At 32.4% G+C, this 275,849-nt stretch overlaps 6 protein-coding genes, 2 long non-coding RNA genes and 1 other non-coding gene across 24 annotated transcripts; 2 read left to right on the forward strand and 7 right to left on the reverse strand.

The window, feature by feature from the left end:
• The first annotated feature begins 13,477 nt into the window (after positions 1-13,477).
• On the forward strand, positions 13,478-17,124 carry LOC105331979 (uncharacterized). The gene is made up of 3 exons (XM_034449450.2): positions 13,478-13,576; positions 16,214-16,520; positions 16,626-17,124. The coding sequence occupies exons 2-3, from the start codon at positions 16,232-16,234 to the stop codon at positions 17,057-17,059; spliced, it is 723 nt and encodes a 240-aa protein (XP_034305341.2). The 5' UTR covers positions 13,478-13,576; positions 16,214-16,231; the 3' UTR covers positions 17,060-17,124.
• Positions 17,125-20,663: 3,539 nt separating this feature from the next.
• Positions 20,664-30,206, reverse strand: LOC105331954 (uncharacterized). 7 transcript variants are annotated; one of them, XM_066082738.1, is made up of 10 exons: positions 29,815-29,922; positions 29,272-29,323; positions 28,736-28,787; positions 28,237-28,328; positions 26,934-27,116; positions 26,547-26,675; positions 25,925-26,056; positions 21,673-21,802; positions 21,495-21,576; positions 20,664-21,152 (listed from the first exon to the last, which is right to left on the reverse strand). In XM_066082738.1, exons 5-10 carry the CDS (start codon positions 27,079-27,081, stop codon positions 20,856-20,858), a joined length of 918 nt encoding a protein of 305 aa, XP_065938810.1. In that variant the 5' UTR covers positions 27,082-27,116; positions 28,237-28,328; positions 28,736-28,787; positions 29,272-29,323; positions 29,815-29,922; the 3' UTR covers positions 20,664-20,855. The 7 variants fall into 7 exon arrangements, with proteins under 7 accessions (XP_065938810.1, XP_065938806.1, XP_065938807.1 ...); XM_066082734.1 differs by lacking the exons at positions 28,736-28,787; positions 29,815-29,922 and adding an exon at positions 30,102-30,187; XM_066082735.1 differs by lacking the exon at positions 28,736-28,787 and having other exon boundaries at positions 25,925-26,008.
• Positions 30,207-61,055: 30,849 nt separating this feature from the next.
• On the reverse strand, positions 61,056-192,480 carry LOC105340959 (uncharacterized). 7 transcript variants are annotated; one of them, XM_066082743.1, is made up of 11 exons: positions 192,363-192,470; positions 190,648-190,699; positions 189,522-189,619; positions 185,949-186,137; positions 181,259-181,393; positions 176,742-176,873; positions 176,505-176,636; positions 176,269-176,400; positions 174,910-174,989; positions 174,680-174,769; positions 169,336-173,628 (listed from the first exon to the last, which is right to left on the reverse strand). In XM_066082743.1, the coding sequence occupies exons 1-11, from the start codon at positions 192,385-192,387 to the stop codon at positions 173,488-173,490; spliced, it is 1,206 nt and encodes a 401-aa protein (XP_065938815.1). In that variant the 5' UTR covers positions 192,388-192,470; the 3' UTR covers positions 169,336-173,487. The 7 variants fall into 7 exon arrangements, 6 of the variants coding, with proteins under 6 accessions (XP_065938813.1, XP_065938814.1, XP_065938816.1 ...); XM_066082746.1 differs by having other exon boundaries at positions 173,577-173,628; positions 174,893-174,989; positions 192,363-192,480; XM_066082741.1 differs by lacking the exons at positions 169,336-173,628; positions 174,680-174,769; positions 174,910-174,989; ... (5 more) ...; positions 189,522-189,619; positions 190,648-190,699 and adding exons at positions 61,056-62,040; positions 62,359-62,446; positions 62,541-62,685; ... (4 more) ...; positions 71,271-71,368; positions 72,736-72,787 and having other exon boundaries at positions 192,363-192,390.
• On the reverse strand, positions 89,395-91,887 carry LOC109619216 (uncharacterized). Its single transcript, XM_020068803.3, has 2 exons — positions 91,624-91,887; positions 89,395-90,797 (listed from the first exon to the last, which is right to left on the reverse strand). The coding sequence occupies exon 2, from the start codon at positions 90,757-90,759 to the stop codon at positions 89,395-89,397; it is 1,365 nt and encodes a 454-aa protein (XP_019924362.3). The 5' UTR covers positions 90,760-90,797; positions 91,624-91,887.
• On the reverse strand, positions 115,665-116,976 carry LOC117683147 (delta-type opioid receptor-like). The gene is made up of 2 exons (XM_034452016.2): positions 116,800-116,976; positions 115,665-116,700 (listed from the first exon to the last, which is right to left on the reverse strand). Exons 1-2 carry the CDS (start codon positions 116,893-116,895, stop codon positions 115,819-115,821), a joined length of 978 nt encoding a protein of 325 aa, XP_034307907.2. The 5' UTR covers positions 116,896-116,976; the 3' UTR covers positions 115,665-115,818.
• On the forward strand, positions 148,017-153,108 carry LOC117680570 (uncharacterized). The gene is made up of 9 exons (XM_066082740.1): positions 148,017-148,662; positions 149,131-149,302; positions 149,407-149,486; positions 149,612-149,820; positions 149,952-150,222; positions 150,318-150,540; positions 151,019-151,193; positions 151,300-151,431; positions 151,568-153,108. Exons 2-7 carry the CDS (start codon positions 149,133-149,135, stop codon positions 151,077-151,079), a joined length of 1,014 nt encoding a protein of 337 aa, XP_065938812.1. The 5' UTR covers positions 148,017-148,662; positions 149,131-149,132; the 3' UTR covers positions 151,080-151,193; positions 151,300-151,431; positions 151,568-153,108.
• Positions 155,749-163,236, reverse strand: LOC105331977 (uncharacterized). 3 transcript variants are annotated; one of them, XR_010713349.1, is made up of 8 exons: positions 162,127-163,236; positions 161,435-161,526; positions 160,782-160,961; positions 159,626-159,751; positions 159,182-159,341; positions 157,448-157,570; positions 157,259-157,358; positions 155,749-156,730 (listed from the first exon to the last, which is right to left on the reverse strand). It is a non-coding gene; the product is annotated as an uncharacterized protein (transcript). The 3 variants fall into 3 exon arrangements; XR_010713347.1 differs by lacking the exon at positions 162,127-163,236 and having other exon boundaries at positions 161,435-162,112; XR_010713348.1 differs by lacking the exon at positions 162,127-163,236 and having other exon boundaries at positions 155,749-156,739; positions 161,435-162,112.
• A 52,681-nt stretch (positions 192,481-245,161) lies between the features above and the next one.
• LOC136274896 (uncharacterized) lies at positions 245,162-247,602 on the reverse strand. The gene is made up of 4 exons (XR_010713350.1): positions 247,559-247,602; positions 245,788-245,911; positions 245,599-245,698; positions 245,162-245,419 (listed from the first exon to the last, which is right to left on the reverse strand). It is a non-coding gene; the product is annotated as an uncharacterized lncRNA (long non-coding RNA).
• LOC136274894 (uncharacterized) lies at positions 247,599-252,837 on the reverse strand. 2 transcript variants are annotated; one of them, XR_010713346.1, is made up of 5 exons: positions 252,783-252,837; positions 252,079-252,170; positions 251,402-251,581; positions 247,970-248,095; positions 247,599-247,708 (listed from the first exon to the last, which is right to left on the reverse strand). It is a non-coding gene; the product is annotated as an uncharacterized lncRNA (long non-coding RNA). The 2 variants fall into 2 exon arrangements; XR_010713345.1 differs by lacking the exon at positions 252,783-252,837 and having other exon boundaries at positions 252,079-252,770.
• Positions 252,838-275,849: the final 23,012 nt, after the last annotated feature.

Genomic DNA, 275,849 nt, shown 5'->3' on the forward strand with positions numbered 1-275,849 from the left:
GATTTACCCCGTACTTAAGCTTGCAATATTTGTAGAAAGGAAGTGTCATAGAGAAGAGAAGCCAACAACGACAGCAAAAACAACGAATTCCTTAATATTTGATGAATGATTACTTTTTCATTCTTTTAATGTTATATTACCGATTTATTTTACTCGTATAAAATTACGATCTCAAATCGCACCAAATCATACTCTATGCACTGAGTATAACCAACGACAATTCAAAATATACACTTTCAGTCAGCTGCTACTTCATTATATTGTTCTATATGTCTTAGTTTGTTAATAAAAACTACCACATTTGAGGTTAGACATCACCCGTTTCGATATGAATGTCGACATTCTCAATAAATATGATATCTCCCGTGTTATATATTGCCCCACCGATAGCCTGCCCTGACTGTCTATACTCAGTCCGCACGGTCTATCTCATCCATAATGAACACACCTTAAGATACTCCCAATCCCGATTCAGCGAACTCATGGAACGGGTTCTCTCTAAATTGATGCGTGGCAGATCAGGTTATTGCGCTGGATATTTGTATTTGTTATCATTTACTGTTTTGTGATTTATTTTTGTTCAATCTATAATTTAAAAAAAAACCTTTCTATTATATACATGTATACGTGTATGTTAAAACTTGCAGTTTTAAAAGAATTTAAGTGCCATGACCTTTCCATAAACAATTACAAAGTTTGCCATAGCATAAAAGAGTTACACAAAACATTTCCTCCCATCTTAGCAAAGGCAGTATATATTTTTATGCCAATCTGAACTTTTCCTGAAATGAGGGCATTCATGTATTGTTTGTTATTTGTTCTAGGTCATCTTGCAGTAAGTTTGTTATTTTTTTTTTATATCGATTTTAGTTAGTCACATTTAAGGATTATAATTTAAATATTTTGAAGCAACTGCAAAAAAGTTATTTAAGACAGATTTAACAACGAAGAAGGTATGTTTTTGTTAAACAATACGCATTTATTTGGCCAAATAGTTCTGTGACAAAAAGCCGTTCCTATTTTAAAACAAACATAACACAATGAAGGCACAAAAAATAGCCTAATGGTAATGAGATATGATAAAACTTTAAAAAAATTATTAAAATTACAAATGAATTCAAATTGAAACGTTCGTTGTTAAACATAAACAAATAAACATTTCATTTTGCAAAATATGTTTACTTGAAATGATGAATATTAAATCAGATAGCAGATATGATTTGATTATTCTTTCGAGTCTGAATTAACACTCTGCAAAATTTCAAATAATCGAAATGTTGCCGTCTTTATGTACGGCCTTTAGTAAAATATTACACTTTTTATCTCACTCAACTGATCAGCAAAGATATTAAACAACATGATTTTAAGGAAGGAGTCTTTTTATTATCAAACTTACTTCTTATAATAAGAAATGCATGAAATTTTGACACCGTCAAACGGATCATATTACTTAATGATTCTATCAGTTTAATTAAATTTGACCTTTTTGTTTTTGAATATAGGTCAGGTCAAGGTCACTACCTTTTTTCTCAACGTAAAGAGTGATAAAAATAAGTGTAGCTCGTTATAGTTCTGTAGACATTTGTTTAAGATTTGAAGATTCAAATCTTCAATGAAATCATAGACCATGAGAGTGTCTTTCAGCTTATACTACTAAATTGGAATAAATATTTATACTAAAATTGATATTGCTTAGCCCGCATTTCCTCTAATTTTCTTAAATTTTGAAGAAATTTTGATTATTTTTTTATGCTTCCAATAATAAAATATTTCTAATTTTTATGTATTATGAAGACTTTATATAAAGATATAAATTGACAGAAAAGCTAATATATTGACCGTTTGATAAGAGAGAAAAACTGATTTTAGTGATTTTTTCACAAAAATCAATGTATAGAATGGGCGCTTTAAAAAGCTTATAAAAATGTTATTTGATAAGCAAATCATATTTTAAAAACATACACTGTATTCTGAAACCCAAGTATCATATTATTAGTTCACATTAGTAAAAAAAATCAAACATTATTGTTATTGTTTTTAAAATGCTAAAACAGACTCATTATATATATAATCTGCAGCAATTCTGAATTGCGCAACATGTGATATTTTCCTACGCCAATATTACGCCAAAAATATAGTCCTTGTTCCATTCTAAACATTGATTACATTTTTCTATGCCAAGTTGTATGATAGTAAAAAAGAAAGAAAAATATACTATTTTAATTTCCTTTCATCTTGATTTAATGAACAATTAATCAAATTTACGTTTGACAAGTCGAAAACCAGAAAAGACTCCTTCCTTAATTTACATCTTTGGAATTTGTATTAAAATAGACTCATTTGCGAAAAGTATGTCAATTGTTTTTTCTTTCACTTTATATTTCATTAAATTGTTAAAAAGAACCCCCTGACAGAATGACTGATTTTGAAAAGACCTAAATTTATAATTCAAACTTTCTATAGCTTTTTCGCATCACATTTAGATATTTTTTAAACCTCCAATTCCTGAGAGTTGATATTAAAGGGGCATGGTCACGATTTTGGTCTTTTTTTTCTTCTGTTTTTTTTTTTATTATTTAAAAAGCTTTAGGAATGCATTTCTAATGATCAAATGAAATTTGAGAGTCAGACGTAGAGTTAGAAGCATGATACAGGGCTTCAATTTTTTGTCATGTAAACAAGGCTCATATGCATTGTTTTTGTTTACATAGTTTCAATATACATGTACCAGTAAAAATCATTTTTCAAACTGATTTGTCTATCTCTTTATTCATCAAGTTAAGCATAAATAAACAGTTCCTAACATTTAACACATTCATTTTTTACATTCAAGTCTAAAACCAGAATTTTCACTTCAACATTCAAAATGTAAAGAAATTTTTAAAGCTTTGTTTACATAGCAAAGAATTGAAAGCTCTGTAACTTTCTTCTAACTCAACGAATGACACTCAATGTTGTGGTTGCATATTAAAAAACCTTACTTAAGCATTGTAAACATTAAAATCAGAAAAATTATTTTTCACCCAAATCGTGACCATGCCCCTTAAACAATCTAAGTAAGGATTCTTCGAGTAATGTTTGAAATATCAAATTTTACATATGAGATATCAAAAAACTATTTCAACGTACTAGAGTTTGACCCGTGCGTGTACGGGTTGACATTGCATATGACATCGGACGTTTAGGAAATAGATACATCGACACATTGAATTGTTGACATTTACGTAACCATGCAAGCTTTAAGCCTACAATAATGCTTTTAATTTCACTACACTCTGCTTAGTTAGAATAATCTAACTGTTTTTCGGGATAGGCTTTTAGCAAATTTAAAATGCCTCCCATATACCCGTAATGTAGCAGAAAATTGCAGAATCGCTCCGGATCGATTTTGGAAAAAATTAATGAAGTTGCATTGAAAAAAAAACCAGTCAAATTATTTATAACAAACCATTTTGAGAATGTAGATTCCTATCATCTAAAAATTTGATTCATATCATTGAAGAATTCAACACTTTTCACCAACGTTTTTTTTAATCGGTTCAAATGTGCGCACCATGTTGACATTCGGAACTCGGGATTTGAAATGTGTTAGATTTATCTCCCGTATTTCTTGATGAACAGAATATTTAGCAAATGTCCAATGAAAATTACACGTAAAATTTGTATTATCGTTTCTGAGTTTATATATTATCTCAAATGTGATATTGTGGAAACATAAACTAAAAAGCCTCCCGTGATTTAGCGTAAATGCAATGCGCTTGTGCAAGATTATAAAATCCTAAAAATCCAGATGATTTCAGGAATTTTTAAAGCAATTTTCGTTGATAATTAGTTAGCGAAGCTTGATAAAGAAAAATTAAAATCAAATTGGTAATCTCAAGTACCAATGATATTTAAAATGTATAAAACAAAAGACAGTACTCTTCTGATTTATCGGTATTTAAGACCAAAAATTCGAGTCTATAATTTTAATATAGTAGTAAAGATGTCAAATAATGTAAATTGAATCTTAATTAATCAATATAGATTTCTTCAAAATGTTTTCAATTGGATAAATATGATAAAAATAATAATGGACATGATTTTGGCATGCGAGTGTTAATAAGTAAAATAAAATAACAAAAAAAAAAACCCTAGATTAAAATAAGTATATCATGCTTTAAGATGGCATGGAACTTCTGTCGATGATAATGTGGATTGAAGTGCAATAATTGAAATGCTTTCACCGGTTTTGAATTATTAAATTTTACAATGTTTAAACCAAAAAAAAAATATCTTTTGAAAATATTTGGAGAGGTAAAATTTGTTAACCCCCCAGCGAGATTCGAACTTATGACTTTCAGATTCGTAGTGAACCATCTAAACCACTGCACCATGCTGATAAGCTAAGGTGACACAAGTGGGAAAGAAACTACTTATAAAATTACATTTGGTTTTATTGTTTATTTTGATAAACAATACGTCACAACATGGAAGTGTCCCATACCAGCTAAAATAGTCAAATAGAACAAGAGGCCCATGGGGCCACATCGCTCACCTGAGCAACAATGACATTATATGGGTATTTAAAGAATATTGTGCCTTATGGCCCTTCGGTAGAATAACAAAAAAAACTCCATAAAGTATCCAAATTTTACACTTCTTTCTGCATTCGCTTAATCATTTAACATTGTACCTTTATGAAATAACATTTCACCGAAAATAAGATAATATGCAAGATTTTTAACTAAATTTTTAGTTGGGGTTCACGGTTAACCCCCCAGTTCCCTTTATTTTAGCCCCAACCTCTTTCCTATATATGAAAGAAGAAAATTGTACCTCAATGCGCTCAATTCTCGAATCAAAAAGATTAAACAATTTAATTGGTCTTTTCCATTATAATTAATTATTGTCGTTTGACTGGCGTGAATTCATTTCGTATGACGTTTCATAAGCTTATTCACTTGACTGATGAATAAACATAATAACAATGTGTCAGAACTATTGCAACTGTTTAAAAGACTTCGTTTTTAATTACTTGTGTTTAAAAAACTATCAAAATTGGTGTAGATTGTATAAAATTCATCATATTTAATTTAATTTAATACACATCTTTTATCATGGGGCGATGAGTCATTATCCCTTGATATTAACAAGCAATTATTCTCATTAGTTCAACTGTATATCAACGAAACTGGTAGATTTGTTTAATATAGTTTATGTGCATGTTTTTTATTCTCGTTTAATTGCTTATTAAGAGAACAGTGACACTGCATCAAAAGATGAAACAAAAATAAGATTAATAGACTCATTAGCAAACAATTCATAAAAAAATATTGCAAGTTCCCGATCTTTGTAAATTTTGCATCAAAATTATTATCGCAAAACGCATTGTGGTTCATTTAAATGTTTCTCCTGTCAGTCAAATTTCCAACGTGTCATTTTCAACAAAAAAGTGCCAAAGTTAAGCTATATAAATAAAAAAACCAACTAGATAAAATGCTTGCAATAATCGCAGTCCTTAATTTCAAGAAAAACGCTTGCTTACATTCACAATACTGAATATAATATAATATATTATATGATAAACAACAATAACGAACTGTCAAACATCTCAAAAATCTATAAAGTTATATACAAATACAAAGCAGAGGAACACGTACCTCTTAAAAGAGCTGGGATCAGATGCATGGGAGGAAGAAATTGATAAGCTCTTTACATGTAATTGTATTCATAACAACCGTGGGATGGAGATAGTCTACTAATACATCGAAATGTACACTAGCCCGTAAATTGGTAAACTATTGTATATGTATGTTTCTGTGTCATTCGAATGGAGAAGAACAAGCTGCTGGCTCTTTTTACACAGCCAATTGTGACTCAAATGAAATTCACGTGAAAAGAGTTTTACGTGAATTTCAGGTTAAGTTTCATCCAAAAGTAACGTGAAATTCGTGTAAAGTGAATTCACGTGAAATTTTTAATGTAAATTTCACGTGAAATAACTCACATGAATTTCATGTGAAAGTTCACACGATTTTCACACAATTTTAACGTGAAATTCGTGTGATTGCTCTTCTCACATGAATTTCACGCCAATTTCACATCAAATTAACGTGATTTTCACGTGAGGCACAATTGCCGGTGTAGACCAAATCGCAGTCAGACGAATGAAATATGTGACATCAACGTTTAGAATGAAGAATTGACAATTTGTTGGATTTATACCTCCATTCTAATACTGAATCACAAAAGGTGATGGTGAGTTCACCTTGTAAAGTATGCGAAAGTAAGAGGAAACCTATACATTGTTTGAAATGCAACCTCTTTTTTCCACAGATTTTTCACAGAAGTCCTCGGCTTTATTTGTATGAAAGACTGTGCTGTGCTCTATCTAAGACCAGATTCATTACGTAATTATGATTTGATTAGGGGATTTTTATCAAATAAATCGTAGAGGCCATGCTGTGATCAAATTTCTTCAATTATTGAGTATTGACCTAATATTTATGCACTCATTTTTTAAAAACTTTTCTTTGGAGTTGAGGTTTAAATTAAAGATATTGGTAACGATGAAACGAGTTCTCTAAAGGGGGGGGGGGGGGGGGTGGCTGGACACGTATCATGTGACTATCGTTGTAATGATGCTTTGATGTGCTAACTCTATTATGACGTCATAATTGATTTAATCGTATATTGCTATGATGTCATTTATTCATTATGACGTCATATAGGATTTGATATTAGATCTTTTTCCCGTACTAAACGGCTCTAAAGTAGTCTTTGTCAAAACATGACCTGGTGGAAATTTAACATTTTAAATTTCCACCAGGTCATGTTTTGACAAAGACTACTTAAGAGCCGTTTAGTACGGGAAAATGTAAGTATACAAAATCGTAAGCGGTTAATATAATCAGATAAATGTTCTGATATTGATCTGTTCATGATTATTGATAAATCTGAATAATGTATTACTGTTTTGATGGTTTAAGACAGAGTTTGGCACAAAAGGTCATAATTCCAGAAAAAGGGGTAGGCGTAATTTCTATTGTAGTTTCTTTCTTAAAAGCCAAGTAAGTTGCTATGAAAATTTTATAAGTTAAACAACACATGCTATATGTTGATATATGATTTTTTCCAAAAAATTCATTGACATTTTTACGTGCCATCATATTTTGTTCAAATATAGAATCAGAAAATTCAAAGTTTGAAGTGCTGATTTCAGCAATTATTGATAAAATTATGACATTTATTTATAAAAAAGCCAATGTTGTAAACAATTGTGAAATTTGTTTTCGTCCTCAAAATTAATGAATGTGATTTCGGAGAAATCCATCAAATAAAATAATTGTTGCAAAAAATTAAAATTGTTAAAAAAAAATCATAATGCCGGAAAAGGCATTAAAATTTCCTCTTTGCAAGGTAAGAAAGTAGTCATGAAAATTATATATGTTGTAGTGGATATCTTTATATAAATGTTTTAAAAAAAGCAAAATAATTCATTGACAAATAATTTTACCCCCCTGTTCCCCCTTAAAATTTGACTAGTGTTAATACAGGTATAGATAAATCTACCCGTTGCATAAGTTACGTTCCTTGGCCGCCATTTTGGGGAAAGCCCATAGGATTCTCAGAGTAGCTTTTGTAGTTTAGAACTTTGCAAATGTGCTATTTGACAAGAAAATTGGTGTGCATTATGAATTTTGATTGACTTAGGATTGGGCAACACACGTGTTGAGGGGATAAAACTTCACAGTTTATTTGTAGTGGCAAAAATATGTAGAAAGTTGGTTTTTCTGGATATACTCTGCAAATGAAAACTACTTCTTCATATTGTGGATTGGTCTAAATTGTTCGGATTTATACATGTATTGGAGTGGATGCATCACGAATTATGTTTACTAATCATAACATGTGAATTAAGGTAGTCCATCCATAACTGAGGTGAATTTAACAATTTTGATTGAAATGAACTATATTGAATATCAATTTTAGAATTATTATGAGGCCTACATAAACCAACCTCGGGAATATGTATGCAGTCAATAAAGTGAACTTTTTGCACTTGGAACTTTTTAAAGAGTTGTCTGCCCCTTGCAGAAATTAACAAAATCAATTATCAAAAATATGTACGGTAAATATTGAATTTTTTTAGCATTGTGAAAGAAAAGGAAAGCTTTTGCAACTTTTTACCAAGAGATTTGTGAGAAAATTGTTTGTACTATAAAGATATATTTAAAAAAAATGCATTTTCCCATAGACCTCAATGTTAACTTCAAGATGGGATAAATTGGTTAATAATCAAAATTTAAAAAAAATTTAACCATGAATCTTTATTATTAAAAAGACCCCTTAAAACCACACTAAGATTTTAGTAATCAAACTTGCAATCAATTAGATATGAAATATGATAGTTATGGATGGACTACCTTAAATTGTTAATTTAGGTCGCTTGAGTCACTCTGATAACCTATAACTATCGGTCTTCGTCCATCGTTGTGCGTCTGCAAGTCGTTCGTTAAAAGTTAAAACCTGCAATGCCAGTTGTTACATATACCATTTTTGGATTGAAGCATCTCTATAATACATGCACGATAAATCTAAATTGTGGAATTCATAACTTTGCGAACCCCGTTGCCTCAATGGTGCACCCAAATATGCCACCCCCTCCCCCCAAAATTTTTGGGAGTTGAATTTAATCAACTCTCCTATGCAGTTACTCTGGCAAACCGAAAGTGAAACAGTGTTTGGACCTAAGCACAAATCATTACCGCTGACAAGACTTAGTTCTCGGAAATAATCGATAAATTCGCTGTAATGAATTCTGAAGCATTGTTTTTCAAGGAAACTTATTTATTAATACCTTGAAAATAGTCAGATTTTATATGGTAGGAAACAATTTAGACATTTCTTGAAGTGGTATGTATTCCTACGCTAGAGTAGATCGGTGGTTTCCGTAAATCTTTGACAAGCAGAGAATTTCTCTTGCTTGTCGGAGATTAACGGAGACAGCCAAGCGTCTGGTTGAACGAAGCTAGAGTACAATATTGCTTGGATCCATACAATTTTTCAGAAATATTTCGATTACTGATACGTATTGATGGAATTAGTAGTATCTTAAAATATTACACGACATGATTCATATGGGGTTTTCTCGAAATTCTTTTCGGAAGTATTCATATTATAAAAAATGTGCGTAAATCAAATACATATAAGAAACCACTTGCCATGCAAAATAACATTATCGTTGATTCTAAAATAAATAATAATCGATAAAATCAACTCCCTTCAGTACTTCAGTACATCGATTAATAATCTCCCTACTCCAAAATAAGTGAGAAAACAATCAAATGCATGGTTGTGGTGTATAAAATGCCCTCTATCGAAAGTGTAAAATTCATTGCTCTTACATTTAAGTCAGATTTATGGCCCTAGGGTGGTGCATTATGGCCATATAGTGAAAAAGTATTAAATCTAAGAAACTCTTCTTCTCTATTCCGTTATATATTCGAGAAAAAATAGACGCAGTCTTATGATTTACTTGAAAACCCTCAAACAAAATTGTAAATTTCATGTCCCCTGTTGTCAGAGGCTCAGGGCCTAAGGTGGGGGCAAATATGACCTTGTAGTGTACATCGTAGAAAGGTCTTCTCTACTCCAATATAAATGTGAGAAAACTGAATGCATGGTTTATTAAAGAATTCTATAAAGCCCTCTACCAAATTTCATAGCCCTGGGTTTAGGGTTTAGAGCCTAGGGCGGAGCTAATATGGAAATATATTGAACCTGTATTAAATCCTATTATTTATCCTCGTATATATTTTAGAAAAAAAAAAGTTAACTATTAAGTTCTCTATCAAATTGTAAAAAATTAAATGGCCCCTAGGTCAAGGATTCGGGTAAAGCCAATATGGAAACATAATGAAAATTATTAAAATTTTAAATACACTGTATTTCTGATTTTACTTTCACTGTGGTTTGAGAGCTACTAAATGCTCTGTTATTATGTTTAAAATGTCTTCTTTTAAATAATGAAATTCATTGCCAATGGGAAAGGGTTAAATGCTTTTAATAGGGAGTGACAAATAAAACTTAAGGTGGAATAACACAACTTCACAATATGGCTGCCCGAGAATAGAAACGACATTTCGTTTTATTAAAAGGATTTTATGGACTAAAACATGTAACTTACTCCATAGCCGAGTGGATAAAGTGTCGGACTTGTGATCTGTACATCCCGAATTCGAATCCCGCAAGGGCTCTTGTTGTTACTTACTGAAACAATTGTTTTATGTATTCATTTTTTATCCCCAAACTGCAAATTTTTCGCTTATCTGACACATGTACAGTTTATTTATCATTATATCTTTTATTATTAAAGAATGCCTTGTAAATGTGAGTGACTTTTTCCAGGTGTTATTCCACATTAAACAGTGATTATGTATTTTTTTTAATCAATCGAAACAATCAGGAAATATAATGCCGTTGCGTGCATTTTTTACTGGAAATCTTCAAGGCTAATTATCACGTGACCATTTTAAATCAAATATTTGTTCTATTTTAAGATGTGCATTGTATGTTTGTGTGCATTTTAAATGAAACTGCATCCGCAAATGTGATGAAATACTGAGTTCATTTTATTAACTATGACTTATTTTAAGATTAACAATATATGATATCGCTTGGCAATTTTTTGAATAATCACAGACTAATCACATACTTTTTTCCCCCTAATATATATATCTATATATATATATATATATATATATATATATAGAGAGAGAGAGAGAGAGAGAGAGAGAGAGAGAGAGAGAGAGAGAGAGAGAGAGAGAGAGAGAGAGGTTAAAAACAAAAATAAAAATATATAGACTTGCTTCTGGAACCACTTTGTAAGTGTGTTATTTCCCATTTTATAATTTAATGATTTGCTAAAATGCAATATATACATATATTTTTGGAATTGTTTATTTTTTCTTCATTCTTCTTTATTCTTTTGTTGTTTAGTTCACATTGACGAGGCTGTATATTTGATAGCAATTTTGCCAAATTATATATTTTTTTAAATCTTCCTTACTTACACTTATTGTATGAAAAATAGCTTTAAAAATTGGACCGATATTCCAGAAAAGTATATATCTTGCTTGTATATATTAGATCTCTCTATCAAAGCCAAATAAACCCCCAATAACTTTTAACCTGAGGCAGGCATCGCAGTTTACTCTGAAATAGCGAGGACACGCATGTTTGATCCAACTCTAATCTATCGCACGAGATCACTGTGATGTGTAACACTATAATTTTTATTCGTTTGTTAACTTTGTTAACGTTTCTCAACTCAATACGAAGGAATTGAAGCATTGTTACAACACACTTTGTCCAAAATATAACAGACTTTGATTTTTTTTTCAAAGTGCGTAATTTTTTTAAAGAGCGTTGTCACAAAGCAAATTTCTGGGTCTCAAAATGCTTGTGCGATATTCAAAACGTGTCTGCAAATCTCAAGGAATCGTAAATAGCACTAGTGGAGAAAGCATTAAAGAGCATATTATGGGATGCTGCAAAAGATTTTTCCTGATGAAAGTGTAGGTTAGCTCGTTCATTTTCGCGCGCATTGGTTCTTAGAACTCACTTTGCTCGCCGGCGAGCTGGGCTCACTTTAAATAATATATTTTAAAACATCATATAACAAGTATAACTGTATTTTACTAAAATGCTCAATGAAAACCTACGTCGGTCTCTTTGACGCGCTATTTTGGGTCCTTTTTTCAGTCACTATTGTTTTGTATTTTCTCGCTCAAATTTGCTTTTAATGTTTTACTCAAAGGACAAATTAGAAAATTATTGTCACTCTAAGTATTTTGAACTGTGTTGCAATAAGTAATTTGTTGTTTTCTTACCTTTTCTGTCCCGCAAATACAAATAAATAGCATTGGCTCTATAAACTCGAGAGCTAGTAAGTATTATACAGTTGTTGACTGGGGTCGAGGGCAACAGTTGATCTGTCGGACCTTTGGCCTTGGGCAACAGTTTGCGAGCCGGTCCGACAGATCAACTGTTGCCCGAGACACAGTCAACAACTGTTTTGTTATACCACTTCTAATCGATAACACGTTTTCGCGGAATGTGACGTCACCGGTCAACAGTCTTTTTTAACAGTCGATTTTAACAGTTCCAATTTAAAAGTTCCAGTCCAACGGTCAAAATGCGGGACCTTTTTTTTTCGTATAGAATAATATAGTAACTGTTTTACAGGGGTATAACAAATCATAATAATTATGTAAATGGGTTGATCTGTACAGATTCTTATATGTATGAAATTTTAGACCCTATCTGATGTATCTGATGAGCCATTTGGCTTAAAGAATAAATAAACTGAAACTGAAACTGAAGACACCAAATAAATTTGTAGGTAGAAATAATACGATAAAAAAGGCTTCTACATACACACAAATTATTCATTATTGAGTTATTATAATATTAATTTCAATACAACCACTACAACAAGAATGGTGGATAAAGTAGCATAATATATAATAAATAAAATTTTGTACTATTTGATATTCATCAAATAATTTTGATTATATTTGATTGTAACGGCTTCCTTTTTGAATGCAAATTTATATCCCCTGCTATGTAATATGAGTAGCAATGTTAAATGTGTTTGATATTATTTTGATATTCTATATCGTTTTGGAGGATTTTTTTTATGTTACATTTGTTAACCACAAACTTGTTATCTTTGTTTTTAGAGGTTATAAGAAATAAATGCACCGTATGAATGAAACGAGTTCATGATTTTGATAACGTAATTAAATATTTCTTAATACGAGGTTACATACTACAATTTCAATTAATCTCTATTTATATGCCGGGTTTTATAATTGGCAGTTACCGGACAGTCCACGAAAATACACCTAAACGAATTTTAACCATTCCAAAAAAAGACAATACTACCTAAAACCATGCTATCTTTTTTTAGAATTCATCGCCAGAATATGTCATGCAATGGGAAGCGTCGGTGTGTGCTTTTTCTTCATCTTTTTTTGGAGGATGGGGAGGGTGCAAATTTTTTTTGTTAATAAATTAACTTTTTAGTTAATAAAAAATTTAAAGAATAATAAAATCAACATGGATATATAGTTCACAAGATGTCTTTAAAAAACTATGCTAAAACTAAGATTTCGTTTATTAATTAAAACAACATCAAATTTACAAACACAAAAAGAAACTGTTCGTAAAAAGACAATGCGTTCATTTGAGATAACAAGCAGTCTTGAAAAAATTGTTTATATGTCGATTAAATAGGGACTTTTCTTGTTATTTGAACCTTTCAGAAAAAAAAGAAAATTAGAAATCATGTCATCTCTTTTATTTACAAAACTGTCTTATAATTAATGCAAATTTTACAAAAACGTAAAAAAAAAACCGTTCATGTACATGTTTGAGTTTTAATGAGATAAAAATTAAATCTTGCAATTGATTCGACGAAGGGGCTGAACTTTTGACACGTGACGTGCAAAGTATTTCTAGCAAACAGTATAAAATGGCATCACCATTGTTCCAAAATATTCTTGCGGCCGCACGGAATCAAACAACGGTAAATTAACTTTAGCTTTTGAAAACGTGTATCTATTAGAGTAATCTGGTTACTTAAAAACTTTTCTAAAATGACGCCATATCTTAACTAAAAATATTAATGTTGGTGTTCTTCTGAGAGTACTAAAAGTAACTCACCATAAGCAGTACAGTTGTATCATGAAATTGATTCAAATAATTGACTAGTTATGAATACGGATTGATGGAAAGTTAACAAGCAACGAATGGGCTACTTTAGACATTATTGTTGGAAAGGATGATATGAATTAGAGCCCTCATAGATAGATTGACAAATAGTTAATTTTGGAATGCTTGTTTCATTTAGCATTGACTTAAGGTTCTCCGATCCTCAGCCTCAATTATATTTTCATCCTGAAAATATTATTTATCCTTTAAACTTGTCCGATCTGCTTAAATTCTTCAGATACGTATTCTCTTTTGTATTAGGACCCGCCAATTTGATTCATTTCTTTTCATAGTTAGAATAGGAACGCAAACAGGGCAACTTTCACTGTTAATGAGCCTACGAAATCATCGATCATACGCCAATTATTTACACTTCTGAAAATGTGTCAATATATTCCATTCTTATCTGACAAATATCAAAATTCAAAGTAGATTATTCTACAAACCGCCGTATAATAGGGGCTAAGAACATGTGTATAGGAAAATTATCATTCTGAAAAAAGGGACGAGTCTCCTTCTCTACTCACACATATGTGAGGAAAAAACTGAATGCATGGTTATGATGTCCATGAAGTCCTTTGCCATAATTGTGAAATTCATGGCCCCTGGATCAGGGGTTCAGGATCTAGGTTGGGGCCAATGTGGCCATATAGTAAAAATGTATTAGATTTTAGAAAATCTTCTCTGCTCTCATATATATTTGTTGAAAACTAAATGCATTATTATGATTTCCATGAAGTCTGCAACCTAAATTGTGAAGTTTATTACCACTGGGACAGGGGTTTAGGTCCTAAGGCGGGGTAAGTGAAGCAATATGGGGAACATGTTTTAGATCTTAGAAGATCTTCTTCTTTACTCCCACACACGTGGGAAAAAACTGAATACATGGTTATGATGTCCACAAACTCCTCTACATAAATTGTGAAATTTATGGTCCCTGGGTCAGGGGTTTAAGCTGTAGGGGGGGGGGGGGGCAATATGGCCATATAGTCTTAATGCATATTATCATTAAAAATCTTCTTCTCTACTCTCATACATCTGTAAGAAAAACTGACTTCATAATTATGTTAAACGGGATGTCCTCTATTAAAATTGTAATTTGTCCCTTAGATAATGGGTGTTGACTCTAGGGCGGGGCCAAAATGGATGTATAGTGTTAATTCATATAATGTTACAAACTTATCTTATCTATTCCCACACACCTGTAGAGAAAACTGAGTTCATAATTTTGTAAACCAGGAAGTCCTCTACTAATTTTGTTTAATTTCATGTCCCCCGAGGTACAGGTTCTGAATCTAGGGCGGGGCACAAACACTCATATAGTGCATAGGGTTGGGATTCTTAATGCAGGATATGGCTAAAAGCACATCATTTCAAGTTAATGTATAGAGAATGTTTAAAAAAGGTTTACTGACACGGAATAAAAACCTACTGCATATTTAGAAAAAAACATTAAGCTATCATCTTATATAATATCTTAAGCCATCTTCAAGTTAGACAAGAGTTATAGCTGGGAGAAAGGGGGTATATTTGTCTTGTTATTTTATTCTGCTTAGGAATTCCAATGAAAGAAATGAGATACCTCAGTAATGCACATATATGTGTATTTAGAAAAAGAGAACGAATGAAGCTGTTTATCAAAGTTAAGATTTTGTGAAAGTTAATTGAGTTATTTCCCCTTGCCCCTTCATAATGTTGTTATCTTCCCTTGCTTCATCAAAATGGAGTTATTAATCATTAAATATAATGTAATTAAGAAGTTGTATGATCCAAAAAACTATGCAAGTATTTTTATTTATTAAAGTCTTCATACAAACAAATAAATTCATTAATAGTAAAATATTAATTGGTTAACCAAAATCACTGATAAGCAGTGCATGTAAAATGAGTTTGGTATGAATACCAGATGGTTAAAACATTGTGTATAGTGATAGTGGTTGAAAATTCAGAAACAGAAATGAAAGAATGTTTAAGCTTCATTGTTATATCGCTGTTCTCTTTTATTTTTATTTTTTTGGCTTTTTCTGTTTGAATGCCCACAGGGAGAGGTTCTGTCTACCCCTGGGGATTGGGAATGGGGGGGGGGGGGGGTTAATAAAACATGTCTACTCGCCAACTTGTTTTAGTTTATCTATGAAAAGTTATACACATAAAACATATCTTGAATTTTCATCTTTTTTCTTGTACCCGTTCATAAGTTTTTTGGTAAAATTATAGGTTTCATAGTCCTTTTTGAACGATTTCAGGTAGGAAGGTGGTCGTCATTACAGTTTTTTTTACCTCACAATGAAACTTAATGAAATGAATATATGAGACTCCTCGACAAGTTTGTGCATGGCTATGGTACTCAGGTGACCGTTATGGTCTATTGGCCTCTTGTTTAACTCTCAGAAGTTAAGAATTTGTTACGAATTTTGATTTAAAAAATATTTATTTAATTTTCATGCTTCAGATTTCCAAATAAGCAAAGATGAATACTTTGGTGATTTTCTGTGCCTTAGTCGGGTCCTGCATTGCTGACGATTATTCCACACATAAGGATGATTACGGCGGATACGGTAGTGTTGGACACAATTATGGACGAGTAGGTCACGTATTAGGAGGGGGCATCCTAGGAGGTGGTGGCGGAGGATTGATAGGAGGTGGACTAGGTGGTGTCGCCGGAGGATTGTTAGGAGGTGGACTAGGTGGTGTCGGAGGACAAGGAGGTGTTGGAGGAATTATTGGGGGAGGCGCTGGAGGAAATGTTCCAATAACAGGTATTTAGATTTGAATTCTTATACATGTATATTTTTGTATGATTTTGGATGACAATAATCTTTGCTTGAATATATGCAATAAAAAATTAGATATTATTGTTTCAGTTTCTCCAAAGTATGGAACATGTCCATTGGAATCTATATTTAATCCCCTCGAACTTGGTCCATTTTGTTCAAACGACGAACACTGTCACGGAGTACAGAAATGTTGCCGGGTCGTATTTAACGGTTATAGGTGTCAAGTTCCACGAGAATACCAGAGGCCAGGTTCTTGCAACACACACTATGTTATCATCGGTGGGAGGCGCTTAGCTTGCAACCATGACACAACATGTCCATTTGGAGGCAAATGTTGTAGACGAGCTTCAAGTGGTCAAGTCGACACATGCACATTCCCGTTCCCAGGTCCAATCCCTGGTGGTCCCGGAATCCCAGGTAGCCCCGGTCCTATTTATCCTATCCCGCATCTACCTAGTCACGGAAGTCACGGAGGGTACGTATATGGACAGCCATATTCCAAGCAGTCGAAAGTCTACTAAACACTATTAATCCGAAATGTTTGTCTTTGTGTTGACAAATAAAATCGTTATTCTGCATCTTAAAACTGCAGTGTTGAGATTTTTTAATGTAAGGAATTTTGATAGAGATCTTAAAAAAAACCCCAGGGAACATGGACACGGTTTTTCTACAAAAGCTTATGTTGAATGTAATAAGTTCATGTAAACAAAAAAACCCAAAATGACTTACACCAAGTCTGTATCTTCCCTATAACTCTACGATTGACGCTGAAATTTTTGTTAATTATTAGTAATGTCTTGCGAAAAGGATGATTTGCAGTAACTACTTTCTGGTGCCCCTTCTTATATATATATATATATATATATATATATATATATATATATATATATATATATATATATATATATATATATATAAACTAATTGTGATAGTTTTTTAAACACAAGTAAAGAAAACCAAAGTCTTTTAAGCAGTTGCCATAGTTCTGACACATTATTATTTTGTGGATAAAAGCATTATCGTTGTTCTTAAAAAAATATTGCAGCGGAGAAGCATCTTTGTTTGTAGCCATTTACTCTTTTTTAATGAAGATGAAATTAATTGATGGGCCTTAGTACAGTAGAACGATTTGCCTGTCAATACATTGATTAGAATTATCATGTGACAAAATTGTTCATTTTTATAGTTTATTCATTAGTTATACGAAATGAATTCACGCCAGGTAAACGACAATCATTTATAATGGAGAAGACCAATTAAATGTTTGAATGTTTTAGATTCGAGAATTGAGCGCACACACGGAGGTACAATTTTCTTTTTTCACATATAGGAATTAAAAAAAAATAAAATACAATAACTAGTAAGTAACTGAGGGAGAAGATGTACCTATATGCTTTCGTATTTTTAATCGCTTTATATAGTGGTTCGGAGGGGGGGGGGGGTTAAAATAAATAGAACCGGAGGTTAACCGTGAACTCCCAGCAAAAAAATAAGTTAAATATCTTACATAGGATCGTATTGTCCATAAAAATCATAAAGGTACAATGTCAAAGATTACGTGTATGCAAAGATAAATGTAAACTTTGGATATTTTGCGGTATTGTTTTGTTATTTTACCGAGAGGCCATATGGCATAATATTCTTTGAATGCCCATATAAAGTTTTTGTTGCTCAGGTAAGCAATGTGGCCCCGTGGGCCTCTTGGTTTTTTTTTCACACACATAAATGAAAACTAGCGTTCTAATCAAATTCACATAATAGAAACAACAATACATAATTTGCATCATAGCTAACATCAACTACCGACCAATATCAACCCTCTGACCTTTGAACCCCGGACTGATGTTGGAATATAAGGTTGATAAGGGATGTAATACAGATATTGACACGAATTTTTCTCTATTTCTCATAAGGTAGGCGAATTTTAAAGTTTACATTGCATAGGGCGGATAAGGGTATATTTCAATACGCATACAATATATAAAATTAACCATATCGCCAACTTTTTAAAGTAAGATAGACGTTGTTTGGTGATAAAAATAGTTCAATGTAAATAGCGAACTTTTTTCCAAGTCTAATTTTCTTGTATCTTTAAAATACCATAGAAGTAATCATTTAAACAATCTCATTAAACCCTTACTGTTTTCAAACGTACATGTTAGATAAAAATTGACCACGTTGCTTCGGTAACAAGGTAGAAATCAGAAAATCCGAAGAAAATTTTAAGGTAAAACATACTGATTTTAAAGAGTGAAATTAAATTCAACACAGTCTACAAAAGCCAATCTTTGTTGCTCTTGGGAAAAAAAATTGCTTAACTTTTTTAAAAGAGGAATTCAAGCATTATTCAGCAACTTAAAACATATGTGGACCAAAATCATTAAGAAATTCATTAATGTACAAAATGTCACATCAACCGTCATTTATTTTGTTTAAGAGTGGCTTGACTTGAATCTAATTATGACATAAGAATTTGAAGATATATCCTTTTTGGTCAATCAGTTGTTTTGGCACGGATGAAAGCGCCAGAGGGTTTTTGATTTCATTTCTTCGGGGGGGGGGGGGGGGAGGGGGGGGGCACAAATTCTGGTAACTTTTACACTTCGATTGTAGTGCTATTGAAGTGTTTTTTCACTTTCAAATACCTGGGTCAAAAACCTACATTTTATGATATTGACCTTTTGATATTGACCTATTGACCTTTGCATATTTATGGAAAGTTTTCACAGACATGAAAACATTGGTGATCTTGTTTCTATTAATGCGTCCGGCTTTACTGACGATAACCCTCCTACCAAGCAGGAAATTAAACCAAAACTAATAGAAATGTGCATCGTATACACACATATATATACTCTGATTCAATATATCCCCGATTTTCAATTTGATCCTTTATATTACTCTTGATTGGATATAACTATAAAGGGTATGGTAAATTGGTGTAAGAATATTTTTAACAAATCACGAAGTTGATATATTTGACTGCTGAAAAAAAAGTATTTTATTCTGATTATATTTATATAAAATGAAAACAGATTATATCAATGGAGAACTCAAAAAAGTGTAACAGTTTGCCCCGGTCATTATTTAGCGTAGAAAAAAAAACCCTTTCGCCTAAAAGAATAATAATAGAGGGTTCTCGTGAAATTTATCATTTAAAAAAATCTTTGAAATTGAATTGAAAAATGAAACAAAAATATTTGTATATCTAGACACGATCGCGTTAAACGTTTGATTATGAATTAATGATAGGGTTATATTAAAGGGGCATGGTCACAATTTTAGTCAAAAATTATTTTTCTGATTTTATTAATTACAATGCTTCAGTAAGGCATTTTTAATAGGCAACCGGAAATTGAGTGTCATTTGTAGAGTTATAGGCGAAGTTACAGAGCTTGAAATTCTTTGCTATTTAAACAAAGCGTTTGTTTACATTTTGCACGATGAAGTGAAAATTTCAGGCTGAGACCTAAAATGAATCGATCAAATGTTAGGAACTGTTTATCTGTGCTTAAGATGAACAAAAATATAAACAAATAAGCTGGAAAAAGATTTTTCACTGTATATTGAAGCTATGTAAACAAAAACAGGGCACGAGCCTTGTTTACATGACAAAGAATTGTGAGCCCTGTATTTTGCTTATAACTCCACGGATGACTTTCAAATTTTGTTTGATCATCAGAAATGCAATTTTAAACCATTGTAAATAATAAAAACAGAATAACATAATTTGACCAAAATCGTGACCATGCCCCTTTAAAATGTTGACATTTGGTACGAGTTACTATCTTAACTTCCTTTAAAACTAATTTTTGGACCAACACTGTAAAATTAAGATTTCCGGAAAAGGTCAGTTTTAAACTTTAATAACTTTGCAATGTGTTGTGCGATTTTAAAATTTTTGAATCACTTCCGGTGACGTTGGAAACGGAAGACCCTAATTATTTCCTCTGACCCATTCTAGAAAACCCAGACCAAAGCAATCCGACTTGTTTTTGACGTATGAATTACAGGAGTCCACACAATGAATTTAGGTATAATTATAATCTCAAGACCAATATATCTTTGGTGCTCTATTGTTTTTAATACACATTTTTGGGGTGAATAAAACAATAAATATACATACACAAGTATATAATTTACTCAAAATATATTACATCACACGTCAGGGATGAGTACTTTTGATTGGAATAAGGAGTCACGGTATGACACAAGTATAAATAATTTAAATAGCAAAACTTAAAGTTCACTTAAGGTGTATCTATATAAAACCAAAGGATACACAACTATCCATTGGTAAAACTAACTTTTAAGTTGTTAGCCATCTTTGCTGAAGCTTTGTTCTAAGACGAAATATTCGTCGTTTTCTTCTGTCGGCGACATAGTTTCATCAGTTTTAATGTCACTGATAACGCTGTATTCATTCAAATCTGTCACGTGACCAACTGCAGCGCTTGCGTGGTCGCAGTTACTATCGTCCTGTTTCTGTTCTTCTTCGTTTAAATGATGGTAAACATCATCTTGTGTAAGTGCATCCCTTGTTTCATCGTAGATATGACAGTAATCTACCGATTCTTCTGAATGATCATAAGGACTTTTGTTGGCGACATTTTCCTAAAATAATGAACATTTTTTGTCTTGTACATGTAGTTTGAGTACTATTTTGTTTATATATTTTTTTTACAAACATGGAAAAGAGTATGTATACGTTGTAAAAACACTTAGGCAATTTGAATAGATTAAAATTTGTTTCTAACCCGGTAATTATGTATAGGTTTGAAAATTTAATAAAGATATAAACGATTATCACAGAAAAAAAGCCAATAATCAATAATGGTTTTAATGAATTCAAATTTATAAAAAAAATTAAAACAAGACATTATCTTATAATTATGTAAAATCGAATACTCAAGACTTTTTAAATACATTTTAATATGTGCATTACTGTGGCGTTACCTGTTTATTTTCTCTCAGAGGCGTGGCGTGGTCATCAACTCTGTTTGTATCATTGATTTTTGAATGTATTACAGGTTCCTTTCTTTATAGAAAATCAAACAATATATCTGATCAGTTTTATTATTGAAAATTTTAAGAACGAACATAATGTGTAGTAAAATCCAAAGAGTACGCTGACCTTGAAGTGTTTTCACGACATAACCTTTTATAAATGAGAAACGCAGATAATGTCACTATAATTGCACCCGCAAGTGGTCCACCAACAATAACTCCAAGCAAGGATTTGTTGTTGCTGTCTGCTTTATATTCTGTGAGTTTATCCATTTAAAATAAAACATCTAATTTTTAGAAAGTCTGTTTTAAAAATAATAATAATGAATTTAAATATGTTTATATAAGTTTGAAAATACGTAAAGCTGACTTAATATAATAACAAGAGGCCCAGGGACCACATCGCTCACCTGAGCAACAATTGCCTTAATTCTGATCAAATTAGCATTACAGTATCAAAATATCTTGACAACTAAGTACAGTCGATCCTGCTAAAAAAAAAATGAAAATCTGCCAATTTTAATCCACCTCTTTCTTTGGTAAATACCAAGCCCCTTTTGTTGTTGTACCTGTAAGAAGATTTTTCTCTATTCCTACATACCCCCCCTTTTGTGGCCACACTTTTCTCTAGGGTATCATGGTTTCATCAAACTTATATCTGCATAACCTGTGCTTTCACACTAAGTACTGAGTTTTGGACCGAAAAACTTTCCCAGAATATTTTTAAAGATTTTCTCTATATATTTCTATGTAAAAATTCAAACCGCCATCACGGCCCCGCCCTACCACTAGGGACTGTGATTTTGAATTTACACTACCTGAGGATGCCTCTACACAAGTTATAGCTTTTCTGGTCAGATAGTTTTTGAGAAGAAGATTTTTGAAGATTTTCTCTATATATTCCTATGTAAAAATTCATCCCCCACTGTGGCCTCACCATACCACTGGACTATTATTTTAACCAACTTGAATCTATACGATTTAGAAATGCTTCCACTCAAATTTGGGCTTTCCTGGCTGAATAGTTTTGAGAAGAAGATTTTTTAGAGATTTTCTCTATGAATAAAAATGTATCCCCCATTGTGGCCCCACCCTACCGACAGGGACCATGATTTGAACGAACTTGAATCTACATTATCTGAGGATGGTTACCCGCCAATTTGAGCTTTCTTGGTGAAATAGTTTTTGAGAAGAAGATTTTTAAAGATTTTCTCTATATATTCCTATGTAAAACTTGATCCCCCAATTGTGGCCCCACCCTACCCCCGGGGACCATAATTTGAACAAACTGGAATCTACACTATCTGAGGATGCTTCCACTCAAATTTGAGCATTCCTGACCTAATAGTTTTTGAGAAGAAGATTATCTCTATATATTCCTATGTAAAACTTGATCACCCATGGTGGCCCCACCCTACCCCCGTGGACAATGATTTGAACAAACTTGAATCTAAACTACCTGAGGATGCTTTCAATTTAAGTTGAGCTTTTCTGGTCTAATAATTTTTGAGAAGAAGATTTTTGAAGATTTTCTCTCTATATAAAAATGTATCCACCATTGTGGCCCCGCCCTACCCCAATGGACCATGATTTGAACAAACTTGAATCTACATTATCACAGGATGATTACCCGCCAATTTGAGCTTTCTTGGTCAAATAGTTTTTGAGAAGAAGATTTTTAAAGATTTTCTCTATATATTCCTTTGTAAAACTTGATCCCCCAATTGTGGCCCCACCCTACCCCCGGGGACCATGATTTGAACAAACTTGAATCTACACTACCTGAGGATGCTACCATTTTAAATTGAGCTTTTCTGGCCTAATAGTTTTTGAGAAGAAGATTTTTAAAGATTTTCTCTATATATTCCTATGTAAAACTTGATCCCCTTCTTGTGGCCCCTCCCTACCCCCGGGGACCATGATTTGAACAGACTTGAATCTCCACTACCTGAGGATGCAGCCACACAAGTTTTAGCTTTTCAGGCCGAATAGTTTTTGAGAGGAAGATTTTTGAAAAATACCAACAATATTTCAATAATTCTCAATTATCTCCCCTTTAAAAAGGGCGTGGCCCTTCATTTGAACAAACTTCAATCCCCTTTACCTAGTAGTGCTTTGTGCCAAATTTGGTTGAAATTTGCCCAGTGGTTCTTGAGAAGAGGATGAAAATGTGAAAAGTTGACATCGACAACGACGACAACGACAACGACAGACAACGGACAAATGTGATCAGAAAAGCTCACTTGAGCCTTTGGCTCAGGTGAGCTAAAAAGAGGACTGATGATGATGATTATGATGATGATGATGATAATGATTTTATAATTATCAAAATCCACACCTTTTTAAATAAAAATAATTTAAAAATAATAAAAACGTTCATCAAATACGGTATACACTATATTTAAAATGTTATTCATAATGAGTGAATAGCATGGTCAATGTGAAAGTAAAAATCAGAATATCTCAACAATAATTGAACTGTGAAAAATAGAAAAACATACTCTGTACACAGCTGGAAGAATTCTTAACGGAGAATCCCTCTCTGCAAGAACATTTTCCCCCGAGACAACTGGCATACGGCTTCAAAAACTAATACAAATTTGCAAACGTAATACAGAATTGATTATCTGGCCATGATGTATGGACCTTTACTGTAAGAGACAACTGCTTTCTGTATACGTACGAGTTTGTTTCATGATTACGTGTTTGTGAAATACAATAAAGGCTAGAAAATATCCAAGATGTAATTTTTACACCAAAGTTACTTGATATACTATTGAAGTTTTGTGTTACATGTAAAATATACCTAATATAGTGTAGCAAGCCTAATACTTTTAAACCAAGATTAGGTGAAAAATTGTCTTGTGTGTAGGGCTCCTTGCTTTTATCAATTGTTCAGAGACTGTCTGACACATATATATTGAATTTAAATTTATGTTTTTTGAATGAGCAACTATCTTATTTCTCTATAGCGATGCATGAATGTAACACATAGATTTCACCGTACTGAATGAGTAAACATATCGATAGCATTTCTTTCATATTGAAAGCAGCATCACTTGATTGGATCTAAATCAATGTTGCTTTCTATGAATGTCTTTTTCTTGTAATATAGACATATCTTCTGGACCCCCTCAATTTTAGATCTTTAAACGTTGTCTAGTTTGAAATTGATTCTCATCATGTAGTTTCTGCACGTTCAGTTTATTTGGAGGGAATGATTTAATCCATCAAACTCTGAATAATCAACTCATATTAATGATCTTTTATGAGAGATATTATTTTATTTAATAACGTTTACTTTTTTTGGCTTGAAAAATACCATTATCTATCAAATTACATAATATCAGAACTTTTTTTCCTGTTTCGTTCCGTTTTCCGTTTAACGTTTTACCAACACTCGTGCGGCATCCGTTAGATTTTCAGGTCCTATTGACAGAGATAAACAACCTCGAACTTAATACATAGGCGTCCACATTAAACCACCTTTTTATATAACCTACTATGTACCACAGAGAAGATATTTAAGGCTGTCTGGCTCAAATCGATGGAAAGCGAATTCACTGTGTTTATACATTCGAGGTGTTTTCCCGAGCTCTGATGAAACGACCAGAAAAGATAAAATTGATATATGACAATATCCGCACAGCCATTACTTTGATTTGATGCGAGAAATAGCATGCTTGATCATTTGAAAGAACAAAATGTGTTGCAGAAGGCTGAATTATTCCTTGCGGACGAACATTTAAATGCCCGTAATATCTAAATATATACACAAACATTTAAACAGCGGGTATGCCCTGTATAAAGGAAGAAAACACATTTTATGCGCTTTTCACGGCAACCGCCTGCCCAAGAAGAATAAACTTATTGCGACTCCTCCCCACCCCCTTCTATATTCGCGCTTGCAGAAAGATGTTTTTGTTTTTATATGTTAACATAAGTCAAACTGATTTCTACCTGCCAGTGTGATTTAAGTCTAATGTATTCGTTTGGGGCTACATTTATAAAGTTGATTCTGGCTCTTCAAAAATGTTTGAGTTTGCTCTTAGTTTCTTTCGAAAGATCTAAATTATTGTACATTTATTCATAACACTATTGAAAGTGATAATAAAATTTGATTTATACATTGCAATATGATTCCCACAATGAACTAACTTGTTGTTGCCCGAGAAGTCTTGAAGCAATTCCCGATGCGTCGTCGAAACACCAGACAAGACCGATATTTGATATTGATAATATAAGCATGGAAGAAATTGATTCTTTTGTGTGTGTGTGTGTGTGTATATATATATATATATATATATATATATATATATATATATATATATATATATATATATATATATATATATATACACCTGTATATATATACTAACCTTGGTGGCAGGTATTGTTTAGTAAGATAAATCCATCCTGACATGAACATAGACCACCACTACAGTTTCTGGCAAAGGTGGTACCTGTGCATTGTTTGTCAGATACACACGATTCATTTACCTTTATGTTTGCTACAAATAATACAAGTAACACATATATTGGGTACCAATATTTCTATAAGAATTAGGATTGGGTTTTTTTCTATAGATAATATATGATTTTAGTAATTTTGCACTGTCATTTATTGTAGTTAACATCATTGACATCAGCTTACTTAAACGTTATGCCTTCATATATTTTTTAGAACGCATTTTATTATGTTTTCTAGGAAAAATATACAAATTCAGATTTTGGAGGATGCTAACTGTATAATTTCACAATCCAAACGGGTGTTGGCTATACATGTTTTCTTCAAAGCTTACAGGGCCATAGATGTATCATTTTCCTATCATTTGCCTTCAGCAAAAAAATCTGAATCAAATGATTCACGCAAATATACAAGTTGACCGAAATAAAACTTGTTTTCATAATAGAAAAAACCGTTGGAATCTTTGTGATTTGTAAAAAACTAATATCATAAAAGAAAATTATTTAATCTGCAAATAATTATTGAAATCTTACCTTTTAAACAGTTTCCAGTTTGTATGAAATATCCAGACATGCAATGACATACACAAAAAGTGTTTATTCTGACACACTCTGCATTAGGCAGCGAACAGCGAACTCCTGACTCCCAATGCCTATAGTAATCTACAGTTATAATACGAACGTTTTTAAACTGATCATTATTCACAGTATCTATAAGTAATAAACATACCCGTTACGTACATGTTTTATGTTATGAAATCCTGTAATTTACGATTTCATACAGCATATAAAAGACCAAAAAAAATCAATTTTCATACATAGAATGTTATATAGATTAACTTTTTAAATTTGATATTTAATGATATATTATATTACTATACTAGTTTGGTAAAGTATTTATAAATTAAATGTTATCTTTACCTTTCATCCATGATACACATTTGATATTTAGAACGTTTTCAACGGAATCGGCTTTTTGTTTTGTACAAACGCTCAATAGTTTGTACTCAGCATCAAAAGTAAAATTGAATTTCAAATTTTTCATTTTTCGATTATGTACATTGATCATCTCGAATTCACACGTGTTCAGACAGGTACTGTTATCTGTAAACGGAATAGGAGATGTAATATTAACAACAGTTAACATTTTCTACTTGCCACAGTACAAACCAAATACTTATCTCAGAATATTATATGATATCAAAGTACTATGCATGTAATACAATACCAGGTAAAAATGGTTACATCGCTAAACTGGGTAAACTTTGATAAGTGAAAATGTATTTAAAATAAAACATTATGGCTAAAGATTGTCTTTTTGAAAAAAATACCTTGACATTACAAACCCGACTCAACACTATTTCAAATTTTGGATGCTTTAGTTAATGTTCATTTTGGCGAAGTCACTTAATTTGTTCGTGCCGTCAGGGCGGAATGACTTCAGTCCATGCATCCAAGAAGTGAAATCTGTTGAGGATGCTTTGTAACAATTGCAATGGCCTGGTTTAGTGGCTGTACAGGGGCTTAACTTTGAGTTAAACACTTTAGAGAGTCGCTTTTAAACAGATTTAGGATTGTATTTTTTCCAAGTAACAGTATTTTTAGCTTGTAAGTAAAGACGATGTTTAAAAAAATGATATTCCAACGTTTGATTTTGAATTTTTCATCATTCCCTTTTGTTTGTCATATGTTTAGGGTTTTGCCAGAAATTAATCTTTATTACAACAACATGCTTGCACAAGATCTAGAGCATCACATGACGTCATATTTTTGTTCTTTTATACTTTCTTAAGACGTTCATATTCAAAACGTATGGGTAGAAATAGATTTATCAACAAATTTTTTTCAATCAAATTATATATTTATAACGTGAATGAATGATTAAGATATGAAATTTATATAGTATATATGATATTATTAGGGCTGCAATCAGTACAAAAATACTTTTTGAAGCCCACTTAAATAACATCTCGTGTATTGTATTTTTTTCCTCGATAAGAGCATGTATCAGCCAATTTGAGAATGCAATTTCTATGTAAGGTTTATAGCTACAATTCTCTACATCGACGTTTATCTACAATGGGTTTGCGCGTATAAAACCCACAAAAGTATTAAAATTGCCCATTTTATTACTAACTTCTTTTATAATGAATTTTCAAAGTTATTTTGGCTCCATTAATGTTCAATGTCTGTACCAAATCTTGAGAAAACCCAAAGAACTCACCGGCTTTAAAAAAAGCAGCAGCCTTTTTTTCTTTGAATTTACATTTGTTGTCCTTGTTCACGAATTTTCTTGCCGTCTCTAAACATAGATTTCTAGACAAAATATGAAATATTTTATGATTAAAGTTGCTATATGCTTCTTTTTAAAGCGCTAAGCATAGCTGCAGCGCTTTTTTGTCGCCAGATTTCTTATCCTACTTCAACTTTCGTTTTCGCATTTCCGAAATACCGCCACCTACTGGCAGATGCTAAAGAAATTGTACCCTGGAGAAGTCGTACCCGGGAGAACTCAAAATTATGCAGTAGGGAAAACTTAATATCTTCAAGTTATCCTGCATGCAGATACATTTGTTCTAAAATTTTAAAATCAATCATGATCTTTGTAAACATGCTTTAAGGCAGATTATTATAATTTGTAAATTGGAAACTTTGATTTACAGTCAAATTGATAAAACATTTTATGCTTCAAAAATAGAGAAACACTTACATTAATTGCTTACATTAAATTCTGTGGTTATGATTTTTTTTAAAGTCATCAGCATTCTGTTTTCACTGTAACACGACAGCACACATTAATCATTAAAAAGATTTGTGTATTCTATAACTATGGCATATCCAAACATGCGCGGATCCAGAAAATTTTTCCAGGGGGGGTCCGAAGGATAATTGTGTTTGCCAGTGGGGGTCCGAGGCATATTTTCGCGATAATTTTACTATGTAAATTTAATAAATTACCCCCCCCCCCCGACCCCCCCCCCCCCCCCCCCCCCTCTAGATCCGCGCATGTCCAAAGTCTATATCACTTTAATCTTGAGTACGTGAAAATTTTGCAATAACGAACAAACCCCGATTCAAATATGATACTTAACATGTATTTTCATAACATTCGGTATGATTTAACACCTTCCCGGCTTAGCGCTTTCCAGTACTTTCAGTACTTTGATTTATATTTGTTTCTGTGCTTTATTACGAAAAGTAACAAATGCCATCTTTCAGCAAACATGTATATCATATGTATAAACATGAATCGACTTACCCATACTGATTTTTTTCAGCAGTTGATTTGTAAAGAAAAATCACAATAATACCTAAAATTTAAGGCAAAAGTAAACAAACTAACATTGTAGAAATAAATTTGCTTTATTATAGATAAGCAATATTAAAATGATAAAAAATAAAATAAAATAAAAAACCCAATAAAAACAAGAAAACAACAGGCGCTGAAAATCACCTTCCTACCATTGCCCGTAGATTGACCTGTCAATGAGTCTCATGTTTGCAGTTTAAGCTTCACTTAAAAGTTTAAAGCCTAATCCGGGATATTTTTTTACTCACCTCCTACTTTTTTGGTTTGATTTTAACAAACAGCATAAAAGGTGGGGAAAGGAGAATGGGACAAGAGTCGAAGGAATCTCAGACATTATCTATACCCTAGCTTCAGGGGCCAAAATGATAAACTCTACATTGTAACTTCAATAAAGTCATCTTAGCGTTTAATAATCGTGTGTTGTCATTATGAGAGAGAGAGAGAGAGAGAGAGAGAGAGAGAGAGAGAGAGAGAGAGAGCAAAATGACTTACAGATGTACATGCATGCATACGTGATCCCCATTTTAATTCTGAAGGGAGAAGCAAACTTTTCTCATGTCCAACAAACTTCCAGGTTTCTGTGTGTCAAACTATTTGAACAAGGAAGCCTTACATAAGGTCATAAATTCTACAGAAGTAACCACTTTATAAAATTAAACAATAGAGAGAGAGAGAGAGAGAGAGAGAGAGAGAGAGAGAGAGAGAGAGAGAGAGAGAGAGAGAGAGAGAGAGAGAGAAAGAGAGAGAGAGAGAATAGATTGTTATTACTATATACTTACATGTATAGATATACACCGTCTCCATGTTTAAATATTTCCAAGATTTAGATGAATTAGTCTTTTTCCTTCCTCATGCTGTGGCAAAATAGAAACACTTTGAATAACATTTAAAGGGGAAGGAAAGTCAGAAACATATTTTATACATATTAATACAGTAGGTTATATTATCAAATGTGATCATTTTGTTTTGAAAATAAACCACGTATTAAGCTTTAATACACGTTTGAAATCAGAGAAATCGTATTTACTGCATATTGATGCTGACATTTGTATTGCAAAGCCAAAATATCAATTATTTTGACGTCACACCATCTATTCCGGTATGGTTTTCATTAACAATGTACAGAGTGCTCGGAGTAAATCGCTGGTTTATGCCTTTCTGTTACCGAAAGACTCGACTGAACAAAATTGATAACATTGATAACATGTTTGTGAAATACAATAAATACTAGAACATAGAAAAGATATACCAAAGTTACTGTATATTCCTAATTAAACGCGAGGAATTAATATCCGCAGTTATATTTCGCCTTCATTTTTCGGAAAGATGTAAACTATAAGGGAATATGATAATATTTCGTGTTCGCGATTTTAAATTCTCGCGATTTGATGCATAACGATAGAATCGCGTAATTAAGAACTCGCGTAAAATAAGGAATCTACCGTACTTGATATACTATTGTGGAATCAATAAATTTCGTTGGGGCCAATTTTCGTGGATGGATAAAATTTTACAGGTTCGTGGGGACGTAATTTCGTGTAGTCTGATATATCTACAAAAGGAAATATGACTTTATTACCCATATTTATCAATTCGTTGAGGATGTTATTTCGTGGATGAGAGTTACCCACGAATTCCACAAAAATTGAGCCACCACGAAATCTAATGATTCCACAGTATTACAGGGGCCAAGCCCGTTTTAACATTAATTTCAATGTAACAATAGATAAAGAAAGGGGTCGAACTCTGACCCAGATAAAAAAAACTACCAGCTTGCTTCAAAAGGCTTATAAATCAATTATTTTTTTAAAACACTTGCAATATGCATGTATTTTTCAAAAAAGCAATGTCTAAGATACACTCATGCCGAATTTCAAATTAATGGGTTCACAGTATTGAAGTTTTGTGTTACATATATAATATAACTAATATAGTGTATCAAGCTTTATTCTTTTTAACTTCGATTAAGGGAAAAAATTGTTTTGTGTGTACGGCTCCTAACTATTAGGGTTTTCTATAGCCATTTTTATCAATTGTTCAGAGACTGTCTGGCACAAATATATTGAAGTTTTAATTGATGTTTTTTAAATGTGTAACTATCTTATTACTCTATAGCGATGCATGCATGTATTTCATATAGTTCATCGTACTGAATGTGTAAACATATCTACGAAAGCCGAGAAGGATCATTCGAGATTCGAGATTCGAAATACGAGATTCGAAATACGAGATTCGAGATTCGAAATTCGAGATTCAATATCTAAATTAACCAATCAAATCAAGGATCTGAAAATATGTATCCTAGCGACATCAAACATATACAAATAAATGCTATGTTCACTTCTCCCTACCTAACTAAATAATTATTAGGGTTTTCCGTTTTTCAACGGAAAACCCTTCTGTTATTCTACTGTTTCTTATTATTATTTTTTTTTTTTTCCCGCAAATTTTGTGCACGAGATTTCGCGAACATTTTTTGTCTGATTGCTATGAAACTTTCAGGGTATGTAGATAATATTAATATCTCTAGACGTTTTTTTCAAATTTTTAAAATTCACTTCCGGTTATGAGTTATTGCCCTTTAATTGAAATTTGGGGGGTCTTTTGTCCAGAGTTGATCTCGGGAACTACAGATGATAGATGCATGAAATTTGGCGAAATTGTCGGTAACATTTTATAATTTTGCTGGCATGAAAATTTTGGTAATTTCTTTGTTAGTTTTTGAGCCATTTGTCGCCAAAGTTTAAGATTTTTTCGGGGCTGAAATTTTGTTGCTTTTTGTATTATAACCTTTAAACTAAAAATATTTTGTTAATACATATAGAACAAAAGTTGTTTAGAATAACGAGAGCTTTCATTTAAAATTAAGAAAAAAGGGCTGGCCCCTATAATTAGGGGTCAGCAGCTCATACACGTATTTTTCTGATAGCAAAAATCGTTATCATTTTATGAAAAAAAAATAATTTAGTTATTGTTAATATATTAAATAATGTCATTTGGTATCAAATTAAACAAGTTCTGTCCTATATTTTTTTTTCAAATTTCATAAAACAAATATGTGAGAATCGTACATGAACGAGTTAATATGTCTACATAGACACACAAGCGAACAAATGCCACATTAAGGCCCAGGCATTTACTGCATTACGTTGTGTTGCGTCTTAGATAAATTGTTGTGATTCAATTTCATTTTTTTCATCTATATCATTTATGAATTCAATGAACACACATTATTTAAACGTTCTATGTGCAACTATTTGTCGGGGCGCCCCTGTTTGTGACCCCCGCGCGCGCGCGCCGAATGTAAACAGTAACGAACGGCATTGTAGAAAAGAGAGAGCCGTAATGCAGAAGAGAAGTTGTGTATTCTTTCGGTGTACACATGCATTTTCAATTTGCTGTGAAACATATGAACATGCACAGGGAACAATACTACATATTTGTTTAAGGAGGATATTTTTCTCGTGTGAATCGTTTACGAGGAAATTCTGACAGCCACACTTCTGTCGACGATCAGCCGTTGATAAGCTACGAGTAATAAAGGAGAAAAGATGGACATTAAAGTGTGTGATTTATGTGGATGTTACTGAAGAAGGTGAGGCTTTTACTCCTTTTAAAGTTAATTGTTAACTGGTTAAAATTTAGTATATAGTATAGATGTACATGTAAGTACGTGCACACTGTTAGATGTTTTTGTTATGGTGTGGGTGTTTGTTTACTAACGTGTAATTTTTACATGTTTCATAGACTCGCTCGAGGTTCATGGGGGACTGGAAAGGGTAACTGAATTTATCTATTTAAAAAAATAACAGATTGTGAATTTTCAACTCAAAATTCAAAGCAGGGTCTAATTAGAAACATATCATATATTCTTGTGCAGAGGACTCCAAATGTAGTCATGAATACCCTGTAGACATAACTTCAAGTAAATAAAATTGTATACTTCAGACTTCAGAGTTAAAACATGACTTTAATATCTTTATGATGCCGATCATTGTATCATTAAAGAGGTATAGCAGACCAACGGGTACCCGGTACATGTACTTGTACATGTAGGTTACAAGTTAGAACTATGCCTACCATTCTACCAGTTCACATAATTTTTCTTGTTTAGCAGTTATGATGTGTACTTAAATTGTCCTTGTTAATGTTTTAAATGTAATTTTTTATTCTCTTTTTTTAATCTGACTACTGGCAGTACTGGCGTGCGAGCAGTTCTCGCCGAGGACCATTTCTCGCTGGTGCACTGTTACATCATATTTTCGTATATAATTTTATGTGTTGATAAAATGACGTAACAATGCACTGGTGAGAAATGGTACTCGGCGAGAACTGATCGCACGCCAATATTGATTAATTACAGACAAAAACTGAAGGTTGCGAGTGTTATTTTTAATTGAACAACATTGTTTAAAATAATTCTTTATATATGTGACGATCAGACCGGTTTGAATACCAGTGCCAGATAGCTCAGTTGGTAGAGCACCTGACTAGAGATTCAGGGGGCCCAGGTTCAAATCCCTTCATTATTTCTCCCATCCTGTTACAATATTGGTGTTGTGACCAACCCCTGGAACTAACAGGTTAACTCGATCCTGCCAGGGATGATCTTCGAGGGTGAAGATCATTTAAGGGGGAGGAATGTGACGGTCAGACTGGTTTGAATACCGGTGCCAGATACATGTAGCTCAGTTGGTAGAGCACTTGACTAGAGATTCAGAGGGCCAGGTTCGAATCCCACTTTGTTCCGTCGTTATTTCTCCCATCTTTTACATATACATGTATATCAGATATATGACAGATGATTAAGGTCATCACATGTTTTGCAAGATGCAATAAGTGTTAAAAACCTTTACTTTACAACAGAATACATTTAAGTGAATATTTATGTTTCTTGTTATTATTTGGTGTAGTTTTCTTGACAGTGTCGCATAAACAATTTACCCGCTCCTAAAACACAAACTTTCTTTTTGTGGATTCAGCTTACCGCTGATTGGCTGCTGTTGCAGCAGACAAATAAGATATGCACGCACAAAACACAATGAACTTATCAGAGAATGAGTTGAGTTTATTTAAACTGTTGGAATTTGGGTATTTTTTTTAAAAATGTATACTTGTGACAAAACATATATGTGGTACATACAGCTGTAGCTTTATGAAGAAAATTTTGGTTAGACCATATATACCTATCATGCAAGTAAATGATATTTACAAAAAACTTGCAATTTATGGTGCACGAAATATACGCTAGTTTTATAAAGATTGACATACATGTAATGTACCACATTCTTTGAAAAATAATCTATTAAAAATTCTTCATTAAGTTTACTCATACATGTTTTATGCTTATTACACGTAGTATTGTTTTTAAAACATGTAATTTATAAGAAAATAAACAAAAACCCTCGCTAAATTTATTTGCAAACAAAAAATACACAGTAGAATTGATAAAAAATGGTATACCAGAAGCTAATACCAGTTCATGTACTTTGACGCTGTTCGGTGGGTAATATTCGTTTGTAATTTACGAATTGAAATATTGACTGTTGCACTACAAGTATGGTAATAAACTCTCTCTCTCTCAAACTCTCTCTCTTTCTCAATTTGATAAGTGTTTATACCTATGAAAATTTTTTAATATTATATTATGACTTGATATGCAAATTTTTGATCTTGTACTGCCTAAATGTTATGTCATGTATTGGGACATGTCATACTTATTACACTGCATGGTCAGTGTATTTTTTACAGAAATACTATGCATATGTTAATGTAAACACAGCTATTACTAGTACATGTATGTAAACACAGCTAATTATTTTTTTTATTTATTTCAGCTCAAAACAGACTCTTGTTACCACATGGCTTTTACCGGTACCTGTTGATTCTTGTGGGTCAGCTCCTGAGATTAACCTGTCAGCTCTATCCACATGCATATTCCTTGTGTTCTACAGACTATTTACTGGTAATTCAAATTAAATCCGATAATGCATGAACAATAATGGAACTTGAAGAAAGCATCAAGCCATGTTGTGGTTTGTTTTTGATAAGAAATTATGAAAACAAAATTAAGGCTGTTTAAAGAAATTCATAATTGCTGTGAAAATTTGTTTTTCAATAAAAGTATACAATTATGTTTCCTTTGTTTTTTATTTCATAAAGATATTAAGAGGTGTTTACATAATTGAACCCCCCCCCCCCCCCCTCTATTTAATTGTCTGCATTAAGATTACATGTAGGATATGTAAATGTACATTTGACTTTGAAATAACATCTGCTATGATAATTACTTTTGAAATGAACAAGAAACAACCTATTTCTACCTTTCTAAGGTATATATGCATAAAAAAGTAGAAAAACATGTCAAATTTGAACATTTTTCATTGAAATCAACTCTGTCTCCAGCTACCTGGGTGTGTTTGAATTTAATTCTAATTTAAGGCAGATGTCTAACTTGTAGGTTGTAACTTACTGTTTTAGCATGGTTAGAAGAAGACTAGAAATCAGAATAGATTAGATATTCACTAAATATGATTGTTAGCTTACTTTTTTCATGAAAACAAGAAATCACAAGCAGGATCGACAGCTGTCTATTTGTTAATTAAAATGGTACAAATCATACAATAAACAAATAAAGATCACATTTTAGAATCATTGATGATTGTTTTCAAATATGTGTGAGAAATGACTCAAGGAAATTGCCACATGTTTCATAAAATTAGGTAATTAAAACATTTCAAACCATGACTTTTTATGAAAATCAAAAGATTGGGGGGTGGGGGGTATACATGTAAGGGTATTTCTAAGTGATGTGAAGCTTTTATCATGATTATATCATGTAGGCATATGTTGTATTAAATAAGGTTTCTTTTTAAAGGTGGTTGAACAAAAGTTGAACTCTAAAAGGTCAGATAAAGATGTTTTACTATGGAGAACCCTGTAAATCTGTGTTTACTAAAGGAAATTGGAAATGGTGGGTTCACTTAAATGGCCATATTTTTATTAAACCTCAATGGAATTGGCAATATGTGGTATTCTTTTTCTCAGAATTGCATTAGCTTTCTTATTCTAAGACAAACCGTCTTTTCATAAAAATGTTAGTGTACTAAGTTAAAGATACAAGGAACAGTTTCGGATAAAGTACCGTCAATATTTTTGTAAAATTGAGAGTGACTGTACTTGAAGGTTTATCATTGTTGCGTACGTAGATTCATGAAATGAATTTTAATGATTACCAATAGTTAGAGGGATGTCTCTTGTTGGAATTGGTAAGCAATATTAAGGCCCCTAATTTTAAGTACATGAGAATCAGAAATAAATTGTGAAACTTGCGGCTATGACAGATATGTTGACTTTACAGTGAAATTGAAGGTTACAAACGGGAGGTAATATAACATGAAATGTAGGTGGATGGGATATTATATGCCTATTTAGTATTTACTGGGTATGAGGACAATAGCAAGTTTATTGTCCCCCAAGACAGCAAATATTTAATGAGGCAAAGCCAAGGGAAATAGTAGCTGTTGAATGGGACAATAAACTTGCTATTGTCCGAATAGTCAGTTAATTGGTATTTCATTATACAGAAGAAAACTTTATTTGTCAGCGATGCAGAATTTCTTGATGATAAACAAATTAGAGTTAAATCAAACTTTGTATTTAATGCGGCGATGGATACTATTTATACCCCCTGCAAACGAAGTTTGAGGGGGTATATAGGAATCACCTTGTCCGTCCGTCCGTCTGTCCGTCCGTCTGTCGGTCTGTGCAATCGTGTCCGGTCCATATCTTTCTTAAGGATAAACATTGGAAGTTCTTACTTCACACAAAGATTGCTTATGACCTAAGGGTGTGTCATGACCTTGACCCAAGGTCATTCGGGCAAGGTCAAGGTCACTGGCAGAAAAAATACAAAATTCGTGTCCGGTCCATATCTTTCTTATGGAGAAACATTGGAAGTTCTTACTTCATACAAATATTGCTTATGACCTAAGGATGTGTCATGACCTTGACCCAAGGTCATTCGGGCAAGGTCAAGGTCACTGGCAGAAAACATACAAAAATTCGTGTCCGGTCTATATCTTTCTTATGGAGAAACATTGGAAGTTCTTACTTCACACAAAGATTGCTTATGACCTAAGGATGTGTCATGACCTTGATCCAAGGTCATTTGGGTAAGGTCAAGGTCGTTGGGAAAAATAGTGCAAAATTCGTGTCCGGTCATTATCTGTCTTACGGAGAAGCATTGAATGTTCTAACTTCACACAATTATGCTTATGACCTAAGGGTGTGTCATGACCTTTATCCGAGTCATTTAGGCAAGGTCAAGGTCATTGGGAAAAATAGTGCAAAATTCGTGTCAGGTCATTATCTTTCTTATTGAGAAGCATTGAATGTTCTAACTTCACACAAGTATTGCTTAGGACCAAAGGGTGTGTCATGACCTTGACCCAATATCATTTGGGCAAGGTCAAGGTCACTGGCATAAGAAGTGCAAAATTTTTGTCCAGGACTTTTCTCGTAAACGGTTGTTTATAAAGACTTGAAATTCTCTGTGATTGTAAATCTGCGGATTTACTTATGGCAAATTTACAAAAAAAATTATTTTGTCACTTCCGGTCGAAACCGGAAGTGATTCTAATTTTTCGGAATTTTCATTTTTTTGAGCGAATAATAAAATTATATGCATGTTGTAGAGTTTGCAAAGCTAAATGCAAAACTGAAATTCGTTTTCAAATCGGATGATGCATTTAAGAGATATCGGGGTTTAAAAATTGATCTTTCCGGAAATTTTGATTCCGTGTTTTTGGTTTTAAAAATAGTGCAAATTTCACACTGAAAGTAATTTCTACTGAAAACAATTCGTACTGATAATTAAACTATATATAAAACACAAAATTATATGCATATTGTAGAGTTTGCAAAGCTCAATACAAAACTGAAATTCGTTTTCAAGTCGGATGATGCATTGCAGAGATATCGGGGTTTAAATATTGATTTTTCCGGAAATTTTGATTCCGTGTTCTTGGTTTAAAAAATAGTGTAAAATTCACACTGAAAGTAACTCCTGCTGAAAACAATTCGTGCAGGTCATAAAACTGGACTCTGTTTTTTAATAGTTAATTAAAGTGTTTATCGATACAATTTCATTATTTCGATCGATAATTACGTTGTTAGTTTTTATTAGTCTTATTAGTTTTAATCGAAATAATTATCGTACGATTCCCCATTTCAACTCGCCATGTTTTGACTGCGAACAAACAGCTGATAGCGGTGTGTCTACATTTTTAAAAGAAGCATGGCCTGCAAGACGTCGATAGTGGAAATTTCAGCTCTACTAACGTATGACAGATTATAAAGGTATGTTTCAATACAGGATATGTCGTATTGACTTTTTCTTTTCAAAGTATTTGCACTTTTCAATCTAATCCGAGATTCCTCTGACTCTTACCTCCGCTTTTGAAGTACATCACAATATAAAAGCGGGCGTTAGAGTCAGCGGAATCTCGGAATATTATCTGTCCAGTGTATTTTCACGGTAGCTGCAGAACTGTAGCTCTCCGGGAAAAAAATATTGACAGACCGGAGAGCTACAGGGCCACCCATTGAAAAAATTGTACATGTATATTTATTGCGCAGAAAAACGTGCGCTAGTTTTGGACTGATTTACCTTATTTATACGCAAATTCTGTGAAAACATTAGTACCATTAAATTCTTCCTGCAATTTACTACTAATATCGACTCTTTATTTGCTTCAGACTTTCTCCAAAACACGCTACCGACCTCGGAAAATCAAGTATGTTGAATTTACATCGAGATCGAGAGTCGCCATTTTTACATGTAAACAAAATGGACCACATGAATTTACGGGACTGGTGATGGTGTTTAAAAGACTATCCGAGGCAAGTGAAGAGAGGATATCAGTGGTAAATTGCATGAAGAATTTAAAATTAAAAGCGGTGGGAGTCCTAAGGTACACAAGAATAGAATGTTGTAATTAGAGTGCATGTTTGCATGATGATAACTTTACCCTAAATATTTAAATATAGCAGATCTTTACCATATCGCCTTCACTTAATTTTTAAATTAAAAAACTCATGCTTGTGTTTAATTAAATAAATATGTTTGACAAAGTAAATATTCAATCTAATTAAAATTAGACCTTTTGTCTCGCTCTCTGTTATATATGGTTATTGCTTGTGTAACAGGCATGTAAAACAGAGTGCGAGATGAAAAGTCTCAAATTTCAAATTATATCAAGCTCAGAATTTAGGTCAATGTTCCATGATATCTATTAAACAGTCTTCTCAAGATACAAGTATTTCACAGAATCATTGTAATTTGAGAGATTAGATTATCTTTTATACATATTGATTCATTTTAGGTAAGCTTTACATGCATATCACATCTACATAGCATGTAAAAATTTTTACTGCATGTGCCTCAGATCTCTCTCTCTCTCTCTCTCTCTCTCTCTCTCTCTCTCTCTCTCTCTCTCTCTCTCTCTCTCTCTTTTAATCTTGGCAAAGACTGAAACTGTCAGAGGGCAACTTAATTTTGTGACAAAAATATCTCGATCTTGTAAAAGAAATCCAAAGTGCATTGAATTTTAAAATGAGCATGTATTATTAATCCCTCATTTTTATGCGCATTATACATAGTATTGTTTTTAAAACATGTAATTCGTAAGAAAAAAAAACCCTCGCTAAATTTATTCGCAATAAACCCCAGTAAAATTGACAAAACATGGTATACACGTACCAGAAGCTTATACTTTGACACTGCATGTTTGGATTGGTAATATTCCTTTGTAGTTTATGAATTGAAATATTGCTGTCGCACTTCAAGTAAAACAAACTCTCTCTCTCACTCCTGCTCTCGCTCTCTCCCAATCTGATATGTCTATACCCAAGAAATTATTTTAATGGTATGATATTATGACTTGATATGCACATTTTTGTTTTTGTACTGGCTAAATGTTAATGTCATATACCGGTATTTGGATATGTCATACTTATAACACTGCATGGTCAGTGTATTTTTTCCAAAAATATTATGTATATGTTAATGTAAACACAGCTATTACAAGTACATGTATGTTAACACAGCTAATTTTTTTTTTCATTTCAGCTTAAAGCAGACTCTTGTTACCACATGGCTTTTACCTGTTGATTCTTGTGGTTTCAGCTCTTGAGGTTAACCTGTCACCTCTACCCACATGCATATTCCCTGTGTTCTACAGACTATTTACCGGTAATTCAAATTAAATCGGATAATGCATGAACAATAATGGAACTTTAAGAAAGCATCATGTCCTATTGTGGTTTGTTCATGTTTGATAAGAAATTATGAAAAACAAAATTAAGGCTGTTTAAAGAAATATAATTGTTGTGAAAATTTGTTTTTCAATAAAAGTAAGCAATTATATTTCCTTCATTTTTTATTTTATAAAGATATTTAGATGTGTTTACATAGTTGAAAAATCACCCAACTCTTTCCAGTTTTCTCCATTAAGATTACATGTAGGATATGTAAATGTACATTTGACTTTTGAATAACACCAGCAATGATTATTACTTTTGAAATGAGCAAGAAACAATCTATTTTCATCCTTTTAAGGTATATATGCATAAAAAAAGGAGAAAAAAACATGTCAAATTTGAACATTTTTCATGGAATTCTCCTCCGCCTCCAGCTACCCGGGTGTGTTTGAATTTAATTTTATTTAAGGCTGATGTTGAACTTGTTGATCTTACTGTTTTATCATGGTTAAAAAGAGACAAGAAACCAGAATAGATTAGATTTTTAATAAATATGATTGTTAGCTTACTTTTTTTCATGGAAAAAAGAAATCACATGCAGGAATACTTGTCTATTTATTTATTAAAATGCTACAAATCATTCAAGAAACATAAAAAGATCAAATTTTAGTATCATTGATGATTGTTTTCAAACATGTGTGAGAAATGACTCATAGAAATTGCCACAAGTTTCAGAAAATTAGGCAAAATATTTCAAACCATGACTTTTTATGAAAATCAAAAGATAGGGGGTGGGTATACATGTAAGGGCATTTCTAAGTTATGTGAAGCTTTTATCAAGATAATATCATGTAGATGTATGTTGTATTGAATAAGGTTTCTTATTAAAGGTGGTTGAACAACAATTGACCTCTAAAAGGTCAGGTAAAGATGTTTTACTATGGAGAACCCTGTAAACCTGTGTTGAGTAAAAGAAATTGGAAATGGTGGGTTCACTTAAATGGCCATATGTTTATTAAACCTCAATGGAATTGTCAATATGTGGTATACTTTTTTCTCAGAATTGCATTAGCTTTCTTATTCTAAGACAAAGACATCTGTTCATAAAATGTACTAAGTTAAAGGTAGCAAGGGACGATTCGGATAAAGTACCCGTTAATATTTTTGTAAAATTAAGGTACATCACTACACCTAGACTTATACTTTTTAAGACACTACTTCACAAGATGGCGATTTAAATGTTTTGTTGAACACTTAATATCGTTCGATTGGGTTGTATACCGTCATAGCTTAATGGTTAAAGTATTGGGTTTCTAAACCGTTTGAGTTTTAGTCCGCCTGGAGCTTTTGTTACTGTTTATTGAATTAAATTTTTGAAAATGTAATTGTTCATCCAAATTTGCACATTTTTTGCCTTTTTGACTTAAACACTTCTTATCAATTATGATATCTATCATAATCAAGTAATTTTCTGCTGATTTGAGAAAATATTTCAAGGTGTTTTGAGCCACCTTAAGAGATGCTGTACTTGAAGGCTTATGAGTGTTGCTAAGATTCATAAAATGAATTTTAATGATCATCATTAGAGGGATCTCCCTTGTTGGAATTGGTATGCAATATGAAAACCCCTAATGTTTAATACGTATATGAGAATTGAATGGTGAAACTTGCGGCTAAGACTGTTGTGTTGACTTTACACTGTGAAATTGCAAGTTACAAATGGGAAGTTATATAACTCGAAATTTATGTGGATGGGACATTATATACCTATTCACTGGGTATGAGGATGATAGCAAGTTTATTGTCCTCCAAGACAGCCACTATTTCATGGGCGAAGCCAAGTGAAATAGTTGCTGTTGAGGGGGACAATAAACTGTCTGTCATCCTCACACAACACAACAGTCTTAGTCTGTCTTTCTGTCAGTAAATAGATATAGATATATTAATTATTATCCTGAAGAAAAATTAATTTGTTGGCCATGCAGAATTTCTTGATTATAAACAAATTAGAATTATCGGACTTTGAATTTAATGCTGTGATCGGATTATACCAGAGGTGTTCCGAGTTTAAAAAAGGGAAATCGAATGCTGCCGGTGAATACTTTCGTTGACTATTCACCATGGACAGATAGCATAGAAACTATTTCACAGTTAGATGGAATAGCATGCTTATTCATTGTAATTTTACATAGGAAATATTCACAGAAATATAATAAACTTTACATTGCTAAGTTTCTGACATTTGATGGTGCAACAAGCACACAGTTTGGAAGGTCAAAGGTGACATCTTTTGTATCTGACTCCTTTTCGGCTTTACAACTCAAAAAGTTTATAACCGATTGAAATGAAACTTTGAGAGATTATGTGGAACTATTATGCCTCTAATATAAGGTCCTAAAGTTTCTTTGAAAACGACCTTTTTGTTTTTACGTTACGTCATTTAAAAAAAAAATTTAAAAAGTCATTTTGTCATTTCATTCCGATTTTACATTTGTCATTTTACTTATGTAATAGGCCGAGAAATGAAAATCTGTCACTTCCGGTCGAAACCGGAAGTGATTCAAATTTTTCGAAAAATTAAATTTTTTGATCAATTAAAAAAAATATATGTATTTGGTAGAGCTTAATAATCTGAATCTAACACTGAAATCCGTTTGAAAATCGGACGATGCATTACAGAGTAATTGGGGTTTAAAAATTGATTTTTCCGGAAATTTTGATTCCGCGTCCTTGGTTTAAAAAATAGCGTAATGTTTAAAGTAAAATTAACTCGTACCAAAAATAATTGCTAAGTCGTACTTGAACAGATTCGGATTTTTTTTTGTTAAGTCGTTCTTGAAATCGGAAAGGTTTTTGTTAAGTCGTACTTAAAATAATTCGTATTTTGTTAAGTCGTACCAGGAATAATTCGATTTTTTCATCTTTTTATTTTAGTTACATTTGTTATTGGTTTAAGAGCTCTGCTTCTTACAAGGAACTTCCAGCTTTACTTCCGACATTAACGGAAGACCCACTCGTTGCTTTGCAACGAGCTTTGCTCTAGTTTGTATTTACTTTTACACAGAATATCTAAGTAGACTAGTAATAATGCAGTGTGCTTCGCGGATCTAAGTGATTTTGTTTGCCCTGGTGCATTTCCACCTGATGCGTTTGAACCCTAAGGTATTTCACCACCAGTAATAGTTTAAAACCCGGGTTTATTCACCCCTTTTGTGTAAAAATGCGGTTATGGTAGAGAACTTCATAAGCGTTGCTAATTTTTTCTGTAGGGGGTCCTAGGCCAATTTTAAAAAATTTTACTATGTAAATTTAATAAGCTCCAATTTTCCCGAGGAGGGGGTCCAGATCCCCTGACCCCCTCCTTTCTAGATCCCCGCATGAAGATTAGTACATGTATCTAAATAATCTAAATATAAATAATCTGTCCTGTTTCACTAATAAATATAAGCAATTTACTTATCGTTTTTATGTATGCATACAGTGATACACTAGTAGTAAATAAATCATTGAGATATTATCACATCATACGGAATTATTAATAAATACAATTTTTTTCCTTTTCCTCAGTAAACAACTTATTATGAGTCTTACTTTTGGAATTGTTTTCAATATAGAAGGATACCTACATACCTAATTGTTGTACATATATTTTGTTATAATTCATTCATTGATATATCAACAAGAAAGAATAAAAGCATTTGTTTCACAGCCAAGTTAAGTTTCTCTGTAGTTTCCTACCCCCCTACCCCCCACCGCACCAAAATTGACAATAATTACATATAAGTCATACAAATGTTTACTTTTTTTGTAAGTAAATCTCTAAAGATGTAAATAAGCACTGCAAACATAGATGTGAGTATTTAATATACTACTACATTACACTTAGCCAGATAAAATGTAATCAGGATGAAGCTACAAGGGGTGAGTGGTGCAAATTTACCAATTTGTCGCCATACACACAGAACACCAAATAAAGAAACTGTGAGTGGTGTGTGGAATGCATAAAAGATGGCGGCAAATTATCTCAAATAATCAGTGCAAAAACCAACAAATAGGCTGTTATTTGTTACATATCCTGCAAAAACATTGATAAAAAATGTTATCGTCCCATAACATAGCCGATTAAGTTAGTGTGTACATATGGTCAACGTACATGTAATTCTAATATACAAGAAGGCGGACGTATCAGGCGGGGATCCAGAAAATTAAATTTCAAAAATGATCGGTTGAATTACATTAAATGCTTTGAAAATTGTTTTAAACTATCGCACGGGTCAAAATGCGTGATAGAAGCTATGTGCAGTGTAATTGGAAACTTTCATTTTATATCAATATGTAGTATTACCTATTATAACAAATGAGAGTATAGCACAACTGCCACAAGCAATACATGTCCTTTACCGGCACCACCTCCCTCCCCATAAAAAAATGAAACAATTGTCGTTTTATTTGCTAAAATGTGTGTGGTTCAAGATTTTTCTAAAGGACATACCCGATTAGAATTGAAAAAAAAGAGTCGTACTTTTAAAACTAATTTTGTCAAAACTTTTAGATTCATTTGGTTATATTTTGGTTCATTTGGGTAAATATATGCACCAGCGCAGCTCTAATTTATATATAATTAGGCCATAAATTCAAAATATTTTCAAAAATTAATAGCTTTAAATCCAGTGGATGAAAGAAAAGGAAAGCAAGTCGAACTCGATGAGTGCTAATACCTGCGTTGAATGAATGGTACAGTAGGATATGCGCAAAAAAGTCCCGTCTACTCTTTCCTACCCTATAATTATTGGAATATTAAATCCTATTATAAGAGTCAAATTAAAAATCAAGTACGGATATGTACCTGTTTATCAAAAGTAAAACTACTCATAATTTATCTACAGTGCATCGTTATGGAGCTACACAGAAAGTTTTATATTAATTTGCCGAGCCAAATAAAAAAAACCTGGAAAACGAAGAGAAAACAAAGTGGGGACAGAATAACTGACAAATTAATTAGGACTATTTAGCCGCCCCCCTCCCCCCTCTTGAAATGTATATACTGAAAACAGATTATTGGCGTACAACATCCGCACACAATTTAAAGAAAATTTCATGTTTTTTTTTTTATCATTTTCGCTAGCTAATGTAAGACATCACAAATACCCCAAGCCCCCTCACGGAAAAGGAAATGCTAGGTGATGAATGAGAGAGAGAGAGAGAGAGAGAGAGAGAGAGAGAGAGAGAGAGAGAGAGAGAGAGAGAGAGAGAATGAGAGAGAGAGAAAGAAGCGCACCTGTGTCAATCACAGGTGCGCTAACACCGTTAAATTAAAGCTTGCTAGTTGGTCTGCCCTACCCTAGCTACCTCCTCTCTTTTCTCGTTTTAGAGGCTTAATTATTGTCTATATATGCTTGTAACAAATCAAATCAATTTCAAATTCTAAATCAAACTGAATTTGACACTACAAAACTCTCTCTCTCTGTCTGTCTCTGTCTGTCTGTCTGTCTGACTGTCTGTCTGTCTGTCTCTCTCTCTCTCTCTCTCTCTCTCTCTCTCTCTCTCTCTCTCTCTCTCTCTCATATCGACAATGGCATTGTCATACCCTACAATACACTATTCTTATCTGGATTTTTGTCTTTGAGGTTGTAAATCATTATATCTTCTATGGTTTAAAACTTTATCATAACCTATATTTTGACATGTCGATTATTTTTTTGAGTTTCGTTTCATAGCTAAAACATTTAGATTAAACAGATCTTTCTTCGCGAGCCGATTTTTACACAGTTGGGGCGAATACACTTCGGGTTAAAATTGTTCGGGAGGAAATACATACAGGGCAAACAAAACCACTTAGATTCGCAAAGCCAACAGTGTTATTTCTAATTTAATTGTTTATACTGTGTGGGGTTAATTCATCAATGTTAATTTAACCATTTTATAACCACTATATAAGAGCTATTAAGACATTTATTTGTAGGAAAGAGCATGTACGAATGATCTTTATTTAGAACAGTTTGATGTTGCTAGGATACAGGTTTCAGATCCATGATTTGATTGGTTAATTTAGATATTGAATCTCGAATTTCGAATCTCGAATCTCGTATTTCGAATCTCGTATTTCGAATCTCGAATCTCGAATGATCCTTCTCGGCTTTCGTACATATCGATAGCATTTCGTTCATTTCGAGAGCAGCGTCACTTGATTGGATCTAAATCGTTGCTGTTTTTTTAGGAATTTCTTGTAATATAGACATAACTTCTAGACACCCCCTTCAGATTTAGATCTTTATTCATTGTCTACTTTGCAATTGATTCTCAGCATGTAGTTTTTGCACGTGCAATTTATTTGGAAGAAATGATTTAATCCACCAATCTCTGAATAATCAACTCTTACTGGTGATCTTTTATGAGAGACCTGATTTTTTTTATTACGTGTATTGTTTTTGGTGTGAACAATACCATTATCTATTTACTAACATTATATCAGAACTTTTCTTCCTGTTGTAACGTTTTCCGTTTAACGTTTTACCAACACTCGTGTGGTATCCGGTAGATTTCCCAGATCGTACCAATCTATGATTACAGCAATCGCATCTTTTCAGGTCTTATTGACAAAGATGAAAAACCTCGAATTTAATATGTAGGCGTCCACGATAAAAAAACATTTTTATATAACCTAAAATATACCACAGAAAATGCTGTCCACAAAATGCTGAAATACTCAAACTGACAGGAAGCAAATTCAATTTGTATAATTTTATACATTGGAAGTGCTTTCCCGAGCTCTGACGAAAAGACCAGAAAAGATGTAATTGATATATATATAAATAATTACATGACAATTTTTATATCGCATCCTGTATTAGCCCAAAGTCGCGGTATATCAGCCCGAGAGCCGTCAGGCTCTCGGGCTGATAAACAGCGACCGAGGGCTAATACAGTATGGAATATAAAAATTGCCATGTTATGATTTTTATATCATATACTTATAGATAATATTAATAAAACAATAAAAAAAAGTCATGTTATTAATGATTAGGGTAAAATAATTTAATTCTGGGTGTAACGCGCTTTCTGATTGGCTAAAAAATTATTTATATCGTATAAAGAACGTTGCCTACGTCATAGTAAGACTAACTTCAAAAACGTATCAATACGCCTGACGTTACGTTTTGTATAATTTTACGTCATTTTAAAGGTCAAATGACCGTATTTATCTACAATGAAGAGAAAAAAAAATTAAATCATAAGCAATGAATTCAATATTTATTAGTTTTATACGATATAAAATGGTTTGAAACAGTTTACGCTTTTTAATAAACCGCTTCGCGGTTTATAAAGCGTAAACTGCCTCAAACCATTTTATATCGTATAAAACAAATAAATATTGAATTCATTCCTTAAATAATCGATCCCGTGTCTATATATTCCATCTACAAAATTTTGCGCCAGCGGTTTGTATACCAAGTATACGTCGACGTAACTATTTGACGTCATACTCGGAGATTGGAGTTAAACGGTGCGTACCGAATTCTACCTCACAATAGCCGACGATTAACGGACAGGGGTGTGATATAACATCCGAAGATTCCGGATAGGGTGTGATATAAATCTTTTATCTCATACACGTGGTGTATATTACTCATGTGATAAACTTTTGCTATATCAAACAGCTGATGCTCTATCAAATACTCCCGGTCCGAACTATTTTTGACACAGCCCTTCGCTTCAACGCTTCAGTGACCTATTTTTGAAGATTTGCTAGTACTAGTACTTTCTACATAACTATACCTACTACAAAAATTGATATAAAATGGATTTTTTCAAAGACTTAAATTACAAATATGAAGGAAACACATAACTGCGTAGCATAGGCGTCGGAACCCAGGCTGGGGGGGGGGGTAGTCCTCTCCTCCTTTTTTTGCAAAGTTATACATAACCCGAACCAAAGATCTTGTTTGTCAAGATTTGTGAAAAGTCTAGCCCTCTTTAAACTTTCAATTTGCTTTTTGTAGTTAATGAAACTGCAAAATACGTTAACTATCAACCTAGGAGTTCATCCTGACCACGCGATGAAAACAGAGCATACTGGTTGTGTTTATATAAAAGAACTTGCCGAAGTAGTGTTTCATAAGACTTTGATTCCACCACCAGTAAGCACCCTCATTCACTATTTTCAATCTCAAATCATTAGGCTGGTGTTTGTGTTATAAAACATCAACAACTGTTCCCCGTTCGAGTCAATTCAAACTAACGAGCATTCGCAACTTTGTGTATGTCAACAAACTTGATTATTCATGTCTTCTGATCAGTATTTCCATTTAATCAAATGAGAGCTTTTATTTAGAGCTAAAAAATATTTCAAAGTTATTTCAGTCACAGTTTATATTACAACAGTTAACTTTATCTCAGAAATGACTTTCTAAATTATATGGCGCAAGGTTACAACAACCGCATAACACAGCGTTGCATCATCGTTTTTAATCTTTGAAAAAAAAATCAATTGGGGTCATATAAGGGACTGTCTAAAAAGCTTCATAATATAAATCAAATTGTATGAGATATATTAAAACTTCTATAATTGTGTGATTTTATATTTGCTTTATCCAACTTGTTGAAATGGTTATATTCGCTCGGCATTTACACAGCGGGTATGTATAAAGGAAAAACGCGCTTTTCACGGCTACCGCTGTCGCCTATCTAATTTGAATAAATTTAAAAACGAAAGGGGGAGGGGGTCCGAGGCCTATATTTTTGGTAATTTTGCATAACATTTTTTACAAACTTGAATTTTTCTGACTGCGACCCCTTCCCTCTCCCCTTTTAGATCCGTACATTAAAAACAGTATTAATTAGACATTTATTCATAGCACCAGATATTTTTTTAAAATATGTTTTATACAATTAGACAAAGTGTAACCTAAAACTTTGAAAAAGTAATTCTGTAAAAATAACGAATCTTTCAATAAATAAAGTCATATAAATTGATAACAAAACTTTAAGAGTATTGCATAAGCAATACATGTCCACTATCTTCAACCTCCATATCTATATCAAATGAAATAAAATAAAAGCGCTTATGTTTCTGAACCCCAAAGTTCAGGAAAAACATTTTAAGTTTGTGAAAAAAATTTGGCTAATTGTACATTTGCCTTCTGTCAACGTTATACTTGATCTGATTATCTGTATGTAATAAGTTAGAAATTATCTTTTTAATTAGCAATGTTTGTGTTACTGTGAAATCATTTAATTTCGAGGCGGCCAAATGGAGCATATACATTTGGATTTCCTTTTACAGGATATTTGGTGGAATGGCAAAGTGTTTTATTTTTTAACATTATTCCCTTATAGTCCAAAAGTAAGGGAAAATAAAATATGTATCAAATGAATTGTGACTTCAAAATAGATTTAGCCCCAAAACAACACTCTGAAACCATTTTCGAGATCTTGACCTTAAAGCTTAACACTACTCGTAAAGGGTATTGACCGTCATATTTCTTTTTCATCGTTGCTATTCCTACAACCCCTTACATGTGTGGGCGTACATCTTTCATCGCTGTATCACTCGGTTGCGATAAAATTAAAAAAAATTCTCTAACTTTTTCTCAAAGCCAGGAAAAAATTAACATCAAATATACAAGTCAATGATTATTTACAAACAAGATGTACAAGTAAAACTAGGAATAAATGATATTAACAAAGGCTTGCGCCTTTATCACATTCCCAGTATCACCATCTTTTAGTTCACCCCTTATTAGACCTTTCCAGAACTCCATTGCAAAATCTGTATCCCATAAATCATATGTACAGTATGAACGTGTATCGACTTACCCATACGGATTTTTTCAGCTGTTGATTTGTAAAGCAAAATCACAATAATATCTAAAATTTAAAACAAAAGTAAACAAACTGGTTGTGTAGAAATGATTGTGTTTTATTATAGATAAGCAATATTGAAATTATAAAAAGGATAATATATAAACAAAATCAAACAAGAGAACAACAGGTCTTGACGATCACTTACCTATCATTGCCCGTAGATGGACCTGTCAATTCATCTGATGTTTGCAGTTTAAACTTAACTTTGGAGTTTAAAGCCTAATCGTATAGATAATTAACTTTTTTATTGTACAACATATTTTAATTTCCTTTCCCTTTAATCAGGGATTTCTTTGACTCTCATCCCACGTTTTTTGTTTGATTTTGACATACAATATAAAAAAGGGGGGGGGGAGGGGCAGGAATCGAAGCAATCATAGTCATTAGTTATACCGGTATCCTAGCTTCAGGGACCATCAATTGTAAACTTTTAATATTTTAATATAATGAGTCCTTCAGGCCTTTAATGGTCACTTGGCAACGGATAACATGTACGTTTTAGTACTGAATTTCACAATTTAGGTGCATTGGCTATCATAGACACAGGGCTTGTCCAAAGACAGGTCTCCTATGAACAAGAATTATTGGAAATAGTTACAAATTGGTCACTTTTTGATTTTTGATACACTAGAACATATCTGTTATGTTTAAATTATATCAAAACTAAAAAAAAACGTGTATTTAAAAGAGATCTACATATGTAATAAACTATTTCGTAAGTTTTCATGTAGCATATTAACCTATGTTGCTGAAAATTTACAGAAAAATTATGTAAAATTTACCTACTACATGAAGTATAAAAAGAGAAAATCAAGCAATGGTTCAAAGATATTTTCTATCTGGATAACAGGTTGTTTACTGGTATTTTTCCTTCTTGACATGTGCACCGATCAGCACTACAATTTGTTCCCAATGGAGTGCCCGTGCATTGTACATCTGATACACAGGGATAACCTAATGCCATGTTACCTAAAATGTGTATGTGCATTTTGTAGTTGTGTAAACTTAAATTATAGATAATACATTGATAAGGCAAATGGTTTTTGGAAACACATGCTTTACGAAAAAGTCAAACATTTTTTTATTAGTTTTCAATTGCATATACATTATAAAAATTATATTGTATTTAAAAAAATCAAATACATATTATTGTTAACATAAATTTAATGTTTTTTTTAAAAGTTGTATGTCAAATGGATCACGCGTTTTCAATACATTCCTGATTTTTATGCTTTTGAAAATGGAAAAACCATCCTTATGCAATAATTGTAAACAAACAGTGTTTCAAGAAAATGTCTAATGTAATGGAACTATAAATACGTAGTCAAAACTCTCCGGGACGCTAGACAGTCGCAAAGAGTTTCATTGTCACGTCATATTATCAAAATTTACTGTTTAAAGACATTGATGACATTTTGCATTCTTCTTTTCCTTACCTGGATAACATGTGTTGTTGATTAATACATATCCAACTTGACAAACACAAATACTACCACTACAGTTTCTGGAAGTGTCGGTGCCGGTACATTGTGTATCGCATGCACACGGTTCATTCACTTTAACGTTTGCTAAACAATAACGTTTAAGGTACAAAATAATGATAATATTATTAGTCTCCTACCGGTTTTCACCGGAGGGGACTATAGCTTTCCTCTGCGTCCGTCAGCCCGTCCGTCCGTCCGTCCGTCTGTCTGTCCCACTTCAGTTTTCCACCCTTTTTTTCTTTATGCTTTGAGGAATAATGTGAAATTTGCTGAACAGCTTCAAAATGTCAAACTACAAATCAAGTTTCCACTTTTGTAGCATCTGGTTGACGTATTTTTGAGAAAATTAATTTTTAATATTCCAATTTTTTGATGTTCGGGTTCGTTATCGGGTTCGGTGTGTATTGAATAAACGAGGAAAGTAGGTAGTCAGGAATAATATCGTGAATTACTTGGACCATTCCTTTTATTGTTTCTAACAAACAAGCAAGTTCTGTAAAATAGTGTCAAGCATTGTGTTGTAAATTTAATCGACAGGGTTTTTTTGTATTATTACAATCGGGTTCGCTATCGGATTGGTCTGTTGATTCGGCATGCATTGTTTTCACAAATTTCTACAAACCGGTAGGGGACGTGTATTGCTTATGCAATACTCTCAGAATGATTGTTATATTGTGCAAAAGGTACATGTACTTGTATCTTATAGCTGAGATAATACAATTTCGCAGAGATTGTCGTTACTTTGTATATCGAATAATACTGTTTGTTCAGTTTATTGTTTGCTAGTGATAACAATAATAAATAATCATGTTTGCACCACTATTAAAAGTAACACTATCCAGCTATAGACTTACATTCTTTCATTACATAGAGCATTCTACATCAAGCTTAGGCGCAATGGATATCAAACATTTTCTATCAAATGAAAGGTACACATGTGTAAATAATTTATTATATCATTAACGGGGGAAGAATGTACAAGTTGATTTATACAAATTTAAACTTGTGATATGTAAATTCAGACAAAAAATCAGTTTATTTTATTTCATCGTTTATTTTTAAATATATTACCCTTTTTACAATTATCTTCCACCATTGTATATCCTGGTTGACAATGACAGGCACACACAGTGTAAATAAGGGCACACTGTCTATTAATTTCCCAACAGCTCCCTTCCCTTCCTCTACATTATATCGTAAACTGCTAATATGTTTTGAATTCAATCGAAAAATTAGGATTTCAATGAGAAACTTTAATTACTGCTAATTTAATTTTGTATTTATTATAGACCAATTTTATGGTTGTGAGGACGATAGCAAATTTTAATGGGGACAATAAGCGTGCTATCGTCTGAATAGTCAGTAAACAGGTATTTTATCATAACAAAGGAAACTTCATTTGTCGGTGATGCAGATTTTGTTTGATAGTAAACAAATTAGAGTTTTCGAAATTTGACGTTTTTAGCGACTCAAATTATTACAGAGGTGTTCTGAGATTCAAAAAAGTCAAAAGACTTAAAACAATATATAAAAGATGCCAAGTTTTTGGACATCATGATCTACATTTATGTAAGATGCATCATTAAACTTTTAACCCCTTTTGGGGCACAGTATTGGTCCAAAGGTCATGATTTTTAATTCATTATTTTTAATCTTCATTATCGCAGGACGATTGCGTAGTATTTTCACAAACTGCAGCATTGTAGTTCCCGAAAATAAGATTTTTTAACTTAAACATATATTATACGTTTCTGTGTTAATCTTTCAACTTCTTTTGGAGTCTCAGTATTGGTCTTGGTGTCTTGGGGTATTGGATTTAACAATTTAGAATCTACAGTATTTGAGGATGCTTAAATAGTAATTTCTGAAATTGTAGAATTAGTGAAGTTATAAAAAAAAAGATTTTTAATCATATGCCCTGTGTATTTTTGTCACATGGCCACAAATAAGAAACAATTTTTACAATACACACAATCTTAAAATGCTGGCATAGTTATATCACAAATTCTAGGATTGTTATTCTTTAGACGAATATTTTTAAACACATTCTTAATACATTTCTATGTTTAACTTTGAACCTTTTCAGGGGTCCCAATATTGGTCAATGGTCCAGGAGTCATAGTTTTAACAATTTACAATCTACATTACATGAGGATACTTGAATAGAAATCTCACAAAATGTAGCATTGTCGTTCTTGAAAAAAAAAATGATTTTAAACATTTTCGTTTTATATTTGAATTAATCTAAATCCTACTAGAGGTACCGGGGGCATTGTTTTAACCCACGCATTATATACATGCTCTGGTATCAATATTAGTATTTCTGGTGCAGTTGTTCTAGAGAGGAAGATGTTTTACAAAACATCCTATTTTCACTGTTTTGTGATTATCCCTTCTCTGAAAAAGGTTTTGCCCTGAATTTTAATAATTTATAATTCCCTTTCTATAAGTATGCTTTGTACCAAGTTTATAAGAATTAAAATTAGTCGTTCGGGAGAAGAAGTAAAAAAATGTAATCAGACGGACGGACGACAACCGGTGATTAGAAAAATAAAACCTCACTTACACCTTCGGATCAGGTGAGCTAAAAAGTAGAAATACTAATACAATCGACGACAAGATAATTTTTTCAAAAATATTTGATAATCCGTCTCTTCTTTAGGATATTGGGGATGAGAAAGCTTTGAAAGAAATTATAAATGTACATACTGTCATAAAAAGTAGCACTACAAAACCAGCAAAGGTGCTTATTTTCAGGCCTGTTGCTGCCTGTCTGAAAAAAAAATCTGATTGACGACCTGGGAGCTACAGTTCCTCACGTGTTAAGAAGTTGCAATTTACGGCGTACAAAATCTTGCGCTTGTTTCGGATTAATTAAGGTTATGTCCTGCATATTTTTCTGCACAGATAGTCCATTTTAAACAATCCGCAGACATTTTACGGCAGATGTCGACTTGAATACAACCATCAGCAACCCCATAAAATGAATCTTAACATTACATATCGTTCGTTCATCTTTTATCTCTCTCTTACTTACACGTGTACGCACATTTCGCTTAAACAGTTTAACATAGTAAACATAGTACATTTTCTGCATCAGAAAAAAATAAATATATAGATATATATATATATATATATATATATATATATATATATATATATATATATATATATATATATATATATATATATATATATATAATATGTGATTTGTTCTGTAATTTAGTTTTGTGGAAACTAGCTTAAAAGCTAGCTTTTATTTTCAATGATTTTGACAAAAATATTATTCCGGACTGTATTATATATGTATTTTTATGACAGAAATAAGATATTAACGTTCATGTTCTATTACTATTACATTTTGCCCGATAAGTACACATTTAGAACAAGATAAAGGTTGGTAAAGAAAACTGCTTTATCAAACTTTTGATAGGAAGTTCTTCATGACGTTGCACACACTGAAAGAATCTTAATATAGTAAAATGTAGAATTTTTTATTTAATTTGATTATGTAAAAGTGAGTATACATCAAATATTTTTACGCAAACTATAATTAGAATATTAATTTTACACTCGACCTTCCGTATATTATTTAAGTATACGAGAACTATGAACTAAAACAATTAGCGATTCTTGCTAAAGGTCAAATGGCTTGAAATAGGATATGACAAATTTTTCACAACTTAATCAAATACGCGGTATATAGTTTATAATATTTACTACTTCTATGCATACGTTTATAGTCTGTTGTTAAATGTTATAGAGAATGATAATGATTATAATTTCTATCATCAATTCATGAAGCATGCTTAAATTCTGTAGCCATCGATTTTAAATTGTGTATCGCAAAGGTCTTCTATCTTTTTAATTAATCTGTAAATGGAATTTTACGACATTTTTGCTATTTAATCTAAATATGATGACTATGATATATAAAATGGATATTAAAATGTATACATCGAACAATTTGAAGATCAGTTGATTCAATCAAAGCCTTTTTAGCATTTTATTGAAAGGGAAAGGTACTCATTTTGGATATAAAAATAAAATTCTACCAAGATAGATTTTTCTTCATGTTGACAGATCATTCATTTTACCATATATTTTTTTTTATTTCAAACTCTTTATTTTCTGTAACAAGCTTTACCCATTCTCTTTATGAATTGTTAGCTTTGGTGGTGATACTAAAACGCCCTTTTAGTTTTCTGAAGGGTGTATACTGGTTTCAGATATGGCGGAAATATTGCATAAACTCCCTCGCTAAGAATTAATTTTATTCTGAATGTTTACGAGAGCTGTCAATACCATTTTATTTTTTTTAGGCTATATTTACCTTCTTTAGATGAAGAGCTCTGTATAAAAATATAAGAAACTTTTCAAATATCAGAAGTTTGGATTATTTATTTATCAAATGATAGTTTATGACCAAAAATTTCATATGTTAAAGTGTAAGGCAGATCTAATGGTTTATTATTTTGTCGACAACCGATCGCTAGCATCTTTTAAAGTTCTTCTTTATTTTTTTCAACACTCTTGTTATCTAAATGTTCCGACCTCAAATCAAAGCAGTGGAAAAAAAGATGTGGTATCAGAAACTATCAGTTTTAACTTTTCACAAAAGGATAAAAAAAAATTACTGGTAAATAAAAGCCCTACTCAAGTCCGTATAGTTAAAAAAAATCGACCTTTAAATTATTGCTTTGTCTTTAATGATTGGTTATTTAACTGTTATTAGTGAACAATTTCTTAGACATGTTTTGAAACTCTTTACCTTTTGGAAAATTAAGGATTTTTAATGAAAACTATTTATTGGCGATTAAATTAAGAATATTCCGGATTAAGAGATCATGTAAAGAGTTTCATGTTATTAAGGTCTTCCGTTTTCAACGGAAGACCTTGTACTGATTCTGTTGGTAATTCTTTTTATTCTTTTTTTTCTTCTAGACGTTTTTTAAAACTCAAATATCTTGCTTGTTTGTTGTCCTATAAAGTTCAAATTTTCATAGCTTATTGGTATTTACTATTTCTCAATATCTAAGGAAAATCGTTGGAATCTACACTTCCGGTACCGAGTTATTCCCCTTTTCCCCAAAAATATAGGCATTCTTGTGCACCCAAAGGCTCTGAAACCGCTCACAGCATGTGTTACAAAGTCACAAATCTTAGAAATAGAGAGTTTGAACGTTGTCTTTCGAGTTTTGTTTTTACAATTTTCCTCCTTTAAAATTTCAATAAATTAATTTGAATTTGTGTTTCAAAAAATGCTGATTTTTGGTTGTGTTTTTGTTATGTAGCTCTTTAGTTTAAAATTTTCTCTAAACACATATTGAACAAAATATGTGCAAAATATCAAGGGCTTTCACTTGACACCACTGACAAAGTTTGTTCACCTTCAATTTATTTAATTAAACATTAGAATGTGAATTGAGAAGCCCCTCTAAAAATTGATAAAAGCGATATTATTCCAAATTAGAAAAATCATCAGACATAAATCAATAGTGAATTTGTAATTCTAAAATGTTCTAAAAACAACTATACATGTACTAATAATGTTATAGATAAACAACGAAAAACCACAAAGATTAAACCTTAAAATGATGATCACCCCTAGAACATAGCCAAGGAGATCCCGCGCGAGTGGACAAGTGATCCGAGGTAGCTTCGTGTTCTTCTACATGTACTTTATCACACGTGCATGTTTATTGATATTTTGTACGATTCCAACTATTTGTTTATTCTAGAATTTGACCGGTACATGTAAGATTGACTTGTGTTTCAATTTAAGATTTTTTTTATTTACCCACGAATATTTCCGCTAAATACTGCTGAGAGGTTTTATAGATATCGTAGAAAGTAGTTGACGTCTTCATAAGGTTGCACATAAAATGAGAGAGAGAGAGAGAGAGAGAGAGAGAGGAGCTCAAAATTGGAAGCATTATTTAGCCGAATTAAGAAAATGAAACAGTCTCCAAGCGTTCAAGGCAGGATAAAAAAAAATCAAATATCAAATTAACACATGCGGTACAGGCAATTGCAACATCTCTGGCCTTTCCGGCAAGTTTGGAAAAACACCTCGAATGTATTAACATCACCGGATGTTAGAATTTTATACAAAATGGAGTCGCTTCCCATTAAAATAAGTATCGGCAAGAAGTCTTGTATGTCGTTTCTGTGTTATATTCTAGTGTATATTGATACCTTTAATGAAGTATAGCTCACTTCTCAACAGATCATAAAAGGTGTTGTAATTACAGTATATCAAGTTTTATAAAAAGGGGGGGTTGTCATGGACGCCTAGGTAATACATTCGAAGTGTTTTTCCGAGCTTGCCGGAAAGGCCCGAGAAGTTGCGTTGGCGTATGTATGCATTTAATTGCGATAGATATTTGTTCTTGGGGATTTTACTTATTGTTATATGCACATTGATAAAAAAAATCATTGAAGTTGTGTAGTATGAGGTTGTAATGCAGAATAAGTGACCTAAAACTCAGCTGAATATTTTATTTTTAATCTAGCTTGTCAAAATAGGAGATTGTTAACTTGTAGCTTGTTAACTCTGAAAAAGTCTAGAACAGAAGAAATAAAGTCTTTATAGCTTTCGCTACATCTTCTTATTTATGTGTACGCGTACATAAAGCTATTTTAGATTTTTTTTTTACTGTATAAAAAGTGTTGTTGTTCCTAACCTTAAATTTAAATCTATAGAAATTCAATATCTACATGTAACATCTCAAAAGCTTTGATAGCTTACCGCTTGGAAATCATTTAATGATGCAAATTGACAAATGCCCATGAAAATACATTAATGGACCCAAAGGGTTTCTTATCCTTTCCGACGATGATGAGAAGAACTCAAATGTGCATACAAATCATACATTTACATGTATATTTATATGTGATATGATAGAAATAATTGAAAAATATAGGTCTTTTTTTGTGCCGCACAAAACGGGCGAAGAGGATTTTTATACCCCACGAAAATAAAATGAAGAGGGGGGGATAGATAAAAATCGCCTTGTCCGTCCGTACGTCGTGTCCGATCTATATCGTTCTGATGGAGAAACATTGGAAGTGTTCTTACTTCATACAAATATCACTCATTACCTGACGAAGCGTCATGACCTAAACCCAGGGTCATTTGGACAAAGTAAAGGTCACTGGCAGGAAAAGTGCAAAATTTGTTTCCGGTCCACTTTGGAATTTTTACTTCACACAAAGATTGCTTATGACCTGAGGGTGTGTAATGATTTGTCTCTAAGTAATTTAAGGAGAAACATTGGGAGTTTCTATTTCATGTAAAGATTCCTGATGACCGATGATGTGTCATGAACTTGACCCAGGGTCAGTTGCGCAAGTTCAAAGTCATATTAAACATGTGTCATATCTTGTCTTAATGGAAATGAGTAAAAGCTAGAGTTTGACATAAAGATTACTTGTGACCTGTAAATATACCCTGTCTTGTCTGACTCACTAAAGAAAAAGAACCATCCATTATTCTCTAATAGAGAAATACACGAGTAATGACTTCTTTCTTAGCGGGATATCATTTGTGAGTTTGCTAACAGTACCTTTTAGATGGTCCAGTGGGAGCAATGCCCCCCTTTCTCTCAACCAAAATTTCCTTAAGTTAACGGTTAGAAAATTGATTTTTGGGTCATTTCCCCCACTGCAACATCCACACTTTTATTATAAATAAATTAATTATATACATGTACATAAATGATGTACTTTTTAAAGTTATCCTAAACATGAAGTAAGTTAAACGAAGAACTTGCCTGGTATGAAAATAATACTTTGAAATTGAGTCTCGTTTTCGATTTCTTGAACTTACTATTATCATATTGATAATCCAGTATCATTAAAAACCATTTCCCTTCTCCTTACACTCGCCGGGTTCTGATAGACCTGTATCAATAACAGACTATCTCCACTTGACCTCCCCATTTGCATACAATCTAAATAAACACTTACTTAGCAAAGATATGCCTTTATCTGTTTAATGAATGGTGCAATACTCAATCTAGAGGTTACATAGAAAACAGGCATGAATTAATTTTTTTTGTCTCCATTTGAAGAGTTCCAATCAATTTTCTAAAGCTCTAATTGGTAAGAAGAAATGGTCGTGTAAAGATGACCTTTTATCAATACAGGGTCTGTCAGGCTCTGACAAGTGTCAGGAGAAGGAGGTGTTTTAATCAGACTGATGGACAATCCTTTCGCGACACGAAGTTGCGACGGAAGACCTACTCGTTGCTTTGCAACGAGCTCAGCTCTAGTTATAACTGTATAATTGCTAAGCCATGTTGTAAAAATGTATTATATCAAACAATCTGCCGGAGCAATTGTGTTTATGTGGCATTTATTGTTACATATGTACCATCCGCAATCATATTACGCAGAAATCCCTTGTCACGTGTGTGCTATGTATATATATATAAGTTACGTGGGCAGCAGCTGCTGTTGTGACTGTCTGATCAACAAAATAAGTGACTCGTTGTTCATAATGTGGTTTTTCCGATATTAGTAATTAACGGAAACATTTGGATCGTTATTTAGAAGGAGGACGAAACTATGATAAATCTCCTGTAGTATTTCCAGCAGAGAACATTAAAAAGGACTATTAGATTGTAATGAAGTGCGTTTTTTTCCGGAGTTTTTTTTGGGGGGGGGGGGTGTTTCTGGTAGACTAAATTAGCTTTGCTTATAGACGCCGGGGTTGAAATTGATCTCCGCCAATTTGCTTCATTTAGCTTGCCTCCGATATGATTTCTCTGATCAATATTCTGTAAGATGTTGATCCCCGAAATCAGGTTTGTTCTTGAACTTAATGAAAAGTAAGCGAAGAGTACTAATATAAATATTTAGGTATTTATTTAAAAAAAATACACATTTATTAACCCTGTCTCTTGTTAAAAATAACCAAGCAGGATTATACAGGGGAGTACAATACGGGGGATGTTTATAGATGATAGGTAAGATTGCAATTAACTTGTGGTGCTATTGACCAAAAAAAAACCTCAATTAAATTATTAAATTTTTTTAACTGGTGAACTCAGCTTAAGAGATTAAGTTGCTTCAGATTGACATATCTCTTGTCTCTCGTTTGTACAAGAAAATGATACATACGACAAATAATGATTTTATTCAATTTAAAAAGGAGTTAAATACCCCAAAAAAACAAACAAACAGAAATTACAATTTAAAGCAAACATATGTACAATGCTAGTAAATAAAACAAAGCATTCGAAACGTCTTAATTAGCAAAAGAAAATACGAAAACAATCTTCAGGCATTAAGCAAACTTAAATTGCAAAAGGAATTTAGAATCTATCGAATTGTCTAAAATACATATGAAAACTAATTAACCCCTTCACTGTAACTGCGGTACTGCTCTTTTGCAGGGCAAAATGACATAGTTTGGTGAAATATGACGTAATGTCAATTGTTTCATTTACGTCATTTAATTATCTACCTACTGAAATTTCGGCAAAGTATATCATTTTGTCCTGCAAGATAGCAGTACCGCAGTTATCGTGAAGGGGTCTATAGAAGTATTAAGATTGAATAAATTAAATAAAAAAATAATCAAATATAAAATTAAAATCAAGATAAGGGTTCGTAATCGGTTGAATAACTTTGAAATTTAAACAAAATAATACTTTTCATTTGAATGAAGAGTCAAGGCATGACACCAGTATTATAAATCGCAAAACTGAAAGTTTATTTATGATACATCTATGTCAAACCTAAGAATAGATAACTTTTGTGACGTTAATACTATCTATAGGTAAAATAATCTTTTAAGTTGTTAGCCATTTGTGCTGAAGCTTTGTTCTATGATGAAATATTCATCTTGTTCTTCTGTCAGCGATACAGTTTTATCATTTTTAAAGTCGCTGATAAGGCTATATTCACTCAAATTTGTCACGTGACCAACTGCAGCGCTTGCGTGATCGTAGTTGTTATCGTCCTGTTTCTGATCTTTTTCTTCGTTTAAATGATGGTAAACATCATCTTGTGCAAGTGCATCCCTTGTTTCATCATAAATATGACTGTACTCTACCGCTTCTTTTGAATGGTCATGAGGACTTTTGTTGGCGGCATTTTCCTAAATGATGAACATTGCTTTGTAGCTAAATTGCTAGTTTGTTTATGGCTTTTCAAACATGGAAAAGAAAATGTATATGTTGTAAAAACACTAAAGCTAAAGCAATTTGAATTAATTTGAAAAGTGTTTCTATCCAGGTGATTATGTATAAAATTGAAAGTTCAAAAAACCCCAAAGGATTATCACACACCGATGGTGTCAATCATTATTTATGGTTCTAATGAATTAGAATCTAAAAAAAAATAGAACAGAGGTTATAATCGAATACTCAGGGCATTTTTAAATACCTTTTTAATTAGTGTATTACTGTAGCGTTACCTGTTTAGTTTCTTTCAGGGGCGTTGCGTTGTCATCAATTCCCTTTGCATCATAATGATGGTTTTCGAAATGTATTACCGGCTCCTTTCTTTACAAAATAAAATAATCTTTAATCAGTTTTTTTATTCAAAAATATAACGTAATCAACCAATTGTTTCATTAAAAACAGAAAATACACCGACCTTGTAGTGTAATTACGACAAAATCTTTTATAAATGAGGAATGCAGACACAGTCACTATAACTACACCCGCAAAAAGTCCGCCAATAATTGCCGCAAACGGGGACTTTTTGTTGCCGTCTGCTCTATGTCCTTGGCGTTCAGTCACTGAAAGATATATATATGCCGTTGAAATGAAAATTTCAAAAGAAAACAACGTTTGCGCTTTTGTATTCAGCTACCAAAGTTAAAAATTTTGGCACATAATACAGTTTAAATCAAATGCATTTAAAAGTTTTGAATATAAATTCAAGTTAACTTGATGAGCCTGTAAACTCCAAGGTTGAAATATTCATAAGCACGTGATGTAATAAATTGATACAAACTAGCAAAAAAAAACCAGTTTGACAGAGAACGTTGTAAAGTGAGAACCTATTTTTGAGACCAATTTGAGCAGTGGATACGTGTTTGAATTGAGTTATATTTCATGCTTAACTATGAGCTTGCAGGCTTCTTGCTAGACTCATAGAGGAAAAGAAGCTCATATGCATGGTACGATATTTATTGTTTGAATATGATAAAATTTGTAAGGTTATCACCTGAATACTAAAAATCTAAAATGGTACATGTATATGTTTTGAGTCAAGGAACCACAGAAGGGGTTATTTTGACGTTCTAGTTTATAATCATACATTGTCAAAGGTTCGAAGATAATGGTTAATATCAAAATACCTCTTATCGATTGTCAATAACACCGATACGCAGCAATCCTCGTGAAAAGTAGATGACAATACCTTATAAACATATCTGCCGTATTATGTCGTTCTCCACGCTGCATTCTGAATTATACTATTCCCGCGCATATGCATAAATTCACCTCAAAAAACGTCATATTGATGATGCATAGGTAAATCGCCGTTATTTATTTAAAAATTATTGCTATTATCCCGTTAACACTCATAACAAATCGATTATTTTGTTTTTCTGTAGACTCCTTGTCCTTATATCTAGGCATGCCAACTAAATTTGGGTCTGGTTTGCAACATTACATAGTTGACATTAAAACGGCATGGCTATGTTCCTTAAAAAGAATATATATATATATATATATATATATATATATATATATATATATATATATATATATATATATATATATATATAAAACTTAAACGATGTATTTATGAAAGAACTCCTGAAGATCTGAATAGTGATTGAAATATGAACCATACTCGATACAAAGACTGAAGAATCTTTACCAGAGTATCCTTTAATGCAAGAACATTTTCCTCCGACACAACTGTCATACGTAATAAACGTAAGTAAACAAGCATTCTGAGAGTATTGCATAAGCAATACACGTCCCCTACCGGTAACCCCTTTGATTGAGAATGGCAAAAGTTTGAGACCCTGTATATTAAATATTCCCTATCATAAATGTAGTAATTGTATAGTATGAAATTATGAAAAATGATTATAATAAACAGCAAACAATCTCAGAAATCCATTAAAAAGGTACATATTTGAAGCAAAGCAAACACAGAAGTCTAGTCTATTATTCAACAGCCCAAACCCGATAACGAACCCGATTGTAATAATAATAATGATAAAACCCTGCCGTTAAAATTCACACAATACTTGACACCATTTTACAGAACTTATTTGTTTGTTATTAGAAATGATAAATGTAATGATACAAATAATGCACAATATTATTTATTATTTTACTGACCACATAATGTCCTCGTTCATTTAGTACACACCGAGCCCGATAACTAACCCGATCATTAAAAAATTTGGAGTGAAAAAAATTAAATTTCTGGAAATTGTGTTGACCAGACGCTACAAAAGTATAAACTTGGTCTGCTGTTTGATATTTTGAAGCTGCTCAGCAAGTTTCACATCATTCGTCAAACGCATGCAGAAAAAAACAACGGAAAACTGAAGTGGGACAGACAGACGGACGGACGGACGGACAGACGGACGGACGGACGGACAGACAGACAGACAGACGGACTGACGGACGCAGAGGAAAGCTATAGTCCCCTCCGGTGAAACCGGTAGGGGACTAATAACGGAACACATGTACCTATTTAATGATCTACACAGTTATGAATGATATTATTGTTCATTCGAAGCAATGTACCTATGACATAGGCATGTATGTTTTATCCATATCTAATTTCTGACTAAAGCTGGTGGATCAGATCAGTAGTATATACTTGTAATGTAATTCCATTTACTATGCTGTAAAACTTTAGGGGGAAATAAATTGTGAAATAGTTTTACTTACCTGGATAACAGGTGTTGTTTTCTGGTACATGACCTACTTGACATGTGCACCGACCAGCACTACAATTTGTTGCCAATGGAGTGCCCGTGCATTGTACATCTGATATACAGGTTTGACTAAATGTTATGTTACCTAAAAAGATAGACGATACATTTTCAAATGTATGAATCTGAAATTGTAGATAACACCTGAATCAAATGTTTTGTGCATTAATATGTTAAGACATTTGAATTACTTTACCCCTGATAACGGTAAATAAATATTAATGAAACCTTATATATGTTCTATTGAATTAAAAAATGGAGTACTAGTGGTCTACTAAAATCAAGCATCTAGTAACATTAACTTTAATGTTATGGTGTTTTTAATTTGTGTGCATAGCGTCCTGGCATTATTTTTGTGTAAAAATTATCCGCGATTGTTCATAAAATAAACACAAAATTTAGGTACCTCAATGCGTATAAATAATTGTTAAGATAACATCATGTTAAAGTAATGTTAAAGTAATCGGTGATTCGTTGCAATAGTGACGTAGATGCTACTTTTCATTTTCTGTTTCTGATATTTAGCTTCTCTCCATTTACAAAAATTAAGGGACTGCTCAGAAATACTACAAAGCCTCAAAGCTCAAAGCGAGAAAGAATTTTACCAAAATTACTTGTGTATGTAGCTATTTATTTTTAGTTTCAAAGTTAAATTGTCCTAAAGTATTGATTATATTTTACATTATTTTTATTTACCTTGATGGCAGGTGTTGTTGATTGATACATATCCAGCTTGACAAACACAAACACCACCACTACAGTTTCTCAAATTGTCGGTGCCGGTACATTGTGTAATGGATTCACACACTTCATTTACTTTTGCTTCGTTTGCTAAACAATTAAGTTTCAGGTATAAAATAATGATTAAATTATTATCATTGTACAAACTTTACTTCAATCAAATAGCTCGCAACACTAGGGGCGATACATTGCATATCGAATTTACACCGTGGTGATTCTTCCAATTCATTGTCTGCTTGTTAAAGCAATAGAATAAGTATGTTTGGACCACTATTAAAAGTAAGACTATCCAGCTTTAGAAATAGAAGATGATATTACATAGAGCATTCTACATCAAGCTTAGGCGCAAAATATATCAAACTTTTTTCCATCATATGAAAGGTTCACATTTGTAAGTAATTTATTATATCATTAACGGAAGAAAAATATACAAGTTGATTGTAAAAAATTTAAACTGAGACAAAAAATCAGTTTATTTGATTTCATCGTTTTTTAATATCTTACCATTTTTACAATTATCTTTCACCATTGTATATCCTGGTTGACAATGACAGGCACACACAGTGTAAATAAGGTCACAATGTCCATTACTATCCTGACAGTTCCAGCTATTTTCATAAACTCCATAATCCCCTGTATATAATATTGTAAACTGCTAATATGTTGTTAATTCATTCAAAAAAAGTTTTCAATGAGACACTTTCAATACTGCTGAGTTAATTTTGTATGTATTATAAACCTTTTTGATGACTGTGAGGACGATAGCAAGTTATCATGTTTGCTGTCGAGGGGGACAATAAAATTAAAATTTATCATTGGCAGATAAGACTGAAACTTTTGCACGCTTAAATTCTCACGCTTACTTTATTCCTTGTAATTTTATAAATAAAATATACACAGAGGTAAAACAAACTTATACATAAAGCGTTTATAAAATACAAGTAGACTCAATATCCGGTAAGAGGCCTTTCAGCTACATCTCTCATCTGAACAACATTTCTCGTATCTTAAAATGAAAATCCTCTAAAATATTAAAAAACGCAGAAAAATTCTCATATTTTGCAAAATTCACATGAATAAAAGATGCCAAGTTTTCGACATCATGATCTACATTCATGTAAGATGCATCAACTAACCAATCTTATATCTTGGATATCAATACTTTAAACCCATTTTGGGGCACTGTATTGGTCCAGAGGTCATGGTTTTCAATTGATTATTTTTAATCTACTAATATATAAAAACACCTTTTTCTGCTAAGCTTCCAACTTCTCTTGGGGCCTCAATATTGGTTTTGGGATCTTCGGGTCATGGATTTAACAATTTAGAATCTACAGTATCTGAGGTATTAAAAAGTAGTTTCACAAATTGTAGAATTAATAAAATCATTGATAAAAGATTTTTTAACATAATCCCTATGTTTTTCTTTGATAAACTTTGAACCCCTCTGTTGGCTGAAGTATTGGTCACGTAGTCACAAATTCGAAATAATTTTACTTTTGTCACACAGCCACAAATTAGAAACAATTTTTATTTTTTATACAATATACACAATCGAAAATGCTTGCATAGTTATATCTAGGATATAAATTCTAGGATTGAAAAGACGAATATTTTCAAACACTTTCAATAAGCGGGTATGTTAAGGCTTCACGACTGATTTTACAGCAATGTGTAGAAAGTCACTTATCTGTACTTCATACAATGTGACGTCATAATTAATTTTGACTTCACAATCTGCATTCCTGTCGATAGTTCTCAGGGAATGCATCCTAAAGTGAATTATTTCAAACCAGTAATAAAACGGCGTGTTTCCTTTTTACAGATGTAACCGTTATTGCTAGACGTACAGAATTCATTCATAATAAAATTCAGTATCAAATAATCGACAGTTTTAGAGCTTCGTTTTAAGTAAAAGACTATTTATAAACTAGTGGTTTTGAGACGCTCCCTGCTACGTGTAAACAAATGAAGAAGAAAGTTTAATGCATGTAAAAACAAGCTTGGCGCGTGTAAAAGATCGACACAATTTTAAAGTACTTCACATAAAATTGGTTGAGAATATAAGTACCAATGTGAATAGTGCTTGGGAAACATACGGATTTACCCTAAATTTTGTATCGGTTTTGATTAGCAAAAAGGTGGATTATTTTGATGATTTTGTGGAATGTTTCAACAATATCTTTTATAAACGAAATATCTATTTCAAGCCAAAGCAAGAACTTCAAAGAATATAATATAACAAAGGTTTTTCTTAAAAATATTAAAAACTTATAAAAATGTAGCATTGTCGTTCTTGAAAATTAATTTTAAAACATTTTCTTTTTATATTTAAATTGATTTAAATCCCTCTAGGGGTTCAAGGGGAGTCAGTCATGGTTGTATGGATTATGAATCCACACTTTATATACATGCTATGGTATTAATATTTCTGGTGCAGTGGTTCTAGAAATGATTTTATTTTTTACAAAACATCCTGTTTTCACTGTTCTGTGATTATATCTTTTCTGAATCGCCCTGAATTTTAATCATTTAAAAATCCCTTCCTATAAGAATGCGTTGTACCAAGTTTGATAGAATTTACATTAGTGGTTAAAATACAATCAATGGCAAGAGAGCATTTTCAAATATTTCGGAAAATCCGTCTTTTCTTTAGGATATGGGGGATGAGAAAGCTATGACAGAAACAATAAAAGTATATAAAATCTTTCAGGATATATTTTATGTGTGTATGATTTTTTATATAAACCAAATCAAGGCGACTGGAAAACATGTTTTATATTAAACAACCTCCCATTTCAACAACAAAAAACAGCATTAAAAGTCATCATGAGTTACTCACTTTTCCTGTTACAGCTTTTGAATATTCAATCATCATTAGCAAAAATCACTATCTGGCATTTATACCAAAACAGTTTTACATGTATTATTGATGTTAGTTGGCCAATTATTACTTTACTATTTAAAAGACTTTTTGTTTATTTAGAGAGCTCAAAAACATTTTTCTTTGGTTTCGAATGATAAAAATACTTGCATAACTCTTTTGATCAAAGAATTTCTTTATAATTACATTATATTCAATGAATAATTGCTAAATATCAACAAGCAACGGAAGATAACTCCATTATTGATAAGCAAAGGGAAGATAACTCATTTATCCCCCCCTTTAAACTCTTTCAAAATGCTTTCACAATCTCTTAACTTGAATAGACAGCTCATTTCTTACTCTTATTTATATTTGACAATTCATTGATTTCTTTCATTGATATTCCTGAGCAGAATAAAATAATAAGACAAAAATATACCCCCTCCCAGGTATAATCCTTGCCTTACATGTAGGTGACATGAAATATTACTCAATGTGTTTTTTTTTCTATATATGGAGTCAATTTTTATTCTGTGTCAGTTGACGTTAATAAACAATATATATTATTAGTAAATTACCATTTTGGCCACACCCTGCATTAAGAACCCCTACCCTATACACTGTATGAGTGTTTTGGCACCACCTTAGATTCAAATCCCTACATTGGGAGATATGGACTTTAAAACTTATATATATGGCTTCATTTTCTTTCTTATTATGCAGACAATTTTTATTCAGTATCAGCTGAAGTGAAGAAGACAATTATTTAAACATTAAATGCATTGACACTTTATGACCACTGTGTTTTCGTCCTGGAGTCAGAACACCTACAACGGGGTACATGACATTTAAAGTTTTGGTAGATAGCTTCCTTGTCTACAAAATCATAAATTCAGTTTTTCTTACAGGTCTGTAGGAGTAGAGAAGATAATTTTTAAACATTATATGTATTAACACTAAACATCCATTTTAAGCCTTCCAAGAGTCAAAATCAACACTCCTGGGGACATGAAATGTAAAATTCTAGTAAAGGACTACCTGTTATACATAATTATGAAGTCAATTTTTTTTACAGATGAGTGGTAGTAGAGAAGAAGATTTTCAAACATTATATGCATTAACACCATAATGGCTTCCCCCTAGTTCCTGAACCCTTGACCCAGGGTTTCAAGCCCGAGAGAGAAAAATCCCGTCCGAAGCTGCGTCGGACGGGATTTTTCTTTCTCGGGCTTCATGGACATAACCATGCAATCAGTTTTTTCCTTTGAAGCATGGAAGTAAAGAAAATTTTTGAAATTTTGATTTTTTTTGCATATTTTGTCCCGCATGTCGCGCACCGGTAGGTGGTAGAGCAATGAATTTCACAATTTAGTTTCTTCTTTCCATAGACATGATCCACGCCAAAAATGGTTACAATTGGCCTTGACGTTTTTAAGAAGTTATAAATGTAAAATTTTTTCACGCGTGACGCACGACGACGGACGAACACAGACAGCAATAGGTAACCTGAGTTTACTAAAACTCTTGTTGACGACCTGGGAGCTACAGTGTGAAACACTTGCTATCTTTTTACGGCGTACAAAATCTTGCGCTAGTTTTGCATCAAATAATGTTATATCCTGCATGTTTTTCTTTCAAAAAACCATTGTCAACCCGATAAAATGAATAAAAGTAGTTGTGTGCATGCAGTAATAGTGTCTATCAATCTGGACGTGTACATGTAATAATGGTGGCTATCGATCTGCACGTGTTCGAATTATTTCAGAATGGTAACTACTAACTTGCAGCCTCACTATTACAAATACTACAGCACATACGTTAGTGGTTTTTAAATAGTCTGTGCTATGTTGTGTGTGGCCAACCACTTAATTGGGTGTGAAACGTGAAAATTGCAAACTGTATCAATATCAACCCTTTATCACACAGTAGATTTTACTTGTTCCTTTTGTAACGTATGTGACATAGCTATTTTTAGACTGAGAAAGGTATTTTTAATTGCATAATTATAAAAATCTGATTATAAACACATGTAAACATGCATGTGACGATAAGGTTTTGTATATTGAATTACTTACCTTTATTCCAGGATGAGCAGTTGATATATAATTCTCCAAATCTCTTATTTTGAGGATTATTTGAACAAGCCTCTAACTCTGTTTTGTTTCTGTCATTAAATAAAAGCTGAATTTTTAATCCACGTATTGCTCCATTAGAAGTCTTATTAGACATCGTGAATTTGCATTTTTTCGGACAGGTAGTATTTGCTGTAAAAGGATAAGAAAAGTTCATTTTTAAGGTATTGTATATCCCATACAAATCATACACATCTATTTAATTTATTTTTGGATAACAGAGGGCATATAGGTTATTTGGAATGATCGTGCAGGTGTGACTCAAAATATATATTAAATACAATGCAATACAGGTAAAATTAAACCAAAAATATCACTGCATAATAAAAAAAAATATAAATTATTTATTTTATACTTTTGTTCTTCTTTACTTTCTGTTCAGTATTCGGTATAGTTTGATTTCTGTGAAATTGGTACTAGAAATGTAAACACAGAACCCATTTAGTACAAATACGGATATAGGAAAATCATGGGTACTTTCTGTAAAGAGTCCCCCCCCCCCAAAAAAAAAAAAAAAACTAACATGCATATCACAAAAGTGTCATGCAATTTGACGTTAGTTTGAATAAAAAATCAACAATTCAAGTTAATTTTTTGACAATAAAACACACATAAGATTACATTAATGAAAAGCTTGCCTCTTAGACCTTCATCAAATTAATCATATTAAAATTTACCGTTTTGTAGAAATTTCCTTATTTCACTCTCTTTTAAACCACACCTGGAAGTTGCACCCGAATTCCAAAATTTTGAAGCAGACTCGAGACACATATTTCTGGCAAAAAAAATGTTATCGTAACAAAATATTTTCCGTTCTTTTCGATTCATTTCATTTCATCTCTCTGTGCCATTTATATTGACAGGATCAGAAAGATACTTTGAAAAGTACAAAATGGAAAGTAATTAATACGTTTTCGTTAGAAACGATCTTAAATCAAACTAATGACAAAGTGTTGATTTCATTTAGTGTGGGGGAACAGGACACTGATCATTACAATCATGCTTAAGCATTGAATACGTATATTTATATTCATACTGATTTATTTTTGGTATGAAATATATGTGTATCGTCGCTGTAAAACCATTATATACGCTCTCAGTCAGGGATGTAAGACGTACATGGAACAGCCAAATAAACATGTTATTTATTGCGCTTCCGCAGCTAAAAAATAAAGTGCCATATACTTTGTAGAGAAATAACTTTTTAATTAAAGATAATTTTATGATTATTTTTTAAAAGTACATACTGTATCAGATTTGTTATGTAGGGCTGCATGTTTCATTTCATCTTACAAAAATAAATATACTAAAAACAAGTGGTGACGTTAATATTTGTGCTTATATCGCATGAATTAGTAAAATGTATTACAGGAAATTGTATCTTCGCTAACCAAGATCTTCTGATCCGCACTGCTTCACACAAACCCTTGGCATATCAAAAGTTGGGATTTCTCGTCCCGTGATCTCCTATCCTATTTTTAAATCAGCCAAATGATGAAAAGATGTCGTACTTTAACGTACTTGGTGCAGAAATGGCAGCCTCTTTAGACAGTGATATTGACAAGTTACAAGAACAATGGGAATATGTGAAATGTTACATAGAGATCGAATGTATTCGAAAGGTGAGAGAATGGGAACACTAGATAGTTGGTATATCCTCAATCTAAGAGTGCATGCCTCTGTTGATAAACAATCTGGTGTACTTGTTATTGCACCATTGAATGGTACATGCATCATGAAGACTCAAACAGAAAGACTAGAAAAAAGGGGTTTGAGCTATGTGTGTTCGAGACACTCATGAATAAACAGTGAAAAACATTGTTTAATAAATCTGATATGCTTTGCATTTTTAGATTGGTCAAACGGTTTCAGAAAACCCCAATCAAAATCCATGGAAAAAATCCTGATTTTTGATAACAAGATATGCCAAGGGCTTGTGAGAAGCGGTACGAATCAGAAAACCTTGGCTAGCGAAGACGACAGACGACGACGGACGACGACGGACGACGACGGACGAAAACCAATTGAAAAAGGTCACCTAAGTGAATCTGGTGTCCTAAAACATCTCACATTAATGTCTCATGTTGAACAAACTCATTCAAACAGATGATAATATGAGAAATGTTAACTCTACATACTCACCCATAATCGATATTTTGAGCGTTTGATTTACAAACCAAAATTGCAAATGTGTCTACAATGTGAAACAAATTCCTTGATGAATTAGAATATAAATAATTTATGAACTGTAAACCATTGATATAATACCATAAGAATGATAGATGAGAGTATAAAAGAAGACATCAGAGAGTAGAAACAATCAAACTGTTTTAAGCAATCGGCATATTTCATTAGATTTATAATGAATTTAACTTTAGAAAATTTGTGTTTCGAAAGATGTTGTCAAATAAGTAATTATGAGCTTCCGGAAATTTAAGTGTCTTACAAACCGGAAAAATCTGATATCGATAATTGTGATTGACAGTAATTGACACGTACTGAAAACTACAAGACATTAGCCTAAGTACAGTCGTCATGGTACACAAGGTAAGTGGGACTCTAAACGGAACACATCATCACTTTTTCGATAAATTATGAATGGTTACCAATTTTGGTTCATTTTAAAATGAACAAACATAAATATTTCAAATAACCCTTAAAGATCCCTTACTTACAAAAATGAATTCAGGTTTTAGCAACTCTAATGATAAACACACAAAATACATGCTTACAAAATAATGATTGTGGTTATTTAAATTTAATAATGTGTTTCCTATACCGTTAAATACGATTTACGTTAAACAAGTCATATTTTATATGTCTATTCCTTAGTATGGGATAGCTGCCACGTCTACCAAATGGAATAGAAAATGAACCACACATTTAATCACATTAAGTTGTTAATTATAATGTGATGACTAAGTACCTTTTAGATAAAATAAAGAACAATTGACTTCTATTTTGATATTTTAGAAAATTTAATATAATTGCTTTACTATTGAAAATTATACAAAAAAACCAGTAATCAATTCACCACGTGCAAAATAAATCCTTAAAAGCAAGGTTTATTCGGTCAACTCCACCCTGCTACAAGAGAAAAATATTTAAACGAAATCGTTAAAGAGTTAGGTTCATAAAAGTGTTGTGTGTCTGCGCCAAGCGTGTGTGTGTGTTTGTGTATGCGCCCACGAGAGAGAGAGAGAGAGAGAGAGAGAGAGAGAGAGAGAGAGAGAGAGAGAGACAGACAGACAGACAGACAGACAGACAGACAGACAAAGGGACAGAGACAGTGATGGAGAGACACAGAGAGAGAAAAGGACGTTTACTTACATATGTAAACATTAAATATCGCCATGATGTAATGACTCTTATATTCGAATGACTGTGCATTTTATTACTTCCTTCTTTATTCCTAAATGTGCACATCAACAAAAATACACTTTGTTAAGAAATCTATACACTTTTTCTTTTTGTATTTGACCCCTGTTAACAGAACAATTGGCAAGTGAAAGTTCATTTTATAAGGCAAAAATTGTTTTATTTCTTGTATTTTTACTTTTAAGGAAGCAATTCCCCCCCCCCCCCAATAAAAAAAAAATCAAGCCTGTTTTCTATATCTTTAAAACAAATTAATTTAGGAAAAAATGATATTAAACATCATCTGAATCGTCGAAATGCCAAACAACGTTTAAAATATTTTAACCGAAAAATGCTTTTATTCAAATCAAAGTGTTATTGCCTCTAATTGATTAAAATGTTTAATATATGTATGTTTAAGGATGTGAATTTATAAACATACAAAACCCCCAAATCTACATGCACTTGAATTCAACAACATATTGTATCGAGAAAGCTGACCATTCAATGGAGAATTAATATTATGATCAGATATCTTCGGTATACTAGACTATCAATGATTTTAAATGTTGACACGACTAAACAAAATTAAAAATGTTCTACATTTTAAATTTCTTAAGTTAAGCTGGTTTATTATTTAACAAATAAATCTATTTCTTCTACATAATAAAATAAACGAACACGTCGCACACTTACAACAGACCACCAAATAATGTGTAAAATGTGTTTTGTATACACACTATAGTACTGTAGTTCTAGTCTAAAGTGAAGATTTGAGTGTTCAGAAGACCGATGTATACACAATGTATCTACACAGACTACACATACTTAATAACTTCCTCAATGGAGTCGACATCCTTCCAGAACAAGGACAGTTTATTACGAGTCGTGTTATCTGTTGTATCAAGGCACACTGATTTCCTCCGTTTTTAAAATTATGTTTCATTCATGTGGCTCTATATACCCACAGTTTATTCCAATTGTTTTTAGTGTTTTTTGTAAAATAGTTTTTAAAACGTTAACTATTTACGAATTGAAAACAAAATTGTCAAATGATGGATATTTCCTTCAGACACTTAGAAAAATATATTACTTCATAACGTTCAAAAATTTTATTATTGCAGATTTTTTTTACTGTTTCCCCACAGCATATAATTTCAAATCAACTTACTCTGTTGACAAATCATCTGAAAATGTTGCTTGATGTTATAAGTAAATGTATATATTTTGATAAATGTGACACAAAAAAATAAATGAAAATGAATACAAATAAACACCCCCTCCAAACAAAAAATATTAAAATTTTATTTGGTGTGAAAGTTCCTCAGGTAAGAGTTATTGCTCCCAAGTCCCAAGGCCGAGTATGACTTTTCAATTTCTGAGTTGATGAAAATTTCTTAGATATTGTTTTGGAATGAACTAATAGAATTTATGTATCCCAACCTGAGAGAATACGAAATTTAAAGCCACCCTTCCATCCCTTTACGTTGGTATGGGACCTCTGTCGAAATTAATGTGGATTAAAGTACACTGTATTTAGACTACTTTCACCGGTTTACATTTTCCCCAATATTTAACTTAAATATACGGGAATACTTTGTCTTGTGATTCTGTTAAAAGGCATATTTCGGTCTTTAGTTTAAATCAAAGTACTAAACGACGGGGTCAGTTACTGTGTAATTGTATATATTGTTTTAATTGCTTTGTTGTTATATGACTGAAAAAAAAACCCCAACAATTTAGACAAACCCAAGATACAATGTGTTATACTAAAGAGAGGGTTTTTGTATACGGACTTACACTTGTATTAAACTATTAGAGCTATATATGTCGTAATTTACTTTATTAAGGTCTTCCGTTTCCTACGGAATACCTTGTACTGATTCTGATGGTTATTCATTACTGTTATTCTTCTAGACTTTTTAAAAAATTAAATAACTTTTTGTTAGTCATCTGATTTCATTCAAATTTTCAGGGTGTATTGTAAATTAGATTACGTTTGTTAGTCACAAACAAAAATGAGAAATCGTAACTTCCGTGTTCTAGTTATTCCCCTTTTTGAAAATGTTTAGGGGCATTCGTCTCCGGACAAAGGCACCGAAATGGTCCGTAGCAAATAATCCAAAGTTAAAAATCTTTAAAACTGACACTTTGCATGTTGTCCTCTGATTTTTGTATTTTAGTTTTTTCAAATTGTACCACTTGAACTATATAAGTGAAATTTCCTTTAAATATTGCTAATTTTTACTCATGTTTTTGCTTCGTAACTTTTTAGTTTGAAATATTTTCTAAATGCATATAAAACAAAAGTTAAAGGGCTTTCATTTGAGACCAGAAAAAAGGGGCTGGCCCCTTCAATAAGGAATCTAGGTGCCCGGAAATCTTTGCTGTATAACTAAAAAACGATACATGCTACGATAATGATGTCGCTTGAAAAGTTTTTCTTCATTATCTTATCAATCTCATTGTAAAATAGAATTGTTTGGATATTGCGTAATATGAGTTAAAAGCTACATATTAAGACATGCATACCCGCTTTTATTTTGCTCAAAGGGAAATGCTCCCTGTCCGTAATAGTGTTTTAAAGTAGCAGTCAATACTCTTCTTGGGGCTGGTTTTACTAAGACTGTTTGACAATCTATTCTTGACTTGAAGTTGCAACGGAAGACCTCCTTGTTGCTTGCAACGAGCTCGGCTCTAGTTTTGTTTATGTTTAAAATTAGACCAAATGATTTTTAGTATGATAATCTGAACAAAATAAAAAATATTTACATCAACTTAGTAGTTTCCCTCTATTTCTTACGGAAATTGATTGTAATTCATAATTGCAAGAAAAGGCAGAAATCTATTCAACCTAAAGCACGACCTAGGAGTCGGCGAAAGATAATATTCTTATTGTTAGATGGACAGAGAAAAATGAATGGAGGAGAAACAAGAGAAAAAGAAGGGACATACAAAAAGAGTGAAACGATCAATATTTAAACATGTACTTAATTATGTACAAGTATCGCTGTGATTCAATACTTGAAAGATATCAATTTTATTGTGTGTGTCCCGGAAAAGGAATGAGTTGTCCAGAGAATGACAACACATGCATTTTATCATTTGTGTCGTTAGAAGTTGTTGTGCTTTCTAACTAAAATATAGTTTGTATATTTTCACAACTATGTATTAATAGTGTTTTCTTACACGGACGGAAATTGATGTTTGTATGATGAAGATAAACAATGTTCCTACACAGATAATTTGTCAATGAAGCTAAACATTCTACTTCAGGATTAGGAAGAGCCACGCTATCTGTTGTACCCAGGCATAGTTGTTTTTTCCGTTTTAAAAAAAAATACCGACTATATGTAAAAAAGTTTTGTATGTTAAAGCTGTTATTTTGATATTATTAAAACATTTAGAACATAAATTCACTACTCAAAATTATATTAAAATTTAACCACCAACGGGGAGATAATCTTTTGTCAAAATCTTTTCTTCTTAGCTATTCGTAACATACCGAATACTAAAGATTGCTGTTCATTTGTATAGCATATTAAGACTAAAATGTAGCTAGACAGCACTCCAGTTATTACTTTTAATGTACGCACGGGCTTATTAAATTCGAAAGAGGGGAGGGATGGTTTTAGCTTGGGTCATAGAACGATTTTTGTTAAAAATTTAATTTTAAACAAATAGTGAAACATATTCAAAACGTGAAATGAATCTCTGCACACCTTAATCTTTTTTTTAAAATAGTATTTGCTTGTCACACCCATGAGAACTTTGCTGATCTTATTTTAGATTGAAAAAATGTGCCTTGAGCTTGAAGTTAGTCGGTTAGAAAGGGCAAAAATATTCCCACATACGTACAAAAATGTCCAATTTATACAAAAATAATATTTTAACCATATGAAAAGAATATCTGGGGGGTTTTGAAGACCATCTTACCCGAGGGAGAAGCACAATTTTTCATGTTATTTGCCTATAAAGTCTAATGGAAAGGGTTGTAAAGACAATGGGTGGCAAAAAGAAAGGGTGGTTAAAGAAAGGGCTTTAAGGACAAAGGTTGAAAGGGTGGTAAACACAAAGGGTGGTAAAGAGAAAGGGTGGTAAAGACAAAAGGTTGTAAAGATAAAAGGTGGTAAGAGATAGGGTGGTAAAGAGAAAAGGTGAAAGCGTGATAAAGACAAATGGTTGTTAAGACAAATGGTGGTAAAGAGAAAGAGTGGTAAAGAGAAAGGGTAGTAAAGACAAAGGGTTGTAAAGATAAAAGGTGAAAGGATGGTGAGAAGAAAGGGTGGTTAACAAAAGATGGGAAATAGGAAGGATGTTAAAGACAGTGGGTGGTAAACAGGAAGAGTGAAAAGGGTGTTTATAAAAGAAAGGGTGGTAGAGAGAGATGGTGGTAATGAGAATGGGTGGTAATGGGAAAAGATGTTAAAGAGAAAGGGTGTTCGACAGAAAGGGCGGTAAAAGGAAAGGGTGGGAAAGAGAAAGGATGAAAGGTTAGTAAAGAAAAAGGCTGGTAAAGAGAAGACGATAAAAGGGTGGTAAAGAGAAAGGATGAGAAAAAGATAGGGTGAAAGGTTGGAAAAGACAAAGGTTGGTAAAGAGAAAGGCTGTAAAAGGAAAAGGTGGTAAAGAGAAAGGGTGAAAGGGTGGTGAAGAGAAAGAGTGGTAAATACAAAGGGTGGGAAAGACAGAAGGTGGTAAAGAGAAAGGGTGAAAGGGTGTAAACAAGTAAGGGTGGTAGAAAGAAAAAAGGCGGTAAAGAGAAAGGGTGGTAAAAAGAAAGTGTGAAAGGGTGGTAAAGAGAAAGGATGGTAAAGAGAAAAGGTAGTAAAGAGAAAGGGTGAAAGGGTGTAAACAAGTAAGGGTGGTAGAGATAAAGGGTGGTTAAAAAAATGGTAAAGAGAAAGGATGGTAAAGAGAAAGGGTGGTTAAGATATTGGGTGATAAAAGAAAAGAGTGGTTATAAACACATTTTTGTGGCAATACTGCTATCATATTTTTTTTTCAAATTCTGTTCATCTAAATCGATCAACCTGTGCATGCACAGACTAAATGTGTTAAGGTAGAAACTAATATAACTAAATACATATTACAATTTGAGGAAAATGTTGATTGTACTACTTTCAATATCTGCGAAATGCAAAACTTTGCAAGTTTCTATATATTCCTTTAACAAATCTAGTATATTTTGAGGTGGTTACTAATAAGAACCAGACTATAAATTTTCTAAAATCGCAGAAGGTAAAACTAGCATTGTCGTACATTACAGATGATTAAAAATAAATACAGAGGTTTTCTCTTGTAGTTTAGGTGCAAAAAAGTCGACATGTCTAAATAATTTTCAGAAATACGTTTTTCTTTACCTCTATATCACTTAGATATTTTATTTATTTATTATCTTTTTTTCTAAGAATGGTTACTTTTATGGAGAGTACTGTATAAGCTGTAAAACGACTGGCTATAAATTTTAGTATTTTGACTAAAAATATTCCTAGCAAATTGACTTTATTGACTAAAAAAACCTTAAGGTTTCACTTTATGTAGTTAATTTAAAAACGATAAAAATTGCTCGATTCAAATAGTATCGGTTATTGCACATTGCCCACGACGGCGGTTACACCTAGTCGTCGTTACATGTATAAGCTTAATTCATGCAATATTCAATCACCCGGGCATGTTTTTTTCCTAGAATCCAAATACACTGAAGTTTTGTGTGTGTGTGTGTGTGTGTGAGAGAGAGAGAGAGAGAGAGAGAGAGAGAGAGAGGTTTTTTGCCGGTAGATAGTTTAATAATTTGTTTGAATTTGTTACATGGTCCAACATTCCGCAGAGAACCTACACTTTAATGAAAAAAAACATGTATTGTGCAATCTGTTTTATTTGAAAGATATATGTTTCATTATTTTTCATTAATTATTATCAATATGATGTGTCCAACATTATTGATTCAACAGAAGTGGGCTTTTTCATCAATGTAACATTTAATTATTTTGTTTATTTAATTAAATAAATGTATGCTACTATGAAATAAAATTCACTTAATGCCAGTCTGTATAAAAATACGTCTTCCTAATACGAATACACTCTTAAATATACACCATTATGTTCCGAATATGTATATGTATTTGTTATTTTGATTTGACGATCAATCATTTCAAACTTTAATTAATCTTTATGTAAATTATATGAAACCAACTTTGTTCATTGTCTACAAGCAAAGTGTCGATGTCTATTCCGGATATTGCATTTTCTCCAAGAATGGTCTGTTTCTTGTCCTCTATAGTTGTCACAAAACAATCAGCATGCAAATTATCGCCGCCAGTGTTTGTTTGTTCTTGTTTTATTTTAGAAAATTTCTTCTTGGTGTCGCTGCAAAAGACACTCTATTTTTTCTTAGCTAATCGGCTGTACGATTAAATGAGCTATTTACCGAATTATTTTTTAAACTAATTAAGTTCCATTCCCGTTTTTTCGCCTGGTTTTTGACAGTTGAGCTGTGATTGGAGAATAAAACATTTAAGTTTTTTTCAACATTTCTTCTAAAATGATAACCTCTGCGCTAATAAAATTAATACTTCCCTTCGTTCTAGACCTTTTTGTTTGATTTTGTAAATAGAAAAGCATGTATATAAGTGTAAGCACTTTTTACATGGACTAGACAAGTAAGTGAACCCATTCATGATGAGGTCAGTCACTGTTTACTGTCCAGAGTTTTTGATTGTGGGTGCAAAAAAACGACTAAGTTAATTCAACTTCTTTATTCAACTTGTTTATTAAGGTTTTCCGCTCTCAGCGGATAACCTTACTATTATTCTGAAAATTTTTCAAATTTCTTATTTTTTTTTCTTCTAGACGCCAACTTTGATCCTAAATATCTCGCTCGTTTGTTCACCGATTGTTTTGAAATTTTCAGGACTGATAACATGCCGCGTGATGTTGTCGTTGCATATTTTAGTTGAGGAAAATCCCTATCCGGTTTTGAGTTATTCCCCTTTTAATAAAATTTAACGACTTCTTTTGTCCAGGGGTTAAGCTTTAACGATGACTGGCAGAGTCTCAAAGATGGGCTGGTTTGGAAGCTAATGAATGAATTTGTGCGAGATATATTTTATTTATTATTTAAATGCAAATAAAAGGGGTGGTATAGATGTTGAAACAAAGGTAAGAAAAAAGATCAAAAAAATTCGCGTATTTTCCGTGTTAGGTTTCTACCTGATAAAAATTTGTTATAACATGTATTTTAAAAGTTCTTGGTCTTATCCAGACCTTTCATTCGGTATACCGAAAAAGGGGCTGGCCCTTATAATTAGGGAGTTAGAGGCGTCCAAAGTTTCTTGTCAATAACTTAAAAAGGAATAAATATTTCTAATGCATTATCGAAGCAAAGTTGTAAAGAAATTAGTTTTGAATCCTTCTATAGTATTCAATTTAATGTTTTCGTAATTTATAGTCAGTATTTGCAGAAACAATTGTTGTCAGTTCGGTCCATTTTTTGTGGGGGTGCGCACGTTTATGAGGTTATGAAAAGGCTTCTTGTAATGCACTAACTGATACATGTAGCGTGCAAAAATAATTCCACATAAAATTCCCAAATGTTTTTATACATATGTATATTTTCATTTCATATAGATAAACCTCTTTGACCTTATTTTTGTTGTTTGTTTCATAACTGTGCCCCTGTCTTTATTTAGATGCATTACGAGACTCAGGTAACCGATCGATAGGAGAGTCGCTAGCTGTATTCAGGCCGTCGCGTAGACGACAGTGCATGTGTTTGTAGAGCTGGACGTACACGATTAACGCCCCACTGTGTTATTGTAACAGAGACATTTTGAATTGTTTCAGTACTGTGAGATGTGTTAATAAATGGTTCCAATGCATGGTAATTAAACTCAACTTTTCTACAATACGTATACACGGCCGTCATATAAAGCACAATGTGTATTACTGACATGACAAATGTACGCTGGCAATTTATACGAACGCGGGATTGCTCCCGATAGAACAATTCTTTTAAAGCAAAAAAAAAAATACTGATTTGCGATGGATATAATATAATTATCATCGTGGAGATGATTTTAAAAAGTGAACTTAATATTCGTATACGATAATATTTGAATCCAAAGCCGCTAGTTTTAAGTTAAGGTTATTAGGGATATTAATTATGACTTGCCCCTCGTTTCAGGTTTTTTACTTGCAAAACATCTACAAACGAAAATACCAAACAACATTCAGCAGCAACTTATAAATTATTTATTCCATACACAATTCTAAAGAGGTAATTAAATAAATTTTATAAATGCTTTATACATGTATTCGCTATCTTCCATGGAAAAAAGTGGCATGGAAAAAATGTTGTCCAATGTTCATCAAATACGCTGTAGCCTTAGCAATCGAAAATAATTAACAAACTGTATATTGATAGATTGACATATCAACAAACATTCAGACCCGCAATGTGTTTTCTTACAAGTCTATAAAACGTAGACTCAATGACTGAATTCTTTACCGTTTTCCGTCTGGGTTATTTTGAATCACGTGTGTACGTTATGTGTAGCCATATACATGTAGATGAACACTTAAAGTGTTTAATTTTAAAAAGAAATTGTGTACATGCAGAGCAATGCAATGCTAGGACAATAAAATTCCAACAATGTATATGGTGAGGCCGGTCAGACTGATACTGGTTCTGCTTGTTCTACAAATAGCGAATGTAAGACGAAGTATTTGGGTGTTATATTTTAAACAAATATAAGTATTGCTTTTTCAAAGCTTGCATTACTCAACAAAGTATTTTATTGGAATCATTCTAAGTTACCTTAGCTGCATATATGTACCGCTCGGTCTGTTTCCCGGAAAAATTGACTACCATCCGAAATTTTTCATACAAGGTCTACAGACTTGCAGCTAACATTACCTTTAAAAATACATTTTAGAATTTGCCGCTGTTTATAAATTCATTAAAAAGACCCGCAGAATCAAGTGGTAATATGTCGTTTAATATGGGATTTATGACGTCTATTAATATTGTTTTCATTAAAATTATTTCATTATTTCAAGCTTGTGGGTGGAATGAAATCAGTTTCACACGTTATATGACATACAGATGTCCTCTCCCCACTTTTTCTCGAAGCAACTATTTTAAAAAAATTTACATAAAAAAATTGAATTATCATGGAGTCCCCCCCCCCCCCCCCCCATTTTGGAAGCATGTAAAAAAAAATGGTATGAAAATCACGAAATTATGAGTGAAATTTTGAAAATTTTGGAAAATTCAAAAAAAAAAAATTTTTTTGGCTTGTCAAGATTTGTTGGATGAGTTTGCCCCCCACCCCCCACCCCCCACTTTTAAAAACGATGCTGCGTGCTTGGAAATTAATCATTTCTTTAATAAACAAAACAAACTAACAAACATAACCGATCCAGATAAATATAATTACATGTATCAAAAATAAACTTAAAAAACAAACTACACATTCATCCTTCACCCACATTATTCCCTTTTCGATATTTGTCATCGATGTAGACCCGTGTAACAATCTGTTAAGTATGTGCTTGCACGAAAAAGAACCCCTTGCTGATCTACATTTTCATTAACGCATACAAAGAAAAATTATATTTTGATTTATTTTTGAATTTCTTTTGATGTAAAAAAAAAAGAGAAGAAATTGGTTCTTAGTCTCTCTTTTTGCCTGTTTGTTAGCGGTTAATCCAAGTTCATTTTGAATATCCTTTTGTAATTTAAAAATGCGATGTTAAGTTTTTTCATGCAATATTTCGGATAAAGCAATGAAGAGTTGATTCTTGAAATTTTATTAGACCATAAAATTGTAAAATGCTTGCATTAAAAATTGTGCCCGATTTCTTTCTCTTTTTTTTAAGGTAAAACTTTATTGATTTAAAAAATGATTCTTTGAGACAAACAAATTGACATAATCAATAAGAGTTTGACAATCTCTAACTGCAGGTCTGTAGCTTTTAGTCAGAAAAAGAATCGGATGGACGACCTAGGACACAGATCGTCCATCCGAATTTTTTGAAAATTGCCATTATATTTTCGTACGCGGACGCAAAACTCACCGAGACTAAATGGTTCGTATCTCAAGTTTTAAGTTTTAACTGCTTTGAAAGGTAGTATTGGTTTTCTGATAATTATGATCATGAATAATTAAATAAAAATGGTTAAAATTACAGTAAAATTACCGGCATCGGTCTTCTCCGTGTGCGGATCTAGAAGGGGAAGGGTTCCAGACCCCCCCCCCCCAGCGAAATTTCTTTCAATTACGTGTACATTATAAACTTACCAAATATGCCTCGGATATCCCTTGGCAAACTCAAATAACCGTCTGACTTTTCAACCCCCACCCCGGAAAAAATTTCTGATCCGCGCATGTTCCCCCTCCTCGAAATACAAAATTATTCTTCAAAACCCCTTGTAAAATTTCCAGGATCTCCTCATATATACTTAGAGATTCATTGGCGCTTGCGTTCGATAAAAATGCGTGTAAAACGTTTGCCAATGGTCTTTTTACCTTCGTACCGGGCATAACCACAGTCTCACTCTGTGAATAAAATGTGGCGAATCAAACTAGAGACAACGTGTTAAGATCTGTATTTGCTTATAAATATGTAGTATCATCGTGCAAAATGCACTGTTCAATTATAATTATTTTTTACTTTACTTGTAAAATTCAACATCTGTTTCGTAATTTTTTCTCACAGTTTATTTCTTACATAGTTACTTTTTTATTTTTAGTGATTTACACTTTTCAGACTTAATATGTGATTTCAAAGAGACCGAGTGTCATGTCTCAAGGACTGTTAATCTCTTAAAACAACATTGTGCAATTATCAGATTTTCATTTCTTGGACATCAAAGACTCATTGAGTTTATTTAATTATTTTATATCTGTGAACCTTTCACTCAGCTTACTTATATCATTACCTGTCAATTGCAATTTATACTCATTGTTAAGATTCTTATAAATAGTTATGTACAATTGTCAATGCGCAGTCTGGAATACGGCGGCCAGCCCCGGCCACGTCCGACTCTCCCAGAGTCTTGAGTCCGGAGGCAACTTCTGGCCATATCCGACTTGTTTGTAACATGTCTGTCTGTTAAATTGTTATAATGTTGCCATCTTTGAGTCTCGTCCAATAATGTGGAATCCTGCATCAATTGCCTGTTTATTTCTCTGAAACTGTATACTGGTGGACCTTCGGGAATACGGCAAACCTACCCTTCGTTTAGCTTACGGCCCACAGCGCGCCCCAACCTTTTACATTATACACTTTACGCCAACATTCCCTCACCCGGTTCGTACTGCACACGACCGATGCAGATCCAGACGAATTACCTATCACCGTAAAATGTACCCGCTCACAGAAATATAATACTTTGTTTCTCAGTGTTTACACATCTAATATTGTACTATGGTCAGCTATCAATTTTTTGTAATACGTCACAAGTATGACGCAGCTACGACGGAAAACCTAATCGTTGCTTGCAACGAGCTCATCTCTAGTTCAGTTTATATTTTTACTCTAACCACTTAGAAACAATGGTACATGAGAAACAAAATGTAAACTTGCGTTAGATAGTAATGCCAAGCGTCTTAGTCCCTGCTGATCCTGAGTGTTCGATTGAGACTGCTTAAACGACGACGAAGTATTCGCACTTCAGGAATTAAAAACTGCTCCTTTAGGTTTTATGAAATGAAAGAGCAAAAATCAATAACTCATAGCTACCCTTTATTTTAAACTTGGTCCCTCCCTCCCGGCCACATAATTTTTTTAGCAATAAAGGATTATAATTTCTTACTAGAATGTTCATAATACAATTAACATATTATTATGACGTAATTCGGGGTTTCTGTTACACATTTAGATTCACCACACATAAGATTAAGAAATATCTAACAGTATATCGCGATGAAAAAGTAGGGAGTTGAACTTTGTTAACTTGTAAGGACTGCAATATTATGGCTCTAAAGATATGTCTTAAGATAGATTGACAATCAAAAAGTTTTGTGAACCAGCCATGCCTAATCATACGTAATGTCTAAATTATAATTTAGGCATATCTTTATGCAAACATTTTGAATACATTTAAGAGAATAATAATTGAAATGACAAAGTGTCATAGTCCACAAAATCATCATTCAATAGGGACGTCAATGAAATGGTCTTAATTAAATTCAAATAACAAATAGTTATAGCGGGAACATACACTTTTTTACCGACTGAATACCTGGCACCCGAATGCTTCACTGTTATTTGTTTTATGTCGTATAGCTTACCCTTCGTGAAGAGTTTAACGATGTTATATAAATTTTATGATAAGCATTGACACCGTTCCTTGTTGTGGTTTTTAATTTTTTTTTATCATTATCATTTAAGTAGGAGGAAGCCCCAAACCTTGGTCTTGGCAATATTTTTAGTAAATAATTGTGTAAAAACCTAAAGTAACATTTATTTTTTTCATTCTTATTTTTTTTTATAATTATCACGACTTATTTAGAAATTTGATTACTGGTATAAAGTCAATTTCTCCCGTCCACTGAATTATCCAAAGTATGATCTTATCACTAAGCAATCTGCTGGTCAAACATTGTATCCTTAGCAAGTAGTCACATTTATACGCATAAACGGATAAAAGAGGGGAATCACAAAATTAACTTAATTTTTAGATGGTGAAAAACTCTAAGTATAGTTCCGGTATATGTATTACGTTGTCTGATATCCAGGACATATAACTCTCTCTCATTATACCACTCTTCATGAAAATCCCACCAATTTTAACGCAGTTGGGGGGGGGGGGGTACGTATTTACAAGTATTTGTAGTCAAAGAGAGATAAATTCTGCAATTGCATTATAAAGAATAAGTTATCTAAAGTGCAACGTTCATATTTTAAATTGTCAACATTTGTCATAAAAGAATCAAGCAATCATGACTGATATTGCAGCAGACGTCTTACATGTAAGACTTCAATGAAGATAAAACGTCAAATTTCTTATTGTATCAATATACATTTCTGTTTCTAAGTTAGATCAATCACGAAATGATCAACGCTTCTATGACCGCTGCTAAATAAAACGTTCGTGTAAAGTTTCAGATCTTGATCGTTAGTCAGGTGTATCAATAGGTGCATTGTCACAATTTTAAACCAAGGGGAGAAAATAGTCATGAAATATATTGCATTTCTATATTATTAAATATAAAATCCTATTTACATGTGTTTTTACACCGTGTAACTTCTCCATTGTCATTTGTTTTTAAACATCCAACTGTGTTGAAAGGTAGCAAGGGACAGTTTCGAATAAAGTACCCGTCAACATTTTTGTAAAATTGAGAGTTGCTGTACTTGAAGGCTTATGAGTGTTGCTAAAATCATGAAATGATTTTAAATGATTATCATTAGTTAGAGGGGTGTCTGTTGTTGAAATTGATATGCAGTATGTAGGCCCCTTATGTTAGGTACATGAGAATCAGAAGTAAATGCGAAACCTGCGGCTATGACTGATGTGCTGACTTTACACAGTGAAATTGCAAGTTACAGACGGGAGGTAAAATAACACGAAAAGTAGGTGGATGGGACATAGTAAACTATACACCGGTAATTTTCTGACATGTGATAGTGCAACATACACGCGGTATGGAAGGTCAACCCCCTGCAGGGAATTAGCTGGGGGAGGTCTAAAAAGCTGAAAAATCATAAAAATTTAGCAAAATATGAAGGGGTCAAAATCTCATAAAAACAAGTATGTAGAGAATTTTACAGGTTTTGACTAATAATTTTCTTCAGAAATTGGTGATTGGCCTTATAAAGAGTGAATTAAAGGTATTTGTGCTGAATGGGAACTGAAGAAATTCTAGTTATAGAGTTCCGAAGACATGCATCTCTTGGCTACAATGAATTGTATCAAAAAAAACTGTCCCCTGCCACCTTAATATAACCATGAACATATTTTCCAAATATAACAAGTTAAAAACAATTTGTCGGTGTATTTTATAATTTTTCGACAGTCATTCAAATTTAATACATATGGCAATGTTTTTATCACTCATTGGTGTCTTGTTTATAATTTTAACAATGAAAAATTAATTCATAATATATCAAAACTTTACATACATTGAGACCATAAACTTCTCAGACTTGCATATGTTGACCTCTGACTTCAAAGTAGTTGTAGTAAACATGGCAACCTTAATTAATATATGGAAGGTTTGTTCCTTCTCAGTAACGTTTTAATCGACAAAAACGATATCGGTGACTTTTAATGGATAATGAAGGAAAGATTCAAGATATAACCCTAAAAAATTCTACCGGCCATGAACGTTGAAATCAACGAAGAAGAATTTACATATTCAGCTATGAACGGGCTAGGTATTGTTTTTGCATTGCTCACTGTCTTTATACAAACATGAAACAGAAAAGAAAGCACGTCTTGTTTAATTGATGCTGGTGAGGCACTTAATAATGCAAACATTTCTTCTCAGTGGTAGATTGTTTTTCGTATGGACTATTTGTTAGGAGAAGTTCTAGTCTAATGGGTTAGAACTGTCTGTAATATCAAGAGCCTATTGTGTTGATAAAGTCAATCACAGTTTATAATATATAAAGTTCAATTACATTTTTTTTTCAATATAAACAAGTACATTTAATCAGTAAAAAAGTATATTGTATATAATATTTAATATGTATTTAATATTGTAAAGAAGGAACAAATTAAACACTATTTCATTAATAAGATATAGCAAAATATAAACACTAAGTTTGATGACAACGTTTTTATTAACAAACAATATATACATGTTAGTTTACATACATTGCATAACTCAGATCAAATTCATATGAAGATACAGGCAGTTACGTCGTACATGTACATACGTTTCAAGTTTGTTCTCAGATACCTTAAGATGTAAAATAAGTTGTTTACACGCTAACATATTATAAAAGAAATATAATCCATTCACATACATTCTCACTTTTGTCACTTGAGAACTTTACTGAAATGATATGCATTGTAGCGAACAGTTTGGAGACTTATGAAATGTCGTTGTCTAATATGTACAAAAAAATATTTCTATTAACATTATTTGTAGATAAATAAACAAATATTTGAAATATTATGAACACAATTTGTTTACATGTAATATTGCAATTTCTTCACTTTACCCGTGTAGCACTCAGCCATAAAGAGATTGTCTTTTGTATCCACACATAATCCCCATGGAGTATGCAACTGACAGTTGTGGATATATCGGAGGAAATGTCCGTTTTCATCCAGAATGTGGATACATTCGTTATCATAGCTACTGTCTGCTGCCAGAATCCGACTATAGCTGTCTGTAGTGATTCCGCGTGGACTAAATAATCCCTTGGTAGTTGAGGGAAGACCAATGTAAGTAAACCGGAATATGCCGGCCTGATTGACTACCACTATTGCCCGGGCGTAAAAGTCAGACACACAGATATCAAGGTTCCTATCCTGTTCAATAGTCCACCACACGAATAAAGATGTTGTCCTTTATCATTGTACTGAATACTTTGTTTTTCTGTGGAGCCAGAGTAACGCACAACTTTTGATTGTTTATTATCATTACTGACCATGACAACTAAGAGGTCATCAGAGGCGGTACTACAGACACCGAGAGGTCTCCATCCCTTGAGTCTGATTAATGGCATTATCTTTTTCTTCTTCACAATGTTCACTGTTTTGTCATGGTAATCGGCATAAACTAGATCCCCACTCCTTGTCACTGCCATGGCCCATGGATTGTTCCCTGACTTGGTTTTGATTCTCTGCACTAATTCACCTTGAAGGTTGTAGAGTCTCATAATTTTGTCATCACCACACGTCCATATCTGTTCGTCATCCAGGCAGGACACATTGCGAAGTTTAAATTCTCCATACTCAGTGTTTATATCTGTGATGATCGGTGGTACATTAATGAGCGGTCTCTCTACTGAGGTAAACTCAACATCTGGAGAATCTATGATGCAGCCATTTTCTTCTGTTTTGGTAGATAACGCTGACAAAGAACCAAGCTGTTGATGAAGCTGTTCTTTGTTGATTTTCTGAGGGGTAAAATGAGGGAAAAAAATTGACAATTTCGGAGGCAATCTTCTGAATTTAGCATTCCTGGCTTTGTAGACAGAGACACGGTTGACATCACTGGAATCCAGTAACGTCTTCAGATCAGCAATGCACTGTGTAATTTCAGAAATAGTGAGTGCAATTTCATCTTCCTGTTTAATTATGAGGGCCAGCTGTTTGGAATCCATTTCACTAAGATCAGATTTCAGTTTCTGTATCAAGATGTCTATTTCTCTGTGCAGCTCCTCTCCTTGTTTGTCCATTGCTGCCGTCAATTTCTGTGAGTTTTCAGTTAGATCTGATTTCTGAGATATGTAAATGGATGCAATTTCTTGATATTGAGGAAATATAATTTTTTCTAATTCTTGTAAATCCTTGTGGATGGCGTCCTTTTTGCTGTCAATGTTTTTCATTATTTCAATCAAGTTATGGCCTTGGTGTTTTCCAGAAGATGCACATGTTACACAAAGATGAATGTCACAGTGTTTACAGTAAAGAACACTTATGTTTGAGGAATGTTTTGGACATTTAGGAGTAGATCCTCTCTTTTCAAATGGCAGTACTTTGTGTTCTTTGGATTGATCAGAGAGATGCTCCCCAACACAGGCTTTACACAGATGTTTGTGACAAATGTCACAGTACATAAGAGGACCCGGGGTATCGCAGATATGACACCGTAACACATCCTGAGCCCAACGCTGATCCATGGTCAGACACCGTATCTACATTTCATTAAATCTTGAATCTGGAAAAGAGAACAATATCTGTTGAATTTGTTTTTATCTAGATCAGTGGTATCAGGCGAGGATCCTGATAAAATATATTACGGGATCTAGCATTGCCAAAAATGCTTAATGGGCAAAAGGCCAAACGATCAGAGATGGAGATGGAATATTGAGAGTATTCGGAGAAAAGAAAATGTTAATCTTTCACTTTTTTTCTTAAAAATTCATGAAACTTAATCGCATGAAAAAATGATTATAACAAACCGTGAACCATATCAAAAATCCATAAAACGAAATACGAATTCAAAGCAGAGTAACATAGACCTCCAAAAAGATAGAGGAAGGATCAGGTGCCTAGGTACATGTAAAGTGAGCATCCTCTGATGACCGCCGTGTGCTCTTTGTCGTAATCGGGGAAAACGGAAAAGTCCATAGACAAATAAGTGATTAGGTCTAACAATTAGCGTCAAAAACCGTCAGTCAGCATGAAAAACGTAAGTCAGCATGCAATCCAGTGGTAGATTGTATATTTGCTGACAAGGTCGTTGTATTGACCATAGAACTTTCGAAAAGAATACTTCAAAACCGACTGTTGATAGTCCTGTTTTATAGACTTGTCTGTCAGTAGCTTATCTCGCCTTGGAAACTGTTCATACGAATAGCATGCCTTTGCGTATTGAATTAAATGAGAGACAAAAAATCAATGTTTTTGATACATGCAAATGAACGTTATCCAGCTAGCGTTCGTTTCTAATGACCTTTTTTATGTACTGTTCTGTATAAATTCCAATTAATATGACATACTGAATAATATAATGCAATCATAAGTAAAAAATTTCATCAAACCTGCATAATCCAAGATGGTGATTACTTTGTTTTTTTTATTCTGACCTTCCTGGCATGTGTGATTATCATGTGAATAACTTCCGCACTTCGCCTCATCCCCTCTCAATTTCCGAGATTCAAAAGACTTAATTAGTTCCTGTTTTAGTTTCTCTTATTATAGTATTAATTATTAAAATTCCAACATTTAAAAAAAAAAATTAACAATTTTTTTTTCTCCAAAATTTGCCTAACGCCATGGCTTAGATGCTTGTAAAATGTAATGCCCCTCTCAAAAATTGTGTCAATTATGTCAGGGTTTTTTTTAAATTACCCTTATATTTAAGCTTGTGAAATGACACACGTGTGTTTAAGATTATACTAAAGGAAAATCTTCATGATGATTATGAATATCTTGCCTAATGAACCAACACCTAAACGTACTCTTGTACCGAAATGTTGACTTTGTTTTGGTAATGAGTATTATATCAAAACTATTTTAGAATTCATGGTTTTTTGTTTTTTTAAATTTTATACCATATAATTCGCAGGTCACAATTTTCAGTTCTCCATCCGCAACATTAAGATAACCAAATATATTGTGTTGAGTGATTGGGATTGGTTTGTTTTTTAAACTGTTTGCTTAAAGAGGTTCGATCCTCTGATTTTTGTTAGCCATTTTGGGTCACCTCTAGTCTGGAAATTCGGTGTCATATATGAATTCTACTTGTAAATTCCTTTTTTACAATGCCAAATAAACTATATTGAATAAAATAGTGAAGGAAAAATTCCATATTTAGAGAGCGTAGTAAGGGACTATATTTTGTGGCGGAGGATTTTTAAGAAGAAAATGAACATTTTTCATAACTCGGTTGTTTTAGAGTACTGTAATTTTAGCTTTCTTATTTTCCGTGCAGACCAAATTTTCAGATAGTTTTTGCATTTGGATATCTTCGTGTTGTTTCAAAAAACATATTTCAACAATATTTCAATATTTTTATCGACATATATTGGCATGTTTAAGTGATATTTCATAAAAGTAAAGAAAAAACCAACTCCAATTTCCCCTAAAATTAACTTATTTCATGCCATATCTCAAAATTTACATCATAGACACATACTTTTGGTTTTATTTTCTGAATATTTAAGTTTCTTTTGACAAATCTGTCATAATTTTAGAAAAAGTTTGAGACTTTTAAATTATTTAATTGCATGTTGAATCGTTCATGAATAAAAATAGTATTTTTTCAGTGCAAAATATCAATAAGGGGAAGAAATTGCAAACTTTTTCGTTATGATAATTTTAATTTTATTAATTCTAAAAAATGTTAATTTGTATTTGATACCATGGTTCATTTCGATAAAAAATTATAGAGGGAAAAGCGATTTATGTGCAATTTGCACGTTCAGTGCAGAAAGGTCATAATAAATACACCGTAGCACAGAAAGGAGCATATAGACCCCAACATTTTATTTTGAATTTTGGTTTAGACATGTGTGTAGATGTTAAAAATATACTTTAGAAAAAAACTTAGAGACTTTTGATCGCAGGATCCAACGTCCTTAAAGCAAATGGTAGGACAGTTTCGGTCTTATAATACACTTATCGTTAAAACGGAGTGAACTACTTTGCAATAGGTTTCTCATTGTGGTCAGTATAATTCTCACAATGAGATATTATCTTCCATGACTTGCTACTTTTTTATTAAGACCTATCTTTAACTCTTTTATAACGATTAATTTCCTTTTTTCACTTAGGATCAGTATTTTTAATCTTTAAAATAATTTTGTCGAGGCTGGAATAATGGTTAAATTCAACGTAACTCGCGTTACCGCTATTACTTGCACATTTAAAGAATCATTTTTCTTTAATCAGGAAAGGAATAAATATGCATTAAATGACCTGTCTAAACCTAGATCTTCTAGACATTCTGTCACAAGATTGCGACTTGATTTGTTTAAGAACTGCGAACGATCGCATTGTCTAGCCGCCTTACTAAAAGACATTTCTGATAATCTTCTAATTAATTTTTTTTCCTAGAAATTTGATTACAAATTTTATATTGATATAAATTGATTACGATTTGATTATACTTTTTAGTAGAAAACTAAGTTTTTTGAAAATCTGACAGAAATACCGAACTATTTGGATGTAAAATGTAGGCGGAAAACTGGCGTCAGCGTTGGCAGTTCTTGTTTATATCACTCGATTTGGCTGTAAATCGTCAAAGATTAGTGAATAAAGTATCGGGCTTGTCAATAGCAGAACCGCAACTTCAACTTCACCTGGGCCTTTTGAAAGGTGACAGCATCTTTATCAATTTTATCAATTATTTTTTTTAAATCGTTTAGCAGATATAAAGGCTATTGTTTTATAATCAGTTTATGTTAAACTTGACGGCCAATGATTTTTTAAAATTTGTTTTTATCTCCTTTTTTAAGAAGAGGGTAATAAGGAAATGCATTATAAAAAAAACCCAAAGATTTTTTTGATTTTAAAAAACGGATAATAATACTTCATAAAATAAAGAGCAAATATAAATCCAAATACACTAGACTTTGTTTATGTTAAAATTGACGGCCAATGATTTTTTAAAATTTGTTTTATCTCCTTTTTTAAGAAGAGGGTAATAAGGAAATGCATTATAAAAAAAACCCCAAGATTATTTCAATTTTTAAAAAACGGATAATAATACTTCTTAAAATAAAGAGCAAATATAATTCCAAATACACTAGACTTTGACCCGTGCGTGCACGGGTTGACATTGCATATGATATTGGACGTTTCAGAAATAGATACATCGATACACCGTATTGCTGACATTTACATATTCAAGCTTTAAGCCTACAAAAACGCTATTAATTTCACTACACTCTGCTTAGAAAGAAAAATCTAACAGAAGCTGTGTCTCTACCACATTTAAATACCTTCCATATACCCGTACCTGTAATGTAGCTGAAAATTTAAGAATAGCTCCGAAACAATTTTGGAAAAAATTAATGAAGCTACATTGAAAATAACAGTCAAATTATTCATAACAAACCATTTTGAGGCTGTAAATACCTTTCTTTTTAAAAATTTAATTCACATTAATGAAGAATTCAACACTTTTTCACCAACGTTTTTTTACTCGCTTCGAATTTACACACCATTTTGACATTCGGAACTCTCGGAATTTTTCATATTAAATGCACTGAATTATACATGTAGTTATCTCCCGTATTTCCTTTGATGAACAGAATATATGACAAATTTTTAGTAAAAATTTACACGTATTTGTAATATCGTTCCTGAGTTTGTCCAGACAAATGTCATATTATGGTAACATAAACTAAAAATCCTCCAGTGATTTAGCGTGAATGTAATGCGCATGCGCAAGATTGTAAAATCCAAAAAATCCACATGAATTCCGGATTTTTTAAAGGATTTTTTCTTGATTATTAATTATCGAAGCTTGGTTGAGAAAAAATAAAAACAAATTGGTAATCTTCAAGTACCAATAATGTTTTAAATATATAAAACAAAACACAGTACTCTTCCGATTTCTTGGCATTAAAGCCCAAAAATTCGAGTCTATTATTTTAATACAGTAGTATAGATTTAATGAACTCCTCTGGTATTTCACATATATTTTATACAAATAACAGGTCAAGTTATTTGGTAATCGGCGTGTAGTGTTTCCATAAAAATGAATTCCATCTTGTTCTAATCTAGGGACACTATTTGCTCATTTACCTAAATGTTAGACAAAGATAACTGTTCACTCCAAAGTTTGTATAAGGAGGTGGTTTATTAATGATCAAACCTTGTATTTTTTTCATTCCATTGGTTTTGGTGTTAAGTAGTCTTCTGATACTACACCGTAATCATTTCGTTGACCTATTCTATAAGCGAAGTAAAACCACATAAGAAGTGCATAAATCAGCTTGTCCATTATTGATAGAGCAGGAACCATGCAAGTACACGGCAAGGACACGTGACTCGGGATTCCATGGCATTCGCACATTTCTAAGTTCTATGAAGCTGAGATTGTGAAGATGTGAAAGTACAGTAACATATGGGTTTCACTGACATTTGAACTATGTAATATGTGATCTTTGCCAATTTAATTCACATAATATTTCTATTCAAGGAGTATGACCCTTTCATTTTATTATGTGGAATGGTAAAAGCTAAAAATAAAACAATGTACAAATTTGAAGGTAATGAAGGTCAGAATCAAGCCTGTTTCTGTTATTTCTCAATACACTTATGCAATTAGACCGCTTCAAATGTTCTCCCCGAGACTTATCCAAATTTTCAAACTTTTGTTATCCTACAAATGGCCGTTTTTCAGGCTTAATTTTTATATTGTGAATATCATACAAAAATATAGGTCTTTAAGCGTTTTAGATTTTCAGTCGTTACAGTATTTAGCTCAACTGAACCGAAGGCTTTTGACGTCTTCTTTAAAACCACAGAGTCAAATTTAACCAAACTAAATACAAAGCATTATTTTGAATAGGGGAATAAGTTAAAATAGAAAACACAACCCTTTCAAAAGGTAAAATAATTGCGAAAAAGTTAAAATAGGGTGCGTATCTTTACAATCTTCTTCTCAAGAACCACTGCACCATCAAAGACAATATTTACACCAAAACTTGTGCGTATAATGAAAATTTTAATTGTTAAAACCGTAACCCCCGGATTAAAACTATGGTCCAAAGAGGGGTTCAAAGATTACCAGAAAAGTATAGAGAAAATATTTTGAATTATTTTTCACAAGAATTACAATGCTACAATTTCTGAGATAAATATGCAAGCATCCCTCTATATTGTAGATTCTAAATTCTTAAAATTGTGAGGAATGCTGGGTCCCCAAAAGAGGTTCAAGGTTTAATTAACATAGAAATATATGTGAAAAAAAAGTTTATAAATATATTTACAAGAACTACATTGCCTCAATTACTATGAAGCATTCTTCTATAACGCAGATTCAAAATATTGACCCCCCCCCCTTCCGACCGACTCTACTGGGGTCCTAAAAAAGGTCCAAAGAACATAAAATTATATAGAGAAAATCTTCTGTTCAAACCTTTAGCGCTACAATTATTGAGATTACTATACAAACAACCTCAAATAATTTAGAATCTAATTTGTTAAAATCATAAACCAAAGACTAATACTGGGGCCCAAAGGACAACAACTTATTCGTTTTTTTATATCAGTTTCAATTAAATCATATGATAAATTGTCAACACTTTTCTTGACTTTTCGAAAAAAGTTTATGACTGTTAAAGATACAAAATTAACCAAAAAAAAAAAAATAAAAACAAAATAGCTCACAAATAGCATATCTAGGGGTACCAATATGTTTACTTCAGACAACAATTTTGAAATTTAGATATCATACAAAACAATGCGATCATTGAGGGTGACCTGTAAATGAAATAGTTACTTTTTTGAAGGATCTATCTCCCAATCAAATGTGTCATGTTTTCGACAGTCTGTTTATTCAAATGGAGTATGTTCATATTAAATATGTGAATCTAAAATACATACCGGAAAACAAATTAATTGTAAAATTTTGATCGAAGAAACGCAACATGTAAATGCAAATTCATAAATAGGAATTCATACATAACTAGAGCAGAGCTCGTGGCAAAGCCACGTGTAGGTCTTCCGTTGTTGCTGCGAGTTGAAAATATATGTGATGTGGTGTCAAACGATTATAATTACTAAACTTTCAGTTCTGCTTTTGTTATAAAAACGTGTTGTGATTGAAAGCCTGCATATAAAACGTGTATTGAAAAAGAAAATAAGAAAATATTTTAGAAAATTATTTGTCGCACACAGTTTATGTAATCGTATCAAACATTTTTAAAAAAATGAGATATTTAATGACGAGTTAAATTTGCAGAGGGTAGCAAGCATTGTTGTAAACAGTATGTACTCATGGGTCATGTCAGGAATTGTGGTTTATTTTTTTTTTAAACCGAACCCGTTTACAAAACACGTAACCTTTTCTCTAAGATAATTTCTTTATTAGAATATTTCTAAATTTTTGAAAACAATGTACAATTTAGAATTGTTGCGTGCTGACAAAATTTACAGACCCTGAATCGTACTACTTCACCAAAAAAGCGTGCGACTTACGTGCAAGAAACGTTTCGTGTTAACCGTTTAGCGTTTCGTGTGAATCGTGATATGTTTCGTGTAGACCGTTTTGCGTTTCGGACAAAGCGTGCAGAGTTTCGGACAAAGCGTGTAAATCGTTTCGAGCAAAGCGTGCGAGAACCATGTGAAACGTTCATCAGATTTCATTCGGAACTCTCTGACAATTTGTTTCAAAATGGCGCCCATGTTTTACATTACATGTACTTTAAACTGTTTGTAATTGGCAAAACTCTTTTATAGGTATTTTCATGAAAAAAAATCTAGAGGAAATAATATACTTATCTTTTTACAAAATTGAATTTATTTTTAACAAACAAAAGAAAGGTATATGTATTAAAAGACGACTACTTACAGAGTACATGTATATATAACGTTTTTATACGATGTTTCAGTACTGGTCCAGTCGTTTTACCGGTAACGAATATTTGCCAGTATCGAAAATTTTTAGAAAAATTTCTAGTGGAAGACGAAGTTGAGGTTTTAAAAAATCCTAGCTAGGTACTTATAAAACAGAAATAAATATTCTATCAGTGCGTGAAGTTGTTTGCCATTTGCACGATTATTTACCGAATTGTTTACAAATTAAAAATGTGACCCAGATATGAGCTGCCGGAAGTTCAAAGCAGAAAAAACGAAAGTGTGAAAACAATTAAGCCTAACTATGAAAATAAGTTTGTCATTGATCCCTATTTAGTGGCTGATTAGTAAATATAATTTATTTAAAAAGATACTGCATCATATCAAATAATAATGGAGCTTTGAATGAAATTACGACTTCAAATAGAACCACGTGTAGTTTTCCTAGTTTCGGTTCATTGCGACAGAAGTATTATTTGGCTGCATATATTGATAGATATACGGGAAAAACAAAGGAAAATGGCAACTACTTATCATAAATTACTATTATAAAGTGTTTTTATGAAAATTTAATATTATAAAGTAACGCAAATGAAAATTGTTCAAGTCCAGTTTTAATTTGACGGGAAAACGGTATGATAAAAATAACGATCATATTATTTGTTTAAATGACATATTCCCACAATTGTTTTTCTTCTTCACTAACATGAACCTTTAGTATATTTTTGAAATTAATTCGCCTCAAAATATTCGGTTAGAAGTGATAAAGGGCGCTTAATTCGATACTGGGAAACGAATTCGAAACTAGGAAAATGGAGGGGGTGTTAAAATTACTTCCTCTATATTTTCGGAAGTTTGATACTACAGTTTAGAAGGACAAAGAAACGCGATTTAAACATTAAATAAAAACATTTGGAATTCCGATAATAATAGTTGCATGCACGACGAAACCGCATATACTGATTCGTTACCGGTAAAATGACTGTACAATATTAACATTCGCTATACATAAAAAATATTAAATACAATTAGCAAAACATGATTTCTGTTGGAACAAGCCTTAATCAAGTTTAACTTACACGAGCATGTTTTGATAAGCATGTATTTTTTTTTTATTTACATCAATAACTCTTACTAAGACCATTCGGCTTTGTACAAGCGGCACACATAACCTCGGACATCGGGTGAGACCTGCACCTGGCTGAACCTGTGAATCAAACTATGTGTATTTGTTTTCATTGGATGGTCAAGCGTCTCTTTTTTGTCAATACCAAAGGAAAAGTTATTGACTTCAAGGTAATCGGAATCAGTATTTGATGAAGCACACAATTTAAATGATAGAAAATTTATTAATTATTTGAACAAAATTAAATGTAAACATAGAAAGAAAACATACTGATCATTTCTATGAATTGCGGGAAGTAAGTTCTTTGGAATCCCGATTATAGATATTTTTACAAGTAATTATTTTAATCATTTAAACCACTGTTAACGGAAAACAAGAGGTCTTAGAAGTAATTAACGCACAGGGATTTGTCTACAATGTACACAGTCATGCAATTAATTATTATGGGAATCTTTACGTATGGTACTTAATTCAAATAGATCATGATAATCTATACACTGTACGCCGTTATACATGTACATATAAGGAGCGCCGGTAATATATACGAAGATTGAATCAAAAAATTAAATCATTTTTATTTCTTGTTCTTTTCAATACAATGTTAAATTACTTTGAAAATCCGAAATAGTAATTACAACTTTCTTTTTTGTTTAATCATTTGAATTTTTGCTGAGGTACATGAATATGTACAGAACATATTTATTTACGCGAATGATACGACATAGGAAAAAATTATCGGAAGTTTATATTGATTGATTATAATTTGATTTGATTTTTAAACTACCTTGTACGCTATCGATGCTTAATCAACTGTACAAGTAAAATAAATTTATCTTTTCACCTTAAAACAATATAATAGTTGAAAACATAATAAAATATAGTTGTGTCCGTGCAAAATATGAATTATGAACGCGTGATAAGGTACATGTAGAAGATCACGAACCGACCGCGGATCACTTGTCCACTCGCGCCGGATCTCCTCAGCCATGTGCGATGGATGATCATCATTTAAATGTTTAATATTTAGGGGTTGTTGTTGTTGATTTAAAGCATTATTTGTACCGTTTATAAAATGTTTTACATAAACAAACCAACCATTAATTTATGTCTGACGATGTTTACGATTTGGAGTAATATCGTTCATTAATATTCATTTACACTCAAATTTAATTAAATAAATACAAAATGGACAAACTTTGATAACACAAAATTAAAACAGTTCTTGTATTTACGGCTATATTAACTCAAACACGTTCATATGCATGGAAGTGTACATGTGCGTCTCGGTGTGCGAATCTTGTGTATTTAAAAATAACCGCTATGTAGTGCAGCCGTGGCTGAGATCCTCGGCCGTGGGCGAACGATAGATTACGTAAAGGTACAACGCACAGACCCGCACAGCTCAGAACCCAGGAAGCTTTGCAAAGATTGCAGTATAATGACCTTACTCTATCAAATAGAAGTTATTTATTTTAAACTTAAAAACCACAATTGATCTAAGTCTATTATTGCTTTAGATTGAAAATGACATTCCTTTATTAATTAACTGAACGATTTCTTAATTGACACCCAATCGTTTAATCTAGAAAAAAATTATGTGTAATCAAAACGAAAACAATTCTTGAGTTTGCGGATAAATAAACTCATATATGAGAGACGCAACTCTCGTGTATTAGATAACCGCTGACCGCTAGGTAGTCCAGCCGCGACCATGGTGACCGATTTTCTCGGCCGCAGGCGAGGGAGAGCTTACATAATGATACACACACAGCTCTGATTCAAGGTAGATTTTAAATGCATGGAGTTAATAACTAAAATGTAATGCATAAAATTTTCTAAATTCCATATTATTCCACTAAAAAAACATTCTTATGAATTAATGCCGTTTGTATAAACCAGCATACTTTCTGCGGTAACTTTATGCCAGTTGTACGCGCAAAGACTTTCGTTAACTTGTCAAATGAAAACAGGTACATGTTAACATATAAAGCTTTTTACACTCATACTACACAAATCTCATACAAAATAACATTGTAACGTCCTTTATAAGATCCCAACAAACAACGTTTCCAGCGACAGCCATATCAAAATCCTAACCGTTTATTAGTTCTTAAGCAAAATATTTTAGGGGCCATTGGCCCTTTTTTTAAGGGGCCAGCCCTTTTTTATTGGTGTCAAATGAAAGCCCTTGATATTTTGCACAACTTTTATTCTACATGTCTTAACAAAATATTTTTCGTTTAAAAGATGTAAAGGAAAACATGTCTAAATTTTTGCACTTTTTTTAATCCAGTTTTTTTACCCCTACCTTTTCCTAAATAAAAAAACGTAATCTAAAAACAAAAGCAGATGTGCAAAACTACAATGTCTCTGTTATTGTAATTCGTTGGATTCTCTTTCCCTGCTATCATAGTCTCGGAGCCTTTGTCTGGAAACAAAAGGCCCTAAGAAAATTTAAAAGGGGAATAACTCTTTAACGGAAAGGGAATTCTAAATGTTATGAATTGCTTAAGATAGTGTTTTGTAAAGTATATTAGCCCTGAAATTTTGAGCAAAAACCGTTCAGAAATGAGCAAGATATGAAGCCTCAAAGTTCGCGTCTAGGAAACAAAAAAAGAAAAAAAAAAAAAAAGAAAAAAAAAAAAGAACTAGAGCGAATCTCGTTGCAAAGCAACGAGTGGGTCTTCCATTAATGTCGAAAGTAAAGCTTGAAGTTCCTGTAAGATGGACAGTTCTTAAACCATAAGAAATAAGTAACTAAGGCAAAAAGAATAACAAATCGAATCATTCTTGGTACGAGTTAACACAATCCGAATGATTCTAAGTACTAATTAACAAACCTTATCGATTTCAAGAACGACTTAGCAAATACAAATCCCAATGTGTAAAAGTACTATTTAACAATCATCGATTTATTTTAGGTACGAGTTAATTTAACTCTGAACATAAAACTATTTTCTTAACCAAGAATGTGGAATCAAAATTTCCGAAAAAAAACAATTTTTAAACCCCTATATCTCCGATTTTAAAACGGATTTCGGTTTTAAATTATGAAAAATAAGCTCTAATTTTTGCTTTATGATTAATATCAAATTATTGCTAAAAAATAAGTCAAAATGAAAAGACTTTAGAGCCCTTTTGGCCCTAAATTTGAGTGGCCAGCCCCTTTTTCTTGATATTAAATGAAAGGTCTCGAAAAAACAAACATATTTTTTTCAACAAGTATTCACGAATTGCTAACCGTTCTAGAGATATCCGAACAACTCTGTTTTAGGGGCCGACCCTTTAACTCTTTACTGGGGCCACCAACAACAATTTTTTTTTTAGATTTCATATCATTAATAATATTATTTTGAGCAACTTTTGTTCTACAATGCTTTTCAAAATATTTCTCTTTTTCTAGATATTAATGATCAAACTTTTTTTACTTCTGGCCCTTGAAACCCCTAATTACGTAACATATGACTTAAATATGGTACTGTATAGATAAACAGCTGTACAATAAACATTTTTGCTTCTATAATTGATAACAAATTATTTTTCAGTAAAGAGTTATTTTAAAAAGACTTTAGAGCCCTCTTGGTCCCTAATTTGAGGGGCCAACCCTTATTTCTTGATATCAAATAAAAGGTCTTGTAAATATAAACACATTTTGTTCAACAAGTGTTCGGAAATTGTTGACCGTTCTAAAGATATCTGAACAAATGTGTTTTAGGGACCGACCCTTAAAATCCTTACTGGGGCCATCAACAAAAATTATTTAGGTAGCATATTGTTAAAAACATTATTTTAAGCATTTTTTGTTCTACAATGCTTATCAAAATATTTCTCCTTTTCTAGATATTAAAGATCAAAGTTTTGGACTTCTGGCCCCTTGAAACCCCTAATTACGAAATATATGACTTAGGTATGGTATTGTGTAGATAAACAGATGTACAATGAACACTTTTGGTTCTATGATTGATAACAAATTATTTTTCAGTAAAGAGTTATTGCAAAAATACTTTCGCGCCCTTTTGGCCCCTAATTTGAGGGCCCAGCCCCTTTTTCTTGAATCAAACAAAAGTCCTAGTTAATCTAAACAACTTTTGCATTACATGTCTTAACAAAATATTTACACATTAAAACATAGGGCCGAAAATGTGCGAAAATTTCGTAAAAAAATTGGTGGGAATTTTTGACCTCGGGCGAGCTTCGCCGCCTTGCGCATTTTTCAAAATATCAAATAAATAGGATCATCTACAGACATTCATCTACTATCCCTGAAATTTTCACGTTTCTATCGCAATTAGTTTTTGAGAAGTTACGTGGACAAAATGGTCCTTAAAAATTCACTTAATTCTCAAAATCTCAAACCGGAAGTGACGTCATCAGCCAGACATTTTATAATATTAAGTACTTTTGATGCTCCACACGTCCTGTAATTTTCATGCAAATCGGTCAAGTAGTTCACGAGAAATAGCGTTCGAAAAAAGTCAGAAAAAAAAAATATAAAAAACTAGAGCAAAGCTCGTTGCAAAGCAACGAGTCGGTCTTCCGTTAATGTCAAGAGAAAAGCTAGTAGTATCTGTAAGAAGCAGAGTTCTTAAGCCAAGAACAAGAGTAACTAAAACAATTTAGTATAAAATCGAATAATTCTTGGTACGACTTAACAAAAACTTTTTCGATTTCAAGAATATCTTAACAAAATAAACCCGAATGAGTTTATTTTGTACGACTTGACACGATTATTTTTGGCACGAATTAATTTTTCATTTAACTTCACGCTTTCTTTCAAATCAAGAACGCGGAATCAAAATTTCCGGAAAAATCAAATTTTAAACCCGAACTTCTCTGTAGTGCATGGCCCGATTTGAAAACGAATTTCAGTGTTAGATTAAACTTACAAAGTCCTTTGCTTTTGCTAAATGAAAAATACAAATTATCGCTTAGAAAAAAGTTATCATAAAAAGACTTACTAGCCCTTTTAGCCCCTAATTTTAGGGGCCAGCCCTTTTTTCTTTATATCAAATAAAGGTCTCGCAAATGTAAACATATTTTGTTCACATGTATTCACGAATTGTTAAACGTTTTCGAAATATCTGAACAGCTGTGTTTTAGGGGCCGACCCTTTAACTCCTTATCGGGGCGACCAACAAAATTTTTTTAGTTGCCATATTGTTAAGAACATTATTCTTAACATTTTGTGCTCTACATTGCATTTCAAAATATTTCTCCTTTTTCAGATATTAATAGTCAAAGTTTTGAACTTCTGGCCCCTTGAAACCCCTAATTACGTAATATATTACTTTGCTATGGTACTGTAAAGATAAACAGCTGTACGGTGAACATTTTTGCTTCTATAATTAGTAACAAATTTTTGTTCAGTAAAGAGTTATTGTAAGACGATTTTAGAGCCCTCTTGGCCCCTAATTTGAGGGACCAGCCCCTTTTTCTTGATATCAAATTAAAGGTCTTGCAAATATAAACATATTTTGTTCACCAAGTGTTCACAAAGAGTTAACCGTTCTCGAGATATCTGTACAAATGTGTTTAAGGGGCCAACCCTTAAACTCCTTAATGGGGCCATCAACAAAAAAATTTTAGGTGGCATATTGTACAGAACATTATTTTGAGCAACTTTTGTTCAACATTGCTTTTCAAAATGTTTCTCCGTTTTCCGATATAATGATCAAAGTTTTGAACTTCTGGCCCCTTGAAACCACTAATTACGTAATATATGACTTAGCTATGGTACTGTATAGATAAACGGTTGTACAATAAACATTTTTGCTTCTAAGATTAATAACAAATTATTGTTCAGTAAAAAGTTATTGTAAGAAGACTTTAGAGCCCCCTTGGCCCCTAATTTGAGGGGCCAGCCCCTTTTCCTTAAATCAAATTAAAGGTCTTGCAAAAATAAACATCTTTTGCTTTACATTATTTAACAAAATGTGTATACATCAAAAGATATTTCAGAAAATGTTCAAAAATTTTGTGGAAAAATTTGGTTCTTATTTTCAGGTTCAGGCGAGCTTCGAAGCCTTGCACAATTTTCATAAGTAAAGGCAATGGGGTACATCTACATACATTTATCTACAATCCCTGAAAATTTCAGGCTTCTTTCTTGATTAGTTTCGGAGAAGATGCGTGGACAAAATGACCCTTAAAAATTTACAAAATCGTCAGTTTCTGAAACCGGAAGTGACGTCATACGTTCAAATTTAAACAACCTCGAGTATTTACGATACCATATAAGTTCTGAAAATTTCGTGGTAATCGGTTGAATAGTTTTTTAGATATAGGCCTCAAGAAAAGTCAGAGGAAGAATAGTAATAATGAACTAGAGCAAAGCTCGTTGCAAAGCAACGAGTGGGTCTTCCAGTGGTGTCGAGAGTAAAGCTAGAAGTTCCTGTAAGAAGCAGAGTTCTAAAACCAACTACAAGGGAAAATTAAAAAAAATAATTTTAAGATATCGAATAATTCTTTGTACAACTTAACTATATCTGAATGATTTCAAGAACGAATTAACAAAATCTTTTACAATTTCTAGAACGACTTGATAAAAAAAATCCCGAATGTGTTCAAGAACGAATTTACAATTTCCGAATTATTTTAGGTACGAGTTGATTTGACTTTGAACATAACACTATTTTCTTAACCAAGTACGTGGAATCAAAATTTCCGGAAAACTCAATTTTTTAATCCCAATATTTCTGTTATGCATCGTCCTATTTTAAAGCGGATTTCAGTTTAAAATTAAGCTTAATAAAGGCTTCTTCGTTGATTTATGATTAATATCAAATTATTGGTTAGAAAAGAGTTTTATAAAAAGACTTAATAGCCCTTTTGGTCCCCTAATTTGAGGGGTCAGCCCCTTTTTTATATCAAATTAAAGGTCTCGCTAATATAAATATATTTTGTTCTACAAGTAATCATGAATTATAAACCGTTATCGAGATATCTAAACAACAATGTTTTAGGGGCCGACCCTATAACCCCTTACCGGGACCACTAAGAACAAAATGTTCGGTATCATATTGTTAAGAACATTATTTTGAACAACTGTTGTTCTACATTGTTTTTCAAAATAGTTCTCCTTTTTCAAATATTAATGATCCAAGTTTTGAATTCTGGCCCCTTGAAACCCCTTATTGCGTAATATATGACTTAGGTATGGTAATGTATAGATGAACAGCCGTACAATTAACATTTTTGCTTCTATAATTAATAACAAATCATGATTCAGTAAAGAGTTATTATAAGAAGATTTTAGACCCCTCTTGACCCATGATTTGAGGGGCCAGCCCCTTTTTCTTGATATCAAATTAAAGGTCTCGCAAATATAAACATATTTTGTTCAACAATTGTATACAAAATGTTAACCGTTCTTAAGATATCTGTACAAATGTTTTTCAGGGGCCGGCCCTTTATTTCCTAAATGGGGTCACAAACAAAAATATTTAAGGTAGCATATTGTACAGAACATTTTTTGAGCAACTTTTGTTCTACAATGCTTTTCAAAATATTTTTCCTTTTTCAGATATTAATCAAAGTTTTGAATTTCTGGCCCCTTGAAACCCCTAATTACGTAACATATGACTTAAGTATGATACTGTATAGATAAACAGCTGTACAATAAACATTTTTGCTTCTATAATTGATAACAAATTATTATTCAGTAAAGCGTTGTGGTAAGAAGACTTTACAACCCCCTTGGCCCCTAATTTGAGGGGCCATCCCCTTTTTCTTGATATAAAATGAAAGCTCGTGGAAATTAAAACAACTCTTGTATTACATGTTTTTACAAAATATTTATACATCAAAAGGTATAACGGAAAATGTGCAAACATTTCGTGAACAAATTTGATGCTAATTTTCAGGTTCAGGCGAGCTTTAAGGGCTTGAGCAATTTTCATAATTGAAAGCATGGGGGTACATCTACAGACATTCATCTACAATCCCTGAAAATTTCAAGCTTCTATCTTGATTAGTTTCGGAGGAGATGCGTGGACAAAATGACCCTTAAAAATTTATAAAATCGTCAATATCTGAAACCGGAAGTGACGTTTACAAAATTTTTTACTAAAAACATTTATCCCCTCCGATGTCCTATAAGTCCGGAAAATTTCGTGCAAATCGGGCGAATAGTTTTCGAGAAATAAAGCTTTAAAGAAGGCAGAAAAAAAATGTTAAGAATAATAATAATAGAAAGAAACAGTAGAAAAACAAGAGGGTCTTACGTTGGAAACGGAAGACCCTAATAAAATAATCTTAACCCGCACAATAATAGAAAGGTGTAGTGGAACCAAGAGTTATCTTTCTTGATCTTGTATTATATAGTCTGAGAGTTATTCCTCTTTATGTGGAACTCTTCTATGTTCAGTTTTTCACGCTGTGTACGTGCGGTCCCGCCGCAGTGCTACACATTTTCTATACCAACATTTTCCATGTTTCATCCTTGTCCCCTCAAATTGTAAGTATCATATGCATTTAGATATATGAAATATTCATTTTATTTGTTGTTTTTGCCATGACATGTTTATAATAGCAAACATAAGCACCCTCGTAATGACTGTTACTGTAGTAGGTTGTAGGCGCCATATTTTCTCGTGTTTACATATGTTGATGTTAAACATATACGGATAACTTCATTATTTATATGATTTACTGGTCATTAATAAGTACACAGCACACCTATATAGTGTGAATTCTATGTTTATATTTTTCAATTAAATTATTTTCCCATTTTTTTTACCTACATTCCATAATTTCCCTCGGGCTACTGTTTCAATACTGGGTGCACATTTTGGAATTCGTCTATTTTGATGATTGTCAATTTATTTCTTATGACAACTATGATATATATACATATATGATGTAAATGTATTATTGTGTGAATTGTTAAAATGTCAGTTGCATATTATCCCATGTATTCATAAATTGTTTATAATTTGTTTCAGCAATTTACCACTTCAGATCTACATCAGATCTACATTCAATAAAGATTACCAATAATTATTGAATATGGTTATACTTGCTGTTTTTCAAACAGTACAAAAGGTCTTCCGTTGGAAATTATAAATTGGGAATTTACAAAACTACTATAACGTTTATTCTGGGACATTGGCATTCTTTATAAAAGTCCTTAATCGAACAACCTTTTTACAATTAAATAAACAAGAATTTGTGCAAAATTGTGATTTATTCCAACTTTATATGATTTTGTTTGGGATCAGTTTAATTACCATCGGAATCGGTTCAAATTTTAGATTATTCTTGTTTTTCAGTATTTTGTTCCAAATTTTTGTAGAAATATGATTTGATAGCAATTGTTTAATGCGAGTGCCAGTTGATTTGTTGTTTTTATCTATAGCTATAAAAAAAGTACACTAATCTCAATTTTTATTTTTTAACATTTTTTGCCAAAAATATAACGTTTATTTAGCCGTCTTTGACATTTAAGTATATTAGATAATTGTGCTTGCATCCATTAATACAAAGTTTTCAGCTTTAAAATATCCTGTTCGCAGCCAAAATTATATTTCTGGTGTCTATTAAAAATGCTACATCAAATATCATATAAAGTGATCGAAAGCTGATATTTGTAATATTTTTAAAAATTCCTTTTTCAATAACGAGTCTTTATCGATCCAACAAAATAATGCATTATTGTGTCGAACAACCTTAAGATATTCTTTGTTATTTTACTATCTGCACATGGTTAACATTCATCGAAACTATTCATCGGCGGCATTTCCCTCCTTTTTAAACTCGAAACACCTCTGACGTAACCCGATCGCTACATTAAATTCAAAGTCCGATGACTCTAATTTTTTTAACTATCAAAAACATTTTGCATCGCTGAAAAATAATTATTTCTTCGGTTTCGAATTGTGAGATAGTTGCTGTATTGGGGGCCAATAAACTTGCTATCGTCATCATGGCCAGTAAATAGGTATATAATGTATGCACTGTTATTAATCACATATGTATTGTAAACTATATGTATAACGTTATAGTAAGCAGCTTTCTCTAATAAAAACCAATTGAACATCTTTTAACGAATCACAAACTGTTAAGATTAGTTTTTTTGAAATGTATTGATGTACTTTAAAAATAAAATGTACATAATTTATGTAAATTTAAGTACTAATGTCATGCAAAATACAACTTTACTCAATTTTTAAAGAAAACTTGTACATTTAATTGAATATTAAGAAAAGTGTAATTCTGATGTGAATACAGGAAAATCAGATTGAAAAGTTGGTTGTATTTTAATACATGAAATACAATCCAAATAAGGAAAAAATGATGTTTTTAACATAATGTAAAATCGAATAGCAATAAAAACTAGAACAGGAAAATAATTATCTTTGTAGGTTTTTTTTAACTACGATAATAATTTATTTCCTGTTTTTATTTTCCATCAGATATTGGCTTTGAGAAACTTATGTTTATACTATATGTAATATTTTGACTATTACAGAGTTGTTTGTCAGATGTTCGTGTTACATGTAAGATTTAGATTGTGATTCCATGCTTTAAAATGTACATGAACTGATTTAATCTGTATGTAAACACATGGTCTACGGTTAAATTTCTCTGCATTCAGCATGATGTCAGACAATCAATGAATTCTTCTGAAGATATACAAAATATAGTAAAGTTAGTGAAATCTAACTATCGATCTCTGAATTTTATTTTGAAAAAAAAAACATATTTCAAACAAGATATATGTATTTTATACATGTAGTACCATCAAAATTGTGTTTTCGATCATTAAAAGGAAGATTTCAAATATAATCACCAATTTAAAGGACTGTTCACTATACCCGTTTCCCAAATAGTAACAACTCAGTTTATTTATAATACGTGATTTCTATTTTACTTTTGTTTTGCAAATTTCATTTTAACAGGGGTAAAAAATTATTTTCAGTTTTTCTAATGATTTGATCGATTTCTAAATCGATGTTCCAAATATTTAAAAATGATTACACATATTCTTTTTTATGCATGTAATGAGATTGAACGATGAAGTGTCATGTCTTATTAATGTCATGATGTATAAAATTTAATTCACCAAATCAAAACCTTAAAATGTACATTTGCTATGGCATCATTATCAGAAATCCTGTTCAAATAGCTAGCAAATTAAAATGTCTATTGCATAAATAAAGGTAATGGAGAAAAACAAGATATGAATATCCGGTTATTAAATTGATATCAATAGTTTACCTAAATCGATGACAAATTGGCTCGACGCAGGCAATTGTTGGCATTTAAATTGAAACCTAAGAATGTCCTGCAGTATGCAATTTTTATTCATTTTTTTGCATAACTAAATTTGTACTTACATAACTAAATTTTCTTAAATAATTTTATATCAATTTCATATGCAACTGTTTACCAAGTTATTTTTCTTAAATAAGCGTGATTCAAAGTCAAAATTTCGATGCATGAGGCATGATTATTTCAGAGTAATGATGAACATTGTTAGGTATGGTTAAAATAGAATACAGACACATTCCTGCCGAAAAATTGTCGCTATTTAACAACACTGAATTATAATCATATATGATATAAGATAAACGAAATTTAAATCGAATCACATTCATATATTTTTGAACAAATGTTGTTAACAATTGCCTGCATCGAGCCAGCATTCAACGGATTTACATGTATATTATGCAATATGGGTATCAATTGCAGTATCGAAATTTGATCTGTTTTCCATACATACATGTCTGCCTCTATCACCCCTGTACCGTATGGTTTCAAATGTTTGCTCTAGTGAAAAAAGTGTTTAATAATGTTTTCGACTCTTTTAAATATATATTTAGCAATTTGTGACATATAAAGAAATGGAGACAGTACGTTTTAGACGGCACTTGATTTTTTTTTCCTTGATTGAGGTTTTTTTTAATAATTGTACATTTATTTTACTAATTACTCTCATATAATATTTGATATCAAAACATCATTTTACTTCAAATTACTTGAACCCTTTGTGGGACAGATTTTATCTTCTTTTATTTTCCTGTGTCTTCGATAAACTGGATAACGTCATTTGTCTACGCAATTTAGGTTCTACCATCGCTTAATCTAAATAGCATTAAATTACACACTCAGTTTAAAGATATGCAGTTTTATAAATACAAAACGATGCCCGTTGACAGTCACACAAATATAATATGTACATATAACATAACTTTCCCGACGTGCAGGGAACAAGTAAGTGTTTTCTATTATCCGAGGCCAACGACCGAGGGCAACTGAGTAAACCTAGCTGTTCTTTGCAATAAGGGAAACCTTTGATTTTCAGGCAATAAATAATTGTTTTATTATCTTATTCCATTTTTATTATTTACGTTTTCCAAATATATATTACGAAATGTTTTACACATTATTTATTTTGTTCAGGTCATTGTTAAGCAATACCAAAATAGGCGACGCTACATAAAAAGATAAAATCTATATCGATTTTTCCAAAATACGTTGCCGGTCTAGTATATTGCAATTAATGACTGGCGATGTGAGACAAATTGATATTTCTTTTTATAGAAAATAAATTACTAAACAACTTGTCACAAAGAAAAGACTATTTCTTAATTACCTATTTTTCAAAACTTAGAAATAGTTACATATACAAATAGTTTTAGTCACACTGAACTTACTGTACATATAAGCTTGTACGGATTCATAATCATGAGGCGGAAAACTTGCTGAAAAAGTTGACAAAACTACTTTAAAAATTTAGGCAATGGTTTCGGCGATGTGTAAACCATATAGAGTCTTAACCAAAAGTTTCTGCGTACTGAAACCTTGCGGAATCGAGCCAAAACTAATTGATATCCTAATAATAGTTTGCACCTACCTGATACTTTCAGAATTGATATAATGGTTTTTTTGCATTGCAAAAACTATAAATGGAACTTCAACTTTAAGTTTCTTTAAGTTTATATATAGTTTTAGGTTTGCTAAAAATAGGATGTTTCAAACGAGAAATCTTGGACAATATTCATACTTTTGAATAAACATCGTTTTAACTCTGATGTAGGCTATATATAAATATTGAGTAATTAAGCAAAACATCAATCGAGGGTATCTTTGGACATAGTGTTATAGGAGAGCGTGTCCCTTTACTTTAACAAACTTAAACCCTTATCTAAGAGTGTTTTCTGTCAAGTTTGGCTGGAATCGGATAAGTTTATGTATCATACATATCTAATGCCTTTGTGAGCATCTACACCAGTTTTTATGCTATTTATTGCTTACATGAATGCAAAGTATTCCTAGTTAAAATTTTGGGAAAGCTTACATGTGATCAGAAAAAAAATTGTGCGAATGAACTTGTACAACAGTTTTTGCTTTTTTTTTAATTTTTACTTTGATCACTCAAATAATACTTGTCAAAATTGACGCCAAACGAATATTATTTACTCATGCAGACATACAACAGTATTATTTCATAAAAATATAATTTACATATGCTTTTCATTTGAAGAGCAATGTCGCTGTAATATTCAATAACAGTGTGTATACACGGAGTGCTAAAATATATATTTAAGCCAATCTGACAAACCTCGAAATTTCACTCCATTCGTCGAAAATCATTCGATTAGAATTTTTTCCAGCTTCTTTTTATTTTTGGGTTAAAGTTTGTATTTGTTAAAAAAATTGACAAACATTTGTATTCCGGTGTATTACATCTGGAACTATACATAACTTTGACCGGATGTTGAATGAGGAAGGCCATATCACATCTTCTGTTATTGTATTTACTATAGTAATCAATGCACGCGATAAAAAATATATTTTTTGCTTTAAAATAAGATTGCATGGATTGAGAAAAATGTTGATTCCAACATCTTTGTAAAAAATTATTTATCATCGACAAGCCAGGAGAGGGAATACAATCTTCCTGGATTTTAGATTATTACAAAGAAATATAAGTATAGGTATCGAATCAAAATTGGCGAATTTAAAGTTTCAATATGGCTTTACTATTATCTATACTATACTTTTTTAGTTGAAGTATGCAATAGCTGAACGTTGTTTAAATGTATAGGGACACATGAAGACTGCAATGAAGACAATTTTGTATTATATTTACTTTGTAATTTTGTGATGTAATGTTTTTGTGGAAAAAAGTATATATTACACAAGATCACACATTAATAAAAAGGAGAATGAGAACTTAAACCGGTGTGTTATCCCTAAATGTTGAGCGGTAACAACATTAAAGGGGGTTAACATAAACAAAATCAGCCAAGGAATAATAATGGCTTAAATTTCAATATAACCCTCTTGATTGGAATCCCTCCACGTAAAAAGCTTGTATGTAGATGAGTTTGTGGGGTAGGGTGTCCTCGCGTCCCCTACAAACTGTCTTTTATGGTTTGTGCTTTTGCATGGTTGTACGACTTAACTTCTGATTCAAATTGCACTATTCGAAAAGTCTGTAAAATAGTGACAGGGTGCAAAGACATCCTCACTCCTGTTGTTATTGCTTTGTTTCTTTTTCCCTATTCTTCTATATTATTATTTTTTTTCTTACAAATTTTGTGCATGCGAGATCTCGGAAACTACTCACTTGATTTTCATGAAACTTTGCGATCTCATAGATGATGATATGAACCGTATTGCAAATTTTTTTTATTGATGACGTCACTTCCGGTTTTGAGATATAGTCGTTTTATCGATTTTCAGAGGGGTATATTGTCGGCAGTACTCCTCTTAAACTATAGCAGATATAACTTTGAAATTTTCAGTGATGGTAGACTAAAGACTGAAATTGTGCATGAAGGTTTGAAATCATTTCGATCGCCAAAAACGTTGAAGCTCGCCCGGACCCGAAAATTGGGTTTAAAAAACGTCATTACTTTTTCTGGTTTTCTTTGTTTATCTCTTTTCTGAAAAATATTTTGTTAAAACATGTAATGTAAAAAATGTTTATATTTACAAGACCTTTCAACTGATATCAAGAAAAAGGGGCTGGCCCCTCAAATTAGGGGACCAAAGGGCTCTAAAGTCTTCCATCTATAGCCCTTTACTGAGTGATATTTTGTGAACAGTTATAGAAGCAAATATGTTAATTTTACAGTTATGTATCCAAGCAATGTAGTGATTTTATCATGTGTTACGTAATAAGGGGTTTTAAGGGCCAACATTCCTAAATTTTGATCACATATATCTCAGAAAGGAAAAATATTTTGAAATGCAGTATAGAAGAAAAGATACTCATAATAATGTACTTAATAATATGCAATTTTCAAAATTTCGTTAAAAGGCCCCTATAAGGAACTAAGGGACCAGCCCCTAAAACGTTCTTTCCCATATATCTCAAGAACGGTTACGAATTTCTAAACAGTTGTTGAACAAAATGTGTTGAAATTTAAGTGACCTTTTATTTGAGATCAAGAAAAAGGGGCTGGCCCCTAAAATTAGGGGACCAAACGGCTCTAAAATCTTTTATTTGTAGCTCCTCACTGAGGGAAATTTAATGAAAGGCTAAAGTAGCAAATATGTTTAGCTTACAGTTATGTATCAAAGTAATGTAATGATTTATTCACGTGTTATGTAATAAGGATTTTTTAGTGTTCAAGAGTCCAAAACTATGACCATATATATCTCAAAAAGGAAAATATTTTGAAATGCAGTATAGAAGAAAAGATGCTTAAAATGATGTACTTTACAAAATGCAACCTTCAAATTTTGGTTCAGCGGCTCCAATAAGGAGATAAGGGACTGGTCCTTAAAACGTTTTTTTTTTCAGATATCTCAAGAACGGTGACGAATTTCTAAACACTTGTGGAACAAAGCTCTTATCCCTGAAACAAAATAGTATCTGGCCTTTAGAATGTAGACCCTGTTTTTCTATTCTGAATCATGTTTAGCTGTTAAATAGCAAAATCAAGATCGAACATATATCTCAAATTCTAAAATCAGACGGAAGACCTCCTCGTTGCTCGCAACGAGATCGTGTCTAGTTTTTATTATTATTCTCTGTTTCTTTAACGACACTCGATAAGTCGGCGCTTATCCATGTGTTGTTAAGAATATTAGGAATTGTTTTCACTTGGATTCAATCTTATATTAGAGGTGTCATGAACATTTATTACTGATTGCATTGCAACAATCAAATGAATTTTCGTGTTATTATTTTATCAAACCATGAACTATTTTGATCCGTAACAATGGGATTAAAACAAAAGAAAACATTATTGGCTGATAATTATTGATTAATTTTTATTTGGTTACTAAAATATTGGGCGAGATATTATTTTATGTACTGTGCTTACCACATCTGACTCACTGTTGTACACTTTTAGGCTGTTAAAAGATTTCTTTGATTTACCAGTTTATTCATACCAAATACATAAATGAGGATTGATATCATATGCACTGACAAAGTAATCGTGATTTGAAAAAAAAAATTAAGGATTTTTAAAACTCTCCTATTTAGAGATTTATTTTCAAATACACGGGATACTTGTGATACAAATCAAAAAGTATCTTAAAATATATATGACACATAACCATTGATGTTGAATATAGCATGTAGTGCTGTACTCAACAGATTATTTAACGCAAAGCCCTATATAAACTGTAAAAAAAATAGTATATAAGGATTGCAAGAAAAGTTTAAACATCCCAAAAAAATGTTACAATAATAGAAGTATCCATAATAATTCCAAATTTCATCTAAACGTAGATGAAATGATAAGGTAAATAATATTTCCGCTGAAATTAATGAGATCTGAAGTATTGCAAATATACTAATGATCACAGTGAGAACAATATTCATTCTTCTCTGTGAATGATCTGTTACAGACAAAGAATCCTGTAATGTTCTTATTTTTTTAACATGTAAGCAGATCATTATAATACAAACTGTCAGCAATAAAACGACATCGATAAAAATGATACAAATCCTGCTTACATATGTTACATTTAATATCTTAAGTATATAAACAACAACTCCAGCTACACCGCTTGTTATCCATATTGTGAGTGAACACAAACATACCGCTGTTACAGTCAGATGCTGTCTGCTTTGTAGGGGGTATACAGTGACTAGATATCTTACACCGGAAAATAAACACACGTGAACGTAAGAACTGAAAACTGCTATATTCAAGATGAATATAAAAAACGACCATATTTTCACAATGTTTGTCATTAACCCAAAACTCACAAACGTTACTGAAAGGAAATCTGCCAAAGCCAACTGTCCGATAACAGCAAATGTTGGTGTATGGTATTTCGGATCGTATATGATTTTACCTATAGCTGCAAGATTTCCAATTGCTCCAAAGAACGCAATAGTAAAAATCACACAGGTAAATGTTATTTCGAAATTCGTTTCAATAAACGTTAGATGGAGAGTAAGTCTTTTAGAAGATGAATTACTTTCGAATCCATTATCGCCCATGCTCTTAGTGGCAGCTAGAGAGTTGTAATGTCGAAACACTTTTTCCTTCAATAGAGAAATTAATCACATTTGCTGATTTAGTTTACACATATATTAACCATTAAAGTGTCTTGCATAGAAGTATCCTCTAACTTTTATATTTACCACAAAAACGACCAGTAATGCAACACTGATCCTACGAAAAAAGTATGTGTGTCGTTTATAGGGTGATATGACTTTTAAAGTTTGCTTCAACGTCATGTGGTTGCGTATTTCATTTTACTTCCCTCTATTGAATTCGGGGGGTTTATGTCATTAGGCTTGTTTTTATTTACCGTTAATAATCATGGTTGTAATTCTGATGCGGTTTTTCTCAACCTTTGCACGTTTGAACTTTTATCATTAATGATCATAATTAAAAAAACAATTCAAATTTTATTTACGAAATAATTGAAGTAAATATCCACACTAAGTTGATTATAAAGTGGGATAGATTGTACAAATCGATAATTTCAAAATATGAATAATACTCCTTATTTTAATTTAAAAAACCAATAACATATTTCTAGTTTATTTAACATGTAAAATCGACACACATTAAAAATGTTTTAAAAACACTTTGTTTATCTCTGCTGGTGTTATAAAATATCTGTCCTTTTATCTTTAATTGTTGTTTTAAACATAGAATAGTATATCAATAATTTTTGTCGCATTTCTCTATTATGCTACATGTTTTAGAAATAAAGATATAATTCTTAATACTGAATTCGGGGTTCGTGTGCAATAGATTTAGCCGTTTGAAAAAGGTTCGATTTAATCTTTACTGCCTTTAATATATCATGCAAAAAGGTCTATTATTACGTGTACATGTAGTACATATAATTCTAGGGATAATTACAACATATATATACATGTATTTATCTATATATATCACTTCTGTATTCAAAATCCGCTGATGTTTCAAAGAATTGACGGACATTGTCTGACATCCACTGTATATTCACTCTACCCTGCTGTAAATCCACTGTACACCCACTGTACAGAGCTACTGTATCAAACTGTATCCCACTGTACCCCACTGTACAGAGCCACTGTACTCCACTGTACAGAGCCACTGTACTCCACTGTACCTTCTTTTACACCACTGTACGTGTTACTGTCAGCACTGTACCCCACTGTACACCACCGTACAGGGCATTGACAAACATTGTACACCACTGTAACCCACTGTACTTATCGTTTTATAAGTCATTATGTTTAAACAATGACTTGAATATTTATTTCCTTTAAAATGCATATTTGAGACCAAACTCTGGATTTTTTTTTTTTATTCTTTCCTAATGCTTACAGGAGAGAAAATGGGCTTCTATTTCTTTAAGTTCATGCGTGTATATAATTACATGTGCGGTCAGATATTTTTCCAGGGACAAGGCAGGGATAGCAATTTTTTCTGGGGGAGCTAAGACCTATCATGGATAGTTTTATGTCATACATCTATCTCCTTTTGCTAAAAATGTTGCCATGATATAGTTACATAGTTTAAAGAAGATAAAATATATCTACCCCTCTCTTTCTTTTTCTTTCTCTTTCTCTTCCTCTCTCTCTCTCTTTCTCTCTCTCTCTCTCTCTCTCTCTCTCTCTCTTTCTCTCTCTCTCTCTCTCTCTGACCATGCTAACGTACGAATATTTAAGTATTTGAATAAAGTACTACCGGTGATAGTAATGTTGACAGCGACTAAAATTACATCTTGGCAAACAGAACATATGAATTCATTTCGAGTTACAGGATAATGTTCATGGCTTCAAATGATTTGTTATTTAATGATTGTCTTAAAAATTCTTTTTGATTGAAAGTCAACGCTAAAAATCATTTGTATGTCTGGGAACAACGAAAAACTCGGAGCTAACAGAAAAGGCTCAGACTATACACACGACCGTTGACTGCGACAAGGTGTGAAAACTGACCATCTGTGTATTTGTATTGCAGATTAGTAATAAACAGATGTAAACAATGGGGAAATTCACTTTTAAAACAAAAAATCTGAAATGTTACTTTTGATGCAGGGTGCATTGGGATCATAATCATTTAAAATTTGTCTTAAAAGTTTATTTTATTTGTTACAAGTAAGACTACTTGCATATAATGTTTGCACAAAACCGGGATTGATTATATCTATTTAAAAGTGATTACATATTGAGGTCAAAATTAAAAAAAAGCATTTTACTAACCGATTGCTTAACACGAATCGTTTCGACCTAACACAGTTATGCAGGGGGTATAGAGTGAATTCGGGGGGGGGGGGGGAGGGGGAGTGGGAGGTATTAACCATACTACATTTTATTTTCCGACGTAAAGTCTGTAGATTTTTTTTAAACCCGGGAGTTAGTTGGCGAAGAGAAACTTGAGACAAAAAGAAGATAATCGATATGTAAAAGAAGCAGATTAATAGACAATTAATTACTTAACCCAATCGATTTCTGATTAATGTCTCTTCTCTCTCTCTCTCTCTCTCTCTCTCTCTCTCTCTCTCTCTCTCTCTCTCTCTCTCTCTTGAATTTCTAGTGCTAAAACGTGAGGTTCAGAGACAGAAAGGTATACATTGTAAGCACGTTGAAATCCCCTTTTGACATCTTTTCCACGACTACAAATGACCCCAATACGATATACTCAGAATGTTATATCTGTTACCTCTCTCTCTCTCTCTCTCTCTCTCTCTCTCTCTCTCTCTCTCTCTCTCTCTCTCTCTCTCTCTCTCTCTCTCTCTGTGTGTGTGTGTGTAGCTCAGGGCATTTTATATATCTTATTTCTAAAACATTTAAATATAAATAAAAAAATCAATGAGATTTTAAGAAAACTGTACAGCTGCGCATCTTACAAGATGTTACAACTTTCTTTGATCTTAATCCTTCCCTTTTTTTCTTGCTGAAATAATGATACTGTTTACCGCTTAATATGTCACTGATTATGTTTAACATTCATAATGTAATCTGCAGTAGGTGTTATTTTGTAAAATCAAAATCCGACATTTGCAATGTATTTTTAAATATTTCAATCAAAGGAAAACAACAGGTGAGCTAAAAACTCGCACGCTTTCTTCAAAATGTACCTGTTCAGTCAAGCGGACAGTCATACTTGGACATGTGAACACAACGAACAAGCATGAATATATTTTGCGAATTCTGTTTTAATTGACTGCTATTTAGTGGCTAAAACACAGCTCATGAGATACAGATACTTAAAAACCTGACCATTTAAACGATGGCTTGTCATATCACCAATAAGAAATAATTATTGGGTATTTCCCAATGACTGACAGAATAAACACAATGACATCCACTGTTTTAATAATCAGATTCAACATGTAAAATTCAGAACTTTCATCTTATAGCTAGGGAAATTATCATTAGTTTGTGATCGTAGCATTCAATAACAATAGACGTTAATCAATAAAACATATTGAAGAAATTTAACGACATGTTGCATTCTTCTTTCAAGTTATCAGTATACATAATGTTACTGCTATATACAGTATAATAACAATAAATATCGAAAAAAATATAATAAACTGAAGATTTAAAAATCCGAATTTTCCCCAAACTAATGGTACAATGGCACACAGTGAGTTACAGTGCTGTTCTGTAGAAATGTACAGTGGGTAACATTTGGGTACAGTGGAAGACAGTGAAATGTACCGTGAGGTACAGTCAACTGACATTGTATTGTCTGACATCCATTATACATATGTATAATGGATGTCAGACAATGTCAGTCAATATTTGGGAATATCAGTGGATTTTGAATTCACTAGGTATATTTTGAAAATATTTGAACTATTTTTTGACAATAATGGTTTGTTGTAAACTATAGTATCTTATTCTCATAAGCCATATAATTAATGTATTACAAAATAGAATAAATAAATTGTTGTTTTCACAGACGAGAAATATTTACACACAGTGAACATATCATAATACTATATGGAATCCTTTGATATCTGGCACCAATTTAAGGCACCAACATTTAAGTTCAATCTTCTATGCTTTTAACTTGAATTCAACTATCAAGAACGTTTACCGTTCAAAGCAGAAATATTATGATCAGATATCTTCGGTATACTAGACTAACAGTGATTTTAAATGTTTACACGACTAAACAAAATTAAAAATGTTCTACATTTCAAATTTCTTAAGCTGATGTATTACTTAACACATGTATTGATTTCTTCTACATCGTAAAATAAACGAACACGTCGCACAATTACAAAAGACCACCAGATAATGTATAAACCGTGTTTTGTATACACACTATAGTACTGTAGTTCTAATAAAGAGTTGGGTGTTCAGAAGAGCAATGTATAAACAATGTATTTACACAGACGACACATACTTAATAACTTCCTCTAAGAGTCGACATCCATCAAGAACAAGGACAGTTTACTACGAGTCGTGTTATCTGTTGTACCCAGGCACACTGATATCCTCCGTTTTTAAAATTATGTTTCATTAATGTGGCTCTTTACACCCACAGTTTATTCTAATATTCAATAGAAGACCACAAAACAAATAATAATCAAATATTAAAATAATATTAGTAATACTATAGTTATTTGAACATTTTGTACAGTGTTTCTATAAAATAATTTTAATAAGTTAACTATTTACGAATTGAAAAAAAAATTGTCAAATGATTAATATTTTTTTCAGAGACTTAAAAAAAATTAACACTTCATAACATTCAAAAATGTTCTTATTGCAGATTCATTTTGGCATTTTCCAACAGCATATACTATCGTATGAACTTACTCTGTTGACAAAGGGGTAAATTAATTTATAAGATTTATGTATCCCAACCTGAAAGACTTCGAAATTCAAAGCCACCCTTCCATCCCCTTAGTGTGTAATTGCATATTTGTTGTTACATGTATATAACTGAAGATTAACCATTTAGACAAACCCAAGGTACAATGCGTTATACAAAAGAGAGGGTTTTTTTGTACGGACTTACACTGGCATTGCGATATTAGAGCTATATATGTCGTAATTTACTTTATTTTGTTTATGTTGAAAATTAGACCAAATGATATTCAGTATGATAAGCTGTACAAGATAAAAGATCGTGACAATACGACAGGATATTTGATCAACTTAGTAGTTTCCCTCAATTTTTCACGGAAATTGATTGTAATTCATAATTGCATGAAAAGACAGAAATTTATTCAACCTAAAGCACAACCTTAGAGTCGGCGAACGATTATAAATGTATGTAATATTCTTATAATTAGGTGGACAGAGAAAAAAAGAGAGAGAAAGAGACAAGACAAAAAGAAGAGACAGACAGAAAGACTGAAACGATCGATATTTAAACATGTACTCAATTATGTACAAGTGGCCATCAAATATCGCTGTGATTCAATATTTGAAAAATATCAATTTTATTGTGTGTGTCCCGGAAAAGGAATGATTTGTCCAGAAAATGACAACACATGCATTTTATCATGTGTGTCGTTAGAAGTTTTTGTGCTTTCTAACTAAAATATAGTTTGTATACTTTCACAACTATGTATAGTGTTTTCTTACACGGACGGAAATTGATGTTGGTATCATGAAGATAAACAATGTTCCTACACAGATAATTTGTCAATGAAGCTAAACATTCTACTTCAGGATTAGGAAGAGCCACGCTGTCTGTTGTACCCAGGCACACTTGTTTTTTTCCGTTTTGAAAAAAAAATACCGACTATATGTAAAAAGTATAGTATGTTAAAGCTGTTATTATGATATTATTAAAACATTTAGAACATAAATTCACTACTCAAAATTATATTAAAATTTAACCACCAACGGGGAGATAATCTATTGTCAAAATCTGTTCTTCTTAGCTATTCGTCACATACCGAATACTAAAGATTGCTGTTCATTGGTATAGCATACTAAGGCTAAAATGTAGCTAGACAGCACTCCAGTTATTACTTTTTATGTACGCACGGGCTTATATAATTCGAAAGAGGAGAGGGATGGTTTTAGCTTGGGTCATAGAACGATTTTTGTTAAAAATTTAATTTTAAACAAATAGTGAAACATATTCAAAACGTGAAATGAATCTCTGCACACCTTAATCTTTTTTCTAAAATAGTATTTGCTTGTCACACCCATGAGAACTGTGCTGATCTTATTTTAGGTTGAAAAAATGTGCCTTGAGCTTGAAGATAGTCGGTTAGAAAGGGCAAAAATATTCCCACATACGTACAAAAATGTCCAATTTATACAAAAATAATATTTTAACCATATGAAAAGAATATCTGGGGGGTTTTGAAGACCATCTAACCCGAGGGAGAAGCACAATTTTTCATGTTATTTGCCTATAAAGTCCAATGGAAAGGGTTGTAAAAACAATAGGTAGCAAAAAGAAAGGGTGGTTAAAGAACAGGCTGTAAGGACAAAGGTTGAAAGGGTGGTAAACACAAAGGGTGGTAAAGAGAAAGGGTGGTAAAGACAAAAGGTTGTAAAGATAAAAGGTGGTAAGAGATTGGGTGGTAAAGAGAAAAGGTGAAAGCGTGATAAAGACAAATGGTTGTAAAGACAAATGGTGGTAAAGAGAAAGAGTGGTAAAGAGAAAGGGTAGTAAAGACAAAGGGTTGTAAAGATAAAAGGTGAAAGGGTGGTGAGGAGAAATGGTGGTAAAGACAAAAGATGGGAAATAGGAAGGATGTTAAAGACAGTGGGTGGTAAACAGGAAGAGTGAAAAGGGTGTTTAAAAGAAAGGGTGGTAGAGAGAGATGGTGGTAATGAGAATGGGTGGTAATGGGAAAAGGTGTTAAACAGAAAGGGTGTTCAACAGAAAGGGCGATAAAGAGAAAGGGTGGGAAAGAGAAAGGATGCAAGGTTGGTAAAGAAAAAGGCTGGTAAAGAGAAAAGGATGAATGGGTGGTAAAGAGAAAGGATGAGAAAAAGATAGGGTGAAAGGGTGGTAAAGATAAAGGTTGGTAAAGAGAAAGGCTGTAAAGGGAAAAGAGTGCTAAGAGAAAGGGTGAAAGGGTGGTGAAAAGAAAAAGTGGTAAATACAAAGGGTGGGAAAGACCGACGGTGGTAAAGAGAAAGGGTGTAAGGGTGTAAACAAGTAAGGGTGGTAGAGAGAAAGGGTGGTAAAGAAAAAAGGTGGTAAACAGAAAGGGTGGTAAAAAGAAATTGTGAAAGGGCGGTAAAGAGAAAGGATGGTAAAGAGAAAGGGTGGTTAAGATATAGGGTGATAAAAGAAAAGAGTGGTTATAAACACAGTTTTGTGGCAATACTGCTATCATATTTTTTCTTCTTCAAATTCTGTTCATCTAAATCGATCAACCTGTGCATGCACAGACTAAATGAGCTAAGGTAGAAACTAATATAACTAAATACATTTTACAATTTGAGGAAAATGTCGATTGTACTACTTTCAATATCTGCGAAATGCAAAACTTTGCTAGTTTCTATATATTCCTATAACAAATCTAGTGTATTTTGAGGTGGTTACTAATAAGAACCAGACTATAAATTTTCTAAAATCGCAGAAGGTAAAACTAGCATTGTCGTACATTACAGATGATTAAAAATAAATACAGAGTTTTTCTCTTGTAGTTTAGGTGCAAAAGAGTCGACATGTCTAAATAATTTTCAGAAATACGCATTTCTTTACCTCTATATCACTTAGATATTTTATTTGTTTATTATCTTATCTAAGAATGGTTACTTTTATGGAGAGTACTGTATAAGATGTAAAACGACTGGCTATAAATTTTAGTATTTTGAATAAAAATATTCCTAGCAAATTGACTTAATTGACTAATAAAACCTTAAGGTTTCACTTTATGTAGTTAGCACTACTGGCTCTAAAAACCCCTGTCCGTATGAAAATCCCCTGTCTTCCCCTGTCACCCCCTGTGTTTTCACTGTCATCCCCTGTACATCCCCTGTGTGCCACTGTACAGAGCCCCTGTATACCCTGTCATCCCCTGTGCGCCCCTGTACACATCCCCTGTGTGCCACTGTACAGAGCCCCTGTATACCCTGTCATCCCCTGTGCGCCACTGTACACAACCCCTGTGTGCCACTGTAAGCCCCTGTCACCCCCTGTACGCCCCTGTCATCCCCTGTTAGCCACTGTATACCCCTGTGCATGCCCCTGACATCCCCTGTACTGTCTTTTACTGCTCGCTAAGTAAATAAATAGCTTTTAATTAATTCGGATTTTTAAAAATTTATATTAAGCATTCATGTTTTAGACGGTGCTTGTTTTTCTTTGCATTTCAAAGAGGGCAATATTATTACAAACGTAAATAATTTTGTCTCAACATTGACACAAATCAAGATATACTTGTATACCGATAAACCGCTTATTTTATTACATGCATTTAAACATTTTTATGACCATGTTCTGTAATTTGTATAAAAAAAAAAGAAAGAAAGAAAAATAAGTGGAGGAGTGCGTGAAATCTGCAATGTTCTGTGCCATGTATAATATCACAACATGATCAGCACGTGCAGATAACCACACACCGATCGAAATGATGAAATGATATATTTTGAATGATTTGACCAGTGTTATGATGCATAGAATTAAACAGCCTTTATGAAGTTTATGTAAATCGCTGATAATTGCTGTCAGTATTGTTTTTTTTTATAAATCATGAGAGAGAGAGAGAGAGAGAGAGAGTTGATTTTTTTCGGAAAGGGGGATTAGACCGGTCCATTGACACTTTTAACTTCTATCAGCTAGTGTGCATTTTCCAGTTGAGTTATCTATATGCATTATTCTATAGAATTGTCCTCATGCATATACACTGTAGAGCAATGATACCGTTAATGAGTGATTTAATGCGTGACTGTATGCAAATGCCGGTAACGGGGTACCATTTAATTATACGCACATGTATTATCTTAAACAATGGTCCGGGTTTCTGATCAGAAAAATATCAGGCATTTATTTAAATTTTATTTCATTTGAAAAATGAAAAATATAAAAGAGCAATATTCAGTTTTAATTCATATCACTATGCCAAATAATGTTCTGAATTTAAAGCTCTTCAATCTTTTCATGTTTGAAATTCTCAGAACTGAAAAATTGAAATTTTCAATTTCTTGTTTCTGTACTTGATAGACTGGGAAAAAAGGTCATAAGGTGTGATTGAACAACATATCGCATTATTGTGTAGCATTATCGAGCATCCAGACCTGAGAACGTGTGTGTATATACAAGTACACGTGTGTCTGTCACCTCATTGTTATTAATCTCGCTACCGTGCACTGCAAATTGTCAAGAAGGGCTGTATACAGTATATAGCTATTATATAATCACTGACCGACCATTCAGATCTGAGGAACTGTGTGTATATATACGTGTACACGTGTGTCTATCATCTCTTGCTACCGTGAACTGCAAATTGTCAAGAAGGGCTGTGTACAGTAGCTATTATATAATCACTGACCGAGTGAAATAATGACATCTTCTCCTTTGAAAACTGTAGCTTCAATCAGCTAGTTGTTAATCATGTGTCTTCAAGTATTTTGATCAATTGATCTGGTCTAGTATAAAACATTGATGTATTAAAAATCAATATGACAGCTCTAAGTTAATCTAAATAATTATAGAAATTGGTTATGAAAATTAATTAGGATTGCATGTTTACATATTAGGAAATTAATTCCCGATTAAACTATTAGTAACTTTTCATTAAAAATCAATGCAATCTCTCTCTCTTTCTCTCTCTCTCTCTCTCTCTCTCTCTCTCTCTCTCTCTCTCTCTCTCTCTCTCTCTGTATAAACTCCTTAGGCTACATGTAAAGATCACACTAGTTCTACATTTACATGTATGTTGTGTATGTTCTGACCAGGGCTGTGGAATGATAAAGAATATATAATAAAAATTAGGATTGCATTTTTACTAGGAAATTAATTCCAGGGTATACTATATAATTAATAAATTTAATTCAAAATCAATACAAACTCTCTCTTTCTTTCTCTTTCTCTCTCTTTCTCTCTCTTTCTCTCTCTCCAATTAGCCAGTCAGAAACGTATTGAACAAACATAATAAAATAATCTCTTAGGCAAATATAAGCTATTGCAGCTTTATTTTGCTATGCACGGGAAATTAATAAAGGTATAACCAAGAACTTGGTTAGAAAAAAGAAGAAAGGTGTACTCTATCGTTACATAGCTGATTATAAATTCTATATTCTGACTGATTTATTGGTTTTAGTTCGCTCCTATATGTTTAGATATATACAAAATTAAAAAACCATGTGCCGCGCTTGATCTTAGTCTCTAGTGTGTTGTTTATTACCAAGAATCATATGATTCATAGGCTTAAGATATTCATAAGTAAAGTGTACATATATCTGTAGACAATTTAAAAAAATGAATAATTCACTCTAGGTTGTATTCTTATGTCTTTTTTTCAAACATTAGGGAGTAGCGATGTTCCCGAGCTCCAAAGGACAACATGCACTGAGGCTTGAACACCTAATATAAAAAATTATTCCCGCCTTCACCTGAGGTTTACCACCCGGTGAATCTCAAATCTTTAGCTGTTAGCATGATAATTAAAGTATCAATAAATTATCAACTAAAACATGTGATTTCTAAAATTACGATAACAGTGTGTCTTGTGATTCGGCACGGTTGAGTGCAAATATAGCTCAAAATATAACACATGTGATTTCAATAGCTGAATTAAGTAAATGATATTTTAAAAAAACAAGTCAAAAGCCGTACAGGGGATGTCAGGGGCATGCACAGGGGTATACAGTGGCTTACAGGGGATGACAGGGGCGTACAGGGGGTGACAGGGGCTTACAGTGGCACACAGGGGGATGTGTACAGGGGCGAACAGGGGATGACAGGGTACACAGGGGTTCTGTACAGTGGCACACAGGGGATGTACAGGGGATGACAGTGAAAACACAGGGGGTGACAGGGGAAGACAGGGGATTTTCATACGGACAGGGGTTTTTGGAGCCAGTAGTGTAATTTAAAAACGATAAAAATTGCTCGATTCAAATAGTATCGGTTATTGCACATTGCCCACGACGGCGGTTACACCTAGTTGCCGTTACATGTATAAGCTTAACACATGCAATATTCAATCACCCGGGCATGTTTTTTTTACTAGAATCCAAATACACTGAAGTTTTGTGAGAGAGAGAGAGAGAGAAAGAGAGAGAGAGAGAGAGAGAGAGAGAGAGAGAGAGGTTTATTGCCGGTAGATAGTTTAATAATTTGTTTGAATTTGTTACATGGTCCAACATTCCGCAGAGAACCTCCAATTTAATGGAAAAAAAACATGTATTGTGCAATCTGTTTTATTTGAAAGATATATGTTTTATTATTTTTCATTAATTATTATCAATATGATGTGTCCAACATTATTGATTCAACAGAAGTTGGCTTTTTCATCAATGTAACATTTAATTATTTTGTTTATTTAATTAAATAAATGTTTGATACTATGAAATAAAATTCACTTAATGCCAGTCTGTATGAAAATACGTCTTCCTAATACGAATACACTCTTAAATATACACCATTATGTTCCGAATATGTATATGTATTTGTTATTTTGATTTGACGATCAATTATTTCAAACTTTAATTAATCTTTATGTAAATTATATGAAACCAACTTTGTTCATTGTCTACAAGCAAAGTGTTGATGTCTATTCCGGATATTGCAGTTTCTCCAAGAATGGTCTGTTTCTTGTCCTCTATAGTTGTCACAAAACAATCAGCATGCAAATTATCGCCACCAGTTTTTGTTTGTTCTTGTTTTATTTGAGAAAATTTCTTGGTGTCGCTGCAAAAGGCACTCTATTTTTTCTTAAGCTAATCGGCTGTACGATAAAATGAATTATTAACCGAATTAACTTGTATACTAAGCTCCATTCCCGGTTTTTTTGCCTGGTTTTTGACAGTTGAGTTGTGATTGGAGAATAAAACATCTTAGTTTTCTTTTCTACGGTTCTTCTAAATTGATAATCTCTGCGTTAATAAAATGAGGACATCCCTTTGTTCGAGACCTTGTTGTCTGATTTTGTAAATAGAAAAGCATGTTTAAGTGTAAGCACTTTTTACATGGACTATACAAGTAAGTGAAGCCATTCATGATAAGGTCAGTGCTTACTGTCCAAAGTCTTTGACTGAGGTTGCCAAAAAACGACTAAGTTAATTTAACTTATCAGTTTATTTTTTCATTCAACTCATTTCGAAACAATGATACACGAGAAAAAAAATAATAAACTTGCGTTAAATAGTAATGCCAAGCGTCTTAGTACGTGATGACCGTCCAGAGTGCTCGATTGAGGCTGCTAAAAACAACGACGAAGTAATTACAGCAGTTAAAAATTGCTTGTTTAGGTTTTATGAAATGAATGACCAAAAATCAATAACTCATTGGTACCCTTTATCTAAAACTTGGTTCCTCTCTCCCGACCTAATGATTTTTTAGCAATAAAGGATTATAATTACTCAATAGAATGTTCATAATACAATTAACATATTATTACGGAGTATTTTGGGGTTACTTTTATACATTTAGATTCAGCACACACATGATGAAAAAAAACCTAACAGTATATCGAGATGAAAAAGGAGGGAGTTGAACCTTGTTAACTTGTAAGGACTGCAATAGCATGGCACTTAAGATAGATTGACAACTCAAATGTTTTGTGAACCAGCCATGCCTAATCATACGTAATGTCTAAATTATAATTTAGGCATATCTTGTATGCAAACATTTTGAATACATTTAAGAGAATAATAATTGAAATGACAAAATGTCATAGTCTACAAAATCTTGGGACATCATCGTTCAATAGAGACGTCAATGAAGGGATCTTAATTAAATTCAAATAAAATAAAGTTATAGCGGAAACATACACTTTCTTACCGACTGAAGACCTGACACCCGTATGCTTCATTGTTACTTGTCTAATGCCGTATTGCCTATTGCTATTGAAGTGTTTGATGATGTTATATAAATTTTATGATAAGCATTGACACCGTTCCTTGTTGTGGTTTTTATTTTTTTTTATCATTATCATTTAAGTAGGGGGGAAGCCCCAAACCTTGGTCTTGGCAATATTTTTAATAAATAATTATGTAAAAACCTAAAGTAACATTTATTTTTTTCATTCTTATTTTTTTTATAATTATCACGACTTATTTAGAAATTTGATTACTGGTATAAAGTCAATTTCTCCCGTCCACTGAATTATCCAAAGTATGATCTTATCACTAAGCAATCTGCTGGTCAAACATTGTATCCTTAGCAAGTAGTCACATTCATACGCATAAACGGATAAAAGAGGGGAATCACAAAATTAACTTAATTTTTAAATGGTGAAAAACTCTAAGTATAGTTCCGGTATATGTATTACGTTGTCTGATATCCAGGACATATAACTCTCTCTTATTATACTACTCTTCATGAAAATCCCACCAATTTTAACGCAGTTGGGGGGGGGGGGTACGTTTTTACAAGTATCTGTAGTCAAAGAGAGATAAATTCTGCAATTGCATTATAAGGAATAAGTTATCTAAAGTGCAACGTTTATATTTTAAATTGTCAACCTTTGTCATAAAAGAATCAAGCAATCATGACTGATATTGAAGCAGACGTCTTACATGTAAGACTTCAATGAAGATAAAACGTCAAATTTCTTATTGTATCAATATAAATTTCTGTTTCTAAGTTAGAACAATCACGAAATAATCAACGCTTCTATGACCACTGCTAAATAAAACGTTCGTGTAAAGTTTCAGATCATGATCGTTATTCAGGTGTATCAATAGGTGCATTGTCACAATTTTAAACCAAGTGGAGAAAATAGTCATGAAATATATTGCATTTCTATATTATCAAATATAAAATCCTATTTACATTTGTTTTTACACCGTGTAACTTCTCCATTGTCATTTGTTTTTAAACATCCAACTGTGTTGAAAGGTAGCAAGGGACAGTTTCGAATAAAGTACCCGTCAATATTTTTGTAAAATTGAGAGTTGCTGTACTTAAAGGCTTATGAGTGTTGCTAAAATTCATGAAATGATTTTAAATGGTTATCATTAGTTAGAGGGGTGTCTGTTGTTGAAATTGATATGCAGTATGTAGGCCCCTTATGTTAGGCACATGAGAATCAGAAGTAAAATGTGAAACCTGCGGCTATAACTGTTGTGCTGACTTTACACAGTGAAATTGCAAGTTAAAGACGGGAGGTAAAATAACACGAAAAGTAGGTGGATGGGACATTGTAAACTATACACCGGTAAGTTTCTGACATGTTATATTGCAACATACACGCGGTATGGAAAGTCAACCCTCTGCAGGGAATTAGCTGGGGGAGGTCTAAAAAGCTGAAAAATCATAAAAATTTAGCAAAATATGAAGGGGTCAAAATCTCATAAAAATCAGTATGTAGAGAATTTTACAGGTTTTGACTAATAATTTTCTTCAGAAATTGGTGATTGGCCTTATAAAGAGTGAATTAAAGGTATTTGTGCTGAATGGGAACTGAAGAAATTCTAGTTACAGAGTTCCGAAGACATGTATCCCTTGGCTACAATGAATTGTATAAAAAAAACTGTCCCCTGCCACCTTAATATAACCATGAACATATTTTCCAAATCTAACAAGTTAAATTCAATTTGTCTGTGCATTTTATAATTTTCTACTTGAATTCAAATTTAATACATAAAGCAACGTTTATAGCACTCATTGGTGCCTTGTTTATAATTCTTACAATGACAACCTAATTCATAATATATCAAAACTTTAGATGCATTGAGACCGTAAACTTCTCAGACATGCATATGTTGACCTCTGACTTCCAAGTAGTTGTAGTAAACATGGCAACCTTAATCAATATATGGAAGGTTTGTTCCTTCTCAGTAACGTTTTGATCGACAAAACGATATCATTGACTTTTAATAGATAATGAAGGAAAGATTCAAGATATAACCCTAAAACATTCTACCGGCTATGAACGTAGAAATCAACGAAGAAGAATTTACATAATCAGCTATAAACGGGCTTTGTATTGTTTTTCATTGCTCGCTATCTTTATACAAACATGAAACAGAAAAGAAATCACGTCCTGTTTAATTGATGCTGGTAAGGCACTTAAAAATGCTAACACTTCTTCTCAGTGGTAGATTGTTTTTTCGTATGGACTATTTGTTAGGAGAACATCTAGTCTAATGTGTTAGACATGTCTGTAATATCAATAGCCTACAGCGTTGATGTAGTCAATCACAGTTTATAATATATTTAGCTCAATTACATTTTTATTCAATATATTCATGTACATATAATCAGTATGTAAAGAAGTAACAAATTATACAGCGTTTCATTAATAAAATATATCAAAATATAAACACTTAGTTTGATGACATGTAGTGCTTAACGTTTTTATTAACAAACAATATATACATGTTAGTTTACATACAGTGCATAAAACAGATAAAATCTATATGAAGATAGAGGCAGTTACGTCGTACATGTACATACGTTTCAAGTTTGTTCTAAGATACATTAAGATGCAAAATAATTTGTCTACACGCAAACATATTACATGTATAAAAGAAATCTAATCCATTCACATACATTATCTCACTATTGTCACTTGAGAACTTTACTGAAATGATATGTATTGTAGTGAACAGTTTGGAGACTAATGAAATATCGTTGGTTTAGTTTGTACAAAAAGGAATATTTTTAATAACATTATTTGTAGATAAATTAACAACTATTTGAAATATTATGAACAAAGTTTGTTTACATGTAATATTGCAATTTCTTCACTTTACCAGTGTAGCACTCAGCCATAAAGAGGTTGTCTTTTGTATCAACACATAATCCCCATGGAGTATGCAACTGACAGTTGTGGATATTTCGGAGGAAATGTCCGTTTTCATCCAGGATGTGGATTTATTCGTTATCATAGCTACTGTCTGCTGCCAGAATCCGACTATAGCTGTCTGTAGTGACTAAATAATCCCTTGGTAGTTGAGGGAAGTCCGATGTAAGTAAACCGGAATATGCCGGCCTGATTGACTACATGTACCACTTTTGCCCGGGCGTAAAAGTCAGACACAGAGATAGCAAAGTTCCTGTTCTCGCTGATGTATTTAGTGTTCAATAAAGATGTTGTCCTTTATCATCGTACTTTATACTGTGTTTTTCTGTGGAGCCAGAGTAACGCACAAATTTTGATTGTTTATTATCATTACTGACCATGACAACCAAGAGGTCATCAGAGGCGGTATTATAGACACCGAGAGGTCTCCATCCTTTTAGTCTGATTAATGGCATTATCTTTTTCTTCTCCACAATGTTCACTGTTTTGTCATGGTAATTGGCATAAGCTAGATCCCTACTCCTTGTCATTGCCATGGCCCATTGTTCCCTGACTTGGTTTTGATTGTCTGCACTAACTCACCTTGCAGGTTGTAGTTCTCCATACTCAGTGTTTATATCTGTGATGATCGGTGGTACATTAATGAGCGGTCCCTCTACTGAGGTAAACTCAACATCTGGAGAATCTATGGTGCAGCCATGTTCTTCTGTTTTGATAGATAACGCTGACAGAGAACCAAGCTGTTGATGAAGCTGTTTTTTGTTGATTTTCTGAGGGGTAAAACGAGGTGAAAAAATTGACAAGTTTGGAGGCAATCCTCTGAATTCAGCTTTCCTTGATTTGTACGCAGAGACACGGTTGACATCACTGGAGTCCAGTAACAGCTTCAGATCAGCATTGCACTGTGTAATTTCAGAAATAGTGCGTGCAATTTCACCTTCCTGTTTAATTATGAGGGCCAGCTGTTTGGAATCCATTTCACTAAGATTAGATTTCAGTTTCAGTATCAAGATGTCTATTTCTCTGTGCAACTCCTCTCCTTGTTTGTCCATAGCTGCTGTCAATTTCTGTGAGTTTTCAGTTAGATCAGATTTCTGAGATATGTTAATTGGATGCAATATGGATGAAATATGTTTTTTTCTAATTCTTGTAAATCCTTGAGGATGGCGTCTTTTTTGCTGTCAATGTTTTTCATTATTTCAATCAAGTCATGACCTAGGTGTTTTCCAGAAGATGCACATGTTGCACAAAGATGAATGTCACAGTGTTTACAGTAAAGAACACTTATGTTTGAGGAATGTTTTGGACATTTAGGAGTAAATCCTCCCTTTTCAAGTGGCATCACTTTGTGTTCTTTGGATTGATCAGAGATATGGTCCTTCTCACAGGCTTTACACAGATATTTGTTACAAATGTCACAGTACATAGGGGGCCCGGGGTCTCACAGAGACGACACCGTAACACATCCTGGGCCCAGCGCTTGTCCATGATCAGATACTTTTATTCATGTTCTGAAAAAATAAAACAAAAATGGACGACGGAGCCCTCTGAGGGTTTTTTTTCAGCTCAGGTGAATCAAAGATTAGACTTCATCAAATGCACAATTCTCCAATTATGTGCTTCATTTTTTATTCCTTATTTTCAAAGACAACTTTTATCCTTATTTTGTAATTACATTTCTCTCTCTCTCTCTCTCTCTCTCTCTCTCTCTCTCTCTCTCTCTCTCTCTCTCTCTCTCTCTTTGGCAGTGGCTTTGGGGGAGGGGAACAAGGTATAATTTTGTGTGCCAGGGGCGGTGCAAGACTTATTTTCGATAGTTAACAATTTTAAACAACCACTTGTATATAATAAAAAACTTGACCTATAGGGCCAGTACTGGTTTCTGTCTTTACAAATAGCTTATTGATTTCTGTTCCACTTCCTGATTTAGGCCATACACAGTAAACTCTAAGGTTCTTTTTTTCATAATATAGAGTGATTGAAATAAAAAAAATGACAGTCGTTTGAAAAAAAATTGACAGTCGTTGTCCGAGCAGTATGAGTTCTGAACGCTTTTTCTTTTACATTATTGTCTTTAAATTTCATTTTCTGTTTACTTTATATTATAGGATACATGTACTTTATATCCCTTTATTTACAACCAGGGACATATTTGCAACTATTGAATGTCTGGAGTGACGCGATTTCAAAGGTCGTTTAATGCATCAATTTCTAACCGGGTTTTCCAAAGGAAAAATCTGGTAATTGAGATTGTGAAAATGGCGGGCGGCTACCAAAAGGGTATCCTCATTGTACAGATAACTCTTTCTACAGTTTTCAAGAGAGGAATTTGTTCTTTTGCAAATCAATTGAACATATATCAGAGGTACACATATTGCTAGGACTTTGATATCTGATAATTTATGAGAATAATACCAGCTGTTGAACTTAGTTTTTTGGTTTTTTTTGGGTTTTTTTTTAAAATTTGCTGTTTATGGACGCTATGTTAGCGATAAAATCCGAGGCATTCCGAGTGCGATTTCCGACAAAATGGCAGGCAAATTCAAAAGTGTAGTTTGTTCAAAAAGGTTTGTAATATATAAAAATGTGTTTTCCGCCGCATATTATATTTAACAGACTGAAAATCGCTGCGAAGCTGATCCGCTTCGCTGCTGCTACATTGCAAGTATATGGGACGAATTCTTACTGTGACCTGAGCGTAGCCTGGTCACAGTAAGATCATTCTTTCTAAAATAAGATATACATCTTAAAAGATTGTCATGTTTTAACATAAATCAAAGTTGGATATGATATGAAAAACGACAAGCACTTACGTATTTTGAGAATATTATCCGAACACTTATAATTCCGCTCAAAATTTTACAGGAACTAAAAAAATTCGCTGAAGTCTCGTGAACTTTTATTCGATCACCTCTGAATTTATTTACATACTTAGCAACGATAAAGAAAACATTCCGAACACATTCTCAGTGGTGATGTGTCGGTTTTTAGCTTACCTGAGCTGAAAGACTCTTGTTCAATGTTGGTCTTGCATTTAGGGAATAAATAATCCAGCGTTTCAATGATTTCTTCAACACCTTCTTTTGAAAGATTTAACTTATGTTTTATTTTATTTTGCGTTCTGATGTACATTAACAGTAATTTAATTTATTTAACTTACTTTTGACAATCAATTTCTTAATTTGTCAAAGGAAAAATGTAAATAAAAACATTTATGAAATAAATTTACGTGATCAGTCAAAGAATGGTCATGCATCGCGATATGTAAAGGAAAAAATTGTTATAGACTTCCTCCAAGGGGAATCAAATATTTTTTTGAAAAAAGTTCACTCTTCATACAAAAACCCCCATCAAATTCTATATATTATTGATATTGCAAAAATTCCCAGTTATAAAAATATTTTCTACAAATTGTAGAATGAAAACAAAATATTATAATATCCAAACGTAATGCTATTCCTTAAACAATAAAATGCTTTCGTTGGTGATTCATACGGGATGTGAATGTAGCGACATTGCGGAATAAAAACCTATGATCGTTTTAAAAATCAAGTGGTCCAGGGGCCACATCGCTCACCTGAGCAATAATTGCCTTAATTCTGATCAAATTAGCATTACGGTATCAAAATATCTTGACAACTAAAGACAGTAGATCTTGCTAAAAATAATTGAAAATCTGCCAATTTTTATCCTTTTTTTTTTTGGTAAACATCAAGCCCCTTTTGTTGTTCTCTATTTCTATATAAACCCCCCCCCCCCATTTCGTGGCCCCACTTTTTTCTAGGGAATCATGGTTTCATTAAACTTAAATCTGCATAACCTGTGCTTACACACTTAGTACTGAGTTTTAGACCGAAAACTTTCCCAGAATATTTTTAAAGATTTTTTCTATATATTCCTATGTAAAAATTCAAACCGCCATCACGGCCACGCCCTATCACTAGGGACTGTGATTTTGCAAACTTTGAATTAACACAAATCTTTTCTGGCCAAATAGTCTTTAAAAAGAAGATTTTTATAGATTTTCTCTATAATATCATATATATTAAAATTCATCCCCAATTGTGGCCTCACCATACCCCTGGACAACTCTTAAAACAAACTTGAATCTATACGATCTGGAGATGCTTAGACTCAAATTTGGGCTTTCCTGACCTAATAGTTTTGAGAAGAAGATTTTCAAAGGTTTTCTCTATAAATAAAATTAATCCCCCATTGTGACCCCGCCCTACCCCCAGGGACCATGCTTTGAACAAACTATTTGAATTTACACTATCTGAGGATGGTTACACGCCAATTTGAGCTTTCTTTGCCAAAAAGTTTTAAAAAAATTTTTAAAAAAGATTTTATCTATATATTCCTGTATAAAAATGTATCCCCTAATTGTGGCCCCACCCTACCCCTGGGGACCATGATTTGAACAAACATGTATCTACACTATCTGAGGATGCTTCCACTCAAATTTGAGCTTTCCTGGCCCAATAGTTTTTGAGAAGAAGATTTTTAAAGATTTTCTGTATATATAACTATGTAAAACTTGATCCCCAAATTGTAGCCCCCTACCCCCGGAAGCCATGATTTGAACAAACTTGAATCTACACTATCTGATGATGCTTCTACCTGAGTTAGCTACCATCTTAATTTAAGCTTTCCTGGCTTTATACTTTTTGAGAAGAAGATTTTTAAAGATTTTCTCTATATATTCCTATGTAAAACTTGATCCCCAAATTGTGGCCCCACCCTACCCACAGGGCCCATGATTTGAACAAACTTGAATCTACACTATCTGAGGATACTACCATTTTAATTTGAGCTTTTCTGGCTTAATAGTTTTTGAGAAGAAGATTTTTAAAGATTTTCTCTAGTTATTCCTTTGTTAATCTTGATCCCCCTATTGTGGCCATACCCTACCCACAGGGACCATGATTTGAATACATTTAAATCTACACTACCTGACAATGCTACCATTTTAATTTGAGCTTTCCTGGCCTTATTGATTTTGAAAAGAAGATTTTTAAAGATTTTCTCTATATATTCCTTTGTAAAAATCCATTCCCCATTGTGGCCCCACCCTCCCACAGGGACCATGATTTGAACAAACTTAAATCTACACTATATGAGGATGCTACCAATTTAATTTGAGCTTTTCTGGCCTAAAAGGTTTTGAGAAGAAGATTTTTAAAGATTTTCTCTAGTTATTCCTGTGTAAAGCTTGATCCCCCTATTGTGGCCATACCCTACCCACAGGGGCCACAATTTGAACACACCTAAATCTACACTATCTGAGGATGCTTCCATTTTAATTTGAGCTTTTCTGGCTAAATAGTTTTTTAGAAGAAGATTTTTAAAGATTTGCTCTATATATTCCTTTGTAAAACTTGATCCCCCTAATGTGGCCATACCCTACCCACAGGGACCATGATTTGTACAAACTTAAATCTACACTATCTGAGGATGCTTCCATTTTAATTTGAGCTTTCCTGGCAGAATAGTTTTTAAGAAGAAGATTTTTAATATTTCTATGTAAAATATTCCTATGTAAAAACCCATTCCCCATTGCTACCATTTTAATTCGAGCTTTTCTGGCTTGAAAGTTTTGGAGAAGAGAATTTTTAAAGATTTGTTCTATATATTCTTTTGTAAAACTTGATCCATCTCTTGAGGCCCCTCCCTATCCCCGAGGACCATGATTTGAACAAACTTGAATCTACACTACCTGAGGATGCCTCCACACAAGTTTAAGCTTTGCAGGCCGATTAGTTTTTGAGAAGAAGATTTTTGAAAAATACTAACAAATGTTCAATAATTCTCAATTACCTCCCCTTTAAAGAGGGCGTGGCCCTTCATTTGAACAAACTTGACTCTCTTCACCTAGTGGTGCTTTGTGCCAAATTTGGTTGAAATCTGCCCAGTGGTTCTTGAGAAGAAGATGAAAATGTGAAAAGTTTACAACAACGACGACAACGACAACGCGGACAACGGAAAAATTGTGATCAGAAAAGCTCACTTGAGCCTTTGGAGAATCAAATTGACCACTCTGGTGGTATCTTGTACCAGATTATGTCGGGATATATTGTTTTGTTGAACAGAAATCATTAATAAAAGACCAGAAGGGATGACAGTTTGCATGGGTTGAACCTGAGCATACAATGATGAAATGGCTTTCATGGAATATACATGACAGACAGCGACATTGTCTACTTAGATTCTTTGATTGACCGGTTTGTGGATGTAACTAATGAAGTATTTCCTGGCATGCAGGCTGCACTTGTCGTCTTAAAATTCATGCAAAGTCGTTAAAAACGTTTGTCAATACTGGTTTTGTCAAACTATCGAATTCAGATGCCAAAATGACAACTTTCGGAATAAACCAAGTTACTTTTAAAAAGAAGTGTTTCCTTTGCTTGGAGGAGGGATGGCAAGTCAGAAAAAAAGGAATACAATGGTCTAACACGTGTAGTTATTCCTTTTTACCCAGTGAATGTCTTATATTTGTCTAAAATAGTTGACATGGTTTGCATTTTTCTGTTTTAATATACGTTTTTGTACAACTCTTTATTTCATTGAAGAGTCTTGTCGAGACCGATCAAAGAGAGAAATCTCCTACTTCATACAGATCAGTAAAAGTTTAATCAAAACTGATTTGATTTTGTGTTGTTGAAATAATCAAAGTACTGAATTACTGAAAGCCGGGTTCTTTTGGTGTGTCTTTATGCATATTACGTAATAAAGACTGAAAATAAATCTCTCTCTCTCTCACTCTCTCTCTCTCCCTCCCATGATTTTAATGTCAGAAAAGCGTCAGAGAGAAACCAAATTTTGTAAGCGGCTATAAACAAAAATATGTCTGTCTAGTTGAAAAAAGTTCAACAGTTGATGCCTTGAATTTTGCAACAGGCGTTATATATTCAATCCCCATTTCTTCAACGCGAAGCAAAGTAGTTCATGGAAATTCATGCGCATTGTATGTGTCCAAAACGCATAGTATTGTTTTTAAAACACGTTATTAATAAGAAAACTAAAAAATGATAGAAAATGCTCTCGAAATTTAAAAAAAAAAACAACAAAATGCCAACACTTTTGACAAAACGAGGCTCTTTGTGTAACTATTTGGTATAGCGGAAACTTTTACTTTGACGCTGTCTGGTTTTTTGTTTACTTTTGAAGTTGTGCTATTTATAGTAACATTGGCGATCTGCCTGCCTACAGACAGGACTCTGCTTTCAGCAGAGCCCGGCTAAAAAATAATATACAAAAAATAATTTAAATTTCAGCAGGTTGTAGATAGTAGTAACCCCCCTCCCCTCATCTCCTGCATTACGATAATCAGGTTTAACTGCGATTTTTTCAGGTTGTGGTCCTTCCACTTTGAAAAAGAATGCAACAACGTGCCCGAGAATACAAAAATATTTAACATTTCTAATTTTCTATCAGAATTCTGTTTACTAGCAAACATTAACTTTTGTAGCATTTTAAACATTTCAGTACTTCTGACATATAAATACTGACTATTGTTTGCACCAAGTTCGTATTTAAAACCTCAATGCCGATCATTAAAAATCATCGTAATTCAAATGCTCGTTGCAATTACCCTCCAAACATTACAAATTTATATCACAATATTCGAATCTTTGCAGAAATAAGGATGTCCGTTAAGTTTAAGTTGCCTCTGCATTTTTTCATACGCCAATCTAGTGGGGGCGGGGTCGGGAAGGAATCCCCTGGGTAAATAAAATTTCTTTAATTTACATAGTAAATTTACCTCCACCTCGGCAACTAAATATACACCCCCCCACCCACCCCCCCCCCCCCCACCGAAAAAAATTCTATATCCGCGCACGCTTTTAACATTGAAATCAAGAGTAATTGCGCTTTCTTATTTTTACTCCTGACCTCATCCATTTAATCTTCACAATGTTTACCAACCTCGATGACCAAAGCCTTAAAAGACATTGAGCACTTATTGACATAACCTATTTACCTATATTAACCGTTTGAACTTGAAATCTACCGGGGTCATGCTAAAAGTATACAGGGTTTGATGACTTCACATCATCTACACACCTACCCACAATATAAGAAGATTGCACACTTGGTCGCTGGGACATAGTCTTTGATAAAGAAAACAAGTCATTACATCTCGATGCAACTATCACCATTGTTTCAATTTGTGAAGAGATTTAATTGCTACAAACTTTAAAATTTCACCAGATCATGAAAGCATTCAGAGATTTTCATACTTGCCAACCTCCAACATGTAAAAATCTGGTCATCATCAGATTTTCAAAGTAAAAAATCAGGTCATTGAAACACCATTCACGATATATTTACCATGTATTTTATAGGTATACACAATAGAAATATGTGTTAAAACTTATGTGTAATACTTTACTGCAAAAAAGCATTTTAACTAACAGTTGCTGATTTTGAATTTTGTAAAGTGATCTGACACAGAAAATGGTAGGTGTGTTTAGCTAAAAAAAAAGCAAAAAGAGTTTCTGCAACATTAACCTTGCTTTTGAACTCTGTAAATGATGGCATGAAAGTTATAAGTGACCTGGAAGACCTTTGTGTATTAAAAAGTATTTTTTACATGACTTAGCATTTGTAATGTTCAGTCAGATCATTTTGGGCACAAAATCAGATATTCGAATTTGCGTTACATAGAACACAAGAAGCCTCGTTTTGTACTCATTTTCAGAGATATGTTGATAGGTACAAAAATATCGTTTTCGTTTTGTTCGTTTTGATTCCGCTGGCCCAAATAAAGACATTTTCTTATTGGAAGCCATCATGCTTATTGATTTAAACCTTCGGTTTGTCAAAACAACTCACGATGATAATAAACATTTACTGTGTCAGTTATAGCCATTGGTATTGTTAACGTAAAACCATGTTCAGCTTGGGTTCATAATTGGAAGTCAAACTCGCAACGTAATTTACGAACCTAATCCGGAAAATCGGGAGATTTTCTGGTTGTTCGACAAAAATCGGGTGGAAAGCATGACCCGCCGGGTCATTAGAAATAATCGGGTGAAGGGTCGCGGATCAAAAAATCGAGTGTGACCCGACGAAATCGGGACAGTTTGCAAGTATGGATTTTGCCCCATCCAATTTATTATTAAAAGTTGCAGCTTTAAGGCCGGCAAAAATAAAATTAAAACAAGATCACATAATTGTATACAAAATCATTTATTATACACAATGATATACTCATCCCACTGAATAACATCATTCATATACAATGTTCATTAAACAGAATGTTTTCTGATTGTATTCCTCTAATGCACAAACATATATAATAGTTTGTTTGGAAAGTAAGATATATATAAGCTGTTAATTTTTTTACCTTTAAAATCAATGCAAAAAAAACAATGAGTTTATTGTACAAACAAAACAATAATATTGTTCATATGTAATTCTAGATAAATATAATTAATTATTAACATAAACTTATTATATTATACAGGTAATTCACTGTTACACACAAACAAGTATATAATATGGAGCGAGTTTGTCAACATGTAATACATATAAACAATGTTACACTGCTGTGTAATGTTCTACACATATTGTAGTTTCTTCACTTTACCTGTGAGGTGTTCAGTCACAAAGAGGTTGTCTCTTGTGTCCACACATAAACCCCATGGATCTTCTAAATGACGTTTGTCAATGTAGCGGAGGAACTGTCCGTCCTGATCCAGGATGTGGATACGCTGGTTGATGACGTCTGCTGTCAGGATCCGACCCTGGCTGTCTGTTGTGATGCCGACTGGACTAAATGATCCCTTGGTAGTAGAGGGAGGACCAGTGTAAGTAAATCGGAGTTTCCCGGCCTGATTGACCAGCACTACTGCACGGGCGACATTGTCTGACACACAGATATCTAGGTTCCTGTTCTCACTGATGTATTTAATGTCACCAGATGAATAGAGAGATTTTCCATTGTCATCGTACTGAATACGCTGTTTCTCTGTGGAGCCAGAGTAACACACAACTTTTGCTTGTTTATTATCATCACTGTCTATGACAACCAGGAGGTCACCAGAGGAGGTACTACAGACACCGAGAGGTTTCCACCCCCGTAGTCTAATCACTTTCTTTATCTTTTTATTCTTCACTATGTTCACAGTTCTATCATCGTAATCAATATAAACTAGATCCCCACTCCTTGTCACTGCTATGTCCTGTGGTTCGTTTTCTGACTTGGTTTGGACTGACACTAATTCCCACTGATGAGGTTGTACAGTCTAAGGATTTTGTCATTACCACGCATCCATATCTCATCATCACTCAGACAGGACACACTGAATAATGGATCACACCCGGTCTTTATCTGTGTGATGATCCGTGGTGTATCAATGAGCGGTCTGTCCGGGAGAGAGGACTCAGCACCGGGAGATTCCATGGTGTAGCCATGTTCTTCTGTTTTGGTAGATGATGCTGACAGAGAACCAAACTGTTGATAAAGCTGTTCTTTGATGATCTTCTGAGGGGAAAATCTTGGTAAGGACACTGTGAGTTTAAGAGGCAATCTTCTGAATTCATCATTCCTGGATTTGTAGGCATAGACACGGCTGACATCATTGGTGTCCAGTAACGTCTTCAGTTTGGCAATGGTCTGTGTGATTTCAGAAATGGTGTGTTTAATTTCATCTTCCTGTTTGTCTAAGACAGCCAGGTGTTTGGTGTCCATTTCCTCCACGTTAGATTTCATGTTTCTGATAATGGTGTTTATTTCTTTGTGCAAGTCTTCTCCATGTTTGTCGATTTCTGTTGTTAATTTCTGGGAGGTTTTATTCAGAGCAGATTTCTGGATTGGGACAATGGATGCAATCTCCTGATATTTGGGATTAATGGATTTCTCTAGTTCTTGTAAATCTTTTTGAATGATTTGTTTCTTGTTGTCAATGTTTTTAGTTATTTCAATAAATATATGGCCGCGGTGTTCTTTAGAGGAAGCACATGTTGTACAAATAGGAATGTCACATTGTTTACAGTAAAGTACACTTATGTTTGAGGAATGTTTTGGACATTTAGGAGTAGATCCTATCTTTTCAAGTGGCATCACTTTGTGTTCTTTGGATAGATCAGAGAGATCTTCCCCCACACAGGCCTTACACAGATGTATGTGACAAATTTCACAGTACATAGGGGGGCCCGCGGTCCCACAGAGATGACACCGTAACACATCCTGAGCCCAACGCTGATCCATGGTCAGACACCGTATCTACATTTCATTAAGTCTTGAATCTGGAAAAGAGAACAATATCTGTTGAATTTGTTTTTATCTAGATCAGTGGTATCAGGCAAGGATCCTTACTAAAACATATTACGTGAAATGTTAACTATGACATCACACAAAACAACAAGTTGTCAAAAATGCTAATAAATAAAGTAATAACTAATTTCTACGGGTTCAAAAACATTAAAATACATTCAAATTTATCGATGCGTGCAACTTTGTAGTCACATATGTCCAACAACGATAAATATAAACAACTGATTGATCGGGGTGCACTTGCCGAAATGATGTTATACTGTAAATTTTGACGCATATTTTGTGTAGAGAGAGGCGGATCAATCAAATTTTGAACATGGAAAATGCATTTTATAAATGGACAGAAGATAATCTTAAAACAATTATCATACCATTTAATCCCATCTATTATGCTTGTTTTGATTCGGCATGTGATTATTTTTTCGAGCTTGTATTATTTCTTTTCTGGAGTGTTTACTGTACAAGTTCGATGTGTTTGACATCGAGAAGCCTTAGGCTATCTTAATCCACTTTTTACAAAGACATACATGTACACTAAATAGATCATAACGATCTTTTAGATATAAATTTAAGGAACGTTGATTTCATTAAAAAGTGCTGCTGCTTCGATGAAATAAATAGAATGAATAAATGATAACGTAAAAGTTAAAAATTTAGCGAAGGTCATATAATTTCTAACCGGAGCTTATTTCTTTGATATTTATTATAATAAAAAAGAACCCTATATAAAGCAGCAGCACTTTTCAGAATCTACCAGAAAAGTAACATTTTGATCATCATTAAAAGGTTTGATTCAAATAAGGGCATGCCCTTGTAATAATGAAATTTTTTAATGACCTCCTATGGGAGAATTATCAACACATGTCACGTGACTCTCAATTCAGGGAACCACACTTAGTGTCATACAAAGTAGCATTTACTGTTTCATTTATAGTACATTAACATCATGAAAAAATAATTTTACATAAATATTTTGTTATAACAAATGCATCGTTTTATCAATGTTTAAATCCGCTGATATTTTCATTGTAATTCTTAACAGTGCTGCGTATTTGCTGACAAGGTCGTTGTATCGACCATAGAACTTACGAAAAGAATACTTCAAAGTCGACTGTTGATTGTCTTATTTTAAAGATTTGTTTGTCCGTAGCTTGTCTTGCCTTAGAAAGTGTTCATACGAAGAGCATGCCCTTGCGTATTTAATTAACTGAGAGACAAAAATCAATGTTTTTAATACATGCAAATGAACGTTATCCGGCTAGCTTTTGTTTCAAATAACATAATTTATGCACTCTTCTATTTAAATTTCAATTAATATAACATATTGAATAATATATCGCAATCATAAGTAAAAATGTTCAACAAACCTCCACAATCCAATACGGTGATTACTTTGCTTTTTGATTCTGGAGTTCCTGACGTGCGATATCACGGGAATAACTTCTACACTTCGCCTCATTCCCTCTCAATTTCCGAAATGCAAAAGGCTTAATTGGTTCCTGTTGTAGTTTCTCTTATTATAGCATTATTAATATTCTAAAATTTCAAAAAAAATGTAAGAAATTTAGTTTTTTTTTAAATTACCCTTTATAATTAAGTTTGTGAAATGAGACACGTGTGTTTAAAATCATACTAAAGAAAAATATTCATAAAGTTTATGAATATCTTGCCTTATGAAACAACACCCAAACTTACTCTTGTACCGAAATGTTGACTTTGTTTTTGTAATGAGTATCATGTGAAAAATATTTTACAATTCATGTTTTATAAAATTATATACCATATAATTCGCAGGTCACAATTTTCAATTCTCCATCTGCAGCATTAAGGTGACCAAATATATTGTGTTAAGCAAGTGTGACTGGTTTGTTTTTTTAAGCTGTTTGCCTGAAGCAAATGGTAGGACAGCTTCGGTCTTATAATACACTTATCGTTAAAACGGAGTGAACTACTTTGCGGTAAGTTCCTCATTATAGTCAGTGTAATTCTTACAATGAGATATTGTGTTCCTGACTTGCTACTTTTTATTAAGACCTATCTTTAACTCTTTGATAACGAATAATTTCATTTTGTTTCTTATGATCAGTATTTTTAATCTTTAAACTAGTTTTGTCGAGACTGGAAAATGGTAAAATTCACTGTTCACTCGCGTTACCGCTATTACTCGCCCAATTAAAGAATCGTTTTTTCTTTATTTCGGAAAGGAATAAATATGCTTTAAGCTACCTGTCTGAACCTAGATCTATTAGACACTCCGTCACAAGATTGCGACTTGATTGATTTGTTAAAGTACTGCAAACGATAGCATTCTCTAGCCAACTAACTTAAAGATATTTTTTGATAATTTTCTAATTAGTTTTTTTTCTTAATGTAAACATTAATGTATATTTTCATTAAATATAAATTATTTGTTCAAACAAAGAGAGATAACTATGTAGTTTAGGTTAAAGGAGCTCATTTCATAATAGAAACTACATAATAGAAACTAACGGGAAAAGTATTTTTTTTAAAATAAAACATCTTTCCCCCCCATGAAACAAACATTCCTTTTGAGGGGTTTAATATTGTTTGTAGCAGGGGGGGGGGGGGGCATATGTCTACAGAACAAAATACATTTAAAAAAAACAAAACATTTTGCTTTGTATCGTTTCAAAATATAATTAACAAATATGAATTGAAATAAAAAATTAAACGTAAACATGTGATCTTAGGTTTTAATGCATATATCGGCCGCTAAATTATGTCCTCACTCGTAAAGATCGATTTTTATGAAAAAATCCCCGCATTAGCAGAACTTTTGGTTTAAACTTAATAATTTGAATCCAAAATTCATATTGATATAGATTGATAAGGATTTGATTATACTTTTTAGCAGAAAACTAAGTGTTTTAAAAATTTGGCAGAAATACCGAAATATTTGGATGTAAAATGTAGGCGGGAAACGGGCGTCAGCGTGGGCAGTTCTTGTTTATATCACTCGATTTGGCTGTAAATCGTCAAAGCTCAGTGAATAAAGTATCGGGCTTGTGAATAGCAGAACCACAACTTCAACTTCACCTGGGCTTTTTGAAAGGTGGCAGCATCTTTATCAATTTTTTTAAAAATCGTTTTGCCGATATTAAGGCATAATTTTGGTATTAGTAAATGTTAAACTTGACGACCTATGATTTTTTAAATTTGTTTTCTTTCCTTTTTTTTAAAAGAGGGTAATGAGGAAATGCATTATCAAAAAACCCAATAGTTTTTGATTTTCAAAAACGGATAATAATACTTCATAAAATAAAGAGTAAATAAGATTTCAAATACATTTATTGAACTCCTGTGGTATTTCACACATATTTTATATAAATACATGTAACAAGTCAAGTTATTTGATAATCGGCATGTAGTGTTTCCATGAAAATGAATTCAATCTTGTTCTAATCTTGTGACACTATTTGCTCATTTACCTAAAATATTAGACTAAGATAACTGTTCACTCCAAAGTTTGTATAAGGAGGTGGTTTATTAATGATCAAACCTTGTATTTTTTTCATTCCATTGGTTATGGTGTTAAGTAGTCTTTTGATACTACACCTAGATCATTTCGTTGACCTATTCTATAAGCGAAGTAAAACCACATAAGAAGTGCATAAATCAGCTTGTCCATTATTAATAGAGCAGGAACCATGCAACTACACGGCAATGACACGTGACTCGGGATTCCAGGGCATGCACACAGTTCTAAGTTCTATGGAGCTGAGATTGTGAAGATGTGAAAGTACAGTAACATCTGGGTATCACCGACATTTGAACTTTGTATTATGTAATCTTTGCCAATTTAATTCACATTATTATTTTATTCAAAAATTGGGATCCCTTTCATTTTATCGTGCAGAATGGGAAAAGCTAAAAATGATACAATGTACAAATTTGAAGGTAATGAAGGTCAGAATCAACCCTTTTTCTATTATTCCTCAATACACTTATGCAATTAGACCTCTTTAAATGTTCTCCCCGAGAATTATCCAAATTTTCAAACTGATGTTTTCCTACTAATGGCTGTTTTTCAGGCTTAATTTTAATATTCTGAATATCATACAAAAGTAAAGGTATTTGAGCGTTTTAGATTTTCAGTCGTTACAGTATTTATCTTATCTGAACCGTTAAAATCTTCTTCTCAAACATATAGTGCTACAATTATCGAGAATACTATGCAAGCAACCTCAGTAATTTTAAGGTAGGTCCCTACTCAGACGCGTCATCAATTTAGTGGATATAATAAGCTTTAAAATCGAAGACGATAATTGTTCGGATTTACCGTTTTTGGTTCTAATTTTTCATTGCGCTCGCCATTTCCGATTATGTACAATCGCAACGATGTTTGGCGCCCAGACATACAAGGGCAAATTTGTTAAAAGTTCATTGTTAAAGCAAATTGAAGGTTTAAAAAAGGAAGATGGAATCGCGCAACGAAAGAAAAAGAACAGTCTTCACCACCCCAGGACAAACGTATTATTCCGGTAACCGCTTGTGAACTAGACCACAGTTACGTGAGTGATGCCGATGGAGATAAAGTTCAGAGAGTTGTGAGAGAAGAGCAGACGGTGTCGGTCGAAGAAGAAAGTGCAAGAAATCAGTGGCGTGTGGGAAGACGTGTTGTCGAGCTTGGGACACTCGCCGATGGACTAAAGGGCTGCAAATTATGCGGACAGCCACTTCAATTGTCGAGTTGTGAGGGGGAGCAGAAATATGGCCTAGCACATGTGTTGCTCATCAGGTGCAATTTCAGTGACTGTGGGGTACTAAACGAAGTGCCAACAGGCAGTAAACACAAAGCAGGAAATGGTAGAACTGTGTGGGATGTCAATACAAAATTAGCAGTAGGTAATGTATATTTTGTAATTTTGTTTACATTTTTATTCACAGAACAGATAGGCCTATATAAATATCATGTTTTATACAGTATTAGTGTTTATTCTCTTAAAGATGTGGACAGGCATTAGTCTTCATGGATCCATTAATAAAAACATGTAAAAAAAATTTATCAAAATTAACAACATATATGTAAATTGGGGTGTTTGGTTTTTTTTATAAGAAGTCATAAATAAACAAATTAAAGTTATCAAATTTTATGAAAGGCCCTTCCCTTCACAACACCACAACCCTTACACCTAACCCACTACACACACGACTGATTCAATTTTTAATCTGCAAACTTTATTTCTAATTTGCATTATCACTGTTCATTGTAGATGCATCAAAGAAATTATACAAAGTCAAGGACTTAAAATTTGTCTTAGATACTTTTAAATTTTTGTTGTAATTTTAATATAAATAAATTCTAATTAATAGGTATGGTTAATGGAGGATATGGTGAAACCCATGTAAATACCCTCCTGGCTGCCTTGAATATACCATGTGTGTCACAGAAAACTCTAAAGAATAGAGAGAGGGAGGTTGGACAACAACTTGGAGAAATGGCGGAAGAAACATGCCAAAAAAGTCTGCAAGAGGAAATAAGATTGTAATATATTATTTATTTTTTTTAACCAAAAAAATGTATACTTTCATTTAGTTTATTCAGAACTTGAAATTTTAAAATTCAAATTCAAAATACTATTAATTTAGGAGTGAAGGGAGTCTATCAGCCTGCTTTGATGGTGCTTGGCAAAAACGGGGTACTGGACGAGCCTATAATAGTCTTACTGGTGAGTTCTGCATCATGCATGAAGATATATGAATATAATTTATGGTATATAAATACAATAATGTTTATCTTGTTCAAAGTGTTCTTCTGAGTGATGTACATTGCTTATGTTTGATTCATATGTAGGACATGCATCTCTGTTTGGAGAAAAATCAAAGAAAATCATAAGTTTCTCTGTAAAAGGGAAAAAATGCAGGATATGTGCTGCTGCCAAATCCAAAGGTAATCCTCCCCGTGTACATCAGTGCTGTAAAAATTGGACCAGATCAGCGAAGGCAATGGAGCCAGCCATGGCATGTGAGATGCTCGAGAAGGTAGAGATGTCAGGGGGAAAGGTAATTGCAAAATATTTCTATCAATTTTTTAAAAGCAGACATAAAATAAACATAATGAAAACAGAGAATTTTATTTTTCAGTTTTATAAACATTTTGCTTCATGTGTAGGGCTTATTGCATCTCTTTTTAGGTAGATACTTTGATAATGGACAATGACTCTACAACAATTGCCAGAGTAAAGGCTCAAGTCAATCCAAACATATCCAAACGTTCTGATAGTAATCACACTAAGAAGGGATTCACTGGTGCTTTGGTGGAGCTAAGTAGTGCTCACAAAGTTTTGAGAAATGTCAAAGTCAGGGGGCACATGGAACGATGCTTCATGTATTGCATTCAGCAGAATAAGGACAACCCTTCTCAGCTTGAGACTGATCTTAGAAATATTGTTCCACACTTATATGGTTAGAGAATTTTACTACAAATGTAACTTTTATACACTGATTAATTTCTCTCATTAGAATTCTTAACAATTCTACAATATATGTATTTTTTATAGGAGAGCATCAGTCTTGTGGTCAATGGTGCAAGAGTCAAAAGACAGGTTACAAACCCAAACACCTGCCATATGGTAAACCTTTGTCCTGTACTGTTCTCCGTACTGCTTTAGAGGACCTGTTTGAGAAGTATTCAAAGAAAGCCAGTGAACTCTCACACATAGGATCCACACAGAAAAATGAGAATTTCAACTTAATGGTCTCCAGTAAAGCACCAAAGCGGTTGTAAGTAAACTTTGTCAGTTTTTATTTACTTAGTGAACAAGTCTAACTATTAATATTCTTTAGATTTCTGAATATCCAATTTAAAAAGCTGACTTGAAAAGTTGCTTGGGTATGATGTACATGCAGTATCATAATTCATAATACAGATATTTCGGAGGCTCAGAGAGCTTGCACTCACGTGTTTCGGCAACTGTGTGCCAAAAGAATGATGGTTATAGTTATGTAACAGAGGTAGAAACATGTTTGTAGTTGAAGTTGAATTCTTTTTACTATTGCTACCTTTTTTGAACATTTACGTTGTTTTGTTATACATTTTTATTTGCATATTTATGTTGATATGTTTTTCCATATTTTCTTTACATTCCTGATAATTTCTTTTTTCAGTTTGACTAACATTGCTAATTTGATTAATACATGTATTTGCATTTATCAAAATAATGTGTGATGATTTGTAAATAAAAATACTTTCTTCAAACAGCTCAATAAGAAGTTGGCTCTCTCACCGGGACTCTTCACAACAAAGCACACAGTCAGATTAGCCAACAAGCTGAAACGGAAGCGCTTACAACAAAGCCAGCAATCCATGAAAAGAAGACGCTTGGAGCTTAAGGCAGAAAGACTTTCAAAAGATGCTTCTCAGTCAGTTTTAGAGGGTATGTTAAACATATAGTATTAATGCTTATTATTGGATAAGCTGTGAATATAATGAAAATGTTCACAATGCCATTTCTGAGTGATTATCCTCATATTATTTTACAGGTGATACATACAGGTCCAAAATAGGCATGGATGATGATGCTGCTGATTTGGAGGATATCACCATTGTACCATTAAAGCCATCACCTGAGAGCAGTTCTTTGATGTACTTTGACTTGGAAACAACAGGATTCCGTAGGTGTTATTAAACCCATTAAAATGACGTGAAGTGTTAGTTTGAAATTTCTACACTTAGTCTAACTTTTTATGTCTTTTACAATATTGGAACACTGAATTCACACAAAGTTCATTTCTTTCACTTTTATTTTAGAGCGAACCTCAGATATTGTGCAGATTGCTGCTGTTTGTGGGGAAAAGTCACTCAACATCTATTTGAAGCCAAACGGTAGAGTCAGTGAGTGTGCATCCAAGGTAACTGGACTGACATATGAGAATGGCATTCTGAAGCGGCTTGGGCAGCCTTTGGTGTCGGTTAGTGCTGATGAAGGACTAAAGCAGTTTATCATGTTCCTTGCATCATCCTCCAAACCATTTTTGATTGGACATAACATTCAAAACTTTGATGTTCCAATTTTGATACACAATTTACAAAAATATAATCTTGTAAATAGTTTTCAGAATGAGGTTTCCGGTTTTATTGACACAAACAAACTTTCAAAGAAAGTGTTTGAAAAGTCAAGTGTAGCCAATTTTAAGCAAGAAACACTAGTGAAAACCTTTATTGGCATAGATTATGATGCACACAATGCAATGTCTGACGTTACTAGTTTGAGGCTTCTTTATGAAAAAAAGTTAGCCATACATTGTGAAGATACTGATGTTTTTAGCTTAGCTTACTACAGTGATAAATCATCACTTGAACCACTTGTTCACAAGAAAGTTATTTCATCTGTTATATGCCAGAGACTTGTTTCATGTGCCCTCAGTTTGAATAAGTTGAAACTTATTCATACACGAGACCCCCATAATGGCATTCGCAATGTTTTTAGTGAGTCAGTATCAGACTCAAAGAGGGCACGTATTTCCAAGTCAAAAAATGTTATTGACAAAGTTGTAGATTTTTTGAATTCTTTGTAAATGTATATACATATACATATAATGTACATGTAAACAGGATATATGATCCTCAGTACTGGTATATCTACAGCTTGTAATTTTGAAGAACAGTACATTGTACTGTATAGACTGTACTGCATTATACATGTACAATGATCATGTTAGATAATATAATTATTTTTATGTCTTGTTTAATTGATAATTCTGAATTTGATATAAGCAGTCAAGTGTAAATAATGTCTACCAGTATATAAAGGTTTTGATCTTCAATGAGTCTTATAGTTGGAAATCGTGAATTTTTGTACTGAGATTTTAGTACTTTTGTGTTTATATATGCAGAGGAAAGGTGCTGTTTATCCAAAAAATTAATTTGTACTCAATACATGTAGTTTTGAAAGAAGACTTTTAGTGTTTATCAAAGCAAACAAATGAAATAAATGTGCTGTTTTCTGATATAATGTTAAATTGTGTTTGTGACAATTTTTTTAGCTGCATTCGATAAGGGGGTATATGTGTTCTAAAGGTCGTAAAAAAAAAGAAGCACGTCAAGTACTATATTTTTTTTGCTTTTTAGTTGCAGTAGACATAAATCTAATATTTTAAAGTTTAAAAAATGGTGTTTAAACATAAAATTTTTAAGATAAGTCAAAAAATGTGAAAATATGTAAAAATTTTGAAATAGCATTTTTGTAACATTTCATTATAAAATTTCATATTATTCAATCAACTGATGATAATAACACTTGTTATTACTTTCTTACATATTTAATGATAAATTAAAACATTTGAAACTTTGTTTTACTTTGATATTTCTTTAATATGGGCCAAATAATGATTTGGGTTGAAATCGTGTAATCGAAGAAGGGGGTATGCATCTTCTGGAGACTCTAGTGTTAAAAGTAAATAGTTAAGACATGTATTTTGGGGGCTTTTTTATTACATAAGGTATTATTCTACTTGATTAATGAAAAAAATCCTTAATTTAACCAAAAAAATCCTGAGTAGGGACCTACCTTATTTCTTAATTGTTAAGATCATCAACCCAAGACTAAAACTGGGGCCCAAAGAACAGCAACTTATTCGTTTTATATATCAGTTTCAATTAAATCATATGATAAATTGTCAACCACTTGTCTTGACTTGTCGAGAAAAAATTCACAATTGTTACAGATACAAAAATTAACCAATTAAACCTCTGTGAATATTTTCTGTGAAAATTACAACAAAAAAACATGCTATTCTATCTAACCGTGAAACAGTTTCCTCGCTATCTGCCCAATAGTCATCGAAACTATTCACCGGTGGCATTCTATTTCCCTCCTTTTTAAACTCGAAACACCTATGACATAATCCGATCGCTACATGCAATTCAAAGTCCGATAGCTCTAATTTGTTTACCATCAAGAAATTTTGCAACGAATACAAACAATTTTCTCATCGATCTAATAAAATACCTATTTTCCGACTATTCGGACGATTGCAAGTTTATTGTTCCCCTCGACAGCAACTGTTTCCTTTGGCTTCGCAACGTGAAATTGTTGCTGTCTTGGGGCCAATAAACTTGCTATCGTCCTCATGGCCAGTAAATAGGTTTATATTCTATACACTGCTATTGATCACATATACATCGTGAACTATATGTTTAACGTTGAAACAAACCGTTTTCAATAATAAGAACCATTTGACAAATCACAAAATGTTAAGATTAGTTCTGTAAAATGTATTGATGTATATACTTTAAAAATAAAATATACATAATTTACGTAAATTCAAGTACGGATGTCATGCGAAATACAGCTGAACTCAATGTTTAAAGAAAACTTGTATATTTCATTGCATATTAAGTAAAGTGTAATTTAGATGATGATATATCTGATCGAAAAATTGATTGTATCTATATACATGAAATACAATCTAAATAAGGAAAAGAATAGGATATTTTGTTCATAATATAAAATCGAATAACAATAAAAAAAAACTAGAACAGGAAATTAATTAGCTGTGTAGTTTTTCGAACTACGCTAATAATTTATTTCCTGTTTTTGTTTTTGTCTGATGTCGGCTTTGAGAACCTTATGCTCATACTATGTGTTATATTTTGACTTTTAAAGAGATTCCATGCTTTAAAATGTACATGAATTGATTCAATCTGTATGTAAACACATGGTATTCAGTTACTTTTCACTATATTCAGCATTAGTTTACACAATCAATGAATTTTTCTGAAGGTAAACAAAATATAGTAAAGTTATTAAGAGCTAATAGTCGGTCCCTGAACTTAAAAGAAATATTTCAAACAAGAAATATGTACTTTATACATGTAGTACCATCAAAATAGTGTTTTCGATCATCAAAAGGAAGATTATCAAATATATGTACCAATTTAAAGGACTGTTCACAATACCTTTTTCCCAAATAGTAACAATAACTCAGTTTATCTATGATACGTGATTTGTGTTTTACTTTTCATTTGAACAGAGGATGAGCACTGATAAAATTCAGATGCGAAAAAAATTATTTTCAGTTTTTTTAATTTAACCTCAGCATGTACATTTGCTATGGAATCATTAACAGAAATCCTGTTCAAATAGCACGCAATCTAAAATATCTATGGCATAAAAAAGATAATGGGGAAAACGAGATATCGATATCCGGTTATTAAATTAATATCAATAGTTTACCTAAATCGATGACAAATTGGCTCGACGCAGGCAATTGTTGACATTTAAATTGAAACATAAGAATGTCCTGCAGTATGCAATTTTTATTACTTTTTTTGCATAACTAAATTCTTACTTGCATAACTAATTTTCTTAAATAATTTTCTATTAATTTCATATTTAAGTGTTTTTACCACGTTATTTTCCTTAAATGAACGTGAATCAAAGTCCAAATTTCGTTGCATGAGGCAAATTATGATGAACATTGTTAGGTATGATTTAAATAAATTACAGACACATTCTTGCCAAAAAATTGTCGCTATTCAACAACGCTGAAATATAATCATATATGATATAAAATAAACAAAATTAAAATCGCATCACATTCATATATTTTTGTACAAATGTTATCAATTGCCTGCATCAAGCCAACATTCAACAGATGTACATGTATATTATGCAATATGGGTATCAATTGGAGTATCTAAATTCAAACTGTTTTCCAAACATAATCTGTGGTCTTGGACAAAATTTATAAATTATTTTTGTGTTGGCGGTCGTTATGCTGGCCGATGCTAAATGAATTTTTAAAACTGATGTATCCTCCCAGTCATCAAAGAAAATGATGAAAGGGCAGATCAATTCGTTGCATGATGTCCACAAATATAAATTTCAGTTTTGGCAAAAGACAATAAACATTCGGTCACACCAGTTTCCCCTTAAAATAATATGGTTTGAATTCGGTTTGTTATCAAAGCATTTGACATCATTGCACAATTTTAAGTATATTAAAGCAAATAGAAGACAAAATCAATGTAAATTTGTACTTTGTGTGGGTTTTCAAATTAGTCTTTCGTATGAATGAACTGTTAATTTTTAACAGTTTACGTTTAAGACTGATCTATCTGCAACAAATAGTCTTAAAACATCATATACTTGTTTTTGTCATTCTATACAATTTGTTACAATGACCGGTATACATATCTGCTTATCAGCCTGTCATCTCCTGTCTTCCACTGTTCACATCCCTGCCCGCCTCTATCACTCCTGTACTGTATATTTTCTAAATGTTTGCTCTAGTGAAAAAAGTGTTTAATCATGTTTTTGATTTTTTGAAATATATATTTAGCAATGTGTGACATATAAAGAAATGGAGACCATACAAAGTTTTCGACGGCACTTGATTTTTTTTTACTTGATCGAGGTTTCTTTAATAAGTGTGCATTTATTTTACTAATTACTCTCATATAATATCAAAGCATCATTTTACTTCAAATTACTTGAACCCTTTGTGGTACAGATTTTATCTTCTTTTATCTCCCTGTGTCTTCGATTAACTGAATAACCCATTTGTCTACACAATTTTGGTTCTACCATCGCACAATCTAAATAGCATTAAATTACACACTCAGTTTAAAGATATGCAGTTTTATGAATACAAAACGCCACCTGTTAACAGTCACACAAAATATAATATGTACATATCAAAATTGTTCTGATGTTATATTATTTCAGCTGCAGTAGCGTAAACGCTATTCACACAAAGAACATTTCTTTTACAATCCGAATATATTTCATCACACAACAGCAGACCGACATGGTCGTATTCATCGTCGTGGTCGTCAGTATTTCGATGTTCCTTTTAGGTGATTATATTCATCATCCTGTTTGCAATCTGCCATTGATATATCTAATACACTGGTGTATTTGGAGGGGTCGATAGGACCGTCGTTGGATGGCAGATGGTCGTTGTTCCGCTGAAATGACTAAAACATAGACATGCTTTGTTTTGACCAGTTCTATCACGAGGCAAAATGCCGCATATGCATATGTACACAAAATCTACCAAATATGATTATACCTTTATTGAACATTTGACTTATTTTACAGTGAAAAACAGTCAGTTCAACTCTTATCTTTAATAAGTATATTATTACTTATTAGGTTTGTTACTGACTGTTTAAAGAAATTTGTGGGGTCGGTATAATCCATAGAAGGCGAGGCGGAGCCGAGCCTTCTATGGACTTTACCGATCCCACAAATTTCTTTAAACAGTCAGTAACAAACCTAATACGTGTTTTGTTTTGTCGAGGACCTAAAGTTTGATATGTAAACAAACGTTTGTGTAGAAAATCAGCTCAAATAACGTTACGTCCGCCATGTTGCGCTATAAATTTTGACGCTTGCCTTTTAAAGAAATTTGTAAGGCAGCCACGTGACGCGTTTCATCCAATGACGTCACGACATTCTAGTCCGAGGCAAAACAAATATAAATTATCCTGTACCTGTTCATTGCAGTCTATAGAATATATATTAACGTCGCATTCCATTATTCTGGAAACACTGCACTCGATCTCATTGTCTTTTAGATCAATGGGTTCTATGCTTTGAAATAAAACATCAAATAATATTTATCTTATTATTCAGATTATTTTGTTTAGCAATATGAATTGTGGAGAGAAATTTTCGCTTACTGTTTCCGGACACAAAGTCTGCACTTTCTATGTAGTACCAATGTTATAATTATTCCAAGAAGCACTCCAGAGAAAAAGGCTGCACACCGTATCCAATAATATCTTCTGCTGTTTTTGAATTACCTTAAAAATTATTTAGTAATTAAATAAATATCTTAGTCTGTCCAATTCAGTTCCAACAGCCAACTTGTAATATTGATATTAAAGAGACAGTATGGCGCATCTTATCAATAAAACGGATTTGAAAAAAAATTCCGATCGGATTCGGTATTTTTGAACTACTCATGTATGTATAAACTTTCAGAAAATTACAGAGTTCTCTATGAAATAAATCTAATTATTTCATTAGAATTAATAATAACGTATAATCAATACATACAATGTAATTACATAGCAACGTGTTACAGGGTTAAGCCTTCCATACTTATACGCATGCGTATTTCCTGTTAAATAACACATGCAGGGCTCGCGAAGATTCTCCTGGACATGTTTGTTGATAAATATATGTCATTTCTACTTCTCCCAGGTAAGAATTGTTCAAAGTTTTTAAATAACCACAACTATTATTTTGAAAGCATGTATTTTTCGTGTTTATCATAGGAGTTGCTACAACCTAAATTCATTTTTGGAAATGAGACCCCTTGAGAGGTTATTATACATATTTATGTCTGTTCATTTTAAAATGAACCGAAATTGGTAAAACATCCATAAATTATCGAAAAAGTGATGATGTGTTCCGTTTAGAGATTCCCTTTTCCCTCGTATTCCATGATGACCGTAGTCAGACGAAGATCTTGTAGTTTTCAGCACGTGTCAATTACTGTCAATCGAAATCCACGTGGTACAAATAAACGATATAAGATTACTCCGGTCTGTACGACCCTTAAATTTCCGGAAGCTCATAATTTCATAAATAAGGTATGTGAAAGGGATTTTTATGTATTTCAACTGTTACAGTCAACGTTATTTATTATTTCCGAACGACACAATGGGTAAATCTGAAGTTATTAACACATGTGATTTCAGCTGTACTTTATCTTTATACATTAGTGACAATTTAAAACAAATATCATTTCAAATTAAAAATGATATTAAATATATAAAAGAAATGATTTTTCTTTTCAGTTTTACTTTTTTTTCAGTTATTCAGTTATACAGAAAATACAATGCTTGTTATTATGGGAGCTAGTTATTGATTTACAACCTGCATTGTCATACATATTTTCTATATTTAAAAAAAAAATGAAGAGCAGATTACATTATTATATAATTGATTGAAAAGATGTAAAAAAAAAAAAAAGAAGTCTTGAAATGTTAACCATCTAAACAAATATAATGAATTGCGTGTATGAACAGTTATGGATAGGTTTACACATCATGATCTTATTGAAGACTTTGCAAGGATAATTGTTTTAATAATCACCAACAAATTCCTGGAGATTTTTAATGCTGTATCCCAAAAAACACCTGCTACAATTGACAAACGCCCAAAATAATAGTAAACGGAAATTATTCAGACCCTCAAAAGCATTAGTAATGACTTTTTTATTGCTTTAATTCTTCATATAGTTTTCTTTAGACTACTTTGGCGCTAAAAAAAAAGTTGCCAGTTTTTTTTACAGGTCTTTATTTGTTTAAAATGATCAGCATATGCTTGGCATAGAAAGCTATTAAAATTGAAATGTTAGTTTTAAAACACAGGGCACAACATAATACATTTCTTAAACAATTTACCTTGTTGATGTTCATCAAAACCTGTCTTTATGGCATTAGAGACAGTTGTGACATACTCTGCAGTCTCTCTGCCAGAATGTGTCGCATTTTCCCCAATGACAGTTAAATTTTCTCTCCTGTTTTTCTACATTATCCCTAGTTTGGTTGCTTATTGGCACATCTTTAAAAAAAATAGTTAATCTTGATGAATATAGTTATCAAAACATAAAGCTAGAGTAACAATTTAAAATATATCCCCTATACATGTAATTGCCCATGTACTTTTAATTAACTTTTTTCTAACCTTATTTGTAAGAACTGTTTATTGCACATTAATATCAATCATAATCGAATGAGCATTTACCATGATCTATTGAAATTATAGCCAAAAAAGTACAGTTGTAGTGTTAGCCATATTTTTATCATCTTAAGATATTACAATAAAATACTTTTAGTTAAACTTACTTATTGAACAGATGCCTTTCACCTTTAAGTATCCAGACAAACATTGGCAAATGCAAAAACTATTCAATTGGATACATTGCGCATCCTTTTTTCTGCAGTCTTGTGTATGCCAAACCTCGAATCCATCTACATGTATATAAAATTTGATGTAATAAGCGTTATTTATTTTTCATATTCCCTAAGAACTTTAAGAAGTTGTTAACCTTTGTTTTGTTGATTGTTATCCTTTATATCTTTTTTGGGTAGCATTAGTGTCAAAATTGCTGTTTCGACATTTTTACAGGTTTACAAAAGATGAAATTCATTGAACTAAGCATAAACATATACTACGCATCTGTCGCAAAAATCTTAATCAGTTGAAAATATATACAAACAATGAAATTGTCATTAAAAGAAGGAATTGTGATCATTTTACGAATGATCTTTATTTAGAACAGTTTGATATCGCTAAGATACAGTTTTCAGATCCATGATTTAATTGTTTAACTTAGATGTTAAATTTCGAATTCCAAATCTTGAATCTCGTATTTCGAATCTCGTATTTTGAATCTCGATTGAGCCTTCTGGGCTTTCGTACAATTGAGCCTTCTGGGCTTTCGTAGGAAACTGAGTACGTACTGTCAAAAATATACCCACAGAGAGTCTTCACATGGAACACTATCTCAAGGTCTATGATAGTGCGTGGTCACGTATTTTTGGACTTTACAGAGAAATGATGTTGAATATATCTAAATTTCTTTCAAAAATCAAGATATTTATTAGAAAAATAAATGCTCAGAATAATTGGAATACGTACATTCTCGTTGTAAAACTACCTTTTCTAATCCCAAAATAGATACTGAAATAGGATTTACTGACTTATTAACTAGACTCATATGCTAATCTGGTTTTTACAGATTAATTATACCTTACGAAACAAAAATTTGAAAAAAAATTGAATGTTTATTTTTAATTTTGTACATTTCCGTTCTTTCTTCCCTACTTTCAAACTGCTATTGTCAAAAAGCATTGTTAAATCTATAAATATATGTAGTATGAAACCTATATAAATACACGAAAGCTTTAGTGAAAGGTCATTACTCCGATGAATTAAAATTTGAAATTTACGGCTTCAGTGGTATGAATGATTGTTTTACATACTATTTAGTGTTATTACCATCTTTCGGTGATGAGCAGTTGATAATAAGATATCTTCCGTTGTTTCTCAACCCCATACAAACGTCAGATTTGTATAAATTGCCGCCAATCGTAAGAGCAACGCCTTCCAGGGAATTAATCATGCGACTCTCGATATTACTCATCCGAACATCGCATTTACTGCGACAGGTGGTACCTCCTATTATCATTATATTAAAAAAGAGAAAAATATGAGCAACAAACATTTTAATGTACAGTTGTTTCAAAACTCAAGTCTAAAAAATCTTGATCGAAAAATCAAATAACATAATTATTTGTTACAGTGTATCATTACATGTATAGTCATGCTGTATAAATTCTCCCACAAAAGTCACACACATTTATGAAACGTCAAGCTTTTAGGGCAACGCGAGAAATTGCATTATTTTTCAATGTATGTATTTTGTTTTGCTTTAAACGATGATCAGATAATATCATATGTATATTATTGCGTATACGTTTGGATTACATATGCAATTATATATTTATCTAACTTTTATTTATTCTTTGGGTCAAAATATCAATTTCTGGGTGATATTGGAAACGATTTTTGTACGGATTAGCTCCATGTTACATTTTAATACACATAGTTTTGATTCCGAATGATAAAAGAAAGCAAACTTAAAAACTTACTATCTTGCAATAAATCCACAACAGATTTTAGGGAAAATCCACACTTATTCATATTTTTCACAAGCTCAGATGCTGTCTTAAAGCAAACATTCCTACAATTATATTAGATATTGTCTTGTAAAAAGTATATAAAGGTAAATCTGAACAAAAAAATGTTGCATTTTGTAATACTTTTGGGATATCAAGGTAAAGAATGTTAATTTTTTTTTTACAATAATCGTTTCCTTCATAGCCCGCATGAATCATCAAAGATGGGATTCAATTGTTAATATGTATTTGGTTCTTGTATTAAATTATCAAATTAATCATACATTCAAATAGTAGGTAAAAGTAAATATTGTTAATGAACATCAGTACATTAGGTAAACAAAATAGCAAAATCTTCATATATGGAAATTAGAATCTAACATATCATCCTGATTATTTTTGCAGCTTGTGATTTTTCTTAGGTTCCTGGCTGTTACAGTAAACTGGTTAGAACACAGTAATGTGGAGTTCAGCCCTGACAGTTTCTAGTGGGGTTTGCGGAAGAAATTTAGAATGAAATACACAGGAAATGTAAATATATGTGCATACATAGATATAAATTTTAAAGTTGTATATGATTACATTATGAATAAATTAACATTGAATTAACTTAAAACGTTGTTCTAATCTTTAAGATAAATCCAAATACAAATATTTCATGTTACTCCGTAATTTCGTCAGCAGAGTATCTCTTTATTAGGAAAATGTTGATGTCTACAAAACATAAAAGAGTTTAATCTAATACTCTAATACTGAGTTTTGGATTACAGTAATAAGTATGAAAGAGAGAGAAAAGAAGGAGAAATAGAGAAGGAGAGAGAGAGACGTCTAGAAGTGTTTTATAAGCTTAGTGTACCGCCTGACATACTAAAGTGAGACAAAAAGAGATACTTAATTCAATCCAAACGGAATAAACAAACAAACCCATGTCATCAAAACGAACGTTCTTTAATCTTATTACTTTGCACTTTTGAGTAATTGCAGTTGAATGTAAAGTTTTACTTTTTTATGCATCGTCTAAAAAATAAAAGCGGGGAGGGATATTTGTGTATAGTTCATTTCCCTATATGGTGATGTAAGAAAAAATATTTGTTTCTAAAACAAAAGAGTGAAGTCCTTTTTTGTCCCTGTTCCCTTTCTGTTGTAAGTTAGAATTAAAGTAAATGTATGTAGTTTGGACTCGCGTGTATTCATGGAAATAAAAAAAATGTTACGCAAAACGAAAAGGAATATTAAACTTGAGAGTTTATAAGTCACCCCTTTGGTTGTTTCTAGTGCTTGAAACATATAAAAACATCACCTAATTAGTGGATCCGGAATTTAATCCTAGTATGTTTTTTTCCGTGTTTAATGATCTTTTAGTGTTTCAGACTATACTTGTTTATTTGAACGACGTATTGATAAGACAAAGTTTATGAAATAACATATTCTTTTTTACGTTATGTATGAATTAAACTTAATATTGTAAGTAATTTTTAAATAAACATATAACGAAAAAGGCACGCAAGAAATTGTCTCCGGTTAATTATGTTGTAGTAATAATGGTTCCATAAGAAGGATAAAGAAAACGTACTATTTTAAACAATAAAAGGGTTCAATCGGTTTTAAGATATCGAATAATAACTTTTTAACATTTTAAGCTTAAGAAAACAAAGACATATTTTTTTAAACTGATGTATTTTGTGTTTCAATGTATTTAAATACTACTGACAAAAAGAAGTTTTTTTTTTTAATATTTTCTTAGTTTGAAAACATACCATAAAGGAAGTTATACTTTCTTAGTTTGTTAATTGGTAAATCAACATGCAATAACAAAATAGATCCAAAATTAAATAAAGTTTACTTACAAATGTACACAAATGTCGACATAATTTCAGCAATGTCAGAATATCAGGATAAATATTTATCTATAAATAATTTGCCTTTAATTTCCTCCTCGTACTTATTTTTTTAAAACTATATTTAAATTCTATAACTAAAGAATGCTGGATCGTTGTAACATTTTTAGATGATATTATTTTTTTGAGAAAAAAAGTTTTTATAGAGATTAAAGAAAAAAATACACATTCACAATTTAAAGATGAGATTTTGAAATTTTCTTTACTAAAAATAGTTAATATAGCTAAACAAACCATTTTTGAAATTTGACGAGTTAATGTGTTTGCGTAAAAACAATCAATACTGTAAAATGAGATAACATGGCGCACAACAGATTTTAGCCCCTTTAGCGCAACAACCATTGATCGCTAAATTTAATTGTTCGCCAAAAATTTTCAATATGTATTCATTTTCACATATTTGAAAAACTTAAGCCCGTTTAGACGGTCGATTCTCAGTGTACAAACGCACCTACAAGGTCAAATAGCGTAATCGGGTAATGGAGAACGTTTTGTTTAAAATCATGTATCATTACTCTAAATTACTTTAATTGTATTGTTTATTAGAACCCATCATTATCACCTTTAAACTTGGGCTTTCCTAGATGTCACTTCTTTTTAGCGCCTCGAGATGATCTAACGTGGTTACTATCCCAGTGATATTACATGATCATTAATTTCCAGCTCTCTGATTGGCATATAAAACATTTAACGAAGCCAGGTCTAATTTGTTTTGCCCTAGACTTTTGAATGAAATTTTTTACATGAATTTCTACTGATATAATTATTAAAAAAATAAGACATTTACCACACCGTTTGTTTAAGGAGTCATCCCAAAGTTTGTTACTTTTTAACATAGGACCCAATGGGATTTTGCTTGAAATGTATCAATTATGCACATTTTTTACAATCATTTTAAAACTTCTGCCCTAGGAATTTCTTTTTCTTTCCTACATGTTATTGCTAAAAGGCATCAAATGGCAAATAAAAAAATCGTTTTACCTCCTGGTTTGTTCCAGGGGTCTTATCAAAGTTGTTTTTTGTATGCCTAATTTCACAGTTAGTCAGAAAATGGTTATTTTTTATTTGACAAAGACAAAAATGGTGATCTTTATAGTACTCTTAAAACATTCAGACATATTTTAGTAACAAATAATTATACAACATCACATAGTAAGGATCATTAATATAAAATACATGGTTATTGTTTTGAAATATATGATCATGAATTAAGCTATATCTAGGCGAGTTAAGAAAACATGACAGAGGGGTAGGCTTGCTGAACCTCTTCACGTTTTCAACCCGATCCCAAATATAGCTTATACTTCAAGACATTTATGTTTATTCCACAATATAATATCACTTTTACGCACCAAACGAGCTATTTTCAACAAATTTCGCTGAATATCTGCAGTTGAAACTATCACGCCATGGCGTCGACAAAGCAAAAAGATGACGTCACAATACAAATGAAACGTTGCGCGAAAGCGTGCGTACTCTTTCTGTACTTGGCCTCGTTAAGGTGGTATGGGACATCTGTTGGTATTGATTTGGATTAAAGTAAAATATAATTGAAATGCTTCCACAAGTTTAGAATCTTTAAATTTTACAATATTAAACCAAAGAATATTTTTAAAAATATTTGGAGAGGTAAAATTTGTAAAACCCTAGATGGATTTTAACATTTGGCTTACAGATTCGTAGTTAACCCTCTAAACAACTGCGCTACGCTGATAAGATGGACAATAGTGGGAAAGAAACTACTTACATAATTACACTTGGTTTTATTGTTTATTTTGATAAACAATTCGTCACAACATGGACGTATCCCATACCACCTTAAAGAGACAGTACGGCGCATCTTATAAAAAACCGACTTGAAAAAATTTTCTGATCAGGTTCTGTTTTTTTGTAATACTTATAAATATATAAACTTTCAGAAAATTACAAAGTTCTCCATGAATTAAATCTAATTATTTCATTAAGATTAATAATTACGTATAACACATACATATTTATAGCAGAACGTATTACGGGGCTCAGCCTTCAAATCTATTACGCATGCGTATTTACTTGCAGGGTTCGCGGAGTCTCTCCTGGATATGTTTGTTGATAGTTATATGTCTTTATACTTCTCTCAGATAGTATTTTTCCAATCTTTTAAAATAACTACAGTTATTATTTTGTAAGCATGTGTTTTGTTTGTTTATTATAGGAGTTGCTACAATCTAAATTCAATTTTGTAAGTGAGGCCCCTTGAGGGGTAATCTGTTTATGTCTGTTCATTTTAAAATGAACCAAAATTGGTAAACCATAAATAATTTATCGAGAAAGTGATGATGTGTTCCGTTTAGAGTTTCTTTTACCTCTTATAAAATGTCATGATGATGACCGTTGTCGGGCAAAGATATTATAGTTTTCAGTAGTTATTGTAGTTTTCAAAATCCACGAGGTACAAATAAACGATTCAAGATTATTCCGGTTTGTACGACCCTTAGAGTTCCGCTACTCATAGTTACATTAAATAGGTATTTGAATGGGATTTGCATGTATTTCAACTGTTACAATCAATGTTATTTCTTCTTTACTAACGATGGGTAATTCTGAAGTTATTCATGTGTTTTCAGCTGTACTGTCTCTTAAATATATACTACATGTATTGTGGTTTTTTTTTTATTATTATCATTATTTTTAAAATATACAATTACAACAAATAACGTTTACTGCTACATAATTATACAGGTATATTTGAAACGTTTACGTTAATTTGCTAGTCACATTTGATTTCCCTATCTTTTAATTTTGCAACTTTTATTCAAGCCGCTTAGTTAAACTAGAAGTCCGATAACTCAATCCTAATTACCTATTCCCGACAAATTCAGTTTTCGACAAAAGTTAATATGTCCCCATCGACGTTTAACCTGTGTACGTGAGTTGAATAAAACCTTAGAATAAAATTATTTTTTATCATTTGCTTGGTGTGAACACAAACTGAAACTAGAGCGTTAATCAAACCAGCATATTTTTTTGTTTTTAAAATCAAGGTGCGTGCGCTGAATTTATTTTCGCCAATGCATTCGCACTAGCGATTGCGCTTGAAGACGTATGCTCCAATTTTTCTCATTAGGCAAAGTTTATCAGTTATACATAATACGTATTCATGTACTTTTTTCATAAATTACGAAAAAGTTAAATTATTTGTAAAAATCAAATTTGATCAGATCCCCCCTTATGTTTTATCTCAATGAGACTTGTTATAAAGTGGTTCATTTATTTTTATTGAGAAATTCTACCAAGTAAACATTTTGTTCTAGGATATTTTTTTTATTGTTATCACCATTATCACCATTATAATGATATTGTACTTTTTCCAAGCATATGATTGGTAGATTGATGTCACATGATCGTGCTATAAATTCTGTTATAGACATTACTAAACCACCCCTGCGAATGTGTTCGGAATGTTTTCTTTATCGTTGCTAAGTACGTAATAAATCCAGAGGTGCTCGAATGAAAGTTCACGAGACTTCACCGAGATTTGTTCAGTTCCTGTGAAATTTCGAGCAGAAGTATAAGTGTTCGGATAATATTCTCAAAATACGTAAGTACTGGTCGTTTTTCATATCATATCCTACTTTGATTTATGTTAAAACGGGAAAAGCATTCAAGATATATATCTTATTTCACCATCTAGCAGTTATTTATATTAAACGATAATATTCAGAACAGAGTTATCTTTCGTGTACAACCACGTGTAGAGTGGCTGAAAATATAAACATCGGGTTGCTTAATAAAGTCATAGCTATGTTTGATGCTTGTGGTGTGCAATACCATGTTTTTTTAAAAAAAGAATGGGTGTCCGTTTTGCATTAAAACTTAGTATATCGAGACATTTTCAAGGAACATTCTGCATAAAATGGTATAGTCCGTTTCACTATTGATGTTATTACTAGGTCAGGCGCGGATCGAAAATTAATCCTCAGGAGGGATCTCTTTTAAGCATGTTAGTTGTTGCAACAGCAGACAAAAACTAATTTTTGTATAGTCACATTTATTTCTAGAACACATTTTATTCACCAATGAATGAAGATAAAGTTTAAAATCAATAAACCTCTAGATTTTATATTTGACTACAAGAACATAGATTTAATGTGAAATAGTCTTTATACACGAGGTACGATTTTTACTGCGAAACTGAAAGGGTCAAATAAAACCACGTGGTCTAAAATTTGAATGACAATAACATTCGCAGGGGTGTAAACTAAAAAGAGAAAATTGACAAACCTCACTATACTAAAACTAGATTTACAAGACAAAACACTAGTTTTGACATGTTCGATATTGTGACGTCACAAGAGCGAAATAAACGCAGTACCTCCAACAATATAATTAACTTTTCTATGTTATGCCACAAACAAAATACTTACTTTTAACAAAATAAATGTTTTTTTCGTTAATGTTTTAAAAATCTAACTAAGATATGCATCTTGTATTTAAAAAAAAAGACTCCAGATGTAAGCTTTATCTAGTGGTGTCTTGTAGCGTTTTACTTGTTTTGTATCATGATAATTACAAGATTGACAGAAAACACATAACGAGAAATACTACGGTTACATCGCGGGGATGTAAAGGAAGCATAAGGGCAATTTAGCGTCTTATTTTGACTGTTATATTCAAAATCGTGGAATTAAATGATTATTTTGAATAAGATCAAAAACTTTGTATTATCCTTTAAGACAGATATCAGTGCAATAAAATCGGGTAGTAATTACTGCCACATTGGTGCATTATCACGTGACTACGAAAGCCGAGAAGGATCATTCGAGATTCGAGATTCAAAATACGAGATTCGAAATACGAGATTCAAGATTCGAAATTCGAGATTGAATATCTAAATTAATCAATCAAATCATGGATCTGAAACATGTATCCTAGCAACATCAACTGTTCTAAATAAAGATCATTCGTACATGCTCTTTCCTACAAATAAATGTCTTAATAGCTCTTATACAGTGGTTATAAAATGGTTAAATTAACATTGATGAATTAACCCCACACAGTATAAACAATTACATTAGAAATAACACTGTTGGCTTTGCGAATCTAAGTGGTTTTGTTTGCCCTGTATGTATTTCCCCCCGAACAATTTTAACCCGAAGTGTATTCGCCCCAACTGTGTAAAAATTGGCTCGCGAAGAAAGATCTGCTTAATCTAAATGTTTTAGCTATGAAACGAAACTCAATGAAATAATCGACATGTCAAAATAAAGGTTATGATAAAGTTTTAAACCATAGAAGATATAATGATTTACAACCTCAAAGACAAAAAATCCAGATAAGAATTGTGTATTGTAGGGTATGGCAATGCTATTGTCGATATGAGAGAGAGAGAGAGAGAGAGAGAGAGAGAGAGAGAGAGAGAGAGAGAGAGAGAGAGAGAGAGAGAGAGAGAGAGAGAGACAGACAGACAGACAGACAGACAGACAGACAGACAGACGGACAGACAGACAGACAGACAGACAGACACAGAGAGAGTTTTGTAGTGTCAAATTCATTTTTGATTAAGAATTTGAAATTGATTTGATTTGTTACAAGCATATATAGACAATAATTAAGCTTCTAAAAGGAGAAAAGAGAGGAGGTAGCTAGGGTAGGGCGGACCAACTAGCAAGCTTTAATTTTAACGGTGTTAGCGCACCTGTGATTTACATCGACTCTCTCTCTCTCTCTTTCTCTCTCTCTCATCACCTAGCATTTCCTTTTCTGTGAGGGGGTTTGGGGTATTTGTGATGTCTTACATTAGCTAGCGAAAATGATAAAAAAAACATGAAATTTTCTTTAAATTGTGTGCGGATGTTGTACGCCAATGATCTGTTTTCAGTATATACTCAGTACATTTCAAGGGGGGGGGGGGCTATATAGTCCTAATTAGTTTGCCAGCTATTTTGTCCCCACTTTGTTTTCTCTTTGTTTTCCAGGTTTTTTTTATTAGGCTCGGCAAATTAATATAAAACTTTCTGTGTAGCTCCATAACGATGCACTGTAGATAAATTATGAGTAGTTTTACTTTTGATAAACAGGTACATATCCGTACTTGATTTTTAATTTGACTCTTATAATCGGATTTAATATTCCAATAAATATAGGGTAGGAAAGAGTAGACGGGACTTTTTTGCGCATATCCTACTGTACCATTCATTCAACACAGGTATTAGCACTCATCGAGTTCGACTTGCTTTCCTTTTTTTCATCCACTGGATTTAAAGCTATTAATTTTTTAAAATATTTTGAATTTATGGCCTGATTATATATAAATTAGAGCTGCGCTGGTGCATATATTTACCCAAATGGACCAAAATATAACCAAATGAATCTAAAAATTTTGACAAAATTTGTTTTAAACGTACGACTCTTTTTCAATTCTAATCGGGTATGTCCTTTAGAAAAATCTTGAACCACACACATTTTAGCAAATAAAACGACAATTGTTTCATTTTTTATTGGGAGGGAGGTGGTGCCGGTAAAGGACATGTATTGCTTGTGGCAGTTGTGCTATACTCTCATTTGTTATAATAGGTAATACTACATATTGATATAAAATGAAAGTTTCCAATTACACTGTACATAGCTTCTATCATGCATTTTGACCCGTGCGGTAGTTTAAAACAATTTTCAAAGCATTTAATGTAATTCAACCGATCATTTTTGAAATTTAATTTTCTGGATCCCCGCCTGATACGTCCGCCTTCTTGTATATTAGAATTACATGTACGTTGACCATATGTACACATTAACTTAATCGGCTATGTTATGGGACGATAACATTTTTTATCAATGTTTTTGCAGGATATGTAACAAGTAACAGCCTATTTGTGGGTTTTTGCACTGATTATTTGAGATAATTTGCCGCCAACTTTTATGCATTCCACACACCACTCACAGTTTCTTTATTTGGTGTTCTGTGTGTATGGCGACAAATTGGTAAATTTGCACCACTCACCCCTTGTAGCTCCATCCTGATTACATTTTATCTGGCTAAGTGTAATGTAGTAGTATATTAAATACACACATCTTTGTTTGCAGTGCTTATTTACATCTTTAGAGATTTACTTACAAAAAAATAAACATTTGTATGACTTATATGTAATTATTGTCAATTTTGGTGGGGGTGGGGGGTAGGAAACTACAGAGAAACTTAACTTGGCTGTGAAACATATTCTTTCTTGTTGATATATCAATGAATGAATTATAACAAAATACATGTACAACAAATAATTTTGAAATATTCATGCACAATCAAATAAAAGGTGTTCTCTCTGCACAAGAAATCGGCAATGTGAACAAATTGGCACCCTATCATCCCTACCTTTAATTGTAGAGAGTAGGTATCCTTCTATATTGAAAACAATTCCAAAAGTAAGACTCATAATAAGTTGTTTACTGAGGAAAAGGGAAAAAAATGTATTTATTAATAATTCCGTATGATGTGATAATATCTCAATGATTTGTTTATAATCATAGTACTAGTGTATCACTGTATGCATACATAAAAACGATAAGTAATGCTTATATTTATTAGTGAAACAGGACAAATTATTTATATTTAGATTATTTAGATACATGTACTAATCTTCATGCGGGGATCTAGAAAGGAGGGGGTCAGGGGATCTGGACCCCCTCCTCGGGAAAATTGGAGCTTATTAAATTTACATAGGACAATTTTTTTTAAATTGGCTTAGGACCCCCTACAGAAAAAATTAGCTACGCTTATGAAGTTCTCTACCATAACCGCATTTTTACACAAAAGGGGTGAATAAACCCGGGTTTTAAACTTTTACTGGTGGTGAAATACCTTAGGGTTCAAACGCATCAGGTGGAAATGCACCAGGGCAAACAAAATCACTTAGATCCGCGAAGCACACTGCATTATTACTAGTCTACTTAGATATTCTGTGTAAAATTAAGTACAAATAATTATTTAGTTAGGTAGGGAGAAGTGAACATAGCATTTATTTGTATATAAGAGCATATACGTATGATTTTTATTTAGAACAGTTTGATGTCGCTAGGATACATATTTTCAGATCCTTGATTTGATTGGTTAATTTAGATATTGAATCTCGAATTTCGAATCTCGAATCTCGTATTTCGAATCTCGTATTTTGAATCTCGAATCTCGAATGATCCTTCTCGGCTTTCGTACGTGACAACTATAAATAGCTTGCATATATTCCTTAACATAAAATGTGATAGAATAAAACTACCCCACAATTTCCAAAATAAAATAGACATATCAAGTGAAGGCAAAACATCTCAGGTTAATCAAAACCGCTGCTAGAACTATATGCTCTTCTTAACTTAATTTAAAAAAATGCTCATCCGACTCTTGTACATGTAAAACCTTCTCAACATTTATAAAGTTTGCACGGAAAACGGTATGTTGCATCAAAACAACACGAAACATGGGATTCTAGCAGCTCTTTCCAATTTAAGCATTGATCAAACTAATAATAAGCATAACATTTCAAGTTCAATATATACGGGGTAGTGTTGTTCTTGTTGGATTTTTATATCGTAAACGACGCCAGAAGAAAGCCTGGCCCAGAAATAAAAGCAAATTTAAATACCTTTTAGCGAATAATTGATAAAACTAACATCTCTCCCAGTATTGTTATGTTCAATTCTCAATAAACCACACCACAATACTTTAATAGAGTTCTTAGGTTAGTTATATTTTGAATATGAACTACAATACAGAATTTGTAGATGATAGGTAGGATTGCAATTAACTCATGTTGGTATTGACAAAAAGAAACCCATTAAAGGACGATGTGCGGTATGGTCAAATATCTGCCCCCGATTTCAACCAATTTTTAAATAGTAACGTATAAAAATGAAATCTTCACAAATCATTGTAAAGAGGATGCCTATAACTTTAATCTTGATTTTAGTCATCATTGCTCGCTCGCTGTTTATCTATGACGTCACCTAAAGGACTAATTCCCGCAAATTTGCAAACAAATGAAGATATTCTCAATTTTGCTCTATATTTTGCATTCGGAAATATAGAGCGCAGGTCTGCTCAAGTGCGATTTTAACATATGTTATTCTTCAGATAGTTATACATATCATACTAAAAATGGTAATTGAGCAAGCCTGCGCTCGATGTTTCCCAGTCGAAAAATCATCGGAAAACACCCATATTTTGCCACAAAACATCAATTTATCAAAATAATGCAATATTCATGACGTCATTTCTACATTATGACGTTACTGTGGTAATAACCTTTTACATCTTTATTTCTAATATGATTTTAACTATCTTTCACCTTATTTTAAAGCTCTTTCTAGAACTTTGATTTTGGGGGGCAAAAATTGCATAAAACCGCACTTAGTCCTTTCGTTTATCTGGTGAACTCAACTTAATAGATATAGTAACATCGGATTGACATCTCCGTCGTTTGCAGGAGGAAAAGATAAATACAACAAGTAATGATTCAATTCAAAATAAAGAGGATTTAGATACAAAAAACTTCAGATATTACAATTTTAAGCAAACATATGTACAAAGAGAAAAACTGAAACAAAGCATTTGGAACGTTCAATTAGCAAAAGGAAATTTGAAAAAAATCTTCAGACATTTCGCACATTTAAAAGCAAAAGGAACTTAGATTCTATTGCATTGTCTAAAACACATATGACAACGAAAAAAGTATTAAGATTGATTAAATTAGATAAAAAAATAAAAAAAATATATAAAATCAGAAATCAAGATGGGGTTTCATATGAGGATGAATAACTCTAAAATTTAAACAGACGAATACTTTCGATTTGAATAAGGAGTAAAGGCATGAAACCAGTACTATAAGTTTAAATTGCAAAACTGAAAGTTCATTTATGATACATCTATATCAAACCAGAGTAAACACAACATTTGTGACGTTAATACTATCTAAAGGTAAAACAAACTTTTAAGTTGTTAGCCATCTTTGTTGAAATTTTATTTTATGACGAAATATTCATCTTGTTCTTCTGTCGGCGACACAGTTTTATCATTTAAAAGTCACTGATAAGGCTATATTCATTCAAATTTGTCACGTGACCAACTGCAGCGTTTGCGTGGTCGTAGTTGTTATCGATCTGTTTCTGTTATTTTTCTTCTTCTTCTTCTTCGTTTAAATGATGGTAAACATCATCTTGTGTAAGTGCAATCCTTGTTTCATCGTGAATATGACTGTAATCTACCGTTTCTTCTGAGTGGTCATCAGGACTTTTGGTGGCGACATTTTCCTAAAAAAATGAACATTGCCTTGTAGCTAAATTGCTTATTTGCTTATAGCTTTTACAAACATGAAAAGGATATGTATACGTTGTAAAAGCACTAAAGCAATTTGAACAAATTTTGAAAAAAAATTGAAAAGTGTTTCCATCCAGGTGATTATGTATAAAAATGAAAATTTTAAAAAATTAACGATTATCACAGACCAAAAGTGACAATTATCATTAATCGTTCTAATGATTTAGAATATATACAAAATAAAATCAAGAAATTATTTTTAAAGAAGGTGGGGGAATAATATGGCGCAAATGCCCATTCGGTTTAGGAATGAAATACAATTTTGAATTTATTTTTTCCCAATTAAATCTATTCAACATATTATAATACAAGTTTGCAGAAGCACACTTTCTAACTATATTCAGTTTTTGATATACTTAACAAAAGATAAGAACAAAAATATTGTCTATTATTTTGGTGGTATCGAACCCTAAAAACCCTTGATATATAAGGTTAACTTATGTCAGGTACTCCAACCACTGAGCCATTTCAGACACAACAAAGTGGGTTATTTAAATAGTATGTGTGACTTTGGTCACGAATTAACGGACTTGTATTATTTTTTCAAAACGTTCAATTGTTGGGATATAAAAGGTTATTTTTAATGTACAGTGGGTCATCTTTTCAAGTTTTTGTTGATTGAAATCGGTTTGTTTTCCAATAGACCTTATTAAGACTATTAGAAAAATATGGAGCACAGACCCACTCTACAACAGGAAATGCATTGAAGTACTAAAAATGACAGTATTTGCAGGTTTTGATACGTATACGCCTGTTTGAGTCAACATATTCCAAGTATTGAACATATCTACAGGTTAAAAATAAATGATTTGTTAAATACATATTGTTTAAAATGATTTTAAAAAACTATCAGATTTATTGATACTTTATTTTTTCAGTAGCTTGTCCGACCATGTGTTGGGATTTTACACCCATATCTTCTTTGATAAAATCAAATACTCGGGACATTTTATCTTTTTAATTAGTGTATTACTGTAGCGTTACCTGTTTAGTTTCTCTCAGTGGCGTTGCGTTGTCGTCAACTCCTTTTGTATCATACTGATGGTTTTCGAAACGTATTTCCGGCTCCTTTCTCTACAAAATAAAAAAAAATCTTAAATCCGTTTTATTATTCAAAAATAAAACAGTATCAACAAAATGTTTCATAAAAAATAGAAAATACAAATATAAAATCTTTTATAAATGAGGAATGCAGACACAGTCACAATAACTACACCCGCAAGAAGTCCGCCAATAATTGCCACAAACAGGGACTTTTTGTTGCCGTCTGCTCTATGTGCTTGGCGTTTAGTCACTGAAAGATATATATATGCCGTTAAAATGAAAATTTCAAAAGAAAACAACGTTTGCGGTTTTGTATCAGCTATAAAAGTTCCACCGTTTGGCAAATTATACAGTTTAAATCAAATGCATTCAACAGTATTCAATATAAATTCAAAACAACTTGGTCGGCCTGTAAACTCCAAATTTGAAATATTCATAAGCACGTGATGTGATATGTGATGCAAACTAGCAAAAAAAAAAAAGGAAAAAAAAAAAAAGAGTTTGACAGAGAACGTTGTAAAGTGAGAACCTATTTTTGAGACCAATTTGAGCAGTGGATACGTGTTTGAATTGAGTTAAATTTCATGTTTAACTATGAGCTTGCCGGCTTCTTGCTAGTCTCATAAAGGAAAAGAAGCTCATATGCAAGGTACGACATTTGTTGTCTGAATACGATAAAACTTGTATAGCAAACACCGGAATACTAAAAATCTATAATTTGTATATGTTTTGAGTCAAGGAACCACAGAAGGGGCTAGTCTGATATTCGTTCTATTTTATAATCATATATTGTAAAAGGTATGAAAATAATGGTCAATTACAAAATAGCTCTTACCGATTGTTACTTACACCGATTCCCAGCAATCCTCATAAAAAAGCAAATGACAATACCTTATAAACATACTTACCGTATTATGTCGTGCTGCATGCTGCATTCTGAATTACTATTCCCGCGCATGTGCACAAATTCATCTCAAACATCAATTGAGGATGAATATCCATAGGTAAATCGCCGTTATTTAATTATTAAATAATTGATAGTATCCCGTTAATACTCTTAAAAAACCGATTTAATATTTTTCTTTAGACTTCTTGTCGTTATATCTAGACATGCCAACAAAATTTTGGTCTTTAAATGAAAACATCCATTGATTTAGAAAGATGAAATCGATTACACTGTTTTTTCAGAATAAGTTAATTATGTGTTAAGGGTTAAACATTATGTTTTTTGTTAATTTTTATGGAACGACTATGCTGCTGCTGCTGCTGCTGCTGATGATGATGATGATGATGATGATGATGATGATGAAAAAATGTTGATTCAAGGCAACAAATTTAATTTTAAAAATTCAAACAATTTTAAATGTAAATACTAGAAAAGTTATTTAAATACCTACTGCAATATATATATATATATATATATATATATATATATATATATATATATATATATATATATATATATATATTTATATATAAGAACTCCTGAAAATCTGAATAACGATTTAAATATGAAAGTTAAACCATACTCGGTACACAGACTGAAGAATCTTTAGCAGAGTATCCTTTAATGCAAGAACATTTTCCTCCGACACAACTTGCATACGGATATCCCAAACATTGGCTTTCATAGGTGCATGACTTATTCAAAGGCAGGTCTCCTTTTATAAAAATAAAAAAAGAGAACAAAATTGTAATTCTTAGACTTCATGAAAGAACTCCTGAAGATTTGAATAATGATTAAAATATGTAAGTTAAACCATACTCGGTACACAGACTGAAGAATCTTTAGCAGAGTATCCTTTAATGCAAGAACATTTTCCTCCGACACAACTTGCATACGGATATCCCAAACATTGGCTATCATAGGTGCATGACTCGTTCAAAGGCAGGTCGCCTTTTATAAAAAAAAAAAAGAGAGAACAAAATTGTAATTCTTAGACTTCATGAAAGAACTCCTGAAGATTTGAATAATGATTAAAATATGTAAATTAAACCATACTCGGTACACAGACTGAAGAATCTTTAGCAGAGTATCCTTTAATGCAAGAACATTTTCCTCCGACACAACTTGCATACGGATATCCCAAACATTGGCTATCATAGGTGCATGACTCGTTCAAAGGCAGGTCGCCTTTTATGAAAAAAAAAGAGAGAACAAAATTGTAATTCTTAGACTTCAAACTTGGTATGAACAGAGTAAATAACTGAACACATGTACCTATTTGAAGATCTTCACAGTTATTCAAATTAGAGCTGAACACTGCTCGTAAATAGGCAGTGTCCGCCATATTTCTCTTTCACCACCATTGTCCCTACAACCCCTATATAAGCTTGAGACCTCTTAGCAGTTTAAAGTACATTGTATTTTGTTGTAGAGGCATCACCTGTGCGGACGTACATCTTGCCTCAACGTGTTACTCGGTCGCAATGAAATCATCAAGTTTTACGCACTTTTTTCAAGCCAGGTGAATACTAGCATCAATTAAACTGGTCAAAATATAATTTACAAACAGAATATACACATAAAATAAGAATAAAATGCATGAATTCCAAAGACCACGAAAGCAATTCTACACGTCAGCCACGAGTTTCGGGTGTGCAATTGGGTGTAACGAAATCGAATGGTTTATATACCAGGTATCTGTGTGACAGTGCCTATTTACGAGCGGTTTTCATCTTAAAGGGACTGCCCGAAAATACTACAAAGTTTCAGAGCTCAAAGCGAGACAGAATTTTACCAAGATCAATTGTGTGTGTAGCTATTTATATTTATTTTTAGTTTCAAAGTTTAACTGTCTGAAAATACTGATCATATTTTGCATTATTTTTTATGTTACCTTGATGACAGGTGTTTTTGATTGATACATATCCAACTTGACAAACACAAATACCACCACTACAGTTTTTGGAATTGTCGGTGCCGGTACATTGTGTATCGGATTCACACGGTTCATTCACTTTAAGGTTGAATAACACACCTGGAAAAAGTCAATCAAATTAACAGATAATTATTTGACTATGAAATATATTGTGATAAGGAAACTTTACATATGTCAATTAAGCGAAACATTTGCAGTTTGAGGATAAAAATTGAATATCTAAAATTCAATTCAGTAAGTAACAACAAAAACCTATGCGGGATTCGAACTCGTGATGTACTGATAACAATCCCGACATTTCAACCACTCGGCTATAGGGTAAGTTATATGTTACTGTTGATAAAATCCTTTCAATTAATAAAACAAAATGGTGTTTCGATCAGATGTCAGCCATTTTGTTATGATGTGTAACTCCACCTTAAAGCTTGCTAAACAATACAGTTTCAGTTACAAAATAAAAATAAAATCATTATAATTGTACAAAATGTACTTGAATCAAATAGCTTGGATAAAACAAATTCGCAACAGTCGGAGCGTTACATTGTATATCGAATTTATACCGTGACGGTTCTTCCAATTCATGGTTTGCTTGTTAAGGTCAAGATCTAGTAAATGAAAGGTGCCTACAGGTTTATAAGAATTAACATATATATTCTTTCAATGATGCCCCATAACAATAGCTTGTTTGATAGGGTGTACCTTAGTAGCTGAAAATTTTGGTAAACACAATGGAAAATCAATTTAAACTGTCATTTTTAATGAAATATGCAAAAAAAAAAAAGAAACAAATTTCGGAGTTTTGTCAATTTTTGACTAATGAAATATATATAGAATGACTACAGTCTCTCAAAAACTGAATTAAAACAGCTCTAGACCTCCTCTTTAAGATGATGTCAAATTAAATATAGGTATCGGGATTACTTTTTCCATGATTTAATATTGAATGTCAAGAAATTGTTTACTTTTCTACAGAATAAGATCAATTCTATGTAAAAATCAAAATTCAGTGGCCACGCATAGCCACGGATTTTTTTTCATACTTGACAATTTGATAGACTTTGGTGAGTAAAAATGCCTAACACCATTTCTTTGTTGCTATGTTGTCCCGTTGCCATGGTAACCGAGGGTAAAGATGTAAAAATGGCATTTTAAAGCTTATTTAAGATCATAATTGACAAATGTGCAAAAGTTGGAGGTTCCAGGGTAGAATACATTATTAAAAATAGTTGTCATTATTCAAAAGATAAAAAAAAAATCATGGAAAAACGCATATTTTTAGAGCTTTTCCATGGTTACTAAACAGAAATTTTAAAATAGTTTTTTCATTTAATTTGAATATTAAATAGTGCAAATCTTGGATTTTTTTTTGGAAAAAACACTATTATAATTGTGCAATTAAGAATTTAAATGTGAAAATTGAGAACTGTTGCTATGGTAAAAAGCTTAAAAAATAAGGAAAATTATAATATTTTTATGCATGTTTGAATGGATATTATTCACTAATAATGAATAAATATAAAAAATCAAATGGTGAGAAAAAAAGTGAAAAAAGTGAAAAATAAAGTATGTCCTTAACTTTAACGACGTTTGAAAAAATGGGAAATTTATTTAAAATAACTTTTTGACTTTTCAAAAAATAAGAATTTCTCTGTGGTTTTTACGCAACTTAATTTTCCATAACAACAACAGTTTTCTGTTGCATAACAAAGCTTTCGCGGTATAAAATGAAAATATATATATATTTTACAAGTTCCAACTAAATCAGTTGCAAAAAAAATTATAAAATTGCGAATTAATGCATATCAAAAACATCTTCAATTTCTCAATTTTTTCTTTTTTTTTTTGGCCTTGTTGCCATAGCAAGGGAAGTTAATTTTCATAATAAAATATATATAGCGTGGACATTGATTTGGATGTAAAGAATTAACATTTTCCCATTTCGGCTTAATAATAAACCGCAAAAAACTTATTTCAAAAATTTGTAACGGTTTCCATGGTGACATTTCAAAAATATTGGTTTCTCCATCAATTTTCTGATATACGTAAATAATTGAAAAAAGAACAAAGGCTGATTTACGTCTTTGATAGGTAAAATTAGTGGACAAAACCTTCTAATATGGCTTCAAAGTAGGTAAATTTTGCTATTTTTCCATCTTTAGCCTCGATTACTATGGCAACGGTTACCCCTAGCAACCAACCTTTAGTGGTTTTTTGCGTTTTACACCTACATATGTAGGTGTGTCAATGTATGAAATATAAGGAAAATTGGTGACTATGTGTGGCCAGGCCCTTTCATAAATCTTTGATTCTTACATAGAATTGATCTTAAAGCCGTAAAGAACGGGAAAAAAATTCTTCAAACCAATTATGACGTCATAATGGTTCTAGCACCAAAAATACACTCTGGATTCATATACTAGACCTTGACCTTAAGGTCTAATAGGTCTAGTATAGTAGTACATTAATATTTTACAGTGCCAAATAAGACTAATTGAATACAATTGTTTTTTAAAAAATTACATTTTTACAGAATTTAGTAGGGGACTATTTTTGTGGAGGAAGGTTTTCAAGAAGGAAATGAACAATTATCATAACTCAATAGTTTTAGAGTTCTGTAATATAAGCTTCCGAATTTTTTAGCGTAGACCAACCTTAAGCTTCTAGATAGTTTGTGTATTACGATATATTCATGATGTTCAAAAAAACATATTTAAACAATATTTTGATATTTCTATCGATAAATTTTGGCATATTCAGCTTATTTTTCATAGAAGTTAGGGAAAAATTAACTCCAGTTTTGGCCTCAAATTAGTTTATTTCATGCTATATCAGTCACCAATTTTTGAGATGTGACCCCTTCTTGCTTAGCCTTTAAATGAGACATTAAATGTAGATCTATTTTTATGCAAAGTTTTGGAAAGATGACATAACTATATTTTTTTTATTTCCGTTATATTTTGATTGCTCCAAAATTTTGTAACACATGTTGTTGTGTTCATTATGTACTGGCCTTTGAAGACACCAGTAAAGCAAGCATTTTTAAACTTTGAATTAGATTTTACTTTTATAGTGACTACATGTGTTCAACTTCATACTGTATAAAAATCATAGCTAAATGATGTTCAAACTATCAATATTTGTTTTACTTGTTTAAATTATCAATTTCCATGTCAAATTTTAGAAACTTTTTAAGGAAAATAATTATTTCTGTTTGTGGCCCTATATTTCCAAAAAATGGCATGTGAAACAAATAAAATTACTGGACATTTTAGGTCCCCATCTTTATATCAGCAGTAAAATAATTCTGTTTGTACCAATATTTAGGTAAGACTATCCAACTATAAAAATGCATGATTTTACTTTACGGAGCATTTTACATAGACCTACACAACTTTTACGTTACCAATATACTAGATATATACAATAGATAAAGAAGATTAAAGCTAGCATCAAGATTATGGGCAATATCAATCAAGCTTAATCTATGAAATGAGAGGTTCACATGTGTAAGTTATTAATTTTTATTATATCATTAACGGAAGAAGAATATACAAGTTGATTAATAAAAATTTGAACTTGTGAAATGTAAATTAAGACAAAAAATCAATTTATTACTTTCTGTTACTTATAATCTTACCTCTTTTACAATTATTTTCCACCATTGTATATCCTTGTTGACAATGACAGACACACACATTTTTAATACGGTCACACAGCCCATTACTATCCTCACAGGCCGAGCCAAAACCCCCTTCGTAAACTCCATACTCCCCTGTATATAATATCGTAAACTGCTAATATGTTTTAAATTCATTCCAAAAATAGGATTTCAATGAGATACTTTCAATACTGCTGAGTTAATTTTATATGTATTATAAACCTATTTGATGACTGTGAGGACGATAGCAACTTTTCATGTTTGCTGATGAGGGGGACGATAACACTGAAACTTTTTAACGCTTAGATTTTCACCCTTACTTTATTCCTTGTAATTTTATATATAAAATATACACAGAGGCAAAAAAAAGTTATATATAACGCGTTTATAAAATACAGGTAGACTCAATATCCGGAGGTAAGAGGCCCTTGGGCCACATTGCTCATCTGAACAACATTTCTCTTATCTTAAAGTGAAACTCCTCTAAAATATTTTTAAGAAACGCAGAACAATGCTCATATTTAACAAGATTTCGCAATCCTTAAAACAATATACACATGTATAAAAGATTCCAAGTTTTTCGCATCATGATCTACATTCATGTAAGATGCATCAACTAACCAATCTTATACCTTGGATATCAATACTTTGAACCCATCTCGGGGCACTGTATTGGTCAAGAGGTCATGGTTTTCAATTGATTATTTTTAATCTACATATATATAAAAACACTTTTTTCCGTTAATCTTCGAATTTCTCTTGGAGCCTCAATATTGGTTTTGGGATCTTCGGGTCATGGATTAAACAATTTAGAATCTACAGTATCTGAGGTATTAAAACGTAGTTTCACAAATTGTAGAATTAATAAAATCATTGATAAAAAGATTTTTTAACATAATCTCTATGTTTTTCTTTGATAAACTTTGAACCCCTCTGATGGCTGAAGTATTAGTCACGTAGTCACAAATTCGAAATAATTTTACTTTTGTCACACAGCCACAAATTAGAAACAATCTTTATTTTTTATACAATATACACAATCGAAAATGCTTGCATAGTAATATCACAAATTCTAGGATTGAAAAGACGAATATTTTCAAACACTTTCAATAAGCGGGTATGTTAAGGCTTCACGACTGATTTTACAGCAATGTGCAGAAAGTGACTTATCTGTACTTTATACAATGTGACGTCATAATTAATTTTGACTTCCCAATCTGCATTCCTGTCGATAGTTCTCAGGGAATGCATCCTAAATTGAATTATATCAAACCAGTAATAAAACGGCGTGTTTCTTTTTCACAGATGTAACCGTTATTGCTAGACGTACAGAATTCATTCATAATAAAATTCAGTATCAAATAATCGACAGTTTTAGAGCTTCGTTTTACTAAAGACTATTTATAAACTAGTGGTTTTGAGACGCTCCCTGCTACGTGTAAACAAATGAAGAAGAAATTTTAATAATGTAAAAACCAGCTTGGCGCGTGTAAAAGATCAACACAATTTTAAAGTACTTCACATAAAATTGGTTGAGAATATAAGTACCAATGTGAATAGTGCTTGGGAAACATACGGATTTACCCTAAATTTTGTATCGATTTTGATTAGCAAAAAGGTGGATTATTTTGATGATTTTGTGGAATGTTTCAACAATATCTTTAATAAACGAAATATCTATTTCAAGCCAAAGCAAGAACTTCAAAGAATATAATATAACAAAGGATTTTTCTTAAAAATATTAAAAACTTATAAAAATGTAGCATTGTCGTTCTTGAAAATTAATTTTAAAACATTTTCTTTTTATATTTAAATTGATTTAAATCCCTCTAGGGGTTCAAGGGGAGTCAGTCATGGTTGTATGGATTATGAATCCACACTTTATATACATGCTATGGTATTAATATTAGTATTTCTGGTGCAGTGGTTCTAGAAATGATTTTTTAACTGAATCGCCTTGAATTTTAATCATTTAATAATCCCTTCCTATAAGAATGCGTTGTACCAAGTTTGATAGAATTTACATTAGTGGTTAAAAACTGTAAAAGTAGAGCTAAAAAGTAGAAATCCTAATACATTCAATGGCAAGAGAGCATTTTCAAATATTTCGGAAAATCCGTCTTTTCTTTAGGATATGGGGGATGAGAAAGCTATGACAGAAACAATAAAAGTATATAAAATCTTTCAGGATATATTTTATGTGTGTATGATTTTTTAAATAAACCAAATCAAGGCGGCTGAAAAACATGTTTTATTTTAAACAACCTCCCATCCCTCTCCCCTGTGGCAGACAGAAACTCTCCATATGAATATTCAATCATCATTAGCAAAAATCACTATCTGGCATTTATACCAAAAAAGTTTTACATGTATTATTGATGTTAGTTGGCCAATTATTACTTTACTATTTAAAAGACTTTTTGTTTATTTAGAGAGCTCAAAAACATTTTTCTTTGCTTTCGAATGATAAAAATACTTGCATAACTCTTTTGATCAAAGAATTTCTTTATAATTACATTATATTCAATGAATAATTGCTAAATATCAACAAGCAACGGGAGATAACTCCATTATTGATAAGCAAAGGGAAGATGACTCATTTATTCCCCACCTTTAAACTCTTTCAAAATGCTTTCACAACCTCTTAACTTGAATAGACAGCTCATTTCTTACTCTTATTTATATTTGACAATTTATTGATTTCTTTCATTGATATTCCTGAGCAGAATAAAATAATAAGACAAAAATATACCCCCTCCCAGGTATAATCCTTGCCTTACATGTAGGTGACATGAAATATTACTCAATGTTTTTTTTTTTATATATGGAGTCAATTTTTATTCTGTGTCAGTTGACGTTAATAAACAATATATATTATTAGTAAATTACCATTTTGGCCACACCCTGCATTAAGAACCCCTACCCTATACACTGTATGAGTGTTTTGGCACCACCTTAGATTCAAATCCCTACATTGGGAGATATGGACTATAAAACTTAGATATATGGCTTTATTTTCTTTCTTAATATGCAGACAATTTTTATTCAATAGCAGCTGAAGTGAAGAAGACAAACATTAAATGCATTGACACTTTATGATCATTTTGTCCTCATCCTAGAGTCAGAACCCTTACCTCAAGGTACATGACATTTAAAGTTTTGGTAGATAGCTTCCTTGTCTACAAAATCATAAATTCAGTTTTTCTTACAGGTCTGTAGGAGTAGAGAAGATAATTTTTAAACATTGGATTATTAACACTAAACATCCATTTTGGTCCTTCCAAGAGTCAAAACCCATACTCCTTGGGACATTAAATGTAAAATTCTAGTAAAGGACTCCCTGGTATACATAATTATGAAGTCAATTTTTCTTACAGATGTGTGGTAGTAGAAAAGAAGATTTTTAAACGTTATATGCATTAAAACCATAATGGCTCCCCCCTAGTTCCTGAACCCTTAACCCAGGGGCCATGAATTTCACAATTTAGATAAAGGAGTTAATGAACATTATAACAATGCATTCATTTTTTGCCCACATGTGTGGAAGTGAGAAGATTTTCTTAAGATTTAATACATTTTCACTATATGACTATATTTGCCCCACACTAGGGCATAAACCCATGTCCAGGGGTCATGCATTTCATAAGAAAGGCATAAGACTTCATGGGCATCATACACTGTAACTATGCATTTAGTTTTAAAAAATAGATATACGAGTAAAGAACAAGACTTTCAAAGATTTAAAACATTTTAACCATATGGCCATAATGGCCTGAACTCCTGACACAGGGGTCATGAATTGCACAATTTTAGTAGAGGGCTTCATGGGTATCCTAACCATGTATTTTTAACAGATAGATAGATAGATAGATAGATAGATAGATAGATAGATAGATAGATAGATAGATAGATTTACAATTTTTGTAGAGGGCTTCATGGACATAACAATGCAATCAGTTTTTTCCTTTCATGCATGGAAGTAGAGAAGATTTTTGAAATTTTGACTTTTTTGCATATTTTGTCCCGCCTGTAGCGCACCGGTAGGTGGTAGAGCAAGTAATTTCACAATTTAGATTCTTCTTTCCATAGACATGATCCACGCCAAAAATGGAGAAGTTATAAATGTAAAATTGTTCACGCGTGACGCACGACGACGGACGAACACAGACAGCAAAGGGTAACCTGAGTTTACTAAAACTCTTGCTGACGACCGGGGAGCTACAGTGTGAAACAGTTGCTATCTATTTACGGCCTACAAAATTTTGCGCTGGTTTTGGATTAATTAATGTTATATCCTGCATATTTTCTGCACGAATAGTCGATTGAAAAAACTGATATTTTGCAACAGAAATCGACTTTCAAACAACCATTAACAATAATTATTACAAATACTACAGCACATACGCTAGTGGTTTCGAAATAGTCTGTACTATGTTGTGTGTGACTGACCACTCAATTGGGTGTGAAACGTAAAAGTTGCAAACTGTATCAATATTATCCCTTTATCATGCAGTAGATTTTACTTGTTCCTTTTGTAAAGTATGTTTCAATGCTATTTATAGACTGAGAATGGTATTTTTAAATGCATAATTATAAAAAGCTGATTATAAACACATGTATACATGTACATGTATGTGACAATAAGGTTTTGTGTAATGTAAAACCTTACCTTCATTCCAAGATGAGCAGTTGATATATAATTCCCGAAATGCCTGATTTGGACTTCGATTTGCACAAGCATCTACCACTCTATTGTTGCTGACATTATTAAATAAAAGTTTAATTTTCAAATCACGTGCTCCATTAGATTTCAAATTTGACATCGTGAATTTGCACATTTTGGGACAGGTTGTATTTGCTGTAAAAGGAATAGAAAAGTTCATTTTTAGGTTAAAGTTTATTCCATACAAATCATACACATTTATTTAATTATCTTTGGATAACAGAGGGCATATAGGTTATTTGGAATAATCGTGCAACTAAATCCAGGTGTAACTCAACTGGACGCTCGGTTAAAATATATGTTAAATACGATGCAATACAGGTATAATTAATACCGATAATATCACTGCATATAAAAAAAAAACATAGGTAATCACAGATTACAAAGCTCACCGAGACGAGACATCACCCTTATGAGACTTCACCTTTATGAGACCACCTTTATCATATTAAATGAAAATCATACTTTATGATCTTGGATATTCATGGATTCTGTTTTGACACAATATCGTATATCATCTGTTAAAAAATTGTATGATAATCATATGTTCATATGTTAATCAATACAATAATATAAGATTAAATATTGCATCCTATCATATTTACAACATATATCATATAAAACAATAAAATACCATAATAAACAATGATAAGATATGATATTGTAACGTATGATATGACATTGTATTGTGTTATACATAATTGTATTTGATCACATAATACAATATCATAAAATATAAAACAATATAGTATTATATTACAATATCATATTACATAATACATCATAACATTGAAACATATATTATATTGTATAATAAAGTATGCTATTGTATGATACTGTATCATTTTTGAAACATGATATGATATTGTATCATATGATACAATATAATTTGATACAACATTGTATCAAATGATACAATATTATGTGATAAAGTAAAATATATAATACAACATTATATTATACAAATTGTATCATATGATACCATAATATATTTTACAATATCATACAATACAATTTGATGTGATAATATATCATATCATAAACCAATATCATATTATACAATATTGTATGATACGATATTATATAAAATTACAGTATAATATTATACAATTTCATGTGATATAATTCTATATTACAGAAACTAATATCATATTATACAATATCGTATGATACAATATTATAGAATATACAATATTGTATCATAGGATACAATATTATATTTTGCAATATCTTATGTAATAGTATCATGTAATAAAATAATGAATGAATAATACAATATATTGTTATAATTTCATGTTAAATACTGAAATCTGATTGGTTAAGACGCAGTTCATAATCCTTTCTATTACCCTCAGCGTTAGCAACGAATTAAGCAACGGGTAACATCAAAAATTGTTACATTCGCGAAAATTATGCGCGTACGGTTCGCTGTAGAATTCACTTTATTCCTATATAAAAGAAGTGAAATTTTCTTAAAAATTAAGGCATTCAGTATAACAAAATAAATAGTGCCTGTTTGGGAGGATAACAGTTGAAATTGACACCCCTCAAAAACCATTGTCAAACTCCGCTTCGCGTCGGTTGACAATGGTTTTCTAAGGGGTGTCAATTTCAACTGTTACCCTCCTAAACAGGCACTATTTATATAATATTATACAATATTGTATCATAATATACAATACTATACAAAACGATATCATGTTACAATATGATAACATAAAATAACCAAAAAATTTATACAATAGCATATCGTATCATATAACTTTTTATAATATTACATATGATATTATATTGTATCATATTAAACAATATTGTTTCAAACCATACAATACTACATCATAGGAATCATGTTATAACATTCATCAACAAACACATCTATCTATCGAGCAGGTTTGAGTGAGGTAGGAGATTTCTTTAGCATCCTTGATAATGGAGATCAGGCTCTGAATCTTGACCTCTGCGTTTCATTAATAACATAGTTAAATCAACTCTGCAAGCTATCATCTATAAAACATGTGACCTGTTCCAAAAAAACTAAACCTCATCCAAAACCTATGGCTCAGATTCAGCATTCAAGCCTGTCAGGTGCTTCAGTATACATAAGACGCATCTCCATGCAAGTTTGGTGAAGTTCAGACCAGTAATAACTAAGATATCATCATCAGAGGGCACTAGCAATTAAAACCTTAACCTGCTCCAGCATCCGCAACCTATGGCTCCGATTCAACATCCATGCCTGTCAGTTGCATCTGTATCATAAGACACACCATCCATTCAGGTTTGGTGAAGTTAGGACCTGTAATAACTAAGATATATTTTTTAGCATCTTTGATAATGAAGATCAAGCTCTGCATCTGAAGCTTCCTCTGGGATTCATTCATATTACAGTTAAATCAACTATGCAAGTTTGAAATAGTACTATTATCTATTAAACATGTAACCTGTTCCAAAAAACTTAACCATATCCATCATCTGAAACCTATGGCTCAGACTCAGCATTCAAGCCCGTCAGGTGCATCAGTATCATAAGACGTACCATCCATGGAAGTCTGGGTAGTTAGGACAAGCAATAACTAAGATATAATCATCAGAGGGCACCTGTTTCAAAAACGTTAACCATCTCTAAAAACCTTAACCTCCTCCAGCATCCGAAACCTATGGCTCAGATTCAGCATTCAATCCTGTCTGGTGCATCAGTATCATAAGACGCAACATCCATGGAAGTCTGGTGAAGTAAGGACAAGTAGTAACTAAGATATAATCATCAGAGGGCACCTGCAACAACAACTTTAACCAGCTCTAAAAACCTTAACCTCCTTCAGCATCTGTAACCTATAGCTCAGATTCAGCATCCAAGCCTGCCTGTTGCATCAGTATCATAAGACACACCATCCATGCAAGTTTGGTGAAGTACGGACCAGCAGTTGCTAAGATATTGCTATCAAAGGGCACCTGCAACAAAAACTTTAACCTGGTCCAACAACCTTAACCTCCTCCAGCATCTGACATTTAGGACTCAGATTCAGCATCCAAGTCTTTCAAGTCCATAAGTAGGTCCAGATGCATCATCCATGCAAGTTTGGTGAAGATAGGACAAGTAATAGCTTAGCTACAGGACCTGCAACAAACACTTTAACCAGGTCCGGACGCCGACGCCGTCGCCGAGGGTATAGCATAAGCTCCCCCTGACTTCGTCTCGGTAAGCTAAAAATAAATCATTTATTTTATACGTATAGTTTGATTTCTGTGAAATTCGTTACAAGATATGTATTTACAAAACCCATTTAGTACAGATATGGGTATAGGAAAATCATGGGTATTTTTTGTAAAGTGCTGTCGAGTCCCAAAAAGAAAGAAAACTAACAACATGCATATGACAAAAGTGCTGTGGAATTTGACGTTACTTTGAATTAAAAATCAGCAATTCAAGTAAAGTTTTTTGACAATGAAACACACATAAGATTACACGAATAAAAAGCTTGCCTCTTACCTCTTCGTAAAAATAATATTAAAATTTACCGTTTTGCAAGAAATTCCTAATCTCTCTCTCTTTGAATTTACACCTGTAATCTGCATCCAAGTTCCACAATTTTGAAACCGACTCGAGACACATATTTCTGGCAAAAAAAAATGTACACGTAACAAAATATTTTCCTTTCTTATCGATTCATTTCATTGAATCATCTCTCTATGCCATTTAAATTGATAGGATCAGAGAGATACTTTAAGAAGTACAAAATGAAAAGTAATTAACATGTTTGCGTTAGAAACGATCTCAAATCACGCTAATGACAAAGTATTGATGTTATCTAGTTAGGGGTGACAAAACACTGATCAAATGACTATCATTTCAATGATGCTTAAGCATTGGATGCATATTTTTGGATGTCGTCGGTCCTATGACACACCGGTGCGGTGCAGACAAATTGAATACCGCGCGTTAGGGCGGTATGATAATTTTTCTGCACCCAATTTGTGTGTCATAGGACCGACGATATCCAAAAATAAGCCTTCATTGCTTACATTCGTATTCATACTGATGTATTTTTGAATGAAATATATGTGTATCGTCGCTGTAAAATCATTATATACGCTCTCAGTCAGGGATATAAAACATACATGGAACAGCCATATTAACAGGTTTTTAGTGCGCTTCCGAAGCTTAAAAAATATACTGCCATGAAATATGACTATGTTGACCCCGCCCTAGAGTCAAACCCCAACCACGAGTACATGAAATTAACAATTTGGTAGAGAGCTTCCTGGTCTTCATAATTCTGAATTCGGGTTTTCTTTCAGACCTGTTGGTGTAGAGGAGACGATCTTTGAAAAATGCATGGTCAAGCTTTGTCCATTTTTGCCCTGCATTCAGGGACAAAGGTTATGACATTTACAATATATGTCCCACGTACGCCAAAATGGATCATACTTAATTTGGAAAGAATTGGCCCTGTTTTTAAAAAGAAGATAAACATTAATTGTTAACACAGGACGCACGACGACGGACGACGACGGACGAAAACAAATTGCAAAAGGCCACATAAGTGAATCTGGTGTCCTAAAACATCTCACTTTTATGTCTCATTTTGAACCAACCACATCCAAACAGATGATAATATGAGAAATGTTTACTCTACATACTCACCGATATTCGATATTTTGAGCGTTTGAATTACAAACCAAAATCGCAAATGTGTCTACAATGTTAAACAAATTCCTTGATGAATTAGAATATTAATAATTGTGAATTGTAAACCATTGATATAATACCATAAGAATGATAAATGAGAGTATAGAAGAAGACATCAGAGAGTAAAAACAATCAAATTGTTTTAAGCAATCGGCATATTTTTTAGATTTACAATGAATTTAACTATAGAAAATTTGTGTTTCGAAAGATGTTTTGTCAATTGAGTCCGAAAGTATCTGCCAAGAAATTGAGTAATGTGCATGATATTACATTCTTAAAAAAAATAATAATTCATATATTATAATTATTACAATCACTTATATTGCCTATAAAAAGAAATTAAACATTTTATTTCAATTAAACGTTTTTAGGTTAGTTATAATGTTTTAAGTGTCAAAGAAACAAATGACAAATAATTTACTACTCTGAAAGAAATATCTATCTATCGATCGCTCGTTCGTTTGTAAAGTATGTTTCAAGTAACCCGCATTTATATATGATGGATTTATATGCAAAAAACTGTTAAATCAGCTGCCTTCATTATCATCAGTTTTTATCATTTACATGTACCTTTATAATTGTTTTTTTTTTGCTAAATTTTCAAAGAATTAATATAACCGCTCAGAATTTTCTTAATATTGTGCACTGTTATACAGATTGCTTATATGAAAGAGACGGTACAGCTGAAAACACATGTGTGAATAACTTCAGATTTAACTATTGTATTGTTAAGAAATAAGAAATAACGTTGATTGTAACAGTTGAAATACATAAAATTCCCTTTCACATACCTAATTAGTGTAATTATGAGCTTCCGGAAATTTAAGGGTCGTACAAACCGGAAAAAATCTTATATCGTAAATTGTACCATGTGGATTTTGATTAACAGTAATTGACACGTGCTGAAAACTACAAGATATTCACCTGAGTACGGTCGTCAGGGTAAACGAGGTAAGTGGGACTCTAAACGGAACACTTCATCATCACATCACATAAATGTCAAATAACCACTAAAGATCCCTTACTTACAAAAATGAATTTAGGTTGTAGCAACTCTTATGATAAACACACAAAATACATGCTTACAAAATAATAATTGTGGTTATTTAAATTTGATAATGTTTTTCCTATACCGTTTAATACAATTTACGTTAAACAAGTCATATTTTTCTATGTGTATTCCTTAGTATGGAATCGCTATCACGTCTGCCAAATGGATTAGAAAAAAAATCAGGCAAATTAAGATTTAATCAGATTTAGTTGTTAACTATAATATGATGACTAAGTACCTTTTAGATGAAATAAAGAACAATTGATTCTATTTTGATATTTTAAAAAAAATTTAATATATTTGCTTTACTATAAAAAAAATTACAAAAAAAACTAGTAATCAATTCATCACGTGCACAAAAAATCCTTCAAAGAAAGATTTATTCGGTCAACTCCACCCTTGTAAAGGAGAAACATTTATAAACGAAATCGTTAAAGAGTTAGGTTCAAAAAGTGCTGTGTGTGCGCGCCAAGCGTGTGTGTGTTTGTGTATGTGCCCACGAGAGAGAGAGAGAGAGAGAGAGAGAGAGAGAGAGAGAGAGAGAGAGAGAGAGAGAGAGAGAGAGAGATGGAGAGACAGAGATGGAGAGAGACTGAGAGAGAAAAGGACGTTTACTTACATATGTAAACATGAGATATCGCCATGATGTAATGAATCTTAAATTCAAATGACTGTGCTTTTTTTACTTCCTTCTTTATTCCTAAATGAGCACATCAACAAAAATACACTTTGTTAAGACATCTACAGTAAAACACGGTTATAGCGAACACGCTTATAATGAATTGACGCTTACAGCGAAGTGATTTTCATTCCCCGTGACTATATTACATGATGTAAACTTGACAGATATAACGAATTACGCTTATAACGAAGCAAAATCGCCCGTCCCTGGCGCTTCGTTATAACCGTGTTTTACTGTATACACTTTTTGTATTTGAACCCTGTTAACAGAACAATCGGCCAGTGAAAATTCATTTATAAGGCAAACATTGTTTTATTTCTTGTATTTTTACTTTTAAGGAAGCACCCCCCCCCAAAAAAAAATCATGCCTGTTTTCTATATCCTTAAAACAAATTAATTTCGGAAAAATGATATTAAACGTCATCCGAATCGTCGAAATGCCAAACAACGGTTAATATATTTTAATTGAAAAATGCTTTTGAGTTATTGCCTCTAATTGATTAAACTGTTTATTATAGGTATGTTTAAGGGTGTGGATTTATAAACATACAAAACTACCAAATCAACATGCACTTGAATTCAACTATCAAGACAGTTTACCATTCAATGGATAATTAATATTATGATCAGATATCTTCGGTATACTAGACTAACAATGATTTTAAATGTTTACATGACTAAACAAAATTAAAAATGTTCTACATTTCATATTTCTTAAATTAAGCTGGTTTATTACTTAACAAATTTATTTATTTATTCTTCTACATAATGAAATAACCGAACACGTCGCACACTTACAACAGACCACCAAATAATGTATAAACTGTGTTTTGTATACACACTATAGTACTGTAGTTATAATGAAGATTTGAGTGTTTAGAAGGGCGATGTATACACAATGTATCTACACAGACGACACATACTTAATAACTTCCTCAATGGAGTCGACATCCTTCCAGAACAAGAACAAGGACAGTTTATCACGAGTCTTGTTATCTGTTGTACCCAGGCACACTGGTTTCCTCCGTTTCTAAAATTATGTTTCATTAATGTGGCTCTATACAACCAATTTATTCTAATTTTTAATAGAAGACCACCAAACATATACTTATCAAATATCAAAATAATATTAGTGATACTATAGGTATTTTAAAATAACTTTTTGATGTTTTTAGTTTTTTTGTAAAATAGTTTTTAAAAAGTTAACTATTTACGAATTGAAAACAAAATTGTCAAATGATTGATATTTCCTTCTGACACTTAGAAAAATATAACACTTCGTAACATTCAAAAATTTTATTATTGCAGATTTTTTTTTTACTGTTTCCCCACAGCATATAATTTTATATAGATCAACTTACTCTGTTGACAAATCATCTGAAAATGTTGCTTGATGTTATAAGTAAATGTATATATTTTAATAAATGTGACACAAAAAATAAATGAAAATGAATACAAATAAACACCCCAAATAAATATTAAAATTCTATTTGGTATGAAAATGCCTCAGGTAAGAGTTTTTGATCGTAAGTCCCAGTGTGGCTTTTCAATTTCTGAGTTGAAGAACATTTCTTAAATATTGTTTTGGAATGATAGATATATAAATATTTCATTATAGGCCTATAAAATTGAATATATGCAAAGCTAAGTCAAATAAATAAAGGTGAACATTAACTTATAGGATTATGTATCCCAACCTGAGAGAATTCGAAATTTAAAGCCACCCTTCCATCCCTTTACGGTGGTATTGGACAGATGTCGATATTAATGTAGATTAAAGTACAGTGTATTTAAACTACTTTCACCGGTTTACATCCCCCCCCCCCCAATATTTAACTTAAATATACGGGAATTCTTTGTCTTGTGATTCTCTTAAAAGGCATATTTCGGTCTTCAGTTAAAATCAAAGTACTCAAAGACGGGGTCAGTTACTGTGTAATTGTATATTGTTTTGATTGTTTGATTGTTATATGACTGAAAAAAACAAACAATTTAAACAAACGCAAGGTACAATGTGTTATGCAAAAGAGAGGGTTTTTGTATGCGGACTTACACTGGTATTAAACTATTAGAGCTATTTATGTCGTAATTATCTTTATTAAGGTTTTCCGTTTCCTACGGAAGACCTTGTACTAATTCTGATGGTAATTCATTTTTGTAATTCTTCCAGAGCTTTTTTTTTTAATTAATAATTTTTTGTTAGTCATCTGATTTCATTCAAATTTTCAGGGTGTATTGTAAATTAGATTATGTTTGTTAGTCACAAAAAAGGTAAATCGTAACTTCCGTGTTCGAGTTATTCCCCATTTTGAAAATTTTTAGGGTCATTCGTTTCCGGACAAAGGCTCCGAAATAGTCCGTAGCAAATAATCCAAAGTTAGAAATCTTTAAAATTGACACTTTGAATGTTATCCTCTGACTTTTGTATTTTAGTTTTTTCAAATTGTACCACTTGAACTATATAATTGAAATATGTTTTAACTATTGCTAATTTTTACTCATGTTTTTGCTATGTAACTTTTTAGTTTGAAATATTTTCTAAATGCATATAAAACATAAGTGAAAGGGCTTTCATTTGATACCAGAAAAAAGGGGCTGGCCCCTTCAATAAGGAATCTAGGTGCCCGGTAAGTCTTTGCTGTATAACTAAAAAACTAAAAAACGATACATGCTACGATAATGACGTCGCTTGAAAAGTTGTTCTTAATTATCTTATCAATCTAATTGTAAAATAGAAATGTTTGGACATTGCGTAATATGAGAGTTAAAAGCTACATATTAAAACATGCATACCCGCTTTCATTTTGCTCAAAGGGAATAGCCTCCTTGTTCCTTCCAACGAGCTCGGCTCTAGTTTTGTTTATGTTTAAAATTAGACCAAATGATTTTCAGTATGATAATCTGTACAAAATAAAAAAATATTTACATCAACTTTATAGTTTCCCTCTATTTCTCACGGATATTGATTTTCATTCATAATTGCAAGAAAAGGCAGAAATCTATTCAACCTAAAGCACGACCTAGGAGTCGGCGAAAGATAATATTCTTATTGTTAGATGGACAGAGAAAAATGAATGGAGGAAAAACAAGAGAAAAAAAGAAGGGACAAACAAAAAGAGTGAAACGATCAATATCTAAACATGTACTTAATTATGTACAAGTATCGCTGTGATTCAATACTTGAAAGATATCAATTTTATTGTGTGTGTCCCGAAAAAGGAATGAGTTGTTCAGAAAATGACAACGCATGCATTTTATCATTTGTGTCGTTAGAAGTTTTTGTGCTTTCTAACTAAAATATAGTTTGTATCCTTTCACAACTATGTATAGTGGGTTTTTTTTTACGCGGACGGAAACTGGTGTTTGTATCATAAAGATAAACAATGTGCCTACACAGATAATTTGTCAATGAAGCTAAACATTCTACTTCAGGATAAGAAAGAGTGTATGAACGATAGCCACGCTATCTGTTGTACCCGGGCACACTTGTTTTTTCCGTTTTAAAAAAAAATACCGACTATATGTAAAAAGTTTTGTATGTTAAAGCTGTTATTTTGATATTATTAAAACATTTAGAAAAGAAATTCACTATTCAAAATTATATTAAAATTCAACCACCAACGGGGAGATAATCTATTGTCAAAATCTTTTCTTCTTAGCTATTCGTCACATACCGAATACTAAAGAATGCTGTTCATTTTTATAGCAAATTAAGACTAAAATGTAGCTAGACAGCACTCCTGTTATTTCTTTCAATGTACGCACAGGCTTATTAATTTCGAACGAGGGGGAAGGATGGTTTTAGCTTGGGTCATAGAACGATTTTTGTTAAAAATTTAATTTGAAACAAAGTGATACATATCAAAAACTTGAAATGAATCTCTGCACACCTTAATCTTTTTTCTAAAATAGTATTTGCTAGTCACACCCATGAGAACTGTTCTGATCTTATTTTTGGCTGAAAAAATATTCCTTGAGCTTGAAGATAGTCGGTCAGAAAGGGCCAAAATATTCCCATATACGTTCAAAAATGACCAATTTACACAAAAATACTATTTTAACCATATAAAAAGAATATATGGGGGGTTTTGAAGACCATCTGACCCGAGGGAGAAGCACCATTTTTCATGTTATTTGCCTTAAAAGTCTAATAGAAAGGGTTGTAAAGACAATGGGCGGTAATGAGAAAGGGTGGTTAAAGAACAGGCTGGAAGGACAAAAGTTGAAAGGGTGGTAAACATAAAGGGTGATAAAGAGAAAGGGTGGTGAAGACAAAAGGTTGTAAAGATAAAAGGTGGTAAGAGATAGCGTGGTAAAGAGGAAAGGTGAAAGGATGATAAAGACAAATGGTTGTAAAGACAATGGGTGGTAAAGAGAAAGAGTGGTAAAGAGAAAGGGTAGTAAAGAAAAAGGGTTGTAAAGATAAAAGGTGAAATGGTGGTGAAGAGAAAGGGTTGAAAAGACAAAGGGTGTGAAAGAGAAAGGATGTTAAAAACAGTGGGTGGTAAACAGGAAGAATGAAAAGGGTGTTTAAAAGAAAGGGTGGTAGAGAGAGATGGTGGTAATGAGAATGGGTGGTAATGGGAAAAGGTGTTAAACAGAAAGGGTGTTCAACAGAAAGGGCTGTAAAGAGAAAGGGTGGGAAAGAGAAAGGATGAAAGGTTGGTAAAGAAAAAGGCTGGCAAAGAGAAAAGGATGAAAGGGTGGTAAAGAGAAAGGATGAGAAAAAGATAGGGTGAAAGGTTGGTAAAGACAAAGGTTGGTAAAGAGAAAGGCTGTAAAGGGAAAAGGTGGCAAAGAGAAAGGTGAAAGGGTGGTGAAGAGAAAGAGTGGTAAATACAAAGGGTGGGAAAAACAGAAGGTAGTAAAGAGAAAGGGTGAAAGGGTGTAAACAAGTAAGGATGGTAGAGAGAAAGGGTGGTAAAGACAGAAGGTGGCAAAGAAAAAGGGTGGTAAATAAAAAAGTAAAAGGATGGTAAAGAGAAAGGGTGGTAAAACTATAGGGTGATAAAAAAAAGAGTGGTTATAAACGCATGTTTGTGGCAATACTGCTATCATATTTTTTTCTTCAAATTATGGTCATCTAAATCGATCAACCTGTGCATGCACAGACTAAATGTGTTAAGGTAGAAACTAATATCACTAAATACATTTTACAATTTGAGGAAAATGTCGATTGTTCTACTTTGAATATTTGCGAAGTGCAACACTTTGCTAGTTTCTACATGTATATATTCCTATAATAAATCTAGTGTATTTTGAGGTGGTTACTAAAAGAACCAGACTATAGATTTTCTAAATCTCGGAAGGTAAAACTAGCATTGTCGTATTTTAAAGATAATTAGAAACTAAATACAGAATTTTTCTATTGTAGTTTAGGTGCAACAAAGTCGACATGATTTAATAATTTTCAGAAATACGCTATTCTTAACCTTTTTATCCCTTCGATATTTAACCTGTCTATTATCTTTTTTCTAAGAATGAATACTTCTATGGAGAGTACTGTATAAGCTCTAAAACGACTTGCTATGAATTTTATTTTTTTGAAAAAAAATATTCCTTGCAAATTCACTAATATACAAACCTGAAGGTATCACTTTATGCAGTTAATTTAAAATCGATAAAAATTGCTCGATATTTAATCAAGGGGGGATGTATTCTTCCTATAATCCAAATACACTGAATTCAGTTGAGAGAGAGAGAGAGAGAGAGAGAGAGAGAGAGAGAGAGAGAGAGAGAGAAATTGGTGTATTGAGAGTGGATATTTTAATGTTTTGTTTGAATTTGTGACACGGTCATACATTCCGCAGAGTACCTACGATACAAATGAAAAAAAAGTGAAGGAAAATGTTACGCGATACAGAATGGCGTGATTGTAACAATGGCCGAAATGTGTCACAGTGTACTTAGTATATATCGTTTTAAGATCAACAATATCAATAATAGAATTTGCTAATATGTTTTATTTGAAAGATATATGTTTCATTATTTTTCATATAATGAGTCCAAAATTATTGATTCAATTGAAGTGGGTTATTTTCATCAATGTTACAGTTACTGTCAAAAACGCATTTATAATAATATAAGTTATACAATGTTTCTACTTTAGGTATTTTCTTCATGTTAATAGAGTTACTATTACTAATATCATTTATATTAAATTTAGGAAACACTGTTCATTGAATTATTATCTAAACAGAAGACATACTATTGATTCTCCAAATTGTATATGTGGAAGAAAGATTATGAACATTGTATATTTTTTTCACTTCTTTGCAAAAGATTTCCAATTGCAAGAAATACGTAAACCACCTATTTGAAATACACGATTTAGGAATTATTGACTCGCATATTCTACCATTGGGTAATGATAATTTAGATTTAGAGATCACTCTTATAATTTCCACTGTACTGCAGATATTTAAAAACAATTTCGCAAGTATACATTAGTATAAAATTCACAATTTTTTCCGTAGGATTTTGTTTGTTCTATAGATATATCATGTGTTATAACAATTGTAAACTTTTAGCAAGTTGTCAGAACTTGTAAGTATAATAATTGTGTTTTCATAATTTTCTTTGCAATCTATAGATACACCATGCTTAATGACAATTGTAAGTTACCAGAGCTTGTTTTTAAACCCTCTGAATATTTTACAATGCCATGTATAAATACATTTTTATTGAATAAGGCTTCTCATAAACTTTGGGATGATATGGAGTAGGTGTAACATACGAAAACATTACTAGTACTTCCGATTGAAACAGGAGTAAATGTTTTTGCATTGGTTGTATGCTTATACATACATGTAAACTATTTTTTTTTTAAATTACAATACATTTACCTTTGACAAATATGAAACACAGTTGGGACGTTCATAATATTTTATAGCTAATTTTTTACAAACAGATAAATATTAATGAAAGCCGTTGAATTCATTAAATGGGTTTATAAATATCAAAATACTATCCTCTTGACTCATATTTTTGTCAGAGAAAAATGGAGACAATTTTTACAAAAATACACCTTTGCACCACATATACATCGTATATATTCTCTGAATGATTTATCATTTAATCTACTAAAATTATGAAACACAAATTAAATAATTAAATGCAAATAATCAATCAAAATAATATCGGTTATTTATTAAATATGTCGTTATAACGTGTATGAGGCGGTTGCAAGTATATACATTATGTATATTAAGCATGGTAATAAAGATTTTGTGCAAGAATTGACATCAAAACTTTTTTTTTAATTCAACAGGAATTTCATAAAGTTCAATTTCACGTTAAGGTAAGGAACAAAATTTTCAACAATAGCTTAAGCAATTATTTAATATTTACAAATATTTACGACTACGTTTGGTCAGGCGTAGATTTTTGGCTTAATTTAGGTTGGGCGCAAATTCGCGAGTTCTAGTATAACGGACCTTCCTCCATCAAGACGGAAGTCCAGGTTGAATTCAAGATTTACGCCGGGCGTTAAATGTGCTCCAGGGTCTAATGTCGTCTTATCTTAGGAAATCCTTAAGCTGTGACTAAACTTTGAGTGATGTAAAGAAACGTCTTAGGGACAAACAAACTATGGCGGCCGCGTATGTCATACCAAAACGTAAGAATCGTTGACGAAGAGAAGGAGGATGCAGGGACAGGGATAAAGCATTGGATTAAATGGATGATCTTGAAATAATATCGAAGTTTAGACTTCTTCGCCATTTGAATCTGGGCATACAGCGGGAGATAGAAAACGACATCACAAATCCCACAAGAAGTGCAGGAGCCCCATTTCACAAAGAATACTTAGAAAAAATTATATCTTAAGAAAGAACCTTCTCCTAAGTTCATTTCTTATCCGTTTCACTATTATTTTCTTATCTTCTGAAATTCCTAAGTTATGTATTAACTTTTTGGGTGCTCATTTGAATTTTTGTTAAAGGAGGGAGAAGTATGACCTGGAAGTGGTTTAAAATAACAACGCTCAGTCCTTCATGAGAATGCTGTTTCATTCATAAAATTTGTCTTTTATCCTCGCTTCTTTTACAACCGAGATGCATTTACAAAGTGTATTTGCAAATTGCAATGTTTTCTTTTTGATTTAAAAAACAAAACATTACAAGAAAACAAGCATTATATTAAACATGGGTTTAAAGTTCCACATCCCTCTGTCCTAAATCCTATATACTTGTCACTAAATGTGATTATTGTATTCCATTTGGAATATACATGAACTGTATGATAAAGTAAAATCATAAAAGGATTCATGTATCTAAACAAGCATTTATCATTCATAATTTAGAATATATATGTCAATACAGTCTATGCATAATGGATCAGCTAGACAAAGAAATGCACTCTATCATTTATAAAAATATCAAAAATTGTACCAGTGACTAATGTTTTCAATCGGTTTATGTGGTCATATACAAATGATATCTAATGATATCTATATATGAACATATAACAAAGCAAGATCCTACGATCGATGCATTCTCTCAAATTTAAAAACGGTTTTCAAAGCTAGAATAAAGGTTTTATTACGTAATTCTTATGTACCCGTGTATGCATGTGGATTTATAATTTCATACAGAATTTCAGTACACGTAGTACACTTTGTACACTCTATTCACATTTTTAAATATATTTTATAAGATGTTTCTATGTGAATTAGGAAATAAATGTTTACATTCACTTACAAAGTTTACATATAATTAACAATATTTGGCTTAGAATGTATCTTAAGTAAAGTGTGTTACGTTAAGTTTTTAGAAACAGCTATGACAAATCCTAGGAACTTCCTTATTCATAACTTATGCATATCATAGATTCTATCTTAGGAAACGTCTTTGGAATATTTGTGAACCGAGCTCCAGACTTCATACCACCGCCCCTATATGTTATTGCTGCTTTACTTTTTTTTGCTATCGGGAATTTTAGGACAGTTACTGCAGATCGCAATGGTTTTAGCAAATATAGCATATCAAGGATTGAAAGAGATATGTTTATACCCTTAGTAAATAAAAACGTTCAAGATATACTTAAGTGCCCAGCAATGATATTGCAAATACAAATACCTTGTTTGATTTCTAAAATATATGTGGGTTTTTAAATATTATAGGAACAAGACACGGGACACATAATAGAATGATGTCTCTCGTATTTTGAGGAAAAATGCATTGGTTAACAGGAAAAATTATCGATCAATTAACATAATGGCTGCCTGTGATGCTAAATTAATGTTCATTAATTTAGTAACTAATTGGCAAGGAGCATTTCCTAAAACATTCAATTATTTGGCAACCTTTTGAAAACAAGGTAATATCAAGAGGGTCTTTAATGCAACAGCCCCCAATAAACTTCTGGAAATGGCAAAAAAGTTTTAAGAATGTGGAAAATGCGGTTTTTTGATGTATGGAAACATCAAGAGGTACAGTTCGGTTTTCGCCTGAAAGAGTCTGCAATATCAGTATCAGTTTGTTTGATATTAATATTGAGCATTCAGTTGATCTTCAACATGCAGCCTTTTGCTTTCAACTTCCAGTCTATTCATTTCTATTTCTAATCTTTTTTAAAACTTCCTTAAATTATATTGATGGCGTTCTGTCAATCTTACATTTCTTAAAAAGACTAGGAATTAGAAATTTATTATATGGAAGCTATTAGAAATTGCTAATGAACGTATGTGATTGATTTTTTTTTATTAACAAAACTTTGATCTTGCGTTATAGAAATTAATGCAGCAAAAATGTTGATAATTATATCAAATTGTATCAATATAAGAATGCCACATTTAACATTGAAAACATTAAAACTTAAGCATGCATATATAAAAGAAATTACCACTCATAAAAGTTGATGAAGGTTTGCTTGAACTTGATTTTGATGAAGCGTACAGAGAAGATCGTGCTGATAATTCGGTGACTCCTCGGTTGCCGGAGCTTTTGTTATGACGAGCCCACCTCTTCCTTGAATAACATTAAATTCTTTTTAAAATAAACCACTTACCAATTTAAATCAGAAAATTACGTGTATATAATTTCATTATAACCTTCGTAAATATATATAAGGAAACGTGAGTTTTGTGGATGATGTGAAGATGGTCAACCTAGGACTTGCACTTGGTTTTATTTATTTTGTTTATTTATAAATAATTGATGTGAAGATGGTCAACCTAGGACTTGCACTTGGTTTTTAATTATTTTGTTTATCTAATTCAATAATTGTATGCTACTATGACATTAAATTCACTTGATGAGAGTCTGTATGAAAATATGTCTTCCTAATACAAATACACTTTTAAATACACACCATTATGTTCTGAATATGAATATGTTTTGTATTTTGGATTTGACGATCAATTATTTCAAACTTTGAATATAATCTTCATGTAAATTATAAGAAACCAACTTTGTTAATTGTCTACAAGCAGAGTGTCGATGTATATTCCGGATACTGCAGTTTTTCCAAGAATGGACTGTTTCTTGTCCTCTAAAGTTGTCACGAAACAATCAGCATGCAAATTATCGCCACCAGTTTTTGTTTGTTCTTGTTTTATTTGAAAAAAATTCTTGGTGTCGCTGCAAAAGGCACTCTATTTTTTCTTAAGCTAATCGGCTGTACGATAAAATGAATTATTTACCGAATTAACTTGTATACTAATTAAGTTCCATTCCCGTTTTTTCGGCTGGTTTTTGACAGTTGAGCTGTGATTGGAGAATAAAACATCTTAGTTTTCTTTTCTATGGTTCTTCTAAATTGATCATCTCTGCGTTAATAAAATTAGGATTTCCCTTTGTTCGAGACTTTGTTGTGTGATTTTGTAAATAGAAAAGCATGTTTAAGTGTAAGCACGTTTTACATGGACTATTCAAGTAAGTGAACCCATTCATGATGAGGTCAGTGCTTACTGTCCAAAGTCTTTGACTGAGGTTGCCAAAAAACGACTAAGTTAATTTAACTTATCAGTTTATTTTTTCACTCAACTCATTTCGAAACAATGATACACGAGAAAAAAAATAATAAACTTGCGTTAAATAGTAATGCTAAGCGTCTTAGTCTTAGTACATGATGACCGTCCAGAGTGTTCGATTGAGGCTGCTAAAAACAACGACGAAGTATTCGTACTACAGCAGTTAAAAATTGCTTGTTTAGGTTTTATTAAATGAAAGACCAAAAATCAATAACTCATTGCTACCCTTTATCTAAAACTTGGTTCCTCTCTCCCGACCTAATGATTTTTTAGCAATAAAGGATTATAATTACTCACTAGAATGTTCATAATACAATTAACATATTAATACGGAGTATTTCGGGGTTTCTTTTATACATTTAGATTCAGCACACACATGATGAAAAAAAATCGAACAGTATATCGAGATGAAAAAGGAGGGAGTTGAACCTTGTTAACTTGTAAGGACTGCAATATTATGGCTCTTAAGATAGATTGACAACTTAAATGTTTTGTGAAACACCCATGCCTAATCATACGTAATGTCTAAATTATAATTTAGGCATATCTTATATGCAAACATTTTGAACACATTTAAGTGAATAATAATTGAAATGACAAAGTGTCATTGTCTACAAAATCTTGGGACATCATCGTTCAATAGAGACGTCAATGAAGGGATCTTAATTAAATTCAAATAAAGTAAAGTTATAGCGAGAACATACACTTTCTTACCGACTGAAGACCTGACACCCGTATGCTTCATTGTTACTTGTCTAATGCCGTATTGCCTATTGCTTACCCTTTGTGAAGAGTTTGATGATGTTATATAAATTTTATGATAAGCATTGACAACGTTCCTTGTTGTGGTTTTTAATTTTTTTATCAATATTATTTAAGTAGGGGGGGGGGGAGCCTTAAACCTTGGTCTTGGCAATAATTTTAGTAAATAATTATGTAAAAACCTAAAGTAGCATTTATTAGGGTCTTCCGTTTCCAACGGAAGACCCTCTTGTTATTCTTCGGTTTCTTTTTAGGGTCTTCCGTTTCCAACGGAAGACCCTTTTGTTTTTCTACGGTTTCTTTTTTTTCTTATTCTTATTATTATTATTCTTTTTATTTTTTTTCCAACTCAAATATTTCAAAAACGCTTGCATCGATTGTTTTGAAATTTACAGGTGTAATGTGTATCTAAAAGATCTCTATGATATGAAAAAATTAATTAATGACGTCATCAATTTCGTCAGATATTGACGTTTTTCACGTTTTAAAAAGTGATTTTGTCCGGAGCTTTTCTCATTTTTGATTTAAGATAAAGCTATGAGATTTACAGAGAAGGTAGAACTATCGTTTTACTTATGACATAAGGCTGGAGACTCAATTCTGACACTTCCGGTCGAAACCGGAAGCAAAACCAATTTTTTTGAATTTTCATGTTTTTCAATTTTAAAAATTTTACGTATCTTACAGTAATTTTAATGCTGAGTTCAAAACTGAAATCCGTTTTTAAATCGGACGATGCATTACAGAGATATCGGGGTTTAAAAATTGATTTTTCCGGAAATTTTGATTCCGCGTCCTTGGTTTAAAAAATAGCGTTTTGTTTAAAGTGAAATTAACTCGTACCAAAAATAATTGCTCAGTCGTACTTAAACACATTCGGATTTTTTTTGTAAAGTCGTTCTTGAAATCAGAAAGGTTTTTGTTAAGTCGTACTTAAAATGATTCGGATATTGTTAAGTCGTACCAGGAATAATTCGATTGTTTTCATCTTTTTATTTTAGTTACTCTTGTTATTGGTTTAGAAGCTCTGCTTCTTACAGGAACTTCCAGCTTTACATCCGACATTAACGGAAGACCCACTCGTTGCTTTGCAACGAGCTTTGCTCTAGTTATTATTATTTTTTTTCTTTTTCTTTTTTTTCTGACTCCTTTTCGGCTTCATAACTCAAAAAGTTTTCAACTTACTTAAAGGAAACTTTCAGTGATTATGTGCAATTACAATGCCTCAAAGATGTTAAAGTTTCCAAAACAACGTCACTTCAGTTTTGACGTTACGTCATTTTTAAACTTTAAAAAAAGTCATTTTGTCCGCAACATTTCTCAAAAACACTTTAAGATAGAGTCTTGAAATTTTCTGTGGATATGAATTTTGCAATTTACATGTGCAATAAGGCTGGAAATAAAAATCCGTCACTTCCGGTCGAAACTGGAAGTGAAACAAATTTTTCGAAAAAATGAATTTTCTGATCAAATCAAAAATGAATATGCGTTTTATAAAGCTTATCAAGCTGAATCTAACACTGAAATCCGTTTTAAAATCAGACAATGCATTAAAAAGATATCGGGGTTTAAAAATTGATTTTTCCGGAAATTTTGATTCCGCGTCCTTGGTTTAAAAAATAGCGTTATGTTCAAAGTAAAGTTAACTCGTACCAAAAATAATTGTTAAGTCGTACTTGAACACATTCGGATTTTTTTGTTAAGTCGTTCTTGAAATCAGGAAGCTTTTGTTAAGTCGTACTTAAAATCATTCGTATTTTGTTAAGTCGTACTAGGAATAATTCGATTTTTTCATCTTTTTATTTTAGTTACTCTTGTTATTGGTTCAAGAGCTCTGCTTCTTAAAGGAACTTCCATCTTTACTTCCGACCTTAACGGAAGACCCACTCGTTGCTTTGCAACGAGCTTTGCTCTAGTTTTGTTATTCTTATTTTATAATTATCACGAATTATTTAGAAATTTAATCATTGCTATGAAGTCAATTTCTCTCGGTAATTGATTTATCCAAAGTATGATCTTATCACTAAGCAATCAGCTGGTCAAACATTGCATCCTTAGCAAGTAGTCACATTTATATGTATAAACGGATAAAAGCGGGGAATCACAAAATTAACTTAATTTTTAGATGGTGAAAAACTCTAAGTATAGTTCCGGTATATGTATTACGTTGTCTGATATCCAGGACATATAACTCTCTCTCATTATACTACTCTTCATGAAAATCCGACCAATTTTAACGCAGTTGCGGGGGGGGGGGGGTACGTATTTACAAGTATCTGTAGTCAAAGAGAGATAAATTCTGCAATTGCATTATAAAGAATAAGTTATTTCGAAATGCATAAATATTGAACCACTCTTGCACAATTATACATATATATATATATTGTGCATTTATTGGTCTTCAATTGAATTTGTATTTAATCCAACATCACCTCTGACATAGGTAAAAATTACTCAAACACATATATGGCGGAACTGTCATGGCTTTTTATTCATATCAACATTCACAGTTAACATGCCACTTGCATGTTCATACTCTATGCGCCGATCTTACCACTTGTAAGCTTTTGGCAGCATAGCATTCACAAATTATTCATTCAACAAACCATATCAGAGCTGGGGGACCTGGAGACAACAGTATCCCTCAGCAAATGGTTATATGTCAAAATTGTGCCAATTGGATTTCATGCAGAATGAAATCCAACCGCCATCACAGCGGTTTAATTTTGACCATTTAAAGCTTCCATAGCAACTTTCAGATATATCGACCTAACAATGTGTATATACATGTACATATTAAAATCATTTTTCAACACATTCATAATAAAAGCCACAACAGTTCCAGACTAACTCTTGATCATATCTTTGGATAACATAAACTTTTACCCTCAATAAATTGCCTTAGAGCTGACTGCATGGTTGACACAAATTCATGATTGCCCGAAGGCGACAAATGAACCCCGTCATTCAGAAAGAGATTACTTTGATTGGGTTTAATGTCAACATATTTAATTGAAGCACCACCTATCTTCAAAACAAGAGTGGCCACAGAACTATTTATCCTAAGCCTAGACGTCTCTGCTGCCATGTTTGAAATGGCATGTCGCCAATATAATCTAGGTAATATATGTGACCAAACAATGCATGTTGAAGGCATATCCGTACTCAAATTGACCATAACTTTTTTTTATAAACTTTTGTTGTCTAGATAATGGGTTATCATCTTTACCAATGTCATTTCCACCTGCATGGATGACCAGAAACCTTGGATGTGGATATTTTGATCGCAAGTCACAAATAATATCGGCAACACTGTCAAAACTTAACCCTGATACTCCTTTCCATAACATGTACATGTGTGTAGCAGCTCCTATTCTAAAAGAGTGTGTTTTAAATGTTTTTGTTTCAATACCTAAAAATGTCAGTGTTTTGTGCAATATGCTTGAAAACTGGTATGAAGACAGGGGACTGCCACTTAAATGGCAAAATAAAGGGCCATCATCCTTAGATCTGCATTGCAGAAAAGTCTCCAAGATTTCAAAACATACTAATGACTCTGATGATTTGTTTATATTAATAATAAAACCATTGCCACGTTGATCTGTTTTAGAAAATCGGAGGTTTAGTATGATAGTATCTTTGGTTAATTGTAGATCTGAGAGATGTATAACATTTTTGTTATTGTTGTTTGATGCAGATGTTAACTCACTAATGCGGAGAAGACCGAAAAATGCAACTGAAAAAGCAGATCCAAATAATAAATGCTCATACCTAGATTTTGTCACTGTTGGTAAAACCTGCAATATTTTGAGCAAAAGTTGATAAGTAATGGGGCTTCTAATGTCTTTCAAGTTTTGAGTGGATTGTCTAGGCCAAGCATTTGCAAATTGTGGCTCAAAGCTGACAAATAAACTTTAGCTGTCGAATATGCAAGGTCTTTTGAAGCTAATAATGCTAAAAAATTGACTATGTGATCTACTGGGGGTGGCCAAAGTGGTGGTAAACAATACTGTAACCTGAAGTCATGAAAAACATTAATGGCTTTGTCATAAGCAATCTTTGTGTTGCTTGAGAGACTCGCGTCAATTAAATGATTGACATGCCCTTCAAAAGGCTCCAAAATTGAGTAGGTACTGGATAAGGATGGCAGTCTGCCCATGGTGCCAACTGCCTGAATCTGCGCCACTGCAATCGAGAAATTGAATCTGCAATCTCATTTCTATAACCACTTATGTGAACTGCCTTAATCTGAATGTTGAACTTCAATGACAATAAGACTAATTCTCTCATGAATGTCATTACCCTCTTATTTTTGGAAGTTTTTTGATTCAAAATTTCTACCAAGGCTAGATTGTCAACATGGAGTATTAATTTCTTATTTTGCAACTTGTCAGACCACAAATAAAATCCTAAAACTATAGGGACAAACTCTAAGAAAGTTGTATCATTTCTCATAACCGTGTTCCACTCCTCTGGCCAACATAAATAAGACCAAGAACTTCCAAAAATCACCCCACATCCTACTGACCCTGAACTATCTGAATAAAAATGCAAGTTTTTATCAGATTCCCAATGTAAATCTGGAAATTTTGTAGTTCCATTGAATTCATTAAGAAATTTCAACCACATCTGAAGATCACTATGTATTTCTCTTGTCAGGCGTACAAAATGATATGGTTTAGAAACACCAGACATAAGCCCATAAATGCGACATGTAAATGTCCTACCGGCCGGTAAGGCCCTTGTTACAAAAGCTAATGAACCTGCTAATGATTGAAGCTGTTTCAAAGTAACTTTGGATTTTCCTTGAATTTGAAGTATATCTTTCTTTAATGCTTCAACTTTCTCTTTTGGAATGAAAATTGATGTACTAACTGAATCTAAACCTAAACCTAAAAATACAATATAAGTTGTTGGACCCTCAGTCTTTTCATCTTATAAAGGAACACCTAACCTGTAACAAATTTGCTGAAAACTATCCATTAATATTGAACAATTGCCTGTCCCTTGAGCTCCAGCAAACAAAAAGTCATCTAAATAATGAACAATGGAATTTAAGTTACTATGCTGTTCTACTGACCAATGTAAGAAAGTAGAAAATTTCTCAAACAATGCACATGATATGGCACAACCCATTGGTAAGCACTTATCTACATAGTATTTGTCAAGAAACTTAAAACCGAGAAGACTAAAATCCTCTGGTCTTATTGGTAACAATCTAAAAGCATTAGAAATATCCATTTTTCCTAACTGTGCATTTGCACCAAGGTTTTGTACCATGTTAACAGCTTGATCAAATGACGAATAGTTGACACTGCAGATTTCAGGATCAATGAATTCATTAATACTATTTCCGCGAGGAGCAGATAAATTGGTAATTAACCTAAAGCCACCTTGTTTCTTTGGTAAAACTCCTATTGGGCTGCAATGAAAGTTTTTAAATGGCGGGACATCAAATGGGCCAACAATGCGACCTAATTGTATTTCTTTGTTCAATTTACCTAACAATTGGTCTTTATTTTCTGAAGCAGACACCATATTTTTACAAGATACAGGACCCCTTGGACCCGTATAATTCAATGAAAAACCAAATGTAAACCCATGTAATAGCTGATCTGCTACAGTTTTGTATGGATAGTTTTGTAACAAAGTGGTTAATGCAGAAACATTGACTGGGGTGTAACCTAATTCCGAAAGACTTGAATGCTTATTGACGAAATGGCCTCGGAAATCTAGTCGCATGAAAATTGGCATTGCCTTGTTGACCTACACTGTGGGAAACCTTTTTGGACATACTAGTATTATGGGTGGTTTGAATATTGGAACAGGTAATGGAGGGGTGGTTTTGACCACATTTAAGACAATTATGTGAAAATCTACAATCTCTTTTGAGACAGGAACCCTTCAAATTGAAATCATAACAGCGCTTGTGCTGGTGCAAGCTATAAGCAGGCTTCCGTTCAGGCACAGATCCCTGACCCATATATAATAACCACAATTCTGCATCAATGTTTTCCCAATTAATCATATGGTTCTTTGCCCTTCTCAACCGAAACTGTATGTCATAGTCCCTCCACCCCATTGTTGTGGAGCGTGATGCCCCTAGTCTTATTGAACTTATATACTTGATTATACCCTGGACATGCTGGGGAAACCTTTTCAGATATATAGCAGCATAAATTAAAATTGCATCTGTCCATTCGGAAATGGAAGCTATTTTCTTATCTTTTGATTTGTTTGTAATCTTAATTTGCCCATCTTCTAATATAAGAAGCTGTTGATTTTCAGCTGCAGGGTCTGAATGCAATAACTTTGCTAGATCAATGTATTCATTATTCCAGATTTTTTCTTGTGTTGACAGTAAAACATTAGCACCAAGATCAGATGTAATGCTAACTAGCGGATTAATATGCGTACCGTGTTGAGCCACCAGAGGTGATGTTACAGTAGACATACTGGTTCCTTGTGGTTGACTGTGTTGAGGCTCTAACGCAGGCATAGTTGACATCTGCGCAGGCGGTGAGCTATACATTCCACAGGCATTAGGGACACTGCTTGGAACTTGGGGGATGTTTTGGACACTTGACGTCGTAGCTTGATCTGTGGGCAGGGTGGGGTCTGTAGCACGTGCTTGGTCTGTGGCCAGTGCGGGGCCACGTGCTTGGTCCGTGGCCGGTGTAACGAAGAATATTGACCCGGGTTGAAAATTGACCCGGGGGTCATTTTTCAACGTTAAATATTGACCCGAGGGGTCATTTTTCAACGTTGAAAATTGAGACCAAAATCGTGAAATTCATACCCGGGGTCATTTTTCAACGGTATGAGAAAGATTTTTCTAAACTCTGAAGACCTCAACACGTTGAAAATTGATCCTGTTGAGAATTGACCCCAACTTCAGAGTTTTGATCTGAACTGGAACTTACTCTACACGGTTTAATTGTACAATCATGCACATATTTGACAGTTTCAGTTTTAAAAAGTTTATACTTTCCGATATATATGCGGACGTGGCTAATTTCTTTTTGGTTGATATGTCCGATTTATCATTTAATTTTGAGACTGAAAATATGATATCCATTTATTATTACAATATTATGTAAAAAAAAAAAAGCTAAGAAGATGACCGTTTGCTTCTGAATGGAACAGGCTAATAGGGCTAGAATACTTTTTGACATACACATGTATAATTGGTTTTCATTCCCTCGTGTGACAAAATTTAAAGTTTAAACTTGTCATAAACTCTGATAAATATATCTAATTAATGTATTGCCCGTTATCGTCACTTTTCAAGTAAATCAACAGAGCTCTATTCGACAGGCACCTGGCGTTGTATATTTTTCAAATAATTTAAATTTATAACCTCTATACTGTTTTATTGGATAAAGGGTATATATATTCATATTAAGACAAAAGGATATGATGGCATATACCTATGCTAAATTTTAAAAAAGTCAGAATATTTCCCTGACAAAATAATAAATGAATGGTTGTCATATGTTCATCCTTTTATATATATACTGTATTATACATATATACACTGCATATACATATCTATACATGTTTTAATTTTTTTTACGACTTAACAATAATTGTTCATAAACTTGTCAGATTAACTTTATTGAAGCACCATCTAATTGTCTGCATATGCAGAGTCATAGTTCTTTTTAAAAATTCAATTTATTTCTATCACTTTGAGTTTTCAATTCCATTCTTTACCTGTAAATTAGAAACATAGGCAACTGGCGTAATATATTTTCTCAAAATTAAAAACACATACCCTCTACAGCAAAAATGTTATCAATTCAAAAAAGTAGGTTTGCATCTAAATATACAGTCGGAGGATGGTTGATCTAATTATATTAATGGTATATATGGAAAGGCATGCAACAAGTTGAATATTAAGATTACTCACGCACACAATTGATAGATAAACGCTTGTTAAAATTCGTCTTTTATCAGACCTAGATTGGAATGTGGTGATGTTGTGTGGAGCAGCTGTATCAGAGTTAATTGTTCTAAAATCAAATCATTTTATATAGTGACCTCGAAGGGATAAACATTAACTAATTATATTGTTCAAGATTATAAATGGTTTAGCATCACAAGATACGTTAGATTCAATTCAATCATATTTTCTTAGGTCGAATGAGCTTTTTACTATCTACCACTAAATACTTATAACAATAGCTTTGCTCCGTCTACATGTAAATTATGGAATAATCCTCATGCAGAAAAGAAAATTTCATCAACTCCATCTTTCTTTAAGTCAAAATATAAAAAACAAAATATACCTAGAGCTTACAAACATTTTAGTTAAGCCATAGGAAATATTTGTTAAGGACTTTTTAACTGATGAAAGTCGATGTTTATACTGTGGGTCTAAATCTGAAGGAAAAGTGATTTTTCCCCTGGATGTCCAAGATACACTCAACAAAGAGACGAACTTTTTAAACAACTTATTGATATTAGTGTACCTGTTTATAGGAACTACCGGGTATATACTTTATGGTAGTTCTGATGTCATATAGATAAAGTTGTTTCCCATGTTATATTCATATTAGAGCTCCCAGGCGTTTTTCTTCTTTTAAGTTACACTGTTTAAACCTATTTTAGTATTATACATGTGTATTTACTTAATATATAGTTCCCTTTTATTTACTGTTCTTATCAAATGGGCTTAATCTCATTCTTATGTTTGTATCTCTGTAAGTATAAATGAAGGTGATAGGTTTGTTAATGTATAGGTGTGAGTGAACATGTCTATCAACAATATGTCTTACAATCATATATGGTATATATTCAGATAATTATTCAATATATAAGTATCCCCTGTCTTATATACACATAATATTAATGATATTCTGTATACTTTTAATACTATATTCTTATGACCATAGATAATTTCTTCTCGACTTTGTATGCTTGAAGGGGTTTACATAGGATATGACTGTTATCCAATCCATTCAATAATTTGAACATTCCGTTCAATAAAACACGTGTAAGTCAAATTAATGATGTAGGTGGCTGTGGTATATATACCATATACCCCAATGCTGCTGTATGATCTTCTACTACATATTTCTATTCAAAAAATGCAATTTACCAATTTAATGACGAAAACAATTACTGTTAGTAAATTAATGTTAAATTTTTTGTAATTAAAGCAATTCAAAAACTATTAAAGCAAAATTATTTTATTGTCATCCTGTACAAAAATTAGGTTGCTAACTTGCTACAGATTCCATAAAGTAGAATTGTTTATGCCTAGAAAATTTCGCAATTTGATGATATTTAGTTACATCAGAAGTTATCCTAACGGAACAAATAAAACACTAAAAAAATATCGGCTTACAAGATATAGTTACTACTACATTGTTCATGAAAAAGTACATGCTAGCATATTATCACTTTGTAAACTGTTATTGGCTGGATGGGTGTGAATAAAAAATTCAGATAGTCTCAGTTTTACCAGACTGAGTGTGTGCAAACACAAAAATCTCAATACGACATACTGTAAATTTTGTATTTACACCCACCCAGAAAATTTACAATGAACAATATAAAAGTTTCAATTTACTGGGTGAACGTAAAACCAAAATTGAACAATATGACGTATTGTAATTTTTTGAATTATTTATATTTGTACACTTCTCCAGCGAATTAAAAAAAGAGTTTTACTAAATTGAGTATTTTAACGTGTAACCATGTATACCAATATTCTGAAAAACATATATATATAGATATCACACAAAACAGCAAAAATACGCTTAAAGTTTATTATGAATAAAATAATTATTACATATTAAAGGGATAATATGTAAATTTAAAAAAAAATGATCCAAGTCTCATTTTAACAACCCCCCCCCCCCATGTTAATCTATAGAATAAATATGTAAAGACTGATCATTTTTATTTAAATAAACTCAAGATATAATATTGATTCGTTAATTTGTGCTTCTTTGCTGTTGAATTTTGAACCGGTTTCATGATCAAAATTCCACGATGCGGGTCAGTTTTCAACGGATTAGGGTCTTTATTCAACACCATTGGTCTCAATATTCAACGTTGAAAAATGACCCCCGGGTCAATTTTCAACCCGGGTCAAAATTCTTCGTTACACCGGCTAGGATCGTGTTGATCGAGCAGGTCTCGCGTAAGGGGACTTTGTTTTCGATCGGCGAGACGATCCCGCTCTCAACATTCCAGTGCTCATTCTCTTGCAAATAAACAAGAAAACTGTCAAGACTTAACATACAAATCTCGATTTGTTAATCTATAACTGAAAATTAATCTGCGTGCACGTCCACGATTTTTTAACCAATTAAATGAAAATACATTGAAGAAATGTAATTGATGTGTCCTTTTTTCAATTTCGACGCTTAAATTAAATCGGATGGGTACTTTACCTCAATGATGGTATTTGATTTTTTCCGCTACTCAATTTCTGTGTTCACTCGGCCGAGGATTAAAATGAAAAGGCCAAGAGCGCATGCTCAGGAATAAATAAAGTATCAGTCATGATGTATAGAACAAAAATTCCGGAAAAATTTGATATTTTGTTAGATTTAAATTACCTAATTTATTCTCAATAACTGTATTTATCTGTAAGGGATAAATTTGATTATCTAAAGTGCAACGTTCATATCTTAAATTTTCAACATTTGTCATAAAGAATCGAGCAATCATGACTGATGCATGTAAGACTTCAATGAAGATAAAACGTCTAATTTTTTATTATATCAATATAAATTTCTGTTTCTAAGTTAGATCAATCACGAAATAATCAACGCTTTTATGACCACTGCTAAGTAAAACGTTCGTGTAAAGTTTCAGATCATGATCGTTATTCAGGTGTATCAATAGGTGCATTGTCACAATTTTAAACCAAGGGGAAAAAATAGTCATGAAATATATTGCATTTCTATATTATATATAATATAAAATCCTATTTACATTTGTTTTTACACCGTGTAACTTCTCCATTGTCATTTGTTTTAAAACATCCAACTGTGTTTAATATAGCCGTGAAAACATATTTTCCAAATCTAACAAGTTTAAAGCAATTTGTCAGTGTATTCTATAATTTTTCGACATTCATTCCAATTTAATACATATGGCAATGTTTCTATCACTCATTGGTGTCTTATTTATAATTTTAACAATGACAAATTAATTCATAAGTTATCAAAACTTTAGATGCATTGAGACCGTAAACTTCTCAGACTTGCATATGTTGACCTCTGACTTCCAAGTAGTTGTAGTAAACATGGCAACCTTAATTAATATATGGAAGGTTTGTTCCTTCTCAGTAACGTTTTAATCGACAAAAACGATATCGGTGACTTTTAATAGATAATGAAGGAAAGATTCAAGATATAACCCCAAATCATTCTACCGGCTATAAACGTAGAAATCAACGAAGAAGAATTTACATAATCAGCTATAAACGGGCTTTGTATTGTTTTTCATTGCTCTCTATCTTTATACAAACATGAAACAGAAAAGAAATTACGTCTTGTTCTATTGATGCTGGTGAGGCACTTAAAAATGCTAACACTTCTTCTCAGTGGTAGATTGTATTTTCGTATGAACTATTTGTTAGGAGAACTTCTAGTCTAATGTGTTAGACATGTCTGTAATATCAATAGCCTATAGCGTTGATGTAGTCAATCACAGTTTATAATATATTTAGCTCAATTACATTTTTATTCAATATATTCATGTACACATAATCAGTATGTAAAGAAGTAACAAATTATACAGCGTTTCATTAATAAAATATATCAAGATATAAACACTTAGTTTGATGACATGTAGTGCTTAACGTTTTTATTAACAAACAATATATACATGTTAGTTTACATACAGTGCATAAAACAGATAAAATCTATATGAAGATAGAGGCAGTTACGTCGTACATGTACATACGTTTCAAGTTTGTTCTAAGATACATTAAGATGCAAAATAATTTGTTTACACGCAAACATATTATAAAAGAAATCTAATCCATTCACATACATTATCTCACTATTGTCACTTGAGAACTTTACTGAAATGATATGTATTGTAGTAAACAGTTTGGAGACTAATGAAATATCGTTGGTTTAGTTTGTACAAAAAGGAATATTTTTAATAACATTATTTGTAGATAAATTAACAACTATTTTAATTATTATGAACAAAGTTTGTTTACATGTAATATTGCAATTTCTTCACTTTACCAGTGTAGCACTCAGCCATAAAGAGGTTGTCTTTTGTATCAACACATAATCCCCATGGAGTATGCAACTGACAGTTGTGGATATATCGGAGGAAATGTCCGTTTTCATCCAGAATGTGGATTTATTCGTTATCATAGCTACTGTTTGCTGCCAGAATCCGACTATAGCTGTCTGTAGTGATTCCGCGTGGACTAAATAATCCCTTGGTAGTTGAGGGAGGAACGATGTAAGTAAACCGGAATATGCCGGTCTGATTGACTACATGTACCACTTTTGCCCGGGCGTAAAAGTCAGACACAGAGATAGCAAAGTTCCTGTTCTCGCTGATGTATTTAGTGTTCAATAAAGATGTTGACCTTTATCATCGTACTCTATACTGTGTTTTTCTGTGGAGCCCGAGTAACGCACAAATTTTGATTGTTTATTATCATTACTGACCATGACAACCAAGAGGTCATCAGAGGCGGTACTATAGACACCGAGAGGTCTCCATCCTTTTAGTCTGATTAATGGCATTATCTTTTTCTTCTTCACAATGTTCACTGTTTTGTCATGGTTATTGGCATAAGCTAGATCCCTACTCCTTGTCATTGCCATGGCCCATTGTTCCCTGACTTGGTTTTGATTGTCTGCACTAACTCACCTTGCAGGTTGTAGTTCTCCATACTCAGTGTTTATATCTGTGATGATCGGTGGTACATTAATGAGCGGTCCCTCTACTGAGGTAAACTCAACATCTGGAGAATCTATGGTGCAGCCATGTTCTTCTGTTTTGATAGATAACGCTGACAGAGAACCAAGCTGTTGATGAAGCTGTTTTTGTTGATTTTCTGAGGGGTAAAACAGGGTGAAAAAATTGACAATTTTGGAGGCAATCCTCTGAATTTAGCTTTCCTGGATTTGTACGCAGAGACACGGTTGACATCACTGGAGTCCAGTAACAGCTTCAGATCAGCATTGCACTGTGTAATTTCAGAAATGGTGCGTGCAATTTCATCTTCCCGTTTAATTATGAGGGCCAGCTGTTTGGAATCCATTTCACTAAGATCAGATTTCAGTTTCAGTATCAAGATGTCTATTTCTCTGTGCAACTCCTTTCCTTGTTTGTCCATAGCTGGTGTCAATTTCTGTGAGTTTTCAGTTAGATCAGATTTCTGAGATATGTTAATTGGATGCAATATGGATGAAATATGTTTTTTTCTAATTCTTGTAAATCCTTGAGGATGGCGTCTTTTTTGCTGTCAATGTTTTTCATTATTTCAATCAAGTTATGACCTAGGTGTTTTCCAGAAGATGCACATGTTGCACAAAGATGAATGTCACAGTTTTTACAGTAAACAACACTTATGCTTGAGGAATGTTTTGGACATTTAGGAGTAGATCCTCTCTTTTCAAATGGCATCACTTTGTGTTCTTTGGATTGATCAGAGATATGGTCCTTCTCACAGGCTTTACACAGATATTTGTTACAAATGTCACAGTATATAGGGGAACCGGGGTCTCACAGAGACGACAACGTAACACATCCTGGGCCCAGCGCTTGTCCATGATCAGATACTTTTATTCATGTTCAGAAAAAATAAAACAAAAATGGACCACGGAGCCCTCTGAGGGTTTTTTTCAGCTCAGGTGAATCAAAGATTAGACTTCATCAAATACACAATTCCCCAATTATGTGCTTCATTTTTTATTCCTTATTTTCAAAGAAAACTGTTATCCTTATTTTGTAATTACATTTATCTCTCTCTCTCTCTCTCTCTCTCTCTCTCTCTCTCTCTCTCTCTCTCTCTCTCTCTCTCTCTCTCTCTCTCTCTCTCTCTCTCTCTCTCTTTGGCAGTGGCTTTGGGGGAGGGGAACAAGGTATAATTTTGTTTGCCAGGGGCGGTGCAAGACTTATTTTCGATAGTTAACAATTTTAAACAACCACTTGTATATAATAAAAAACTTGACCTATAGGGCCAGTATTGGTTTTTGTCTTTACAAATAGCTTATTGATTTCTGTTCCACTTCCTGATTTTAGGCCATACACAGTAAACTCTAAGGTTCTTTTTTTCATAATATAGAGTGATTGAAATAAAAAAATGACAGTCGTTTGAAAAAAAAATTGACAGTCGTTGTCCGAGCAGTATGAGTTCTGAACGCTTTTTCTTTTACATTATTGTCTTTAAATTTCATTTTCCGTTTACTTTATATTATAGGATACATGTACTTTATATCCCTTTATTTACAACCAGGGACATATTTGCAACTATTGAATGTCTGGAGTGACGCGATTTCAAAGGTCGTTTAATGCATCAATTTTTAACCGGGTTTTCCAAAGGAAAAATCTGGTAATTGAGATTGTGAAAATGGCGGGCGGCTACCAAAAGTGTATCCTCATTGTACAGATAACTCTTTCTACAGTTTTCAAGAGAGGAATTTGTTCTTTTGCAAATCAATTGAACATATATCAGAGGTACACATATTGCTAGGACTTTGATATCTGATAATTTATGAGAATAATACCAGCTGTTGAACTTAGGTTTTTTTTTTTTTTTTTTTTTTTTTGGCAAAAGTATTGCATATACTGATCATGTAGAGTACCACATTTCTCTGGAAGGTAGTGTTCATCAATTCAGGGTGAACAAATGGATTATGGATAATTCATGCAGAAATAGTCCGTTTTAGTGCTAAAATGATGTTTTAGCCAACTTTGAATGATAGTTTAAGAAATGCAAGCGCAATATGCTAGGTTCTAAATGAAAATTTGATACATTTAGAAATATGTACAATAGAAAATATCAAATAAACTTTTTAAAAGTGATTTTTCCGGGAAATCGATCTCCCTTTTACATGTATGTCAATTCTTTTGTTACATACACGTGATCTTTAAATGTCTTCCTCTAGATCCGCGCATGGTGTACGCGTTGCCAGCTGTATCTGTACTTAGACATGTCACCCCTGCAAATGTTATTGTCATTTAAATTTTAGACCACGTGGTTTTATTTGACCCTTTCAGTTTCGCAGTAAATCGTGCCTCGTATTTATAGTCTATTTCATAGAATCAAAGTACTTGTAATCAAATATAAAATCTAGAGGTTTATTGATTTTAAACTTTATCTTCATTAATTGGTGGATAAAATGCGTTTTCAAAATAAATGCGACAATAGAAACTATAGTTTTTTGTCTGCTGTTGCAACAATTAACATGCTTAGTAGAGATCCCCCCTGAGGATATATTTTCGATCCGCGCCTGATCTATTAATAGTATCAATAGTGCAACAGACTATACTATTTTATGCAGAATGTTCCTTGAAAATGGCTTGATATGCTAAGTTTTTATGCAAAACAGACACCCATTATTTTTTTCAAAAACATGGTATTGCACCCCACAAGCATCAAACATGGCATGATTTTATTGAGCAACCCAATGTTTATATTTTCAACCACTCTACACGTGGTCGAACACGAACGATAACTCTTTTCGTGAAATAAGACTAGATAGAATGTTCTACCGTAAAAAATGACAGATGTCCTACGGACCCAGTTAAACGATTAAATTCGTCCCATATATACTCGCTTTGTAGCAAATAAAAAAATTATATTGTGCTGTGTTTCGCCTAAGTTTTCATTTGATTGGTCTCAAATACCTAAATGTTGCTCTTTTATAATCCCATTTTGAACAAACTACATTTTTGAATTTGCCTGCCATTTGTCGGAAATCGCACTCGGAATGCCTCGGATTTTATCGCTAACATAGCGTCCATAAACAGCGAATTTTCAAATGTGATGTAAAACGATTTCGTTGCAAAACATTTAATTTGGTAATATGGTTTGTAATATATAAAAATGTGTTTTTCCGCCGCATATTATATTTAACAGACTGAAAATCGCTGCGAAGCTGATCCGCTTCGCTGCTGCTACATTGCAAGCATATGGGACGAATTCTTACTACTGACTTGAGCGTAGCCTGGTCACAGTAAGATCATTCTTTCTAAAATAAGATATACATCTTAAAAGATTGTCATGTTTTAACATAAATCAAAGTTGGATATGATATGAAAAACGACAAGCACTTGCGTATTTTGAGAATATTATCCGAACACTTATAATTCTACTCGAAATTTTACAGGAACTAAAAAAATTCGCTGAAGTCTCGTGAACTTTTATTCGATCACCTCTGAATTTATTTACATACTTAGCAACGATAAAGAAAACATTCCGAACACATTCTCAGTGGTGATGTGTCGGTTTTTAGCTCACCTGAGCTGAAAGACTCTTGTTCAATGTTGGTCTTGCATTTTGGGAATAATCCAGCGTTTCAATGATTTCTTCAACACCTTCTTTTGAAAGATTTAACTTATGTTTTATTTTATTTTGCGTTCTGATGTACATTAACAGTAATTTAATTTATTTAACTTACTTTTGACAATCAATTTCTTAATTTGTCAAAAGAAAAATGTAAATAAAAACATTTATGAAATAAATTTACGTGATCAGTCAAAGAATGGCCATGCATCGCGATATGTAAAGGAAAAAATTGTTACAGACTTCCTCCAAGGGGAATCAAATATTTTTTTGAAAAAAGTTCACTCTTCATGCAAAAACCCCCATCATATTCTATATATTATTGATATTGCAAAAATTCCCAGTTATGAAAATATTTTCTACAAATTGTAGAATGAAAACAAAATAATATAATATCCAAACGTAATGCTATTCCTTAAACAATAAAATGCTTTCGTTGGTGATTCATACGGGATGTGAATGTAGCGACATTGCGGAATAAAAACCTATGATTGTTTTAAAAATCAAGTGGTCCAGGGGCCACATCGCTCACCTGAGCAACAATTGCCTTAATTCTGATCAAATTAGCATTACGGTATCAAATATCTTGACAACTAAAGACAGTAGATCTTGCTAAAAATAATTGAAAATCTGCCAATTTTTATCCACCTCTTTTTTTTTGGTAAAAACCAAGCCCCTTTTGTTGTTCTCTATTTCTATATACCCTACCCCCCCCCCCCCCCATTTCGTGGCCCCACTTTTTTCTAGGGAATCATGGTTTCATTAAACTTAAATCTGCATAACCTGTGCTTACACACTTAGTACTGAGTTTCAGACTCAGTTTTTAGAAAGAAAACTTTCCCAGAATATTTTTAAAGATTTTCTCTATATATTCCTATGTAAAAATTCAAACCGCCATCACGGCCACGCCCTATCACTAGGGACTGTGATTTTGCAAACTTTAAATTTACACTACCCGAGGATGTATCTACACAAGTGTAATCTTTTCTGGCCAAATAGTCTTTAAAAACAAGATTTTTATAGATTTTCTCTATAAATTCCTATCTAAAAATTCATCCCCAATTGTGGCCTCACCATACCCCTGGACAACTATTTAAACAAACTTGAATCTATACGATCTGGGGATGCTTACACTCAAATTTGGGCTTTCATGACCTAATAGTTTTGAGAAGAAGATTTTCAAAGGTTTTCTCTATATATAAAATTAATCCCCCATTGTGACCCCGCCCTACCCCCAGGGACCATGCTTTGAACAAACTATTTGAATTTACACTATCTGAGGATGGTTACACGCCAATTTGAGCTTTCTTGGCCAAAAACTTTAAAACAATTTTTTTTTAAAGATTTTATCTATATATTCCTGTATAAAAATGTATCCCCTAATTGTGGCCCCACCCTACCCCGTGGGACCATGATTTGAACAAACATGTATCTACACTATCTGAGGATGTTTCCACTCAAATTTGAGCTTTCCTGGCCCAATAGTTTTTGAGAAGAAGATTTTTAAAGATTTTCTGTATATATAACTATGTAAAACTTGATCCCCAAATTGTAGCCCCCTACCCACGGGAGCCATGATTTGAACAAACTTGAATCTACACTATCTGATGATGCTTCTACCTGAGTTAGCTACCATCTTAATTTAAGCTTTCCTAGCTTAATAGTTTTTGAGAAGAAGATTTTTAAAGATTTTCTCTATATATTCCTATGTAAAACTTGATCCCCAAATTGTGGCCCCACCCTACCCACAGGGACCATGATTTGAACAAACTTAAATCTACACTATCTGAGGATGCTACCATTTTAATTTGAGCTTTTCTGGCTTAATAGTTTTTGAGAAGACGATTTTTAAAGATTTTCTCTAGTTATTCCTTTGTAAAACTTGATCCCCTATTGTTGCCTTACCCTACCCACACGGACCATGATTTGAATACACCTAAATCTACACTACCTGACGATGCTACCATTTTAATTTGAGCTTTCCTGGCCTAATAGATTTTGAGAAGAAGATTTTTAAAGATTTTCTCTATATATTCCTATGTAAAAATCCATTCCCCATTGTGGCCCCACCCTCCCACAGGGACCATGATTTGAACAAACTTTAATCTACACTACTTGAGGATGCTACCAATTTAATTTGAGCTTTTCTGGCCTAAAAGTTTTTGAGAAGAAGATTTTTAAAGATTTTATCTAGTTATTCCTTTGTAAAACTTGATCCCCCTATTGTGGCCATACCCTACCCACAGCGACCACGATTTGAACACACCTAAATCTACACTATCTGAGGATGCTTCCATTTTAATTTGAGCTTTTTTGGCTTAATAGTTTTTGAGAAGATTTTTAAAGATTTTCTCTATATATTCCTTTGTAAAACTTGATCCCCCTAATGTGGCCATACCCTACCCACAGGGACCATGATTTGTACAAACTTAAATCTACACTATCTGAGGATGCTTCCATTTTAATTTGAGCTTTCCTGGCGGAATAGTTTTTAAGAAGAAGATTTTTAATATTTCTATGTAAAATATTCCTATGCAAAAACCCATTCCCCATTGCTACCATTTTAATTCGAACTTTTCTGGCTTGAATGTCTTGGAGAAGAGAATTTTTAAAGATTTTTTCTATATATTCTTTTGTAAAACTTGATCCATCTCTTGTGGCCCCTCCCTATCCCCGGGGACCATGATTTGAACAAACTTGAATCTACACTACTTGAGGATGCATCCACACAAGTTTAAGCTTTGCAGGCCGATTAGTTTTTGAGAAGAAGATTTTTGAAAAATACTAACAAATTTTCAATAATTCTCAATTACCTCCCCTTTAACGAGGGCGTGGCCCTTCATTTGAACAAACTTGAATCCCCTTCACCTAGTGGTGCTTTGTGCCAAATTTGGTTGAAATCTGCCCAGTGGTTCTTGAGAAGAAGATGAAAATGAGAAAAGTTTACAACAACGACGACAACGACGACAACGACAACGCGGACAACGGAAAAATTGTGATCAGAAAAGCTCACTTGAGCCTTTGGCTCAGGTAAGCAAAAAAAGAAATCCCCGAGCAGGTCAAAATTTTGTATTTTTCAAACAATAAACCGTATGTCGAAAATCACATTTCGACAAATTTGGCCCAAAATTGAATAATATTTGAGAATCAAATTGACCACTCTGGTGGTATCTTGTACCAGATTATGTCAGGATGTATTGTTTTGTTGAACAGAAATCATTAATAAAAGACCAGAAGGGATGACAGTTTGCATGGGTTGAACCTGAGCATACAATGATGAAATGGCTTTCATGGAATATACATGACAGACAGCGACATTGTCTACTTAGATTCTTTGATTGACCGTCGTATATTTTGTGGATGCAACTAATGAAGTATTTCCTGGCATGCAGGCTGCACTTGTCGTCTTAAAATTCATGCAAAGTCGTTAAAAACTTTTGTCAATACTAGTTTTGTCAAACTATCGAATTCAGATGCCAAAATGACAACTTTCGGAATAAACCGAGTTACTTTTTAAAAGAAGTGTTTCCTTTGCTTGGAGGAGGGATGGCAAGTCAGAAAGAAAGGAATACAATGGTCTAACACGTGTAGTTATTCCTTTTTACCCAGTGAATGTCTTATATTTGTCTAAAATAGTTGACATGGTTTGCATTTTTCTGTTTTAATATACGTTTTTGTACAACTCTTTATTTTATTGAAGAGTCTTATCGAGACCGATCAACGAGAGATAACTCCTACTTCATACAGATCAGTAAAAGTTTAATCAAAACTGATTTGATTTTGTGTTGTTGAAATAATCAAAGTACTGAATTACTGAAAGCCGGGCTCTTTTGGTGTGTCTTTATGCATATTACGTAATAAAGACTGATAATAAATCTCTCTCTCATTCTCTCTCTCTCTCCCTCCCATGATTTTAATGTCAGAAAAGCGTCAGAGAGAAACCAAATTTTGTAAGCGGCTATAAACAAAAATATGTCTGTCTAGTAGAAAAAAGTTCAACAGTTGATGCCTTGAATTTTGCAACAGGCGTTATATATTCAATCCCCATTTCTTCAACGCGAAGCAAAGTAGTTCATGGAAATTCATGCGCATTGTATGTGTCCAAAACGCATAGTATTGTTTTTAAAACACGTTATTAATAAGAAAACTAAAAAATGATAGAAAATGCTCTCGAAATTTAAAAAAAAGAAACAAAATGCCAACACTTTTGACAAAACGAGGCTCTTTGTGTAACTATTTGGTATAGCGAAAACTTTTACTTTGACGCTGTTTGGTTTTTTGTTTACTTTTGAAGTTGTGCTATTTATAGTAACATTGGCGATCTGCCTGCCTACAGGCAGGACTCTGCTTTCAGCAGAGCCCGGCTAAAAAATAATATACAAAAAATAATTTAAATTTCAGCAGGTTGTAGATAGTAGTAACCCCCCTCCCCTCATCTCCTGCATTACGATAATCAGGTTTAACTGCGATTTTTTCAGGTTGTGGTCCTTCCACTTTGAAAAACAATGCAACAACTTGCCCGAGAATACAAAAATATTTAACATTTCTAATTTTCTATCAGAATTCTGTTTACTAGCAAACATTAACTTTTGTAGCATTTTAAACATTTCAGTACTCCTGACATATAAATACTGACTATTGTTTGCACCAAGTTCTTATTTAAAACCTCAATGCCGATCATTAAAAATCATCGTTATTCAAATGCTTGTTGCAATTACCCTCCAAACATTACAAATTTCTATCACAATATTCGAATCTGCCTCTGCATTTTTTCATACGCCAATCTAGTGGGGGCGGGGTCGGGTAGGAATCCCCTGGGAAAATAAAATTTCTTTAATTTACATAGTAAATTTACCTCCATCTCAGCAACTAAATATACACCCCCCCCCCCACCCATCCCCCCCCCACCGAAAAAAATTCTATATCCGCGCACGCTTTTAACATTGAAATCAAGAGTAATTGCGCTTTCTTATTTTTACTCCTGACCTCATCCATTTAATCTTCACAATGTTTACCAACCTCGATGACCAAAGCCTTAAAAGACATTGAGCACTTATTGACATAACCTATTTACCTATATTAACCGTTTGAACTTGAAATCTACCGGGGTCATGCTAAAAGTATACAGGGTTTGATGACTTCACATCATCTACACACCTACCCAAATATAAGAAGATTGCACACTTGGTCGCTGGGACATAGTCTTTGATAAAGAAAACAAGTCATTACATCTCGATGCAACTATCACCACTGTTTCAATTTGTGAACAGATTTAATTGCTACAGACTTTAAAACTTCACTAGATCATGAAAACATTCAGAGATTTTCATACTTGCCAACCTCCAACATGTAAAAATCTGGTCATCATCAGATTTTCAAAGTAAAAAATCAGGTCATTGTAACACCATTCACGACATATTTACCATGTATTTTATAGGTATAAACAATAGAAATATGTGTTAAAACTTATGAGTAATACTTTACTGCAAAAAAGCATTTTTAACTAACAGTTGCTGATTTTGAATTTTGTAAAGTGATCTGACACAGAAAATGGTAGGTGTGTTTAGCTAAAAAAAAAAAGCACAAAGAGTTTCTGCAACATTAACCTTGCTTTTGAACTCTGTAAATGATGGCATGAATGTTATAAGTGACTTGGAAGACCTTTGTGTATTAAAAAGTATTTTTTACATGACTTAGCATTTGTAATGTTTAGTCAGATCATTTTGAGCACAAAATCAGATATTCGAATTTACGTTACATAGAACACAAAAGCCTCGTTTTGTACTCATTTTCAGAGATATGTTGATAGGTACAAAAATATCGTTTTCATTTTGTTCGTTTTGATTCCGCTGGCCCAAATAAAGACATGTTCTTATTGGAAGCCATCATGCTTATTGATTTAAACCTTTGGTTTGTCAAACCAACTCACGATTTACTGTGTCAGTTATAGCAATTGGTATTGTTTATGTAAATCCATGGTCAGCTTGGGTTCATAACTGGAAGTCAAACTCGCAACGTAATTTACGAACCTAATCCGGAAATCGGGAGATTTTCTGGTTGTTCGACAAAAATCGGGTGGAAAGCATGACCCGCCGGGTCATAAGAAATAATCGGGTGAAGGGTCGCGGATCAAAAAATCGAGTGTGACCCGACGAAATCGGGACAGTTTGCAAGTATGGATTTTGCCCCATCCAATTTATTATTAAAAGTTGCAGCTTTAAGGCCGGTGTAATGAAGAATAATGACCCCCGTAGAATAATGACCGGGGGTCATTTTTCTACGTAGAATAATGACCCCCCTAGCTGAAGAATAATTGGATTTTTCTGAAGAAAAAAGACCCAGGGGTTATTTTTCTTCATGTTAAACATGAAGAAAAATGACCCCCATAGAAAAATGACCCCCCCCCCCTGTAAACATGAATAGAAATTGGTTACGCCGTATCCAAGATATGACTTTAAAATTTGCTTAATTTTTTACTCTGTTCAACTGCTTTTGAAGTTATAAACACCGAATTTGTAAATAAATCGCTGTATGTAGTTTTTCATATCCGTAGCAGGCATACACAAAACACTCTTATATTGCCGTAAATTGATTGTTAACAGTTACGTCACTTCTCTCATCGACATACGACGGGAAATGACGCAAATAAAGACAGGTTCATACACAATGAGGATATTGTGTGATAATTAGGGAACAATAATCATGATTCACTGGTGAATGAATTGTCAATCTTAGAATGATACATGTATATATCTTTATGGAAAAAGACTAAGGGGACAAGTAACGTAGGAATATGAATTCTTCTTATTTACATTTCGTGAGGAAAGTGATTTTTTAAAAATCATTTTGCGTTAGTTTTGTTTTCTTCTATGTGATACATGAACATCAATATTCTAAACATTTGTTGTAATGTTGTCTTTGTGATCATGAATAAACTTTATTCTTCTAGAGCAAATGTGTGAAGAGTACCTGACTATAGTAAATCTTAATACATAATAAATACTGATCGATTATAATAAGAAAAGATTGTTTCTTAAAGCGTTGATAAGAGGATAGGGCCCATGTTAGGGGGTTTATATTCCCCTTGATTTTGATCACACGATCTTTATTGTATCCAAAGTAACAAATGCTCATACAAACTATTGTTGCATTAATCATCTTGGTATTAACTAAACTTACTAAAATATGCCGACGATAAAGTAAAATATATTTTCTCAGTACTTTGACGATTTTTCTTATTGGCTGTTAACCTCTACTGGCGTAATGGCTGCTGTCAGTGCCTACTAACTTCAGCTTGGTTATAATGCCTAACAGTGGAGTAAACTTTAAATAATTTTGGTTTCATCATTAATTCCGCGTGATGCACTTGCATACTCAGCAGTTTGTAATAGCGGAAATCCTAAATGCAAGTATAATTCATGAACAATAGGAAGAATATAAAAGATGCTACGCCGAAGCGCGAACATGCGAAGACGAAAGTGCCAAGTTGCGAAGGCGAAAAAGTGACAATACTATCGCTTCTTTGCCTTTGCAACTTCGCACTCTCGCCTTCGAATCTTCGCGCTTTCGCCTTTTTAGCTCACCGAGACGAAAGCAAGGGGAGCTTATGCTATACTCCCGGCATTGGCGTCCAGAGCTGGTTAAAGTTTTTGGTGCAGGTCCTGTATCTAAGCTATTACTACTTCACCCAACCTGAATAGATGGTGAGTCTTATGATACAGATGCACCTGACAGGCATGGATGCTGAATCAGAGCCATAGGTTTGGGATGCCTGAGGAGGTAAAGTTTTTAATTGCTGGTGCCCTCTGATGATGATATCTTAGTTATTACTGGTCCTAACTTCACCAAACTTTCATGGATGGTGCGTCTTATAATACTGATGCACCTGGCAGGCTTGAATGCTGAATCTGAGCCATAGGTTTATGATGCTTGATGAGGTTTAGTTTTTCGGAACAGGTCACATGTTTTATAGATGATAGCTTGCATAGTTGATTTAACTATATTATAAATGAAACGCAGAGGTTGCTTCAGATGCAGAGCCTGATCTGCATTATCAAGGATGCTAAAGAAATCTCCTACCTCACTCAAACCTGCTTGATAGATAGATGTAGATGTTGTTAAATGATATAACATGATATCTATGATACAGTATTGTATGATATGAAACACTCTTGTTTAATAGGAGACAATATAATACCATATGTGATATTGTAAAACGTCATATGATACGATATAATATTGTATTTTTTTTATATTTATGATATGATATTGTATCATGATATTGTTTAGTATATTATTGTATATTATGATACAATATTGTAAAATATTATATTGTTTTATTAAGTAATTTTTAAATTACATTATACTATTACATATGATATTGCAAAATATAATAGTGCATTCTATGATATAATATTGTATATTCTGTGATATTGCATCATACAGTATTGTATAATATGATATTGGTTTCTGTAATATAAAATTATATCAAATGAAATTGTATAAATGATATTGTAATATTATACAATATCGTATCATACGATATTGTATAATATGATATTGGTTTATATGATATATTATAATATTACATAAAATTGTATTTTATGATGTTGTAATATATTTTATTGTATCATATGATACAATATGTATAAAATAATTGTATTAGAAAATATTTTATCTTATCCCATGATATTGTATCATTTGATATGATACAATGTTGTATCAAATTATATTGTATCACATAATACAATATCATATTATTTATCAAATAAGATACAGTATCATTCAATACAATATCATACTATATCATACAATATAATAACACATGTTTCAATGTTATGATGTTTTATTGCAATATGATATTGTTTCATATAATAATATATTGTATAATGTTTTATGATATTGTTTTATTTGATCAAATAAAATAATGTATAACACAATACAATGTCATACCATGCGATACAATATCATATCTCACAATTTTTGTACGGTATTTTATGCTATTATATGATATATATTGTAAGTATATAGGATGCAATTTTTAATTTTATATTATTGTATTGATTAACATATGATCAAATGATTATCATACAATTTTTTAACAGATGATATACGATAATGTGTCATAACAGAATCCATGAATATCCAAGATCATAAAGGATGGTTTTCATATAATATGATAAAGGTAGTCTCATAAAGGTGATGCCTCATAAAGGTGTTGCCTCGTCTCTGTTTGTAATCTGTGATCACCTATGTTTTATAATTGCGGAGCACTCTATCGTTGAAGGGTTCCGAGGCATATTTTGGAAATTTTATTTTTATAAAATTAATAAATTTAAATAATTCAGGGGGACACTGTCCGGACCCCCTCTCCCCTTTTACTGCGTGAAATTATTAATATTAAATTTTCCCTAGGGGACGGTCCCCCTCTCCTCCTCTAGATCCATGCATAAGCAAGGAGTGTCGCATAATGAAATAAGAATGTTACTGTGTTTGGTCCACGGTAAACAGACAGCTGGTAAGTGATAGGAGTCTGGAAGTGCATACATGTATGTACACATTATGGTGGACATTAAATTTTGTGTGGAGTATATAATGAGTAGGCATAGCCAGCATTGGTAAACATATATGTCACATGTACACATTAAAATATTTATAAACATTCATAGTAAGCGCTATGGCCTAGCGCATACGTACCAATAATAGCCTGGATTAATCGAAAAACCTTGGCGGTGCCTGCATTAAATTCTATGTAATCGACCGAGACTTGCTGAATGCAATCAAAAAAGGCGAAGGCGAAAGTGCGAAGATGCGAAGGCCAGAGTGCGAAGTTGGGAAGGAGCGTATCGCTCCTTAGCCTTCGCACTTTAGGCATCACATCTTCGCGCTATCGCCTTTGTAACTTCGCATCTTCGCCCTATATTAAGGTCGGAGTGGCCCTATCGGAACACCATAGATATATGTAAATGTAATTGTTAAAGGGGCATGGTCACGATTTTGGTCAAATTCTATTTTTCTGTTCTCATTATTTACAATGCTTAAGGAAAGCATTTCTACTGATCAAATGAAATTTGAGGGTCAGTTGTAAAGTTATAAGCAAGATACAGGGCTCACAATTCTTTGTCATGTAAACAAGGCTCGTGCCCTGTTGTTGTTTACATAGGTTCAATATACCAGGAAAAAATGTTTTCATGCTGATTTGTCTATCTTCTTATTCATTTTAAGCATAAATAAACAGTTCCTTACGTTTAACACATTCATTAGGTCTAACATTAGAATTTTCACTTCAACATTCAAAATGTAACAAATACACTCAAATTTTGGTTGCCTATTAAAAATGCCTTACTAAAGCATTGTGAACATTAAGATCGGAAAATTTTTTTTGGACTAAAATCGTTACCATGCCCCTTTAGGATGACAACTATACCCCGATGCAATACGTCAATGTCTTGTTATAACGGAAGGATTTTTTATTTTCTAAACTATACCCCTTCTTTCACTTTAAGTTTATTTGAATATGAATTATAATTTCTGTTACTTTCTGTAAACTGCAGCAGTAAAAATTACAATAGTGTAAAAACTATTTCACAAATACTAAAAAATATACTGAAAAACTTTAATTTTCAAGGGGGTCATTATTCTACAGGGGTCACTTTTCTTCATGTGGAGTGTGCTCATTTTTATGAAAATGACACTTATTCTTCAGGCGAAGGGGTCATTTTTCTACGTAGAATAATGACCGGGGGGGGGGGTCATTTTTCTGCGTAGAATAATGACCGGGGGGTCATTATTCTTCGTCGAAAAATGACCCCCGGTCATTATTCTACGGGAGTCATTATTCTTCATTACACCGGCAAAAATAATTAAAACAAGATCACATAATTGTATACAAAATCATTTATTATACACAATGATATACTCATCCCACTGAATAACATCATTCATATACAATGTTCATTAAACAGAATGTTTTCTGATTGTATTCTTCTAATGCACAAACATATATAATAGTTTGTTTGGAAAGTAAGATATATATAAGCTGTTAATTTTTTTATCGTTAAAATCAATGCACAAAAAAACAATGAGTTTATTGTACAAACAAAACAATAATATTGTTCACATGTAATTCTAGATAAATATAATTAACTGTTACACACAAACAAGTATATAATATAGAGCGAGTTTGTCAACATGTAATAGATATAAACAATGTTACACTGCTGTGTAATGTTCTACACATATTGTAGTTTCTTCACTTTACCTGTGAGGTGTTCAGTCACAAAGAGGTTGTCTCTTGTGTCAACACATAAACCCCATGGATCCTCTAAATGACGTTTGTCAATGTAGCGGAGGAACTGTCCGTCCTGATCCAGGATGTGGATACGCTGGTTGATGACGTCTGCTGTCAGGATCCGACCCTGGCTGTCTGTTGTGATGCCGACTGGACTAAATGATCCCTTGGTAGTAGAGGGAGGACCAGTGTAAGTAAATCAGAGTTTCCCGGCCTGATTGACCACCACTACTGCACGGGCGACATTGTCTGACACACAGATATCTAGGTTCCTGTTCTCACTGATGTATTTAATGTCACCAGATGAATAGAGAGATGTTCCATTGTCATCGTACTGAATACGTTGTTTCTCTGTGGAGCCAGAGTAACACACAACTTTTGCTTGTTTATTATCATCACTGTCTATGACAACCAGGAGGTCACCAGAGGAGGTACTACAGACACCGAGAGGTCTCCACCCCCATAGTCTAATCACTTTCTTTATCTTTTTATTCTTCACTATGTTCACAGTTCTATCATCGTAATCAGTATAAACTAGATCCCCACTCCTTGTCACTGCTATGTCCTGTGGTTCGTTTCCTGACTTGGTTTGGACTGACACTAGTTTCCCACTAATGAGGTTGTACAGTCTAAGGATTTTGTCATTACCACGCATCCATATCTCATCATCACTCAGACAGGACACACTGAATAATGGATCACACCCGGTCTTTATCTCTGTGATGATCCGTGGTGTATCAATGAGCGGTCTGTCCGGAGGAGAGGACTCAGCACCGGTAGATTCCATGGTGTAGCCATGTTCTTCTGTTTTGATAGATGATGCTGACAGAGAACCAAACTGTTGATAAAGCTGTTCTTTGATGATCTTCTGAGGGGTAAAACTTGGTAAGGACACTGTGAGTTTAAGAGGCAATCTTCTGAATTCATCATTCCTGGATTTGTAGGCAGAGACACGGCTGACATCATTGGTGTCCAGTAACGTCTTCAGTTTGGCAATGGTCTGTGTGATTTCAGAAATGGTGTGTTTAATTTCATCTTCCTGTTTGTCTAAGACAGCCAGGTGTTTGGTGTCTATTTCCTCCACGTTAGATTTCATGTTCCTGATAATGGTGTTTATTTCTCTGTGCAAGTCTTCTCCATGTTTGTCGATTTCTGTTGTTAATTTCTGGGAGTTTTTATTCAGAGCAGATTTCTGGATTGGGAAAATGGATGCAATCTCTTGATATTTGGGATAAATGGATTTCTCTAGTTCTTGTAAATCTTTTTGAATGATTTCTTTCTTGTTGTCAATGTTTTTAGTAATTTCAATAAATATATGGCCGCGGTGGTCTTCACATGTTGTACAAATAGGAATGTCACATTGTTTACAGTACAGTACACTTATGTTTGAGGAATGTTTTGGACATTTAGGAGTAGATCCTCTTTTTTCAAATGGCATCACTTTGTGTTCTTTGGATAGATCAGAGAGATGTTCCCCCACACAGGCCTTACACAGATGTATGTGACAAATGTCACAGTACATTTGGGGGCCCGGGGTCTCACAGAGATGACACCGTAACACATCCTGAGCCCAACGCTGATCCATGGTCAGACACCGTATCTACATTTCATTAAATCTTGAATCTGGAAAAGAGAACAATATCTGTTGAATTTGTTTTTATCTAGATCAGTGGTATCAGGCAAGGATCCTTTACTAAAACATATTACGGGAAATGTTAACTATGACATCACACAAAATAACAAGTTGTCAAAAATGCTAATAAATAAAGTAATAACTAAATTTTACGGGTTCGAAAACATTAAAATACATTCCAGTTTACCTATGCGTGCAACTTTGTAGTCATATAAGTCCAACAACGATGAATATAAACAACTGACTGATCGGGGTGCACTTGCCGAAGTGATGTTATACTGTAATTTTGGTCGCATATTTTGTGTAGAGAGAGGCGGATCAATCAATTTTTTAACATGGAAAATGCATTTTATAAATGGACAGAAGATAATCTTAAAACAATTATTATACCATTTAATCCCATCTTTTATGCTTGTTTTGATCCGGCATGTGATTATTTATTCGAGCTTATTTCTTTTCTAAAGTGTTTACTGTACAAGTTCGATGTGTTTGACACCGGGAAGCCTTAGGCTATCTTAATCCACTTTTTACAAAGGCATACACTAAATAGATCATTACGATCTTTTAGATATAAATTTAAGGAACGTTGATTTCATTAAAAAGTGCTGCTGCTTCGATGAAATCAATAGGATGAATTAATAAATACGTAAAATATTATGACCTCCTTTGGGAGAATTATCAACACATGTCACGTGATTATCAATTCAGGGAACCTCAGTTAGTGTCATACAAAGTAGCATTTACTATACTGTTTCATTTATAGTACATTTACATCATGAAAAAATAATTTTACATAAATATTTTGTTATAACAGATGCATCGTTTTATGAACGTTTAAATCCGCTGATATTTTCATAGTAAGCCTTAACAGTGCTGCGTATTTGCTGACAAGGTCGTTGTATCGACCATAGAACTTACGAAAAGAATACTTCAAAATCGACTGTTGATTGTCTTATTTTATAGACTTGTTTTTCCGTAGCTTGTATTGCCTTAGAAAGTTTTCATACGAAGAGCATGCCCTTGCGTATTGAATTAACTGAGAGACAAAAATCAATGTTTTTAATACATGCAAATGAACGTTATCCAGCTAGCTGTTGTTTCTAATAACATCATTTATGCATTGTTCTATTTAAATTTCAATTAATATAACATATTGAATAATATAACGCAATCATAAATAAAAATGTTCAACAAACCTCCACAATCCAATATGGTGATTACTTTGCTTTTTGATTCTGGAGTTCCTGACGTGCGATATCACGGGAATAACTTCTGCACTTCGCCTCATTCCCTCTCAATTTTCGAAATGCAAAAGGTTTAATTGGTTCCTGTTTTAGTTTCTCTTATTATAGTATTATTAATATTCTAAATTTTCAAAAAAATGTAACAAATTTTTTCCCCAAAATATTTGCCCAACGCCATGGCTTAGATGCTTGTTAAATGTAATGCCCCTCTCAAAAATTGTGTCAATTATGTCAGGGTTTTTTTAAATTACCCTTATATTTAAGATTGTGAAATGAGACACGTGTGTTTAAAATTATACTAGAGAAAATTCTTTATAATGTTTATGAATATCTTGCTTAATGAATCAACACCCAAATTACTCTTGTACCGAAATGTTGACTTTGTTTTTGTAATGAGTATCATGTGAAAAATATTTTACAATTCATGTTTTATAAAATTATATACTATATAAATTCGCAGGTCACAATTTTCAGTTCTCCATCTGCAACATTAAGATGACCAAATATATTGTGTTAAGTAAGTGGGACTGGTTTGTTTTTTAAGCTGTTTGCTTGAAGCAAATGGTAGGACAGCTTCGGTCTTATAATACACTTATCGTTAAAACCACAGGGCGAAAAACCATCTTTAAGCAAGTCCTTAAAGGTGGCTTAAAGGTGACTTAAAGGAGCTTAAAGGCTATACAACCTTTAAGCCGCCTTTAAGTCACCTTTAAGCAAGTGCTTATAGGTCCTTAATGTCCAAACTTCTTTAAGCTACCTTTAAGCCACCTTTAAGCCACCTTTAAGCATCTTTAAGTGGCATTTACGCTCTCTTTACACTGCCTTTACACTGTCTTTAAGTGGCCTTTAAGTCAATATTGATCAAGCTGAACAATAAAATCATATATTAAATGCAAAAGCTCTTTTATAGAGATGGGAGGGGGTCATCCGAGTGATAATATAATTTCCAAGGAAGGGGGGGGGGGTGTTCCAGGCGGTTTTAATCGTCGCTCCATTAAACACAGATCGCTATCATCAGCACCGCTCTGATGGACACAGATTGCCGTTATAAAATTCTTTATAATTTTTTGGGGGTTTAAAAATTATTGTAGGTATGAGCGCAGTCTCTGTATCTTAATATGTGCATAAAACTAATTAAAGTATGTTTGTTTCCTATTACATGTATAAATTAATCGGTGAAAAAAATATCTCTCTCTCTCTCTCTCTCTCTCTCTCTCTCTCTCTCTCAGTTCATCCGGTTATTAAACAAAATAAAGATAATGAACCAAAAATGCATGATTTAATTTGTTAATCGGTTTAAGGTTTGTATTTTTTTTTCAATTTTCATTATTTCTAACTCTAGATCTGCTAGATACATGTTAAAGATGAAAAGACTCTCAACTGCCTTTGTTATATCGGGCAGGATATTACTGCTTTGTTTGTCTAGACAAAGTTTTGTTCGTTTGTGTATATCTAATTAGAGTCTATTGTTTGTCCAACTTAAGAAAACCCCTGGAACTAACACAGAATATACAAGATATACACAGCAGTTGTGTCGTGTGCCCATGTGCATGTTTGTGTATATCTAATTAAAGTCTATTGTTTGTCCAACTTAAGAAAACCCCTGGAACTAACACAGAATATACAAGATATACACAACAGGTGTGTCGTGTGCCCAGGTGCACGTCAGGGTTTCTAAAGGCGTTGAATCTTAGTATGTACGAGTATACGATAAGTCTAGTGAATAAAAGTTAATTTACATTTGTAATTCATTTTCAAAGTATTATTTCCTAGCTCTGGGTTTCAAAGATGTTACGTCTACAAATTAACGATACATGTATGTAAGAGTAAAATCTTGAGGCTAATTAATTAATGTACCGGTGATCATAAATAGGGGTTGATTATTTAAATATATGTATAAGGGTAAATATGTCAAATATACCCGGCCTGGCACATCATACAATTGTATGTACAAGTCATTTGCAATTGCCACATGCAGTAAATACGTCACCGGTAATTGGTAATTTTGTTTGTTATAGAATTGATAGTTTAAAAATCATGAACATGTACATACAATTACATGTAAATATTTAAACATATTGGAACGGCGCCGCGATCATAAAAACCGGGAAATTGCGGGAAATTGAACAAATACCCTAATAGTATCAATGCATTTAATAAAAGAAATGATTTCATTTTCTTTCTTACATTTTTATAGCTATAAATTAGATGAACGTATATCTACTCAGTTTAAATTTATTAACTACGAACCTAACGGTTTCCATTTAGGTATAATATATTTTTGTTCACTGAAGACCAAGTTCCGTATTTCATTCTAAATACATGCATGCATGTAATTTATAAATTAGATATAATTGATTGTTACAAACTGAATGGTTTGTCAAAATCTTTTCAAGTAAACACATTCAATACAGTGAATCAATATTTACTGATATATAGGATATAAAAACGCTCATATATATGTAAGTTGCCGTGGCGCGGAGGATGTGTGGTGATGCTAGTAAACCAAGGGTCCAGGGTTCAATTCTGGCCGTGGCCGGTTTTTTTTTTGTGTTTTTTTTTTCATTTTTCTTTCTAGAACAAAAACCGTTTTAATACCTTTTCTTTCATAAAGTTAATACATTTTGTTGGAAATTAAGCACAATATTGAATTAAATTTTTTTTAATGGCTTAAAGGTGGCTTAAAGGTAGCTTAAAGGTGGCTTAAAGGTGGCTTAAAGAAGTTTGGACATTAAGGACCTATAAGTTGTCCTTAAAGGGGGCTTAAAGGTGGCTTAAAGATAGTCTTTAAGCTGCCTTTAAGCCATCTTTACGCTTTCTTTAAGCCACCTTTAAGCAATACTTATAGCTTAAAGGTAGCTTAAAGGTGGCTTAAAGATCGTCTTTAAGCTACCTTTAAACACCTTTAAGCTATCTTTAAGGAGGACTTAAAGATGGTCATTCATCCTGTGAACGGAGTGAACTACTTTGCGGTAAGTTCCTCATTATAGTCAGTGTAATTCTTACAATGAGATATTGTGTTCATGACTTGTTACTTTTTATTAAGACCTATCTTTAACTCTTTGATAACGATTAATTTCATTTTGTTTCTTATGATCAGTATTTTTAATCTTTAAACTACTTTTGTCGAGACTGGAATAATGGTAAAATTCACTGTTCACTCGCGTTACCGCTATTACTCGCACAATTAAAGAATCGTTTTTCTTAAACCAGGAAAGCAATAAATATGCTTTAAGCTACCTGTCTGAACCTAGATCTATTAGACACTACGTCACAAGATTGCGACTTGATTGATTTGTTAAAGTACTGCAAACGATAGCATTCTCTAGCCAACTAACTTAAAGATATTTTTTGATAATCTTCTAATTAATTTTTTTTTCTTAATAGCAATGTAAACATTAATGTATATTTTCATAAAATATAAATTATTTGTTCAAACAAAGAGAGATAACTATGTAGTTTGGGTTAAATGAGCTCATTTCATAATAGAAACTAACGGAGAAAGTATTTCTTGAAATAAAACATCTTTCCACCCCCATGAAACAAACATTCCTTTTGAGGGGTTTTATATATTGTTTGTAGCAAGGGGGGGGGGGGGGGCGCATATGTCTACAGAACGAAATACATTCCAAAAAAGCATTTTGCTTTGTATCGTTTCAAAATATAATTAACAAATATGAATTGAAATAAAAAATTAAACGTAAACATGTGATCTTAGGTTTTAATGCATATATCGGCCGCTAAATTATGTCCTCACTCATGGAGACCGATTTTTATGAAAACATTTTAAGACCCCGCATTAGCAGAACTTTTGGTTTAAACTTAATAATTTGATTCCAAATTTTATATTGATATAGATTAATAAGGATTTGATTATACTTTTTAGCAGAAAGCTAAGTGTTTTAAAAATTTGGCAGAAATACCGAAATATTTGGATGTAAAATGTAGGCGGGAAACGGGCGTCAGCGTGGGCAGTTCTTGTTTATATCACTCGATTTGGCTGTAAATCGTCAAAGCTCAGTGAATAAAGTATCGGGCTTGTGAATAGCAGAACCACAACTTCAACTTCACCTAGGCTTTTTGAAAGGTGGCAGCATCTTTATCAATTTTTTTTAAAATCGTTTTGCCGATATTAAGGCATAATTTTGTTATTAGTAAATGTTAAACTTGACGACCTATGATTTTTTAAATTTGTTTTATTTCCTTTTTTTTAGAAGAGGGTAATAAGGAAATGCATTATTAAAAAACCCAATAGTTTTTGATTTTCAAAAACGGATAATAATACTTCATAAAATAAAGAGTAAATAAGATTTCAAATACATTTATTGAACTCCTATGGTATTTCACACATATTTTATATAAATACATGTAACAAGTCAAGTTATTTGATAATCGGCGTGTAGTGTTTCCATAAAAATGAATTCAATCTTGTTCTAATCTTGTGACACTATACCTAAAATGTTAGACAAGGAAAACTGTTCACTCCAAAGTTTGTGCGGGGAGAAGGTTATAAATAATCAAATATTGTATTTTTTCATTCCATTGGTTATGGTGTTAAGTAGTCTTTTGATACTACACCTATATCATTTCGTTGACCTATTCTATAAGCGAAGTAAAACCACATAAGAAGTGCATAAATCAGCTTGTCCATTATTGATAGAGCAGGAACCATGCAAGTACACGGCAAGGACACGTGACTCGGGATTCCAGGGCATGCACACATTTCTAAGTTCTATGGAGCTGAGATTGTGAAGATGTGAAAGTACAGTCACATCTGGGTATCACCTACATTTGAACTTTGTATTATGTAATCTTTGCCAATTTGATTCACATTATTATTTTATTCAAAAATTGGGATCCCTTTCATATTATCGTGCAAAATGGGAAAAGCTAAAAATGATACAATGTACAAATTTGAAGGTAATGAAGGTCAGAATCAACCCTGTTTCTATTATTCCTCAATACACTTATGCAATTAGACCTCTTTAAATGTTCTCCCCGAGACTTATCCAAATTTTTAAACTGATGTTTTCCTACTAATGACTGTTTTTCAGGCTTAATTTTAATATTCTGAATATCATACAAAAGTAAAGGTATTTAAGCGTTTTAGATTTTCAGTCGTTACAGTATTTATCTTATCTGAACCGAAGGTTTTTGACTTTCTCTTAAAACCACAGAGTCAAATTTAACCAAACTTAGTACAAAGTATTATTTTGGAAGGGGGGGGGGATTCTAAGTTGTTAAAATAGAAGGCACAACCCTTTCAAAAGGTAAAATAAATGCAAAAAAGTGAAAAAAGGGTGCGTGTTTTTTACAATCTTCTCCTTAAGAACCACTGCACCAGCAATAACAATAATTACATCAAAGCTTGTACGTATGATGAAAATTTTAATTGTTAAAACCGTAACAACCGGATTAAAACTAGGACCCCAAGAGGGGTTCAAAGATAAACAAAAAAGTATAGATAAAATGTTTTGAATTCTTTTTGTGAGACTACTATGCAAGCATCCCCCTATAGTGTAGATTCTAAATTATTAAAATCATGACTAATACTGAGTCCCCAAAAGAGGTTCAAAATTTAATTAAATTAGAAATTTATATGGAAAAACTTTCATAAATATTTACAAGAACTACATTGCCTCCATTTGTGATATTACTATGAAGCATCCTCCTATAACGCAAATTCAAAATATTGCCCCCCCCCCCTCCCCCACTGACTCCTACTGGGGTCCCAAAAAGGTCCAAAGATTAACATAGAAATATAGAAAAATGTTTTAAAATCTTCTTCTCAAACATATAGTGCTACAATTATCGAGAATACTATGCAAGCAACCTCAGTAATTTTAATTCTTAATTGTTAAGATCATGAACCCAAGACTAATACTGGGGCCCAAAGAACAGCAACTTATTCGTTCTATATATCAGTTTCAATTAAATCATACGATAACTTGTCAACCACTTGTCTTGACTTGTCGAGAAAAAATTCACAATTGTTACAGATACAAAAATTAACCAAGTAAACCTCTGTGAATATTTTCCATGTAAAATTACAACAAATAAACATGCTGTTCTATCTAACCGTGAAACAGTTTCCTCGCTATCTGCCCAATAGTCATCGAAACTATTCACCGGTGGCATTCGATTTCCCTCCTTTTTAAACTCGGAACACCTGTGACGTAATCCGATCGCTACATGCAATCCAAAGTCCGATAGCTCTAATTTGTTTACCATCAAGAAATGTTGCATCGAATACAAATAAATTTCTCTTCGATCTAATAAAAATACCTATTTACTGGCTATTCGGACGATTGAAAGTTTATTGTTCCCGTAACCAGCAACTATTTCCTTCGGCTTCGCAACGTGAAATAGTTGCTGTCTTGGGGGCCAATAAACTTGCTATCGTCCTTATGGCCAGTAAATATGTTTATATTGTATACACTGCTATTAATCACATATGTATTATGAACTATATGTATTACGTTGAAGCAAACAGTTTTCAATAATAAGAACCATTTGACGAATCACAAAATGTTAAGACTAGTTCTGTAAAATGTATTGATGTATATACTTTAAAAATAAAATATACATAATTTACGTAAATTCAAGTACGAATGTCATGCAAAATACAGCTTTACTTTAAAGATAACTTGTATATTTAATTGCATATTAAGTAAAGTGTAATTTAGATGATGGTATATCTGATTGAAAAATTGATTGTATCTATATACATGAAATACAATCTAAATATTAAAGAAAAGAAGAGGATGTTTTGATCATAATGTAAAATCGAATAACAATAAAAAAGAACTAGAACAAGAAATTAATTATCTGTGTAGGTTTTCGAACTACGATAATAAATTATTTCCTGTTTTTGTTTTTGCCTGATGTCGGCTTTGAGAACCTTATGCTCATACTATGTGTTATATTTTGACTTTGAAAGAGTTAGTCAGATGTTGGTAGTACATGTAAGATTGTGATTCAATGCTTTAAAATGTACATGAATTGTTCCAATCTGTATGTAAACACTGGTCTACAGTTAAATTTCTCTACATTCAGCATTAGTTTACACAATCAATGAATTTTTCTGAAGGTAAACAAAATAAAGTAAAGTTATTAAGAGCTAATTATCGGTCCCTGAACTTAAAAAAAATATTTCAAACAAGATATATTTACTTAATACATGAAGTACCATCAAAATAGTGTTTTCGATCATCAAAAGGAAGATTATCAAATATATGTACAAATTCAAAGGACTGTTCACAATATCTTTTTCCCTAATTGTAACAATAACTCAGTTTATTTATGATACGTGATTTGTATTTTACTTTTGTTTTAAAAATTTCATTTGTACAGAGGATGAGCACTGATAAAATTCGGATGCGAAAAAAATTATTTTCAGTTTTTCTAATGATTTGACCGATTCTTTAATCGATGTTCCAAATATTTAAAAATGATTACACCTATTCTGATTTTATGCATGTAATTATATTTAACGATGAAGTGTCATGTCTTGCCATTGTCATGATGTATTAAATTTTATTCACCATATTAAAACCTCAGAATGTACATTTACTATGGAATCATTAACAGAAATCCTGTTCAAATAGCACGCAATCTAAAATATCTATGGCATAAAAAATATTATGTGGAAAACGAGATATCGATATCCGGTTATTAAATTAATATCAATAGTTTACCTAAATCGATGACAAATTGGCTCGATGCAGGCAATTGTTGACATTTAAATTGAAACATAAGAATGTCCTGCAGTATGCTATTTTTATCATTTTTTTTTGCATAACTACATTCTAACTTACATAACTAATTTTCTTAAAATTTTTTTTATCAATTTCACATGCAACTGTTTTTACCACGTTATTTTCCTTAACTGTACGTGAATCAAAGTCCAAATTTCGTTGCATGAAGCAAAGTAATGATGAACATTGTTAGGTATGATTTAAATGAATTACAGACACATTCTTGCCAAAAAGTTGTCGCTATTTAACAACGCTGAAATATAATCATATATGATATAAGATAAACAAAATTAAAATCGCATCACATTCATATATTTTTGTAAAAATGTTAACAATTGCCTGCATCAAGCCAACATTCAACAGATGTACATGTATATTATGCAATATGGGTATCAATTGGAGTATCTAAATTTGATCGGTTTTCCAAACATAATTTGTGGTCTTTGACAAAATTTATAAATTATTTTTTGTGTTGGCGGTCGTTTTATTAGGAGGGTAAGTTTCATAGGCCTGCCTTTTTTCATTCTAAGTGTGACTTAGATTGGTTTAATTTGCGTGTGTTTATTATTTTTATATTTTCACATTAGCCATGTCTTAACAACATCATGCTGTTTGATAAAATAACTCATTTTTCGTCGGCGAAGGAATACAAGACATGCAAAATGAATTTTTAAAACTGATGTTTCCTCACAGTCATCAAAGAAAATGAAGAAGGGGCAGATCTATTTGTTGAACGATGTCCACAAATATAAATTTCAATTTTGGCAAAAGACAATAAACATACGGTCACACCAGTTTTCCCTTAAAATAACCTGGTTTGAATTTGGTTTGTTATCAAAGCATTTGACATCATTGCACAACTTTCAGTATATTAAAGCAAATAGAAGACAAAACCAATGTAAATTTGTACTTTGTGTGGGTTTTCAAATTGGTCTTTCGTATGAATGAACTGTTATATTTTAACAGTTTACGTTTAAGACTGATCTATCTGCAACAAATAGTCTTAAAACATCATATACTTGTTTTTCTCGTTATATACAATTTGTTACAATGACCTGTGCATATCCACTTAGCCTGTCATCTCCTGTCTTCCACTGTTCACATCCCTTGTCTGCCTCTATCACCCCTGTACTGTATATTCTCTAAATGTTTGCTCTAGTGAAAAAAATGTTTAATCATGTTTTCGATTTTTTTAAATATATATTTAGCAATTTGTGACATATAAAGAAATGGAGACCATACAAAGTTTTCGACGGCACTTGATTTTGTTTACTTGATCGAGGTTTCTTTTAATAAGTGTACATTTATTTTACTAATTACTCTCATATAATATCAAAGCATCATTTTACTTCAAATTCCTTGAACCCTTTGTGGGACAGATTTTATCTTCTTTTATCTTCCTGTGTCTTCGATTAACTGAATAACTTAATTTTATTACGCAATTTTGGTTCTACCATTGCACATTATACACTCAGTTTAAAGATATGCAGTTTTATAAATACAAAACGCTGCCTGTTGACAGTCACACAAAATATAATATGTGCATATAACATAACTTTCCCCACGTGCAGGGAACATGTCAGTGTTTTTATTATCCGAGGCAAACGACCGAGGGCAACTGAGTACACCTAGCTGTTATTTGCAATAAGGGAAAACTCTGATTTCTCAGGCAATAGATAACTGTTTTATTATCTTATTCCATTTTTATTATTTACGTTTTCTAATTATATATTACGAAATGTTTTACACATTATTATTTATTTTTTCAGGTCATTGTTAAGCAATACCAAAATAGGCGACCCTACATATAAATATGAAATCTATAAATCGATTTTTCCAAAATACGTTGCCGTTCTAGTATATTGCAATCAATGACTGGCGATGTGAGACAAATTAGTTTTTCTTTTTATAGAAAATAAATTACTAAACAACTTGTCACAAAGAAAAGAATATTTCTTAATTACCTATTTTTCCAAACTTAGAAATAGTTACATATACAAATAGTTTTAGTCACACTGAACTTACTGTACATATAAGCATGCACGAATTCATAATCATGAGGCGGAAAACTTGCTAAAAAAGTTGACAAAACTACTAAATAAATTTAAGGCAATTGTTTCGGCGATGTGTAAACCATTTGGAGTCTTAACCAAAAGTTTCTGCGTACTCAAACCTTGCGGAATGGAGCCAAGACTAATTGATATCGTAATAATAGTTTGCACCCTTTTTATACAATTTAATTTTGTTTTCAGCTGACTGAAACTTAACTGATACTTTCAGAATCGATATAATGGTTTTCGCATTGCAAAAACTATACATGGAACTTCAACTTTAATTTTCTTTTTACAAAATAATTTTAGGTTTGCTAAAAATAGGATTTTTCATCCAGTGTTAATTTTCAACTCATGAAACACCGTAGGAAAATAATGTGAAACGGACCCCTGCCCATTACCTCTCATATAAATTAAAGGTCTCATTTAGAGAACATAAAGCATTGTGACGGGTACGATTCAATGATGGTCCTACATGTACTAATACAAAAAAGAAAGTAAAATTGTTTTTAAATTATATTATTTCAGCTGCAGTAGCGTAAACGCTATTCACACAAAGAACATTTCTTTTACAATCCGAGTATATTTCATTACACAACAGAAGACCGGCATGGTCGTATTCATCGTCGTGGCTGTCAGTATTTCGTTGTTCGTTCAGGTGATTATATTCATCATCCTGTTTGCAGTCGTCCATTGATTTATCCAATACACTTGTGTATATGGGAGTGTCGATTAGACCGTCGTTGGAAGACAGATGGTCGTTGTTCCGCTGAAATGACTAAAACATAGACATGCTTTGTTCTGACCAGTTCTATCACGAGGCAAAAAGCCGCATATGCATATGTACAAAATCCACCAAATATGATTATGGCTTCATTGAACATTTGACTTTTTTTATAGTGAAAAACAGTCAGTTCAACTCTTATTTTTAATAGGTATATTTAAATTATCCTGTACCTGTTTATTGCAGTCTATAGGATATATATTAACGTCGCATTCCATTATTCTGGAAACACTGCACGAGATCACATTGTCTTTTTGGTCAATGGATTCCATGCTTTGAAATAAAACATCTAATAATCATCTTATTATTCAGATTATTTTGTTCAGCAGCAATATGAATTGTTGAGAGAAATTTTCGCTTACTGTTTCCGGACACAAGGTCTGTACTTTCTATGCATTACCAATGTTATAATTATTCCAAGAAGCAGTCCAGAGAAAAAGGCTGCACACCGTATCCCAATAATATCTTCTGCTGTTTTTGAATTACCTTAAAGATTATTTAGTAATTAAATAAATATCGTAGTCTGTCCTATTCAGTTCCAACAGCCAACTTATAATATTGATATTAAGATATTGATATTAAAGACACAGTACGGCGCATCTTATCAAAAAACGGACTTGAAAAAATTTCCGATCGGGTTCGGTATTTTTGAACTACTCATGTATGTATAAACTTTCAAAAAATTACTGAGTTCTCTATGAGATAAATCTAATCATTTCATTAGAATTAATAATTACGTATAACAAATACATAATTACATAGCAACGAGTTACAGGGTTAAGCCTTCCATACTTATACGCATGCGTATTTCCTGTTAACGAACACATGCAGGGCTTGCGAAGATTCTCCTGGACATGTTTGTTGATTAATATTAGTCATTTCTACTTCTCCCAGGTAATAATTGTTCAAAGTTTTTAAAGTAACCACAATTATTATTTTGAAAGCATGTATTTTTCGTGTTTATCATGAGAGTTGCTACAACCTAAATTCATTTTTGTAAATGAGGCCCCTTGAGGGGTTATTTTACATATTTATGTCTGTTCATTCTAAAATGAACCGAAATTGGTAAACAATCCATAAATTATCGAAAAAGTGATGATGTGTTACATTTAGAGAGTCCCTTTTCCCTCGTATTCCATAATGACCGTAGTCAGACGAAGATCTTGTAGTTTTCAGCACGTGTCAATCACTGTCAATCAAAATCCACGTGGTACAAATAAACGATATAAGATTATTCCGGTTTGTACGACCCTTTAATTTCCGGAAGCTCATAATTACATTAATTAGGTATGCGAAAGGGGTTTTTATGTACATGTATTTAAACTGTTACAGTCAACGTTATTTCTTATTTCCGAACGACACAATGGGTAAATCTGAAGTTATTCACACATGTGATTTCAGCTGTACTGTCTCTTTAAACATTAGTGACAAAACAAATATCATTTCAAATTGAAAACAATATTAAATATATAAAAGAAATTATTTTTCTTTTCAGTTTTACTTTTTTTTAGTTATTCATTTATACATAAAATACAATGCCTGTTATTATGGGAGTTAGTTATTGACTTAAAACCTGCATTGTCATATATATTTTCTGAATATTAAAAAAAAATGAAGAGCAGATTACATATTATATACATGTAAAAGATGTAAAAAAAACAACTTAAAATGTTAACCAAGATATTTAAACAAATATAATGAATTGCGTGCATAAACAGTTATGGATAGGTTTACACATCATGATGTTATTGCAAACTTTGCAAGGATAATTGTTTTAATAATCACCAACAAATTCCTGGAGATTTTTAATGCTGTATCCCAATAAACACCTGCTACAATTAACAAACGCCCAACATAATAGTACACGGAAATTATTCTGACCCTCTAAAGCATTAGTAATGACTTTTTCTTTGCTTTAATTCTTCTTATAGTTTTCTGAAGACTACTTCGCCGCTAAAAAAAAAGTTGCCATTTTTTTTTCGGGTTTTTATTTGTTTCAAATGATCAGCATATACTTGGCATAGAAAGCTAGTTTGCTACTAGCAAATGTAGAAGTAACGTCGTCGCGATCAAAATTGAAATTTTAGTTTTAAAACACAGGGCACAACATAATGCATTTCTTAAACGATTTACCTTGTTGATGTTCATCAAAACTTGTCTTTGTGGCATTAGAGACATACTCTGCAGTCTTTCTGCCAGAATGTGTCGCATTTTCCCGATTGACAGTTAAATTTCTCTCCTGTTTTTCTACAATATCCCTAGTTTGGTTGCTTATTGGCACATCTTTAAAAAAATAGTAAATCTTGATGAATATAGTTTAAGAAAAATAAAACTAGAGTAGTAATTTAAAATGTATACCCTATACATGTAATTGCCCATGTACTTTATTTGTACGAACTGCTTATTGCACAGAAATATCAATCATAATCGAAAGAGCATTTACCATTATCTATTGAAAATATAGCCAAAAGAGCATAGTTGTAGTGGTAGCTATCTTTTAATCATCTTAGGATATTACAATAAAATACCTTTAGTAAAACTTACTTATTGAACAGATGCCTTTCACCTTCGAGTATCCAGACAAGCATTGACAAATGCAAGCACTAATCAATTGGATACATTGTGCATCCTTTTTTCTGCAGTCTTGTGTATGCCAAACCTCGAATCCATCTACATGTATAATAAGCGTTATTTATTTTTCATATGCCCTAAGAACTTTAAGAAGTTGATAACCTTTGTTTTGTTTTTTGTTATCCTTTATATCTTTAATGGGTGGCATTGGTTTGAGAGTTGCTCTTTCGACATTTTTAATCCAACAAGTTTATAAAAGATGAAATTCATTGAACTAAGCATAAACATATACTACCCATTAATCTGTCGCAAAAATTTTAATCATTTAAAAATATATGCAAACAAAAGGCCCATGGGGCCACATCGCTCACCTGAGCAACAATGGGCGTTCAAAAGATATTGTGCAATATGGTCCCTCGGTAGAATAACAAAAAATAAATATGGTAAAGTATTCGAATTTTACACTTATTTTTGCATACACGTAATCTTTGACATTGTACCTTCATGAAATACTAATTTTTACCAGAATAAGAAAATCCTACGCAAGATATAAAACTAAACATTTGGTAGGGGTACACTATTAAGTTGTTAACTTCCAATTCCCTATATTTTCGTTCTGCCCCCTCCCCCCCCCCCCCCACTTTATAAAGCGATCAAAATATATGAGAGCATATAGGTACATTTTTTTTCATCAACAACTTACTAGTTATTGTATTTTTTAAAAAAGATATAATAGTTATTGTTTTTTTTTTAAAAAATCCTACATGTATAGATGTGAGGAAGAAAATTGTACATCAATGTGCTCAATTCCTCAAATTAAAAACATTCAAAAATTGTATTTGTCTTCTCCATTATAATTAAAGGACTGTTATTTACTTCGCGTACAAACGAGGATAATTTTCCGCTGTGATATTTTCTATAGGAATAGCGATAATTACTTTATCCCCGCAACAGAAATGTGTCAGAACTATGGAAACTGTTTTAAAGATGTCTTTTATTTACTCGTGTCTGAAAAACTATCAAAATTGATGTAGATTTCACATTATTTATTGTATAAAGAGGGGGCCCCAGAGAGTAGGTATATACAGAATATCATTCTTTTATTTTGTTTCTACAAGTATTTAACATACTCTAATTCATATAGAATTTCTAATGTTCAACGACAATTTCAATGTCAATCGTAAAATTATAAGCAAGATATAGAGCTCACGGTTCGCCTAGGTTTGAGTCATATTTTGTTCACATGAGTACATTCAGCTTAAGATTTTTAACTTGGTATTTCCTATTCAGCATTTAAAATGGAAAAAAAAGAATGGCCTAAGATTTTCAATTATTTTATTCACTCAAGACCAGTTCACTGGTATTTGAGATTCAAAATCAGTTTGTGAAAATTTTCCTAATAAATATTAACAAATATTTTACTATTTTTATCTTTAGTTTTTAAGATCTGTGTACAAACATAGAATTGTGAGCAAATCTCTGTATCTTGCTTATAATTTGAAGCTTAACACCCAAATATGGATAGTAAATAGAAATTATAAACAATTAAACACAGGAAACATGCACTATAACAAATAAAGAACACAATTTATTTTTTCGAAATGAATCATATATATACATGAATTTACCTACATATATCCGTCAGCGATATCAAAGTCTATTTAAACTGAATAAACTCGAGAAAATGCCGAGCATCTCAACAAAACCTATTGCATTAATCTTCCATTACGCAAAAGATAATGCCGAATTACCGATAGAATGAATTGTATTTCAGTACTTTTTTGATACATCAGATTTTGCTTAATTTGCGCAGGTAAACAGTTAACTGTTTGATTTACCGAAGTCTCTGTTTGATTTGATACGTAAAAATCACGAAATATAGACGATAGTTCCCAGGTTACTAAGCATAAATAATGAAAACGAAACGAAAATCAAAACAAGCTAACACCAACGTCATGTGTGAAAACTGTCAACACTGTCAATATATTTTGCATGTTTTAAAAATTTCCCTTCATACGCGAACTGTTGCACAACAAGCAAATTCATCATAGTCAGATCGACCCTTTTTCGTATAATGTCATGGCTGCTTTAAACACAGAACCTCGTTTTAGAAGTATGGAATACGAGTCTTGGTAAAATGGGTATGCAAACCCGGGCCGTGGCAAAATAAAAACCGGGGCAGATTTTACTGGATGCCGAACCCGAAGCTATTAAACTGATTGAAACACGCCTTTCCTTTATTATTATTTTCGTAATAACTCAGATTTGAAACAGAATTAGCCCTTAATTTTTGCAATTTATATTTTCCTTCCCATAAGGATAATTTATGCTAAACTACGTTGAATTGGACTAAGTAGTTCTTGGGAAGAAGATTTTTAAAAATGCACCCCCCCTTTTTCTACAGTTTCAAGGTTTTCTCCGCTTTGAATACATATCGGACTTTTATTTCTGCAATTTATATTCGCCCTCCCATAAGGATTCTTTGTGCCAAATTTGGTCGAAATTGGATAAGCGGTTTTAGAGAAGAAGTTCAAAATGAAAAAAATTTACAGACGGACAGACAGACAGACGGACGACGGACAAAACGTGATCAGAATAGCTCACTTGAGCTTTCAGCTCAGGTGAGCTAAAAATGATATTGTTATTAAAAGAAGGAATTGTGATCATTTTACGAATGATCTTTATTTAGAACAGTTTGACTGTTTAACTTTGATGTTGAATTTCGAATTCCGAATCTTGAATCTCGTATTTCGAATCTCGTTTATTGAATCTTGATTGAGCCTTCTGGGCTTTCGTACGATTGAGCCTTCTGTGCTTTCGTAGGAAACTGAGTATGTACTGTCAAAAATATACCCACAGAGAGTCTTCATATGGAACACTCTCTCAAGGTCTATGAAAGTGCGTGGTCACGTATTTTTGGACCTCTACAGAGAAATAATGTTGAATATATTCAAAGTTTCTTTTTAAAATAAAGATATTTATTAGAAAAATAAATGCTCAGAATAATTGGAATACGTACACTCTCGTTGCAAAACTACCTTTTCTAATCCCAAAATAAATACTGAAATAGGATTTACAGACTATTGTTAATGACTGATTAACTTGACTCATATCCTAGTCTGTCTGAAAACTTGAAGCTATCTACAGATCTATTATACCTTACGAAACAATATTCGAAAAAAAAATGAATGTTTATTTTTGATTTGTACATTTCTGTTCTTTCTTCCCTACTCTCAAACTGCTATTGTCAAAAAGCATTGTTAAATCTATAAATAGATGTAATCTGCAACCTATAAAATTACACGAAAGCTTTAGTGAAGGGTCAATATTCCATTGAATTAAAATTTAAACTTTACGGCTTCAATGTGATGAATGATTGTTTTACATATTATTTAGTGTTATTACCATCTTTTGATGATGAGCAGTTGATGATAAGATTTATTCCTTTGTTTCTCGACCCCATACAAGCTTCAGATTTGTATGAATTGCCGCCGATCGTAAAAACAACGCCTTCCAGGGAATTAATCATGCGACTCTCGATATTATTCATCCGAACATCGCATTTACTACGACAGGCGGTACCTCCTATTATTTTTATATTTTAAAAGAGAAAAATATCTGCAACAAACATTTTAATGTACAGTGGTTTCAAAATTCAATTGTAAAAAAAACTTGATCGAAAAATCAAATAACATAAAATTATTTTTTACAGTTTGTTAATACATGTATCGTCATGCTGTATAAATTCTCCCACAAAAGTCACACTTTTATGAAACAATAAGTTTTTGTATCATCTAAACATTGCTTTTAGGACAACGCGAGAAATTGCATTATTTTTTAATCTATGTAATTTGTTTTGCTTAAAACGATGATCAGATAATGCCATCTATATATTATTGCGTTTACTTTTGGTTTATATATGTAATTATATATGTATCTATCTTCTATTTATTATTTGCGTCAAAATATCAATTTTTAGGAGATATTGGAAAAAATTGTTTGTACGGACCAGCTCCATGGTACATTTTAATACACATGGTTTTGATTCGGAGTGATAAAAGAAAGCAAACTTAATAACTTACGATCTTGCATTAAATCCACAACAGATTTTAGGGAAAATCGACACTTATTCAGATCTTTCACAAGCTCAGATGCTGTCTTAAAGCAAACATTCCTACAATTATATTAGATATTGTCTTGTAAGAAGTATATATAGGTATATCTGAACAATAACATGTTGCATTTTGTAATACTTGTGAGATATAAAAGTAAAGACATTGCAGAAAAAATGTTAAATTATTCTGCAATAATAGTTACCTTCATAGTCCGCATGAATCATCAAAGATGGCATTCAATTGTTAATATTTATTTGGTTCTTGTATTAAATTATCAAATTAATCATACATGTAAATAGTAGGTAAATGAAACATATTGTTAATGAACATCAGTACATTAGATAAACAAAATAGCAAAATCTTCATATATGGAAATTAGAATCTAACATATCATCCTAATTATTTTTGCAGCTTGTGATTTTTCTTAGGTTCCTGGCTGTTTCAGTAAACTGGTTAGAACACAATAGTGTGGAGTTCAGCCCTGACAGTTTCTAGTGGGGTTTGCGTAAGAAATTTAGAATGAAATACACAGGAAATGTAAATATATGTGCATACATAGATATAAATTTGAATGTTCTATATGAATACATTATGAATGAATGAACATTGAATTAACTAAAAACGTTGTTGTAATCTTTTAGATAAATCTAAATACATATATTTCATGTTACCTCGTAATTTTGTCAGCAGAGTATCTCTTTGTTAGGACAATGATGATGTCTACAAAACATAATAGAGTTTAATCTAATACTCTAATACTGACTTTTGGGTTACAGTAATAAGTACGAGAGAGAGAGAGAGAGAGAGAGAGAGAGAGAAGGAGAGAGAAACGTCTAGAAGTAATTCTTAAGCTTAGTGTACCGTCTGACATACTAAAGTGAGACAAAAAGAGTTACTTAACTCAATCCGAACGGAATAAACAAACAAACCCATGTCATCAAAACGAACGTTCTTTAACCTTATTACTTTGCACTTTTGAGTAATTGCAGTTAAATGTAAAGTTTTCCTTTTTTATGCATCGTCTAAAAAGTAAAAGCGGGGAGGGATATTTGTGTAAAATTCATTTCCATATATGCTGATGTAATACAAATTATTAGTTTCTAAAACAAAAGAGTGAAGTTCTTATTTGTCCCAGTTCCCTTTCTGTTGTTCGTAAGTATTCAAGTAAATGTATGTAGTTTGGACTTGCGCGTATTCACGGAAATAAAAAAAAAGTTACCCAAAACGAAAAGGACTATTAAACTCGAGAGTTTTAAAGTCATCCCTTTGGTTGTTTCGAGTGCTTGAAACATATAAAAACATCACTTAATTAGTGCATCCTTCGTATGTTTTTCGTCCGTGTTTAATGATCTTTTAGTGTTTCAGACTATATTTGTATATTCGAACGACGTACTGATAACACAAAGTTTATGAAATAACATATTCTTTATAACGTTATGTATGAATTAAACTAAATATTGTAAGTTTTAAATTAACAAATATAGAAAAAAAGCACGCATGAAATTGTGTCCCGTTAATTCTGTTGTAGAAATAATGATACCATAAGAAGGATAAAGAAAACGTACTATCTAAAACACTGTAAGGGTTCAATCCAGTTTTAAGATATCGAGAAATAACTTGTTAACATTTTAAACTTAAGAAAACAAAGAAATATTTTTTTAATAATGTATTTTTTGTTTCAATCTATTTAAATAGTACTGACGAAAAAGAATTTGTTTTTAAAATAATTTCTTTGTTTGAAAACATACCATAAAGGAAGTTATACTTTCTTAGTTTCTTATTTGGTAAATCAGCATGCAATAAAAATAGATCCAAAATGAAATAAAGTTTACTTACAAATGTACACAAATGTCGACATAATTTCAGCAATGTCAGAATATCAGGATTATTATTCATCTATAAATAATTTGCCTTTAATTTCCTTCTCGTGCCGACAAATTGATGATTTAGTTTTTTTTAAATTATTATTTAAATTGTATAATTTAAGAATGCTGGATCGTTGTACATTTTTAGATGATATTATCTTTCTGAGACAAAGAGTTTTGTATAGAGGTTAAAGAAAAAATATTCACAATTTACAGATGAGATTTTAGAATTTTCTTTACTAGAAATAGTTAATATAGCTAAACAAATCTGTTTGAAAATTGACGTGTTAATGTGCTTGCGTTAAAACAACCAATACTGTAAAAACAGAAAGCATGGCGCCAACAGATTTTAGCGCCTTTAGCACAACAACCATTGATTGCTAAATTTAATTGTTTGCCAACAATTTTTAATATGTATTCATTTTCACATATTTGAAAACTTAAACCTTTTTTGACGATCACTTCTAAGTCTACAAACGCATTCACAGGGTCAACGAGCGTAACGGGTAATCGAGAACGTTCTGTGAAAACCCTGTATCAATACTTTAAATTTCTTTAATTGTATTGCTTATTAGAACCTATCATTATCACCTTTAAACTTGGGCTTTCCTAGATGCCACTTATTTTTAGCGGCTCGAGATGGTTATGTGATCTAACCTGGTTATGATCCCAGTGATATTACATGCTCATTGATTTCCAGCTCTCTGATGGGCATATAAAACATTTAAGGTGGTACAATTAATGGTAAATTTTTCGATATTATTTTTGATTAAAGTAAGACAGAATTGAAATGCTTTTCCCGGTTAAGAATTTATATCCGGAGAGGTAAAATTTGTAAAACCCAAGAGGGATTCGAACTTATGACTAACAGATTCATAGTAAACCCTCTAACTCACTGTGCTACGCTGTTAAGGTGACAAAAATGGGAAAGCAACTACTTATATAATTATACCCGCACTTTCTAAAGAAAGTTCGGGTATATTGTTGTTACTCTGTTCCGTCCGTCCGTCCGTCACGTTTTACTTTCTCAAACTGCTCTTACATCTTATAAACCAGCAATCTGAACTCTTGTTGTTTTGTAAAAAGGTTTCAAAAATTCTCTGTTAGTCCTGGGGGTCAAATAATTGGTAAAAAATGACGTTTTTTCACAAAAAACCTTCTTCCTCGAACTCCCCCTACATTTTCAACAGTAGACAAATCATCTTTTGGAATATGTTTTAGGGTATCCTATAGATGCGCAATAAGGTTGCGGAATTTTCAATTTTGTCCTGGGGGTCATTTAATGGCTGAAAAATGACGGGTTTTTTTTTTTACAAAAAACTGGTTTCAAAAACATCATTTTTTTGGCAGTAGCCAAATGATCCTCTAGAATATGATTGGGGGTGTCATATTGAGGTGTGATCAGGTTCCAGAATTTTTTTTTTATTAAGGGGATCAGTTGGCAACAAAAAATGACGTTTTTTTGCAAAAAATGTATGGTTCCCAGAACTCCTTTTACAACTTTTGGAGTAGCTACGTCATCTCTTGGGATATAATTGGGGCTGTCCTATAGATGTGCAATAAGGTTTTAAAAATTTAAATTTCATCCAGGGAATCAAATAGTAGCAGAAAATTGACGTTTATCACTGAAAAAAAACATAGATCCAAGAGCTCCTCTTATGATTTAATGGATAGACACATCATATCTTGGGATATGATAGGAACTGTTCCATAGATCAATGTAGATGTGCATCACGGTTTTGAAAATTAAATTTAACCCTGAGGCCCATTACCTACATATCTTTTGATGCCCTTTAAGGATCAAGAATATATATATGGTTAAGGGGTGGGGATCTCAACCGTTTTCGAGATATTCGTGCACTTTCTGTTCGAGGGGGGTCATGACCACCCCCGGGGCCCATGACCTACATACCGTTTGATGCCCCTTGACACAAGGTAAAAGAATATATATGGTTTAAGGGTGGGGATCTCAACTGTTTTGAAGATATTAAGGGACTTGCTGTTTGAGGGGGTCAGGACCACCCACAGGGCCCATGACCTACATAACAGTTGATGCCCCTTGACATCAGAAACATGAATATATATGGTTTAGGGGTCATGATTATAACAGTTTCTGAGATAAATGGTAATTTCAAATTCCTTGGGGTGGGGATGACCCCAGGGTCAGATCTAATAAACCCTATATATTGCCAGTAACAGTCAATATATGATTATGGAAACCCTATATTTTTATCTTTGTCCGTTTTCAAGTTACGATTTACAATAGAGTCTACGATTCATCCTACAAGGTTCTAATGTTAGACCCCACACCCTTTACACCCCCCCCCCCCCCGAAAAGTGGTTGTCTAACCCAAAATGACAAAAATCAAACCAGGGTGCACAGCTAGATCTGCAGGCCTATCATATCCTAGAGTTTTGTATAATTCTGTTCAGCCATCTCTGAGCGGGAAAGAAGAAAAATCAATTTCTGATTCTAAGGGGGTCATGACTTAAATGCCATAATGATCTCATGCGCCATGACCTAAGGAGGAATAATATCTTTGGATTAAGGTGGGGGTCTCAATGGTTTTTATGATATTTGATAATTTCAGGAAGAGCACATTGGATCATGACCTACATACCATTTGAAAAGCCTTGAATAAAGAAACAATAATATAATATGTACATGATATATGATTCAATTTAAGAACCCAGATATAGATCAATTATCTATGTTTTGTAATACTTCCAATGTATATATACATGTATTAGTTTGTGTTTTGATCTATACTATTCATGTTCATGACTGCATGTAGTATGGCTTAGTCTTATTTTAAATTACATCAAAAAATTGTCAAATATATGACTTGGAACCCCCACCCCCAAACAAACTCAAATAGAAACTGTTTGTCCTCCTTAATTGTCGAATGATCTATTAAAATCAAAATATAATTTGGGTGTCTAAAAACTTTTATAAATTAAACTGGTAAAAAATGTTATTCTTAAAAAAAATTACATTGCACCTTGCATATTTGACAAATGATCTATTGAGATATGATCAGAGGTCATATTTCTACCTTGGGAACAATAACTAGTATTCATTGACAAGTTAAAATTAATAACAATAGATGATTCAAATCATAAATGTTTATACTCCATATTCACCCCCCCCCCCCATCTAACCTGGTTCTAAAGATTCAGTCTTCTTAATACATTCTTACATGTGTACAGTAGCAAATTTTAAATAATTTCTTGATTGCTTTTTCTCTCCTGATGCACAATAACATTTTGGAAATTGCTTCAATTTTTCGTGGGGTCAGAACAGTCCCATAAGGTCATGACCTACATTGTATTTGATGCATTATAATACATTAAGAAAGAAATAATCCTTCCGTCCTATTATAACTCATAGAAAAATGAATTGTGTCTACACTTACTTACATGTAATACACAAATTTAATAAGAAGTTGTTTAAACAGGGTCAGTATGGGGTCAACTCAATAGTGCAAGTCTGACAAAAGAAAAAAATAACTTTTGCAACTAAAATGACAGAAACTTTACAAATGCGATAGGATATGTAACGGTCATAAGCTTATTTAAATATTAAAAGATTATGATACAGTATGCTGTCAAAGGGAGATCACATTTAGAAAGTGAAAGTAGAACTTTTGTGTGCTGGCATCTCATTATATTGTGCTACTGCTTCTACATGTATTATGCTTACATTGTACCTATATTTGTCAACATCATAATGATAATCCAATTAAAACACAATAATGAATTCCTTTAGCTGATCTTAACTAATCCTTTTCAGCATATGGAAAACACAGACATGTATGTATACAATCGAAGAGCTGGGTAAAACTAGTACCTGCTAATGAGACCTGCAGACCTGTGCTGTGTACGTAACTGCAGACAAGATCAGTTATTTGTAACATGCATGCATTTTTATGACATATTCTTCAAATCCACTTGCACTATTTTATTAGGTAAATAACAGCTTTAAAGTGGTGCAGGACACCTGCATATTGTGATTTATACTTCCTTTTGAGATAAACAATAAAGTATATTAAATATTAATTAAATATTTACCCCCCAAATAATGTTACCTAACATTGAAGCGCAATGGCTTAGAGCGTTTACATGTCTGTAAGAGCTTTTGGGTCCAAGGTGTAATATTGGTAATTTTACAATTGATATAAATGAATTTTCATTGGGGGGGGGGGGGGAGGTCTGGACCCCTCACTCCCACCCCTTCTTTAAATCTGTGAACACGATTATGTACATGTAGGCACACAGAAGCAAATCTAAAACCGGCAACCGCCACGGAGAGGGGGCATAATTTAATTTTTAATTTTGTTTGTAATAATTATATAGACCATTATACTTTCTCTAACATGAAATGTTAAGATTATTGATTAACTGAAAATTCACTGCAAACAGTTTAACCCCAAATTGCACATACATGTAAAGTGCTGCTCATGTGTATTATCATGTGGGAAGGGATCTCATCCTTCAGTTATGAAAATTATAATTTTTAAATGTATTTGCGGAGCTTGCATGTGGCCTTCATTTTTAATTAAACTGGTACAAAACAGTGTTATTTAGGGGCAAACACTCGGTGCAGGTATTACTGTCTAATGACAGCATCTAGTTACACTTGGTTTTATTGTTTATTTTTATAAACAATACGTCACAACCTGGAAGTGTCCCATACTATAATTAAGAGACAGTACGGCGCATCTTATGAAAAATATCCGACTTGAAAAAATTTCCGATCGGCTTCGGTACTTTTGTAATACTTATAAATGTATAAACTTTCAGAAGAATACAAATCTCTCTATAAAATAAATCTCATTATTTCATTAAAATTAATAAGTACGTATTACACAATGCATATTTACATCGCAATGTGTTACGGGGCTCAGCCTTTTATACTATTACGCATGCGAATTCACTGTAAACAAAACACATGCTCGCCAAGATACTCCAGGACATGTTTGTTTATAGTAATATGTCTTCATACTTCTCCCAGGTAGTAATTGTTCAAAGTTTTTAAAAAAACCACAATTATTATTTTGTAAGCATGTTTTTCGTGTTTATCTTTGGAGTTGCTACAACCTATATTCATTTTTGTAAGTGAGGCCCTTTGAGGGGTTATCTGACATATTTATGTCTGTTCATTTTAAAATGAACCGAAATTGGTAAATCATTAATAATTTATGGAGAAAGTGATAACGTGTTCCGTTAAGAAAGTCCCTTTAACCTCTTATACCATGATGATCGTAGTCGGACGAAGATCTTGTACACCCCTGCGAATGTGTTCGGAATGTTTTCTTTATCGTTGTGAAGTATGTAATAAATCCAGAGGTACTCGAATGAAAGTTCACGAGACTTCCCGGAGATTTGTTAAGTTCCTGTGAAATTTTGAGCGGAAGTATAAGTATTTGGATAATATTTTCAAAATACGTAAGTACTGGTCGTTTTTCATATCATACCCTGCTTTGATTTATGTTAAAACATTAAAATCTATTAAAACATTTCTTACTTCATCATCTAGAGGTTATTTAAACTAAACGATGATTTTCAGAACAGAGTTATCGTTCGTGTTCAACCACTCTACCCGTGGTTGAAATTATAAACATAAGGTTGCCTAAAAAATTACATAGCCTTGTTTGACGCTTTTTAGTGTGCAATATCATTGTTAAAAAAAAGAATGTGTGTCTTTATTGTATAAAAACTTGGTATATCGAGTCATTTTCAAGGAACATTCTGCATAAAATAGTAGATTCTGTTTCACTATTGATGCTATTACTAGGTCAGGCGCTGATCTATTTTTACTGCGAAACTGTAAGAGACAAATAAAACAAAGAATTACAGTGAAACGACGATGTTCATTTTAGGGGACCATTTTAGGCCCATATCATATATTTAAGCATTGAATCATTATTTTTTGAAAGATGTGGTCTCATAACTGCAACGGTGTTTGCATATAAATTGAATAACGCGCGCTAGCGCGTTATGAAAATTTGTTTGCACATACCGTTGCAGTTATGAGACCACATCTTTCAAAAAATAATGATTCAATGCTTATATTTACGTTTTTTAACATTTGTTCTCTTTCCGCAAATATGATATATTTTTTAAAAATCTCGGCCTTATTCAACGAGTAATGCGCAATTAACGGAAGAGCAATTGGAACAGCCGAATCATGCTGATAAAAATGGTATACTTAGACAACAATCAATTAAATTCATATAAATCTTAAAAAATATTTACATCCATGAAATATTAATCAGCCCAAGTATAATATCAGGTCGTGATCCAGTTTGAAGTCGGGAGGAGAGTCAGTCATGTTCTGAAGGAAGACTGAATGTATTCATACGCAACAGTTTTGGTGATTGGGTCTTCTGTTTTATGCGTAGATATCCATCAAATCTATCAATGCAATTTAGTAGGGGGAAAGAAAGTGAATGTAAATATAGTCCTTTAAATGACAATAACATTCGGTTTTTTAAAAAAACCACAATTATTTATTTTGTAAGCATGTTTTTCGTGTTTATCTTTGGAGTTGCTACAACCTATATTCATTTTTGTAAGTGAGGCCCTTTGAGGGGTTATCTGACATATTTATGTCTGTTCATTTTAAAATGAACCGAAATTGGTAAATCATTAATAATTTATGGAGAAAGTGATAACGTGTTCCGTTAAGAGAGTCCCTTTAACCTCTTATACCATGATGATCGTAGTCGGACGAAGATCTTGTACACCCCTGCGAATGTGTTCCGAATGTTTTCTTTATCGTTGTGAAGTATGTAATAAATCCAGAGGTACTCGAATGAAAATTCACGAGACTTCCCGGAGATTTGTTAAGTTCCTGTGAAATTTTGAGCGGAAGTATAAGTATTTGGATAATATTTTCAAAATACGTAAGTACTGGTCGTTTTTCATATCATACCCTGCTTTGATTTATGTTAAAACATTAAAATCTATTAAAAAATTTCTTACTTCATCATCTAGAGGTTATTTAAACTAAAATCTCGGCCTTATTCAACGAGTAATGCGCAATTAACGGAAGAGCAATTGGAACAGCCGAATCATGCTGATAAAAATGGTATACTAAGACAACAATCAATTAAATTCATATAAATTCAATCAATTAAATTCATATAAATCTTAAAAAAAATTTACATCCATGAAATATTAATCAGCCCAAGTATAATATCATGCATGTTTTTCGAGTATTACTCGATTATCGTATTACAGGGGTGTTTTTTTTTCAGAACGTGACAATTACTATCAATCAAAATCCACGTGGTACAAATAAACGATATAAGATTAATACGATTTGTACGACCCTTAAATTTCTGCTAGCTCATACTTACATTAATAAGGTTTGTAAAAAGGGATTTGTATGTATTTCAGCGGTTACAATCAATGTTATTTCTTATTTCCTAACGATGGGTAAATCTAAAGTTATTCACACTTGTGTTTTCAGCTGTACTGTCTCTTAAAACTATACCATTGTGTGTTTTTTTATCATTATCATTATTTTTAAAATGTACAATTACAACAAATAACATTTACAGCTAAATATACAGGTATATTTGAAACGTCTACGTGAATTTTCTGGTCACATTTGATTTCCTATCTTTTTAATTTCGCAACTTTTCTGGTGTTGTCCAAGCCGCTGTGTTAAACTAAAAGTCCGATAACTCAATTCTGTTTACCAATTCCCGACAAATTAAGTTAACTAACGTTTTAGACAAAAGTTAATATGTCCCCATCGATGGTTCACCTGTGTACGTGAGTTGAATAAAACTTAATAAAATCATTTTTGTTCATTTGCTTTGGGTGAAAACAAAATGAAACTTAAGCGTTAATCAAACAGTAATATTTTATTTATTTTGAAATTAAAGGTGCGCGCGCTAAATTTATTCTCGCCAATGTATTCGCACTAGCGATTGTGCCTAAAGACGTATGCTCCAATTTTCTTGTTAATTAGTACAGCTTATCAGTTATACTTATTGCATTTTCATGTATTTTCTTTTATAATTACGAAACATTTAGAATATATGCACAAATAACATTTTATCAGATTACCCTTTCTGTTTTATTCCTTTATAAGACTTGTCATAAAGTGCTTCATTTTTTTCATTGATAAATTCTACCAAGAAAACATCTTGTTATAATTGATATTTTATTGATTGTTATTACCATTATTATAATATCGTACTTATTCCAAACATATGATTCGTCGATTGATGTCACATGATCGTGCTATATATTCTGTTATAAACATTACTAAACTAAAAAAAAGAAAACTGACAAACCTCACTATACTAAAAATAGATTTACAAGACAAAACACCGGTCTTCACGTGTTCGATATAGTGATGTCACAATAGCGAAATCAACGAGGTACGCCTATGCATTTTGAACAAAATGATTAACTGTTTTATGTTATGCTAAAAACAAAATACTTACTTTTAAGAGAATTAATGCTTTTTTCTTTGACATTTTCTTAAAATTAATTTAAGATATGCACCTTGTATCTAAAATGAAATAATATGTTTTGCATCACGATAATTATTACACGATTCACAGAAGACACATAACGAGAAATGTGAAGGTTATATTAGGTAAAACTTATGCTTAAATTATAATTTAGATTATGAATCATAAAAAGTAAGTTTAATTCTATTTCATGCAGTGATTCTCTCACCAGAGCTTGTAAATGCATATCAGTGCACTGCAACACGATGCTATTCGCCATTTGTTTTCCTACAGATAACAGGCTAGTTTTACTCCATTGTAAAACAATTAACCTCAATCACGAATACTTCTCTCGCCATAAAGGAAACCAAATTAAACAAAATTGAAGTATTTGTTTGTGTCACACAGAAAGCGAGAGAGAGAGATAACAAAAAAGAAACCTCTATATCATTATAATAACAGTTGTTTTCAGAGGCAAGGGATATCCGTTGATGGTGGTTAGGTTGAAGAAAGCATCTTTTATAGTCGAGAGTTTATGTACAATGCACCATACACTATCTAATGCCCCGTGTGCATCTACATCCGTTTTTAGTGCTTTATTTTGCTCACATGAATTCAAAGAACTCCTTGTTAAAATTCTGGAATAGCTTACACGTGATATGAATAAAATGCTATTAAATATCAAAATATATGATAAAACGTTAACTTTTACTACGAAAGCTATCTGCTTTCAATTTTTAATTCTCGCTTGATCATTCAATATGATATTTGCCAATATTGACGCCAACATCGATATCAATTACTCATACAGACATCATAAAACAATATATTTCTATAAAAAATTTACATTTGCATATACTTTTGATTTCTAGACCAATGTCGCTGTACTGATCAGTGGCAGTGTTTTTGTAAAGAGGTTCAAATAAAAACGTTTTTATACAATTCGAAGAATCTTGACATTTAACTCCGTTGGGCAAAAGTTATTAAATTAGATTTTTTTTTCATTTTCTCTTTTTTTAAAAGTTATTCCGGGTTAAAGCTAAGCCTTGTATTTTTAAAAAATATCGACAATTATTTGTAATGTTACCTGGTGAATTACATTTTGAACTATGTCTGTATCTGACCGGTTTTAATATAGAGGAAAGACGATTTCACATCTGTTGTAATTGCAATTAATCAATACTCGCAACGAAGATATATCGTTTGCTCTTTAAAACAAATGCATGAATTGAGAAAAATGTGCATTCCAGCAAAAATTGTCTTTGTAAATAATACACATTATAACTAACATGTCATTTTAACTAACATGTCTGGAGGCAGAATAAAATTCTTTTCATGGATTTTATTTTTTTCGAAAGAAATATGAGAATACGTGTCAAATATACAGGGGCAAGTTTGAATTTTCAACGTGGTATCACAATTACTTATACATCACTTTTCTAGTTTAACTATGTAACAGCTGAACGGTGTTAATATGGATTCATGTAAACCAAAAAAATGGTATAATGTACTTTGTAATTTTGAAGGTATAATTCTACATATAATGGGAAAAAAGCATACATCAATTCATTTTAGTGGGTAACCTCGCTTCCGCGTTTAACTATATGTTAGTAATATTGTTTGAAGTTGTTTTCATCCAGTGTTGACATGATTGTTAATAGCAAAAAGATACAACAACCATCTATAAATAACTTTATTTTATCAATTGAAAATTAAAATGAAACGATTAAATATTAAAGGTTTCACAGAATTAAATCCCCGAATTTGTTATCACGAACCGATAAAAACTTATGTAATTACTTTCTCAAACCATGAAATATTTAGAAATGCGACAAAAGAATAAAAAAAGCATTATTTTATAATTATTGGTTAATTTTCATTGGTCAACAAAATATTAGGCAATAATTTTTATCTAATGTGCTTACCATATTGGTCTAACTATTACACATATTAAATTGTCAAAATATTTCTTATTGGTTCTATTCTAACAAAATACATAAATGAGGATGGTTATATTACTGCATTACTGGATAATTTGTAATCGTTATTCATGTTATGGAAAAAAGGAAATGAGATTATAAGGAAAATATTTCTTTTATTAAAACCTTTTTTCTTCATTTTCTGAGTTTATTTACAAAACAAAGCGAAAATTATGATGCAAATCAAAAAACTACCATAAACTATCATATGACACATAACCATGAAAGAAGAATGTATGCTATTATACATGTAATGCTGTATCCAAAAGATTATTCAACGCAAAGTTCTAGATAAACTGCGAAAAAAAAAGTATATAAGGATTACAAGAAAAGTTTATGCATCCAATAAAAACAATAGCATTAAAATATAAACCGTTTACAAATACATGTAGTTTAACTGATAAGATATACATTATATCCGCTGCAATGATTAACAATTGAAGTAATGCAAATATACTTGTGATCACAGAGACAACAATATTCATTCTTCTTTGTGATTGATCTGTTACAGACAACGAATTCTGTAATGTTCTTATCTTTTTAACATGCAACAGGGTAATTGTAGAACAGACTGTCACCAATAAAACGCTATTTAATGTGATATAAACTGGGCTCGTATATCTCCTATCTAATGCCAGAAGTTTATCTAAAACAATTATTGATACACTGCTGAATATCCATATTGAAAGTGAACACGAACACACCGCCGTTACAGTCAGATGTTGTCTGCTTTGTAGGGGGTGCACTGTGATTACATATCTGACAGCGGACAATAAACACACATGGAAGTAAGAATTTAAACATGTCAACTGACCAATTAATTTAGCAGTCTCCCATATTTGGATAGTGTTTGTGAAACACAAAAAAATTAAAGATGTGACAGAAAGGAAATCTGCCAACGCTAATTGTCCGATAGCAGCAAATGTCGGTGTATGGTATTTCGGATCGTTTATAATTTTACCTAGAGCTGCAAAATTTCCGATGCCTCCAAAGAATGCAATAGTGAAAATAACACAAGTATATATTATTCCAAAAGTCGTTTCTATATACACGAAATGTAAAGTAAGTCCTTCTGAAGAAGAATTACTTTCGAATTCATTTTCGTCCATGTTCGTGGTACCAGTTAGATGTTGAAAAACTTTTCAATAGAAAAAATAATCACATTTGCTTTTTGGTATTGATCTATCCTCTAGCCTTTGCGATGTGTTTTAAAAAACAAACATGAATTCAACATTGATCCATGAAAAGATATATGCGTGTCGCACATAGAGTAATATTGCTTTTAAAGTTTTCTTCAATGCCATGTATTTTAATTTACTTCCCCTTTTGAATCTTATTCAATGAAACACTTTTTATTTTCATTTTAATATCATAGTAATACATGTCTATCGGATGGGTTTATTTCATCCTCTGCCAGTTTGAACTTATGTTTTGCATTGTCATGATTGAAGTAATGATTAATTTATTTAAGGAAAAAAGTTAAGTAAAAATGCACAGTCAGTTTAATGCAAAGTAAGGCTGTACAAATAAATGATACATCTTATGATTGGTACATTGATATGTGCATAGCCTGCATAATCATGATTGCCATCTGTTTGCCCAACTAAAATATATAAAGCCACTGTGCTTAACCTAGACCCGATTTTTAACTTTACTTTACTTGTAATTTTGTAAAATTATATGGGAATAAAATCCCTAGGTATGGTGACAGTCAAACACTAAATTCGATTTAAGTTTTCAAAATCGTTCTGGTTTTTTTTATGAAAGGTTAAAAATTGTTTTTCCCAATGGTAAGGAAAAACTTGAATACAATCACTAGTTTTTAGAATGTTTTGTCGAATAGCATTTTTCTTTATTAAAATGTATATGTATGTTTGTTTTTGTTGTTGTTGTTGTTGTTGTTGTTGTTGTTTTGTTTTGTTTTGGGTTTTTTTTTTAATGCTAGCCTTGATTCAATAGATAGTAATCTTAGAACCTGAGGCATATTTGACGTTAAAATTTAGATTAAATGTGTTTTATGTTTATTTATTTATTTTGTTTAATAAAAGCCTTGTCTTTTATTACATTAAAGTCTTAAACAAACACTGTAAGCATATTTTATTGTTGAGTACATGTAGGACATTCGAGTGGATTTGACAAAATATGGTTGCATAATTATTTCAGTATTAAATAAACAATGTGTGAGCCATATCTTATACAACAAATGCCGATTTATTTTTCCCCACATCAAAACAGAATAGTGAAGCATAACGTGCTATTTTTAGACATATTATATGAATTTAATCTAGATACATTATGTACATTTCTTGGAACTATAACTGACTTTCTATGTAACGTGATATGCATGTTTTTCTCAGATATTTTGAAAATATTTGAAGTAGTTATTTTCGGACAAAAAAGTATGTTATAAAAACAGTATCTTATTCTTGTATGCCCTATAGTTAATGTAATAAAAGATAGAATGAATGCATCATTGTTTTTAGAAACGAGCGAAATCCGTTGATGGCGACGTTTGGTTGCAAAACAAACATTATTTCAGTAGGGTTTAAAAAAAAAGGATACATCTTCATCTTTCATCTTAGGAATAGTAATAAAAAGCTGAGCTACTTCAAAAGTTATAACCGACCAAAACAAGTTATTTTACAATTAATTTTCTGTTATACTCAACAACACTTCTAAGTGTTCATCCCCAATGAATAGAATAAATTGAAAATAACAAAATAAAATAAAATATCAATGTGATATGTCTCCTCACCCATTGCACGGATAAATTAAGACAATACCGATTGAAACCAATTACACGTGATGAAACTTCAAAACAAGAAATTGGCTATTCTTTGAGCATGCATAATTTGATAGGCAACTTTTTGCGATTGAAAATAGTATTTAGCAGTAGTTTCAAATGAAAGAAAAACAACTTAAAATTGGCAAAAAAATCATTGAGAAAAGAACCAGAGTCATTAGAATGTTAGTGTCATGATTTTTCATACGACTAATTGTACTCACTCTAAATCTGTTGTTTATTTTGTTTGTGTTTTTGTTTTTAATATTAAGCAATCGAAAGGAAATGATTTAATATCATTTTTCATTTTCATTAGTATATCGACATTACCCTTGGCAACTTTACAAAATCCAAAAGCTGTTGGCGAAATTCAAGCAAACCGGAAGTGCTTGTGATATCAATCAAAAATCAAGGTCTCGGGTCCCATCAAGACGTCATGCTAAATCCATTGATCTTAACTACTTGAAAGTTTAATGGAAATCAATTTCCTTGAAGACAAGATAAATAATTGTTTATTTCATATAGTTAAACCAATTATAATGGGTGAACACTTAGAATTTGGTTCAGTGTTAATAATTCTGTGTGCAGCGTGCGTTTGTAGTTATAAAATTTTATTTTTGTTTCTAATAAATTTACTAAATGGGTTTTAGTTATAATTATTTCAGAAACCTAATTGTGTTTCATTTCGAGCTCCTCTAAAAATATCATCTCCAGGGAAAATAAACAATTTTACTTGCTTCTTCTATTTTTTATTTCTGAGTTATCAATAATAAATTTTAAAGAAAACTAAACTGTTTTGCGAATCAATTAAAAATATTAAACACTGAAATTATTCTAAATGATCATATCATAATATTTTGCGGAATTGTTTGATTTTAAAATTTTTGGGGGCAAGTAAATCTTCTGTGCTTCCGGGAACACTCTGTCATTTGCACTTGCTTTAAGATATGTTTTGGTTTTCAATTTGAATCAAAGTATTGAAAGACGGGCTCCGTTTATGTGCAATTGTATGTATAATATGGAATATGTCTTATAAAATAAATAATTATGTTGACAAAAACATGGTGCACTGTATCATACAGGAGAGATATTTTCTGTACGGAAACTTACACCTGCATCAAAATCTTTCACTGAAAATAATATTTATATTCATATATTAAATTTTATATTCCAGCATTGTAAATATAAAAGATATATATCTCGTAATTGGCTTTATTTTGTCGAGGTTGAAAATTAGACTCAAACTTTGTCAAAATGGTGACTCCGTACATGTATTTACATCTACTTAGTAAATTTCCTACTCTTCATCAGAAAATTGAATACAGTTCATTACTAGTATGTATAACAAAGCAAAAATCTACGCTATCCAAATCAAGACCTAGTTGTCGGTGTACAAATATATGGATTATTCCTATTGTCAGTCAGACAGCAAAACAGGCAGAGTGAGAATGAGAATAAGAAATAGAAAAGGGACAGAGAGAAAGGGAGAAAACTATAGATATTTACACATGTAATTTAAAATATATAGATATGTTAATCAATTATCACTATGGTACAATATTTCGAAGATTTAAATTTTATGTATCCTTTTCAAATGTTTGTGTCCCATAAAAGGGATAAGTTGTCGAAAAAACGACAGTATATCCTATCCATCTAAAATATGTTTTGTATTTTAGCACAACTGTGTACTATGTTGTGTTACACGTACGGAAATTCTTGCATCGTGAAGATACGCAATGTGCCAATGAAGTTACTTCATCAATAAAGTTAAACATCCTACTTTAGAAGACTTTATAAATGATACCAATGCTATTTGTTGTACTCAGACACACTAGTTACCTCCATTATGTAAAACGAAAATTACGACTGCATGTACAAATGTTTTGTATTTCAAAGATGTTTCATTAATACTGCTAAAAATAAAGTAAACAAATCCACTATTCACTACGTTCTCGCTTTAATTCTACTTGTAGCGAGAAAAACTGTCGGTTTCTTCTGTGTTTTGTATTTGTTTAAAAAAATTGGTCAGCATACGCTTGTCAGAGAAAATTAGACGGACACTAGAAAATGGCGAAGTTATGTCGTTGTGATAAAAATTGGAAGTTTGGTTTTAAAACCTTGGGCACAACGTAATGCACTTCTATAACGTTCACGTTTACTTTGTTGATATCCATCAAAACTTGTTCTATTGGCAAAAGAGACCTCTTTTGTATTATAATCTACAGGCGTGTTGTTAAAATGTGTCGCGTTTCTCTCAATAACTGTAAAGTTCTTATTCTTCTTTTCTCCATTTAATCTAGTTTGGTTGGCATACCTTGAAATCACGTAGCATAATTCTGATAAATATATTTATAAAAAAAACCTGACAATTTTAAATACATACACTATATACATGTACATTTTCTATCTGATTTTTTTTATATAACCTTACTTGTTAGAATAGTTTACTATACTTGAATATCAATTATTATCGAAAGAGTAAACATTTACCTTGCTCTATTAAACAATTTAACAAAACATTAGGATAGTTGTAACTATAGCTATATTTGTTATGGTTTAGGATATTACCCTATAGAATTAAACGTACTTTTTGAACAGATGTGCTTTATCACTAAGTACTCTGGCAAGAATTGCGAAATTCAGGTACTTTTCAATTTGATACATTGGGCGTATCTTATTCTGCGGTCTTGTTTATGCCAAACTTCATATTCATCTTCATTGAATTGAATGTAATAAGTATATTTGCACGTTCTTCATTTTTTATATACTCGGATCCAATGATGAGGGGTTCGGTTTACTTAACTTATATTATATGTACTCCATTATATCTGCATAAGGACGTTTTGGTTTTAAAATTGTTGCGTTTCAAATTTGTTTTTCCATAGCACTTTGGTATATTGCAACACGTATATATTAAATATGTTTACCATTCTTTGATAATGGGCAGTTTATTATTTGATATTTTCCATTGTTTCTCCACTCCCAAAAAGTTCAAATTCGTATGAATTGCCGCCGATCGTAAGAATAACGACTTCAAGGAAATTTTTTTATGTGACAATTAAGATTATTTATCCTAATAAAACATTTACTGTGACGTGTGGTATCTCGTGTAATTATAACATCATTAAGAAATATATGTTAGTATGATAAGTACGGTCAGAAAAGGATGGGCCAATTCGTATAAATTCTAGTATTTGGAAAAGGAATGACAAATCTATGAGATTATTGTATAATTCTTTTAAAAATATTATCTATATATTTACATTGATCAAAAATATTCTGTTTGTTTTTAAAGGGGCATGGTCACGATTTTGGTCAAAAATATTTTTTTTTCGATTTTAATGTTTACAATGCTTCAGTAATGCATTTAAATAGGCAACCAAAATTTGAATGTCATTTGATGAGTCATAAGCGAGTTACAGAGCTTACAAATCTTCGCTTATGTAAACAATTTTTAAAGCGTTTGTTTACGAGGGTTGTTCGGATATTATTGAGACATTTACGCTTATTTCCTTGGGGAAAAAGATAAATCCTTGAAATTTCACCAAAACGTAAACCAGGATAGAGTTTATCAATGTAAAAAATTTATTGTCCATAGCATGATTGGATCATTCCTGGTAAGCTGACCAAATTGCCATCGCCCAGTGACCCGGCGCAATCGCAAACTTAATACCGCAACGTCATTTTGACGCTTCTTATTGATCCTATGTTTTAAAAACCTAACAAAAGAAGGGACAAAAGAATTAATTCTTCATTTCTCATCTTTTGTTTACATTTCAATATGTAAACATTCGAATATTCCCTCCATTCTTGATTTCGTGAAAGTCAAATTACTGTGAAATGTCTCCTACAGTGATTCTGTGTACATATTTTAGAACTGTTTACATCAGTAAGTGTGAAAAAGTATTTGATATTTAGTAACTTTGTCTGAATTCTAGCTAAACAATTAGTGAAAAAAGACGATAAACTAAAGTTCTTTATCCCTTGCCATCGTTTAGTTTTTGTTAAAGCAGTTGGGTGGTATTAAAAGGTCTTTTTCCGAAATTTCCATCAATTTGATGTATATTCGCTGCGCCGCCTTGACGTCAAAGGACTATAAATGATAAGGGCCTAAAATGGTCCCCTAAAATGAACATCATCATTTTACTATCATTCTTTGTTTTCTTAGTACAGATAAGTATGTGATGTGTTTACATTATATTCATTTTGGTTCAAGTGCCCACAATTTAGAAATATGACATTGTAAAGACAACCTTTTCCCGCCATTTTTGCATTTTAGCGTAAAACAGCTTATTTTCAAGCAGTTTTTCCTTCCGGAAACATAGAGCGCATTCTTGAACAAATAAAATATTTTAATCAGAGATGTATCTAGCCAAGACTAATAAGTGACAAAAATATTTTCCTTGTTCAAGCATGCGCTCTATATTTCCCATTCGTAAATAGATAAGAAATATGTCAATTTTTTGCTGATTTTGATTGAATTATAGAAATGGCGTCACTTCTGACGTCATATACTGCCAGTGAGTGCAAATAAATCAAATAAATATATGAAAAATATTTTTTATATCAACTCTTCTAAAAAATTAGTTAACATTTTATTGTACCCGAAACACTTAAAAAATGGCGAATTATGGGGGCCAAATTTAACTCTTATCATATATAGTTCTTTCTATATACTGTCGTTTTCAAATTCCTATTGCTTGGTAAATATATCTGTACCATGTCCGTTTTTCAACTCAAACATTCGTAAAACTTGATCAAAAGTTAGTCACAATAAATAGCAAAATGAACATATATAATCTGATTTCTTTTAGTATAAGCTGTAAGTTTGCGGACACTTAGATAGACGATGTTTTAGTTTTTTTATTCTCCGAGTTTATGCTTGTGCCAGGTACCCCGACCACCGATTTGTTAATCTACCGTTGTGAACAAAATATTAAACATTTTTTAATATTACTTTCTTTAATTATTTTTTAATGTTTCTTCAATGTCCATGCCAACTTTGACCATAATTCGTCACTTAGAAATGGAAATATCCGTGATGTCTAAATAATTTCCGAACAACCCTCGTACATTTTGAATGTTGAAGTGAAAATTCCAGTTTTAGACCTAAAATGAATGTGTTAATCATAAAGAACTGTTTATTTATGCTTAAAATGAATAAAATGATTGACAAAGCAGGTTTAAAAAGATTTTTAATGGTATATTGAACCTATGTAAACAAAAACAGACAGGGCACAAACCTTATTTACATGACGAAGAATTGTAAGACCTGTATCTTGCTTAAAACTCAACGACTGACACCCAAATTTCCTAAAGCATTGGAAATAATAAAAATTTGACCAAAATTTTACCATGCCCCTTTAAGGTATGCCTACAATCATCGAACTAGATTTGATGGAGAAATACAAGGTAGTAATATGAGTATGTTTGCGGAAAATCCAATCCATCTTGGCAAAAAAAAACCTTGTATATAACTCGACTACCTACAATTATGCAAGTTTTCATGGACATCAGCAAGGTAATTGTCACTGTGCATGTTTTTGCACATTCTAGTAAAATTTGATCAATGTCTTAATCTATTCATCATCCACTATGCTCACAGTTCTATCTTCTCTATCAGTATACACTGGATCACAATTCCCGTCATGTCTTATGGATTTTCTATGACATGGTTTTGATTGACTTCATTAGCTCCCCCCCCCCTCCATTAACCCCATCCCCCCCCCCCCGATTGTAAATTCTTATGAATTTGTTATCACCACCCGTGGTCTATATATATTCATCACTCGCACAGAATATAATTTGTAGATCAACTAGTTTATACTTGGTGTTTATCTGTGTGAAGATCAGTCGTACAATAATAAGCGGTGTGTCCGGAGGAGAGGACTCAGTCCCGGGGAATTCCATTGTGCAGATTTGTTCTTCTGTTATGATAAATAACACTGACAGAGAGCCAAATTGTTGATAGATATGTTATTTTCTAATCTTGTTAGGACTAAAACTTGGTAAGGAAACTGTGATTTTAGGAGGCAATCTGTGCCATACCTAGATTTACAGGCAGAGACAAGGCTGACATCACTGAAGTCCTGTAACTTCTTTTGATCAGCAATGCTCTGTTATTTCAGATATAGTGTGTGACTTTATTTTCCTGTTTATTTATGAAAAACATGTGTTTTTTTTATAAATCTCCCCAAGATAAGATTTCAGTTTCTTGATCATGATTTTTATTTCGCTATGCAAGTCTTATCCATGTTTGCTAATAAATCTGCGACAGGATATATCGGTTTGATAACTTGATTTGAAAGCCACTCCATTTTTTCCTGGTGCTTTTGTATTCTGGGGTAGAGTGTAATAAATGTGGTCTCTTTTTATGTCTATTAAAAAAGCAGTGTAAAAAACACCAACGTTTCGCCTTTTGGTTTTGGTTTAACTTTCGCTCTGCCTTTAGCTTTAGATTCATAATTTTCCTTTTCCCTCTGAGAAACTAAAGTCGAATAAGGACATTTTTAACGTCAGCAATAAAACAATGTAATATCGTAAATAGGTCGTACAAGGTAGTTTCGGTTCAATAAAATCAATATGTTTCTCTATCAATAAGAATATTACAAAAAACTCTTTCTTTCATATTACTAAATAACTTTTTTGGATTTATCAATTCATAAACAAAATCGATTAAGAAATCAATAATCAACCGATCAGTTGTCGTAAGACTGTCCATAACCGCTAAAAGTTTATTTATAATACCCAGAAACCTACCGATGTCTGCCGATCGTTTTCGTCAAAGAGATACATAATACAAAGAAGTGTGTCGAGTGACTTTTTTCAAAGATAATGACAATCGTAACATGTTGAATTTTCAATGACAAATAATTTTGAACTCATAGCTTTTGATTATTAGTTCTGTTGTACAATACTATTACACTGAGTTTGCCTGAATGACTCACTGAATGAAATTTTAACACGACCTGTCGGGCTATCATAATGCAGTGTTTACTTGCCAAGACTAAACTGTTAGTGGACTTAGTCGGTCGGACGTGCCTCAAGCCCCTGACACAATTGCTGCACTTTACAACAATTTGCAATCGGAATTTCTAGGCTTCGCACGAGTTATCGCATACGTTGCAGGGGGTCTGGCATTCGTTCCTTGAGTTTTTGTAGTCGCATCAAGTCTCCTAAAAGAAGTGGAAATACAAAATATTCAGACCCGACCGAATGCGATCCAAATTATTGCAATGCAACGTAAAAACATTACTACAAACGTTTTACAACGTTTTCGTACTTGCAAGAGCGATGCACGATTTTTAAAGATCGTAAGATAAATCGCAGCTGTTAATGCGTGTGTTGTGCGACCATAAGACTGTTGCTCAACGTGTATCACGTAATCTATCAATATGTTTTACTATCATTGCAAGATTTATCGGTGTCAGTTCCCATGCTTTACCAAAAGTATATATTGGATACGGGGTTATTTTCGCCCCGTGGTTTTGCCTCGCTTTGAATTCGCCCCGACAATGTTGTGGCAAAAGAGAGATAATGTGAGACATTGGAATTTGCAAAATCTTAATCCACTAACCGAAAGAAAAGAGCAAAATGAACGAAAATAAAAAGAGGGCAAATAGTTTCCTTATACAGTTTATACTGTATAAGCTACTCTGTTTCAGGCCACAATTGACCTTGATTTTAGCTCTTTTTTGCCATTTTAGGCGATATTTTCTCTTTGAAGCAACTATTTTCACGAAAAAGCGTCGGACACGGGCGGTATATATAACTCCTTTGAGTCTTACAAGCAATCATAGGATGAAACGCATGATAAGACTATTGCAGCTCGTTCTATTGCATTGGCGCACGTTCAGTTGTCCGATCATCTGGTCTTTTATGCTATCCTATCGGATAATCTTACAAATCTATAGACACGATATACATAACACGATTCAATGTGTTTATATATCACAACGGTCGCTCTGAATCGTGCGAGTTTCGCACGACTACTATTTCATAAACAAATTGTTTGTCAAAAGTTTACGAACCATACCTAATTTTTTCGGTCGCACGACTATTTTGTTGCTTCTGCTCGTGCGCCCATTGTAAAAGGGACTTTAGTGTTGAGCCCTGCCAAACAATTATATGAAACAGCCCAAACCCGAAAACGAACCCTATTTTAATGCTACCAAAATAATGACGAATAAAATGACATGTACATAACAATACTTGACATTATTTTACAGAACTTTGTTCGTTAAGCCCCTTTCACAATTGACGCATGAGTGAATATTCGTGTGACCGATAAAATTAGATATGAATCGTAAACTGTTGCCGAAATAATCGCATCTGAAAAAAGTATTTCTACGAAATTCGCACGATCTAGGCGAGCGTTGTGTAAACGCATTAAATCTTGCGACATATCTTGCGTCTATATGCGACTATTGTACAATGTGAGCGACTGTTGAAAGATATTGCGATAGGAGACCAGGTGATCAGACGATTGAATGTGCGCCAATGCGACTGGACGTGCGACCATGCGTTACATGGTACGAATGCTCGTGCGAGTCAGAGGGGGTATTTATACCGCCCATTTCCGGTGCTCTTCAGTAAAATTAGTTGAAAGCGAGAGAACATGCCGCCTAAGAAGAAACAG

Source organism: Magallana gigas, chromosome 4 (assembly GCF_963853765.1).
Source record: "Magallana gigas chromosome 4, xbMagGiga1.1, whole genome shotgun sequence".
In the NCBI taxonomy this organism is placed as follows: Eukaryota; Metazoa; Mollusca; class Bivalvia; order Ostreida; family Ostreidae; genus Magallana; species Magallana gigas.

Excerpts from the sequence above, each read along its gene's own strand:
- LOC105331979 (XM_034449450.2), top strand. The coding sequence starts at position 16,232 with ATGAATACTTTGGTGATTTTCTGTGCCTTAGTCGGGTCCTGCATTGCT. Across the intron at positions 16,521-16,625 it reads AGGAAATGTTCCAATAACAG|TTTCTCCAAAGTATGGAACA; the intron begins GTATTTAGATTT and ends TTATTGTTTCAG.
- LOC105331954 (XM_066082733.1), bottom strand. The coding sequence starts at position 29,845 with ATGGGGATCACGTATGCATGCATGTACATCT. Across the intron at positions 27,117-28,236 it reads TGCTGCTTTTTTTAAAGCCG|ATAACAGTACCTGTCTGAAC; the intron begins GTGAGTTCTTTG and ends TTCCGTTTACAG. Across the intron at positions 26,676-26,933 it reads ATGTGTATCATGGATGAAAG|ATTACTATAGGCATTGGGAG; the intron begins GTAAAGATAACA and ends TTATAACTGTAG.
- LOC109619216 (XM_020068803.3), bottom strand. The coding sequence starts at position 90,759 with ATGGATCAGCGTTGGGCTCAGGATGTGTTACGGTGTCATATCTGCGAT.
- LOC117683147 (XM_034452016.2), bottom strand. The coding sequence starts at position 116,895 with ATGACGTTGAAGCAAACTTTAAAAGTCATATCACCCTATAAACGACAC. Across the intron at positions 116,701-116,799 it reads CATTACTGGTCGTTTTTGTG|GAAAAAGTGTTTCGACATTA; the intron begins GTAAATATAAAA and ends TCTCTATTGAAG.
- LOC117680570 (XM_066082740.1), top strand. The coding sequence starts at position 149,133 with ATGGTTAATGGAGGATATGGTGAAACCCATGTAAATACCCTCCTGGCT. Across the intron at positions 149,303-149,406 it reads CTGCAAGAGGAAATAAGATT|GAGTGAAGGGAGTCTATCAG; the intron begins GTAATATATTAT and ends CTATTAATTTAG. Across the intron at positions 150,541-151,018 it reads AGTAAAGCACCAAAGCGGTT|CTCAATAAGAAGTTGGCTCT; the intron begins GTAAGTAAACTT and ends TTCTTCAAACAG.
- LOC105340959 (XM_066082741.1), bottom strand. The coding sequence starts at position 192,387 with ATGGCGATATCTCATGTTTACATAT. Across the intron at positions 64,943-65,550 it reads CAACAACACCTGCCATCAAG|GTAACATAACATTTAGTCAA; the intron begins GTAAATAAAAAT and ends CTATCTTTTTAG. Across the intron at positions 62,447-62,540 it reads TGTCGTAATTACACTACAAG|AAAGGAGCCGGTAATACATT; the intron begins GTCGGTGTATTT and ends TATTTTGTAAAG.